The sequence below is a fragment of the Vulpes vulpes genome, chromosome 1, assembly GCF_048418805.1.
Source record: "Vulpes vulpes isolate BD-2025 chromosome 1, VulVul3, whole genome shotgun sequence".
NCBI lineage: Eukaryota > Metazoa > Chordata > Mammalia > Carnivora > Canidae > Vulpes > Vulpes vulpes.
Window position 1 is genome coordinate 13,884,037 of NC_132780.1, and position 281,776 is coordinate 14,165,812.

A 281,776-nucleotide genomic window follows, 5' to 3' on the forward strand; every position below is an offset into this window, starting at 1 on the left:
CTGCCCTTTTTCACCCCCACCCAAACCCAGTTTCCCAGGCCACGCTAGCGGTGCTAGGGGTTACTTTCTGGGTGACCCTGACATGTTCTCTGTTAACCACCTTCATTCAGGACTGTGCTTCCCGAGATGGCTGCCTCCCAGAGGAGGGCTGTGCCAGGCCCTGAGGACACAACCTCAGCCAGACTCAGTCTGCTCCCCACCTCCCTTCAAGGCTCCCTAGGTCGCCTTGCAACCATGACCTTCCTGTCCCCAGTGCTTCCCTTCTGGCACAGGCCCTAATTCCAGCTCGCCTGGACTTTTGACAAGCAACCCCACACCCTAAACGGCCTCCCTGCCCCCAGTCCAGCCCCGGCCCATCTGTCTTCACACCCCAAAGTTCCAGAAGGAAGACCTAGCTTCGCATTACCCTTGGCAGACGCCTCCCCCTTCCTGGCCTGTGGCAGAGGGGCTTGCGGGGCTCGGGACCACCAGCCCGCCCGGCAGTCGCTCCAGTCACCAGGCTCCTGGCTGGGTGGTCACTGAGGCGCTCACTGGATCCACTCCCCCCCCCCCCCCGCTCCCGCACTCCTCCCCGCAGATCCCCAGCGTCCTAGGGGTTGCTCCCCGCAGCCAGGGCCTCGCTTGTGCTGGTCCCTCTGCCTGGAATTCCTTCCGTCCACCTGCCCCCCACGTCAGCTCCATCCATCAGATCCTTCCTTGCCCCTCCAAGCTCTCCTTCCTCTAGAAATTCTAGAATCCCATAGCCATCTATTATCTGCTTGCCCTGGGGGATTCATGTGACTCCCCACAAATGTTTTAGGCATCATCCTTTTTTTTTTTTTTTAAATTCTTTACAGTGTACAGTTGATCATATGCATTCTGGCATTAGCCCGTCTTTTTCTCTACCCTCGACGTTCGGGTCATGTGTACATGGATACTTGCACCTCTCAGCCACCATCCACCCAAGTGGAGAGCTTCCGGGGACAGGGCCTGGGACTCCCCTCGCCTCCCCGGGGTGGGGGGGGGGGTCCTCCCAAGCTACCTTGAACATGGTGGATCCTCGACTTGTAGACCACAGTGGTCTCGGTCTCAACCTCGCCCTTGACTTGATTCTCCATCTGTAAGCCGAGCCCTCCCACCTGCCTCTCCGGCCCAGACCCCTGCCCCAAACCCCACGCTCATCCACCTGCCTGTGACACCCACAGCCAAACGCCCGACCCATTTCTCCGTAGCTGTCCCCTACGAGCCAGAAACCCTGGAGTCCTCCACGTGTCACTCTCCCTTTCCCATCAACCCGGACCAACTCCAAAGTCCCCCTTCCCTTCCACGGAGCTCTTGAGTCTGGCCACTCTCCACGTTTCCTGCCACCATCCTGTGCGTGAACCTCACCTAGATGTCTGTCCTTCCAGCCTTGCGTCCAACTCCTCAGGCAGCAAGAGGAAGCTTTTCAAAATAGATCTGGCCTGGCCACCCCTTCCCTTAACATCTTCCAGGGCTCCCCAGATCCCTTAGACGAAAGCTCCCCCCACTTCAGTCTGCCCACCCCCTTCCAGGGGGCCTTCCCTTCCCCCCGTGCCCCCCACCCCGCCTTCCTGCCTCCCAGAGGCCCACCCCCCTCAGTCCTTGTGCTGGGCTGTCCCTTCCCAGAACACCGTCCTCCCTGCTCTCCACCCCTTCCTGCCAACTCCCTCCTCAGCCTCCCGATGATCTCAGCCCACCTCCTTCCTCTGCAAAGCCATCGTGGACCCCGGACCAAGATGGACCCATTTGCTTTCGAGGAAAAAACATTATTATTCGCAGTTCTTCACTCAAATTGAATCTACCGCTTAACACATATTTCCTGAGTGTTTACTCTGTGCCAGGCCCCGAGGACACAACTGGGAACTGACATCTAGTGAAAGAAACACAGTAAACAGGCAAAGAAGTGAGTGTGTGCATCATGTCAATCAAGCGTGGATAAGGAGTTAAGGAAGTGGATCTGGGAGAGCAGGGATGCTACTTAGGGTGGTCAGAAGACCTCTGAGGGGGTGACAGCGCAGCAGAGCAGGGACCAAGGTGAAGTAAGACACTGGCCTCAGGGGCAAAACTTAAAGAATACCAGGGAAAAAAATTCTGTGATCAAGATTAAAATGTTGCAAGGCAGTATTTTTTTAAGTGCCAAAAAAACAAAAAGCCATCATGCTCACAATTTTAGATAAAAACAGAATTAGGAACAGTGCTGAGCCATATTGAAGCCTGAGGCAAAAGGAGGAATCAGTAAGACCCAGCCTGTAGGGGACGCCAGAGTGGCTCAGTGGTTGAGTGTCTGCCTTCCGCCCAGGGCGTGATCCCGGGGGTGGTGAGATCGAGTCCCGCACCCGGCTCTCCCGCAGGGAGCCTGCTTCACCCTCTGCCTGTGTCTCTGCCTCTCACTCTCTGTGTCTCTCATGAATAAATAAATTAAATCTTTAAAGTAAAAAAAAAAAAAAGGGATCCCTGGGTGGCGCAGCGGTTTGGCGCCTGCCTTTGGCCCAGGGCGCGATCCTGGAGACCTGGGATCGAATCCCACGTCAGGCTCCCGGTGCATGGAGCCTGCTTCTCCCTCTGCCTGTGTCTCTGCCTCTCTCTCTCTCTGACTATCATAAATAAATAAATAATTAACTTAAAAAATAATAATAATAAAGTAAAAAAAACAAAAAAACAAAAAAAACGGGCAGCCCGGGTGGCTCAGCGTTTTAGCGCCGCCTTCAGCCCAGGGTGTGATCCTGGAGACCGGGGATCAAGTCCCATGTCAAGCTCCCTGCTTCTTCCTCTGCCTGTGTGCGTTTCTCTCTCTCTCTCTCTCTCTCTCTCTCTCTCTCTCTCTCTCTCTCTCATGAATAAATAAATAAAATCTTTTAAAAAATGCAAAATCTTATAACAATTATATTAAAAAAAAAAAAGACCCAGCCTGTAGTCGGGAGCGAGGTGATGAAGGATAGACAGGCGCGGGGACAGTGGCAGCAGAGAGAGGAGGTCGGATGCCTCCAGGGCTGATACAATTGTGCGTCTGATTACCCTCTGTCCCACCCCACCCGGCCCCCACTCCCCTGCGAAACCCAGGGGTCCGAGCCAGCTCCCCAAGCTGCGGCCCGCACCTAGCACAGACTAGGCGCTCGCGAGCCCCGGAGCCCAGAATGCGGCGTTGCCCCGCGCGGCCACCAGGGGTCAGCAGAGCGCCGCCTGCCCAGCCCCGGCCGAGCCGCGCCCCGTGGGCCGCAGGGGTGGTGGCGGCTACGGGAGGGGCGGGGATCGGGAGAGCACGATTAGGGAACCCGCGGGGACCGGGGCGGAGGCGGGTTCTGAGAAACGGGGTTGGAAGTGGTCCAAGAGCGGACTGAGAAGTGGGGGGACGAGCCACTGTCCCTGTCCTTCCATCCACCGACCACCAGTGGCTTGAGTCATGCAGCCTCAGGGGTGGGCGGCCAGGCGACACAGGGCCTCGGAGGGCAGGATGGTGAGCTCCAAGTGTGTCCCCAGGGCGCCGGGGAGCCACGGACGCGATCTGACCAGGCAGAGACCGGGGGGTTTTGCAGAAAGCGCTCGGGGGATTGGAGAGATCCAGGCTCACAGGCGCTCCACCTCCGACTGCGGAGCACGCAGTTCCACGGCAGCGTTCGCAAGGCAGCTAATATTAATAAAAGGTCATGCTGGAGGGACACACAGGGCAGCAGGCCTTGTTTGCATCTTTTTTTTCTTTTTTTTTTTTTTTCTTTTTTTTTTATTTCAAACCAATTTTCCCCAAACCCTAGGATGCAGGCACTGTCATTAGCCCCATCTTCCAGATGAGGAAACTGAGGCACAGAAGGGCCAGGAGATTTGTCAGGTCACAAGCGAGGGGCGGGGGGCGTCAAGACTTGAAGCCCAGCTATCCGACGGGGGAGCCCGGGGCTCTTCCCGTGGCCCCAACAAATGACCCGCTGGCTGGCTTGCGGTTCTGCAGCCCGCAGCCCCAAGTCCAGGTGTGCGCGGGGTCGTGCGCGCCCCCGCCAATGGCTCTAGACGAGATTGGCTCGGGGCCTCTCCAGCCTTTCGGGGCTGCATCCCTCCGGCCTGGGCCTCGGCCTTCTCTCTCCTGGGGTGTGGCTCTCCTGCGTGTCTCCTCTTCTGTCCCTTGTGAGGACACTCGTCCCTGGGGCTAGGGCCCACCTGGGTGCTCCAAGATGATCTCACCTCAAGATCCTTAATTGAATTACATCTGCAGAGACCATTTTGTCAAGAAGGTCAAAGAAGATCACTTTCTTTTTTTTTTTTTTTTTAATTTTTTTTTTTAAATTTATTTATGATAGTCACAGAGAGAGAGAGAGAGAGAGAGAGAGAGGCAGAGACACAGGCAGAGGGAGAAGCAGGCTCCATGCACCGGGAGCCCGACGTGGGATTCGATCCCGGGTCTCCAGGATCGCGCCCTGGGCCAAAGGCAGGCGCCAAACCGCTGCGCCACCCAAGGATCCCCAGAAGATCACTTTCTTTCGCAAGTCCCAGGGTCAGGGGGTGGACATATCTGGGGGGGCTACTACACAACCCCCAACAGTCTCCTCCACGATGCCTTCTCCCTCACCCCGCCGCCTCCCCAGCTAGAGTCTTGTCCCCTCTGCAGGAGGAATCTGCAGGGTCCTGCAGAGGAAGTCCCTCTCTCTCTGGAAGGAGGAGCCTCACCATCAGCCACCCGGAGCCGTCCCTGTGGCTTGTCCCCTAGGCAGGTGGGCCACGGTGACCACCACAGGCCACTCGCTCCCCTGGGCAGTGCCCTGGCCTGTTTGCTGCTTGCTACAAAACGAGTGCTGGGCCCCGTGGCCTTGCCTGGTGTCACCTGGGGAGCAGAGGACAGGCCCAGAGATGCATCTTGCTCTGCTCCATCCAGGCTCATCGTCTTAGGTGACCAGTGACAGGTTAACCCTCGCCACCCTCTTTGAGACCAGAGTTCTTCCCTGACACTTTGGGTGGCCTGAAGGGGACAACATAGGACCAGGAGGTGGGAAGCGAGCTGGGCAGCAAGCGGGGTGAGGCAGAAGTAGGCATTCGGTGTGTGTTGGGGGGGACACATCCAAATATCAAACTGGGTGACTTAGATGTGGGGCCATTTATGGAGCTGGTGGGCGGTGTTTTTCTTTCATCCCCAACTTATTCTTCCTAGTAATTGTCAGTACTCGACCGGCCGACCTAAAATTGTGTGTGCGCGCCTGCTTTCTTTTTTTTCTCTAGCACTTAGCTGCATCTAACATTTTTTTCCTTGAGTTGTCTACTCTCTGACCCCTGCGCTAGGATGGGCATTCGAGTGACAGGAATCCCTACCTATCTCTTCCCTGCTGGATCCTTAGGGCATCTGGTACACACTAGGTGCTCAATAAATGTTGGTGGCTGGATGGATCAGAAAACAAAGCTGGATGACTCTGGAGCGAACTGGGCTGCCGGGGGTCTCACACGACCCCTCATCGTCCACGGAACATGCTTTAAACCAAAACCTTATGGCAGCCCCAGGGGGCTCAGCGGTTTAGCGCCGCCTTCAGCCCAGGGCCTGATCCTGGAGACCCGGAATCAAGTCCCACGTCGGGCTCCCTGCATGGAGCCTGCTTCTCCCTCTGCCTGTGTCTCTGCCTCTCTCTCCCTCTCTGTGTGTCTGTCATGAATAAATAAATAAAATCTTTAAAAATAAAATAAAATAAATAAACCGAAACCTTCTCATTCAGGACTGAATGCAACCTGGAGCGCCTTCTTAGGGCACCGCACCCCATGAACACCGGAGGCCTGGGGAGGCTTCTCCTTCAGGGCAGCCACACCTTCCAGCTGCTCCAGCCCAAATCACCACCCCCTTCCCCTTGGTTCCTCCTCCCTAACATCCGGTGGCCAGGCCATCTCTTCAGCTCTGCCTTTTGGATGTTTCCAGAACTTGACCACTTTTCCCCACTCAGCTGCCTCCTGATGGGGCCACTGTCACCTCCTCTCTGGACTCTTCCATCCCATCACCCCCTCAACTGCCACCCCCCACCCCGCTTCTGCTCTCACCCTTGGAATTCCATTTTCTGGACTCAGCAGCCAAGTTGCTTTTTATTTATTTATTTGTTTGTTTGTTTTTTGCCAAGTTGCTTTAGAAATGAGAATTAGATCAGGCCCTTCCCCTACCTAATGCCCCCTGATCGATTTTTTTTTAAGATTTTATTTATTTATTCATGAGAGACACACAGAGAGAGAGGCAGAGACACAGGCAGAGGGAGAAGCAGGCTCCATGCCGGGAGCCTAACGTGGGACCCGATCCCGGAACTCCAGGATCACGCCCTGGGCCAAAGGGAGACTCTCAACGGCTGAGCCACCCAGGCGTCCCTGAGCCACCCAGGCGTCCCTGAGCCACCCAGGCATCCCAAACACAGTGTTGAGCATATCACACGCCTGTAGGTTGGCCCCAGGATTTCTGTCTGGATCACAGAGCTCAGCATATAGTACTGATAGATGCTCAATAAATATTTGTCGGATTAATTCATTGAATGTTGACAGCACCCTAAAAGGAATACCCTGTCATTTTTCCCCGTCTATACTTTAATAAAAGCATAATTGAGATATTTCACATATCATACATTTTACCCTTTTACTTTTTTTTACAAGATTGTTTATTTATTTATTCATGAGAAACACACAGAGAGAGAGAGAGAGAGAGAGAGAGAGAGAACCACAGGCAGGGAACTTGACATGGGACTCGATCCCAGGTCTCCAGGATCATGTTCTGGGCTGAAGGCGGCACTAAACTGCTGAGTCACCAGGGCTGCCCATTTTTTTTTATTTTTTATTTATTTTTTTAGTAATCTCTACACCCGATGTGAGGCTCAAACTCACAACCCCAAGATCAAGAGTCACATGCTCTTCCAACTAAATCAGCCATGCTCCCCCCGTTTTACGCTTTTTAAAATGTTTTTTAGGGGCCCCTGGGTGGCTCAGTCGGTTAAGTGTCTGCCTACAGCTCAGGTCATGACCTCAGGGTCCTGGGATTGAGCCCCCCATTGGGCTCCCTGCTCAGTGGGGAGCCTGCTTCTTCCTCTCCCTCTGCCTGCTGCTCCCCTTGCATGTGCTCAATCTCTCTGTCAAATAAATAAATTAAAAATAAAAATAAATATGGTTTTTAGCATATTTGCAGAGTTGTTGGACCATCACTACAGTCAATTTTAAAATCACCCTCCAAAAAAAAAAAAAAAATCACCCTCCAAAAAAATCCTATACCCCTGGTAGTTATCCCCCCCTCCCCCAGATTTCTTCGCTAGGGCTGTTGTAACAAAGCACCACACATTGAGTGGCTCCGGGTTCTGGAGGCCAGAAATCCAAGATCAAAGGGTTAGTAGGGTTGGTTCCTTCAGAGGCTGTGAGCAAGACTCTTCCAGGCTCTCCCCTAGATTCTGGTGGTCTGCAGGCAATCTTCGCAGTTCCTTGGCTTTTGCACACATGTCACCGTCATTTCCGCCTCTGATCACATGGCCTTCTCCCTATGCACGTGTCTGTGTCCAAACTTCCCTGCTTTATAAGGACACCAGTCATACTGGTTTAAGGGACACCTGGGTGGCTCAATGGTTGAGTGCCTGCCTTTGGCTCAGGTCGTGATCTGGGGTCCCGGGATCGAGTCCCATGTGGGGCTCCCTGTATGGGGCCTGCTCTTCCCTCTGTCTGTGTCTCTGCCTCTTTCTCTCTCTCTCTCTCTCTCTCTCTCTCTCTGTGTCTCTCATGAATAAATAAATAAAATCTTAAAAAAAAAAAAAAAAAAGACCTGCCCCATGACCTTCTTTTCCCTTGATTACCTCTGTGAAGACTCCGCCTCCAAAGCAGGTCCCATCCCAGAGAGGTACTAGGAATTAGCCTTCAAACATGTCTTTTTTGGGGGGAATGCAATCCAACCCATTACACTGCCCTCCTCCACTGCCTAACTTACTCTAAACTAGCTCCTGCAAACGCAAGATCGCACAGACCACATCGGCCCGGTTGCAGTAATAATAACTAAGTGGCCATCCGGTCCCCACCATCGGCCTTAAGACTTGTGCTGCTGCCCCTCGTCCCCCCACCCGCCCGGCCAAGCGCATCCTCTTCCGTTGGAGCCTTTGGAGAGCCGCAGCCACCTCCCAAAACCTCCCGTTCGTCATTCTCTTGCTGTAGTATTTATTACTCTCTTAGGACCCAAGATCACACACCCGGGGAACAGGTGGCGTGTTGTGCCTGTGTCCGGACCTTCTAAAAATGGGCTGATTCTGTATTCATTCTTCCAGTACTTATTTCTTTCACTAATATTCCAGTTCTGAGATTCACATCAATGTGGCGAGCAGCTGTTCATTTATTTTGGAAGGACTGTTAGATTATCCCCATTTTACAGAGGAGGAGAGTGAGACACAGGGAGGAAGGAAGCCGCTTGGGGTCACACAAATGGAGCCAGAATTAGAACTTAAGACCACTGTGTCACCTCCTTAAAACTATGTTCTCCACTCTCCACCTCCCAGTTGGGAAGGCTAAGAATGTTCAAGTAGAAATCATTGGAAAGGGATCCCCGGGTGGCTCAGCGGTTTAGCGCCTGCCTTCAGCCCAGGGCATGATCCTGGGGTCTCAGGACTGAGTCCCGCATCGGGCTCCCTGCGTGGAGCCTGCTTCTCCCTCTGCCTCTGTCTCTCTCTCTCATGAATAAATAAAATCTTTAAAAAAAAAAATCATTGGAACACGCACACCACTCTCAGTGCCCACCAAAATCCTTGTTCCAATTCTTGATTTTCCCTGCTGACAGGGAGCTCACTATCTCCTAAGAAGACATACTATCCTTCCCATGTCTTCCATCCAGCTGCTTTAGGAGTAATAGGCCTTCAGTGCTTTGGGAAGTGTGTCCAAAGTGGAAATAGTGGAAGGCCATGGAGGGCCAGCCAGATGCAGCTGAGTGGTGGGGAGGCCAGGCTAGCAGAGGGGCTGGAGGGGTGACCGTGAAGGTCTCAGCTACCACAGCCTTAGGATCCCCTAACATCTCTCTCCCTTTCCTCTTTAGGCCCCAGGTGCTAACTGCTCACTGGGTGTTGCACCAGCCCTCCTGGATGTCCCCAAACCTTTGTTGAGAGCCCTACATGAAATGCTCAGTTCCCAGTTGGGAGCGCCACCCACCCACACCCCCCAACCCCACCCCACGCGCCTGATACACACTCTGGCACAGAAGTGATCCTGTTTCTTCCCACCTTTGTCATCAGAGCTGCCAAAGAGTACAGATACCATAGGACAGCACACCTATTTCACACATGGGAAACTGAGACCCCTAGTGGTGTGCATATGAGCCTATCAGTGACCTGTGAGTGGTGTACAGGTAAAAGGATTTTTGGTCTCAGGACTTCTAGACATTCTTAGGGAAGACCAAAGAGGTTTTATTTTTTATTTATAAGCCATTTCATACATTAAAACTGAGAATGTGGGGGGGCAGCCCAGATGGCTCAACGGTTTAGCGCCACCTTCAGCCCAGAGTGTGATCCTGGAGACCTGGGATCAAGTCCTGCATCGGGCTCCCTGCATGGAGCCTGCTTCTCCCTCTGCCTGTGTTTCTGCCTCTCTCTCTCTGTCTACTAAATTAAGATTTAATAAAATATTTTTTAAAGATTTATTTTATTATTTATTCATTTATGATAGACACAGAGAGAGAGAGAGAGAGAGGCAGAGACACAGGAGGAGGAAGAAACAGGCTCCATGCCGGAAGCCCGACACGGGACTCGATCCTGGGACTCCAGGATCGCACCCTGAGCCAAAGGCAGGCGCTAAACCGCTGAGCCACCCAGGGATCCCAAGATTTAATAAAATATTTAAAATATATTTTTCATAGAATATTATTCATGTTAACCTGTAATAGGTTAATTATTGCTGTTTAAAAATAAATGTCACCTTTTTTTTAAATTATGTTTTTTTTTAAGATTTTATTTATTTATTCATGAGAGACACAGAGAGAGAGGCAGAGACACAGGCAGAGGGAGAAGCAGGCTCTTTCTCTCTCTCTCTCTCTCTCTATATATATATATATATATATATATATATATTTCCAATACAAAACATTTTAGTGGGAAGAGTGTCATTCTTGTACACTTTCACTGGTATCTGTAAGGTCTGGCATTAGAGAAGACAGCCGGATCCTCAAGGATGCTCCTGCACTGAGTCTATTGCAACATCCCATGGCATGCAGCTTCTGGAAAACTCCGAGTGTGAGAATGAAGTGAAAAAGAAAACATCTCAGTATGAAAATCTGACCTAGGGGCGTCTGGGTGGCTCAGTCGGTTTGGCTCAGTCGGTTAAGCATCTGCTTTTGGCTCAGGTCATGATCTCAGGGTCCTGGATGGAGTCCCATGTCAGGCTCCCTGCTCAGCAGGGAGTCTGCTTCTACCTCTCCCTATCCCACTACCTCTCCTGCCTCCCTCAAATACATACATACATACATACATACATCTAAAAAGAAAAAGAAAAAAAGAAAATCTGACCTAGGAGAAGCCCCTGAGAAGGTCTCAGGAATCTGTCCCCCAGTCACACTCTGAGAACTTCTGGATGGACTTATTTAATGCTTACACGCAGGCTATGTGGTGTGTACTAGATGGAAATTTACCTCATTTTACAAAGAAAAATACTGAGACCCACCCAGAGAGGTGAAGTTCCTTGCCCAGAGTCACACAGCAGTAAGTGGCAGACCTGGGGTTTGAACCTCAGCAAATCTGGCTCTTAGCCTTGACACAATCTGTGCGTGTGGAATCATCAATCAATTGCAGAGTGTGAATGCACCTCTCAAGGCCTGCCATGGCACTTGCCCAGGCCACACAGCTAGGAAGTGTTGTCAGGAGAGGGAGCCATTGATCTGATCTTGAAGCCCTATCCTGACACCCGATCAAGTCTCTCCTGGGATAAATAGGAAAATAGTATTGGCTGAGAGACCAACATAACCAGGCTATACAGTTTCTCTCTGCACCTCAGTTTCCCTAGCTATAAAATGGATTTAGTAATAGAGTCCAGCTCAGAACCTCTATGGAGAAAAGAATTAGCAGAATTTTAAGTGATCCTTAAGCTGTTAATTGTGGTTATCATGAGCTGCTTGAAGAGTGTTCCCCTCAGGGCACCTGGCTGGCTCAGTGGGTAGAGTGTGCAACTCTTGACCTGTGGTCACCACGCTGGGTGTAGAGCTTATTTAAAAAAAAAAAAAAGAAAGAAAGAAGAAGAAAGAAGAAGAAAGAAAGAAAGAAAGAAAGAAAGAAAGAAAGAAAGAAAGAAAGAAAAGAAAGAAAGAAAGAAAGAAAAGAAAGAAAGAAAGAAAGAAAGAAAGAAAGAAAGAAAGAAAAAAGGAAGGAAGGAAGGAAGGAAGAAAAGAAGAAAGAAAGAAAGAAAGAAAGAAAGAAAGAAAGAAAGAAAGAAAGAAAAGAAAGAAAGGAAAGAAAGAAAGAAAGAAAAGAAAGAAAGAAAGAAAGAAAGAAAGAAAGAAAGAAAGAAAGAAAGAAAGAAAGAAAAAGAAAAGAGGGGCTCCCTGGGTGGCTCAGCAGTTTAGCACCTGCCTTTGGCCTGGGGCGTGATCCTGGAGTCCCGGGATCGAGTCCCACATCGGGCTCCCTGCATGGAGCCTGCTTCTCCCTCTGCCTGTGTCTCTGCCTCCTCTCTCTCTGTGTCTGTCATGAATAAATAAAATAAAACATTTTTAAAATTAAAAAATTTAAAAATGCACTTATTGGCCAGTGCACAGGACTGTTCAGAGGTATGTGCCTCAGTTTCTCCAATCCGTCCAACCAGAGGCAGACCCTTGCCTGCCTGCCCAGGCCTCTCTGCCTGCCTGGCTCTCCTAAGACTCCATCTTCATTCATTGCGTCCGGGCCTCCAGGAGCTTAAATGCTCCTGCTGAAGGGGCTTGGGAGGGAGAAATATAGCATCTCCTACCAGCGTGGGGAAGGCCTGGCTTGGACCCCTGGGTCCCCATTCTCCCTGAATTCTTATTTGTGATCTAATAGGGAGCTCAGATGCTGGGGTTCCTGTCCCTGCGGGGCGGGTAGGGAGGAGGAGATAATGTTAGGAGTGAGTTGACAGTTCGGTGTTCAGGGCCAGGGTCCGCAACGAGAAAATATGGAAGTCGTGACAGCCAAGATAAAACAGCTCTGACATCCTGTTTTAGAGCTTAGACAGGACCACACTAACATTCTGTTTTGCAGCCTTTGCAGAAATGACTTCTGCAAAAAGTCCTAAAATAAAACAATTAACCACAAAGCTTTTGTCACTATCACGAGTGAGCAAGGGGGAGTTAAGACATAAGGCCCCAGGGCTGCCTGGGTGGCTCAGTGGTTGAGCGTCTGCCTTCCGCTCAGGTCGTGACACAGGGGTCCTGGGATCGAGCGCAGCATCAGGCTCCCCACAGGGAGCCTGCTTCTCCCTCTGCCTGTGTCTCTGCCTCTCTCTCTCTCTCATGAATAAACAAATTTTTAAAAATCTTAAAAAAAAAAAAAAAAAGACATAGGCCCCCAGATGTCAGCCCCAGAAGACCATCCGCAGGTAAGCGTTAACCTAATAGATCGGTGATTGGCACCAGTCAGCACACCCCTGGTTGCTTAAGATGGTTGGGCTAAAGAGCTCATAAGAACCCCCAAACTTAGAAACTCCAACGGCCACCCTCTCCAGTCCCCTCCCCCTCTGGGAGCTTTGTACTATTGTTCAATAACCTTGGCTCTGCTGGCCATCACTCTTGGTCTGGGCCACCTCTTCATTCCTCGAGGCCCTGTGACCAAGAATCGCGGGCCCTGAAAGGAACAGAAAATGCTGTAATAAGACCGCAGGATCCTGATCTCTGAAGTTCTTCGGATACCTGGGTTCCTGGCCTTGAGGGAGGGCAGGTCCGGACGCCAAAGCCTGGCTTTATAAGGTGTGTTGGGGGGCTGAGGGTCTTGGGTTCGGGGTCCCCTTCTTGTCCAGGGCGCGGGAAGCATACTCACACCCTGAAATTCTCTCCTCGGAAAGGAGGGTCTCGAACGCCTGGATTCGCATTCCTGGCGCGTGACTGAAGGCTAAGTCTGCACCCCTACAGGGGGTTCGGGTACACGGTGTCCAGCACCCAGGGGCCCCTGCAGAACGGCTCTCCTGTGGGACTTCGGCTAGGTGGGACTAAGGTGCTAGGTCCCCCAGGAGGAGTATGGAGACTCCGACGTTCCCCCCTCGGAAGCTCCGGCTCCGAGGTTCTCTTGATGGTGGGAGGGGGCCGGACGCTCCAAGCGGCCTCAGGGGGAGAGGGCTCGGCCCCCCCGGGGCGGCCCGGGAGTCCCCGGCGGGGAAGCCCCTACCCCGGCAAAGACCCGGGAGGTGGCGCGGGGCCGGCCCGAGGGGGCGGAGACTGGGTGGGCGGGGCTCCGCAGACGCCGCCCCCGCCCGCCAGCGCGGTCCGCGCGTCTCCAAGTCTGCGAGGCCGCGGTGGGCGCGGGGAACCGAGCGCCACGGCCCGCGCGCCCCGCCGAGCCCGGCCTGCCCCGGGGTCTATGGGGCCACCCCTCCGCGCCGCCCGGCCGGCCCCACGCCGCGCCCGGAGCCTGCCCCGCGGCCAGGTAAGGGCGCTGTGGGTCCTGCGGGTCGGGGACGCCGGGAGGCAAAGCAGGAGGGGACAGAGAACTCCTGGGTCCTGCAGAGACAGGGGCCCGGAACTCCAGTGCCCTGGGGGCTAGGGCATCAGGACGCCCGTATCCTGAGGTTGGGGGCAGGCGCACACGGATGTCTGGGTCCTGGGGAAATAGGGGGCTGGGTACCTGGACACCAAGGTCTAGGGCATCTGGACACCTGGTCGGGGAGGCTGGGGGGCGGCCTGGCTACTGGGGGCGGGGTGGGGGAGGGAGTCCTTCATGCCTAGTCCTGGACGAACGAAGACCCAACTGAACACGTTGCTGGTTCTGGAGGATCCAGATACCAGGACACCTGGGCCCCGGGTGTCGGGTCCATCCTGCGGGCGTCCTCTGGCTGATGCTCTGGCCACTGCGTCGGGGGCTGTGGCTCGCACGCCGGGGTCTTCGGGAAGGAAGTTGTGGTTGCGGAGATTTGGCGGCCCGGACACATGGCCACACCCCAAGGGGCTGCGGAGGGTGGTCCCCGGGCAGGGCCTGGGGTGGGGTCCCTGCCTTCTGCCCCCCCAACCCTGACCTCCTTAGCCCAGCCAGGGAAATGGGCGCACCGCCGATGCGGGCAAACGGACTCCTGGGATGGGCCAGGAGAGCGGATCCCCGGGACGGAGGGCTCTGGGGACAGGAGTCGGGCGCGCCTGGGCCCCGGCGAGGCGCCTGCCCCCCGCCCGCCCGGCTTGGGCATGCTTGGCACGCAGCGCGCGGGCCGGTCGGATCCGTATGCGCGCCGCGTGCGCCTATTGGTATGCGGGAGCCGGCCCGGCGCGGGCGTGAGGCGGCCGCGCTGGCGGGCGGCGCGGGGGAGGCGGCGGCGGCGGCGGAGCACGTCCTCGCCCCGAGCTCCGCCTGGGGCCGGGCAGGGTGAGCACAGCCGGCTCCGTCCCGGGGCCTCCAGAGAGGGGAAACTGAGGCACCATCCAGCCCCGGCTCCTCGCTGGGACCCCCGAGCCCCGCACGGACCTCAGTTTCCCTCGCAGGTCTCCCGGGGGGCCCCCTCGGGCACCGAGCGCTGCCTCCGGCTCCTTTCGGCGGCGGGAGACGCGGGTCTCGAGGCCCGCCGGCTGCTCTGAGCCGGGCCCGCGGAGATGGCGGCCCCCTACCCCAGCGGCGGCGGCGGAGGCGAGCTCAAGTGCGGGGCAGGTCGCGGCCGCAGCGTCCCGTGGGACTTTCTGCCGGGGCTGGTGGTCAAGGCCCCGCCCGGACCCTGGTGAGCAAAGCCCCGCCCCCAGGGCCGTGGCCCCGCCCCCAAGGGCGGCCCGGGAGGATTCACACTCAGCCCGCCGCCCCGCCCTCTGGAGCTAGAATTTCTCACCCCGAGTGTGTCGACCTTTGTTCTACAAACAGCCCCCACCGTGTTCTGCTCCTACCCCCCATCCTCCGAGTTCACGCCCAACATTTCATTTCTCCCCTCCAACTCCTCCTCCTTCCCCCCGGAATTTATTTACACCCCGGGTTCTGCCCCCACCTCCGGTGTCGAATCCACTTCCCACGTCCCGCCGGGTTCCGAGGCCCCGAGGGCGGGGCCCCCCCAGGCCGCAGCTCCCCCCGCCCCGCCCCGCCGCGAGCCCCGGGGCCGGGCTGACGCCCCCTCCGCGCCGCCCGCCCAGCCTGCAGGCGCAGCGCAAGGAGAAGTCCCGGAACGCGGCGCGCTCGCGGCGCGGAAAGGAGAACCTGGAGTTCTTCGAGCTGGCCAAGCTGCTCCCGCTGCCCGGAGCCATCTCGAGCCAGCTGGACAAGGCGTCCATCGTGCGCCTCAGCGTCACCTACCTCCGCCTGCGCCGCTTCGCCGCCCTCGGGGCGCCGCCCTGGGGACTGCGGGCCACTGGGCCACCGGCCGGCCTGGGTGAGTGCGCAGACGCGGGGGGGCGAGGGTCCCTGTGCACCCCCCGGCGGCCGGAGGGCGGGAGAGCGAGGTGCCCGCCGGCCGTCGCCCAGGCCTCTGGCCGAGAGGGAGGGAGCACGCGGTTGGGAGTCAGCCGGACCATTTGTGCGCCCCTCCCGGGAGGCTTTGACTCTCCAAGCCTCAGTCTTTTCATCTGCAAAACGGGCGCTCGAGGCAGGGATGATTTCATGAGTTCTGGCCCACCGAGGGGCCGCCAACACCAGGGATCCGACCCCTGCTCGATGCTGTTATTCTTATTAGGGGAGACTAATCGTTATTATCACAAAGAAGGGCCGCAGGTCCCAGGGCTGGACGGAGGGGGGCCTAGCCTGGGCCTCCCCATCCACTCATGGGCAAGAACCCCCCTCACTGAGGCTTGAGGGGCCCCAGGGGGAGCACGAGGACTCTGGAATCTGAATTCTCAGTCTGGGAAAGCGGGAGGGAGACAGTATAACGTGGCAGGTAAGATGGACAGCTCCAGAAAGACTCTCCTGGGTCCCTGTCCCCACTGGGCCACTCCCCAGCAGTGTGACCCCGGGCAGGCCGCCTTACCTCTCTGCCTCGTCTGTGAAATGGGAATCCTGATGAGAGTCCCTTCGCACGCCCAGAGGGCTGAGATGAAAACCCACCCAGTAATGTATGTGGACACCCCGGACGTAGCTGGCACAGCGGGTGCCACCACCACGTAGTGACTCTGAGCGTCAGTGGTTAGTTTGCAGGGCTGTTGGGGTCTGTGGTTCAGTAAGCAGCTACTGTGTGCCTGCTACTGTCCTGAGCCCTTGGGATCCCGCAGAAAACAAGTTGGATACAGCCCCTGATGTCCCAGTAGCCAAGACCCAATAATGACATAAGTGGAGAAATGCAATCTGCACCCTGGACAAGTAGGATGAGGTATAACACGGGTACACACAGCTAGCCCCCCAATTTTGTTATAATTCAACTTTATTCTTGCTAGATCCGTAGAAGTGTTATGCTCCTGTTATTACCGCTGTTTGTCGGATTATTGCTTCTCTCCCGACGAGGAGACAGTCGTGTTAATCCGAGGTCGCAGGTGACAGGGACGGGGCACCCCAGGCTACACTCCCCACCAAGATGAACGAGTGTCCTTAGGGCGAGGTTGGAGGGGCTCCAATTCCCCTCCTGCCCCGGTCCCAGGGGAGGAGGGGGGAGAGAAAATAGCATTGATTAAGCTCGCAATAAATCACCATTTAAATTTAAATAATCCGGCTTCCCAGGCGGTAATTAGGCGAATTGACTGGCGCCGAGAGAATGCGGCATTAGCGCCGCTGATTACTGTCATTACCGCGAACAACATGTGCGCCGGCGGGGGATAAACATCTTGTCTATTGTCCCGAGCGCGGGGAGAGAGGAAGGGTGGGGGCGCCCAGAGAGCCCCTCCGGCGGCCAGCTCCCCCCCTCCACTGCCTGGATGGGCGCTGGAAGGGGACGGGAGCTTGCTGAGGACACGGCTGCGAGGTGGGCAGTGAGGTGGCCCACCGTGGACTTGATGAACGCCCCTGCCTCCACTCCCCAGAGCACCCTACCCCCTACCCCCCCAACCCTGCTGCCTGGGCCAGGACGGTCTGTGTTGGAGGTACTACTTGGACTCCTTCCTAAATCTCCCGAAAGTGGGGATTTGGAGGCATCTCCTGCTCCACAGGGCCCCCAGGAAGAGGCCAAGTGCCTGCTTCCATAGGGAAACTGAGGACAGTGTCAGCTAGTCAGTAAGGCAGGGTGCCTCCCCCTCTCTGAAGGGGAGGGTGCTCCCCTGTCCTGCTCAGTTATGAGAGTGAAGATAGCCAATGCACTCTTGAGCACTATTACAAATAACTCGCAAAAAAACCCAAACCGAAACCAAAACTAAACCACAAAAGTCGCTTAATCCTCTCAAAAACAGGAGGAAAGCAACACTGATTCCCATTTTCTAGAAGTGGAAGACTGAGCCCCAGAGAGGTGAAGCTGGTTTGCCCAGCGTCCCATCCTCCGAGCCCGGGCCCAGCTGAGATGCAGACTGGCTTCCGGGGTCACCTTCGGAGCCTCCAGGCTTGGAGGTCTCCCCGGACCTTGCAGCCCCCGCCTCTCTCTGGGCCCCGGGCTGATGTCTGTAGAACAGCACAAGTGATGTGCTGAGGTGCCCCGGTAGCCCCGGACCTCTGAGTCCGGGAGGAGACAGCCTGGATCCTGTATCAGGGGTCATCATTCATTCACCAGCCGCTGAACCTTCCCTGTGCCAGGCCTCGTCCTGGGGACACCCCAGGGAACAAGACAAAGTCCCTGACCTCCAGGGTGGGTCTACAAGCCTTTCTGGGTAGGCCCTCTGCCCCCCTCCCATCCCTCTGATCTCATTTTTCTACCCCTCTCACCTCCTCAGCTCCCCCCCGCCCCCCACCCCCCACTGGCCACCTTGCTGTTATTCAGAGAAACATGTTCCCACCTCAGGGCCTTTGCACTTGCTGTGCCCTCCTGCAGGAACTCCCTTCCCTCCATGTGTCAGCTTTTCAGGAAAGCCTCCCCTGACCACCCTGAAAACTGACAGCACCCCTGCCCTCAGCACTCCCTGTCTCCCTTTCCTGTCTTATTTCTTTCCAAAGCACCTATTGTCATCTGACTTTTTTTTTTAAGAGTTTATTTATTTATTTATTTATTTGACACAGAGCACAAGCAAGGGAGAAGCAGGAGCAGGCTCTCCACTGAGCAGGGAGCCTGATGCGGGGCCCAATCCCAGGACCCCAAGATCATGACCTGAGCACAAGGCAGACACTCAATCCACTGAGCCACCCAGGCGCCCCGACACTATTTCTTAATTCTCTCTCCCCCATGACACCTTGTACCCTGAGTCCAGAACAGTGCCTGGGGCAAAGGCCCACTAAGTGTTTATTGGGTGACTGTGGAACAGAGTGAGGGCATGAGGTTTGACAGAAGCCCCTTAAAAGAAGGGACCTTTGAGCTGAGACTGGGAGGAGGTGAGGAAGCAGGCCCCGAAAAAAGCTGGAAGAAAAGCACTCTAGGCCAAGGAAATAGGTGCAAAGGCCCTGAGGCAGACAGGAATCAGCTTGCTGAGTGCAGGCCACAGCGAGGCCTCGGAGTCCAGAGAGGCGTAGGTGAGGCAGGGCGCGCAGACAGCAGAGACCAGGTCCTGCAGGACCTCGTGGGCCTTGGTGAGGATGTTGGCTGTTAGCCGAGCAGGATGGGAGACAAGCCGATGGGGGACGGAGGTGGCCGAGGTGGCAGTCCTGAGGGTGGAAGCAGGAAGCCACATGCGGAGGTGAGTGCAGAGGCCTGAGGCCTGCCCCCAGGGAGTGAGGCTTCCCTGTCCCCAGACACGAACATCTCTGGGGCCAACTGAGATTAGGAGGTGACCAGACTCCCGGAGCCCTGGGAGCGGCCTTCTCCCCCTGTCCCCTCTGTCCCCGCTTGGTGATGACAAATGGGACAGTTCTCAGCAGACAGGCTCCAATAAGCAACCAGCAAATGTTTGTTGAATGAGTGAGTGATGGTTGGGGGTTTGGGCATGAGGAGGGGGCAGATCTGGGAGCAGTGAAGAGGGGAATTTGGGGGTGGGAGGAGTGGAGGCATTTGCCGGGAGAGGGGGGAACAGGGGGAGGGGGGAACAGGGGAACGGAGTTGGGTTTGCGGAGGCGGAGGGAGGGTAAGACGCCTCAGTCAGTGAGGGGACCGACCCCAAAGCTCCCGTCCCAACCGGGGAGCAGCGAGCCCTCCCCCTGCGCACCCCCACCCGACGTGCCCATTAAGGCTGTTAATTGCAGCCGTTCAGTCTGACCTGGGCTGATCCTGTGAGCGGGAAAATGAAGGAATTAGCAAAAATGACAGGGGAAAATTGCGACAATTAGCAGGCGGCATTGTTCCTGCTTGTCACCCGGCTGGTTCGCGCTGCATCTCGGGGGAGGGGTCCCCATCACCCTCCCCCCCATTTATTGTTCCTGGAGCTCCAGCCAGGGGTGGGGAAAGGGTGCGAACAGCGGGAGGTGCTCCTGGGAGAAGGAGGCGTGGCCAAGACGTTAGGGGGCGGGGGCGGGGCGGGGGCGGGGCTGGAGCCGAGGGCCGGGGTGGGGGCGGGGCGGGGCGGGGCTTGGCCGCCTGCTGTTTTGATGGTCTGGAAATAACAATAGTAATCACACGATTAATACTAATCCCGGCTCTGCATTTGGGAGCACCTGCGGTGTGCCAGGCGGGCGCTGGGCCCGAGCAGCCGGTGAGGTCGGCGCTCTTTGCAAAGCCACCTGACAGAGGAGGAAACTGAGGCACAGAGAGGTGAAGGGACTGGGCCCAGGGCACACAGCCTGGGAGGGCTTGGCACCAGACCTGGTGACCTTCAAGGTCACTGTGTCCCCTGGCTCCCCTCTCCGAACATAGGGCCCCTTGGGAGGGAGGTGGTAGTTCTCTGCAGGGTCAGGGAGAGGGTCCTGGGTGGGAACAGACTTAAGCCACCCCGACCCGTCACCTCTGCTCCTGTTTGAAGGGGTGCTGCTGGGTCAGGGGGCTGGGTCCCTCTTTGCCCTCTGTCTCATTTGCCGCGTCCTTCTATCATGGTCTTTCTCTGGATGTCTCTCTGGGCATTTCCTTTCTGTTCTCTCCATCTCTTCATCTCTGTCTACGTCTGTCTCTGTCTGAATTTCTCTGTGTCTACATGTCTGTCCCTATCTCTTTTAAAATACTTATACTTTTTGGGATCCCTGGGTGGTGCAGCAGTTTGGCGCCTGCCTTTGGCCCAGGGAGCCATCCTGGAGACCCGGGATCGAATCCCACGTCAGGCTCCCGGTGCATGGAGCCTGCTTCTCCCTCTGCCTGTATCTCTGCCTCTCTCTCTCTCTCTCTCTCTGTGACTATCATAAATAAATAAAAATTAAAAAATAAAATAAAATACTTATACTTTTTAAGATTGGGTAGCCCAGGTGGCTCAGCGATTTAGTGCCACCTTCAGCCCAGGGTGTGACCCTGGAGACCCAGGATCAAATCCCACGTCGGGCTCCCTGCAAGGAGCCTGCTTCTCCCTCTGCCTGTGTCTCTGCCTCTGTGTGTGTGTGTGTCTCTCATGAATAAGTAAAAAAATATTAACTTTTTAAGATTTATTCATTTTAGAGAGAGAGAAAGAGAGAGCAGGGTGGAGGGGAGGAGCAGAGGGAGAGGGAAAGAGAGAAATCTCAAGCTGACTCCCCTCTGAGCACAGAGCCCCATGCAGAGCTCGATCTTACCACCCTGAGATCATGACCTGAGCAGAAATTGGGAGTCAGATGCATAGCCAACTGAGCCACCCAGGTGCCCCTTAAAACTTTTTTTTAATGGAAGTAAAATTTATATAATATGGAATTCAGCATTTTTAAATGTATGGTGGGGGGAAACCTGGGTGGCTCAATGGTTGAGCATCTGCCTTTGGCTCAGGTCATGATCCCTCTCTTTCTGTGTCTCTCGAATAAATGAATAACATCTTTAAAAAACATAAAATGTACAAGGGGCACCTGGGTGGCTCAGTCCATTATGCATCCAACTCTTGATCTCAGCTCATGTCTTGATCTCAGGATTGTGAGTTCAAGCTCTACAGTAGGCTCCCCATGGATCCCACTCAAATTAAACAATAAAATAAAAAATAAAGTGTACAATTCAGTGGCAAACTGTAGAGTCACAGAGTTGTGCAACCACCACTCTATCTGGTTCCAGAACATTTTCATCGCACCCCCAAAAAACCTAGTCCACATTAGCAGACACTCCCCATGCCCCCTCTCTCCTGCCAGACACCCCCCTCCCCCAACCACCAACCTGCTTCCTGTCTCTATGGATTTGCCTGCTCTGGACAATTCAGAGAAACGGAGTCACACTGTGTGTGGTCTCTTGTGCCTTGCATGTCTTCACTTTTTTTTAAAAAAATATTTTATTTATTCATGAGAGACACACAGAGAGAGAGAGAGAGGCAGAGACACAGGCAGAGGGAGAAGCAGGCTCCTTGCAGGGAGCCCGACGTGGGATTTGATCCTGGGTCTCCAGGGTCATACCCTGGGCTGAAGGCAGATGCTCAACTGCTGAGCCATCCAGGCGTCCCTGTCTTCACTTTTTAAAAAAGTAGGCTCCACACTCAACATGGGGCTCAAACTCATGTTCCTGATACCATGAGTTGCCCACTCCACCGACTAAGCCGGCCAGGTGCCCCCATCATAATGTTTTCAGAGTCCAGCTGCATCAGAGCACGTGTCCTGGCTTCATTCATTTTCCTGGCTGAATAGTATTCCATTGCATGAATATGGCACATTTATTTATCTGTCCATCAGGTCATGGACTTTGACTTGTTTTCACTTTTGGCTGTTAGGAATCGAGCTCCTGTGAACATCTGTGTACAATTATTTGTTAGAACACCTGTTCCCAGTTCTTTGGGGATATATACCTAGGAGTGGAATTGCTGGGTTGCGTGGCAGGTGATTCTATGTGTGATTTATTGAAGAGCCTCCGTACTGTTTTCCAGAGTGGCCGCATCATTTTCCAGTCTCACCAGCAATGCAGAGGGGTTCTGATTTCTCCACTCAAATTAAACAATAAAACAACATTTCTCTGAATTCTAGCCATCCTAGTAGGTGTGAGGTGATATCTCGTTGGGGTTTGGTTTTTTTAAGATTTTTTTAAAGATTTTATTTATTTATTCATGAAAGACACACACAGAAAGACACAGGAAGAGGGAGAAGCAGGCTCCATGCAGGGAGCCCAATTCTGGATCCCAGGATCATGACCTGAGCCGAAGGCAGGCACCCAACCGCTGAGACATGCAGGCATCCTTTTTTTAAGATCTTAAGTCATCTCTACACCCTATCCAGGGGTTGAACTCATGACCCTGAGATAAAGAGTCACCCACTCCACCAACTAAGCCAGCTTGGTGCCCCTGTTTGTTTTTTGTTTTTTCTATTGAGTTGCAATGCCCGTCTCTCTGTATTCCTCTGTATTTCCTTCCTCTGTATGTCTCTCCATCTGCTTGTCTGTTTGGTGTCTTTGTGTCTCCATATCTGTTTCTTTTTTTCTGTCTCTCTGTCTCTGGCTCTCTGTACCTCTCTCTAGTCTCATTCCCATCCTTTGGATCTTACTTCACACCACTTTTTCAATCCTTCCTGATGCTGGTACATAAAATAATTCTGTATTTGTGAGTTTCTTGCCCCCGGCCTGGGTGCCTCCACAAGGAGAGGAGCAGGCTGTCCGGGGCACCTCCTTGTCCCCAGCACAGGGCCTGCTGCACACCTGGTGCTCAGGGAGACTTTCTGAATGAATGAGTGCATGGATGGCTCCCTGTGTCCTCTGGTGTCTCCCTATCTCTGTGGCATCTCAGCCTCTTTCTGCCCCTCCCACCCCACCCCACAAGCCCAAGCCGTCCTCCCACACACACAGGGCTCAGGCCCCCGGTACCCTAAGATGACTACAGGACTGGGGAGGAGAGAGGGAGATCTGTAGCCTGGCTCAAATGGGGGCCTACCCACAGGCCCTGGCCTCACCCCTCCCTCTGTCCCCAGCCCCAGGCCACCGGGGGCCCATGGCGCTGGTCTCCGAAGTCTTTGAGCAGCACCTGGGTGGACACATCTTACAGGTGAGGTCCTTCCCCTGCCTGCTGCTCCTTGCTGCCACCTGGTGGCCACCTGCGGAGAGCAGCACCCTGTTCTCCAGCATCCATCCCCCCAGGAGCATCCCCAGGGGCTCCCCCTCCTGCCTGTCCTTTCCCACGACCACGGAAGCCCCTCCCCACCCCAATTAATCCATCCGAGGTGGAGATCCAGATTTCAGAATCTCTTACCACTTGCCTGCTGGACAGACAGATGCCCAGCCCTCCTCTCCCTACTTCTCCCCACTCTAGTCCCTGGATGGCTTCGTGTTTGCCTTGAACCAGGAAGGGAAGTTCCTCTACATCTCGGAGACCGTCTCCATTTATCTGGGCCTCTCGCAGGTAAGGGGCCCGCTGCAGGCTGCCTGGACTGGCTCACTGGCTCAGCCACTGTGTCCCCTGCGGGCTCATGCATGCCCTTTCTCTCTCCTGGCCTCACCATCCCAGCCAGAAAAGCGAACTGGATCCATGGTCCTCCAAGTGCACCTAGGGGAACCCCAGAAAGCTCCACCTTACAGGTAGAGGGGAGTGGCTATTAAAATAACAGGTCAATTTGAAGAAGGCAGAGCAGCAGAAAGATCAGTTTGTCGATGAGTGTTTGCCAAATGCACCGTATTTACCCAGACTTCCTTTTTCTTAACAATTGTGAAGAATTGCTGCAATTTGTATTGGAAGGGCTTGGGTTTTGCCAACTTTGGAAGATTTTCTGTGGCGCTTTAGTGGACTGGCTTGCGTTTTTGTCTTTATTTCCGCCAGCTGCTTCTGCCCCAGCTCCTGCAGCTGGCATTGAAAGGTAAAAGGCAGGCAGGCAGAAACCGAGAACCCCCATCCCTGGGCGGCCTGGCTCCTGGTGGCATCTTAGGCCTTCCCAACCCATTCAGGACAAATCGCTATCCTCTCATCACTTTTGCAAAGGTTTGAGCAAATGGGAAATTTAGAAAAGCCAGCGCTTGGTTTTGGCCTTGGTGAGCACCTTTTCGGTGAATTGTTGGAGAGGCCTGGGGGAAGAAGACCCTGAAAGTAGGCGAATGTGGACAAGGGGAAGGGAGGGAGGTAGAGGGGAGGACAGACTTGCAGCTGGTGCAGGGAAGGGTTCGATGAGGAGGAGTTCAGAGGGAGGAGGGACAGAGGGAAGAGCTGGATCTCAAGCCCGGGGCAGTGGGAGCTCTGGGAGGTTTCTGAGAGGAGGGGGGCCATGGTCAGAGAAGTAACTTAGCAGGGGTATTTGAATGGAAACTAAAGGCCACAAGAATAGGGAGGACTCTGGGGGCAGGAACACAGCTGGGGTGGGGGTGGGAGTGATGGGGACCTGGACTGGGGGAGGTGTGGTACGAAGGAGGGCTGCTTTGAGAGATTTGCGGGTGAATTGAATGGCAGCCAGTCTGATTAAAAAGCTCTAACTCTCTAAAGAGTTCGAAAACCATTCCACTGCTTGTGTCCTGATTTCCATCCCTGCTGGGACATCCTGTGGTTCATTTGGGGCCAAATGGAGGCTATGACAATCGGCCACGCAGCTCCCTAACGGAGTAAGCAGGTGCAGAAAATCCTTAATGATCACCGGATTTGACGTGAGAAGGCATAAGAAGAGCCTAAGTGTGTATCTCCTTTGAAAAGGTTAAAAAGAAATTCTAATAACGTAGAACTGGCACGAAGGGCGCCTGCAACCTAGGCGAGCGGGCCGGAGGCTAAACCCGGGGTGAGTGGCTGCGCGCGCATCTCACCAGCCCTCTGCGGTCCCCTCTTCCGCCGGCAGGTGGAGCTGACGGGTAGCAGCGTCTTCGACTACATCCACCCCGGGGACCACTCCGAGGTGCTGGAACAATTGGGCCTCCGGACCCCCACCCCCGGGCCTCCCACCCCGCCCTCCGTGCCCTCCTCTTCCTCCTCCTCGTCTTCGTCCTCGCTTGCGGATACCCCTGAGATCGGTAATTCCAAGGGCCTGAGGGTAGATCAAGGGACACCTGGTACCCCAGCCATGCCGTCTTTCAACAAAAACCACTCTCCTTCAAGCTGCAAAGCACATTTTTGTAAAATGAATCAGAGTCTAAACCGAAGCAACAAGGCTCGGCTCCCTATAATTGCCTAGGCTGCCAAGGATTGCCTGACTCCCCAGGATTTGAGTTTCAGAAAGACCCTTCTGGCCACCAAGTGAGGATGGGTGCCTGGGGGTTCCAGATGGAACCCAGCTTTGGCAATAAGAAAACAATGCACGGCTCATTGGAGTTCACGCGTGCTGTGCCTTTAAGTGTGTAACTGCATTGAATCCTAATCACAACCCCACAAGCAGGAGCTATCACTGTCTTCATTTTGCAAAGGTGGAAACTGAGGCCCAGCACAGAGAGGTTAAGTTAATTGCCCCAGGTCACACAGCTGTAAGTGGTTGATCTGGACTCCAGCCCAGGTTTGTCTGGCTCCAGCATCTGTGCTTCCAGGCCTTCTCTCCAGTGGAATATTCCACTCCGTGTTGGCGAAGGAGGGTGCCGGGAGATTACCCTGGAAGTTTCTTTTAGTTCTGTGATGTTGGGGGACTCGAGGTTAACTTCCCTATGAGTAGGATTTTCTCATATTGGGTTTGCTTCACACCAAAAACATCTAAGCTCTCAGCAGTGCTTGCAAGCTTGGGAGATGTTTGTGACACCCACGGGGTCCACTGGGGAGTGTGATTACAGTTGCACCAAAGACTGAGGCCCAGGTTCGTCTGGGTGTGAGCTGTTAGAAGGCTGTCACCGGGTTTATAGACCAACCTGTAGTTGTGGGTCTTGTTTCTCTACCCTGAGCCCCTGCTCTGTGCTGGGGAGGGCTGGGGACACAATGATGACAGTCCAGGTGGTGAAGACTAGTCCCTAGCAAATGATGATCCCGAGTGGTCAGGGCCGGAGTGGGAGACCCCAGAGGGACGGCTCACCCAGCCTGGAGGTCAGGGAGGGCTTCCTGGAGGAGGCTCTGCCTCACCTGGGTCTTGGAGTTTGTAGCTAGAGATGGGGTCAGCGGGAGGCAGTTCTTGCCCAAGTTTTAGGTCGAGGTGAGGAGCTGGGCTTTATCCCAAGGGTCCTAGGGAGCCATGGCAGTTTCAGGGCAGGGAGGGACAGGGTCGTATCTGAGCTTTAGACCCAGCTGGCTGCCACTTAGAGGGAGGTTGGTATAGGACTTCAGTGTATGACCGTAGGCCGTGGCCATGACGCTGTCTGGCCAGCTGTCCAGGGGGTAGGGGGGCGTGTGGTTTCTCCCGCAGGACCCCATAACCCTCCTCGCTCTCCCCTCCCAGAGGCCAGCGCCGCGGAGGCGCCTCCCTTCTCCCGGGTCCAGGAGCGCTCCTTCTTCATCCGCATGAAATCCACCCTCACCAAGAGGGGGCTGCACGTCAAGGCCTCGGGGTACAAGGTGCGTGTGGGCTCCCTGGCCCCGGCCCCTGGCGCCGAGTCCCCTCGCCCACCTGGGGGGAGCTCCCGCATGCCAGCCAGCCATGTCCTCGTGCCCGGGCACCTGTGGGTGACGGGCCCCTCTCCTCCAACCCCGCCTGCCGCCTGCCGCCTGCAGGTCATCCACGTGACGGGGCGCCTTCGGGCCCGCTCCCTGGGCCTTGTGGCTCTGGGCCACACCTTGCCCCCCGCCCCACTGGCCGAGCTGCCACTACACGGACACATGATCGTCTTCCGTCTCAGCCTGGGTCTCACCATCCTTGCTTGTGAGAGCAGGTACCGGGGTTGGGGGCCGAGGCGGGCGGCTGGGGCCACGCGGGAGAGCTGGGGCGCTGGGGAGCCCCGGGGTTGGAAGAGCCGCGGAGGTACTGGAAGGCGGGGCCGGGGCGGGGCCTGTGGGAGGGGCGTGGTCTTGTTGGAGGCGGGGCTTGCACGGGGCCCCTGCTGCAGAACCCCGCCCCTCCCCGACCCCCTCGGCCTCCCGCCTCTCCTCTCCACCGTCTCCTGCACCGTGCGGTGGGGAAAATTAAATAGTGAGATCGTCCCCACGCTCTGAGCGCCTTCGGAGTGCCCGGGGCCACCCCGCACCCGGGAGTGGTGAATGCCCATAGTCACCCCAGGAGGGACACTGGTATTTAACCCATTTGATCCAGGGTTAAACTGAAGCCCAGACCACCCCAGAGGCAGGTTTTGTACCCTGGTGATTCCAGAACCAACCCTGCCTTTTTTCCTCCTCCCCATGGTTTCAGACCCCTTCTCACCTCTCTCTGTTGCCCGCTGTCCTTAGAGTCAGCGATCACATGGACCTGGGGCCCTCAGAGCTCGTGGGTCGCAGCTGCTACCAGTTTGTCCATGGACAGGATGCAGCCAGGATCCGCCAGAGCCACCTGGACCGTGAGAAACCCCGCCTCCCAGCACCCCCATGCCCTGCACCCTGAGCCACAGCTCAGATGTGGGGTGGGAGTAAAGGGACCGTGGTGTCTCTCTGACCCACCCTTAGAAATCTAGAAGGTCTCCATGCCAGGTTAGCACTTGGTCCTTCTGACTCGGTCTCTGTCCATCTCCTCCCTACCGCCATCCTCTCTGTGCCCCTGTCTCTCCATCTCTTTCTGTATCTGTCTCTCTCTCTCTCTGACTGTCTCGGCTCATCCCTGGGCTGGGCCCAGTGCTGGACAAGGGGCAGGTGATGACCGGTTACTACCGCTGGCTGCAGCGGGCTGGGGGCTTCGTGTGGCTGCAGTCCGTGGCCACCGTGGCCGTGAGTGGGAAGAGCCCTGGGGAGCGCCATGTGCTCTGGGTCAGCTATGTGCTCAGGTGAGGGCTGTACCCTGCCTGGCCCACAGGGGCCTCAGAACCCCTCCACAAGACTCTGCTGTCTCTCCCCAGCTTAGTGGTGGTGGTGGGTTTCTCGAAGAGGCCAAGCCCAGAGGGTTTGAAAATCAGGAAGGGGACAGGGGGACAGTGAGAGGAAAGACCTGCAGGTGGTGTGACCTTGCTTGCAAAGGGCAGAGAGGAGTGAAGACACAGCTTTGAGGTGGCCTCTGCCCCAGGCAGAGGGTCTGGGCCTGATTCCGGGGCACGGGGAAGCCATGGCAGGGCTTAAGGCTGGAGAGGGTCACAGTCACATCTGCTTTGTGGAAAGACGCACGAAGTGGGAGGTCTGAAGAACAGGACCAGGGCCGGGAGCCCAGGGAAGAGGCTGGGGTGGCTCCGGGAAATGCCAGGCAGTGCAGGTGGAGGAGGGGAGGTGGCCATCTGCTGCCACCCACATCTCTGGCTTTGCCAGGCCTGGGTTCCAGCCTCTGAGGGGAGCAGTGGTCTGAAAGGAAGATGCTCAGGGGAGATGAGCATGAGGTGCCCAGGAGACACCGAGATGGCGACATCTGGGGGCGGGGGCCGGGCTGCCCAGGTCTGGCCTATGGAGATAGGACTAAGCTGGGCTAGATCCCAGGTTGGAGTCCGGGGTTCCAGTGATGAGCCCTAAGTACAATGGGGTGGGGGTTCTATCCCACCTGTCCTGTCCCCAGCCAAGCCGAGGGTGGCCAGACCCCCCTGGATGCCTTCCAGCTTCCAGCCAGCGTGGCCTGTGAGGACATATCCAGCCCAGAGCCAGAGCCCACAGGTGAGCCCCACCTCCCACCTCACCCCAGGAAGCTCCAAGGGGCCTCTGGGGCATGAGCTCTCTAGTCTGGAAGCCACATTAGCCACGTGTGATCACTGACATTCAATTAAAAATGGAAGATTCAGTTTCTCGGTCACCCATGCCGCATTGCAAGGGCTCAGTAGCCTCATGTGGCCAGTGGCTAATGAGCTGGATCACGCAGATATGGAACGTCATCGAGAAAAGTTCTGTTGGACAGCAAGGGTCTAGACCAGGGTCTGTCAGTCTCCCCTCTACTGATATCTAGGGCCAAATCATCCTTAGCTTTGGGGGCTGTCCTGTGCATTGTAGGGTGTTTCACAGAATCCCCAGCTTCCACCCACTAGATGCCAGGAGCACCCTCCACCCTAGTTGTGGCAACCAAATATGTCTCCAGACTGTCACATGTGCCCCTAGGGGACAAAATGGCCCCAGCTGAGACCCACAGGTCTAGACCACTGAACTCAGCTTCATTCTTCAGCTGGGAAGAGTGGGGGCTGGGGACGCACACACACAGCGCCCTTCATGTCTCCCTTTTCCAGAGCCAGAGCCTCCAGCAGAAGGGAAGCAAGCTGCCCCTCTAGACAAGGATGAGGCCCCCCGGAGCCGGGGCAAACGCATCAAAGTGGAGCCTGGCCCAGGGGAGGCTAAAGACACAGAGGACAGTGGGGACGAGGAACCATCCAGCCACCCAGCCCTGCCAAGGCCTGAGTTCACTTCTGTTATCCGGGCAGGGGCCCTGAAGCAGGACCTGGTGCGGCCCTGGGGCCTGGGGCCTCCCGGAGACCCCCCACCTTCTCTCCTCCATGCCAGCTTCCTGCCCCCGGTCGTGCGGGGCCTGTGCACCCCCGGCGCCATCCGCTACGGCCCTGCGGAGCTGGGCCTCATGTACCCACACCTCCAGAGGCTGGGCCCGGGCCCCACCCTCCCCGAGGCCTTCTACCCGACCCTGGGTCTGTCATACCCAGGGCCCACTGGCGCCAGGGTGCAGCGGAAGGGGGACTGAGGACTCCAGAGCTGCCTACAAAGCCGGACCCTGAGGGATGGGTGGCGCCCCGAGGGCACTGCGATGGGGCTCAGTCCTGTACGCCATCCCAGGAAATTAAACACCATCTCCCCCTCTGTGGCTCGGTCTCCAGGGGCCTTGGGGCTCCTCTCTCCTTTTTTTTTTTTTGGGGGGGGGGGTCCTCTCTCCTTTTTGTTACCCTCCTTGGTCACCTCCGGCTGCCGCAGCTGGCTCCCATGCCCGCCCTCTCCGTCGCAGGAACCACCACTCAGAACATGCAGCGAGCAAAGGGTCAGGTTTTAATGTCCCGGTCCTCGGGCCACCCCCTGGCCATCCAGCGCCCGGCCATTCCCCATGGCCCAGCTGCTCACTCTGGCGGTGGCCGGCCTGCTTCATCGGGGCCTTCAGCAGCGGCTGTCCCATCGTCCTCGGGCACCAGTTCCACATCCAGCTCCAGTTGGCCCATGTAAAGGCCGACAGCACAAGCCCATAGCAGGCCTACAGCCAGCACGGCCCCCACGCTGGCTGCCGCGCCCCCCAATGACAGCTGCATGGGTCCTCGCAGCGCCGCCAGGCCCACCACGTAGGAGGAGCCGCCCCACACCACGCACAGGCCACCCAGCAGGAAGAAGCCTGTGCGGAGACAGGGTAGAGGGGCCACAGTCAACAGAAGGGAGGGCCTGAGCTCCCAGGCTGGGGCTGCAGTGGGGTGGCTGGAGGCTGGAGTCTGGGAGCCAGATGACCCAGGGACCGAGGTGGGTCAGGAGACCCGGGTGAAGTTAACCGATGGGGCAAACTCAAGGTCAGGGTAGGGGTCAGTACAGAGCCAAGCTCAGGGGCATGAGAAGGTGTCAGAGGGGATGTCTAGGAGGTGGAGGTGGTGTACAGGACCAAAGGAGGAGTGGGGAGCTGGTCCGAGAGGGTCAGAGGGGTGGCAGTAGCAGCCGAGCCAGTCTGGGGCTGGGCCAGCATGAGGAGCTCCGATGGGACCCTCATCTTTGTTGAGAAGTCAGATGGGAGGGGCAAAGACCCACGGCCAACCCAGGGCCACAGGGCGAGAGTGGGGGTCTGTACTCACCGTAGGCAGCTTCCCGACCCATGTCACTCTGCATGAAGGAGATGACCCCGATGCCTGACGCCAGGAGGCCATTGCGGAACCAGGAGAGGAAGGCTACAGGAAGAGGGGGTGGGGGGACCAAATCCAATCAGCCCAAACCCTGCCTCTAGCCCCATCTGCCCGGACAGTTATCCCACCCTAAATCCCCGCCTAGTCCTGGCGGCCCTTCACCTAACCTTATCCCCCCACCCCCAACTGTCGCTCCCATCCATTTCTGAGCCCTTTCCCTCAAACTCCGCAGCACCAAAGATTCAAGTCACTCTGAAGAATGTGGAGGGGAATCTAGAACCAGAATTGCAGGACCTATACCCCTGGACAGACTGGTAGATCCCCAGTGGTCATCCTGGTCAACACCCCCAGCCCCATACAGGTATATCCCCGCTCCGGGACGAACTCTTCCGGTCTCTCTCCAGCTTCCCCCTTCAGTTTTCCTCCAACGCCAACTATCTGCTACCGCGTCTGTCCTTCCTCGATGTCACTTACATCCATTCAAGGCCCTTGTGGGGCGCTAACGGACTAGTCGGGGTTACAAACCCCACACCCTCCACTCCATCCTCTATCTACCCTCTCCGCATGGGAGGCCCCGCCCCCGGCAGCCTGGATCACCTGGCCCTCCAATCAGCCCAGAGCTTTTCTTTTATTGGTTGTTCCTCCCTCCAATCCGGAGCTCGCCCCCTCTTCGGTGGGGATCCACGCTCCCGCCTAATGCAGAGTGGTCGCCTCTTCAAGCTGAAATGGCTCGTCCAGCGCGGACCCTCTAGCTGGCAACTCCCCTGCCCGCAGCCCTCTCCGGACGCCCCTCTCGCCCAGGCAGTGCAATTTTATAAGGCGGCCTGTCCTAGCCCGACCGACCGCTCCGATCCCTACTGCACCCCGCTAACTGCACACACCGTCCCATCCGCAAGCCCGCAAAGAATTGCGGACAGACTGCGCTCTTGCAGCAAGCGCTTCCCGGCGCTTACACGGAAGCCCTTCTCGCTCCGGAGCCCCGGCCCAGTTTCCAGCAGGAGCCCCGCCCCCACCCCCGCTCGCGCGCGTCGGCAGCTCGGCTATCCGGGACCCCCTCTCCCATCGGGGCCGACCCCAGCCTCAGACCTGTCTCGTGCGCCTTCCGGAGGAGCCAGGCGTCCGCACGGTCCAGCTCGGACACGGGGGGCGGCGAAGCCCCAGCGCGGGGGCCGTGGCCGGGGGCGAAGGACCCCCGGGCGCCCCCGCTCCGGGGCCGCGGAGGCGGCAGCAGCGCCCCCCGGAAGCGGAGCCGGGCCAGTCGGGCAGCCCGAGCCCACCACCAGCCGCCTCCCATGGTTCTCACTACGGCCGCCGCTCACCGCCCCGCCCCCACGGGCTGGCCGTAGGCTGAAGAACACGTCACTCAGCCTGGGCAGCTCACCCATTGGCTTTGCCAGCGCCACTCAGGGCTGGCCCCCACTGTCCATTGGTCGAAAGGGCGGTGGTTCCTCCTCTGTCATCTGTGCCGGTACTGCGAGTCCCGCCTTGCTCTTGCTGCTGGACTACGAATCCCAGAGATCATTGAGCCCATAGAAAGCCGATCTTCAGAAGCTGGTGGCACGATGTCTGCCGGGACTTGTAGTTTTTGTTAATAACTTTAATTCTAATAGCCAATAAACCAAACTAAACCAAAACAAAACTCTGGTTAATGTAGGACCTTACCAAAATCTCGAAGAGCCTAGAGGAGAAAATAAAACAACATAAATCCCACCGATGAACAGTTACTACTAATACTTTGTTGTACTCCTGACCCGTCTTTTTTCTAGGCAAATGTGAAACGAGATACCATCTGACAAATTAACTTTTTTCACAAAACAATAAGTCGTGAACCGTGGGAGCATTGAGTATTTCTCCAGGCATAATTTCTTATTTAATTTTTTTTTCTCATTTAAAAAATATTATTAGCTTTGGGGAGATCCCTGGGTGGCTCAGCGGTTTAGCCCCTGCCTTTGGCCCAGGGCGTGATCCTGGAGTCCTGGGATCAAGTCCCACATTGGGCTCCCTGCATGGAGCCTGCTTCTTTCTGCGTGTGTGTGTGTGTGTGTGTGTGTCTCATGAATAAATAAATAAAATCTTTAAAATATATATATTATTACCTTTGAACACGGTACAAGATGCAAAAGGGTCTAATGAAAAGTAATTCTCTCCCCGTGCCCCAGGCAACCATCCCCATCCTCCGTTCTGCAGCATTAAGTTTAATGGTTCATACCAATGCATTATAAGTAGGTACCACAGGGGATCCAGACTCTAGGTTGCTTCCAATTTTCCCTGCTATAAACAATTGCTGTTTCCTTTTAGTTTTAAACTTAAGTCTGAGTCAGGATGGCTCTGATCCCACTGGCAAATTTCTGCAGTCAGTTTCTGCCTCCACACATGGTTTATATATCCCCTTCTTACATTGTGTGGTAATGATTGCTACACTTACTTGTTTCTGCCAATAGGCTGTGAGCTTCAGTGGATTGGGTCCTTGACTGATACATCTCCATACCCCCCAACCCAATATAAGTAGGAGAATTTGTAAATAATAAACATTTACTAATGGCTTTTCCTGTGTGAAGAATTGTGCAAGGCACAGTCTGTACATATTGTTATTTAATTCTCAATGGAACTCTAGGAGTTAAGAATTGAATAGTCCCTCTTTTATAGGGAGGGAAAAGTGACGCAATAGAATTTGATGTGTATTGGGCACTAACTTTGTGTCAGATGCTGTGCTCTTGCATTACATAGATACTGTCACTAAATCCTCAAAATAAGGGTGCCAGGGTGGCTCAGCCTTGATCTCAGCTCAGGTCTTGATCTCAGAGTTGTGGACTCAAGCCCTGTGTTGGGCTTCACACTGAGCATGGAGACTACTTTTTTAAAAAATCAATTTTGTGTTTATATATTACAGGAAACAGTTGCAAAATGAGATTAAAAATAAGTTCCTTTACAATAGTATCAAAACCAAAAATACTTAGGAAATATTTTAATAAGAGATATGCAAGATTTCTATACTGAAAAGTAAAAAATACTGTTGAGTCACATCAAAGAAGATCTAAATTGGGCAGCCCAGAGGGCTCGGCAGTTTAGTGCCGCCTTCAGCCCAGGGCCTGATCCTGGAGGCCCAGGATTGAGTCCCACGTTGGGCTCCCAGCATGGAGCCTGCTTCTCCCTCTGTCTGTGTCTCTGCCTCTCTCTCTCTCTCTCTCTTTCTGTGTGTGTCTCATGAATAAATAAATAAAATATTAAAAAAAACAAAGAAGATCTAAATAAATGAGATATATACCATGTTCACTGATTGGAAAACTCCTTGTTCTCATGGAGCTTCCATTCTAGAGGGATAGGCAGAAAATAAGCAATAAACATGCTAAATAAGTAAATCCTAAGGAAAGTCCAGGACACTAGAGGAGCCCAGAGAGGCCACCTACCCCAGCCAGGATGTTGAGTCAGCAAAGGGGTGCCTAAGTCAAAACCAGAACTTTGAGTAGGCATGGAATGGATAAAGCATGATCAGAGTCTTGCAGAAAGAATCTGGGGCCCAAAAAAGTTTATAGTGAGTGTAGAAAATTGAACATAAACAACTATTTACTGTCATGAGATGTTTCCTTTTCTTCCTTGGGTAGCCATGACAACTACATTTTCCAACGTGCCGTACAGTGTGTAGAGATCTTTTGAATCCAGAAAAGAAGTTCTGACTACCCTAACTTCAACCAAAGCAAGGGGACCCTCCAAGGTCACCCCTTTTAGTTCTTGAGTCACTGTAATCCCTGATCCTGTGCAGCAGAAAGCCATAGAGGATTTATGCTGGGACAGACAATGTTCAATTTATCTGTTTTTTTAATTTAATTTTATTTATTTATGAGAGAGAGAGAGAGAGAGAGAGAGAGAGGCAGAGACACAGGCAGAGGGAGAACAGGCTCCATGCAGGGAGCCCGACGTGGTACTCGATTCCAGGTCTCCAGGATCACACCCCCGGCCAATGGCAGGCGCTAAACCACTGAGCCACCGGGACTGCCCTGTTCAACTTATATGTTAAGATCACTCCACCTTCCTATGAAGTCTGGGTTATAGCAGGAAGAGATCAGAAACTTGCAAGAGGGGACGCCCAGGTGGCTTGGTGTTTGAGCATCTGCCTTTGGCTCTGGTTGTCTGGGGATCAAGTCCTCCATCAGGCTCCCCATGAGAAGCCTGCTTCTCCCTTTATGTCTCTGCCTATTTCTGTGTGTCTCTCATGAATGAATACATAAATTTTTTAAATATTTTATTTATTTATTCATGAGAGACACACACACACAGAGGCAGAGACACAGGCAGAGGGAGAAGCAGGCTCCATGCAGGGAGCCCAATGTGGGACTCGATCCCGGGACTCCAGGATCATGCCCCAGGCTGCAGGCGGCGCTAAACCGCTGCGCCATTGGGGCTGCCCTAAATTATTATTATTATTATTATTATTTTAAGTAAAGAAGGGATGCCTGGGTGGCTCAGCAGTTGAGCACCTGACTTCGGCTAAGGGCCTGATACTGGAGTCCCACATCGGGCTCCCTGCATGGAGCCTGCTTCTCCCTCTGCCTGTGTCTCTGAGAGACACACAATGAGAGAGAGACACAGGCAGAGGGAGAAGCAGGGTCCTTGCGGGGACCATGATGTGGAACTCGATCCCAGGACCTCAGGATCATGCCCTGAGCCCAAGGTAGACGCCCAATCGCTGAGCCACCCAGGTACCCCTAAATAAAATCTTTAAAATAAATAGGGCAGCCCAGGTGGCTCAGCGGTTTAGCGCCGCCTTCAGCCCAGAAGGTGAGCCTGGAGACCCGGGATTGAGTCCCATGTCGGGCTCCCTGCATGGAGCCTGCTTCTCCCTCTGTCTGTCTGTCTGTCTCTCTCTGTCTCTCATGAATAAATAAATAAAATCATAAATAAATAAATAAATAAAATCATAAATAAATAAATAAACAAACAAATAAATAAACTTGCAAGAGGACACGTGACCCTGTCAGTAGCTATTTATTTCTCTCCATTCCTTCCCTAGTTCAAACCCTTGCTATCTTTCATCTGGACAGGTGAAACCAGCCCACTTATTGGTCTCCAGAACTCCCTAAGGGCAGATTCTCCGATTATTATTTCAGCAAATATTTATTGAATATCTACTATGTACCAAGCTCTGTTTAAGACACTGAGGATATAAAAAGAAAGAAAGAAAGAAAGAAAGAAAGAAAGAAAGAAAGAAAGAAAGAAAGAAAGAAAGGCAGGCACAGGCTATAGGAGTACCTGGGTGGCTCAGTCTGCTAAGCGTTTGACTCTTGATTTCAGCTCAGGTCATGATATCAGATTTGTGAGATCGCACCCCTGCTAAGATTCTCTCCTTCTCTCTCCCTCTGCCCCTCCCTGCCTCTCCCTCTCTAATCTAAAACTAAAACAAAAAGCACTAAAGAGGGGATCCCTGGGTGGCTCAGCGGTTTAGCGCCTGCCTTTGGCCCAGGGCGCGATCCTGGAGACCCGGGATCGAGTCCCACGTCGGGCTCCCGGCATGGAGCCTGCTTCTCTCCCTCTGCCTGTGTCTCTGCCTCTCTCTCTCTATGTCTATCATAAATAAATAAAATCTTAAAAAAAAAAGGCACTAAAGATATAGCAGTGAACTAAACAGAAAAATGATGTGTCCTAACTCCTATGGACATGACAGCACTGAGCAAGGGAGACAAAGGAATAATTACCATTTCAGGAAGGGTTAAATCCACGCAGAAAATACATCAAGTTGATGAGGGAGAGAATGACATGAGACTATGGCAGCCAGCCTCTAGGATGATGCCAACTATCTTCAAATTTTTTTTTTAAGATTTTATTTATTTATTCATGAGAGACACAGAGAGAGAGAGAGGGGCAGAGACACAGGCAGAGAGAGAGAAACAGGCTCCATGCAGGGAGCCCGATGTGGGATTTGATCTGGGAGTCCAGGATCACGCCCTGGGCTGAAGGCAGGCACTCAACCGCTGAGCCACCCAGGCATCCCTATCTTCAAATTTTGTGTCGTCTCCTCCCTCACCCAATCAGGACTGCTCTGTGTGGCCATTAGAAGTGACATGTGTGACTTCTAAGGCTGGGTCATAAAAGACATTGCCGCCTCCACTGTGCTCTTTTGGATCACCCTCTGTGGGAAGCCAGCTGTCACATTGTGAGGACACCTGAGCAGTCTTGGGGAGAAGCCAACAGCCAGCACCAGCTTGCCAGCCACATGAGTGAACCTGCTGGAAGGCTCCTCCAGCCCCTGTCAAGGCCTAGGATGAGCACAGCCCTGGCCTGAACCTCATGAGAAACCCTGAACCAGGACCACCCAGCTAAGCTACCCCTGTGGGTATTTCCTGATCCACAGACACTATGTGCAATAATATACATTTATTATTTTAAACTGCTGAGTTTTGGGGATGAGACATATGAGTAGCAATCTGAGTGACAAGGAGTCATCTGTCAAGTGATGATGTTGAGGAGTGCTCCAAGCAGAGACCTGAAGCTGGAGTCTTCAGGAGTGTGCTTGACATGCACGAGGAATAGCCAGGGGGCCCATGTGGTTGGAGCAAAGTGAGCAAAGAGAGAAGGAAGAAGTCAGAGACAGATGAGGGGATCGGGTGTTGGTGTCTCATGGGCCATGGTGAAGGCTTCCTATTTTATGTTAAGTGTGAGGAGAGCCAGTGGGAGATTTTGAGCTGGGAGGTAGCATGATCTGATGTTCATCTTTAGAATGTGGTGCTGAGGGGATCCCTGGGTGGCACAGCGGTTTGGCGCCTGCTTTTGGCCCAGGGCGTGATCCTAGAGACCCAGGATCGAGTCCCACTTCGGGCTCCCGGTGCATGGAGCCTGCTTCTCCCTCTGCCTGTGTCTCTGCCTCTCTCTCTCTCTCTCTGTGACTATCATAAATTAAAAAAAAAAAAATTAGAATGTGGTGCTGACTGCTCAGTGGAAAAAAGACTTAGAGCCAAAGGATACTATGCTTTTTTTTTTTTTTTTTAAGATTGATTTATTTGAGAAAGAGAGTGCACACAGGAGCAAGGGGAGGGGCAGAGGGAAAGAATCTCCAGTAGACTCCCCCCTGAGCATGGAGCCCAACACAGGGCTCAATCCCATGACCCTCAGATCATGACCTGAGCCAAAATCAAGAGCCAAACACCCAGACACCCCACCAAGGACTATTTTAAATGAGTATCTAGTGATGTCTCTTCCTAGCTGAACCCCTTCCATCACCCTCTAGAATCTTGGCTAAAAGACCTGCTGGGCCAGGCCCCTCCTTTCCTGCTCCTTCATCTCCCACTAAGGAGAGCTTGGATTTTATGGAGAGAGAGGCAGATTGGGAGCTCTGTAGGGTGGCTAAACTTGGGAGAGAGTTCAAATGGGCTGTAACAGCCTGCTGCTGGCAATGAACCCTAAGCATTAAATGGGATTAAGTGGAACTGAAAATATTTCAGACACATTTTTCACATTCTTGGCTGGTGGAATGGTTTAGGCTGATGAGAAGGGAGAGAAAAATGAATGCCAGAAAGGGTCAGGGTAGAGAAAACAAATCCTCCTTAAAGAGACAGATCATAGGTTTGGCCAGTTGCCTCTACGCTTGTGATTTGCTCAGTGGTTCTCCTACACAAACCTTCTGGGAGCTTTAAAAGTTAACACTCCAGAAAAAAAAAAAAGTTAACACTCCAGCCTCATCCCAGACCAACACAGTCAGTGTCTGCAGCTGGGAAGGATGACCAGGCATTGAGATTCTTTTATAGGACATATGTTTTCATTACATAAAATAAATGACAATTATGGGATCCCTGGGTGGCGCAGCGGTTTGGCACCTGCCTTTGGCCCGGGGCGCGATCCTGGAGACCCGGGATCGAATCCCACGTCGGGCTCCCGGTGCATGGAGCCTGCTTCTCCCTCTGCCTATGTCTCTGCTTCTCTCTCTCTCACTGTGTGCCTATCATAAATAAATAAAATTTAAAAAAAATTTTTTTAAAATGACAATTATGTGATATGATGGAGGTGTTGGCTAAGGCTCTAGTGGTAACCCTATTGCAGCACCCTATATAATTGTATGCGTGTGTGTCTATATATATGCATATATAATCGTGTATCAAATCACCATGTTGTACCTTAAATTTTTTTTTAAGATTTTATTTATTTATTCATGAGAGACACACAGAGAGAGGCAGAGACCCAGGCAGAGGGAGAAGCAGGCTCCTACAGGGAGCCTGATGTAGGACTGGATCCCCAGGACTCCGGGATCACGCCCCCAGGTCAAAGGCAGGCACCAAATCGCTGAGCCACCCAGGCATCCCTATTGTACCTTAAATTTACACAATATTAGATGTCAATTATATCTCATACATATTAGCTGTCAATTACATCCCATAAAATTTTTTTTAAGGAATATATTTTTATCAAGAGCTGATGGGGGTAGGTACCTGGGTAGCTCAGTGGTTGAGCATCTGCCTTCAGCTCAGGGCATGATCCCAGGGTCCTGGGATAGAGTCCCCCATTGGGCTCCCCACAGGGAGCTTGCTTCTCCCTCTGCCAAGTCTCTGCCTCTCTCTGTGTCTCTCATGAATTAAAAAAAAATAAAAAGAGCTGACTAGATGTCAAGCCCTGTTCCAACTGGGGCCACAATGGGGGATAAACGATTAACTTTTGTGGCAGGGCATTGTAGCAGATGGAAAGGAATCACAAGGCAGGTCACAGACCCGCCGATCCAGCATTTATTTAGGTTGCCCTTTAAGTCCTGGGACACAACTGTGAATGCCCAGGCATTCACAGTGATCTTCCCTCTTGCCCAGACCAAACATGAGCCAGGATGCTCTCCTCCCTACAGGCCCCAGGCATCTGCTCCCCCAACTCCTAAGGAGAACTGAGACCTGCTGACCACAGGACACATTTCCTGTCAAACCACATTGGGTGCTTACTTCCCCTCATCTACCCAACTTCCCCCACTGCAAATTCCACTCACGAGAGGAAAGCAACACCCTTTTCTGTTTGATTTGGAGACACTTTGCAGGCCTCAGAGGTCAGAGTGGGATCCCCATGGTGATGGTCTTTTTTTTTTAAACACAGATTTTTTTTTAATTTTTTTTTATTTATTTATGATAGTCACAGAGAGAGAGAGAGAGGCAGAGACACAGGCAGAGGGAGAAGCAGGCTCCATGCACCGGGAGCCCGACGTGGGATTCGATCCCGGGCCCCCAGGATCGCGCCCTGGGCCAAAGGCAGGCGCCAAACCGCTGCGCCACCCAGGGATCCCTTAAACACAGATTTTAAGTAATCTCTACTCTCTCTCTCTCTATTAAATTTTTTTAAATTTATTTGTTTGAATAAAAGAGAGAGAGAGAGAGAGAGCATGAATGGGGGGAGGGGCAGAGGGAAAAGCAGGCTCCCCGCTGAGCAGGGAATCCAATGCAGGCCTGAGCTGAAGGCAGATGCTTAACCAACTGAGCCACCCAGGCACCCCAGTAATCTCTACTCTCCACGTGGGGCTTAGACTTAAAACCCTGAGAACGGGATCCCTGGGTGGCGCAGCGGTTTAGCACCTCCCTTTGGCCCAGGGCTTGATCCTGGGGACCCGGGATCGAGTCCCACGTCCGGCTCCTGGTGCATGGAGACTGCTTCTCCCTCTGCCTGTGTCTCTGCCTCTTTCTCTCTCTCTCTCTCTGTGACTATCATAAATAAATAAAAATTTAAAAAAAAACCTGAGAACAAGAGTCGCATGCTCTAAAATGGTCTTTCTGAATAAAATTTGAATACAATTTCTCTTAATTTCAGATTTTGAAAAAATTTGACATCTCCAGAAAGTTCTTGTGCATTCTTCATTAGGTTAATTCCTAGATAACTTATAGTTTTGCACTTTTTTCCCTCCATAGATATCTTATAGTTTTTATCACTCTTGGGAAAGTTATCTGATTTTCCTTTAATTTCCTACTTGATTATTGTTGGTATAGAAGAAGGCTAGTGATTCTTTTTTTAATTGAGATGTAATTCACATAAAATCCATCCTTTTATTTTTTATTATTTTATTTTTTTATAATCAATGTTTTTTTTTTTTAAGATCTTATTTATTTATTCATTCATGAGAGACACAGAGAGAGCGAGAGGCAGAGACACAGGCAGAGGGAGAAGCAGACTCCATGCGGGGAGCCTGATGTGGGACTCGATCCCGGGACTCCAGAATCACGTCCTGGGCCAAAGGCAGGTGCTAAACCGCTGAGCCACCCAGGGATCCCCAAATCCATCCTTTTAAAGCATATAATTCAATGGCTTTTGGAATATTCACACATTGTACAACTGGCATCACTAACCGCAGAACATTTTCGTCACCCAAAAAAAGAAAATCCCTGCCCCCCCCCATCCTCACCATCCCCTCTAGCCCCTGGCCACCACCAGTCTCTTTTCTTTGATGATTTGTTCTGGACATTTCATAGGGAGATGGAATCCTACAATATCTGGCTTCTTCCAGTTAGCTTAATGTTTTCAAGTTTTAACATTGCAGTGTGGGTCAGCACTTCATTCCTTGTTACAACGGAGTAATATTCCATTGTATAAATATAGCACATTTTGTTTATCCATTCAACCGTTGATGGACACATGGATTGTTTCCCCTCTTTGCATATTATAAATAAGTCTGTGGTGAACATGCAAGTAGAAATATTTGTTAGTGCACCTGCTTTCAATTCCTCAGTGGGTTTCAGTGGAAAGCAGGGCCCCAAGGCCAGCTGCTTTCGTTGGCTTGCAGCCTCTTCCTCGAACCACTCCCAATTCTGCTTCCTCACCTCCCACTCTGATCTCCTGCCTCCTTTTTTTTTTTTTTTAATATTCTATTTATTTATACATGAGAGACACAGAAAGAGGCAGAGACATAAGCAGAGGGAGAAGCAGGCTCCCTGCGGGGAGCCCGATGTGGGACTCGATCCCAGGACCCCGGGATCATGCCCTTAGCTAAAGGCAGACACTCAAGCACTGAGTCACCCAGGTGACCCAGGAACCTTTCTCAGCCTACCGCGATGAGCTTGATCGTTAATGAGCACAGAGACAGGCTCCTTTTTCCTATGTTCTGCCAGCAGCTCCAGAATATAGCAGATACTCAACCACTGAGGTATCCATGTACCCCTCCGGCCTCCTTCTTATGAGCATCCTTGCGATGATATCTGGTGGACCCAGACGATGTGGGACCATCTCCCCAACTCACAACCCTTAATCACACAGGCAAAGTTCCTTTTGTCAGGTAGTATAGCATTCTTGGGTCCCAGGAGAGTTAGGGTATGGCTATAGAGGCTTTTTAGAGACAGAGACAGGAGGATCAGTTAATAGTAGGAGATGTGACAACAGGAGCCAAGAAGTCAGAGGGTCTTAAGCAAGGGGCCAAGAGCCAAGCCCTTCAGGAGGATTCTAGAAGCTGGAGATGGCAAAGAAATGAAGTCTCTCCTGAAACCTCTAGGAAGGACACAACCCTGCTCACACCTTGATTTTAGACTTCCGATCTTCAGAACTATGAGAATGCATTTGCATTCTTTTTAAGCCCCTAAGTGGTTTTTTTTTTTATTTTTATTTTTTAAGATTTTATTTATTTAGGCAGCCCCGGTGGCTCAGCGACTTAGTGCCACCTTCCACCCAGGGCGTGATCCTGGGGCCCTAGAATCGAGTCCCGCGTCGGGCTCCCTGCATGGAGCCTGCTTCTCCCTCTGCCTCCCCCTCTCTCTCATGAATTAATAAATTCATATTTTATTTATTAATTCATGAGAGACAGAGAGAGAGGAAGAGACACAGACAGAGGGAGAATCAGGCTCCTTGCAGGGAGCCGGACATGGGACTCGATCCTGGAATCCCGGGATCATGCCCTAGGCCAAAGGCAGGCGCTCCACCGCTGAGCCACCCAGGCATCCCGTCTAAATGCTTATTAATTAAAAATTAAAATCCAGGGCCTGGGTTTAAGTGCTCAGTGGCAACATGTGCTCTGAGTGGCTGCCATACTGGACAAGCAAAGAGAGAAGCCATTTCCATCCCGGCAGAACATTCTAACGGGCAGTGTTCATTAGGAGAATAAGACACAGAGAGTCTGTCATAGTACGTAAAGTTACAAAACCAGCCTGAAAGTAAGGTAGAGAGAAGAGAGAAGGAAATTGATAGAGAGCACCTAAAGCTGTCATATATTTTTTAAAAAGATTTATTTATTTATTTATTTATTTATGAGAGACAGAGAGAGATAGAGAGAGAGAGAGAGGCAGAGACACAGGAGGAGGGAGAAGCAGGCTCCATGCCAGGAGCCCGATGTGGGACTTGATTCCGAGACTCCAGGATCATGCCCTGGGCTGAAGGCGGCACTAAACCACTGAGTACCTGGGCTGCCCAGTAAAAAGTTTTAAAAAGATCAACATTACTTAAAAAGAGAGAGAGAGAAACAGAGTAACCACCAAAAGAAATAAGAAAGACTGTGCATGGGCAGCCCGGGTGGCTCAGCGGTTTAGCGCCGCCTTTGGCCGGGGGTATGATCCTGGAGTCCCGGAATTGAGTCCCACGTAGGGCTCCCTGCATGGAGCCTGTTTCTCTCTCTGCCTGTGTCTCTGCCTCTCTCTCTCTCTCTCTCTCTCTCTCTGTGTGTGTCTCTCATGAATAAATAAATAAAATCTTTAAAAAAAAAAAAAAAAGACTGTGCAAAAGATCTTGCCTTTCAAGTTATCTATGGGGGATATGGGCTGAATTGTGTCCTCTCCAAATTCACATGCTGAAGCCCTTGCCCTCAATGTGGCTGTATTTGGAGAGGAGGTCTTTTTTTTTTTAAGATTTTTATTTATTTATTCATGATAGACACAGAGATAGAGAGAGAGGCAGAGACACAGGCAGAGGGAGAAGCAAACTCCATGCAGGGAGCCGGATGTGGGACCCGATCCCAGGACTCCAGGATCACGCCCTGGGCCAAAGGCAGGCGCTAAACCGCTGAGCCACCCAGGGATCCCCCTGAAGAGGAGGTCTATAAGGGCGTGACTGAGGTAACGTGAGGATCTAGGGTAGGGCCCCCCAACTCAGTAGGATTAGCTCCTTAGAAGCGGAGACACGGAAACCCTATTGCTTGCCCTCTCTCTCCACGTGCAGGCCAGCAACCCACCAAGCCCCCGCGGCCTCGCCACGCCCACCGCACTCACTCATTGGCTGCGGCGGCCTAGGGGGCGTGGCCTCCATGTAACAATCGTGGTGAATTTCAGCAGCTCAGGCCTTGGGGGAGGGAGGCTCGCTGTGGTGGCAAACAGGACAGCACCTGTACCTTCGCAAGGCCACCACACCTCCTCAGGTGGCTACTGTAGACCGTGGCTTGGCACCTGCAAACAAGGAGGGACGCCTGGGAGAACTGGGGAGGGCTGGTGCGGGAGACATTAGTGCTGGTCCCCTAGTAGCTCCAGCTGTCCACCTCCTGGCCCACCGCAGAATAGCCAATGAATGCCTGGGGGAGGAAACATTTAAAAGCTGGGGGACTAAGACGCCTGGGTGCCTCAGAGGTTTAGGGTCTGCCTTTGGCTCAGGGCGTGATCCCGGAGTCCTGGCATTGAGTCCCACATCCGGCACCCTGCATGGAGCCTGCTTCTCTCTCTGCCTATGTGTCTGTTTTTCTCTGTGTGTCTCTCATGAATAAATAAATAAAATAATAAATAAATAAATAAATAAATAAATAAATAAATAAATAGCTGGGGGACTATCTTCCATCTTCCCTCACCACTGCCATGTTGTTCCAGGGATGGAGCCCCAGTCAGCTTGGGTCCCTTCCTTAGTGGCTATGATGAACTAGCTTCCTGCTGCCCCATGAATGAGCCACTGAAATTTGGAAGTTTGCGTTTCTGCAGCAGAACCTTGCCCATCCTTACTAATACAACTGATAGGCTCCAAATCTTAAAAAAAAAAAAAAAAAAAAAAAAGTTCCAGGCACCTAGATGGCTCAGTTGGTTGTTTGCCTTAGGCTCAAGTCATAATCCTGGGGTCCCAGGAGAGAGCCCCAGGACAGGCTCCCTGCTCAGTGGGGAATCTACTTCTCCCCTCCCCTCTGCCTCTGTGATCTCTCTCATGCTCTCTCAAATATTTTAAAAATCTTTCACACTATTAGGAGATCCTCACCAGACTCACAATATGAGAAATGCCGTTGAGAGAAAAAGCAGGGGTTCCCTGGGTGGCTCAGCTGTTTAGCGCCTGCCTTCAGCCTAGGGCATGATCCTGGAGTCCCAGGATCGAGTCCTGCATCGGGCTCCCTGCATGGAGCCTGCTTCTCCCTCTGCCTGTGTCTCTGCCTCTCTCTCTCTTTGTCTCTCACGAATAAATAAATGAAATCTTAAAGAGAGAGAGAGAGAGAGAGAGAAAGCAACTCATCTCCCCTCCAGGGTGGGTCTTTTGCAAATATCCAGTAAAGTGTTCCTATGGATATTATTTAATGTTTGTGTCATAACTCTGGTGGAAGCTTGTTTATGAGTATGGGATGGTCCAGTGATTGTCAGGAAAAGGACTTCTAAGAGACTTGCAAAAGATTACTGCTAGATAAAGAATAATGGTGGTGCACACATTCCAGGGCAGATTTCAGAGAAAGGTGGTGGATGAAGTCTTAGAGTCATCAGAGCCTTCTCTGCCCATCAGAATCAGCTGAAAGACCAATGTAAGAGGATGAATGATGGTCCCCCCAAAATATATGGCCATGTTCTAACCCCCTGAACCTGTGACTATGGTCAGTTTTGGGCAAAGGATCTTTTCAGATGTAATGCCTAATAATAGGTAAGGACTTCCTTTTGGGGGTGACAGACATAGTGATGGTCAAACAATATCGAGAAAGTACGAAATTCTACTGCACTATTCATTTTAAAAATGGTTAATTTGGGCAGCCCCAGTGGCTCAGCGGTTTAGCGCCACCTTCAGCTCAGGGCGTGATCCTGGAGATGGGGGATTGAGTCCCATGTCAGGCTCCCTGCCTGGAGCCTGCTTCTCCCTCTGCCTGTGTCTCTGCCTCTCTCTCTCCCTCTCTCTGTCTCTCATGAATAAATAAATAAATAAAATCTTTAAAAAAATAAAAAATAAAAATGGTTAATTTCAGGGCATTAACTGACTGGGTAGCTCAGTCAGTTAAGCATCTGACTCTTGATCTCAGCTCAGGTCTTGATCTCAGGGTCGTGAGTTTAAGCCCTGTGTTGGGCTCCATGCTGGGTGTGCAGCCTACTTTAAAAAATTTTTTTAAATGGTTAATTTTATGTTATCTAGTGAATTTCACCTCAATTAAATAGTTCAATATTAAATACATTAGAAACCTGTACAGGAAACTGTTGGCGAGGATGCAGAACAACCAGAACTCTCATTCACTGCTGGTGAGATGGAAAAAAATGGTACATTGGCTTTGGAAGGGAGTTTGGCAATTTCTTTTCTAAGATTTTTTTTTTATCTCCAGAGAGAGGTTTTTTTTTTTTTTTTTTTTTTAAGATTTTATTTACTTATTCATGAGAGACACAGAGAGAGACAGAGACACAGGCAGAGGGAGAAGCAGGCTCCATGCAGGGAGCTCGATGTGGGACTTGATCCTGGGTCCCCAGAATCAGGCCCTGGGCTGAAGGCAGTGCCAAACTGCTGAGCCACCCGAGCTGCGCCGGCAATTTCTTATAAAACTAAACATTCATCCACCATAGGACTAGCGATCTCACTCCCAGGTATTTATCCAAGAAAAATGAACAACCATGTTCACACCGAGGCCTCATACAAACATACTCAGCAGCTGTATCCAGAACAGTCCCAAAGGTCCCCGAGCAGGTGTGCGAGGAAATAACTGCAGAGCCCCCAGCCAGTGGCAAAGTGAAGGAACTGACAGGGAGGGAACACGAAGGAACTTTATGTTCATTGGGGTTTGGGGAACACGGATGCATTTCTCAAAACTCCGAGAGTATACATGGAAATTCTGTGCATTTCATGTTATGGAAATAACATTGAATATTAACAATGTTATGGAATAACATTGAATATTGAACTCAGGTTAGTGATACACATTAGCTGAAGGATTGGGAGGAGGGCTGTCTTCTCATGTCTGCAAGTTATTTTAAAATGCATCCAAATACTTGATGGATGGTTGGAGAGGGGTTGGCAGATGGCTAAGCATCTGACAAAGCAAGTACAGTAACACTTTCACACCTGTAGAATCAAGATGGATGGTGGGTCAGGTCAGGTACCTGAGGATACCTGGCACGGTTGCCAGTCCCAACACCCCAGTAATCTTTGAAAGTGGAAGGCCTTTCACATGGCTCTTGGTCTCACTCACCTGCTAATGTTCACTGGCCCCTTCTGTCCTCAGGCTCCATTTTCCCTCCAACAGTAACACTCAGGACTCCATGCACTTCTTCTTCTTCTTTTTTTTTTTTTTAAGAGTTTATTTATTTATTCATGAGACACAGAGAGAGAGAGGCAGAGACACAGGCAGAGGGAGAAGCAGGCTCCCTGCAGGGAGCCTGATGCAGGACTCGATCTCAGGACTCTGGGATCACGCCCCGAGCCCAAGGCAGATGCTCAACCGCTGAGCCACCCAAGCATCCCAACTCCATGCACTTAAGACATCATCTGTTCCAGCATCTCTACTGCCCAGCTCTAAGCAGGGACCCCCACAGCCTAGACCCAGAGCCCCAGTCCAGAGCTGCTTTGAGCCAGTTCCCAGACCACCTGCTTTCCCCAGTGCCATCTCAGCCAAGGAGCTGGCCTCCAGCAGGCTCTCAGACATCCTCTCTGACTCGTCCTGTCACCCACCATGTGTAACTGTTGCCAACTCCTATCTCTGCCCTGAGTCTCAGGTCCATTGGCTCCCCAGACCCCTGGTCCTCTTGCTTTGTCATTCCACCAGGATGCCTGCACCCACCCCCCCAACTTTGGCCTAGTGGATCCATTTCCCACACTCCTGTCAGAAGTAAGGTTTAGCCTCCAGGCAGATGACCCAGTCACTACCTTCTATGAGCACCTAAGTCTCCAGGGCTCTTCCCTGTCCATGTCTGTAGCAACGCCTTCGAGGCTCTCCAGGACCTGCCAACCCCCCCTGCTGGGTCCAGGTGCTAGCTCCTTCCCCCTTGCAGGGCCCTGTCCCAGCCAGTACAGGAGCCCAGTGCTGCCCACAGGATCTGGTGTGTCGTGGGTACATGTCCCACAAGCCTGACTGTTGGCTGAATAGTCCCTGTGGTTCTCAACCCCGTGCCTCCCCTGCCTTGGGAGCCCAAAGGGCATTTCCGTGCTCTGCCTCAGGACACTGGAACTTTTTTATTTTATTTTTTAAATTATTTTTTAAAATTTTATTTATGATAGTCATACAGAGAGAGAGAGAGGCAGAGACATAGGCAGAGGGAGAAGCAGGCTCCATGTACCGGGAGCCTGATGTGGGATTTGATCCCGGGTCTTGAGGATCGCGCCCTGGGCCAAAGGAAGGCGCCAAACCACTGCGCCACCCAGGGATCGCTTGGACACTGGAACTTTGATTAGTCTAAGAACAAAACACGAGACTTCAGCATCCCTCCTGCCAGCGACCAACGCAGAGGGCCAATGAGACCGGACAGGAGTCTGCCGAGGGGTTTCCAGGAAGCGTTCCCTTGCTCATGGGGAGAGACAGAAGATTTCCCTCTTTACTTTTACACGGACACTGCCAGGTGCTCTAGCCATCTTGCAATCCTGAGGGGATGACCAGCAGTATGAAAGCTGGCCCCAGAGGGTCTAGAGTCCACTCCAACTTGACCAACTCCAGAACTGCCCTGCTGACCTTCCTGAGATGCTGGACTCCTAGCTGTTTAAGCCAACTGAGTTAGGAGCTTTGAGTCACAGGTGAAGTCATCCTCACTCAATATGGGTGAATTGGAAGAAATTCATGCATCCTGCAATTTTTATGTAAACTTAGAGCTTACCAGTGTAGACCAGTAAGCAGTGGAAGAGCTCCATCCCCCTGACCTCACCACCTCCCAACACCATGGCACTGGGGAAACAGGTGTGTTACTATACGATTTTTTATTTTTATTTATTTATGATGGGGGGGGGGCAGAGACATAGGCAGAGGGAGAAGCAGGCTCCATGTACTGGGAGCCCGACGTGGGATTCGATCCCGGGTCTCCAGGATCGCACCCTGGGCCAAAGGCAGGTGCTAAACTGCTGCGCCACCCAGGGATCCCCACTCTACTAATTTTGAGGCAAAACACACATTCAGTCTGTAGTGGTCAGGGCTCCTGTTTCTTCTCATCCCTGGAAGCCAGTCCTGTTGGCCTTCCCTGGGTTGTGCAGAGGCAGTGCTATGCAGCTCACCCCTGTTATCTCTGCATGCTGAGGCTGGCCCAAAACAGGGAATCAGGAACCATGGGAGGCAGGTGCCAACTGCTAAGGAAAGCATGGCCTGTTTTAGGCACCGATCCCACTGTGTAATCACAAATGTCAGGCTGCTAAGAGAACAGACCTAGGTCTTGTCATTCCCAGGGCAAGGGATGGTGGGGGCAGCATAGAAAGGCGAGACTGCAGGGTTTTTAAAATAACTGCATCCTTTAATGGCAGTAATACAATTATTGGATTAAGAGACCACAGGAGAAAGGGCAGGTGACATTTCTGGAAGACAGATAAGGAGTACAAAAAGGGAGCTGGGACAGTCATGCGATGATCATTGTAAAAATACAGTACGTTATATACATATTTGCACCATCAACTCTCAACTCTGAAGTAGTATTTACACTTTTGTTACAATCCTGGTTAGAGAACATTTTGTTTTTAAAAGCTTAGCCTGATGGCAAATGAAAATTTCGGGGGAATTCATAGTCCCATGAGGTTCTTAGGCTGAATATTCCGACAGGAGGGTTCCAGCTTCTATTTCATCCACAGATTTCGGTTTTAAAAAAAGTATTTAATTTTGCTTTTACAAAAGAAAATTCTGAAAGGAGGGAGAAAAAAAATCCACAGCCACACTGTGTATTCTTACTTATTTTACAAACACCAAGGGCTACAGCCCTTTGCTTCAAGGCCAACACTGGTGGCTGAAGAAAAATCTCACTAATGATTGTTTAAAAACAACAAAAACAGAAAAGACAAAGACAAACCAAACCTGATCACGGCGCACTGACCCTGTGGGCTGCCTTCTCCCGCCCTAGCTTCCAGCCCCAAACTCAATGACTGTTTTTTCTTTTTCTGGGGACAGGGGTTTGGTACAGGAGCCTCACTCACCTCCCACCCCAAGGAGCTGGGAGGGGAAACCCTTTGGCTGGGTCATCAGGTTTCCTCATTATTAGCAAGGAAGAGGTGGGGGCCTTACACAAGCCAAGTGTGGTGATGGGATGAGGAGAAAAAGGCAAGAGGCGGCCAGCAGGTGCTAACACACAGACGGGAAGGACCTTCGAACCCCAGGCTGGCCTCCCCAAGGCCACCTCCACAGGGTGGGCCCTCCTCCGGAGCTCTGTGGACAGAGCTGGACCTCAGCCAGGGTCCTGGGGCAGGTAGGGAGAGCCCAGTGCAGACGTCTCTGCTCCCATCCCGGCTCAGCCGGAGGAGGGGAGCAGGATGTAGACTTCTGGTTCCTCGCCTTCCACCTGCAAGCAGGGGGTCCCACTGGGCCGTTCCTAGAGGGGCCCAGCAGCCCCCCACCCTGCCCTGACTAGCCTCTGCCCTTTCCTCAAGCCCCCCAAATCCACCACTGTGACATGCCTTTGAACCCATGCACCTGTCAGCTGGGAAGAAAACCAAACACACCAAAACCATGGGCCCTAAGTTAGACAAGGTGCAAAGGAGGTTCGAAGTGAGCGGAGAGCAGAAAACACTTTGCCAAGAATCACCCGGGGCTCCCAGCAGCGGGAGCCTGGTGGAGCGGCCACACCGCGGATCCTTGAGCTATCCCCATTAGGGCTGGGGCCAGCACACTGGGTGCTCTGGCTCTTGAGGACCAGGAAAGACCTCAGCCTGGAGGGGAAGAGGGTGTGGCTGCGACGGGACAGGACAGGGGCTAATACTGACAGACAACACACGGTCTGTGGAGGCTGCCTCCTGGAGGCAGCTTTAGGTATGCCACTCCACACCAGCCCTGCCACCTCCAGGTCCATCTCTCACCCTGGAGTCTTCTGATGTGGGCGGAGGGTGTGTGGGTCTGAGAACGAACTCTGGACGGAGGGCAGCAGGGAGGCTGGGGTGTGAATCCGTATGAGACAGGAGCAGAAGGGGCTTGCTTCTCCTGGACCAGGCAGCTTCCAAGGGCTCTCTGCCTTTCTTTCGAATGGTTTCCTTCCTTCGGTCCCTGAAACAGGTCAGGGCCTGCCCACTGTCTCGGCTTCCTCTCTCCTCACTCATATGGGGTGAGCAGCATTTGGTGCCTTTGGACACCTACTGTTCCCTTTGTCCTCCGGGGGTGGGCGGGGGGCCGAGGATGGGCCAGGCTTTGCCCAGAAAACCCACTGGACCCCCAGCCACCAGACTGGGGCTCCAGCCTTTAGAGAGTCCCTGACAACTGAGCCCGGCCAGAGGGAGTGCCAGCTGGGGCTGAGGCTCAGAGGACTGGCCACTGCTCACGTACACAAGTAGGTTTTCCTGGCGGGGGCCTGGGAGCCCCACAGCACTGACCAGAACTGAGTGAAAATGGTTATATACAATTTATATGCTGTAAATAAAGTACTATTAAAAAAGAGAGAAACATAAAAAGAGAAAGAGAGAGAGAGAAAAAGCGAGAGAGATGGAGAGGAAAAAAAAAAAAAACACCCGGAGCCCCCCTCCCCCCAAGTTCCCAACTCTGGTTGCTGCCCTTAAATATTGCCCTGGGAAGGGTGGGGTGCAGGGAGCACTTGACTCCATCTTAACACTACTGGCAAAAGGGGGAGGCAGTGGGGTCAAAGCCTTTAAAAACATCTTTCAGGGACCCCGCGTCCTGCTCACCCTCGCGGGCTGGGCTGTTGCCAGCAAATGGGCTCCCAGAGCCCGTCTTGGGCGTCTGTTTCACAGTCCCAAAGAGGGTAGGCACCGGCAGGTTGTGCACACCAGGCTGGGGAGAGGCACCCTCTGGTGGCGGGGCGCCAGGAGTAGTGGCGGGGGCTGCTGCAGCCTTGGGCCGGGGCCGGTTGTAACTGTTGTATCTGTCTGTGGCTGTGGCTGCACTGCCATCTGCACTGGACTTCCCAGATTCTGGCTGTTCCAGGGCGGACTTACGGATGAAGGGGGGTTCCTTGGCCTTCGTGGCTGAGCTCTTGCCATTGCCCTCGGGGCCCTTGGGCTGGGCGCCCACATCAGCAACCGGCTCTGTAGTAGTTTTGCCACCTGCGTTGGGAGTCCTGGGGTCATAGAGGCTGATGCCACTCAGCACACTGCTCTGGCTGCTCCCGCTGCCCTGGCCCAGCCCACCGGCAGCCAGCACTCGGGGGTCGTAGGGGGCGGTGGCTGGTGGGGAGGACTCCCCGCTGGGGCTGCCGGCTGGAGAGGATGCTTCAGTGGGGCCAGGCTTGGCAGCCCGGGAGGAGGCAGCAGAGTCTGCTGGTTTCTGAAGCCGAGGGTCGGTTGGTGCCTTCCGCACCCGGGGGTCACTGGGCTTGTCGCTGGAGCCAGGGGCTGCTGAGGGGCCCGTGGCATTGACGGTCTTAAGGATGCGAGAGAGGAGCTCAAAGTCAGGCAGGTTAGACCCGGATGTGCCAGGGTCTGTGGAGGTGCCCAGGCGCGGTCGAGGGTTGGGGGGTCCTGTGGCAGTGGCACGGTGCAGCCTGGGATCCAGGGTGGGCATGGACTGCAGGGCTGCAGGGACAGGGGGGACCGCGTCCTGCTTGGGGATGGGCAAGGGGATCAGGTCTTCAGGGTTCCAGAGCACAGTGCGGGCGAAGCTTGGCTTGCTCAGGGTCACATCTTTCTTGATGTGGCTAAACTGCTGCAGCTGGGATCTTGGGTCCCGCAGTGGGTGTCCAGGGAGAGGGTCCAGGGGAATGGTCATGGCCTTCTCCCGTAGGACCCGCTCCCCTTCCTCCTCTTCTGCAGGGGGTGGTCCAGCCCCCTTGGAGCCTCCAGGGCCTGCAGGGCTGGAATGAAGGCCGCCTTCAGGTTTTGGGGCGGGCAGGGAGCGAGCCAACCGAGGGTCGGAGGGCCCTGTGTCTCCTGGGCCAGACCCGCTGGAAGCCTCGGCATGGCGGGTGAGTCTGGGGTCCCGGCTGAGGCGAGGGTCAGCCAGCCGGCCTCCTGTGGGGTGTCCTTTCTGGAGGCGGGGATCTCCTAGCCCACTGTTGCTCAGGTCCCCGACGGAAGCCTGGGGTCTGCTAGAGGTCTGCTGTCTCAAGGTCTTCAGGATGGAAGTGACGCTGTTCCCACCCTCATCCTCATCACTAGAGTACCAGTTTCCCGTGTCACCTAAGGAAGAACAGAGGAAGAGGGAGGTGAGTGACCACATGTGGTACCAGCCCTTGTGGACCCCACAGCAGCCCACTGGGTGAACGGCTCCTCTGCCTTACCTCTGACAACCTCAGTTTCCCCTCCCTTGGCAGGCGGCCATGAACAGACACTGAGCTCAGGTGGGCTGAGCCTGGCAGTTCACTAGCTAATGTTTCTAGACCTTTCCCCCATGTGCCAGCACTGCTCTAAGTGCTTGGTCTTATTAATTCTCACAACCACCCAGGAAGCAGTATTATCAAGCCCTGTTGACAGATGAGAAAGCAGAGGTGTGGACAGTGCCATGAGATCAGGGGCAGAGCAGGGACTGAGCTCCGCATCCTAGCCCAGGGCCCTGCCACCTCGTTCTCACCCTCCACAGACTGAGTTCCCAACACGGCAGGCCCAGCCCTGGGCAGCTGGGCGCAGCTACCACTGATTCTGCTCTCACTTGGGGCTCACAGACACTGGTCCACCGGCCCCTTGCCATGTTACCATGGGAAGGGCAGTCACCGGCTGATGAGAGGCGGGGCCGGGTGGGCTGACTCAGAAACTGGCCTAAGTCCAACCTTCTGGGCAGGTAAAACCAGAGCCACCAATGGAGGGCGCTGTCCCCTCTTCCCCCTGTCCCCACCTGCTCCTGGACTCCCACAAGGGCCACCTGTGGCCTCAGGCTCCTGGTTCTAGACACCATTTGTCTACCCCATTTCCTCCTGGGCTGGATGCCATCAGGTCCACTGTGTGGCACCGAGCGATCTGGCAGCTGGGACTGTGTTACTGGTTGATGTCAGCAACTAGCTGTCATCTGCTGACTTTCTGGGAACATGGTCTAGGGAAAGGGGCTGTGAGCCTCTCCTTCCAGCCTTCTCTCTAAGGGCGCAGAAGGGAAATCCTGTTGGCTACGGTCTCCTCCAGGGACCAGCCCACCTCCCTCCTTGATGGGATCAGGGTCTTTCTTGACCCTCAAAACACAGAACAGCAGCCCTGACTTCCAATTTTCTTAGGGACATGCAATGCAGCATCCGCAGCCTGGCTTCACGGCCCTGGGCCAAGGATCCTTCCTGGCCACAGGCTCCTTTCCGACACAAACCCCCACCTAGGCCTTCCCCACCGCTCCACTGCACAGTGGCCCAGCGGGCCCGTGCCTGTCTGGGAAGCCCCTGCCCCTGGGGAGGACACATGCCTTCCTCATTCTCCCGGTCCTGCTTGCTGCTCTCAGCCAGCCTCCTCGCTCTCTCCTCCTCCTCCTGCTGCTTCTGCTGGATCCTCAGGTACAGGGCCCTCTGGGCTGAGGGCAGGAAGTCGGGGACAGCGGCGCCCGGCTTCGGCCGGCCTGGGGGCCCTCCCTCAGAGAAGCTGTCAGGCTCCAGAGGGGGCTCGGGGAAGAGGTGCTCCCCCGGCTCCCCCGGCAGCTCTTCGTAGCGCCCGTAGTCCTCTGTGGCAGGGAAGAACCAGGGTTCGTGTCGGGAAGGGCCTCGTAGCCAACTCCAGCCCACCTGTGCACCCTTGACCAGAGAACCACCCCCCAATGGTGATGGGTGACAACGTGCAGCCCAACCCTTCCTACCCTCCCGGGACAGTCCCCACAGAAAGCCCGACAGCAGCCAACAAGGGGATCCCCACCCAGAATGCAGCCACTGAAAATGGGGTTCACAGCACAATTTGGTGATGTGGGCAAATGCTGAACACAGGACGGAACGTCATACAGATGTTTATAAAACGCAAAGAAAAGGCTTTGAAGACAGAAAACAGTCCCCCTGGGAACGAGACTGGGCAGACAGGGCTGAAGGGTCTTTCATTTTGGACCCCACATGCTTTTGGATCTCCTCTAATTACTGGCAATGAACATTCACTTTACGGTTTCTTTGTAATAGCCAGAACAGAAAAACACTGCATGTCATAGAGAGCTCGTAATACGAGCTCAACCCTGGTGAACAAAAACTTATGAACAGGGATGCCTGGGTGGCTCAGCAGTTTAGAGTCTGCCTTTGCCTCAGGGCATCTGATCCCAGTGTTCCAAGAGCGAATCCCACATCAATCTCCCTGCATGGAGCCTGCTTCTCCCTCTGCCTGTGTCTCTGCCTCTCTCTCTCTCTCTCTGTCTCTCATGAATAAATAAACAAAATCTTAAAACAACAACAACTTATAAACAGAAGGAAATAACCAAAATGTTGCTATGGCCACATGTCAAACCAGAAGGCCCCTGGGTCATTCCTGCTCCTCCCACCTTTGTGGGTTCTGGAACCCCACAAATCCTCCTCAGTATGCTGCTGCAGTTAAGGCCAGGGCCAGTGGGTGCTTCTCCCACCCAGCATCTAGGAAGCACTAGGCTGAAGGCTCTGCCTTCACTCCAGCAAGGCAGGCAGATGCCTGACATCAGCCACCAATCTCCACAAACTCTACCCACATCAGAGCCCGGGTGGGGGAACAGGGTGGCTGTAGAGGGAGACTATGTGCGTGTGTGTATGCTTGTTGAAACATCATCTGGTCAGCGCTGCCCCATACACATAGGATGTCCTGCGGTGACAAGATGTTCCACAGCTGCACTGTGCAACTTGCCACCACCACCCTCCACAGCTACTGAGTGTCTGAATATGGCCAGTGCTACCAAGAAAGTGAAGCTGTAATTTAAGTTAAACTTAGAGACTTAAAATGATTTGTAAATATTTCATCCCTGAAGTGTATAAGGCAAAAAGTGAAATGTCATCTTCTTCTAAGCCCCTAAACTTCAGAACATGTGAGCTCAGTGTGGAAGCCTATGCTATGCAGCGCCCTAGTGCGGAGCTGGGCTCACTCAGTGAAAAAGCAGTTGCAGGCTCCCCTGCATGGAACGTATGGCCAGAGCGAATTTCCCAAGGCTGTAGAGCTGTGAATATAGTAAAAACAACTGAGCAGTATACTTTAAAAGGGTAGATTTCCTGATATAGGAATTAGAGTGAATTACTCTAGAAACACCTACTGTTAACAGCTTGATGGACTTGCTTTTCCTCCACACCCAGACCTTTTTCCATATATTTACGAAAAAAAGGGAACCACAGCACCGCCCTCACAAAGCCTGCTTTCCTGACCTGAGAACATGTCACTTATCTTTCTAAAGCTCCTGCTCCTTGCCCCCAAATACCTGCTCTCATGGATTTGAACACTACCTACACCAGATGCCAGAGACTCACACTAACCTCCAGTCTAGCAGTCTTTCTGACACCCCTCAACATTTCCATAGTTATCAAATGGGCGTCTCCAGCTTAAGGGAGCAGCCAAAGCAGAGATGCTCCCCACCCACCGCAATCTGGCTCTCTCCAGTAGGACTTCCTGGCATCAGGGATGGCGTGAGCACCCACCCAGTGACTCTGCCCCACGGCCGGCATCCCCCTCTGCTCCTTCCTGCCCTATAACATGTATACGGGGAGACACACTGACCCCATGGCACTATCTCCACACCATGAAGCCCAGCTTTGCTAATTTGTGCCCCATTGCAGGCGCCTCTGCCCAAGACGACTCCACAGCAGCCCAGAAGCTTTGATGAATCCACTGCAGCCTCAACTACCCATCACCCTCAAATGCCTCTGCCTGTACCCTTTCATTCTTGCAATGAGGCCACCTCACCAGGGCTGTCAGAGTCCCACACAGGGACTTCTCTCTCCTGTCTTCCCTTTCCAAGCTACATGGCTGCCTCTGCCTTTCTCACCTGAGCTGAGTGGCCTGGGGTCTCTGCACCTTGGCTTCCTCCCCTTCACGCTCCAACATTCACTTCTCAGAGAGGCCTCCGTTGATTGTCCCCACATGGTACTGACGCTCTTGACCTGCCTCTGCCATAAGCACTGTTCGACTTTCTCGAGAAATGATCCATGCTGAGATGAGCTTCCACGCTTACTTACGCTTTTCCTGTTTTCCTCAACCACAATGTGGCTAAGGCAAGGACCATGGCTGCCCTGTTGGCTCTGACCCTGGGCCCGGCACCAAGCCTGGGAGCTGGCAGTAGCAGACTCACCCTATCCTTCCCAAAGGCCATGGCACAGTCGGCCGACCACCCTAACTGGCAGACATTTAAATTGTTACCAATACACATTCTTGTTTGAATAAGGAAGGAAGGAAAGGAAGGAAGGAAGATGGTCAGTCATGGGGACAGAACAAGCAGAGGCGCAAGGCTGACACCCTCAACTCCAAGCTGAGAACCATCTGGAAAGAGGCCACTTTGGAGAGGAAGCCTCCACCTCAGAGCCCACAACCATTCTATATCTGCTCTTCTGACTTCTCATGGTCCCGATTCCAGGCACAGCCAGCAAAATTTGTAAAGCATTAAATAAATTACACTGATAGTATCACAAGACTCCTTTCAACCTCAATAGGGTAGCGAATGCCTCATCACTGAAAACGTGCAACCACTCACGGGACAGAGATGGAGTTGGATTCATGCTCTGAAAGACTCGGGCCGAGGAGAAAACCCAAGTCTTCCTGACTATGTTCCCCAGACACTGCAGTGGCACCCCAGCCCCCACCCAGCCCTGCATACCTGCGTCCCCAATGAGTCCCGGCTCCATCTCCATGCCCTCCTGCTGCTGGTAAAAGTTTTCATAGAAGTTCTGGGATGGTGGGATGGGGGGCATCATTCCAGAATGTGGGGAGTCTCCAGGACCATAGGGCATCATTGGGGGGCCACCAGGTCCCATGGGTGGGCCAGGGTTCATGCCAGGGCCCATCGGCATGTCGGGGTGCATGTCAGGGTGCATGTCGGGGTGCATGTCAGGATGCATGTCAGGATGCATGTCGGGATGCATTGGGCCCCCCATGGGCCCCGGGGGGCCCATGTTGGGCCCAGGGCCCATTGGCCCTGGAGGTCCTCCGGGTCCAGGGAACCTAGGAGGAAGAGAGGGTAACCGTGAGGAGGCTGCAGAGCAAGAGTGGTTAGCCACCCCCCTGAGAAGACATGGAGGTGTCCACGTGGTTGGTCACCGAGGGCTCAGACCAGGCTCACAGTGATAGGTCCCCAGCACAGAGGAGCCTGGCTGAGGCCAGAACTGGCCCACCAGCCTGACTCTGGGGGCCCAAGGCACTCACCTCACGCCTAGCTTCTCTGCCAGCTGGCCTGTGGGCCGTACTACGATCTCAAACAAGGAGGGGATCTTCTTGTTGTACATGTCCTGCTGCTGCTGCAGCTGCTGCGGGGACAGTGGCTCATGCACTGGCATAGGCATCTGGGGGGGCCCAGGGGGTGGGGGAGGAGGCGGGGGTGGGGGTGGGGGTCCGCCCTGCATGGGCCTGCCATTGGGAGAGGTCGGAGCCGGGGGGCCAGGGGGCCGAGGAGGGGTGGGCAGGAGGCCCACGCCCGGGGGTGGTTTGGGCAGGGGGTTGATGCCCTGCTTCTTCAGTTCCTCCACTTCCTTCTCATCCTCTGCGCCCGCTTCCGCATCGTCAGCCAACATCTGTAGGTGAGAACAAAGGGAGAGATAGGACCAGGAAGGGGCAAGGAATGTGCCTTCCAGGTGGGGAGCCAAATGTTCTGAGAAAAACCCCAAAACACAAGGACCTGCAGCCCTCCCCAACATAAAGCCAAGGAGCACAAAGCCTCTTCAGCACAAAAATCATCATCCCCCACCACTGTTGCATTGGCTCTGTGACCAGCTGGCAGGGGGAGCCAGTCCTGTTTGCAGCAAAACATATAAAACCTAAAAGGTACTGGTTTTCCTCCTTTGGAATTACATAATTCAACAGCATTAAGCAGTCATGAGGTTGTACAACTACCACCTCTACCTGGTTCCAGAACTTTCTTTTCCCATCACCCCAAAAGAAGGCCCCACACCTATTAGTAGTCATTCCCCTTCCCCCTCCTCCAATCACTACTCTGCTTGCCACTCTACAATCTGCTTATTCCAGACAGGTCGTATAAACAGATGTATAAATCATACACTGTGTGGTCTTCTGTGATTGGCTTCTTTCACGTGACATGCTTGCCAGGTTTATCCGTGCTGTAGCGAGTTACCTACTTGATGGCTAATAAGCCAGTGTCCTGTTTGGATTTTAAGGGGTTTCTCACTATACTCTTATAGTCAGACTCCAAATCCTTACCATGACCCACAGAGCCTGACCGCAGGGCTAGGTGTCTGGAGAGGACAGTGCCACACCTCTGTGGCTTCACTTCCTTCATGCAGCTCCAATGCTGGGGTCTCTAACTCTAGATCACCTTAGAGCGACTGTCCTGGTCTTCTATGTTCACTGCTGGGATTCTATCAGCACCCTTCAAAGTAGTGCACCAGCTCTGTAGGATTTTATGCGTAGCTGTGTTCCAGTTTACTCCTGGCTCACACAACAGCTGTCAACTGTACAAGGGCAGGACTATTTTGTGCCTGGGGCCTAGCACAGAGCACGAGACAGGGTAGATGGAACTCCTGGAGCAGAATGTCTCACCAATCACAATCCAATGCAGAGAAAACACAGCAGTTTTGACTGCTTTTCTTAGGACTCCTTGCAACCTTGGTCTGTGGCTGGTGTCTGGGAAGCTGGATTTCAGGGCAGGAAGTCCCCCCAAGTATTCCCTGACTAATAACAGGTGCTGTCTCTCAACTGTTTATACAATGTGCTTTCTGAAACACAGAAACACACCCTGGGCACTGACCAAACCTCCATCACGCATCTGCATTCGAGAACATTCCACAAGTGCTGCCATAACCTGAGGACTTAAGCACGGCCCTCATGACTGCATGAAGCAAGGACTCTATTAAGATGGTGCCTCGTTTCTCCAGCCTTTCCCCACTGTGGCTGTATACTTGGTCCTGGGAGCCCCCCTCATTAAGTCATCGAACCTGTGCTTGGGTCATCTTAGGGACCTCAGCACAGATGCCTTAGTGCACCCTAACATGGGGCTCAGAGATGTTCCGCCTCTAGCACCTCACCCTCAGCATAACCCAAGACAACCAGCCCTGCTCTTCCACCCAGGGCGGGTGGGAGTGTGGGTGGTGGGAGCAGGGCCTTCAGGTGGGTGTCAGGTCCTTCTCGGCTTTTCTCTCTCCTTGCTGTCAGAATAGTCTACACACAGGGACAGCAGGGCTCAGGAGGAATCTGGCTCCAAGGGAGCCAGAATACTTAAGACAATCGATCAATAGAAAACATGTGTCTCTTAGAGCCCTACTGCCCAAGGTGTGATCTGAGTGTGAACCAGCAATGCAGAGGGACCTACTGAACTGGAACCACACTTTTAACACCTGCCTAGGGTAACACAGGACACACTGCCCAGAACCAGCAGTGTCTTTCAGCACTGCTCTCAGTGGTGAGCCAGGCAGGGGTAGACTCCATGTCTACTGCCTCCACACTGCCTCTACACACTGCTCACTTCCTGCCCAGTGAGCGGGCCCCTTGGCCTCTTCTGGCTCCTCAACCATGTGCGTGCAGCTGCTGCACATGCTTAGCACATGCCTCTCTTACTCTTTACTTCCTGTCACTCACCCTAGGGGCTGGCAAGGTGTCACCTCCTCTCACCAAGCCTCTGAATGTCAACCTGTCAGGGAGCCTCTGGGCTCCCTACACGTTCCCTCCAGTGCCTCGATCCTAGTGCTCTATCAGGATCTGCCCGATGACTGACTTCATCTTGTTACTGCATCCCCACAACCCGGGACAGCGCCCAGCAGAAGTTAGGCACTGTAGCACATGCACTGGATCAATAAGCAAGGAAAACAAACACATGGATCTCCCCTCCTGCCTTCCCCAGACTCCTGAGAACAGTGGCTGCTTAACATCAGGACAGCAGAGGATGGGAGAGGTGAGAGGGTGGGGGGCACCTGGGGGGCACAAAGAATCAAGGCTTTGGTTAGCCTGGCTGGGCTATTTGGTGTTCCCCTGAGGGTCTTCCCTGCACAGCACCCCTGCCTCCGCCTCCCCGAAGCCCTGTCCACTGTCATACCTTCAGTTACTGCCCTGCCCGCTCTGAGCAGAGGCTCCCAGACCCATCTATGTGCAGAGCTGCAGGTATGAGTTTGACCCCATCACACTTCATTCCACCTGGCTTCTCCTCCTCCACCAGGAGAGGACCCACAAGCTAGGTTCTTGTGAATGATGGACCCTCTATTTCCTAAACCTCAAACCAGGATCAGGGTCCCACTCCCACACAGTTCCCAAGCTACTGCCTGGACCTCCCACCTGAGTGGCTTACCTGCCCTCCACACCCTCACCCTCTGTCTTGGACCCCTTGTAGCATCTGGCTCGGACTCTGCACCCCAGCCTCCCACCTAGTCTCTAGTCTCCCTCTCCCTCCCACCATTCTCTGCACACTGACAGAGCAAACATCAATCACAAAGATGGTCACACCTCTGCACCACTAGATCCTTCTGTCAATGGCAACTTGATGCCCTCAGGTAGAAGGCAAAACCTAACAAGGTTATACCTCATTAAACAGGAACAACATTGGCCACAACCTCCTCCCCTGCTGTGGAGGGGGCGGCAGGCTCTGGCCACTGAAAGGGCCATGCTCCCTTCGCCTCCCAAGCTCACAGCCAGAATACCCCACTCAATCCCTCCTTGCAGTGCTGCCTTCTCTACCCTAGGGCGGCTCTTTCTTCAGGTGGCCTCGTGACACCTGCTTCTGACAGCCTCCAGAGACCAGGTTTGCCTGCCGTAAACAGGATGCGTTTCTCAGTACCACCTAACAGATGGAAATACCTGGCCAACATCTCTTTCTCCATTAGACTCAAAAGCTCCGGACAATAAGGATACTATGACTTCTTTGCTACTGTTTGCTCCCCCAGCACAGCGCTCAGCACACACTGGGCACTTAATTCACGATTAACAGAAGGAACTGGAGGTCTCACCCAGTGGTTGAGCAGTGCTGCTGCTCCCCAGTGAGTGGGCCTCCCCTCAAGCTCTTAAGAGCCCACGCACAGGACTTCAGCTTCTCAGCAACTGGGGCTTTATCTCCCACCCCCTTGCGGCAAGATTCTCACATCACAGCCTACTGTCCAGCTGGAGGACACTCCCCAGTCCAGGATTTCACTTCCTTGCCCCTCAGACCCCAAGCTCAGGACCCACCCAGACCAGCATCCTATATTCCTCTCTTTCCCTTACTATCTCCTACCCTGGGCCACCTGTGTTGCTGCAAAAGCAGAGGCTGACTCGCATTTGAGGCCAAGGCAGTGACATATAAAACACATTAAAAGTATGCTCCCAGGGGCAGCCCCAGTGGCTCAGCAGTTTAACATGCCTTCAGCCCAGGGCCTGATCCTGGAGACAAGGGATCGAGTCCCACATTGGGCTCCCTGAATGGAGCCTGGTTCTCCCTTTGCCTGTGTCTCTGCCTCTCTCTTTCTCATGAATAAATAAATAAAATCTTAAAAAAAAAAAACCCACAAAAAACTATGCCCCCCTAACCTGCCAAATAAAGTAAAATAAAACATTTCCACCAGAAAAGCTAAACCCAAACTGTGCAGCCCTTGCTCAGAGACACTGAGGGGCATGCCTATTTGAGACTTCCTGTGCATTCCTTCCCAGGCCTCTGGACCCATAAAGACAAGCGCTCCCAAGATCCTCACATCAGAGGACATAGCCAGGGCCCTCCTTTAACAGGATGGATCTTGACTGATGCCAAAAAGTTCCCAAAAGTCAAACCTCTCAGTGGAAAAGGACAGTCATGCCTGCAGACATGCAAAAGCACGTGAGCCAAGGTTCAGCAGGCCAAAGAAATCCACTTGTATCAGTTGGCTTTTATCCTAAGTTTCTGCCCTAAACTGGAAACAATCCAAATGTTCAGTTGGTAACTAGACAAACTTAGACCATCCATACAACAGAGTACTTAATACTCAGCAACAAACAGCCATGAACTATTCTCAAAATGTGAATTCCAAAAGCATTACGGTAAGTGGAAAAAAATCAGATTCAGATTACGCACACACACACAGGTGTGTTTAAAAGCTATATACTGGGATCCCTGGGTGGCGCAGCGGTTTGGCGCCTGCCTTTGGCCCAGGGCGCGATCCTGGAGACCCGGGATCGAATCCCACGTCGGGCTCCCAGTGCATGGAGCCTGCTTCTCCCTCTGCCTATGTCTCTGCCTCTCTCTCTCTCTCTCTGTGTGTGTGTGACTATCATAAATAAATAAAAATTTAAAAAAAAAAAATGTAGGTCCAAACTGACATAGGCTCTAAGCAGAAAATAAGCACCAGATTCCAAAGACACGGTAGTGCTAACAACAATAAAAACGTCTTATTAAATTCTTGTTACTTGCTGAAATAATACTTTGAACACAGACATACTAGATTAAATAAGATATGTTGTTTAACCTTAGTTTCATCGGTTTCTTTCTTTCTTTCTTTCTTTCTTTCTTTCTTTCTTTCTTTCTTTCCTTTTCTTTCTTTCTTCTTTCTCTTCTTTCTTTCTCTCTCTCTCTCTTTCTGATTTTATTTATTTATTCAAGAGAGACAAAAAAAGGCAGAGACATAGGCAGAGGAAGAAGCAAGCTCCCTGCAGGGAGCCCAATGTGGGATTCGATCCTGGGATTCCAGGATCACACCCTGAGCTGAAGGCAGACGCTCAACCGTTGAGCCACTGGGTATCCCTCATAGGTTTCTTTCTACTTTTACATAGCTACTAAAAAAATTTTAATTACATACATGGCTTGGCTGTGTTCCTACTTGAAAAGCAATGGTTTAGAGCACCAACTCTGAACTTCCAGCAGGGGGCAGGCCTCAGCCAGCTACTGTTCAACTCTCCATGTGAGAAAGGAAACAAATACTTTCCCCACTCCTTACCTTGTCAGGTCATCCCAGACTCTAGAAATCTATCAGTTATAAAACCCTATTCCTAAGGTGCTAAGTTCCCCAGAGGGCCTGGTATGAGGAGAATTTTTCCCACTGCCCTACCCCTGAGCAGGAGGTGTTCTCTTGCTCTGCTTGTGCAGGGCTTCCCCTTGACTCCTTGGGCAGGCCCAGCACCAAACATGGCAGTCACTGATGGACTCGTGAAACTCCTTCACATACTACTTATACAATCAGTCCTTTGCATTCTCAAAAAACCAGCCAATCCCTTCAAACCTTCTGTGCACCAGAAAGTAGAAAGCCTTCATCTGAAAGGACCCGACTAGTGTTCTCTCTCACGGTTCCCTTGCACGTGTTAGGAAACCAAGGACAGGAACCTGAGGCCCCTGGAGTCCTCACAACTCCTCATGGAGAAGAGATACCAGGATGAGTTTTAAACATCACCTGATTGGGGGAAAAGGCCTCACAATGTACCAGAGACGTCGCTCCCTCCCGAAAACCTCCCAATTACTCTGTCTCCTGTGTAATATAATCCTTAAGTCTTGGGAGGAAATGTCTGACATTTCCATCAAACTACAACCCATCCAAATCTCTTTTCTCCTCCTTGCTATCATGGGCTCTCTCAAAGATAGCTAACAACACAAAATATCTCTAGAGGCGACATTCCTTTTACTTAAGCAGTCCCCCAGTGAACATGCCCTGGCCCAAGACAAGATACAGGCGTGAGGACCTCAATTCTCCCCCCAGAAAAAAATGCAGCCCCACTCCATCCCTAAAATGGCCCAGCTCCTGATCAAGGCAGGTGGGAATTCTGGTCCCCCAAAGAAGCCAGGGGACGGGAGGCTGTGCCAGGTCAATGGAAGGTGTGCCCCTGGCTCCCCTGGAGGCAGCTATGGTCCCAAATTCCCCACAAATATTACCTTATCCAAGAGCTCTCTTGTCTCCTCAGTCAGGGGGTCATGGGAGAACATGCAGTCATCACCATTAATGCAGTTCCCGGTGGTATGGTACAATTTACATGGAAAATCACGTTCAGGGCACGTTAAGGAAAAGCATCAGCCCTCCTGGAACCCACCAGAGGGCAGAATCCAACCCCTTTTGTTTTGGAGATGAAGAAACAGAGGCCCAGGGAGGTGTTAACTGACTCGCTCGCTCGGGGTTGCAAACTGAGTTGGCAGCAGAACCACAGATGAGACCCGGTTCCTGAGACTCCTGCTCTGGAGGGCTTCCCGCCCCACTACACCGGCTTTGGGGCCTTTGTCTCTGGATCCCCACTCAACAGGAATAATAAAGGTTAATGATTTGCCCAAGGTCACACAGCCCACTGGAAAAATCTCAGGAAGGTTAACAGACAAGGGTATGGCCAGTCTCGAGATTATGTATAAAGAAACCAGAGCACATGTGCATCCGCTTCCCCATCTGCAGGACGGGGACACCACTCCGCCACAAGACGGTTCAATGAGACCAAGACACACTGAACGCATGTCACAGCGCTGGCCCAGAGAGCAAAGAAGTGTGTGCAGTGCAGGTCGGCTGCTATGGGCAGTGAGGAAGGAAGAAGTGGTGAGCATTGCATCCCATCAGAGGTGAGCACCAAAGGATATCGTGCATGTAGGGGCAGTTCTCGGCTCTGGCACAGAACCCAGTGATGTAAAACTTGCACAGTTCTCGCTTCTTTGGTAGCTCGATGTCGTGGCTAAAATTGCAGTGGTCTCCCTGGAAGGGAAGCAAGGAAAGGGTAAGGTGGGTGGGGGGGTGGGAGGGAACGGGAAGCCCTGTCGAAGCCCATCTGAAAGGGGAGGTACTACTCTGTCACTGCTGGAGTGCAGAGGGACCACAGTGATGAATCCCCCACAGGAAAGGGTGGGGCTCACCGACATGGTTTCCCACGAACCTGCAAGTTCTGACAATACCTGTGCCCTCTTCTCTTGGGCCCTGCCTCCCTTTCCCTGTCCCCATTCCACCAGGCTCCACTCCACTGCCCCTCACCCTCAATGCTCCTTTATCACTTTCTCCCTCTCCCTCTTCTCACCTGCATGCTGTTTTTCAAGACTGGCTGCATGGAGGCCAGTATCCAGCCCCATGCTTCTTCCTTCCTAACCTAACTTCCGTTTTGTTTGGGAAGAATGTGCCCCCAGCTGAAAAAGTACATTCCCCAGCCTCTCTGGAAGTCCTGGTCAATGAAATGTAGGCCAAAGTCCCCAGGGAGGACAATGCTGACTCAAAAGAAAAACCCCTTCACCCATCTTTCCTCTTAGCCCGTAGATGGGAGGATACCCAGAGGCTCAGCGGCCACTATGGAACCACGAGGACAAAAGCCACATGCTCAAAGATGGTGGACATTCCTGAAGCGGAAGGAGTCTCCCCAGAGTACCAGTGACCAGGGCACCAACCTCCTTCAGAGGGACGACGTCTGAACATTTACACTATTGGAGCTCAATTTTAACATCATCCACAGTCAGACACACTCAGAACACATACCCGAGTGAACAAAATAGAGAAACCGTTCAGGATAGCTATCTCCCCTTACTCTCATGAATAGCTACTTATCTTTCTACAGATTTATTATAAGCTTTTGAAAAGAACATAAATTGAGATTGTATCAGGAATATTTTACACACACACACACACACACACACACACGTATTGGTCTGAAATTTGTATTTTTCTCTAAAGCCTATACTGGGGTGCAATATTCCCTGAGCACATGTGCACCAGTATCTGTCCACTGCCATCGTATTTGAATAATAAGGTGGCTGGCTGAACTCATACAGGGTTATGCCCTCAGAACTCTATGGTCATTAGCTTATCTTCTGGTACTGAATGCTGCTGTGCAATTCATGGCTGGCCTGATTCGCTCCACCTCCTTCTCTATCTGGAAATCTTAATAATTCCCTCTCTGACATCATTAAAGATCAATAACTCAACCAGGACGTATTACATCTTTATATCGGTATCGATCTTAATACGTTTGAGGCCATTTGGACTGGCTGAAAATTCTGGCCCCCAAACCAAGAAAAACAAAACACCAAAAAACAAGCCAAATGTGTTATCACACTCTGGCTCCTCAGTCTCTCTGAGAAGACAAGAGAACAGAGTCTTCCCAAGCATCTCTTGGTAGTCAGTCAATCCCACCCTTACCCGGCCATGGCTCCCAATTAGCATAGCCTGTAGAACGTTCCCAGAAGCCCGAGCATCCTCTGGGAGGTTGCTGCCCTGCTCCCACTTCCAGGTACTTTAACTGGCCCCTTACCCACGTACACCGCCCCTCCACGAAGTATTTGCAGATGACTTTGCCTTTCTTGTCAGACTGCTGGTGGGGCTTGTCATGGTCACTCCTCCGGTAGCTCCCACCACCATCCTATTAGGAACACAATGTGTGAGCATAAAGGGCAAGGAGAAGGAGGGGTTGGGGAGGGGGTGTGGAGACTGGCAGACAGGTTCTGTCCACCTTCCTGAACCTTCTCACCCCAATCCAACACCATCCCAGTCAAGGTGCTTCACTGGAGATCCTCAGAACCTTGAGCACATCTCCACTTACTAGTTTCTACAGTTTCAGTGCTGAAGACTCCCTACCAACTGAGATGTGGGACTCCACTTATGCAGGAACAAAAAAAAAAAAAAAGAAAAAAAAAAAAAAAGGGACTGTACAGAGGGACTGTACAAAGGGACTGTTACAGAGGGACTGTAACAGAAGGTGGCCACTGAGGATGAGCATTCCCTCGACAGAAGAATCTTCATGTAGCAAGAGTAGTGGCCAGCACGTTACCACCAGCACCAAGGCCACGTGGGGTCTTAGCCCCATGGTATGGAGTGCTGGCGCTCCACAGGAAAAGCTCTGGCATGTGGAGTTGCTGGCAACTGAAGAGTACCACATAACCATACAGAACATTCTCCTCCTAAAGGCAGTATGTGCGTCTTCCTGTCAAACTCTCCAGGCTACCTGGATGAGTCACCTGGAACCTTCCCCACCTCAGAGACTCAGATGCTATAGAGATGTGGTTTCAATATCAGAGGGTCTCACCAGCAGCCCAGCCCCCCATCCCCCAGAGATGTTTAGTGCTCAACGGCCCCACAGAGAACAGCTAATGAAAGCTGGCCAGCATTAGCTAGAGGCCAACTCATTTGAGAAAAAAAAATCCAGGAAGGGGGCCTTGGCCAAACCTATCAAATCCAAATGAAAAGTCAACTCACGCCCATGTCCTCGTCATAGAAGTCTTCATCATCGTTCATTCCGCCCTTGTTCATCCCTCCTCGGCTGCCACCTCGACCACGACCCCGGCCCATCCCTTTCCCTCGACCTCGGGAACCCCGACCACGGCCTCGACTTAACCCTGCAGAGAAATGGCATTCACCTGCTGTTTCTCCCCAGGATCCAAACCCAGCAGCTGCCCAAAGGAGCCCCACCGACCCGTCACCTCCAGGGCCCTCTGCCCACCTCGTCCTCGGCCATCCTTGGACCGGCGGTACTGGTTCAGCTCCTTGGAGTATTCGTCATAATCCTCATCTCCCATTGGTTCCTCACTTTCTCCATACTGGGATTCCAGAAAAGAGGAGAAAAGGCGAGTGTCACGTGGGGAACAATGAACACTGTCCCTAACTGTACTTTCTGCCCCTTTCTTTTTGTTTATGCAGGTCAACATGAGACTCAGAAGGGCCAGTGAGCAACTCAGGGTGACCTGCCTGTGCCCCCTCTTCACAGGCCACAGCCAAAGCTGGGAGGGGGAGGTGGGGGGTGGTTCTAATCCTCTCCCTCAAGCTCTTCACTCCTACAACTCCCAATTCCGGGGGGCAAATCCAACAGGGAGCCTCCTACACAATGGACAGCTGTGTGGCTGTAACAAAGAGCAGTCTCACTGCATACTGGCATAGAAAGATCTTGGGCGGGGACAGAGCGATCAATGTGGAAGCTGTGTGTGTGTGCAGGGGGCATGAATAAACAAGCACCTGACTGTAAAGACCTAAAACTTCTTTTTTAGGATTTTATTTATTTGAGAGAGAAAAGAGGGATAAACAGGCTCCCCCGCTGAGCAGGGAGACCAAAATGGGGCTTGGTCCCAGGATCTCAAGACCATGACTTGAGTTGAAGGCAGATGCTTAACCAACTGAGCCACCCAGGTGCCCCTAGGCCTAAAACTTTTTCTAGGAGACACTCAGAAAACCTGTCTTTGGAGATGGGAATGAAGTTGCTGGGGGGAACAAGGGGAGGGAGATGTTTTCACAGCTTTGGCACTTTTTCAATTTTGAACTGTATGAAGGTTTCCTCTATTTCAAAATAAGAAATGAATGTTGAGACACAGCCCTGCTGTCCAACACCCTCCTTCCACTGCAGTCTGTATAGGCAGCTCCCAAAAAGTGCCCATCAGCCCCCCATGTTCCCTTACTTCCATTTCTTCCTCATAGAAGTCTTCTTCATCCTCGGGGTGGTCTCCCACGGAGCCTCTGCCCCTTCCGCGGCTGCCTCTGCCCATGCCTCGGCCTCGGGACCCTCCACGACTGCCTCGACCCCGGTAGCCTCTGCCACGGCCTCGGCTGCCTGCAGGGTGATTCAGACGGTAAGTGCCCCGAGTGGGAGCAGATCTCATCAGCAAGAGCGAAGTGAGCCCATTTTCTGCCCCTGATGTCAGTCATGTCCTCTTCCTCCTCCTCAAGCCTTCTTAGCAGCTCCAGGTAGCTTGTCCCATCGCCCCCACATGCCCTCACTAGTGGGCCTCAGGCCTCCGCATTCTGGATGCTCACCGGCTATACTGCCACAGGGGCACCTGACCACTGTAGGTGCACTCAAATGTCCAATACAGGGACTACTACTACTAGCCACACATGGCTATGGAGTCCCCAGAACATGACCAGACTAAGAGATGCTGGAGGATGAACCACCACTGTATTTACAGGACTCAGGTTAAAAAAAAAAAAGTCAGAGAATATAAAACACTACATCTGTCTGTCTGGATAATGTGTTAAAATTAAGATTCTGAATGTGTTAGATACATAAAATATACTGTTAAAATTAATGTTTCCTTTTACTCATTAAAAAAAAAATTTATTTATTTATTCATGAGAGAGACAGAGAGAGAGGCAGAGACATAGGCAGAGGGAGAAGCAGGCTCCATGCAGGTAGCCCGATGCGGGACTTGATCCCAAGAACTCGGGATCACAACCTGAGTCAAAGACAGAAGATGTTCAACCACTGAGCCATCCAGGCATCCCCCCTTTTGCTTTTTTAACATGACTACTAGAAAATTCTAAATTATGCGGTGACTTGTATTAAATTTCTATTGGACAACAGTGGTCTAGAATTTCCCCCAAAGAGCACGGCTCATCCAAGGAGGTGTCCAAGAACAAATTCCGAAGAAAGACTAAATGAAAGGCCACTCAAACAATAAGCTGTGCCTTAGGCAGGGCCAAGAACCCCTGAGCTAGAAGATCCCCAAAGCCCTACCCCCTTGTAGCTTGCAAAACTTTGCGGGCAGGAGATGGTTCTAAGAGGCCAGGTCTCTGGTGCTCCACCCTCCCCCACCATCCTCCTAACTGCCACAGGTTTAGGGTTCAGAGGTATGGCAGTCTCACCTTGTCAGGTGATGGGAGCTGGGAGGATGAGGGGAGGGAGCTGGGGCAGCCAGCTGTCAGTGACCCTGGCCTAGATCAGATGGAAGCTGTTCCTTCTCTCTTGCCTGCAGCTGACCAGGAAGTGAATGAAGAAAACAGCCTTGGGCCATGTGGGCTTCTCCCCCGCACCTTCCAACCAGCCTGGCTCCATCCCCAGCTCAGCCTGAGCACTGAGGCTCTTCCAAGATGGCTCACTCCCCGGCCCCTGGAGTCCCTTGCCCTGTAGGTACAGCTCCAGCCCTTCTCCTCCTCCTGGAGCTCCGAAATGAACGACTCCCATAACTCCCAACTCTTCCACATGCGAGGCTCCGCAGCCCCAACCCACAGGTTGGTCCCACTCCACAGTATCGCACCAGCCCCTGGTCTGCCCCCATGACCCCACACCCTGCAGGGGCAGCAGGGCCTCACCTCGGCCCCGGCTGCTGCCCTCCTTGGCACGCCGGTACTGGTTCAGCTCTTTGGTGAAGTCATCATAGTCATCCTTGCCCATGTCCTCCTCCTCATCACCCTCATACTCGCCGTACTGCTCGTTCTCATAGTCTTCGTACATGCCATAGCCTTTGCTGTCCATCTTGGAGTAGGCCTTCTTGGGCAGAGATGTGGTGTGCGAAGGGGCATACTGCTGGTGGGACTGACAGGGAGAGGGGGGTGAGCCGGCCCCAGGGCCCTGAGTCCGGATCACCAAGGGCCCCACTGCTCCTGAAACTGACACAGCAGTCTGGGTGTCTCTGCCACCCAGGGGATGAGATGCCAGCCCTGGCTATTTGGGGGACTAGTTCCAACGTGAGGGAGAGCTGGGCGGTGGGCCCAGATGTTTCCATGCTTCAAAAAATGCCATGGCTTGAAAGAAAATTGGGACACACAGCCCCCGGGATTCCTGAAGAACTGGGGAGGGAAGAGAAGGGGCTAATTCCCAGGGATATGCAGCAATCTCCTTTGGGGAGGAGGCCTAGTAGGCAACAGAGGCTTTTTTTTTTTTTTTTTTTTTTTTAAGTAAACTCTAGGCCTGGACATGGGACTCTAACTTAACCCTGAGATCTGAGCCCCCTGCTCAGTGGGGAGCCTGCTTCCCCCTCTGCCCCTCCTCCACCTTACTTGCTTGTATGCTCCTGTGCTCTCTCCACTCTGATAAATAAAATCTTTTTTTTTTTTTTTTAAGATGTTGTTTATTTATTCATGAGAGACACAGAGAGAAAGAAAGAGGCAGAGACACAGGCAGAGGGAGAAGCAGGCTTCATGCAGGAAGCCTGACATGGGACTCGATCCCGGGTCTCCAGGATCACGACCTGGACTGAAGGTGATGCTAAACCGCTGAGCCACCTGGGCTGCCCTGATAAATAAAATCTTAAAACAAACAAACAAACCCTGAACCAGCCAGGCCCTCCAAGAGGGGTGCTCCTTGGTCAAAATTTTCTTGGGGCCTTGGAATTCAGTTAATGACCTACTTGGCAACCAAACTAGAAAATCATTTTGAATGATGCTTTCCAGAGCATGCTAGTGTCAAGAGATACTGGATGAAGTTAGATACGCACGCACACACGCACCAAATGGCCTTCAGTAGGTAAATGGATAAACAAACTGTGGTCCATCCAGACAATGGAGTATTATTCAGCAGTTAAAAGAATTGAGCCAATGAGCCATAGGGCTAAGAAAAGACCAGGGGAAACCACAAACATATACTGTTATGTAAAAAAAAAAAAAACTGGTCTGAAAAAAATTATACACTGTAATGAATCCAACTATCTGACATCCTGGAAAAGGCAAAAATGCAGAGACAGAAAAAGGCTTCTGGCTTCCAAAGCCTCAGGAAGGAGAGCAGAGGTAAAGCATAGGGGATTTTTAGGAAATTGAAACTCTTTTTTTTTATATGATAGTATATGGTGAATGCATAACATTAAGCCTTAGTCTTTGACTAAGACAAAGAATCATAAACACAAAGTGGAGAGCTTAATGTAAACCACAGGCTCCAATTCACAAAAACACATCAAGATTGGTTCATAGGGCCTGCCTTTGGCTCAGGGCATGATCCTGGAGTCATGGGATCGAGTTCCATATCAGGATCCCTACACAGAGCCTGCTTCTCTCTGCCTATGTCTCTGCCTCTCTGTGTCTTTCATGAACAAATAAATAAAATCTTTAAAAATGATTGGCTCATGGAGGTGCCTGGGTGGCTCATTCTTAAGCATCTGTCTTTGGCTCCGGTCATGATCCCTGGGTCCTGGGATCAAACCCACGTTTGGCTCCCTCCTCGGGAGGAAGTCTGCTCTTCCCTCTGCCAGTCTCTCCCCTCAACTCATGGTTTCTCTTCCTCTCAAATAAATAAATAGAATCTTAAAAAAAAAAAAATGGTTCATCAATTACAACAGAAGTACCACACTTACATATACTGTTATAGCAAAAACTACTCAATTTTCTTTTTTTTTTTTAAGATTTTATTTATTTATTCATGGAGACACACAGAGAGACACAGAGAGAGGCAGAGACAGAGGCAGAGGGAGAAGCAGGCTCCATGCAGGGAGCCCGATGTGGGACTCGATCCCGGGTTTCCAGGATCACGCCCTGGGCCAAAGGCAGCACTAAACTGCCAAGCCACCCGGGCTGCCCTCAATTTTCTATAAACTTAAAACTGCTCTTGGGGCACATGGGTGGTTCAATCGGTTAAGCATCTGACCCTTAGTCTCAGCTCAGGTCATGGTCTCAGGGTTGAGGTATCAATCCCCACATCAGGCTCCACGCTCAGCAGGGAGTCTGCATGGGACTCTCTCTCCCTCTTTCCCCCACGCATTCTTTCTCAATTATATATAGAAAAACCTAGAAAAACAAAAACAAAACCTAAAATGCTTTAAAAAATAGTCTATTACTTTTAAAAAATACAAACTGGTTAAAAAAAAGATCATAGATATATAGTCACAGGTGACTACATTAGCCGATCTTAAAACACCTCAACCCTGCAGGGCGCCTGGTTGGCTCAGTCAGTGGCATGGCACATGCGACTCTTAATCTCGGGATTATGAGTTCAAGCCCTATGCTGGGTGTAGAGATGATTTAAAAATAAAATCTTAGAAAAGAAAAATAAAACAAAAAAAACAAAAAAATAAAAAAAATAAAATCTTAAAAAAAAAAAGTCTCAGGGGATCCCTGGGTGGCGCAGCGGGTTTAGCGCCTGCCTTTGGCCCAGGGCGCGATCCTGGAGACCCGGGATCGAATCCCACGTCGGGCTCCCGGTGCATGGAGCCTGCTTCTCCCTCTGCCTGTGTCTCTGCCTCTCTCTCTCTCTCTCACTGTGTGCCTATCATAAATAAATAAAAATTTAAAAAAAAAAAAAAAGTCTCAAACCCTAGTTATCAATAGAAGCCGCAGTGTGCCCTGCATTACTTATTGAGATCAGGTTTATTTTCTTTTGTAAAGATTTTATTTATTTATTCATGAGACACAGAGAGAGAAAGAGAGAGAGAGAGGTGCAGAGACACAGGCAGAGGAAGAAGCAGGCTCCATACAGGGAGCCTGATGTAGGACTAGATCCTGGGACTCCAGGATCATGCCCTGGGCTGAAGACAGGTACTAAACCACTGAGCCACCCAGGGATCCCCCTAGGTCAGGTTTTTTTTTTTTTTTTTTTAAGATTTATTTATTTATTTATGATAGACACAGAGACAGAGGCAGAGACACAGGCAGAGGGAAAAGCAGGCTCCATGCTGGGAGCCCGACGTGGGACTCGATCCTGGGACTCCAGGATCGTGCCCTGTGCCAAAGGCAGGCACCAAACTGCTGAGCCACCCAGGGATCCCCTAGGTCAGGTTTTTTCTGTTGTTGTTTTGTTTTCTTTTTAAAAGATTTTTATTTATTTATTCATGAGAGACATGCAGAGAAAGACAGAGGCAGAGACACAGGCAGAAGGAGAAGCAGGCTCCATGCAAGGAGCCCGAAGTGGGACCAGATCCCAGGTCTCCAGAATCACACCCTGGGCTACAGGTGGCGCTAAACCGCTGCACCACTAGGGCTGCCCCCTAGGTCAGGTTTAAAGTCTGAATCCCCACTAGCAGATCAACATCAACTGTAATACTGTACAATAAATTATCCATTGGGCTGGATGATGTGGAGTCACAGGATACTTGGGGTAATTTTTAGAGCTATTATAGCTTTATTATTGTATTTTTTAAATTTTTATTTATTCATTAATGAGAGACACACACAGAGAAAGAGAGAGGCAGAGACACAGGCAGAGGTTGAAGCAGGCTCCATGCAGGGATGGGACTCGATCCCAGGTCTCCAGGATCAGGCTCTGGGCTGAAGGCGGCACTACACTGCTGAGCCACCCGGGCTGCCCAGCTACTATAACTTTAAAAGCACTTTTTATCTAACCTTGAAAATCCATGTTGATTTTTCTTACAGGTTTTGCTGGGAGGTGAGGGGGACAGCATACAAACCAAATAATTTAAATGCACATCTAAGTTCAGTGTTATGATAGGATGAACATTTGACTTCTGACTCCGTAGCACTTGAGATCATTCATTCCCGTAAAACTATTTCATTCTCTAGTCAATTCTCCACAAATGGTTGTTTCTGAACAGTGGGGCAAACAGTCAGCTGTGACAGGGATAAATTAGGAGCTTTCTTGGAGATGGGGACATACTGAGTCTTGCCCAGGGCATGGGAAGAAGAGTGAAGTCTTAAGAGCATGGCCAATGGCTCAAACCCCAACTCCTGCACTACAGGGCTACAACCTAGCTGGTTTCCCAGGTCTGTTTCCTCCCCTATAACATGGGGATAAAAACAAAACAGGATCTCATCTTGCAGGCTGAAAAATCCACGTGGAGTGCCATGCAAGAGTTCCCAGCACACAAGTAGTGCTCAGCAAACACGGACTATTTATCCATGCCTGTCCTCCGTCCCCACTCCCAGCATCATGGGGGCCCCTGAAGAGCAAGTACTCACAGGCGCGTATGGAGGGCTATACTCCCGGTACTTGCGGTGCCCCTTCTCGCTGGGACTGAAATCCGAGTCATCAGAGAAGTCCGAGAAGTCATCGCTGGAAGAAGCATGGCGCTGCAGGGACAGGGGAAGTGGACTTAGTCACTGTGCTGCAGGCGGGCCTCTCTCTGGCAGAGTCAGCCCAGGGACAGACACTACTAGAATGTGTCAGAAGGGCTCTGCGCTCTCCTTGAAGCACCTCGCCTAGGGGCGTTTAGCAGCAATGGAGCATGAACAATGGAGCATGAACTACCGACTCTTTAAGAGAAAAAAATAACGCTCTTTATCCAATTTGGGGAAGGAATAAACAGCACTTTAAGAGTGCCCTCCGGTCTATGAGACAAGCTTGGGCCCTGAGGCTCTAAGCTAGGCCTGGTGCCAGGCAGCCCAGCCCCAGCACACCTTCTCCGACCTACTTTGTGCTTGGATTTCCTCCTCTTCTTCGATCTCCTCTTCTCCTTCTCCCGCTCTTTCTTCCGCTTTCGCTTCAGTCTCCTGTGAGACTTCTCCTCGTCCGAGTCGCTATGGTGCTTTTCCCCCTTCTCCTTCCGGCTCCTCTCGGGCCCTCCAGAGGTGTCCTGGGTCTCCTCGGCCCCATCATCTTCCAGTTCACCTTCTTCCAACTCACCATCCTCCCTATAAACCAACCCCAAAGCCAAAGTGAACCTGCGGTGTGAGAGGAACCATCTGAGGGCTCTCCGCTGGCCAGGGCTGATAGGAACAGAGAGCCCAAGTGCTGTAAGTAAGGCCTTCCCTGGGAGGATGTGGGAGCCACTGCCTCATGTCTCACCCCTATCCTCCCCTCAAAGGGACTGTGTGTCCTGCTTTCATGTAAGCAGGATGGGGGCAGTGGGTTGGGGTCCCGCAACGCTGGATTTTAAAGGTCCTGCCACTGATATTGGGATGACTCTACCCCAGGACTTTTCAAAGTGCTCCAGAGGACTAGAGTTCTAAGAAGAAAAGTGGTAAGGCTCTGTGGCCAAATGATGTGAGGAAATTTCCATCCTGGGGCTTCACAGTGCTCAATGCTCTAACGGAAGTTCCTGTAAGTCTTACCATCAAAAAACCTGTACAACCCCATGTTAGAGCATTTCCAAAGCTTACTTGGCCACAGAGGCTGCTTGTCTCGAGGAAACATGGACTAGCGTTCACCCCAGAATGCACCAGTGCACAGTGGCCAGAGGTCACAGGCGTGGCCGCAGCCCTACGGATGAGACCTGTGAGCTGAGGGTGAGGGTTGTGGGCAGTGGAGACAGGGCCATGGCTCTGAACCAGGGAGTGGTCCCCCAGACTCCTGGGCCCTATCCATAGTCAGGACTGGACTGGGCTAGAGGATAGCACATATTTACCAAAGCCCCAAAAAGAAGAGCTAGTGATAAGCTCTGGTCTCCAGGTTTCAAGGCCTGACCTACACCCTCAACTGCATAGCTCTGGGCTGGGGAGTCGGGGAGCAACCGAGCAGCTAGGGAAGGGGTAAGGGAAGGGTCTCAGGTTCCAGAGCCCTCCTAAAGCCCTCTCCTAACAGCTGCGAGAGTGCCCACAGAATGGATCCTCCCCACCCCACTGCTCTGAGCCCGGGTATCCCTTCTGGTTATCACTTCCCTCACATCACCCCCATCCCCAGTACTTTAAAAAATAAAAGCACTCTCCAGACATGACCGATACTGCCAACAGGACATTCTAAATACCTATAAATCTCCAGGGTGGGGTAGAAGTGAGGGGATAAACAGAGTTAAGAAGGAAAGCAACTGGAAAAAGAATCCAGTTTTTACCACCCACAGACACAGTTCTCACAAGTACAGGAATTGGTTTAAAAAAAATAAAGTGGGGGATCCCTGGGTGGCACAGCGGTTTGGCGCCTGCCTTTGGCCCAGGGCGCGATCCTGGAGACCCGGGATCGAATCCCACGTCGGGCTCCCGGTGCATGGAGCCTGCTTCTCCCTCTGCCTGTGTCTCTGCCTCTCTCTCTCTCTCTATCATAAATAAAAAAAAATAAAGTGTTCAAATCTTGAAAAAGCTCCGAGAGTTCCTCATGCATGACCATGGAAGAGTATGTGAGACAATGTAAAAAGTTCCTTCCTTCTCTATTAACTAGGACCCTAAATGAGACCGAAGAGAACAGAAACAGTGGTGTGATGAACCCAGGACCAAAAAGGCTAACCACAAAGGGAATTAATTCAGGCAGAAAAGATCTCGCTGCTCAGGCGGGACCGGGGTCAGTGTGAGAACAAGCTCACTAGGAGAGCGGGCCCCAGAGCCTCCACAGGTTCTACCAGACAAACACACTGGTGATTCTCCTTCACGCCCTGTTGCTCATGCCACCCCCTTTTGTCCACCCCCGGGGTGGTGCTGCTCCCCAGATGTCAAGGATGCTGACAAGAGGAGCCTCTTTTAACCCTAATTCCAATTCAATGGGGTCAGGTTAGCTTAAAACCCTAGTGGCCCCAAGCCCACAGATACCCCAGCAGAGGTCAAGAGCAGCTCTCACATACACAAGGCAGGACACAATATTTGTTCTGATGTTTCAAAGGCATCATCAGGGAGATGACCGATGGGCGCCTCAATGGGTGCCTTGTGTGGCTTCCTTGCAAACTGCCAGGTTGGGGTGGGGGAGGTGGTCAGCCCCACAGGAAGATACAGAGTAAAGCTGGGAGGAGCCTGCATTCCTGACAAGTGAGGCACCTTCCACACCAGCTTGGGTGTGGCACCAGCTTGGGTGTGGCCCACAGGACAGGGTGTGGGACGGAGCTGCCTGGGCTGGAGTGGCTTTGCCCACAGTAAAAGTACCACCCAACTGGGGAAACTGGTTTTGGCAAGCTCACCAACCAGAGGGAGTGGCTGTTACAGGTCAGCATGGCTGAAGTTGAGGAGGACCGTGATGGCGGGCGGTCGGGGGTGGGGGTGGCGTTGGGGGTGTGTGGGGGCACTTGGGGGGGTTTACTGGAGAGCAAACGTGATGTGCATCCCTGCTGGGAACACCTGTAGGCAGGCCAGGTCACCACACCTCAAGAGAAACACAGGGAGAGGCAGCCAGACCATACAGACAGACATTATGGAGCTGAGGAAGGCCCTGAGACAGAGGCTAGCCTTCCATGAAGAAAAGCTAAAAAGAGCGGCACTCTTGACAATAGTCTGGAAAGGAAAAAGCTCAGAGGGACATGGTGAAAATTACTCAGAAGCCCAGGGCAGGCAGACAATAACTGCCTGGGCTCCCAGAAGCCCTGATTAAAGAAAATAAGGCTCCCATAGGGAGAGACCCTCCTGGAATCAGGAAAAGCCTGTCAGAGGAGAAGGGACATCCAAGACCTCTTCAACCCTCTTGTTTCAGACAGGAGGTCTTCTAAGGGAGAGGAGGTAAAAGGACTCATCAAAAGCCAACAGTCCAGACATTCTCTCACCTCTGCTCACTCCAGGGCAAGGACACTAGGATAGGGCAGAAAAAGGTCTTGGCCAAGGTCAGCAGAGGCCACCACCCCCGTCCTGCTGCCCCATGCCATCCTGTCTGAAAGAGCCAGCCATTCTACATCTAATACCTGGGGGCAACTCCAAAGCCTTAACTGTCAGCAAGAGTGATTCCAGAAGAAAGCATTTTCATTCCAAAGGATTTCCCAAAGCAGGGGTGGACAGCATTCAAATCCACCCTACAGAGATGTTCAGCCAAAGAGGAATTCTCTGCATTATCTTATTAACACCTTCAGGATATCTGGGCTCAGCAAGAATCTACCATGCAAAAAAAAAAAAAAAAAAAGAAAGAATCTACCATGCAGGGATGCCTGGGTGACTCATTGGTTGAATGTCTGCCTTATGGCTCAGGTCGTGATCCTGGGATCAAGTCCTGCCATCAGGCTCCCCCCGCAGGGAGCCTCTTTCGCTTGCCCCTATCCTATGCCTATGACTCTCTCTACGAATAAATCTTTTAAAAAAAGAAAAGAAAAAAGAATCTACCAAGCAACTTTTTTACAAAACAGGTCATGAATACTTAAGAGCTTTGTTTCCTGAGGGTTCTGGAAGAAACTGACAAACAGAAACAAATGGCTGGTGACTGATGAAGGGAAACAGGAGACCAGAGAGGACACAGATGGTGACACCCTAGTGACCACTGTGCATTCTCAGTGTTACCTGGCTGTGCAGTACTCTCAAACTTCTCAGAGCCCGAGGCTAACCTCTGGTCACCTGGCGGGGGAGGAGTGCCCCTCTGCCCACGCAGGAAGTTCCCAGCTAAGTGTCCTGCACGAATACAGGGTCTATTTTCCTTGGGGGGCGGGGGAAACAACAAGAAAACCAAGCCACCTGGGACAGGGGCAGAAATCCTGGGGACCACTGACATGCCAGCACAAAAGCAGTCTCGCAATCGGCAGCTGGGCTTCAGTGGTGTCACTTCACAGACTGCCAGCAAAACCCATGTCAGAGTGGGATTAAACACCGAGGAAGCGCGCCTAATAGACTGTGACATAATCCCTCAAGAAAAGTGGGGGAAGCCCCATTGCGCTAATCATTTCAATCCAGACCTGCCAAGCCCTCTTGAGACCAGCACGCAGAAGAAACCCTGCAGCGTCAGCCAGAGCAGGCAAGATCTTATTCCCAGAGCCTGGACTGGCAACATCCCAGGATGGCTGCACTGGGGTCGGCCTGCCAGAGCCATTAGGGACGGGAAACCAACCAAGCTGGGGGACGGCCTTGGAACTGGCCCCCGGGAGGGAATGGGCAGAGGCCAATGACTTGCAGAGGGTCAAATCTGTCTTGTGCCTCCTAGACTCAGCTTCCAGGGCACTGAAATTTCCATTCACAGAACTGGCGACACCCAGCTCCTCCTCTCAGGTCATAGATCTGGATGCCCCTTCTATGGGCTGCCTATTTGGCCACTGCAGGGCACAGGAGAATGCTGAATTCATCACACACCAGGGGCTTGGCAGACACAGCACTAGGCAAAGAAATCTCATGATTCCAAAGTAGGCTAACCCCACCCACCAGCCTACAGATTTGGGTGTGTGGCTTCTTCCTGCAGGCCACGTTAACAGAGCTGGCTAGCTCTGCTGCTTCCTAGCTGTGCTCTTGGGTTACCTTAGCCTTGGTTTTCTCATCTGTGAAATGGGATCACTGTAGCACCCATGAGGGTTGTTATGGTTAAATTAGATAATAAGGACAAAGCCTTTGACAGGAGGAAAGCACCAAGAACCAGATAAAAAGCAGCTACTGGTTTTAAGAACCAATTACCACCAGCATGCCCCTGCATGGATAAGCCTAAACTGGACCAGATGCTTAATGGAAAGCATTTTCTCTATGGAGAAACTAGGCCAACTGCCCTTGGGGGCCACAGCTAACTGCTGGTCAACTTAGTTTCTAGCTTCACTTAGCCCTAACTGAGCATGCACCGACCTCTCCCCACAAATCCTGCTGCTGAAACTGACAAACCAACATCTCCCCTTCCTCAGCTCTAACTTAGGTGGTAAAATAAAGTAATCGAGTCACTGACCAGGAAGGAAAAGCACAGGGAGTGCTGTACCCCAGGAAGAATGGACAAAGGCCACTTAAAAAAATGAAGCTTCCCAACATGGAAATTCTCCAGACAAGAGATCTGGATGGAAGCTGAAAGGGGCCCTGGGTTTGTGGATCAATCTGATTTACAAAAAAAAGGGGGGGGGGGGGGGCGCAAAAAAAAAAAGGGAGAGAAGAGAGAAAAAAAAGATGGAAACTCATGGGAGCAGTGGCTGTTACCTGAAGATCATGAGAGCCCTTGACAAGAGGCGGCTAGGTTAATGTGAAGGTCAGGGTTATGATCATTAACTGCCCAAGCGCTCAACAAATTACCTGGGTAGGCTCTGAATGACCCATTAACTAGGGACAAAATTACAAATATTACAAAGAGGCTCTGCCTCTTCAAATGTTTAAAGACAGGCCTAAACACAGAAGTCCCCAAATCCGACCCAGTGGGGCAGTTGTCTACTAAGACGAAAGGCACAGAGCCTTTCCCTCCACTGAGGTGGAGCAGCCCCAGGGGGTGGGGAGGAACCTCACTGAGGGATTTTCAGAGGCAGGAAATTCTTGAAATAAGCCTCTGGGTCTTGCACATGTTTTTCAATGTCCTTACTACCTAGGTTCATCAACCAGAAATCAAGAGCAAATGAGCTCTGTGTCTCCTTTCCCTCAACATTCTCAGGTAGGGGCACAAGACACTGTGACATCACACCATTTCCATGGTAACATGACCATGTCACAGACACCACCCCATCTGAGCAGCCAAGCATAAACCAACTAGGGAAGAAGGGAAGCCCAGAGACCACCAGTACCCTGAACCCCTCACTTAAACGTGAGCATAAGAGCCTGCCCGGTGCTGGGACCCGGACATGGACACACCTACTGCCAGAAGACAGTATGAGCCGTAACGGAGAAATCTGAACCTGGACTGGGTATTTCAGATATGAAGTAACTACTATTAGTTTTGTTAAGACAGAATCATAACTTTGTGGTTCTATTTTTTAAAAATACTTTTAAGCTAGAAACTTGTACTGAAGAGTTTGCAGGGGAGATAAAGTGAATTCTAGGATCTGCTTTTAAAATACGCAAGGCAAAAAAAATAATAAAATAAAATATGCAAGGCAGATGGTGGATGTAGGGAGATGACCCAAAATTGGCAAAATGGACATAACCGTTCCAACTGGGTAGATGATGGCTTCTCTCCTCTGCTGAAAATGCTAGAAAATTTCCATTAAGTTTGACAGTAAGTAAGAAAGAAAAAAAACGGAAGAAAGAAAGGCAGGCAGGCAGGCAGGCCGGCCTGAGTGGGGACAACCTCAGCAAAGTAGACAGAGTCTGGGGTCGCGAGTGGGATAGGGCAAGGTTCAATCACCTCATCAAGTCCTTACCTCTCTGCCCTGATTTCTTCAATGACAAAACCTGCCTGGAAACCTCAGGGTCATATATACCAAAAGCAGAAGACAGTATTCATGATAAACATTCTGGGGACACCTGGGTGGCTCAGTGGTTGGGTGTCTGCCTTCGGCCTAGGGCGTGATCCTGGAGTCCCGGGATAGAGTGCCACATCGGGCTCCCTGCATGGAACCTGCTTCTCTCTCTGCCTATGTCTCTGCCTATTTCTGTGTCTCTCATGAATAAATAAAATCTTTAAAAATATATATATATATATATTTATATATATATAAGTATTCTGTATTAGCAACCTCCATGCCAGGTACCATACTACTAATGAGTTCACTTCTGCTTGTCTCACGCTGAAGCACAGTAACAAATCTACATTGGTTCTGGATCCTTGGCCGCCTGTCTTATGGACAGGCTGAGAGAAGAGAAGAAATCTGCCTATAGGGGTACCTGGGTGGCTCAGTAGTTGAGCATCTACTTTTGGCTCAGGTTATGATCCCAGGGTCCTGCGATCAAGTCCAACCAGGCTCCTTGAGCCTGCTTCTCCCTCTGCCTATGTCTCTGCTTCTCTCATAGGAAAGGAAAAGAAAAAGGAAAAGAAAAGGAAAGGAAAAGAAGGGGAAGGAAACAAAAGGGGGAAGGAAAGGAGAAAGCAAAGAGGAAAGGAGAAAGGAAAGAGGAAAAGAAAGGAAAGGAAAGGAAAACTGCCTTATAGGGTCACAGCAGAAAGAAGCAAAAGTGAAACAAGTCCTGGACTCTCTGACTCCAGGTCCAACTCTTAACCTCTACCCTTGAGATATTTAGAAATTATCTGGAAAAGAATAATTAACTCAACAGGCCAAAAGACAAAACGCCTGCCGTGAAATTTGTAACTGGGCTAGCAAAAATAAAATAGAAAGCAAACTAAATCCAATATCTCAAGAAAGGCTAAAGTGAGGTATTAACACATTGGGTGAGGTCCTTAACACTCTTGTGCCCTGGGTTTCAACTGTGAAGTGAAGACAGCAACAGAACCTCTGGGAGGGATGGAATTCACAGGGGAAGGATTTCCTGAGACCACGTAAATCAAGAGCTTAGCACTACGCTGGCCCAGAATAAGCCCTTAGCAGGAGAAATGAACGTCATGCAAAGACACAAGGCCAATACAGTTCTTCCAACATCGAATAAAGGGAACTGAGGCGTTCAAAAATCTGACCAGACATCTTTGGATAGTTCAAGGAATAAGAGAGGCACACAAAGGTCCAAGGAATCCTAGCTAAAACCCAAGTAAAAAGTCTTCTCCCCAGACAGAAAACAATGGGAATCCCAAGGAAGGAAATTCCAAAGCTGTCCAATACCAGAAAGAACACTCTATTCCAAAGTATGTGGCATCCACACTGGGGTTTGTCCAAGCACACAAACCTCTTAGGCAGGGCAATTCTACAGAGCTTCAAACAGATTGAGAAGAAACCTGGCCTGCTAGAGGAGTCTCATGGAGTCAAGGGTCATTTCATTTGCATGAGTGGCTCTTCTTCCACTCCCGCTCACTTTGAACACAGCCCCTGTTCTGGATAAAGGCATCTATCTCTCTGATCCAAGTTCCTCCTGTCAGATGAACCTCTGAAACTGGTTTCTCAGCAACAGAGAGTTTCTTTTAACCACCTTCTCATGCCAACCATGCTTCAGACTGCTTACAGCTAGAGAGATACTGGTTCTCATCCAGGGAGGGCTGATTTCTATTATTCCAGAAAGAAAAATCAAATCCCTGAACTTGTGAACCGAGACCTTTCCTTGTAACTTTTCCTGAACACATCAATTTGGTTCCGCTCAATGTACATCCGACTAAAAGTATTGATATTTTCAACTTGAAAGAAACTGGGCCTTGGATTACTAAGATTGCTTGTTCATATATGACTAAAGAATTTTAGGAGAGGGATGCCTGGGTGGCTCAGTGGTTGAGCGTCTGCCTTCAGATGAGGGCATGATCCTGGAGTCACAGGATTGAGTCCCACATTGGGCTCCCTGCATGGAGCCTGCTTCTCTCTCTGCCTAGGTCTCCGCCTCTCTGTGTGTCTCCCATGAATAAATAAAATCTTTATTTTTTAAAAGATTTTTATTTATTTATTCATGAAAAACAGAGAGAAAGGCAGAGACGTAGGCAGAGGGAGAAGCAGGCTCCAGGCAGGGAGCCTGATATGGGACTTGATCCTGAGACCGCAGATCACGCTGAGCCAGACGCAGGTGCTCAACCGCTGAGCCACACAGGCGTCCCAATAAATAAAATATTAAAAAAAAAAAAAGAAAAAAAAAAGAATTTTAGGAGAACTGTAATGTTCTGTATGCAACTCTTCGTTAACTTCTAGTCAACTGTGGGCTCCTGGAGGGCACATTAGAAGATGGGAGTGACTGGACTTTCTGAGGGCCCAGCAAAGGGCCAGGCTCAGACTGTCTGGGTGCTCGGGATATATTCCACACAAACCCAGCATCAACATCAGCTCTGCACACCTTGTTTGTCAGTGGCATCAATATAGACACCGGACCATTTCCCAGGCAGTACCCTGGATTACTTAAAACTCCAAGGTGATTGAGGGGTTTGTCTTTAACCGAAAACTCATTCACCGAATGCTTATCGAGGGCCTCATGAGAGGCCAGAGAGGGACAAAAGCCCGAATGTGATTGATGCATCAACCAAAGTCAAAGTAAAGTGGCCACCAATTGGCACTCCCAGGGAGGCGGCCCATTTCCATTGCCAATAAGCTATGGTCCTGAGACTGCTCTGCTGTGCCACGAAATGACAAGGCCTAGAATCCCAAGGAAACCTAAGCCTTGAAGTCTGTTAGGAAAACGAGGAGGGCTATAACCAGAGTCACCTGCAATGCACATTTAGCCAAGTGACACATCTGGCCCCAGCTCTCTGGGGTCGGGCCTCAACAGGGATGTGTTAGCTGGGATCTGCTTCCACACTAGGTTTAAAAAGTCTCCAGTTACTTCTAATAAATGAAAATCCCTTCAGTTAAAGGTTCAAATGCCCAGGCTTGGGCCTCTACATGGACTGGAAGGAGAAGAACACGGGGCTGACAGAGCCGCACCAGGTCATGGAGAGGCAGCACACCTCCACTCTTTCTGAGGCCTACTTTTTCTTCCTTAAAGTAATCTACACCCAACATGGAACTCAAACTCACCACTCCGAGATCAAGAGATGCATGCTCTACTAACAGGGCCAGCCAGGCATCTTCAGGACCAACTTTAAAGGGAATACCTATCTTCCCTCCCATGCTCTCCCACTACCTCTGCCACAATAAAAATCATGGCAGCTGCTGTGCAGGGAGTAGGCATATCATACCAATGTGGAGGCCAGCAACTTCTTTAAAAGGCCAAAGAGTAAATACTGTGGGCTTTGCAGGCCATACAGTTTCTGTCTCAACTACTCAACCCTATTGTTCAGCATAAAAGCAGCCACAGATCATATAAATTAATGGGCATGGCTTTGTTCCAATAAAACTTTACTTAGGGGGAAAAAAAACAGATGGGTAGGCTTTCATCAGAGATCTAAAGATTGCCCACCTACCCTATCAGCAGTGGTCTTTTTTTCTTTTTTTTAAAGATTTTTATTTATTTATGAGAGACAAAGAGAAAAGAGAGAGAGAGAGAGGCAGAGACCCAGGCATAGGGAGAAGCAGGCTCTATGCACGGAGCCCAGCGTGGGACTTGATCCCTGGTCTCCAGGATTATGCCCTGGGCCGAAGGCGCCCATCCAGCAGTGGCTTTTAAACTTTGACCTTGACATCTCCTCCTCTACATTCCTCTCAAACAAGTTTTATTAAGCGGCTTTAAAACTCCACTATACTCTGCTTTTTCTATCCTCTCTCCTTTCCTTGTTTTTCAAATGCAGGAGACAAATCAATAAACAGGACTTCATATCCTACTAATGGCTGAACAATGCAGTTTGAAAACGGCGTCTCCAGGACAGCATACAGGTATAGAGCTTAGGTCTGGGTACAGACTGCCCGGGTTTTAACTCTGCCTCTATACCCACTAGGCTCTGTGACCTTGGACAAGTGACCTCATTTCTGTTTCAAATTCTCAGTGTAGGGGCGCCTAGACTCAGTAAAGTGTCTGCCTTCCCCTCGGGACAGGATCCCAGTACCCAGGGATAGAGCACAAAGTCAGGCTCCCTGCTCAGTGGGGAGCCTGAATCTCCCTCTGCCCTCCCCCCACCATGTTCTCAGCATGCTCTGTGTTCTCTAATAAACATCTTAAATAAAAAACCCAAAATTTTCAGCATTGGGCTGGGGTGCTATCACATGAGAAGCACTCAGAAGGTTCCTGGCAGATAATCTCTCACCTTCAGACTATCACACTTTTGGAAGATTAGCAGTCACTGATTGCTAGTCACACATGATTGCCCTGACTCCCACGTCTACACTGTCCACTGTTAGCCATGATCTCTCTACCAGAAGAGGACCAACTCTGGCTTAGAGGGAACAAACGGAATCCATGCTGTACTAACCTTTATGCTTCTGGAATTTATGGTTTCTGGGGTCACTCGACAGGGACAACAGGGATGAGGGAACCAGGTGCTCAGCTAATGATGGATCTGCCTGTGATCCAGCTACTCAGTCTAACCTTGCAGTTCATTTTTAAGACACCAGTGCTGCAGTAGCAGCAGCAACCCGTGACCATGGCCAGAAGCTGCAGATGTCAGACATGGGAAGGAAATCTGAGGCCTGCTACAGACAGAAACAATCTTTGCCCAAATCTAAATAAAGTCCTCAAGAGAAAAGAGCTCCTTGCACACTCTGAAAACTTTTCTGCTCCAAGAAAAGCACGGGACAAGCCTGGCTGCTGCATGGAAAAAAAAAAAAACAACCCTTAACTGACTCAGCCAAATTCTCAAGGGTAGGAAAATCTTGGGAGTTGGAACAGGCCTTGCTTATTTCCCGAGACTCTGGAGAGGGGATGTGAAGGGCTTGCTTACAGTGATGTGACCAGTCAGCAATGGGTTAGGTGCCACAGCCCTGCTTTCTCAGTTCTCAGGAGACCTACCATGGTTGTAGTAAGACTCAGATCCTAATTGCCAAAGATGTACACAGGAAAGTCATCAGCAAAAGCTCAAGACGCCATGACTGTTTCAGCATCTGTAATAAGGATGTTGAGCAAGCAAGCCATGCCTCAAGATGGCTTCCACTGAGTTTCCACCTAGGTCTCCCTGCAATTAAATAAGCTAACCAGAAACCTCTAAGAGGTGAAAAGATAAATTGACTTCCCTCAAAAACACAGATGTTATGCTTGCTTCTGCTTACATACCAGACTATAAATTCTATTTAGAATTGTTCTCTAGTAGGGACAGCAAGGAGATAAAGAAACCAAGCTTTGCTGAATGCCAGGCACTGTGTGGGTGCCCTGCATATGCCCACTTGACCGCAATGACCCTGAGAAACGGGCATTATCTTCAGTGCCCACTGCAGGGAGGGCCAGGCCTAAACACAATCTTATCTGTCTCCAAAGGCCACACTGTTCGTTCCTATCCTGTTGCCACCTCCGACGTTCAGATGTCACCACTCGCCTTACAAATAGGGATCTGAGTCACCAATTCACAGATACAAATTCACAAAGGGGGGAGAAAAATAAGATTCTCTACCCTGAGCAATTTGGCCAAGAGAACCAAACTATGCTCCCAGCAAATATCTGGTATTGGATTATTCCAATAGCAGGATGCAACTAAGTTTACACCAACCAAGGGGCCATCATTTTGTCATCAACTGATCAAGTCAGAAATGTAAAAACTGTCCACATAATCTCCTGTTATTACTAAGAAACCCTGTGCAATGTTTTCAGGACTGCCATCTCCAGTAACTATCAAAAGTAAAATATTTGCGCAGCAAAGACAAGGTTGATAAATATGGAAAGCCAAATCCCTGAAAATCTAAAATCTGGCTCACTGCACACAGCCAGTTTTACCTCGGACTTAACCAAATGAACTTTATATGCCCACCCAAACAGGCAGCTTTTCCACTCTTTCAATTAGATTTTAATTATGAAACCAGCCTCAAATCATTAATTCTGACAAGACTGATGAGCAGACCACTCCTACCGATGCCTGAATCAACTTCTTAAAAGCCAACTATCAGAAACCCTAGAAAACAGCCTTTCTTCTATTGTATCAGGAGCTGTGTGGTAAAAGTACAGGCAAGCACTCTGCTCACTTTGAAACGCGGCATTCACTTACTGTTTGCTCTGAATTACTCTGTCACTCAACTTCCTACCCTGGGTCAAAACCCATCGCTTCGGTACTAGACAATTTTGTCCACAGGGACCAAAAGCAGGTTCTCTGGAATATGGTTCGACCTAGAGCTATCCACAGAAGACTGAAAAGAATTAGTGATTTTCACCATACAGGCATTTGCCATAACTGAACCTGGCTTATACGAGATGGTTCTAGGGACTTAACCACAAAAACGTAGCAGAGAAGAGCAAATAAGGCCATCCTAAGACTTCCATTCCTCCAGGGCTGGGAAAAGATCTAAGAGAAAGGAGCGGAGGTGGAGACATTGTTAGAGGATAAATTACTAAACCAGCTCAATATGAAATTGTCTACATTCAACTGGATGGAAACAAACTCTGAGTAAACCATTCATCTCTACTTTGCCAGGTAGGTAACACCTGGGAAAGCCTTCATCTCCACAGATGCCTAACAGTTCCCCCTTGGGATCAGCCTTCCTGGCTAAGGAAAAGCCACAGGAGTGTCTTTCTAGAAGACACTGTACTTAAAAGAAGACTAGCTGTACTGAAAATCCTGGGTTGTCAAGAACCAAAAACTTAACCTTCCAAGCAAACTGAAACCCAGTCTGGGAGATAGGACAGTCTGTGAATTAGAAAGCCTTGCTGGGGGAATCCGAACTTTCTTTGGAAGAAAAAATTTGAGGAGAGCAAAAAGTAAAGGGGTTTGAGGACCAGAATATATTTTCATGGTCACAATTCGTTAGTATTTCTACTGGGATATCTTTATTTGCTTTCCAATTAAACCTCTCCCCAGAGAATGTAACAATTTTTAAAGATTTCCAGTGTCTAAGAGGTGCTATTAAATCAGGGATTCTGAGTGACACCCTTTTTCTTTCTTTCCTTTTTTTTTGCAACATCCATTAATTTGAATTTTAACTAGTACTGGTACATCAGTTTGGGGGGAAAAAAAAGGCAGTACTGTGACATTCCAAAAACAAAGACTATCGAAATACAGTTTGACCTCATTACTGGGGCTTCTTGGTTTTCATAGAGGAGAGTCCTTTGAGAACAAAAACAATATACCCTTGTGTTGCTATGCCTGAGTATTTTTTAAACATTTGGGGAAATACTTCTAAGTTCAATGAATGACTGATAAAATTTTCACTTACAAAAGAAATCCCATTTCCTTCACATTTCATTTTCAAGTCAAGTTAAACAAGCATCCTTCAACAACTTGGTTGCCCTCAAAACTTGGAAGGTTCACCTGTTAACATCCAGTTTCTCACTTGGCTCCTGGAAGAGGAATTTTACCAAGGAGGGACAACTTCAAATGCAATTTGTTGTCGGCTGACCCTGGCACTGGATGGTGTGTTCAGTTTGTGCTTCAAACATTTTTCTTTTCTTTTTTGCAGGATACTGTACTGTGTGGACACGTCTTCCTCTCACAACTGATTTTACAGACCTAAGATCACCACTTCACATTAGTGGAGCTGTGAGCATATGGAGAGAAAATAGTAAGACCAGTGGCCCACTAAATTGCAGCTTAAGGTTCCTCAACCCAACGTGAGTGAACTTTTGTTTTTCTCCTAAGAACGAGAAAAAAAAAAATGGAAACAGGATCTTTCAGAGGGGAAAATGGGGCTGTGTGTTATAAAGTTTTTGCTACCAAAGTACATTAGGGACCAAAAGTGGGGAAGATGGAAAATGGAACTTCAACGTGTTTTGTCTTTTAACGAAGAACTTATGCTTGTAAAACACATCAGAAGTACTTGTTTGGTTCTGCAAGTCATTTCTGTTGCTGTTTTTATCTTGTATGTGTGGGGGGGGGTGCAGGGGGCTGGAGGAAGTGTTCTCTCCACCATGACTGGGCGTGTTTGCATCAACTTTTCACGGTCAGGCATGTGCTTTCGAACAAAGGAACAGTGGAGACAGGGAGAGGAGATTGGGGCTTGACACGCTTTACAGATTCGGTGCTTAAACAGTACTTTACAAATGACTTGCTCAATTTAAACGTCCATCACCATAAGAGACATTGGGAGTAAAAGGAACAAATTGGATCTACTTGAACCACAATCTTTTTTTGGGGGGGCGGGGTAGTAGTAGGGGTGGAGGGAGGGGAGAACCTTAACTCGAATGCAAGTATCATAAACCGAATTCAGTTAACCTTGTCTCCTACCAAATGGACCTGAAGTATCCACTTTCTTCAAAGATGAAGGCTGGAGACAAAGCAATGGACTGAAACGGAGACAGGGAAACCAAGGGCTTGAAAACCTACGGGCCTTTTTTACATAAGTTTTTGTCATGTTACAGTAACGCTTTTTTTTTCCTTTGAGAAAACTGTGTACGACAAATTAAAAAAACTAAAGATCGAAAGGATGTGCAAGTCTAAAAGGGCTCAACTGGGTTAGAATCCTGATTCGAACATATAAATTCACTCAAGCATCACTTTGGTCTTTAAAGGCAGGAGGAAGGCAGGCAGGAAAAGGGACAAAAAGAGGGAGATAATTGAATTACTCAATAAAAGAGGCTACTTACCATCCCAACCCATTGTAAGACATACACTTCTGACATAAGAGAACTCCTTAGAGGTCGAATAAAGCGTGTAAGCACCTTTGAGTAATGCACCTGCCCCCAAGAGGGGGCCCGGAAACCCAACGTGGGCTTAGCGCACAGACCTTTGCTAATCTGTTTATTTCCTTGAACTGGAGGCAGGCTGCGATGGGCTGCGATTCCCAGGACGATACATTTAATTAGAACAAAACAGAAAACCAAAAAAAAAAAAAAAAAAAAAAAAAAAAATTTTTTTTGTAAAAGCTCACCAAACTGCTGCACTTGTGTCTCTGAATGTGGGTGGCATTTCTTTTAAAAGGCAAAGTATGGTCTGTGAAGGAGAAAGGGAAAAGGGGAGGTGGAAGTGGGGAGAAGGGGCCATGGTGCCTGGCAAGGAGGCCCTAGCTAAGACCCCTGATCTAGGAGAGGGTCCTCAAGCGGCTCCCCAGCCCGGGCTGCTTGCTGTGGGGCAGCCATCTATCTGTCCAGCGAGATCGCTTCCCCTCCCCACCCCCACTCCTCCTCAGGCTGCCTTTCCTGCCGGCTGAAAACCTTCCATTTCCAAACCCAGTCTCTAGATACCTCTTCCTCTGCCCCACCGGGAAAGGGAGGATAAACCCTGCACCCAACCCTCTGCTGGAGCAGGGCAAACGAGGGCCCTGAAACGCGCCGGGCTGGCCCTTTTATCACCCTCCAGAGAAGGGCGTGGGGCGAACCCATTTCGCACTTTATAAAGAGGAAGGGATGGGGGGCGCTCCCTTTCACCCCTGCCAAAACACTAAAAAAAAAACCCTCATTTTCTCTCCCGGAAGGGATGGCGCCCCATTTTAGCCCCAGAGAGGAGGGAACCCATGAGAAAGAAGAGACCAACTTCCTCTCCCCTCCAAGTCAGGGAAACCAAACCTCACCCCCCGACCCCTCCAAAAACGCATCATCTACCTACGAAAATCTAGAGAACCCTTGCCTTTAAGGAAAAATACGGGGAAGGGGCTTCTCCCCAAAAGGAGGCAGGGATTTCCATCAAAGGAGCTAGAGATCCGCACCCCCCACCACCACCAATTTTGCCCTCTAGGGAATAACTAGGAACCACCTCCCGCCAAAAAAAAAAAAAAAGTGCGAGTGCCCCCACCCTAAAGACCCCCCCACTAAAAGGATGAAAAAAGGACTAAACGAAACCCCACTTTCTGCCTAAGAAAACTAGGGTACCTCTCCAAGTAGGGCAGGGCACACCTCCCCCAAGAGAAAGGATACTGCCAGGGGCTGGGAGACCCCCAACTCCAAACCCCTAAGAGCGGGGATACTCCTCGAGATCCCCACCACCACCAAAAGGGTCCGGGAGCCCCTCCCCCATCCCCTTCCCCGAAGCCAGGCGACGGGCAGGCGGGCCCATGGCTGCCAGCTCCGGGCGCTGGGGCAGCCAGGACCCCCGTGGGCCTCCGCAGCGCCCCCCCCAGCGCCCCCTCCCCAGGGCGGGCGGGCGGGCGCGGGGGTCCGGGGGCGCCTCCTCACCTTCCCCTCAGCATGGCGCCCAAAAAAGACAGAGCGAGAGCGAGGGAGAGCGGGCGAGCGCCGCGAGGGGGGGGAAACGCATGAGGCCAGGAGAGAAAGCAAGCGAGAAAGAGCGAGCGAGCGAGAGACACCCACCGACCCCGCCCTTCCTCCTCCTCCTCCTCCTCCTCCGCGGCCCGGCCCAACATGGCGGCCGCCCCCCTTCCTCCTCCTCCTCCTCCTCTTCCTCCCCCCGGGGACGCTGCCCCGGCCGGGCCGGGGGCCTGACCTGTCGTCAGGGAGCGGGAGGCGGTGGTGGAGGAGGTGCGGGGCGGCCGGGCAGGCGTCGGGGGAACACGGAGGAGGCGAAGGCGTTGATGGCGGCGGCGGCGATGGCGGCTGCGGCGACTCTGATGGTGGCGGCGGGGGGGTCCCGGGCGCGGCCTCCATAGTTCCTTTGGGGGGGAGGGGATGTTAATGCACGAAAAAGGACTGCTTGGGCGTGGCGGGAGGGGCACACTTCAGCTCTGAGGGCTCCTGATAGGAATGGGTATATATTTTTTCGGTTTCGGAATCACCTCTGCGCCGACCTCCGCGTAGGCCGCGCGGCCTAGGCCTCGGCGGGCCGCTCGCCGCCTTTCTCCGCAGCCCGCCCCTGGGGTCACTCGCTCACGGGCGCGGGGCCCTCATCGGGGCGAGAGCCCCCACACACACCTCCCCCGCGGGCCCACAGGCGGGGGACCCGGGGGACACGGACACTGGTGGGTGGTTGGGTGTAATTAGCGCGGGCCGCGCGCGATGGAGCAAGCGAGGGGAGAGGGGAGAAGAGGAGAGCGAGCGAGGGGGTTAAAAAAAAGGATTTTAAGGAGAGAGGAAACGGGCTGCGGAGACGGGCCGACTGTCTGTCTGTCTGCCCGCCCTCGGTGCCCCGGCTGCTCGGCCCCCGCCGCAGTCAGAAATTCACACAAAATGGCGGCTCGGCCCAGAGGAGCCGGGAGGCTGAGGCGGGAGGAAGGGCGAGGTGGGAGGGGGATCTGGGAGGAGGAGGCGGAGGCGGCGTCACGTGGAGAGGGGCATCGGCGCGCTCCCGAAGGGCGGCGAAAAGACCCGAAGGGAGAGAGTGAGGCCGAAGCAAGGCGGAAAGAGCCGAAAGCGCCTGAGCGTGAGACGGGGGGGAGCGGAAAGAGCCGAAGGTAGCGGCGTGGGTGTGGCTAAAGGATAGATGGAAAGCCGCGGGAGCCGGAGATAGCCGAAGCGGACCAGGACGGAGTTGGGGGGAGAAAAACAAGGAACTGAGGCGATCCGGAAGGAGCCGAAGGCGGCATCCGAGGTGGACGGCAGGAGGCGGAATTAGCCGAAAGAGGGATTTAGACGAAAAGGCCGAAGGGCGGGGCTCGGAAGGCGATTTACAGAGTAAAAGAGTGGGAAATTCGGCCGAGAGCAAGCGGGAAGAACCGAAAATTGCCAGCTTGAGGGAAGGCGGGAAGAGCTGAAAGTTTTAGGTGGGAGAATGGGAGGGAAGGAATTCGGGCTACGAAGAGAAAAAAAAATAACCGAAAGCTGGAGGCCGGGTGCCGAGAGTTGTAGGTTTCCGGAGAAGGGGAGGATGGAGCCGAGCCGGCCCGGAGCTGACGTCATTAGAGACCTCGGTCGGTGACGTCACCTAGGGCGGTGCGAGAGAGGCGGGCCTTGGTACTGCCTCCGGGAAGTTTCAGAACTTGGAGCGTGGTACCGGGAAGTTTCGCAATAAGTGCTTGACGAGGGAGCGATCGACCTGGTTCAAACGGTGTGCAAGCGTTAAGCTGGACTAAGACCCTCACAGCTGTACTAAGAGGAACTACTACTCCCATTTAGCTGAATCCTGGGGTTTAAATAATTGTCTTAAGATCATAGTGTTAGGGCAGCCCTGGTGGTTCAGCGGTTCAGCGGTTTAGCGCCGCCTTCAGCCCAGGGTGTGGTCCTGGAGGCCGGGGATCGAGTCCCACGTCGGGCTCCTGGCATGGAGCCTGCTTCTCCCTCTGCCTGTGTCTGTGCCTCTCTCTATCTCTCATGAATAAATAAATAAGATTTTTTTAAAAATCATAGTATTAGCCATAAAGAGAGCCTCAAGAATTTTAATCCGTGGCGAAGCCTTCCGTTGTCTCCTGCAAAAATTCGTTCAGTCCTGTTTATATCCAAGGATCTTTGTTCAGTGCTTTTATGAGCTCCTTGTACAGTGCCAAGCTGTGTGATGGGCGAGGGGAACAGTTTCTAGCTTCCTGGAGCTTAAAAACTGATAATGCCCCGGAGTGGGGGGGGTGGGGAGACTGGCAGTTTAAAGGGAGCTTTTATTACCTGGAGAGGAGGGCGCGCCCAGGGCAGGGTTATTTAAGTTGAGATAGGAAGAAGAAGAGAAAGTTCCAGACGGAGAAAGTAGCTTATTTCAGACCTGACCAAGAAAAGGACCATTTAGGTTCCAGAAACAGAAAACAAAACAAAACCCTCATGTGGTGTGAAATAAATTTGCAGGTGAAAGCACCAAATCACTTCCTAGTATATTAAACCTACCTAAATAAAAAAATATGTCCCAAACCTGGTCTGGGACATAAGCTTTTTGTTAAGAGTAACTTACAACTGGGGATCACTGGGTGGCTTAGAGGTTTAGCGCCTGCCTTCCGCCCAGGGCGTGATCCCGGAGTCCCAGGATCGAGTCCCAGGATCTAGTCCACATTGGGCTCCCAGCATGGAGCCTGCTTCTCCTGCTTGTGTCTCTGCCTCTCTCTCTCGGTCTCTCATGAGCAAATAAATAAAATCTTAAAAAAAAAAAAAAAGTTATTTACAACCTCCTTCAGTGAAATAATTAGATTTCCTGATAAAAAATATTTATGTTGATTTCTAATGAATTTTGATGGTATGAAATTAGTTATGGGAAACTAGAGGTCCACCCACTTGACAGCTGACTGCCTGCCTGTCAAGAGTCATACTTTTTTTTTTTTTTTTTAAGATTTTATTCATTTATTCATGAGAGGCAGAGGGAGAAGCAGGTTCATCCAAGAAGCCTGATGTGGGACTCGATCCCGGGACTCTAGCATCACGCCCCGGGCCAAAGGCAGGCGCCAAACTCCTGAGCCACCCAGGGATCCCCAAGAGTCATACTTTTCAATCTTTTCTTTCTTCTGTATCTTGTCTCTCATCTCATGATAGTTAATCATTCTCTTCTCCCATGAAATGTCCTTACCAAGAATATTTTCTTTTTAAGATTTTACTTATTTATTCATGAGAGACACAAAGAGAGAAGCAGAGACACAGGCAGAGGGAGAAGCAGGCTCCTCGCAGGGAGCCTGATACGGGACTATATCCCCCAACCCAGGATCACGCCCTGAGCAGAAGGCAGATGCTCAATCACTGAGCCACCCAGGCGTTCCCCCCAAAAATGTTTCTAATTCACCCACAAGAGATCTTTTTTTTCCCTTGCATGCATGATTTAATAAGATGTTGGCACATGCTTTTAACTAAACTGTCCAAAAGTTTTAACACAAGACGAGTAGAGCTATAAGAATGAAAAAGAAAGTACAGCAAATCATCTTTCCCCTTCCCTGCCTTGATTTCTGAACCCCATGTATTCTAGTTAATGGATGAAACAACACTGGTGGGATCCCTGGGTGGCGCAGCGGTTTGGCGCCTGCCTTTGGCCCAGGGCGCGATCCTGGAAACCCGGGATCGAATCCCACATCTGGCTCCCGGTGCATGGAGCCTGCTTCTCCCTCTGCCTGTGTCTGCCTCTCTCTCTCTCTCTCTCTCTCTCTCTCTCTCTCTGTGACTATCATAAATAAATAAAATAAAAAAATAAACCTCTAAAAACTCTTTAAAAAAAAAAAGAAAGAAAAGAAACAACACTGGTTGAGACCTTAGATCACATTGAAGAAAGGACCCTGTACTTTCAAGCTGTGGTCTCCAGCTGGCACCATCTCTGAAGCTTCCACAGGCCATTCCAGAATTCTGGAAGAGGGCCAACTGCTTTTAATTAATGAAGAAAATGAGAACATAAGCAAATCCCATGAGGCAAGATTTCTCCATGCCTTTTCAGTGTTCTACCAGAACGCTAAAATTGTCTATCAAGCCCTTCTGACATTCTAGATGTTACTTTGACTTCCTACCTAATTGATTAAAGTCTAGACACTGAAAAGTTATGGGGGATTCTCAAGTTTCAAATGGTTTTCGTCTGGCAGGAAAGACAACCCTGAATGCTATTAATCAGTTTTGTATCAAACTTTCCAACCCAATTTCTACATTCTTTTTTTCTTAAAGATTTTATTTATTTATTCATGATAGAGAGAGAGAAAGAGAGGCAGAGACACAAGCAGAGGGAGAAGCAGGCTCCATGCCAGGACCCCGACGTGGGACTCGATCCCAGGACTACAGGACGGCGCCCTGGGCCAAAGGCAGGCGCTAAACCGCTGAGCCACCCAGGGATCCCCCCCGCCTTTTTTAGATTTTATTTATTTCTTCATGAGAGACGCATAAAAAGGCAGAGACATAGGCAGAGAAGCCCACAGGGAGCCCAATGCGGGACTCGATCCCCTGACCCAAGCCAAAGGCAGATGCTCAACCACTGAGCCACCTAGGTGTCCCTCTGCATTTCTTTCTTTTTTAAGGTTGTTTTTTTTTTTTTTTTAAGATTTTTTATTACTTATTCATGAGAGACACAGAGAGAAAGAGATGCATAGACACAGGCAGAGGGAGAAGCAGGCTCTATGAAGGGAGCCCGACGCAGGACTCCATCCCGAGTCTCCAGGATCACACTCCAGGCTGCAGGCGGCGCTAAACCACTGTGCCACTGGGGCTGCCCATAAGGTTTATTTATTTGAGACAAAGAGCACATGCATGCACACTGGCACAGGAGTAAGGGGAGGGGCAGAGGGAGAGGGAGTGAGAGAATCTCAAGCTGACTCCCTGGTGAGTGCAGAGCCCAACTCAAGGCAGAGCCCAAGGCTCAATCTCAGGATCTCACATCTCAGGATCCTGAGATAATGACCTGAGCCCAAAGCAAGAGTTGAACGCTCAACCAACTGAGCCACCCAGGTGCCCCTCCTGCATTGGTTTTTACATTGTCTATACTTACTCATTTCTCATCTCCAACTCAAACCAGCTTTATTTTACTGTTGGTTCCCTCCTTAATGATTTAAGTCCGTTCATATATTTTAATACCTTTTGTAACAAACTGGTAATCTAGTAGGTAAACTGTTTTCCTGAGTTCTGTGAGCCACTCTGGCAAATGAATGGAACCAGAGGGAGAGGTTGTGGGAACCTCTGATTTATAGCCAATCAGAAGTGCTTCCAATTTGAGGCTGAAGCTAGGGGTGGGCAGTCTTATGTGAACAAGCTCTTAACCTGTGGGATCTCCTGCTAACTCCAGGTACATAGTATCAGAACAGAATTGAAGTGTGGAACTTTGGTATCCCGCAGCTGCAGAACTGCTTGGTGTGGGAAAACCTCCAAGCATCTGGTGACCACAGTACAAAAGTATAGAGTATTAGAGTAGAGGAGAAACGCATTATGTCCCTTAAAACCATTTTGGAAGGGGCACCTGGCTGGCTCAGTCAGAAAAGCATGACTCTTGATCTCAGTGTCATGAGTTCAGGGCCCTATATAGGGTGTAGAGATTACTTAAAAATACAATCTTGGGCAGCCCGGATGGCTCAGTGGTTTGGTGCCGCCTTCAGCCCAGGGCCTGATCCTGGAGACCCTGGAGTCCCATGTTGGGCTCCCTGCATGGAGCCTGCTTCTCACCATGTTGGGCTCCCTGCATGGGGCCTGCTTCTCCCTCTGCCTGTGTCTCTGCCTCTCTCTCTCTGTGTGTGTCTCTCATGAATAAATAAATAAAAATCTTAAAGAAAAATACAATCTTTTTTTTTAAATTTATTTATTTATTTATTTATGAGAGTCACAGAGAGAGACAGAGACACAGGCAGAGGGAGAAGCAGGCTCCATGCACTGGAAGCCCGACGTGGGATTCGATCCTGGGTCTCCAGGATCACGCCCTGGGCCAAAGGCAGGCGCCAAACCGCTATGCCACCCAGGGATCCCGAAAAATACAATCTTAAAAGAAAAAAAAAAAAAAAAACACTTGCCAAAATGGCTTGGCAGTATCAACTACAGCTGAAAATAAGCCTGCTCTATGATTTAACAATTCTACACAAAAGTATATATTCAACAAATGTGTACTAAAAGGTATGAACGAGAATGTTCACAGCAGCACTAGTCAAAAAAATAGTCCCTAATTGGGAACTCTTTATTTATTTATTTGTTTATTTTGGAAACTCTTTAAATGCCCATCAATAGTAGAACAGACAAGTAAACTGTAGTATAGTTCCCACTTTTTCTTTTTTTTTTTTTTTTAGTTCCCACTTTTGAGAACTCCTGGATTGCTGAATTAGAAGACCCGAACAGGGATCCCTGGGTGGCGCAGCGGTTTGGCGCCTGCCTTTGGCCCGGGGCGCGATCCTGGAGACCCGGGATCGAATCCCACGTCGGGCTCCCGGTGCATGGAGCCTGCTTCTCCCTCTGCCTATGTCTCTGCTTCTCTCTCTCTCACTGTGTGCCTATCATAAATAAAATTTAAAAAAAAAAAAAAAAAAAGAAGACCCGAACAGCAGTCTTTTACAATACATTTTGGGTAATACATCTAAAGAAACTTCTCTTGCATGGGGTCTAGGAGCCTTAGAGCTTTCTTGGCTGATGAGTGAGAGCAAGTCTCCCATTGTGATACAAGTTGCTTCCAAATTTCCTTTTTTTTTTTTTTTTTTTGCCTCCAAATTTCCAAGAGATTAACTAAACAATGTAGCTGTGTGTGTGTGTGTGTGTGTGTGTGTGTGTGTGTGTGTGTTGATGGGGATGGGGCAGAGAAGGTTTGCAAGTTTTAGCAACCTGCCCTTTATTTTAGGAAAGAAAATACCTCCCCCCAACTCCAAAATTCTTCCTATGGACCTGCAAAATGTCTCTAGGCTTGGCATATCTTTGTTTTTTTCTGAGATGGAACCTTCTGTGATGCCCCTAAGTCTTATTAATGCTTCCCTGGTACCTATTTCTACTCTGGGAACATCATTCTGGCAAAGGATTTTATTTGTCTAGTTATAGTGTTTTGTTTGCACTGTGAATGAGGGGAGCTTTATAAAGAAGTTATTACTACATCATGTGGAAGAAACACCATAAGCTAGGAATCCTGGGTGGCTCAGAGGTTGGGTGTGTGTTTTTGGCTCAGCATGATCCCAGTGTCTGGGATTGGGTCCTGCATCGGGCTTTTTGCAGGGAGCCTGCTTCTCCTTCCTATGTCTCTGTCTCTGTCTCTGTCTCTCTCTCTCTCATGAATAAATAAATACAAAATTTTTAAAAAGAGACGCCAGGGGATCCCTGGGTGGCGCAGCGGTTTAGCGCCTGCCTTTGGCCCAGGGCGCGATCCTGGAGACCCGGGATCGAATCTCACGTCGGGCTCCCGGTGCCTGTGTCTCTGCCTCTCTCTCTCTCTCTCTGTGTGTGTGTGACTATCATAAATAAATTTAAAAAAAAAAAATAAAAAAAAAAGAGAGAGAGAGAGAGACGCCAGAAGCTGCCTCCAGCCTCTGGAAATAACTAGGTGAGAAAGGTGGAGACCACTGATCAGAGACATGATGGTATATGGGATCTTGCTGACTGCAAACCCAATAGCTATTTCCTCTTTCTTCCTTGCTAATCCAACCCTGGATTTATTGGAAAATGGGAGGAGGGGGTAACCAAGTCCGGGCTAAATCCTTGGTCCACTTGGTTCTCTAGGAAATGATGTCCCCCCCAGAGGACATTTGAGAAATTAGTGCGGGGATTTTGTGTTTTGGGGTCATCATCTGGTTCACCAGTGAACAGTATTGCTCCCTTGAGGGCATTTTGGAAGTTTGCAGGGATTTTTTTTTTTTTTTTTTGGACAAGATAATACTGGGGGGTTGTTGTTGGCACTAGAGGGCAGCCCAGGTGAGCAATTTAGCGCCGCCTTCAGCCCAGGGCGTAATCCTGGACACCCAGGATCAAGTCCCGAGTTGGGCTCCCTGCATGGAGCCTGCTTCTCCCTCTGCCTGTGTCTCAGCCTCTCTCTGTATCTCTCATGAATAAATAAATAAAATCTTAAAATAAAAAAATAATTTTTAAATAATGGAAAGAACTGTTTATATTATGTTAAATTGTAATGCTGAACTTTTCCAGTTTGGAAATTGTGTGCATAGCAAAGTCATGGCAGACCGGGAATTCATAAGATGTATACCCCCACTTTTGGGGTAATGAAAAAAAAATTTTTTTAAGATTTTATTTATTTATGAGAGACACATGCAGAGGGAGGAGAAGCAGGCTCCATGCAAGGAGCCCAATGTGAGACTTGATCCCAAGACCCTGAGATCATGACATGAGCTGAAGGCAGGTGCTTAACCATCTGAGCCACCCAGGTACTGCCTTTTTTGAAGACTTTATTTCTTGATAGGCTTTAGGAAAGTATAAGGGGAGAATGAGAAAAGGGACCCTTTTAGATGTTTAATGAGTCTAGAAGTGCAGGAGAAAATAATGTATAGAGCAGTTTGCTTGATTTTCAGGGCTTTTTTTTTTTTTTTTTCTCCTCACAAAGTGATCATTTTACAAAAGTTACTGCATACTCACAGATAATGGATCAGGTCACTCCCTAACCAATTAGAAATGACTACTTGCCATGGATCTTCAGGGTCATTTCAAGGTCAATATATTAACTAATAAATCATTTAATGCTAAGGATCAGTTTTAGCCCTTCAAAATAGTTTGACTTTGACTCGCCTTATTTTTATTTCCATGATGCATGTACTTTTCACTTTAGTAATATAAGACAACTCAGCCAAAGTGTTTATTTCCAAAGGCTTATCCCACAGACACTTGATATAACCGTCTGGTGCATGGTTGGTTATTCCAGACTTCCAAATGTCTTTCCTTCACAAAGAGGTTATTTGAGCCTGTCATTGGCATTTTTCCCTGGGATCAGGAAGTAGAACAGCATAGTTCAAGAGTTGGGGATTCAGAACACTGAAATGAGGGTTTAAAAAAAAATTTATTGTGGAAAATTCAAACATATACAAAAATAGAGGAAAAAAGTAAAATGAATCCTCATGTACCTATCACTCAACCTCAAAAATTATAAACTCAGCCAGGGGTGCCTGGATGGTTCAGTGGGTTAACCATACGACTCTTTTGATTTTGGCTCAGGTGATGACCTCAGGGTTGTGGGATTGAGCTCTGCATCAGGGATCAAGCCCCCCTCCAGCTCCCAAGCTCAGTGGAGAGTCTGCTCCAGATTCTCTTTTCCTCTTCCTCTGCTCCTACCACCATTCCCCTGTGCGTGCACACCTTCTCTATTTTTTTTCACACCTTCTCTATTAAAGAAAATCTTTAAAAATTAAAAATAAGCTCAGTAAGTTCCTTACTCCTACTCACTGACCATCCCCCTACCCTGCTAGTTTAGCTTTTTTTTTAAGTTTATTTATGTATTTTTAAAGATTTTATTTATTTATTCATGAGGAAAGAAGAGAGAGGCAGAGACACAGACAGAGGGAGAAGCAGGCTCCCTCCATGCAGGGACCCTGATGTGGGACTCAATCCCAGGTCCCCATGATCACACCCTGGGCTGAAGGTGGTGCTAAATTTATTTATTTTTAAGTAATCTCTACACCCAACAGGGGGCTGGAGCTCACAACCCAGAGATCAAGAGTGAAGCCCCTTACTGACTGAGCCAGCCAGGTGCCTACTCCTGTCTTTTTTTTTTTTTTTTAAGATTTTATTTATTTACTCATGAGAAACAGAGAGGCAGAGACACAGGCAGAGGGAGAAACAGGCTTCACGCAGGGAGCCTGATGTGGGACTCGATCCCAGGACTCCAGGATCAGGCCCTGGGCTGAAGGCAGCACTAAACCGCTGAGCCACCCGAGCTGCCCTCCTGTTTTTAAGTGTTTTTTAAGTAAGCCCTATGCCCAACGTGGGGCTTGAACTCAAGGTTCCCAGATCAAGAATCACATATCCCACTGACTGAGCCAGCCAGGCACTCCTAATTGATGTCTTTTAAACAACCCTAAGAATTCTTTGGTTCTAACAGGAAGGGGAGGAAAAGAATTGAAACTGGAATAAAAACACCACACAGATCTGTGTTCCAGGGTTCTCCACCCTGACTGCATTTTAGAATTATCTGGGGAGCATTTTGTAAAAATCCCAGTGTTTCAGCTCCAGCCCAGACCAATTAATCAGTCTCTGAAGGTGGGGCCTGGGCACTATATTTGCTGAAAAGTTCCCCAGATAATCCTAATGTGCAGGTGGGACTGAGAATCACTGCTTTGGTTAACAGTGAGCAGTCACCTGGGTGGAGGTAATTATATAATTCTGAAACCCAGGGGCCTGATCTATTGAATAAATGCTCTCCACCCCTTCTAAGCAACAAAGTCTTGGTTTTGGCAGCTGTTCTGATTAGCTGTTACTTAAAAACAAACTGCCCCATGGGTGTGTGTATATATATATACACACAATCCCATTGTCTCAACAGGGTCTCAACGAGATATTTGTACACCCATATTTATAGCAACATTATTCACACAGTCTTGAAAGGTTAAAAGCAACCCAAATGTCTACTCAATGGATGGATGGATAAATAAAACGTACTATATACTTACAATGGAATATATTCATATTCAGCCTTAAAAAAGAACATGGGGTGCTCCTGGATGGTTCAGTTGGTTAAGCATCTGCCTTCAGCTCAATTCATGATCCCAAGGTCCTAGGATGGAGTCCTGTGTTGGGCTCCCTGCGTGGTGGGGAGTCTGCTTCTCCCTCTCTCCTCACTCCCTCTCCCTCTCCCCTCAATCATGCTCTTGCTCACTCTGTCTCTCTCTCAAATAAATAAATAAAATCTTTAAGAAAAAATCTCTAAGAATGGGAGATACTGCTGTAGTCAACTGTGCAAAATGCAATTGCCATAGCAATAATCAAGAGAACTTATTGAGTCCCTTGGTTGCCATAATTATTTCCTTAGTTGGCATTATTTAACCTTAGGAATATTTGGAGTTAAATATAGAAAATTTCCAGTGGCTCACACCTCCAGAATTAATGTTTTGGTTTAAGGAATGTGTGCATATTTGGCTTTTTATACTTTAGGAATACTTAAATACTTATACTTAAATACTTTAGGAAGTATTTAAGAGAACCTGGCCTATTGGTTTTCAAATTTTTTCCCTGCATTGATTTAAAGATGTGGAATGACTGAAGTTTGGCAGTCATTGTGTATGGGCAGTCCAGGTGGCTCAGTGGTTTAGCGCCGCCTTCACCACAGGGCCTGATCCTGGAGACCGGGGATCGAGTCCCATGTCGGGCTCCCTGCATGGAGCCTGCTTCTCCCTCTGCCTGTGTCTCTGCCTCTCTCTCTCTCTCTCTCTCTCTCTCTCTCTCTCTGTCCCTGATGGATAAATAAATAAAATCTTTAAAAAATAAAGATTTATAAAAAAAAAAATGTGTGTGCATGTGAGAGAGATAGAGAAAATGTTCCCAAACTTCAAATTAATGAATCTAGGGGAACCTGGATGGCTCAGTTGATTAAATGTCTGCCTTTGGTTCAGGTCATGATCCCAGGGTCCTGGGGATAGAGCCCCGAGTTGGGCTCCCTGCTCAGTGCCAAGCCTGCTTCTCCCTCTCCCTCTGCTCTCCTCCTGCTTGTGCTCTCTCTTGCTATCTCTCTCATAAATAAGTAAAATCTTTACCAAATAAAAATGAAACAATTTAGAAATTCATGAATCTAGACAGAGAATGTATGAATATTCATTGGATTAGTTTTTTTCTGTAAGCTTGAAAAGCTTCAAAATAAAAATTTGTGGGGCGCCTGGCTGGGTCAGTTGGTAGAGGGTATGACTCTTGATCTCAGTGTTGTGAGTTCAAGGCTCAAGGTAGAATTTTAAGTAGAATTCACTTAAAAAAAGATTTTGCAGGCAGTCCAGGTGGCTCAGCGGTTTAACATCGTCTTCCGCCCAGGCCGTGATCCTGTAGACCTGGATCGAGTCCCACGTAGAGCTCCCTGCATGGAGCCTACTTCTCCCTCTGTCTGTGTCTCTGCCTTTCTCTCTCTCTGTGTCTCTCATGAATGAATAAATAAAATCTTAAAAAAAAAAAAAAAGATTTTGCAGTTAAAAAAAGTTACTAAATAGTGTCAGCCATTCTCATTCTGCTCCCAAAATTCAAGTCATCTGGACCCTCATCTCATCCTCTGGATTAAAGATATGGGTAAAGTCATGGTTGGAGGATGGATTAGAGGTCAGGAAAGAAGTTAGGAAAGAGCCTTTGTTGGGGGCCAAGCAATATTTGGAAAAAACAATACATATTTGAAGAGGCATGTACTTCCTAAACTTGCTCATTTCAAAGAGAGCCTCAAATCATTCTAGCAAAGTGATGTTTACTCTAGACTTGTGTCTTTAGTTGTCAGGATCCTGATTTATTATGTTCTCTATTGGCCTCAAAGTACAGTGGTCCCATATTGTAATTAACAAATAGATTTTCAGCATTAAAAAAAAAAAAAAAGATTAGGGATGCCTGGGTGGCTCAGCAGTTGAGTGCCTGCCTTTGGCTCAGGGTGTAATCCTGGGATCTGGCATGGAGTCCCATATCAGGCTCCCTGCATGGAGCCTGCTTCTCCCCTCTCCCTATGTCTCTGCTTCCTCTTTCTGCTTCTCTCTGTGTGTCTCTTATGAATAAATAAATAAAAATTTTAAAAAAGATTTATTTATTCATGACAGAAAAAGAGAGAGGCAGAGGGAGAAGCAGGTCCTATGCAGGAAGCCCGACGTGGGAGTCCCGGGTCTCCAGGATCACACCCTGGGCTGAAGGCGGCGCTAAACTGTTAGGCCACCGGGGCTGCCCAAGACTTCATATTTTTAAGGGATGCTTACTGGCCCAGTCAGTGGAGCATGTGACTCTTGATCATGTGACTCTTGATCTCAGGGTCATGGGTTTCAGCCCCACATTGGGTGTGGAGCCTATTTGAAAAAAAAAATTAAAAAGATGATTTTTAAGTAATCTTTGCATCTAGCATGGGGCTTGAACTCCCAACCTTATAGCCACTGAGCCAGCCAGCATCCCCATGATCTGGTTTCTTTCTTTCTTTTTTATACATTTGTTTTTTAAGATTTTATTTATTTATTCATGAGAGACGCAGGGAGAGAGAGGAAGAGACAGGCAGAGGGAGAAGCAGGCTTCATGCAGGGAGCCTGACGTGGGACTCGATCCTGTCTCTTCTGGATCACACCTTTGGCTGAAGGCGGCGCCAAACTGCTGAGCCACTTGGGCTGCCCAAGAGTTATTCATTTTTAAAGATTTTATTTATTTATTTGAGAGAGAGAGAGCACATGAGTGGGTAGAGGGGCAGAGAGAAATAGAGTCCCCACTGGACCAGGAGCCCGATGCAGGTCTTGATCCCAGGACTCTAGGACCATGACTTGAGCCGAAGGAAGAGGCTTTTTTTTTTTTTTTTTTTTTTTTTTAAGATCTAGTTTCTTAATTGATGCCTTTATCCAGATCTGTCCTATATCAGTCACCTGACTTGTCTTCAGTCCTCACATCTCTACTAGGTCATTTGCTTTCTCGGAGAGGTCATCTGTGACTCCACAGGACAAAATAGTCCTCCAGGGTTTATGTATCACCCAGCACAGGGCTGGGCACAGAGAAGGTGGTCAGGGAATACTGAATGAATGAGAATGTCAGAGAAACTAAATTCAGAAAGATAGAGAGTATTGGAAGAGAAGGGGAAAGAGAGTCTGGGAGAGAAAGATAAAGATTGAGACGTTCATTTGCATGAGAATGGCCACACTTCAGGGGCAGGGACAGAGAAGGAAACAATTGAGAGAAAGGAGAAAGAAGAAAGCAGGAGGAGACAGTTGGTAGGAGGCAGTATCCAGGTAATCTAATGCCCTGTAACGAGTGATCCCAAAACACTGTCGTGTAAATCAATAGCAATAATTTATTTTGCTTACTGATCGGAACTTCTTCAGGCAGGACTCAGAAGGAATGGCTTGTCTCTGCCTCTGCTCCATCTGGTGTGACTTGACCAGCTGCCAGAGGTTGACCAACTGCCAGAGGATCCACATCCGAGATGGCTCAGTCAAGTGGCAAGTTGGTGTTGCCTCTTGCCTGGGGTTGTCGGATTCCCTGAGGGTAAGGAGCTTTGGGTCTTCTCCACATGGACTTCTTTACGGGCTGTTTTGGCTTCTCCTAGCAAGGAGCCAGGGATTAAAATCAAGTGTCCCAAGGGAGGCAAGTGGAAGCTTCTATTTCTTTTCTTCTTTTTTTATTTTATAGCTTTACTGAGGTATTCACAGAGCATGCATTTCACATATTTAAAGTACAATTCTGTGGGGTTTGGTATAATGCATTAATTTTTTTTTTACAATTATGATTAAAATATACGTTAACATTTATGCTAATTATTTTATCCAGTACTTTGGTTACAATAATGATTTTAATCCACCACTTTAACCCTTTTTTTTTTTTTTAATTAAGTAATCTCTAGGGGCAGTGGGTGGATCGGTGGTTAGCCATCTGCCTATGGCTCAGGTCATGATCCCAGAGTCCTGGGATAGAGCCCTGCATTGCATCAGGCTTCTTCCTCAGTGAGGAGCCTGCTTCTCCCTCTCCCTCTGCTCTTCCCCCCACCTCGTGCTCACTCTCTCTAGGTTGTCTCTCTCTCTCAAATCAGTAAATAAAATCTTAAAAGAAAGAGAAAAAAGAAAGAGAGAAAGAAAGAAAGAAAGAAAGAAAGAAAGAAAGAAAGAAAGAAAGAAAAGAAAGAAAAGAAAAGAAAAGAAAAGAAAGAAAGAAGAGAGGGACACCTGGGTGGCTCGGTCATGATCCCAGAGTCCTAGGATCCAGTTCTCATCAGGCTCCCTGATCAGCCCAGAGCCTGCTTCTCCCTCTCCTGCCTCCTCCCCTTGCTTGTGCACTGGCTCTCTTTCTCTCTCTCTGTGTCAAATGAATAAATAAAATCTTAAAAAAAAAAAAAAAAAGAAAAAAGAATGAATGAACTTAAACTCTGGGTCACACCGGGATGCTGCCATCCTTTCTGCCTGGGGTTCTTCCCCTGTCTTGTTATTTAAGCTTTACTTATTCTGTAAAGCTCGGCAGAAAGTTTACATTCTCAGAATATCCTTTTTCTGACTCCAACAGTAAGTCAAACACTATCATAGCTCTTTCTTCCTTCACAGCACTTCATGAAGTTTCTATTTATATTAATGTGACTGTTTTCTCTCTCCCACTGGCCTATGACTGTGCCTAAAGCAGGAGTATGTCCACTTTTACACTATTATATCCCAGTGCCTGGCACAAAGTCAAACACATAGTAGGGATATGGTAAATATTTGTCGAGAACATTTAATGAATAATTCTTTGACTGATAAGATACTGCCTGACTTCCTTATAAGCTGATCAGCACAACACAGGGCAGATCCATGTTTCTTTTGTTTTTTGTTCACCATATTTTCTTTCTTTCTTTCTTTCTTTCTTTCTTTCTTTCTTTCTTTCTTTCTTTCTTTTTCTTTCTTTCTTTCTTTCTTTCTTTCTTTCTTTCTTTTATTTGAGAGGGAGAATGTGCAAGAGAGTACAAGTGGTGGAGGGGGAGAAACAGACTCCCCACTGAGTGGGGAGCCTGATGTGGAGCTCATCCCAGGACCCTGAGCAGAAGGCAGATGCCTAACTGACTAAGCCACCCAGGCACCCCTGTTCGCCGTATTTTCACAGGGCCTGGTGCACAGTCATTGTGATAACTTGTCAGTCTCCAAGATGATCTCTGAAGGATCCTTCCCCTTAGTATTCATACCCTGTATTGTCCTCTCTCACAATGAATACAACTGGGTGCGATCAATGGGATATTGCATAAGTGACAGTGTGTGACTTTCAAGGCTGAGTTATAAAAGGCATTGCTGCTTTCAGTGGATCTCTCACTCTGGGGGAAGCCAGACAATGTCATGAGGGCACTCCAGCAGCCCAGTGGTTATGCCCACGTGGAAAGAAACTGAGGACGCCGGCCATCAGCCAACATCAACTTGCCAGCCATAGGAGTGAGTCCCCTCGGAAAGGGATCTTCCATCACAAGCCATCAGATGACTGGAGCCCCAGGTGACATCTGACTGCATCATCATGAAAGACCTTGTGCCAGAAGAGACTAGATGAGTTGCTCTGAATTCCAGACCCACAGAAACTTTAAGAGATAATAACTATTTATTGTTGCTTTAAATCTCTATTTTTTTACATAATTTGTTCCATATCCATAACCAAGAGTAAGCATCAGCTTTTTTTGAGTGATATTGTGATCTTTAATGAATTTCTACTCTTTTCTGAGTCCCAGAATTGTAATCTGTAAAAGGGGATGAAATGTCCATCTTTGAGGTTCACAGAGTATGTTCCTCAGGGGCGTGATCAGAGTACATAGTAGACACTTAATATACCACCAAGAATATAACCTCCTGATGAAGTACGTGTGCCACATAGCTTGGATTTGAATCCTAGTTTTACCTCTAAGATAGTAAGACTTCCTTCAGGCTACTAATACTAAACATTTTATTTATTCATGAGAGACAGAGGCAGAGACACAGGCAGAAAGAGAACCAAGCGCCATCCATGGAGCCTGATGTGGGACTTGATCCCGGGTCTCCAAGATCAGGCCCTGAGTCCAAGGCAGGCGCCAAACGGCTGAGCCATCCACGCAGGCGTCCCTGAAATAGGAATATTAAAGAACCTAGAATCTTACAAGGATTAGAGAAAGAATTCATGTAAAATCCATTTTATTTATTTTTTTTAAGATTTTATTTATTTATTCATGAGAGACACAGAGAGAGAAGCAGAGACACAGGCAGAGGGAGAAGCAGACTCCATAGAGGGAGCCCGATGCAGGACTCCAGGACCATACCCAGGCCGAATGCAGGCGTTAAACCTCTGAGCCATCCAGGGATCCCCTAAAATCCATTTTAACTCCATGAGAAGGTAGCTATTTTTTAAAAAAACATTTTACTTATTTGACACAGCACAAGAAGGGGGAGCAGCTGGCAGAGAGACAGGGAGAAGCAGGCTCCCCTCAGTGTAGGGAGCCCATGGCAGGGCTTGATCCCAGGTCCCTGAGATCATGACCTGAGCAGAAGGCAGACACCTAACCATCTGAGTCACCCAGGCGCCCCATGAAGACAGCTATTTTTTTTTTCAGTGCTCTACCTAGCCTAGCACTGAGACCAATAGCTGATCCATACAAGTGCTACATAAATATTTGTTGAATGGATAATAAAAAGGCACCTTGCCTAAGAAAAAAACGGAACAGCTAGCACTAGCCTACAAGGCCCTACATGATGCCCTACTTGCTTCATCTATGATTTCACCTCTTACCAGCTGCCCATGCTCTCACTCTGCTCCAGCTACCTTGCCTTCTCCACAGTTCTATACTAGCCTATTCCAGCTTCAGGGCCTTGCACCTGCTATTTGCCCTGACCAGAAATGCTCCATTTCCCAGTTATCCACATGGCTTGTTTCTTCCCTTCAGATCTCTGTTCAATATCACCTTCTCGGAGAGACCTTCTGGCTGGCCCCTCCCGCAACCCTGCAGTCCCATATCTGGCTTTTTCTCAGCAGCGTTTATCACAGCCTGATTTCTATTCTTCGGGCTCTCAACAGAACATAAACTCCATGAGGGCAGTGATTTGTCTATTTTATTCGCTGCTCTATTTCACGACACGCCCAACAACGGGATTTCAGCAGCTGCTCGATAAATAGTTGCTGAATTAATAGCGCCATAAACGAGCATTTGGGTAGCAGCCAGCGGTCTCCATAACAAGAAACCGCGCCATCTTGAAGGTAGTTTTGGTTGGAGCCCGGTCACGTGACTGGCAGTCCCCGCTGGCCCGCCTTTGAGGCTGGGGAGGTCCACGTGGTCCCGGGTTCTAGGGGCGGGCCGGGCGACGGAGGAGGTCCTGCGCAGGCGCGGCCCCGCGCGCAGGCGCAGACGCGGCCCGGGCGCGCGGCCGGCGGCGGTTGGCGGCGCGTGGGGCCGGCGGGCGGTTGCCGTGGGCAGGACCCGAGTGCAGGCAGCTAGAGCCGGCGCCATGGTGGAGAAGGAGGAGGCTGGCGGCGGCATCAGCGAGGAGGAGGCGGCGCAGTACGACCGGCAGATCCGACTCTGGGGATTGGAGGCCCAGAAACGGTCAGGGCCAGAGCGCTTGTGGGGCTGAGGGTCTGGAGGGGGGCGTCTGCCCCGAGGCTTTCGCGGCCCTCACGGAGCCGGAGGGTCTGATTTGAAGCGAGGAGGCGGGAATTATATGCCGGGGGATGGTGGCGTTCTTGAGAGTCCCCGAGGGGTTGGTTAGGGGTGTTTCTGGAAGATGTGGGAAGCGGCGACCTCCGGGGTGGCACGGAGGGTCGTTCCGAGGGAGGCCTCTGGAAAGGGACGGTGGGCGAGCCTTGAGGGATGAGGAGGACTCAAACTCCGGGCCGCGGCCGCCCGGAGGGAGTGGTGGTGGGCGCTTAGGGGTAGGAGGGCGCAGGGGAAGGGTGAAGTGGGAGCGTAGTTCATTCATTCTTAGGTAGTGGGAACCCGTTCTCTGCTGGACGCTGAGGGGACTGGCGAACCGAACAGGGGCGAGCTTGCCTACCTGTGGCTCCTAAAGGGTGGACCAGTATGAAAGGAGGAGGGTTTGGGGGAGTTTGGGAGCAAGTTATTTCAAGTGAGACTCTAGAGAGTCCTGGAGAGTCTAGGGGCTGGAGCTACTCAAGAGGTTCCTTATGCCTAGATACGGGGGTGTGTCTAGAGAGAGGACTGCACACTGGGGTTGGGCATACCTGGATAATGAATAGATATCGGAGGGGATGAGGACTTTGAAAGAGGTGATTGATTTGATCAAATATATATCTTAAGTATGTTATTTATTTATTCATGAGAGACCGAGGCAGTGACATAGGCAGAGGGAGAAGCAGGCTCCCTGCGGGGAGCCCGATGTGGGACTCGATCCCAGGACCCCGGGATCACGACCTGAGCCAAAGGCAGACGCTCAGCCACTGAGCCACCAGGCACCTGGATTTGATCAAACATTTATTGAGCACCTGCCACAAGCACTGTTTGAGGCACAGAGCATATATTAATGAACTAGAAGGACTCCTTGCCCGCATGTAGTGTACATTCTGGTGAGGGAAACAAAAAACATAATGTATTAAGTAATGCAAGTTCCAGAGAGAGAAATATAGCAAGGTAAGAGGATCAATAAAGGATACTGAGGTGGGAGTGCTATTTTGATAGGGAGGCCAGGGAAGGCCTCTGAAGAGGTAACATTGAGCCTCAGATCTGTATAAAGGAAGAGAGTCATGTGGAAGAATCTTGCTAGCAGAGACAAAACAGTGTAAATAAAATCCTGGAGTCCAGGGCATGCTTGCCAAATGAGAGAAAGAAGGTGATTGGACCAAATGAGGAGTAGCTTTTTTATTCCAAGTATTCTGGGAAACTCACTGGAGTGTTTTGAGCTTAGGGAATAACACAACCAGATTTGCATTTCAGAAGGTTCACTCTTGGCTGTGGGGAGAATAGGTTGAAGTGGACAGAAGTGAAGATGAGGATTCTGGTTAGGAGATCTGTAATAATCCCCTTGGGACCTAAGTAGGGGTAGCTTGAAACTCTAGAGAAGGGGACAAATGTACTGAATATATTTTCAAGGTGAGGAGGAGGCAGGATTTGTTGAAGGATACAGTGCGGGGTATGAGAGGCAGAACTCAAGGATGATTTTATTTTATTTATTTTAAATATTTTATTTATTTGTTCATAGAGACACACAGAGAGAGAGAGAGAGAGAGAGAGAGAGAGAGAGGCAGAGACACAGGCAGAGGGAGAAGCAGGCTCCATGCAGGGAGCCCGGCGTGGGACTCGATCCCAGGTCTCCAGGATCACGCCCTGGGCTGCAGGCGGCACTAAACCGCTGCGCCACCGGCGCTGCCCTCAAGGATGATTTTAAAGTTTTGGTTTGAGCAGCTGGAGAGATAGAATTTCTATTTATTGACTGAGATGGTGGGGTGAGTGAGGAATCAAGAGTTCCCTTTTGGACTTAGGTTTTAGGTGTTTATTTACATCTAAAAAACATACGAGTGGTTGAGTTGAGGGATGAGGTTTGGTTGGGGGAGTTATGTGATGTGAATCTAGAGTACAGAAGGAATTGATTTTTTTTTTTTTTTTTTTAGAGATTTTATTTATCTCTTCATGAGAGAGAGAGAGAGAGAGAGAGAGACAGAGACACAGGTAGAGGGAGAAGCAGGCTCCATGCAGGGAGCCCGAAGTGGGACTCGATCCCAGGACGAGATCATGACCTGAGACAAAGGCAGACGCTCAACCACTGAGCCATCCAGGCATCCCAGAATTAATTTAAGGGTTAAAGTGGCAGGCAGGCCAAGAGAATTTAGTTTGAAAGGTGGAAGTTTCTAGAATTTTTTGGTGAGAAAGTGTATGTGGTAAGGTGGGGTGAATCTGAGTTTTCAGTCTCCTTTCAGGTATGTAGGGTTTTAGGAGTTTGAGGGAGGGGGCATTGTGTGAGGCAAGCATTGAGGCAAGCATTGGTCTGAGGATTGAAGAAGGCATCTGAAGTGGAAAATTGGGAACTAAATGGTGAAAATAGGTCTGAGGACATAGGTGGAGCTGATTGATTTTAGGGACTGCTATTTGAAGGATTGAGTGTTAAAAGGTCCTAAAGGGTTGGGAAAGGGACCCTAAGTGGGGGAGCTCGAAGTTTTGTTTGTGGTAGGGCAAAGCTGGTGAAGGTTAAGCTGGAATGTAGTGTGAGAACTGTCAAAGGGGTAGTAATGATTCCTACTGGAATGTAGTGTGAGAACTGTCAAAGGGGTAGTAAAGAATGGATGGGGACTGCTGAGGAGGAAATGATGTAAGAGACCAAAGTCAGGGTATGGAATTCTTGGAAGAGATGAGTTATTCTCAGGCAGTGGAGAGCCACTGAACTTGGTAGAGAACCTGAAAAGGATTGAGGGTCCTGGGAGGTAAGGAAGGGGTTATATATATACACCTTTATAATTTGAATCTCTGTTTGTAGACAGTCTTGCAGAATTTGTTATAGTACCTTCATGTCCATTTTTCAACTGAGTCTCATAGCAGCTCTCTGAAGTAGGAAGGACAGTGATTTCCCCTGTACAGGCAGGAAGGAGGCTCCGCAAAGCAAATTGACTTGGCTCTAAGGAAACTCCAAGTGGAATAGGGTAATTCTGGAGCCTCGGGTTCTTTTGTGGAATGGAAAATGGCCTAGGAATTGGCAGGCTGCATTCTGGCAGAATTTTACTGCTACTTCTATGTGATGTTGGACCAAGGTTATCTGAGAACTGGAAAGGAGAGTAATAATAAAAAGTGCCTTAAAAAAAAAAGTGCCTTCAAGGGAACTCACATCATCTAGAAGTTAAAAACTGGGCTATATCTTTCATGTGGTGTTTTAAATTGTTTGAAATTAGTTGCCAGCATTAAAGAATTTAGAGAACTTGGGACACCTGGGTGCCTCAGTGGTTGAGCATCTGCCTTTGGCCCAGGGCATGATCCTGGAGACCCAGGATCCGGTCCCGCATTGGGCTCCCTGCATGGAGCCTGCTTCTCCCTCCTCCTGTGTCTCTGCCCCCCCCCCCTTTCTCTCTCATGAATAAATAAATAAAATCTTTCATAATAAAGAATAGAAAGGTCAGACATTCCACATTGGTTGACGCTGCCTCCGACATGGCACATGGGTTCCTAGTGGTCGTCTCCTCTATCAGTTCAGCTTCATTTGTTGATATAATTGTCTGGACCCTGTCAGCATGTGACTTTGCATTCCTTGCTATGGTACGTAGCCCATTTTATGGATGAGGTTCAAGGCATAGAGCAGATTCCCAAGGTCACACACCAAATAAATAGAAATAGAGGAGTTGATTCTAAGTCATTCCCTTCAGGTTCACCACCCCCCACCAAAGCTCATTTTGTGTGAGGCTTATTCTTACAGTCAAATTAACATAAAAGAGGGTGTTAGAAGCTAGCTTCTTGGGCAGCCCTGGTGGTGTAGCGGTTTAGCGCTGCCTGCAGCCCAGGGTGTGATCCTGGAGACTCGGGAATCGATTCCCGCGTCAGGCTCCCTGCATGGAGTCAGCTTCTCCCTCTGCCTGTATCTCTGACTCTTTCTCTTTGTGTCTCTCTTGAATAAATAAATAAAATCTTAAAAAGAAAAAAAAGCTAGCTGCTTTGTTAGTTTTCAGAATGTATGCTTCAGTTTTTGCATTTCCTTGTACAACATAGGCCTGTCTGATTTTTCTTGCACTCAACAGTAGTTTATTCCATATCTAAATGTGAGGAAGGGAGAGAGGTGACTGGAAAGATGAAGTAGATGATGAGTTCCATGAGGACAAGTATTTTTTATTTTATTTTATTTATTTATTTATGAGAGACACAGAGAGAGGCAGAGACACAGGCAGAGGGAGAAGCAGGCTCCATGCAGGGAGCCTGATGGACTCGATCCTGGGTCTCCAAGATCACGCCCTGGGCCGAAGGCGGCACTAAACCGCTGAGCCACCAGGGCTGCCCTAAGACAAGTATTTTATAAATGTCTGATAATTAAAGGAGTTTGATTGGTCTTATTAAAATTTCTAGTGCTTGCAAGTATGTAGACGTTCAGATGTATTTGTTGAATGAAATGACTGTACGTTGCAAAGACCTGGGAGATCAAGAAACCTAGGTTCAATTACCAATTCTACTAACCAGCTCTCTCTTTTTTTTTTTTTTTTTTTTAAGATTTTCTTTATTTATTCATGAGAGAGACACAGAGAAAGAGAGAGGCAGAGACACAGGCAGAGGGAGAAGCAGGCTCCACGCAGGGAACCCAATGTGGGACTCGATCCCCGGTCTCCAGGATCAGGCCCTCGGCTGAAGGCGGCGCTAAACCGCTGAGCCACCAGGGCTGCCCCTAACCAGCTCTTTTGACTTTAGGTCAGTCACATGATTTGTTGACCTTCAGTTCCACATCTGCAAAAAGGAGGGGCAAGTGTTACTACCTTTCTAAGGACTCAACTCTGAGATTTTGAGTTTACAAAAAAGGAACTTCAGAAACTTCCCTGTTTTTATTTTTTATTATTTTATTATTTTTTATTTTTTAAGATTTTTACTTATTTATTCTTGAGAGACACAGAGAGAAGAGAGGCAGACACACAAGCAGAGGGAGAAGCAGGCTTCATGCAGGGAGCCTGATGAGGGACTCAATCCCAGGTCTCCAGGATCAGGCCCTGGGCTGAAGGCGGTGCTAAACTGCTGAGCCACCTGGGCTGCCTTTCCCTGTTTTTAGAGACTCATTATCTAACATTGCTATTATTCATAAGAAATTCATTTGGTTCCATAGATACACATTTGCCATAATAGTGGCTGAGTATGTACTGTGTCATAGGTGCCAATCCTGATGGTCTCATATAAGGACCAATTTATTGTATTTTTTTTTTAAGATTTTTAAATTTATTCATGAGAAACACACACACACACACACACACACACAGAGGCAGAGACAGAGACACAGGCAGAGGGAGAAGCAGGCTCCATGCAGGGAACCCGACATGGGACTCAATCCCAGGTCTCCAGGATCATGCCCTGGGCTGAAGGCAGTTCTAAACTGCTGAGCCACCTGGGCTGCCCAGGACCAATTTATTGTAGTGTTGATAGTGGTTGATAGTTGGATTTGAATCTCAGCTGCAGAAATTCTTATTTAACCTTGGATACATTTCTTCTCTGTGCTTTAGTTTTCTCATTTGTCAAATGGAGATAATAGAATCTATATTACAAGATTGTTCAAAATTACTATTATTTTTAAAGATTTTATTTGTTTATTCATGAGAGGTGCAGAGAGAGAAGCAGGCTCCATGCAGGGAGTCCCATATGGGACTCGATAGTAGGTCTCCAGGATCAAGCACCCGGCTGAAGGCAGGTGCCAGACCGCTCAGCCACCCAGGCGTCCCAGATTGTTGAGAATTAAATGAGATAATGCACGGAGCCTGGCTCGCTCAGTCAGATGAGGATGTCACACTTGGTCTTGGGGTCGTGAGTTCAAGCCCCATTTTGGGTGGGGCTTAAATGAATAAAAACTTTAAAAAATAAATGAGATAATGCATGAATACTGCCTATGCTCAGAATACGTAGGTAAACTATAGCTACAGTTATTTGACAAGTATAAATCATGAGTAACGAGAAGCTACATAGGAGATTGAGATAAATAAAGCAAATGTAAAGTAAAAGTAGGGACACCTGTGTGGCTTAGCCATTTGAGCGACTGCCTTCAGCTCAGGGCTCCATCCTGGGAGTTATGGGATCAGGATCCCAGGATCGAGTCCCACATCAGGCTTCCTGCAGAGAGTCTCCCTCTGCTTTTGTCTCTGTCTCTCTCTCTGTGTCTCTCATGAATAAATAAATAAAATCTTAAAAAAAAAAAAAAAGTAAAAGTTAGTAGGATGAGTAGAGACTCTTTTTAAAACCTTTTCTTCTGGGGCACCCCGGGTGGCTCAGCAGTCCCAGGGCCTGATCCTGGAGACCCTGGATCGAGTCCGACTTCAGGCTTGCTAGGGCATGGAGCCTGCTTCTCCCTCTGCCTGTGTCTGCCTCTCTCCTCTCTCTCTGTCTCTCATGAATAAAATAAATAAAATCTTATTTTTTTTAAAAAAAAAGACCTTTTCTTCTGCTGTCATACTAGTCCAAGCCTTCATTTTCTCTTACCTTAACTGTGACACACTTCCTCCTCCAAGAATCTCCTCCCCACCTCCTACCAGCTTTCTGTTGCGCTTAGAATAAAATTCAGCCCTTACAGTGCCTCTAAGAGCCTTTATGATGTGACCCTTCTGTCTGTGACCCACCTCCTACTATTCTTCCCTTTGTTCACTGTTCTTCAGCCACTCTGTCCTTCCAGTCCCTGAAATGCCAAGCACTCCTCTGCTTCAGGGCTTTTGTATTTGCTGTTTCTGGACTTGTTCTTCTCCCAAATATCTGTATTTTCTTTCTCTTTTCTTTTCTTTTCTTTTCTTTTCTTTTCTTTTCTTTTCTTTCTTTTCTTTTTTTTCTTTCTTTTCTTTTCTTTTCTTTTCTTTTTTTTCTTTCTTTTCTTTTCTTTTTTTCTCTTTCTTTTCTTTCTTTCTTAAGGTTTTATTTATTTGTTCATGAGAGACACAGGAGGAGAGGCAGAGACACAGGTACAGGGAGGAGAGAACCAGGCTCCATGCAAGGAGCTCAATGCGGGACTCGATCCCGGGAATCATGCCTTGAGCAAAAGGCAGACAGACGCCCAACTGCTGAGCCACCCAGGCGTCCCTCTTTTCTTTCTTTCTTTCTTTCTTTCTTTCTTTCTTTCTTTCTTTCTTTCTTTCTTTCTTTCTCTTTCTTTTCTTTTTCTTGTGTTCCTCTTTCATTTCGTATTTTTATTTTTTTTATTTTTTATTTTTTTTTTTAAATTTTTTTATTTATTTATGATAGTTACAGAGAGAGAGAGAGGCACAGACACAGGCAGAGGGAGAAGCAGGCTCCATGCACCAGGAGCCTGACGTGGGATTCGATCCCGGGTCTCCAGGATCGTGCCCTGGGCGAAAGGCAGGCGCCAAACCGCTGCGCCACCCAGGGATCCCTCATTTCGTATTTTTAAAAAATTTTTTTCCTCTTTCATTTCATTTTGGTTTTTGTTCAGCACCTTATCAGAAAGGTCTAGATGTCCAGTCTGAGTAAAATAGCATCCTCCATCATTCTTGATCTATATCCTGCTTGACTTTTATCACTTGTTTTTTTTAAAGTAGGTTTTACACCCAATGTGGATCTTAAACTCAGTGCTCTGACATTGAGTCGCTCTACTGAGTAAGTCAGCCAGGTGTCCCTGATTTTCATCACTTTTTGACATATCCTATCTCTTCCATAAAATAAAAGCTCCAGGAGGGCAAGGATTATGTCTGTCTTGTTCACTCCTATATGTATATTTTAGAGGGGTGCTTGGCATAGTAGATGCTCAATAAATATTTGTTGAATGAATCGTTCTTTGCAGGATGGATTACAGCCTGTTTCTTAGATTTGAGGCCATCATGTTTCCGTGCATTTAATGAAAACCAAAATTACTTCACTGTTATTTTGACTTGTTTTGGTTTTCAGTGATTTGGTGAAGCTTCCACTACTCTCTTATCTGCTTAACAGTGTCTGCTTTCTAGGCTGCGGGCCTCCCGGGTGCTGCTTGTTGGCATGAAAGGACTTGGGGCTGAAATTGCCAAGAATCTCATTCTGGCAGGAGTGAAAGGACTGACCATGTTGGATCCTGAACAGGTAAGATATTTGGCCACCTTATCACTCTTCCTTCATGGTCTCCCCTCTTTAGTATAAACACTTAGAGATTTTGTGAATTCCTATGTGCCCCCTGCAGGCCTCTGAAAGGAGGGCTGGTATTAGTGGAGCTGTGGCCTTTGGCCTTCATGGCATTGGCATGTCCTACATGGCGACTTTGGTGAGACTCCTTGCTCTTCCTGGAGCTTGCCTGTCTGTAGTTGATCTCTCCCTTGGAGGATCTCTCCCTTGGAGGATGACAGTGAGGAGCAGAAGGGTGGTTTTTCACTTTGTACCTCTAAACCACCTGCATGACTAAAATTGCAGAATTGCCTTGGGACTTTGTTAAGGTATAGCTAGCCTTCACCCTTATCACCCGTGATTCTGCTTTAGAATGTCTGATGTGAGGCTCAAGAATATACACATTTGAAAAGTATTTCAGAGCTTCATGTAGACAGTTCACAGTTTGGAAAACAGTGGATCAGAAAGAATGGATGCAGACTGCTTAGCATGGTGCTTGCACACAATGAACATCTGATAATAATTACATGACTTACCATTTAGTTGATAATAATCATTGCCAGCTCCTATGTAGCATTCTCTAACCAGTTTCTCCAAGGTGAAAATAACTTCTTTCTCTACATTCTCATGCTTCAACATTTTTTTTTCATAGAAAATTTCAAATACATACAAAAGTAGAATGACATTTGACACCCCATCTATGTGGCTTCTACAGAGACCAGTCTTTTTTTGGTCTGTATTTTTTGGGACAGTATTATTTTTTTAAGGTTTTATTTATTTATTCATGAGAGACAAAGACTGAAGGCAGAAACATAGGGAGAGGGAGAAAAGCAGGCTCCTCGCAGGGAGCCCAATGTGGGACTTGATCCCAGAACTCGGGGATCACCGCCCTGAGCTGAAGGCAGACGCTCAACTGCTGAGCCACCCAGGCATCCCTAGGACAGTATTTTAAAGCAAATTCTAGAAATCTTATTTTTTTTTTTATTTTTTATTTATTTATGATAGTCACGGGGGGGGGGGGGGGCGCAGAGACATAGGCAGAGGGAGAAGCAGGCTCCATCACCGGGAGCCTGACATGGGACTCGATCCCAGGTCTCCAGGATTGCGCCCCGGGCCAAAGGCAGGCGCTAAACCGCTGCGCCACCCAGGGATCCCTAGAAATCGTATTTTTTTAAGGTAAAATAATTTAAAGATTGTGTTATCACATGATACTATTTGTGTCTTTATTTTTTGTTTTTAAAGATTTTACTTATCCATTTGAGAGAGCAAGCGCATGTGCTCACACATGAATGAACATGAGCAGGGGGACGGGCAGAGGAAGAAGCAGACTCTACAATGAACAGGGAGCCCTATGTGGGTTTTTTTTTTTTTTTTTTTTTTAAAGATTTAATTTATTTATTCATGAGAGACAGAGAGGCAGAGACACAGACAGAGGGAGAAGCAGGCTCCATGCAGGGAGCCTGATGCAGGACTCGATCCCAGGTCCCCAGGATCATGCCCTGGGCCGAAGGCGGCACTAAACCGCTAAGCCACCGGGGCTGCCCGTTTTTTTTTTTTTTTTTTTTTTCCTATGTGGGTCTTGATCCCAGGACCTAGGATCATGACCCAAGCTGAAGCAAACACCTAACCAACTGAGCCACCCAGGCACCCCTGTGTCTTTCCTTGTAGGCTTTGAACATGCTAAGTAACTAGTACACAGGTACACACAGGTATAAGCTTTGTGGAAGACAGTAAATGTTAATGAAAATTTTTAAAGCTCATCTTCTTTGGGTTTCAGGAAAAAAGTAATATAAGGATTTTTAAAACATTCTTCTGCAATGGAAAGAAATATGGGTTAGTTTACTTAATATCACAGTCACAAATTGATTTTTTTTTTTTTTTTTAAGATTTTATTTATTTATGCATGAGAGACATAGAGAGAGAGGCAGAGACACAGGCAGAGGGAGAAGCAGGCTCCACTCCATGCAGGGAGCCTGACATGGGACTCGATCCTGGGTCTCCAGGATCGCACCCTGGGCTGAAGGCGGCGCTAAACCGCTGAGCCACCAGGGCTGCCCACAAATTGATTTTTGACTTGAATTCAAAACCTAAGGAAAGAAAATTCCTGCAAGCAAGCTGCCAGATAATTAACTGGCTGAGCACTTTCAGTTTTTGACATCTCCCCAACCACAGTGCCCCCTAGAGGCATTTGGAGGGAGAATTTGTTTGTACTGTAGAGGTTAGAGCAGAGAGTTAGGGAAGGGTGGTTCCTCAATGTCAAGGCTCTCAGTGTGGGAAAATGAAACCAGGTGGGGATGATGACTTCTTCATCTGGTTGGGAGAGTCTGAGAATGGGAAACAATGATAGAATACTGAGGCGTGTGTGATGGGGGTTCTGTCCTTGCATCAGGACAGTGATGGGTGCCACCCAGTTGTGGAGTGCACAGGCAGACTGTTATTCCTTCCCTCTTCACTTTGAGGACTTACAGTATCTTACCTACTTTCCACTGCAAAGCCTAACTCCTCTAAGTGGTTCTCAATCTCCTCTGTCCTTTGAATATTTGAGAGAGTTGTTAAAAAGTTCTCCAGGTGAGTCTAAAAGTCAGAGAGAGGGGCACCTGGGTGGCTCAGTGGTTTGAGCATCTGCCTTCGGCTCAGGTCGTGATCCTGGAGTCCTGGAAATGAGTCCCACATTGGGTTCCCTGCAGGGAGCCTGCTTCTCCCTCTGCCTATGTCTCTGCCTCTCTATGTCTCTCATGAATAAGTAAAAAAAATCTTTAAAAAATAGAGTAAAAGTCAAGGAGGGTTGAGAACCACTGGCTTCATGTAACCTGGGCCCAGTCACCTTACTCAGCCTGACTCCCACCTCATAAATTCATGGACACTCTTTGGTTGGTCTACCTTTCACAGTTTGCTTGTCCTTTCTTTCCCTGACTAGGAACATCGTAGGGAGACTGTGCCACTTAGTGCAAAAGCTCTGGAATTTTGCATACTTGGACTCAAATCCTACCTCTTCAAGCTGGGCAAGAGACTTAACCTCTCAGGGATTCAGTTTTCTCATCTTTTTTAATTTTTTCCCTTATTATTTTTTAGTAACCTCTACACCCAGTGTGGGACTCAAACTCAAAATGCTGGGATTGAGTTGCATGCTCTACCAATTGAATACAGCCAGCCAGGCAACCAACCCTCTTTGTTCATCTATAAATCAAGGATGTTAATTCTTGCTCTTCAGAGTGTTCTGTTTTGTTTACATCAAATATCCTAGAGTACTTGCTGGCTGCCCCATCTAGATAACTCGTGATACAAAGATGCACAAGATTTGGTTCCCATTCTCAAGGTTTTTTCAGAAACCAGAGCAGGCTACCTAACTCACGTTGTGGTAGGGGGACACGAAAGGCTTCCTGGAGCTGTGATCTTGGCTGAGACTTAAAGAAAAAGTAGAGATTTCTCAAGTTGAGGGGTTGTATTTTAGACAGGAAACTTAGCAGTGTCATAGAACAACATGGTAGAAATAGAATATAGCAAGCAGTGCTATTTGGTGTTTTTAGAATGGGAAGCCCAGAGTGGTGGGGGGTGGAAGCAGGTTGTAGGTAAGGTCAAAATCATGAAGCCCTGCTAGTTAGCCTTACTGTAAGCTTGTACTCAATCTTCTAGGTGGTCAGAATTCATTAGAGTTTCAAATCTGGGGTGGGTTACCTGGTCCATTTCAGGCTTTCTGTAGCTCACTAGTTACTGTATATGATTGCCCAAGATACAGAGTAGAAGACCACTTAGATGGCTGCTTTAATAGTTTAGATGAGAGATGAAAAGGGTCTAAGTAATAGCACTGGTGGTAGAAGAGGCAAGAAGCACACAGAGATGAAAAATACTAAATGGTAGAATCAGTAGTATTATATACAGGAGCATAGGGAAAGCAAGGAATCACTGTAGCAGCAGATAGTTCCTGGACACTGTTCTAAGAGTTGTAGTTGCGTTTCATTTAGTCTTCACAACAACTCTGAGATGTAAGGATTGTCATCCCTATCTTACAGATAAGAAAACTGAGGAAAGGGATCCCTGGGTGGCGCAGCGGTTTGGCGCCTGCCTTTGGCCCAGGGCGCGATCCTGGAGACTCGGGATCGAATCCCACATCAGGCTCCCGGTACATGGAGCCTGCTTCTCCCTCTGCCTATGTCTCTGCCTCTCTCTCTCTCACTGTGTGCCTATCATAAATAAATAAAAAAAATTAAAAAAAAAAAAAAAAGAAAAAAAAAAGAAAACTGAGGAAAGGGAATTGACTTGCTGGCCCATCCAAGGTCGCAGTAGTTAGTATGACCAGGACCCAGGGAATCTGCCTCTTGGTAAAAGCCCATGAGCTTAGCCACCTCAACAGGTGGCTGCTATCAAGGAAATAACAAGGATATAGACTGAGGTTTCTCACTCCGGTGATTGGATGGGTGGTTGGTAGGCTCATCAATAGATTAAAAAAAAAAAAAAAGTCGAATATGAAGACCCAGGAGAAAATAATCTGGTGGGCAGTTTAATATAAGACTCTGATAGATCAGGGCAGCCCTGGTGGCACAGCGGTTTAGCACCACCTGCAGCGTGGGGTGTGATCCTGGGGACCCTGGATTGAGTCCCACATCAGGCTCCCTGCATGGAGCCTGCTTCTCCCTCTGCCTGTGCCTCTGCCCTCTCTGTTTCTATGAACAAATAAATAAAATCTTTGAAAACAAAAACAAAACAAAACAAAAAGTAAAAAAATCTTAAAAAAAAAAGACTCCGATAGATCAGGAAGCAATCTGTACAAATAGGAACAATTTGAGAAGTACCAGCAGAAACTAAAAGTAGTGAGTTTATGGGGCTATGCAGAGCAAAAAGAGAAGTGATTCTGAGAATCCTGGGGATACCACACCCAAGAGTCCACGTAGAGACTGGGTGTTCAGTGAGGGAAGAGCAGAGCAGCACTAATAGAGTGATTAGTAAGTATACTGTTTTTATTAACTTCCTCACTTTGCTTGTGATTCCTATATACTTGGTCAAGGTCGCACAGTTAAGTAAGTGGTTGAGCCAGGATTTGAATCAAAGATTTGAATCCAACCTAAATTATTCCAGAGTCTTACTCTTAAGCAGTATGAAGTATAGTCTCAGTATGTAATGAGATCCCTGAAGAAGCAGGACAGGATGGGTCAAGGATACTATTAGAGGGCTGGCCTTGAATAGGAGGAAGACAGGCTAATTTTCTTGGAGGAAAGGTAGTAAGGGAAAGAATGTGCTGTGGGTAGTTGCCTGGAGGAGAGGAGGGAGATTACTTGTGTTGAACTCAGTCTTGGTGAAGGTACAAGGTCATACTGAAGATTAATGGTTAAATTAGATGTTTGATGTGTGAAGAAGTGCTCTATGAACAGAATGGAATCTGTAAGCCTACTGGCAGCTGTCAGATGATTTTATTCTGTCTTAGAGGCTTTCCTCTGCTGACATCCAGCCTTGTATTTAGGTGAAATCCTCTCTTTGCTCCAATCCCACTCATCTCTCCTTTGTGAATTTTAATTGAATTTAAGAGTTCATTTCGGGCATTTTTTTTTTTTTTATTTTTTTTTATTTTTTTTATTTTTTTTTTTTAATTTTTTTTTTTTTTTTTTTTTTTTTTATTTATTTATGATAGTCACACAGAGAGAGAGAGAGAGAGAGGCAGAGACACAGGCAGAAGGAGAAGCAGGCTCCATGCACCAGGAGCCTGACGTGGGATTCGATCCCGGGTCTCCAAGATCGCGCCCTGGGCCAAAGGCAGGCGCCAAACCGCTGCGCCACCCAGGGATCCCCATTTTTTTTTTTTTAAATGATAGAGCCATTTTGGAAGATAGTTAGGCTGGGTTTTTTTTTAAATTTTTATTTATTTATTATAGTCACAGAGAGAGAGAGAGGCAGAGACAAAGGCAGAGGGAGAGAAGCAGGCTCCATGCACCGGGAGCCCGACGTGGGATTCGATCCCGGGTCTCCAGGATCGCACCCTGGGCCAAAGGCAGGCGCCAAACCGCTACGCCACCCAGGGATCCCGATTTCGGGCATTTTTTTAAGATTTTATTTATTTATTCATGAGAAACACAGGAGAGAGAGAGAGAGAGAGAGGCAGAGACCTAGGCAGAGGATGAAGCAGGTGCCATGCAAGGAGCCTGATTTGGGACTCGATCCGGGATCCCAGGATCACACCCTGAGCCAAAGGCAGGTGTCCCAATTTCAGGTGTCCCCCCCCCCCCCTTTTTTTTTTAAGATTTTATTTATTTATTTGAGACACAGAGAGAGAGGCACAGACATAGGCAGAGGGAGAAACAGGCTCCATGCAGGGAGCCCGATGTGGGACTCAATCCCAGGTCTCTGGGATCATACCCTGGGCTGAAGGTGGTGCTAAACCACTAAGCCACCGGGGCTGCCCTTCGCTTATCTTTAATTTTTTTTTTTTTAAGTAATCTCTATACACCCAACATGGGACTTAAACTCACAACCCCAAGATCCCAAGATCAAGGGGATCCCTGGGTGGCGCAGCGGTTTAGCACCTGCCTTTGGCCCAGGTCGCGATCCTGGAGACCTGGGATCGAATCCCACATCGGGTTCCCGGTGCATGAAGCCTGCTTCTCCCTCTGCCTATGTCTTTGCCTCTCTCTCTCTCTCTCTCTCTCTCTCTCTCTGACATAAAAAACAAACAAAACAACCCCAAGATCAAGAGCCATACACTCTAGACTGAGCCAGCCAGGTGTCCTTCACTGGTCTGATTTTAAACCAGTTGTAGGTAGGGACTATACCTTTAAACTACTATTGTTTGTCTTCAGATGCTTAAAATTGGGAACATAGTAGATACTTGGTAAATTTTTACTACTGATAATTATGTTATTGGCAGTTAGAAATTTATTAGAAGAAGAAAGCGTGGACTTTTCTGTTTGTTTATTTATTTATTTAAGATTTTATTTATTCATGAGAGATGCAGAGAGAGAACCAGGCTCCATGCAGGGAGCCTGATGTGGGACTGGATCCTGGGACTCGAGAATCACGCCCTGGGCCAAAGGCAGGCTCTAAATGGCTGAGCCACCCAGGCTGCCTGACTTTTCTGTTTAGAGTGAAGTTTCTTTGTAAACACAAGGGGGTGCTCTTTAACTATCAATGCAAAGTTAAAAAAGTTAAATATCTGTAAAGCCTCTGAAGGAATGAGTCTAGGGAGTCTGCATTAGGCAAATTCCCGCAGGAATGGTAATACAATTAGATGGTAGATATTTTAGTTGTTCTTTAAAATCAGAAGGTTTGTTGTGTTCAAGAATTTGTTTTCTCCCCAAAATTCAAGTATTAAAAAAAAATGTTACTCCTAGGTATCTCCAGAAGACCCCGGAGCTCAGTTCTTGGTCCGTACTGGATCTGTTGGCCGTAACAGGGCTGAAGCCTCTCTGGAGCGAGCCCAGAATCTCAACCCCATGGTGGATGTGAAGGTGGACATTGAGAATATAGAAAAGAAGCCAGAATCATTTTTCACTCAGTTTGATGCTGTAAGTTTCATTGAATGTAAAATCTTTAGGCTCAGTACACTGCCTTCATAGTTTCAAGTCTGACATTGCCTTAGCATATATGCCTTACTAGCACATTGCCTTGCCATGTTGAATGTGTTGGTAGTAGATCCAGTCTGTTGGATCTGCTGTAGCTGTTTATGGCTTGCTGTCTGCTGGTTTCTTCTTTGGGCATATGTTCCCTTAGACCAGGTTTCATCATTGGTGTTTTGTATTCCTTCCAGAATCTTTCCACATAGCTTCGATAAATTTTACTGCAAATGTTTTCTCCAGAAAACAAGTTGGTGGTTAATTTCTGTAGCAGAGCCTTTTTTTTTTTTTTTTTTTTTTTGTTAGAAATATCAAACTACAGCTTGTGTTTTGTCTTAAAAAAGAGCACACCTGATCTTGGTCTATGTCTGTCTCTTTCACACAGCCACTTTGACCATGTTGCCATGGATAACTAGACAAATTCATGTAGTCATAAGCCAAATGAGGCATATCCAACCTCATTTGATTTCACTGCCAGATCTATGCAGAGGTGAAAGGATAAGTTAAATTCTGTTTCAGCATCTGTGACCTTTTCAGACATGGTTCCCTGTACCCAGGAAAAGCTAAACAAATGTTGGATAACCATGAAATAGTCGCAGATGATCTACTTGTTTTTTAAATGAAAGGCCCATTACACGAGAGGTTAGAATTTGGGTTGGGTAGTTTGTTTTTCCACACTGTTATATTTCATATGTGCATCTGTTCAAATGTGTGCTTGGAATGATGGATCATCTGTGCATTTTGTCTTTTTTTTAATTTAATTCATTCTATTTTGTAACTCCCAAGTATTGGAACATTTTCTGTTTGGACATAAGTCTTCTTTTCATTTCTTTATCCATAGTAACCACATTTGGTTAATTCTAGGTGTCCCTTGCATTTCTAGCACTTACAGAGAGGGTTTGTTAGAATTGAAGCACTAGGCCAGTTGGTTGTATAAAGTATCCACATGGGGCGAGGATATATGCCTCATGGGCCATGTGTGTGACTGGGCCTTGTAGGTTTCACCCTCGCTCTTGACTCTGCAGGGTTCCATTTGGTCAGTTGATTGCATGTTCAGCTGTGGCTGTCTTGCCTTTTAGATTAGATTTTTTTTTTTTTTCCTTGGGTAGCTGCATCCTTTGAGTGATACCAGAGACACTTATTTTTCTGGGTTGTTTCGGTATTCAGGCTGCCAGACAGCAGCAAAGAGGTTCTGTCAAATGAAAATAGCTTTTTGCGATGACTTCTCCAACTTTCTATGTTCAAAAGAAAACATGTGCAATTTATTTTTATTTATTTTTTAAAAAGATTTTATTTATTTATTCATGAGAGACAGAGAGAGAGGGAGAGAGACACAGAGACACAGGCAGAGGGAGAAGCAGGCCCCATGCAGCAAGCCCGAAGTGGGACTGGATCCTGGGACTCCAGGATCATGCCCCAGGCCAAAGGCAGGTGCTAAACCGCTGAGCCACACAGGGATCCCCCAACATGTGCAATTTAGAAGTTGTCTTCGTGACCCTTATCACAAATGTTCTCCTAAAAAGATGGTGTTTTTGGACACCTATAAAAATAAAAAAAAGATGGTGTTTTATGCAGTAAATCTTAACTATTTCCAGTATCTCAACTTTTTGGAACACAATTTAGAGGCCTCAGAGCAACATTGATAATTCCATTGAGTGAATCACCGGTTCGTTGTCTACGTCTGACTGGAAGGTCATTTGACGTGTAACCTTTTCTTTTGTCCTTAAATTCAGATAAAGTTTCACGTTGAAAACTGTGGAAAACTGGAAAAATAATCTCAACAAGACTTATCGTCTTTATCTTAACATATTAATCAAAAGAAGGGGGAAAAATGCCCTTATAATTAAAAGTGACCCTTGGGTCACTTAAAACTGGTTTTGCTTCTCATGATAGCTTTTTCAGATTGTAATAGCTTAAATAATTTAGAAATAATTTACAGTAAATTATTACTTCTTCTTTTTCATGAAAGCTATGATATATGGCTTGTATATATTCATAGAATAGGGGAAAGAAATTCATGAAATGGCTTTTACTTTCTAGCTAAACCTGTTTTGGTTTGATTGCAGAAAGTGGAGGTCTTGCAATTTACATTTCTAGTGAAACCTGCAACTTTTCTTTTGTCTTCTAACCATAGGATCCAAAGAACCTGTTATACCAGTTCAAAACTGGCTTTAGACATGCCCAGAGAGAGACTGTTCATTAAGATTTATTTAGACATCAGGGCAGTGATTCACAGTTTGCAAAACCTAAACCCAGCTAATTCTTTCTTTCTGCAGGTTTGTCTCACTTGCTGCTCCAGGGATGTCATAGTCAAAGTTGACCAGATCTGTCACAAAAATAGCATCAAGTTTTTTACAGGAGATGTTTTTGGCTACCATGGATACACATTTGCCAATCTTGGAGAGCATGAATTCGTAGAGTAAGTTTTGGGAGAGAAGGGGAGAATGTAACATTTCCAGAAAAAAAGTAGTTTTATTCACCAGTCGGAAACAGCCTAAGGAAAGTATACTTAGAACATTTGGAAACTGGTTCATTAACAGTTTACTGTTTGGGGAGCCTGGGTAGCTCAATTGGTTAAGCATCTGCCTTTGGCTTATTTGGTCATGATCCTGGGATCCTGGAATCGAGCCCCCTGTTGTCGGGCTCCCTGCTCAAGTGGGGAACCCATTTCTTCCTCTCCCTCTGCCCTTCTCCCCCACTCATAGGTTCTCTCTCTCCCTCTGCTCTCTTTCTTAAATAAATAAATCTTAAAAAAAAAAACAAAACCCTCACAAAAACCAGCTTCCTGATTATAAAAGTTGTGTGTTCAGAATTATAGATGTGCCCCTGTCTTCCAAAATAATGGTCTGATCTAAAGAATAAAGAAAGTGAAGAGTTCTTAAGGCAATCAAATATACCAGGTGGGTGTTTCATCAATCAGCCTGGACTTTAGGGCATGAAACCACATATAGGAGGAGGATTCTATATAGGAGAGGCTTGCTTGGATTGTAAACATGTGTTCCTCAGTTTTGGCCTCTGTTTTCAGGTTGATAATAAAATGAGTATGAAACAGTTAGATGGGTAACTCTGGAGGCACAGTCATCCAAAGTCTGTCTTGGAAAAGCTCCAAAGTCCAGAGATTGCTCTGGTGTAACAAATAGACCGTATCCTCTCACTTTGAATATCAAGGCTACAGACTGTGGTGATTCTCACATGATGGGACCTGCAGTGTTTTGAACTTGTAGCTTCTAGATGAAACATGGCAGATGATACCAGTATTGTAAAGCTATGTGCATTGGGTTTTGGCGGTTATTTCTGACTACCTCAGTTGCTAATAAGATGAAAGACCCGTGTGGTAGGTGAAGCTTCCTACCAACAGTAATTACTTTCTTTTGTTTGGCTTCTTAGATCACTGAAATTTTTCTAGTTTTCACATTTCTTCTTTGTAAAATTGAGATGGGAGAAAGACAGACACGTTCAAGATCTCTTAAAATTTTGGCCTTTTATGGCTTTCAGAAACACTAGTTTTGTGGGCACACTATAAGTGGATAGAGAAGTCAATACTACAGAGAAGCAGGCCAGACTATTTTAATGTGATTTTCCTATGGCAGAGGGGAGAAATTAAATTTGGCTCTTTATTTCATGATTCAGGTGAAATTTATAAAACTTGTTGAGCACCTTTTTTTTTTTTTTTTTTTTTTGCTTGTTGAGCACTTACTTTACACTAGGCAGTGTGTGCTAAACGATTCATTATTTCTTAAGATAATTCTGTCGGGGGCGCTTCAGTGGCTTAGTGCTTAAGCGTCTGCCTTTGGCCCGGGGTGTGATCCCGTGATCTGGGATCCAGTCCCACGTCGGGCTCCCTGCTTGGAGTCTGCTTCTCCCTCTGCCTGTCTGCCTGTCTCTCTGCCTCTCTCTCTGTCTCATGAATACAGTCTTTGGAAAAAAAAAAAAAAGGTAACCATTTGCTACCCAGATCTGCCTGACTATAAAGCTTTTGCCTTTTTTTTTAAAAGATTTATTTATTTTTGAAAAAGAGAGAGTGAAAAGAAAAAAAGAAAAAGAAAGAGTGCACACTGAGTGGGGAGGAGCAAAGGGAGAGGGAGAGAATCTCAGACTCCCTGCTGAGCATGGCCCTCAACTCAGGATTTGATCCCACAACCCTGAAATTAGAACCTGAGATTAGGACCTGAGCCAAAACCAAGAGTCAAACACTTAACCCACTGAACCATCCAAGCATCCCACGATTTTGCTTTTCTCTCTTTTTTTTTAAATTTTTATTTATTTATGATAGTCACACAGAGAGAGAGAGAGAGAGAGAGAGAGAGAGAGAGAGAGAGGCAGAGACATAGGCAGAGGGAGAAGCAGGCAAGCAGGTTCCATGCACTGGGAACCTGATATGGGATTTGATCCCGGGTCTCCAGGATCGCGCCCTGGGCCAAAGGCAGGAGCTAAACCGCTGTGCCACCCAGGGATCCCCCCAAGATTTTGCTTTTAACCACCATCCTATTCTGTGAGCTGGTGATGCTCTTTTTTTTTTTTTTTTTTTAAGATTTTATTTATTTATTTATGAGAGAGACACAGAGGCAGAGACATAGGCAGAGGGAGAAGCAGGCTCCATGCAGGGAGCCCATGTGGGTCTTGATCCTGGGATCAGGGTCACGCCCTTAGCCAAAGGCAGAGGCCTGACCCCTGAGCCATCCCAGCAGGTGATGCTCTTTTTGTTTTAATGGCATGATTCTGAGAGTAATGTTCCAATTCCCTTCCCTTTTCACCCTTTAGGGAGAAAACCAAAGTTGCCAAAGTTAGCCAAGGAGTAGAAGATGGACCTGATACCAAGAGAGCAAAACTTGATTCATCTGAAACAACTATGGTCAAAAAGGTATGTGTACTATGGGGAGGTCAGAGATCAGAAACCTTGGAGCCTTTTCAGGGACAGGCAGTCACAATTGCAGGCAGAGAAAGCAAGCATGTATTTTTGAAGGGAAGGGTCTAGACAAGTTTGGCCAGTGCTTGTCCCACATAAGGAGGGTGGCCTCTGCTTAGTGCCAGCCAGCTGTTGCCGTGAAGGAATACGGACCCAGTGATGCCACGTGTGAATTTTAACAATCAGAAATAAAGATTTTTTTCCCCTAAAGGTTTTATTCCTCTATTCATGAGAGAGAGAGAGAGAGAGAGAGAGGCAGAGACACAAGCTGAGGGAGAAGCAGGCTCTGCAAGGAGCCCAACGTGGGATTCGATCCCGGGTCTCCAGGATCACACCCTGGGCTGAAGGCGGCGCTAAACCTCTGAGCCGGAGTGTATGAAAAAAAAAAGAAAAAAAAAAAAAAAAGAAAAAAAAAATAAACCTCTGAGCCACCCAGGGATCCCCAGAAATACAGATTTTTTTTATAGGCTCTGTCCTAAACTTTTTTTTTTTTTTTTTTTTTTTAATGATAGGCACACAGTGAGAGAGAGAGAGAGGCAGAGACACAGGCAGAGGGAGAAGCAGGCTCCTTGCACCGGGAGCCTGACGTGGGATTCGATCCCGGGTCTCCAGGATCACGCCCTGGGCCAAAGGCAGGCGCTAAACCGCTGCGCCACCCAGGGAATCCCTGTCCTAAACTTTTTAATACCTACTCCCTTTGGTTTGAATGCTGTTCTTTTCACTCCATGGAGGCTAAAGAGAACATGCCTGCAGGACTTACTTACTTGTGTGTGCCTATCGGGGCCTTTAGTATCTGGACTAGCATCAGAACCACTTCTTTAGAGCAAAGACCATCCCTCTTACAATAAAGACAGTTTTTTGGATTGGCAATTTAGAGAGGTCCTGCCTAAGTGGGCAGGAAGACAGTTTAAGCCTGAATTGCTTATGCTTTGCTTCTTTAAAATGAAGTGTTCGGGCAGCCCCGGTGGCCCAGTGGTTTAGCACCACCTTCAGCCCAGGGTGTGATCTTGGAGACCCAGGATCGAGTCCCACAGCGGGCTCCCTGCATGGAGCCTGCTTCTCCCTCTGCCTGTGTCTCTACCACACACTCTCTCTCTCTCTCTCTCTCTCTCTCTCTTTCTCTCTCTCTATCTCTCTGTGTCTCTCATGAATAAATAAATAAAAATCTTAAAAAGAAAATAAAATGAAGTGTTCGGGGATGTCTTTCCATCAGTTAACCTTTAAGAAGAAAGGGCTCAATGATGAGAAATGTTATTATCCAGCATGTATTTTTTTTAACATAGTTTATGTTATGGGCTTTGGCTCTACTGGAATGGCGCAGTGATTTAAAATCATTTTACAGAGAAGAAGAGGGGCAAGGACTTGGAAGGAGATGATCTCTGCAGCTAGTGTTGGAATCTGAGAAGGGAGTCATGCGATGGGGGAGACAAGATGAAGGGCCAGAATTGGTTTTATCCCACTGAGGAAAGACATGACTGAACCCATATTTACTCTTTGCTTTGTAGATTTAAATGTTAAGAAAGAAAAACAGCTGGTCAGAGCTTCGAGCTAAAATTGCTCTAAAGGGGGGATTCTAAGAGTGCAGAAACCACAAGAGAGACTGCAGAAACCACAAAAGTGGAACTCGTTGAGTTTCCAGCAAGGCTGTGCCGGAGATTGTCGTTTTCTTGCTCTTGATGTTTGTATTGGAAGAGTTTGATTGCTGTGAGTGTGATATAGAGGAATTATTAAGCCCTAATTTTAGTGTCTATTCACAGGACCATAATTACCCCGAGTGAACATTGGTGTTTTGGCCAAAACTTGGGTCCTTTTCTTTCTCCCTTCTTTTCTTTCTTTTAGAGGCCCAGTCAAGCTTTATCTGAATAGCTCCCTGAGTTTGGTGGGGGGAGATAAATTGTTAACTAACACAGGAGTACAAAAGCAGCTTTGTGGGTGCTGTCAATGTATAAATCACCCCCTCTTACAAGTGTGACACTTGGCCTTGGTGTGAATGGTTTTATGGCTTAAGGGCCTTCTCTGATAGAGGCAGGTCTTTCACATTCAAATGGGGAGAGCGCCTAGCTTTGTCAGCCCTTCACAGCTGGACATGTCCGGGAGTCCATACTGATGGTGCCCACAGGGGCGGATCTGGAAACCGCTCTGGGGAGCCACTTTCTCTAGTTATGAGGAGAATGTGGGCAGCCCTGGCAGGCACCCGGTGGCCTTCGCGTACCATTCCTTGGCTCTTTGAGCAGCCTCTTCCTCCAGGGGCCCAATTTGAAGGTATCAAAATATTCCCCAGCTGCCATTGTTAGTCAGCTGTTTCACTTGGACAATTCAGGCTTGGATTCCAACCCCAGAGCCCTTAAGGTTGTGAGGCATTCGGTGCATTCCTGAATGACAATCCCTGGGATTCCAGACCTTGTCTTTGTGTGGCCTCCGCCAGAGCGCTGTGGAAGGCCAGGCTTTGAGCTGAGTTGGGGCTCTGGCTTTGCCACCTTAGACTATAACAAGCATCATCCATTTTGGCAGAGACTGCTCCATGATTTCGAAGTTTTTCTTCCAACCCAAAAGTTCCTTGATTGAGATTATGCCCTTTCGCCTGAATTGTACAGAATAAATAGTTGGGTTATGCTCAAAGTGCAGGATGGGGGTGGTGAGGCAACCACTTCCTGTTTCCTGCGAAAGGTTTTTGGTTAGGGTTCCCTCCCCCCCTCCTTTTCCTTAGGTTCAACCAAATGTTGTATAGCCACTTTTGCTTCAAGGTACACATTGTGCTCCTAAATTAGAAACATTAAAAAACAAAGAGGAAAAATAGAGCTTGTGGTTTTCACACCACTTAGGAGGATACTGGGCCTTTCTAGCACGTGTCATCATGATAAATAGAAGAGTGGGAAAATGTGTAGCCTAGAGGTAGGTGCTCGGTAGTTGGCTTCCTGCGGGCCCAGGAAAAGTTGAGACCGATTTCATCAGAATTGGGTCTTGGGCATAATCCTGATAGAGATATCAGCACAAAGTAGATAGAGGAGAGGGCAGTCATTTCGTGATGAAGAAGTGTCTAGAAAGGTTTTCTAGATGAAGAGTTGTTAGAGTTGGTGCACGAAGGAGAGTTTGCCAAGCACTGAAGCCAGGACTAGCATTTAGTCACAGGAAATGGGATCACCTGAAAGCACAGACATAGGAACAGAACGATTTTGGCTTCCCTCACCCCAAAATGGCCAGCTCTTTCTGTATCTGTGAATTTCAAAATGCCTATTGTGTGCAAGGCATTCTGTTGGGTGCAAGGAAGTGCATCTAGTCCTGTTGTCTCCATTTACAGCTGCCACCAAAGCTAAGGGAAGTTCTTTGACTTGCCTGAGATCACGCAGCTCTGTGAGAGGGAGGGAGTGGAGGAGAGAGGACATATATGGTGGCAAGGGCACAGCTTGCCTTGCCACCTAAAAGGTGAATCCCCTTGGAGTTTCTAGGATAATTTGAAATTTTATGGGGATGATGGAATCAAATATGTGAAAATTTGGAGCTTTCTGGAAAAGCCTTTAGGGTAAAAGGCCAACTTCATACTCTCATACCTGCTGCTCATGTTTCTTTATTGTGAGGGGCGGCCAGACAGGAGTAGATGCCTGGTGGTGGTTACTCTCCATCATAGCTCTTTAAAAATTAAACATAATATAAGATTCGTTTGTGACATGCTAAGAAATACAGATTTAATTTTACTTCTGTTTCTGAAATAGTAAGGGACTAATTTGGGCACTGTTAATACCCTTGTCATGAATCAGTTGTGAAATTCCACAGTTGAGTAGTGATTCATTATTTCGATCCCTGTTTCTGAGCAGTTTATGGACAACTCATCTCTCACCCCCATCCTGAAGGGAACATTCCAGGGACTGCCTGGTTTCATTCTTCCTCTTTGGGGTGGCACCTTGGTTTGTGGTGCTGAGCGAAGCTTGTCAGGGTTTCTCCCATTAGAGTCCAGGCTCTGTAAGGACTGGGTGCTCTTGTCCGCTGCTGTGTTCCTGGTGTGTTCCCTGGCAGTTTGAGCCAGGAAGCGTCTGTTCAATGTGTTGTGGCTTCTCCTGCAATATAATAGGACACATTTGGAGGTCATTGTCATTTTAAAAAAGAAGTACTGAAAGTGTTTTCTTTGTGATCAACCAAATGGATTAACTTCATACCACAGGGCAGCCCAGGTGGCTCAGTGGTTTAGCGCTGCTTTCAGCCCAGGGCGTGACCCTGGAGACCTGGGATCGAGTCCCACGTCGGGCTCCCTGCATGGAGCCTGTTTCTCTCTCTGCTTGTGTGTCTGCCTCTCTCTCTCTCTGTCTCTCATGAATTAAAAAAAAAAAACAAAAAACTTCATACCACATTAGCTGTCATGGTTTAGTTATTTGAGCTGGGCTGAGAGAACAAAATTCCAAAGAGGACAAGGGACTCGGCCAGGAATATTTAGAAGTAAGTTATTGGGTTGCCTAGACCAGGACCTTTAGGCCAGAGGTGTTCAAAACCCTGCTAATTGTCAGAATCCCTTGATTTGGGGGGCAGGCGGCAGGAGATGCAGGGTGAATGTTGCAGAGTTGAGTGTTGGCAGCAAGAATTCCAGGTAGGACAGGTGTGAGTGGGGAGCGGGTTGCAGGGGGGTTTGGCGCTCTATGAGCGAGGGAAGGGGGTGTCTTCCAGCATCACACACAATACAATGTGTTTTTTATTGTGATATTTGTTACCCCCCAAAATAATGTGACATTAATACAAATTACAGAACATAACAACAAAACACTGTCCAACTTAAAGACCTAAATATTTCCAGTTCTGTTGTACCAATCTGTGTGTTTCTTCTCTATCTTCTCCCCAGGTCAGGTACATTTGCATGGATTTTATTTTATTTTATTTTATTTTATTTTATTTTATTTTATTTTATTTTATTTTATTTTATTTTATTTTATTTTATTTTATTTTATTTTATTATTTTATTTTATTTTATTTTATATTTTATTTTAGGGATCCCTGGGTGGCGCAGCGGTTTGGCGCCTGCCTTTGGCCCAGGGTGCGATCCTGGAGACCCGGGATCGAATCCCACATCGGGCTCCCGGTGCATGGAGCCTGCTTCTCCCTCCGCCTGTGTCTCTGCCTCTCTCTCTCTCTGTGAATATCATAAATAAAAATTAAAAAATTAAAAAATATATATATTTTATTTTATATTTTATTTTATATTTTATATTTTATTTTATTTTATTTTAATTTTAAGATTTTATGTATTTATTCATGAGAAACAGAGAAAGGCAGAGGCACAGGCAGAGGGAGAAGCAGGCTCCATGCAGGGAGCGATGTAAGTCCCGGCATTCCAGGATCACGCCCTGGGCCTAAGGCGGTGCTAAACTGCTGAGGCACCCTGGCTGCCCTGCATGGATTTTAAAAAGAACCCGGGAGCTGGGGCCCCTAGGTAGCTCAGTGGGTTGAGCCTCCGACTCTTGATTTCCGTTCAGGTCACGATTTCAGTGTTGTGGGATTGAGCCTTGCATTGGAGTTTGCTTGTCCCTCTCCCTCTGCTCCTCCATGTAGTTGTACACTGTCCTTTTCTCAGTATTTATCTCTCTCTAAAAATAAATAACAGGTACCCAGAAGGGGCGGTTTAGATCTGCTTGACATGGTGTTTTACCACATGTCTGTGAGTCTAAACAATAGAATGTGATGAAGGCGTAAATTAAGAATGATAGAGGTAACTACCATGGACCCACCACCTAATTTAAAGCGTAAAATTTTACCAGCATGGTCAAGGTCCTCTATCCCTCCCCAACATGAGTAATCGCTGTCCTCAATTGTGATTCTCATTCCCACCCACTTCTTCTTACTACATATACATTTCCAAGCGATTTAGAATTGTTTATGCTTTTTAACTGCTTAAAAATCAGGTTTAATATTATATGCATGCTGCCACCTGCTTTTTAAAAGCAGCATTATATTTATGAGGCCATCTGTGTTTGTATGCAGTTCTAGGGCTTTGCTGTCCATTGTGGTTAGCCACTAGCCACATATGGCTATTTAAATTAAAATTAACTGAAATTAAATAAAATGAAAAATTTATTTCTTCAGTCTCCCCAGACCCGTTTCAAATGCTCACCAAACGTGTAGCTTTTGGCATTTGTATTGCGAAGTACAGATACAGAACATTTCCTTCATCATAGTAAGTTCTCTAGGATAGCACTACAGGACATTTTTTTCTTGTGGGTCCCCCCCCCCCCGCTCCCCGCCCCAGTATTTGTTGTGTGAATGTCTTACTCTTTATTTATCCAGTCTCCTATTGATGGGCTTGTGGGTGTGTAAGTTTTTTCTGTTACGAATGGCATTAGATAGGGATCCCTGGGTGGCGCAGCGGTTTAGCCCCTGCCTTTGGCTCAGGGCGTGATCCTGGAGACCCAGGATCAAATCCCACGTCGGGCTCCCGGTGCATGGAGCCTGCTTCTCCCTCTGCTTATGCCTCTCTCTCTCTCTCTGTGTGTGTGTGTGACTATCATAAATAAATAAATAAGTAATTAAAAAAAAAAAAAACGAATGGCATTAGATAGAGAGAAAGTGAGTGTGTGTGTATGTGTGTGTGTGTAGGTAATATCCCTGGGTAAATGTGTGATTCTCTGGGGTGTATACTTAGGAGGGAAATTTGGGTATATACAGTTTAAACTTCATGAGACCTGCTAAATTACTCTTGAGTAGTTTTATCAATTCACATTCCAGAATCAGCGGCATGTAGCAGTAACATTTGGTGACTTTAGGCTCTTTTGCCACTTTGCTGAATGGATGTCTGCTGCATGTGACAGCTTTGTCTCAGATTGTGGTTGTCATTTGTTAGAATGCTTTTGAAAACTATAGACTCCTGTGAGTAGGTGTGGAAATCCAACCTAGAAATCCGGAGTTATCAAAGTTGTTTCAATTCCGATTTACATTCAGATTTATTTATTTATTTATTTATTTATTTATGATTTCATGTATTTATTCATGAGAGACACACAGAGAGAGAGAGGCAGACACACAGGCAGAGGGAGAAGCAGGCTCCATGCAGGGACCCTGACATGGGACTAGATCCCGGGTCTCCAAGGTCATGCCCTGGGCTGAAGGTGGCGCTAAACCGCTGAGCCATCGGGCTGCCCTACATTCAGCTTTATAGCCAGAGCTGTATTCCTTGTTATAGATGTTTAGTCTGCTCTTTAAAAGTAAAATGTGTGTATAGTCCCAAATGTGGAAAATACAGAACTAGTTGAAAACATGTGGACCCTGCTCCCCAGTAATGACTGTCATGTTACTTTTAGTGTTCTTTCTTTCTTTTTTTTTTTGTTTTAAGATTTTCTGTGTTTATTCATGATACACAGAGAGGCAGAGACACAGGCAGAGGGAGAAGCAGGCTCCATGCAGGGAGCCTGATGTGGGACTCGATCCTGGGACTCCAGAATCACGACCTGCTCCAAAGGCAGGCACTTAACCACTGAGCTACCCAGGGATCCCTTTTTTTCTTTTTTTCTTTTTTTTTTTAAAGACTTATTTATTTATTCATAGAGGCAGAGACACAGGCAGAGAGAGAAGCAGGCTTCTTGCAGGGAGCCCTATATGGGACTCGATCCATCGACCTGGTATCACGCCTTGAGCCAAAGGCAAGATGCTCAACTGCTAAGCCACCCAGGCGTCCCATGTTCTTTCTACTCATCTACCTATGGTAAAATTGGAGTGTTAATGAACATACATGAGCACATATGAGATATATATATATAATTTACTTCATATGATATATACACATAGTGTCTTTTGCTTTCTTTGCTCAACATATTTTCCATAAGAATGGGAGCAGATAGTCTACTTTGGAGAGAGTGGTTTTAAGAGGCTGTGTTGGTTCTCTTTGCCTTGCCTCAATGCGTTGAACTAGGCTCCTGTTGCATTGATGATTTTGCACTTGCCCACTGTTCTGAGTGGCTCAGCATAGTCCTACTATTTGATGACTGTCAGACTGTGTGGGAGCATTCATCTTTTATATTTACTGTTGGGCTTTTTGGAAAATGAAAAGTAGGTTGGATTCTGTCAGCTCACAGATATTTATTGACAATCTCTTCTCTGTAGTGCTATGCCTTTCACTGTGGTCCCTGCCTCAGGAAGCTGATACCCATCTGGCGAGAGGTGTGAGAGGGCTTGTTATTAGTCTTAATGAAACTATCAGATTGAAGTCTTTAAAGCTCAGAATTGCTAGGAAAGGAAATGGATAGTGGAGGGAAGTCAGGCATTCTACCTGGAGGGATCCATGGGCTGAGGGCAGAGAGACATGGGAGGGCCGAGTGAGGTGCGAAAGTTACCTGTTTTAGTGTTTGTTCTGGTGGTTGTGGCTCCCTGGCCGATAATCCTGGGGGCTTCATCTGAAAGACACTTAATTTTCTGCAGGTGCTGTTAAGCGTATTTTTCTCATTGTAAATCTGGTATCAGTGAGGTGGGTAAGACAGGTACCACCGTTTCTATTTGTTGCACTATAGATTTAGGTGACTTTTTTAATTCTTTTTTTTTTTTTTTTTTTTTAATGATAGTCACAGAGAGAGAGAGAGAGGCAGAGACACAGGCGGAGGGAGAAGCAAGCTCCATGCACCGGAAGCCCGATGTGGGATTCGATCCTGGGTCTCCAGGATCGCGCCCTGGGCCAAAGGCAGGCGCCAAACCGCTGCGCCACCCAGGGATCCCTCTTTTTTTTTTTTTTTTAAAGTAATCTCTACCTATCTATAATGGAGCTTGAATTCACAGCCCCAAGATCAAGAGTCGCGTGCCCTACCAACTGAGCAAGCAACCCTGACAATAATAGACCTTAGTTTGGACCCCAAAAATGGGGCATTAATTAGAGGCAGGCTTTTGTAGCACAAGAAGCATCGAGTAACTATTCTGACCTGGAAAGGGCAAAGACCAGGCCAGCTGGGAAGACTTGGAGGTAGTAGGAATTTAGCTATTTTCTAAAGAGCCCTTCTAGCAATTAATGTGTTTCTCTTTCTAACTTTTAAATTCTCAATTCCCAGGGGAAAGAATCTGATTAGTATGGCTTAGGCCATGTGTCCACCTCTGGTTCTGTCGCCTGTGGCTGGAGGGGAGGTAACATGTTTCAGACGAGGCTACTGGAGTCTTCCTCCTCAAATATCAAAAATTTCCCTAAAAGTTGTCTGCCACAGACAGGCCTAAGAGAGGTAAATTCATTTGTCTGAGTTCACAAGTTACTGGCAAAATTACCAGTAGTTCTGCCCTTAGACTTGGTGAGGTAAGAGGGCCTCTAGAGCCCTAGTGCTCTACAAGGTCCCACTCTGGTTTCCTTTCAGCCATTCCCCTATAGGGTGAGGATTCCATGGGATTAAGGAGATATATTCACCTGGGCCCATTTCCCTCACCACTCCCCCTTCAGGTTCTGGACCACATTGTGGATACATGGGACCCCTGGAATCTCTTACCCATACAACCCCACGCTGATTTCCTAGGCTTCTGTGGGCATCTTCCCTGATTTGCCTCTGGAGTGCAAACCATGCAACAACAGGTGCATGCCTAGGCCGGAAGGGTAGTTGTTTTAGTGGGGAAGGATGGCCTGAGTGGCCACACTCAAGTGCAAAAGCCTCTTGCACTGTGGGACAGAGTCAGAGGTGTGAAGAGAGGGGGAAAGTGAGGACCACCTTTCCCAGTGTATTTCATTCTGACACAGAACTCCTGAGGAATGTGAGAATTCCAAATTTGAACCCAGTCTTCCAGGTGGTAATGAAGCAAGTATATTTGTTAAGGCAGGAGAAGACAATATACTTTATTTTTTTAATAGCTTGTTCATATGATTAATACCTTAAAATGTAGATGTGATATAAGAATTTCCATTTGTACTTCTGCCCAGGCCCTGAAAGTTTAGAGATAGGCCTGTGTGAGACTGAGACTCTGAAACATGACTTTTTTCCTCATTTGTTATAGAGTGCCTACACATCAGTGGATTCTTAGCAAGGCAAACTACAAAAATTCTGAATTAAAATTTTGGTAGTTTGTGAAACCTTGTGAGAGTTAGTTTCATCATTGTGAGGCATTCCCATACCATCCTGCTGATGGCTTGATCAGTGTTGTAAGACTTCTTAAAAAGGGCCTGGCAGTCTGTATTAGGCAATAAATGTCATTCAGCTAGCTGTTTGACTTGACTTTTTAATTTTTAATTTTTTTTATTTTTTGACTTGACTTTTGAGGCCAAACAGACTCGGGGTGGGGGTGAATGGGTGACGGGCACTGAAGGGGGCACTTGACGGGATGAGCACTGGGTGTTATTCTGTAAGTTGGCAAATTGAACACCAATAAAAAATAAGTTTATTATAAAAAAAAAACAGACTCATTGACCAAAAGGTTTGAACGTAGTACAAACATATTGTCTACTAACTTTTACAGTGGATTTGAAACCCAAAGGAGTGATTATGGGGAAGCAGAAAGCCACCTTAAAACCTATATGATTGTTTCATCTTCACTAGTTATTTGAACTTTCATCTGTCCGTTCCATTTTGATCCTTACCAAGCAGTGTCAACTGCCTGAGAGCTGATAGATCTTGGTTCACTTAGTTTCCTAAATTATACTGTTATCGCTTCTTTTTTAAATATCTGGGGCATGTGTGGGGAGAGTAAGGTGGGTATGTGGTGTGTATATGTAGTGAGAGAAGGGAGGAGAAAAAGAGACCCCGTATCTCTGGAAGTTTGAAATTATTTATGCATACGCATATATCATCTCAAACTTCATAAAAGTAGCTAGTACTGAGAACCATTTTTTTTCTGAGCCATTTGAGAGTAAGGTGTCAAAATGATGCTCCTATGTATCACACCCAAACATTTCAGTCTCTATTTTCTCAAACAAGGCATTCTCCATAATCACAAATCAAACTTCAAAATCAAAATTCAGTGGATGTGTCACTATGATCCAGTCTGCAGGCTCCATTCAGATTTTATCAGTTGTTCCAATCGTGTCCTTAATGATAAAAGGATTCAGTTCGGGATTATGCATGCATCTAGATTTTCATGATGCTTTTGAAGATTATAAGCCAGTTATTTTTTTTTAAGATTTTATTTATATATTCATGAGAGATACACACAGAGGCAGAGATACAGGCAGAGGGAGAAGCAGGCTCCATGCAGGGAGCCCAACGTGGGACTCGATCCCGGGTCTCCAGGATCACGCCCTGGGCTGAAGGCAGCGCTAAACTGCTGAGCCACCAGGGCTGCCCCAAGCCAGTCATTTTGTAAAATGTTCCTTAGTCTGAGTTTGTCTGATGTTCCCTCATGATTAGATTCCAGCTTCACACCTTTGGCAGAAATGCCACAGCAAGAGTGCTGCTCATCCCATTCTGGTTTCCACATGCTCCTTTACTGGCAAAGCTAATTTTGATTGTTTGATTAGAATTATGTCTGCCAAATTTCTCCTTTGAAAACAATTCCTCTTTTCTTTATAATTCTCCTCCAATTATTTTTGGAGAGATATTTTGAAAATATGTAAATACCTCATTATTCATCAGACTTTATTAATTAGTTGATTTTAGATCTGTGACTAATGGATTCTAGTTTATTTAAAGTGTTATAATCTGTTGCTATTTATTTTTTCCCACAAATTGTTCCAACTTGACCAGTGGGAACTCCTTCATGTTGGCTCCTGTTTCCTCTGGACACAGCCCTATGATTCTTTGCGCATTTCCTTGTTTCAGGCAAAGTAAGATTTTTTGGGCTCCTGTCATACTCTCTCTGTTCTATCGTCAAAATCAGCCATTTCTCCAAATAGAAATTTTTCTCTCTGTGGAGTTTAGAAACCAAGATCTGAGTGTTAGGTGTGCTTGCTGCTACCAGGGCATTGTTGCTTTGATGCTTTGTCTGTGGACGTAGCTCTTCAATATTTGTATGATCATACACGTGTGGTGGAATCTACATTTATTTCCTTGTCTATGTATATTGAAAATGAGTTCACACTTATAACCCACCATCGGCTTTTTTTTTTTTTTTTTTTTTTTTAAGATTTTATTTATTCATGAGAGACGGAGGGAGGCAGAGACATAGGCAGGAGAAGCAGGCTCCCTGCAAGGAGCCTGGTGTGGAACTCGATTCTGGACCCCGGGATCATGCCCTAAGCAAAAGGTAGACGTCTGCAGCCCCACAGCCCAGAATTTTTGTCCCATAGCCCTTGCTTATGTTTCTTGCTGTTATTTATTGCTATTGTTATCAGCAGACTATTTTTCTAATCAGACACATTTATTTTTTTTGTTGACTGTTACAAAGAATGTTTTATTGAATATCATTAGATGTACACTGTTGCTCACTTGTGCAAGAATTTCTGTGCCATTAAAGCCAGAGTGGAACTGGCTTTGCTATGACTCCTTCCAGTGTAGGGAGTATGTGTCCTTCATCGTTGTGTCCTCAGCGCCCAGAGGGGCACACAGTAAGTGCTCAATAAACATTTATTGGATTTGTGTGGTCCTCAGCTTCTTTTAATGAACAGTAAGCCTAAAATAATGACATTTCTGCTAGATGGTGAGGAGCTACTGCTTTGCGATTTAAAGCCAACATTCTTTTCTTCCTAAGCAGTTCTGCCTTTTTTTTCAACAGAAGGTGGTCTTTTGCTCCATTAAGGAAGCTCTGGAAGTGGACTGGAGCAGTGATAAGGCAAAGGCAGCTCTGAAGCGAACAACTTCGGATTACTTTCTCCTTCAAGGTGAGGACTCAGAGCATAGCTTACCAGAGAGTGCTTTGTGCTGTGATTGTTGCAACTGTGGCTGCAGAGTGCAGGGGGTTTCTTGATGTTTGTCCTTAGTCGAGTTCCTACTGAACTGGTTCTCAGTGGCCATGAGCTGGTTCTCAGTGGCCACTTGAGAACATCCATACAGATGGTGATGAGGTCCCTCATTGACTTCTGCATAACCCTCACCCTTCCACAGGGAGATTGAGTTAGAGATACTGTTTTTATTTGTCAAATTTGCAAAGCACTTTTGGTTGCGTTTGGATAGTCCTCAGCCTTCCTTTCTCCAGGGCTGGGTCTGTGAAGACTCCTAGAACACCCCCTACCCCAAGTCAGGACAGATGGTGGCTATGTATAATAGCTACACAAAATTCTTCCCTCCCCAAGCACTATGTATATTGATTCAAAGGGAAATATGTAAAACTATATAAAATTTTTTAATAAATTGAAAACGAGACAAGGCTAATTAGCTAGGAGTGAGGCTTTCTCCCTATTAGTGGTGTTAACTAGGCTGGGGTTGGGGAGAGTTGGGAAAAACTAGAGTACTTAATACCCCATTGATAAATCATCCAGCGGGTGGGAAATCATCCAGTCGGTTAGGTAGGAAGGAATCTTAGGCACGTGACTCTGCTAGGACTCAGAAAATACCTCCTTCTCTGGACTGGGAAGGGCAGCAAGGCAGTGCCATCTCTAGTCCAGCCTGAGCATGGGGCCTAGGCCATTGGGAGAAGCTAATCCCTCAGTGTCTGGCATATTGAGAGCCCTCAGTAAACCATAAGCCATTAATTTGCAAAGGCTTGGGGTATAACCTGAGTGGTTCTTATTGCTGCTATAAAAGGAGAGTCAGCTGGTATTTGAGTTTACCAAAATCTGGTGATTTCTCAATGAGGGCAGTTTTGCTAACTGGGCGCATTAGTGATGTCAAAACATTTTTAGTTGTTCAGGCTGGGAGCAAGTAGGGTGCAGAGGGGTGGGCATGTTGCTAAATATCCATGGCACAGGCCAGCCCACCATGATTTTCTTTTTTTTTATCTTTTTCTTTCTTTCTTTCTTTTTTTTTTTTAAAGATTTTATTTATTCACGAGAGAGACACAGAGAGAGAGAGAGAATGGCAGAGGGAGAAGCAGGCTTCATGATGTGGGACTGGATTCCGGGTCTCCAGGATCAGGCCCTGGGCAGTGCTAAGTCACTGAGCCACCCAGGCTGGCCCGGCCCCCCCTTGCAATTTCTAAAATATTTTCTTCTTCCAGCTCATCAACATAGTAACCTTGTGAGGTAGTCAGGATAGGAATTCTCTCCAGTTTGGTTTCTTGAGGTGAGGAAACAGAGACCCAGAGAGGTTCAGTGCTTTACCTAAGAGAACACAGACAAGCAACTGCAAATGAGCTAGGGCCCTGATCCACTCAGGTCTTTGAAGCCTAATGCCATTTGAGACACCTGGAAACAGCAGCCTTGCTCCGTTTTAAGTGCTCTGTAGGTGTTAGCTTATGAGATCTTCACCACACTCATGTGAGGTAGCTGCTATTCCTCTATCATAGGTATTTTAAAAGATACATACAGATCAATGAAGACTGAGGTCTGCGGCCATCCCTGCCCTCAAGAGCCCATCACTAAGATGGGGCGGGGGGGCAACAGTGTTGGAGGAGGTATATATTTAATTCAGACACTGTGGGCCAGCACCAGCAGAAGTTACAAAGGGTTGGGGAAGTAGGTCCTGGGGAAGAAGTGGTAGCCTTAATTGTGACACATTTAGCCGGCAGTGGTGCACGGTTGTTCAGAACAGGAGCTTTGGAATCAAAACGTCTGGTTTTTCAGTCCTGGTTCTGTTATTTTTTAAGGTGGGTGATGTTGAGCTACATAGTTAAATTCCCAGAGGCTCACTCAAATTCCCCTCTGACTGGGGGTGTTAATAGCACTTGGCTCTTGGGGTTTTTGTAAGGCTAGATCCTATACATACAAAGGGCTCAGCACAGAGCACGGAAGTCCTAGAAACCTGTGTTATCTGTGAAGGTGGACTTTGGTATTTTGGGTTTTTGTTTTTGGCATGAGTACTTGGCAACTGTGTGGAAATTTTGAGATTGACTTGATTTCCCTTAATTCCATGCTTGAGTAGGTATTATCATGGCAGCAATCCTAGAAGATTTTAATTTTCTGCCTGTGACACTTTGTTGGATAATACATCCCATATTTTTACTTCTCTTTTCTAAATGGTACTTGTTACCTTTTCAGTTTCAATTTCAGGGCTTTAGAGTTGGTGATTAAAACGATGTTTATTAGTTAATAGTGATAGAAATTTTTTTATAGTAAGAAATACATACCATAAAGTTGACTATCTTAACCATTTTTACATGTACAGTTCTATAACTGTCGTTAGAGTTATTAAAAGGAGGCAGGCCCACATATCTTCTAGGCCAGATACGGCAGGAATGGGCTTTCCACTCCTTCCTCCACCCCCATCACCTGTGGCATGTGTGATGAAGGACCCTAGTCACTGGCTGGCAAGTACAGATCCTCAGGCCACTTTGCCTAAGCCTTAGAACCCATTCAGTGGCACAGGAGAAGTGACTCGCCATTGTCTTAGAACAAATTAGTGGTCTCCTGACTCTTCAGGGGCTTGTTCCTTCACCCCACACTCAGTGCTCTTCCTGTTTGTAGATAACCATCACAACCTTTCCTGGCCTCTCTCTCTGCAGCAGATAACTAACCTTTCTTGTGTGGTGTCATACACACATTCTTCGTGATTTTTTTATTCTTTTAATCTATCCAAGCTCTGCTGTATCTTTCCAGAGGGGCTGCAACTAGAGCTGTGGGGAGTGCTCCAAATGCAGTGAGCACAAGGACCTGCATTGGCTCTTGGGAGATTCTTTACGAAAGCATGCTTAATTAACGACCTCTGTTGCCTGCTGGACTAAAGTTCTGGAAGTAGAGGGAAATGCTTCTTGTGATCTCTTTCCTTGGTTACACCAGCAGCTTAGAACCCTCTGCTTATAGATATGAAGGTGGCTCTCTGTGGGTGTATCATCTTGATCTTATATCCAGAGAAATACTCCTTTCGATTTTCTGCTCAGCCACTCGTGGAGCTATCAGATTCTCCTGTAATTTGACCTCACTGGATTTATGCAGCAGAGCATAGCAGCTTCCACATATGGAGTTGCCTTCTGCCATATATGCTTGCCATCAACTGTCTTTGTGACCTTGGGCAAATAACTTGCCTTTCTAGGATTTTGTTTCCTCACTTATTAAATGATAAGATTAAGCCAGCCTGTTCTGAAAATCTTTCACAGCCTGAACAATCAGTGAATATCCTTCTTGTATTTTTCTACTTTTAATTAGCAACTTTATTGAACTATAACTTATACTAGGGAATTTACTTATTTTAAGTGTATTTCTTTCAAAAAACTCTAGGATTTTAAAAATTTTTTTTATTTTGGGGGTTTTGTTTTGTGTTTCTATTAAGAAATAAACTAATTCAGGGATCCCTGGGTGCCTCACCGGTTTGGCGCCTGCCTTTGGCCCTGGGCGTGATCTTGGAGTCCCGGGATCAAGTCCCGCATCAGGCTTCCTGCATGGAGCCTGCTACTCCCTCTGCCTATGTCTCTGCCTCTGTCTCTTCTCTCTCTCTGTCTCTCTCTCTCTCTCTCTCTCTGCCTTTCATGAATAAATAAATAAATCTTAAAAAAAATTAATTCAAACAGAATATCCTCAATGTAGTCCTGAAGTTTGATTTTTTTTTTCCTTTTAAAGACTTTATTTATTCATGAGAGACACAGAAAGAGACAGACCGACAGACACACATAGGCAGAGGGAGAAGCAGACTCCCCCACAGGACCTTGTGATCAAGCCCTGAGTCAAAGGCAGATGCTCAACCACTGAACCACCCAGGTGTCCCTCCTTAAGTTTGATTTTTTTATTAATTATTTTTTTTGCAGTTTGATTTTTTTTTAAAGATTTTATTTATTCATGAGAGACACACACAGACAGAGAGAGAGAGAGAGAGACAGAGAGAGACAGAGAGAGAGAGGCAGAGACATAGGCAGAGGGAGAAGCAGGCTCCATGCAAGGAGCCTGATGTGGGACTCAATCCCGGGTCTCCAGGATCACACCCTGAGCTGCAGGCGGCACTAAACTGCTGCACCACCTGGGCTGCCCTGAAGTTTGATTTTAACTAGAACCATTCTTGGGGCACCTGGGTGGCTCAGTTGGTTAAGCATCTGACTTCAGTTTCATTTTCATTTTTTTCTTCTTCTTTTTTTTTTTTTTTGTTAAACTGGATGGCCTTACATGATATAGAACATCTTGGAGCACATACAGAGTGACCTAATATGTCTTGTTGGCTGCATGATGTATTTCTATGGGTATCTGTTGTTTGTGAACACTTTCATTTTTTTTTGTTTAATTTATTTATTCATAGAGACACAGCGAGAGAGAGAGGCAGAGACACAGGCAGAGGGAGAAGCAGGCACCATGCAGGGAGTCCGACGTGGGACTCGATCCCAGGTCTCCAAGATCACGCCCTGGGCTGCAGGCGGCGCTAAACCGCTGCGCCACCCGGGCTGCCCCCAGTTTCATTTTGAAAGGCATATAAGGGACGCCTGGGTGGCTCAGCAGTTGAGCATCTGTGTTGGGCTCAGGGTATGATCCTGGGGCCTGGGATCGAGTCCCACATTGGGCTCCTTACAGGGAGCCTGCTTCTCCCTCTGCCTATCTCTCTGTGTCTCTCATGAATAAATAAATAAAATGTTTATTAAAAAAAATTTTTTTTATTGGCATTCAACCTGCCAACATGTAGCATAACACTCAGTGCTTGGGTCCCTGACCATGGCTCAGCGGTTTAGTGCCTGCTTTTGGCCCCGGGCGTGATCCTGGAGTCCTGGGATCGAGTCCCACATCGGACTCCCTGCATGGAGCCTGCTTCTCTCTCTGCCTGTATCTCTGCCTCTCTCTGTGTGTCTCTCATGAATACATAAAATCTTTAAACAAAACAAAACAAAAAAACACCCAGTGCTCATCCTGTCAAGTGAAAAATATGGAACATTTCACAAATTTGTGTGTCATCCTTGCGTAGGGGCCATGCTAATCTTCCCTGTATTGTTCCAATTTTAGTATATGTGCTGCCGAAGCGAGCACTAAATAAATAAAATCTTTAAAAAAAAAAAAAAAGGCATGTAAGCGAATTTCGGTTTTTCCTGGTCCTTGGAATTTGTTCCCAAGAACCTTTCTAGGAAGGTGACTTAATATACCTCTAACAATACCTTACGAGTTCCTAGTGAGGACAGAGTGCTTGTTTTTTTTTTTTTTTTTTTTTAAGATTTTATTTATTCATGAGAGAGAGAGGCAGAGACACAGGCAGAGGGAGGAGCAGGCTCCATGCAGGGAGCCTAATGTGGGACTGGATCCCGGGTATCCAGGATCACGCCCTGGCCTGAAGGCGGCTCTAAACCGCTGAGCCACCAGGGCTGCCCCAGAGTGCTTATTTGGTGGTGATGTACACCTGAGATGACCTCATAGGGTCTGTTTAATTATTGCCCAGTGGAGCACATAGTAGGTATTCCATAAGTAAATCTTTTTTGCCTGAGTGACTGGCTTTTGCTTGTCTGGTCATTTGCTCCACTGTAGAGGGAGAGCAGCCTGCCCACTAGTGTCCCTGCAGGATTTTCTTGCTTGCCTGCTTCTCTAGGTACCTGTCAGGCTCTTGATTTCAACATCGCTCTCCCCTGCCCCTCACATGTGTTTCTTACTGCCCCATTCACAATTCAGTCTCTGGTGGAGCAGCTGCCCTGTGGTGTGTGTGTGTATGTGTTTGCCTTGTTTGGGTGTTGAGTGTTTTTCCAGTTTACTTAATAAGATAGTGGCCAGACTGCATGCTTCCTGCTGCATTTTTCCACTATCTTGAGAGTTGGCCTCACCATCTGTGAGCAAAAGGTCTCATCTTTTTATTATTCTCCCATGGCATGTTGCAAAACATTAAGCGTGAGCTGGTTTCCTGTGGCAAAAAGTTGACTTTGATTTGTTCTTTTTGAGGTTACTGTGAGTTTATCATAACAGGAGTGCTAAAAATACCAAGTCTAGTATGGAAACAGCATTCACTTAACAAGCATGAACAATAACACGCAGGTTTAGCCCAGAGCAGGAAGAAATGGGCTTCACCACAAGATGAGAATTTCTTAGAGAATCCTTGGCAATCTGAACTTTCTCAGTCTCTGTTCTAATGAGTTGTGGAAAAGTACTTAGGCTGCTTTTGAGCTACAGAATTAAAGCTAAAAATAATCTTAACCAAACTTACTTGAACACCTGTATGTGCCAGATCCTGTGCCTGGGAATCCTCATCAGATTCTTGCCAGTGGAAAAGAGAAATACAAATCATTCTCCTCCTTGAGAGAATAGCTGTAATAGGGCTCTGGAGAAGGCTGTTGTGTTGCACTGCTCTGTTCTTTAGCGTGTGTGAATTACTTCATAATAAACTACTGTATTGCTCAGGGAACCAGGGGTCTGGCCGTCTTTGGGGGAGCCGAGAAGTCTTCACAGAGGACAAGACAACCGAGCTGTTTTTTTTTTTTTTTTTAATTTATTTTTTATTGGTGTTCAATTTACCAACATACAGAATAACCCCCAGTGTCCGTCACCCATTCACTCCCATCCCCCGCCCTCCTCCCCTTCTACCACCCCTAGTTTGTTTCACAGAGTTAGGAGTCTTTATGTTCTGTCTCCCTTTCTGATATTTCCCACACATTTCTTCTCCCTTCCTCTCTATTCCCTTTCACTATTATTTATATTCCCCAAATGAATGAGAACATACAATGTTTGTCCTTCTCCGATTGACTTACTTCACTCAGCATAATACCCTCTAGTTCCATGCACGTTGAAGCAAATGGTGGGTATTTGTCATTTCTAATGGCTGAGTAATATTCCATGGCATACATAAACCACATCTTATATATCCATTCATCTTTCAATGGACACCGAGGCTCCTTCCACAGTTTGGCTATTGTGGACACTGCTGCTAGAAACATCGGGGTGCAGGTGTCCCGGCGTTTCATTGCATCTGTATCTTTGGGTGCAGTTGCTGGGTCGTAGGGCAGGTCTATTTTTAACTCTTTGAGGAACCTCCACACAGTTTTCCAGAGTGGCTGCACCAGTTCATATTCCCACCAACATTGTAAGAGGTTTCCCTTTTATCTGCATCCTCTCCAACACTTGTGATTTCCTGCCTTGTTAATTTTCCCCATTCTCACTGGCTTTTTTTTTTTTTTTTTTTAAGATTTTATTTATTCATGAGAGACCGAGAGAGAGAGAGAGAGAGAGAGAGAGAGAGAGAGAGGCAGAGTCACAGGCAGAGGGAGAAGCAGGCTCCATGCAGGGACCCGACGTGGGACTCGATCCCAGGTCTCCAGGATCAGGCCCTGGGCTGAGGGCGGCGCTAAACCGCTGAGCCACCCGGGCTGCCCCTGAGCTGGCTTTTAAAGAAGAGGGGTTTGCTAGGGGCTGAAGAGAAGTGAGAATATTGCAGATAGAGGGCTAGAGGCGCCAAGACCATGGCACAGCGAGGCTAGAGGTGCCAAGACCATGGCACAGCGAGGCTGGAGCTCTCTGGTCACTGGCTGGAGAGAAGATCATTGGGGCCCTGCTTTTTTAGCCATTGATTGATTGATCAATTGATCGATCTTATTTTTTAAGTGATCTCTACACCCAACGTGGGACAACTCTGAGATCAAGTGTTATGTGCTCAACAACAACAACAACAACAACAACAACAACAACAACAAAAAAGAGTTACATGCTCTTTTGAGCCAATCAGGCGCCCTGGACTTTTACTCTTTTTTAAAAGATTTTATTTATTTATTCATGAGAGACAGAGAGAGGGAGGCAGAGACATAGGCAGAGAGAGAAGCAAGCTGCATGTCAGGAGCCTGATGTGGGGCTCAGTCTGGGGACTCCAGGATCACGCCCTGGGCTGAAGGCAGGTGCTCAACCTCTGAGCCACCCAGGCATTCCTAGGCTTTTATTTTTATATAGCTAGTCATTCCCCAGCTGATAGGATATTAGAATCACTCAGGGAACATTTGAAAAATACAGATTCCCTGGTTCTAACTCAGATTTATTGGATCAAAATAACTAGGGGAGTCTGGTGTATCTGTATATTCATAAAGCTCCACAGTTTCTTAAGGCTGAGCCAATTAGAGGGAAACTGCTATGGGAGAGGGGGTACCTGTGTTCTGTGTCACAGCTTTAAGTTACTTGTGGTCTTTGCAGCATATTATTTATTTCGAATGAGACCATTATTACACTGAGGCAGGAAAAAGGAACTAACCCATGTAGCTTTTGAATTTATACCCTCAGACTAAAGAAGAAAGAACTATAAACAAATACTGAACTCTAGTTAGTAGGTTTGTTTTTCACAGTGGTATATGGGTTAGCAATTCTGAAACTAGTTATTGTTTGCTCTAGAACTGAGCAAACAGATAAATATATTGTGGATAATGAGAATCAGATTTTTTTTTTATTGCTAGAAAACAGAGTTCCTATAAGTATGGAAAATGGGAAAGGCTACAAGGAACTCTGTGGGATCAGATGGGAATTGGAGTCACCAGATGAAATCACAGTTTTTCTATGTAGGTACAGAAATACATGTATGTATGTTTGTTTTTAAAGATTTTACTTATTTATTTATTCATGAGAGACCCAGAGAGAGAGAGGCAGACATAGGCAGAGGGAGAAGCAGGCTCCCCACAAGGAGCCTGATCCGGGACTCAATCCTGGATCCTGGGATCACACCCTGAGGTGAAGGCAGACGTTCAGCCTCTGAGTCACCCAGGCATCCCCCTAAATAAATAAAATTTATTTATTTATTTATTTATTTTTTAAAATTTTTATTTATTTATGATAGTCACAGAGAGAGAGAGAGAGAGAGAGGCAGAGACACAGGCAGAGGGAGAAGCAGGCTCCATGCACCGGGAGCCCGACGTGGGACTTGATCCCAGGTCTCCAGGATCGTGCCCTGGGCCAAAGGCAGGCGCTAAACCGCTGCACCACCCAGGGATCCCCAATAAAATCTTAAAAAAAAAAAAAAAGAACTGAGGACCTCTTATTCCAGATTAAAGAGAATAAGACATTGATAACTAAGGGGAATGGAGAATTCTAGATTGGGTTCGAGAGTAGGGGAAGATTTTTTTTTCTTTTGCTCTCAAGGACATTATTGGGACCGTTGATAAAATTTGAAAAAGGTCTGTAAATTAGATAATACTCTATCAATTTTAATTTCATGGTTTGCATAATTGTTTTGTGGTTATGTAAGAGAATGTTCTTGTTTTTAGGAAATACACTGAAGTATTTACGGGCAAATGTCAGATCATTCAGGAAAAAATGAATACATGTAGATATAAAATAACGATAAATGTGGCAGAATTTTTTTTTTCAGAATTTTTTTTTTAAGATTTTATTTATTTATTCATGAGAGACACAGAGAGAGGAGCAAAGACATAGGCAGGAGGAGGAGCAGGCTCCCCACAAGGATCCTGGTGTGGGACTCGATCCCGGACCCCGGGATCATGCCCTGAGCCGAAGGCAGACGCTCAACTGCTGAGCCACCCAGGCGTCCTAAATGTGGTAGAATGTTAACATTTGGGAAATCTTTTTTTTTTTTTTTTTTTTAAGATTTTATTTATTTATTCATGAGAGTCACACAGAGAGAGGCAGAGACGTAGGCAGGCAGAGGGAGAAGCAGGCCTCCTGTGGTGAGCCCAGTGTAGCACTTGATCCCGGACACCGGGATCACGACCTGAGCAAAAGGCAGGTGCTCACTGAGCCACTCAGGCGCCCAACATTTGGGAAATCTAGATGAAGTTATACAGGAATTCTGTATACGGTTTTCCTGTATGTCTAAAATTATACATAGCATCTGGTTGGCTCAGCCGGTTAAGCATCTGTTTTTGGCTCAGGTCAGAATCTCAGGGTCCTGGGTTTGAGCCCTACATTGAGCTCCCTGCTCAGTGGGGAGTCTGCTTCTCCTCCCTTTCTTTCTCTTGCAATCCCCCTTGCTGCTTCTTCCTCCACATGTGCTCTCTCTCTCTCAAAAATAAAATCTAAAAATTAAAATAAATAGAAACAATCTCCCAAAGAACCAATTGTTAGCACCTGGAAAATTCTGATATTTGATAGCTGATGAGTAATACTTGCAAAGGGCTTTTCGGTCTGTGCAGGGTCCATAGAATGGTGTATTTTAAGAGCACCTGCTCATCATCTCTTCAGATAGTGGGGAGATCTGAATCTCTTATTCTCTCTGTGCAGTTCCTCCAGAAGAGAGCTATATATGTTTCCCAGCTTTTCAAGGCTAACTAGAGACCCTTGCTGTTAAAGAAATACTATATATCATCAGTGAGAACCAGCAAAGCCTTGATGAATCAGGAGATGAAGAGCATGTCTCTGTTAGTGTTGTTCTGACCTATTTGCCATTTTTTCTTCTGTAGAGCATTCGTCAAGTTCAGACACTTGATTGGCATCTCCTTTCACCTTGAGCCCTAGCCTACCTAGCACTCTACATGGTGCTCTGTGGGACCAGAGTTCAGTCTGAGACCTCCTGATCTCCCCCTCTCTGTCACCCTCTCTCCTGTTCAGATGACCACACGTTCTCTCCTAGGACTGCCTCTCACCCGCAGTCTTCATTAGTGCCATAGTCCCTTTACCAGCCTCTGAATTCAGAGTTCCTTCTAATGCATATTCAGTCACCAGACTGATCTATCTAGACACTGAAACCATTCCATGAATCTTTCTTGCCATTAGGATACAATTTAAACTTAGTGGGTTGTATTTCTAGTCCTGGGACCTGTTGACCTCTTTTCAAATCCTTTGCATTCCCTAGTGCCCTCCCTGGACCCCACTCTTACTACTTGCTGTCACCCCCTTCATTTTTATACAAATTTCCATTCCTTAAAAAAAAAAAAAAATTCCATTCCTTTGGAAGGGGCTTCAGCCCTTCCCACTTACCCTCATTGCTCAGCTCCTGTGCTACCTCTAGGAACCTAACGCCCCTTATCTGAGTTGGGTTTCTTTCCTCTGTAGTCCACATACCACCCCCCAGATAATAGAGCTGACTGGAGGGTTGTCTTGTGGGCTCCCTCATCTCTTGACTGTCCAGCAGAGGTCTGACTCAGAATAGGGGCTTGGTAAATGTGGGTTGATTGATTGCTTAGGCCATCAGTCCCATGTTTGGAGAACTTTGTTAAAAATTTTTTTTTAAGATTTTATTTATTTAAGAGAGAGAACACACAAGTGGGGGAGGGGGAGGGGAGGGGCAGAGGGAAAGGGAGAAGCCGACTGCTTGCTGAGCAGGGAGCCTGATGTAAGGCTCAATCCCAGTACTCTGGGCAGATGCTTAACCAACTGAACCACTCAGGTTCCCCAGAATTTTGCTAATTCTCAGTTTGTGGATTCATTGATTTATTTTAGGCTTATGTAAAAGCGCCTAGATGTGCTAATTTGCCTGCATTCTTTTCCCCACTGCTACAAGACTGGAAGTATGTAAGCCCCAGACTTGGGTATATGATATAAGCCATAAGCATCTAAAGGATTGAAGTGTTTCCACTCTGCTTTAACTCCCCATGTCCAGGGAGCAAGGACCTCTTAGTAACCAGCAACTCCTGTCTCTGCTAGGAGTTGGTGAGGTCAGGGCCCTCCACTCAGGGATTACACTCTTTTCTAGGGTGACTAATTGTTCTGGGTTCGTAAATCTAGCCAGACAAGTTTGGGGTTCACATCTCCTTTCTCCTGCCAGTAGAATCTTCTCAGTCACCTGAGAAGGCTGCCTTGAAGCCTGCAGAGTTAGATCTGGAAAGGAGTGTAGATCCCAGCTCTGCTATGTATTTCTTGGCCTTAAGCAAGTCCCTTTATTTAGTGGCCTTTTTGGCAATGGAGATTTTGAAGATTTTCTACTTGAGATGATTATGTACAGGAGAGCCTTTGAAGTAGTTCTGTTTTCTCCTTTATTAAATTATAAAAGTGAGGCATATTAGTAAAATATAAAGCTATCTCAGAGGAAACTGCTGCTTCTTGTGTATTCTTCTAGAACTAACTTTCTTGCTTGCTTTCTTGGTTTCTTTCTTTCTTTCTTTCTTGGTTTATTTATTTATTTGTAACAGATGCCCAACCTGGGGCTTGAACTTGCAACCTTGAGATCAGGAGTCACATGCTCTCCTGAATAAGCCAGCCAGGCACCTGTAGAGCTTTCTGGTATTTTATACTTCATTTTTCATCATTTCTGCATGGATTTTTTTTTTTTAAGATTTATTATTTATTCATGAGAGATACAGAGAGAGGCAGAGTCACAGGCAGAGGGAGAAGCAGGCTCTTCACAGGGAACCGGATGCGGGACTCGGGACTTGATCTCATCACGCTCTAAGCTGAAGGCAGACGCTCAACCATTGAGCCAACCAGGTGTCCCAGCCACCCAGGTGTCCCATCTGCATGGATTCTTTTGCAAGATGTCTTGATGATGAACGCTTTATAATAATTATTATTATTTTATTATTATTTTTTACTGTTGGAGACTTGAGAAAACTTTCTTTGATGCCTCCTCCTTCTACTTGCCCTGCCCCCACACATTCCTTACTTACCTCCCAGTTTTTATGATTTATAATTGTCTTTGTTTCTAGGCCTCAGCTTGATTTGGTGATGAGTTCTGTTCAGAAGGAACTTCTTATTTTAGAACTTATAACCTTTGTGGACCAGGTCAGGGGCAACCGTCACTGTTCGCCTGGCATTCCCCATTGCGTGTTTTGGTGTCCAGCAATGACAAGGACCACTGAGGAGACGGCCACAGGGAAGTGGGTTCTGATAAGAGGGGTGGCAGTCGAGTACTTGTTGATTCATTGCCGTCATGACCACAGAGGTTTAAAAATAATTTGTAGGAAGGGCGAAAGAAAAAAAGCAGTGGTTTTTTGGTTGTTGTTCTGTTTGGGTTTTTTGGTGCCACTGCCTTATCAGTGGTAGAGAACCCAGACCGCAGTCATTCAGAAAGGAAGGCAGTGCCATGTGAGAAAATAGAGGTGAAGGGAAGGACAGAGGTGACCCATAAGTGCAGTGTAGTGCCTTATAGCCGTCAAGAAAACCCACCCTGGTTAGGCATCTGCTCCGCTCTTCAGTCTGACAAATGGGCATAACCCTAAGTGCCTTGTCAGCCCACAAGGATCAAATTAAGGCCCGGCACATGTTGTGCATTCATAATTGTTGATTAAGCTCTTTACATGCATCACAATCACATTAAATCTTCATAACACCCTCGTGAGAGCAGATCTTATTATGATCGTTCATTTCCATATCAGGATATTGAGTGTTGGACAGGCCAAGTCATTTGTCCAAACCTAGTTAAGTGTTTAAGCATTGCCCAACACAGTCAAAAAATTTCAAATTATTTATTTATTTAATTTATTTGAGACAGAACAAGTGGGAAGTAGGGGCAGAAGGAGAAGGAGAGGGAAAAGCAAACTGCCTGCTGAGCAGGGAACCCAAAGTTGGGCTCCATCCCAGGATCCCAGGATCATGACCGGAGCTGAAGACAGACTCTTAAATGATTGAGCCACCCAAATGCCCCCCCCCCTCCAAAGCTGTCACGTTTTAATTGCAGCTAACCCTTGAACAACACAGATTTGAAATGTGCAGGTCCACTTTGTCCACTTATACATAAATTTTTTAAATAAAAATATAGTGCAGTACTGTAAAGTGTATTTCCTTTTCTCTTTGATTTTTCTTAATAACATTTCCTTTAGTGTAATACAGTATATAATAGATAATATATGAATATTTGTTAATCAACTGCTTTTGTTATCACTAAGGCTTCCTTCCAGTTAGCAGTAGGTTATTAGTAGGGAAGTTTTTGGAGAATCAAAGTTATATGTGGATTTTTGAGTTAATGGGGGATCAGTGCCCCTAAACTCCTGGGTTGTTGTTCAAGGGTTGGCTAATGGCATTATGTCCTTTTTAAAAATCTGAACTTCACAAAAGCCCAGTGACATTTCCTTCGTCTACTTTGGCAGATGGGAACCTGAGGCCCCTGAGAGCAGATTGTAATAATGGGCAGCATTGTCAACGAGACCTGCCTGGTTGTTTGCTTTACAGCTCTACATCCCCCACCCCCGACATGAGCCTATGTTTGAGCTGCTCCTGGGCCCCCAGCCCAGCTGCAGTTCTTGTTCAGCGCCTCCCATCTTTTCTCTGACTGTCAGACAACAGTCACGGGAATGTCCTGTGCCATCTTCCCTCGGTGAGAGTGGTTGGCAGAGAGCAGCAGATGCCCAGAGTCAAGGTCATGTGCCACTCAAGTGCTGGGCTAGAGAAAAGCCCCTGTCTCCCTGCTGCTTGTGACCAGGCAGGGTGAGTGTGAATGCAGAGGGCTCTGTCAGAACTGCTCTGTGAGTAGAGGGTGCGCTTGGCAAAACTGATAGAGACTGGGCCGTGCAGCAGTGGGCCGTGGATATCTCTGCCCTCTGCAAAATTGTCTCTGAATTTTAGAATTTTTTTGTCTTTTTAAGTTACAGTCTTTGCATACTAGTCAAAATGTTCTACTTCAAAGGTGGGAGTCAAGCTCAGGAATCACTTGACATTTTTTAGAGGAGAAATAGTCTTTGGCTGGACTGGCGTGTGACCCAGTGGCTTGCATCATTCTAAACTGGTGGGCTCTGGAGTGGGGAGCCAAATCCTTTCAAAGTGATTTTTTAGGGCAGCCCCAGTGGCTCAGCAGTTTAGTGCCGCCTTCAACCCAGGACTTGACCCTGGAGACCTGGGATCGAGTCCCATGTTGGGCTCTTTGCGTGGAGCCTGCTTCTTCCTCTGCCTGTGTCTCTGCCCCACCTCACCCCCATCTCTCTGTGTTTCTCATGAATAAATAAATTTTTTTTTTAATTTTTTTAAAATTTTTATTTATTTATGATAGTCACACAGAGAGAGAGAGAGGCAGAGGCACAGGCAGAGGGAGAAGCAGGCTCCATGCTCCAGGAGCCCGATGTGGGATTCGATCCCGGTTCTCCAGGATCGCGCCCTGGGCCAAAGGCAGGCGCCAAACCGCTGCGCCACCCAGGGATCCCCCCCTTTTTTTTTTTTTTTTAATTTTTATTTATTTATGATAGTCACACAGAGAGAGAGAGAGGCAGAGGCACAGGCAGAGGGAGAAGCAGGCTCCATGCTTCAGGAGCCCGATGTGGGATTCGATCCTTAAATAAATAAAGTCTTAAAAAAAACAAACAGTGATTTTTATTTTGTGAACTAGCATGTCTCCTATCTTGTCTCCGCTCCTAGGGAAGCAGTATAGGATTGAGGTTACAGGTGTGATGATCTCTGAGTCCACTGTGACCCAGAACCTCTCCTGAGTCTCAGTTTCCCACCTCTAGAGTGGGGTGGTAACAATTGTACCTTCTCTCATTCTGTTTTATTTTTACATAGTGGAGTGCATTCTAAATATAGGATACTATAGGACTTCTTTTTTAAGGTTTTCTTTTTTTAAGTATTTATTTATTTGAGAGAGAGTGAGTGAGCAAGCAAGAGAGAACATAAGCAGCAAGGAGAGGTAGAGGGAGCCCAACACAGGGCTTGACCCCGGGACTCCAGGATCATGATTCAAGCCAACTGACTGAGCCACCTAGGCACCCCTAAAGTTTTATTTTTAAGTAGTCTCCACACCCAACAACGTGAGGCTCAAACTCAACCCCAAGATCAAGAGTTGCATGCTCCACTGACTGAGCCAGCCAGGTGCCCCCGTAGGAGGTTTTTTGCTTTTTTTTTTTTTTTTTAACCTAAATTAGGATTTTTTTTAACCTAAATGTTGCAAAAAATATGACTAAAACCTGCCTTAAAAAAAAGAAAAGATTTATTTATCTTTAGAGAGAGAGCAGGGGGAAGGGCAGAGGGAAAGAATCTTTCAGGCAGACACCCCCTACCAAGCAAGGAGTGTGAGGCAGGGCTCTATCCTCCAGCCCATCAGATCATGACTTGAGCTGAAACTGAGTCAGATGCCTAACCAACTGAGCCACCCAGGTGCCCCTGACTAAAACCTGCTTAAACATAATTTTAATACTTGAATAAAAAAAAAATACTTGAATAATATTCCAACCTGTTCGTATATTTCATGTAACTATCCTAACATCTAATGTGAGATTATTTCCTGATTTTCTGTAGTATAAACTGTATGACAGTGACTGTTTATACATAATTCAGTCACTGGCCAAGGGGCGTGACCCTTTGTAAAGATCTTCTGTACCCCATTTTCTCATGGTTTACAGAGTATTTACACTCCCGCCAGAGCTCTGAGTGACAGAGCAGGTCCCTCTGCCTTCTTGCCTAGGTTGAGTCATCTTGGCCTTTAATTTGGTAGGCAAAAAATGGCATCTTGTTTTCAGGTCATTTCTGAGAAATAGTACTCCCTTGTCCCCCCCCAACAACAATTTCCATGCGGCTGCTTCAAATTCTTTTCAGAAGAGAGTGAGATGTAAATAACAAGACATAGCTTTCTTTCCATTTTGAGTTGGTATGTGATGAGGTCCTGCGGCAGGTTTCACTACAGAGGTGAAAGGGTGGCAGGGACTTGGAGCTCAGAAAGGGCATTTGAAAGCAAGTCTTTAGGGAAGGCCGCTCCAGTGGTGAGACTCTCTGGAGAGTGAGATCAAAGTGCTGTGTGGCCATGGGGACATTTGTGACTGAGTGTGTCCTCTGTGCATTGCTGGACCTGGGGCTATCTAGATTGCTTCTGGGTACCCAGCACAGCACAGGTTGTGGGGGTGGTGTGCAGGTGCTCAGGAAATGTTTGTGGATGAAAAAAATGAATGAATGAATACATGCACACTCCTTGTAAGTTGCTGGGTTAAAGAGTGAGGTGAAAGCAAGAGGAAGTCCTCTGGTGGAACTGAGCTGAGCAAATTACTGGGCACCTCGAAGGGTAGGAGGCTGAGAGAACCAGACCTATGATGACTTCCCTGAAACGTCCCTGCCTTCTCCAATCCAAGTCTGCCCCTCTTCTGAGCTTCATGCCCATGGGCTGGCTTTTCTACATTGTTAGCCCTCGGATAAGGCCTTGAAAGCCAGACTTCTTGTTTTCCTCTTGAGGGTACATGTGATGCACCGTGTATCTTTTTTTGTTTCTTGCTGGACTTTCCAGAGCTACCATGTTTGTAAATATACATGATAAGGAACAGATCCATACTGGGTATCCTGAAAACTGTATTTGAATCCCTTAGTAGAGGAGCAGGCTTGGTAAAGATGTGTGAGGACTTTGTGTCAGTTGTCATGAGACCTCCTCTTCCCTCACATGTGATTATTTTCCTTCCTTCACGAAACATCGAGGCTTCCCACAGAGCAGAGATTTTTCTCAGAAAAATGTCTACTATGGGGCATGCCCTGTGCTAGGCGTCAAGTAGAGAATGGTGAACAAAGCAGATATGGTTTGTGTGTCCCATGGGCACAAAAGTTCAGCAGAGGAGACAGATTGATTCTTATACGAGTGAATTTACACAAATGACTAAAAATCACACGCTAAAGATCTGAGCGTTGGAGGAAAAGAGTGGGGTGTGGAAAGGATCAGGATTATTCAGAGCCGAGTCACTAGTCTCCAGAGCTCACAGCTGAATTATTGATGGTAATAGAGTTAAGTGAGGAATTTCAGCATGAAGTAGTATGTCAGTTTTTTTTTTTTAAATGTATTTATTTGAGAGAGAATGCGCATGTACGTGCATGCATGAGTCGGGAGAAGGCAGAGGGAGATGCAGACTCCTTGCTGAGCAGGGAGCTGGATGCAGGGCTCCATCCCAGGACCCTGGGATCATGACTTGAGCTGAAGGCAGACGCTAAACCCACTGAGCCACCCAGGGGCCCCTGTAAGTTTCTCTAAGGGTGTGTAAACTGGGTTTATGGACGTCGTAGAAGAGCAGCAGTTCTGGATACTGTCATTTACCTGGTACTTACTCTGTACGCGGCACTGTCCTGGCTACTTTTTGGGTATTTGCTTAGTCCTTAAACCCTGTAAGGGAAGTGCTCTTAGGATTCCCATTTTACAGAGTAGGCTCAGGGATGTTGTCACATGTCCAAGGTCACAGTAAGTGGAGAAATTGGTTTCCAGCCCAGGCAATCTGGCTCCAGCACTGTGGTCCTTATTGCCGTTGCCTGCCAATTCCAAAGCTCCCCGGCTCTGAAGAGCAACACGTGGTTGTGCCAAAGGGGAGAGTGTGCCCAGGGTCAGTGTTCAGGCCTGGTGGCCAGTGGAGATGAGATGGTTCTTGCCTGGTGATACCACCCCATTCCATTCAATAATGTTCTCTCAGTACCTTTTCTAGTTCCCACCGTTTGTTATTTCATATGTAGTTTTCTTTCTTTTTTTTTAAGATTTTATTTATTCATGAGAGACAGAGAGAGAGAGGTGCAGAGACACAGGCAGAGAGAGAAGCAGTCTCCATGCAGGGAGCCCGATGTGGGGCTCAATCCCAGGTCTCCAGGATCACACCCTGGGCCAAAGGCAGTGCTAAACCGCTGAGCCACCTGGGTTGCCCCATATTTAGTATTTTTTGTCACCTTCCCAAAGTGCTCTGAGGGGGCAGAGTATGTGTTTTGCTTTCCTCTGTCCAACTGAGTGCCTGGCACAAAATGGTGCTCAGTATTTATATATTTGTTGTTGTTTAAGATTTTATTTATTAATGAGAGACAGAGAGGCAGAGACATAGGTAGAGGGAGAAGCAGGCTCTCTGTGAGAAGCATGATGCAGGAATTGATCCCAGGATCCAGGGATCACAACCTTGAGCCAAAGTCAGACACTCAACCACTGAGCCACCCAGGTGTTTCTAAATATTTGCTTATTTATTTTCATTTGTTTTTATTAAGATGTACTTGACTTATAACACTATTTTAAGGTTATGACATAGTGATTTGACATTTGTATACACTGTGAAATCATCACAATTATTCTAGTTATTACCATCTTTGGTATGTATTTATTAAAAGAGCAATTGACCAAACATGAGACCTAGTGTTTTGCCTTAAAGGATAGTCTATGAGGGGTCGCCTGAGTGGTGCGGTCTCTTACGCAGCTGGCTGTTAATTTCGAATCACATCATGATCTCAGGATTGTGAGATTGAGCCCTGCACCAGGCCCCATTCTCAGCGTAGTCTGCTTCATGCTTTCCTCCTCTGACCCTCTAACTTGAGCACACACACACTCCTCTCTCTCTCAAATAAATAAATAAATACAATCTTTTTTTTTTTAAGATTTTATTTATTTATTCATGAGAGACAGAGAGAAGCAGAGACCCAGGCAGAGGGAGAAGCAGGCTCCATACAGGGAGCCCGATGTGGGACTCCAGGATCATGCCCTAAGCCGAAGGCAGCCTCTCAACCACTGAGCCACCCAGGCATCCTAATACAATCTTTTTAAAAAGGCTGTAAGGAAAAAATAATAAAAAAAAAATAAAAATAAAAAGGCTGTAAGGTAGGAGGAGAACTTCATTTTTTTGGAACTGTATGTGAGCCACAAGTTGAGCCAATTTCTAGGCCATATTCCAGGGATAATGAGTCTCCAATGAGTGAGCCAGCTTGGGGAGAATGGGTCTTTGGGAGGTTGAGGAGCACCAGAGAATTTGGAGCAAGGATGTCTGCTACAGAGAAGCTTTAGGTGTCAGGCATAGGAGATTTTTGTGTAGATTTGCCTCCCCCCTCCCACCCGCCCTCAGTTTGGCTGTTTTTGAGGACAGCAATTTTGTTGGGGCTAATTTGCAACATTGACTTCATTTTTCTCCTCCTATAAATGTGCTTTTGGGGGGGGTGGCCTTACTTTTGCTAAATATAATCCCACAATTTATTTTTTTTTAAGATTTTTTTTTTTAAATTATTCATGATAGAGAGAGAAAGACGCAGAGACACAGGAGGAGGGAGAAGCAGGCCCCATGCCAGGAGCCCGATGTGGGACTTGATCCTGGGACTCCAGGATTGCGCCCTGGGCCAAAGGCAGGCGCTAAACCACTGAGCCACCCAGGGATCACCCTAATCCCACAATTTATTTTTATTTATTTATTTTTTTTTTAATTTTTATTTATTTATGACAGTCAGAGAGAGAGAAAGAGGCAGAGATATAGGCAGAGGGAGAAGCAGGCTCCATGCACCGGGAGCCCGACGTGGGATTCGATCCCGGGTCTCCAGGATCGCGCCCTGGGCCAAAGGCAGGCGCTAAACCACCGTGCCACCCAGGGATCCCTAATCCCACAATTTAAATGCAATAAGAAATGTGTAGGAAGAAATACAGTGATTAATAGTTACTGCTTTCCAAATTTCTGTTAGAACATGAATTTAATACCCTGATTCAGTTTAAATTTGAATTTTAGTGTTAATTTCTTTTTGCAGAATAGTAGTGAACTCACATGTACATAGTTTTTCTTCTAATACATGAAAAGGTGCTTGGTTTCTCTTTTTCGAAGTTTACCTTTTTCTATTACATGGGCAAGTCCTGAACTTGGGCAGAGACACTAGCCTATCATCTGTAGTGATGAATGTCATTCCCTCAGACTTTAACAACCTGAGTTAATTAAAAGGTTCAGTTGAAGTTAATCAAGTTTGGAACTCTAATTTTGTGCAGTGTTTTGATACGATGCGATGAGTCATCTTTTGGCAGAGCAGCTCTCCATCCCTGACAATATTTGATCTTAATGGAACAGTTTTATAATCTGGAAACTGGTGAGGAGGTGCTCTTCAGAAGTGCAGAGTCAACAGTGGGGTGTGTGTGTGTGTGTGTGTGTGTGTGTGTGTGTGTGTGTCTGGCTGGCTGGCTGGCTATTTGGGAGGGGTGAAAAGCAGAACAAAGAGGAGAATTTAATAAGCAAGAGCTTGTTAGGGGATAGGGTCAGTTCTGGGGCTGCTGCCTCTCCAGGACATGGGCTTCTCCCTGGCCCCCTCCACCCCTGCTGACTGGAGTGCTGACATTTGAAAAAGAGTGAAAAATACAGCTTCTGTTTGCTTTGCTGCAAGTAAGTGGCCGGACTGACTGGCCCCCTTCCCAGAGGCCCTGAGAGGACTTCAGATGTGGTCAGAGAGGTATCTGGACGGTGCCAGCCTGCCGGCCCGTGGCCAGGCAGCCTGCACCAGGACCAGGCAAGGGGCCCAGAGAAACAGCAGGGCTAGCTGCTGACTGTCTTTGCTCTCCTCTTCTTCATCCCATCTTCTTTCTGAGGTGAAGCTGGTCTTCCACTCTGAAGATTGATGGGCAAGGTTTCATATGGCCTCTGCTTCCACATCTCACTTATTGAACTAGCAACTTAAAATTAATGGATCCATTGGGAGAGGGCAGGGCCCATCTGGAAAATGCATCTCACAAAAATGTGGTTGAATGGGAGTCCTCCTGAGGTCAAGGGCAAAGAGCCAAACCACTTGGAATCCTTGGGGCTGCATTCTCGATTGTCTTGCCATTTCTCCTGGACTCCATTAGGGTTAAGAAACACAGATTCTGAAGCCAGATTTGGGTTGGCATTTCTGCTTCACTGCTTATTATTGACAGTTACATTGAACAAGCCACTTAATCTCTTTGAACTTCAGTTTCTTCATCAATAAAGTGGGGAGAGTAATAGGACCTACCTATTACCAGGTCATTGAGGATGAGTGGTAATGCACATAAAATGTTTAGAATAGTGCCTGGCACATCGTAGGCGCTGTTTGTTTTGCAGTTATAATGGTTTGAGCTTTGTTCCAAGAGCTGTATTTTCTAACCAAAAGATGAAAAGCTTTGTGGTAGAGCTGAAAAAATTATCCTCTCCTCTCCATCCCTCATGACAGTTGGTGCTTCTGTTGCAGTGACACAGAAATGAGAAGATCGCATATGAAGCAGCCAGCCTAGGGCTCCTGCTGCCTACCACCACCCTGATGGCTGGAAATCAAGCAGCCTTACTCAGTTTCCATACAGTTGCCACTGGGCCTTGAATTGTGCAGTTTGAGTGGCCTGCACTTGCCATTGCCTCTGTCATCGCTCAGGTGACACTGATAACTCATTCTGGGTCTGCCTTTGTGTCCTCTCCAAAGTGATTGACAAGAATAGTGATGACATTTGATACAGTCCGCTCAGAACATCCTCTCTTTTGGCCGGGTTAGCAGATTTCCACATTTCCTTTGTCTTCACAGGACATTGTTGAAAAAGAGTCTTGGTCAAAACAGGGATTAGTAGTCCCTTCTTTAGTCTTTTCTCCACTCTGCCTCCAAACGCTTATGATTTGATTACATTCATTTACTTCCAACTGGAATCCCAACAGCACATCTGCCGAGTCAGAAGTGAAGTTTAGGTGATCGTAGACTGGTGTTAGCCAGCATCCAAACTGTCGTGGGCTCTGAGTTGGCTGCCCAGTGGTCAGGTAGCACTGAAGATTCTAGGAGCTGTGTTTTCTTTTTCTTTTTTTAAGATTTTATTTATTCAAGAGAGAGAAAGAGAGAAGGGGCACGGCAGTGTAGAGGGACAGGGACAAGCAGACTCCACACTGAGTGTGGAGCCTGATGTGGAGCTCAATCCCACGACCCCGAGACCATGACTCTAGTTGAAATCAGGAGTTGGATTGGATGCCCAACCAGTTGTGCCACCCAGGTGTCCCAAAGCTATGTTCTTGAAAAGGAGGAATGTAATGTCCCCAGACAACATATGAAACAATTATTCTAGAGTCCTTTTTTTCAAAGCCTCTGATATGCAGAGTCTTGTCCTGGGCCTGTGAGGGTTGTCAGAGAAATACAGACCAAGGGCCTATCTTTGAGAAAAGCCCAATCCGGGGCAGGTTGTGTCTTCCTAAATGGGCCTCCATGGTTTGAGATCTTCCTGGAGCACTTAGCAGCCCTTTTATGAGCTCCTCTTGGGCTTGAGGAGGCCACCTGTTCCGGTTCCTGAATCCTTCGTCTCTTGCCACTACCTGCATGCAGCCTCTGAGCCTGCCAGGCCTGCAGTGAGTGGCCACTGTGCTGGTGAATGAATTAATTTGTGCTATTTGGCTGGTAGTTGTCAACCCTGGTGGCTTATTTCCGAAATATTTTGTGAGTCTTAAGAAAACAAGTAGAAAGACTGATTCCTTAGTCTGAGGTGGCATCCAAATACTTGGATTTTTTAAAGAGCCTCACAGCAGTTGTGTCACTTCTTAGTCCACCTTAATTTTTAGGAAAGAGCCTCTTGTACTAATAGTATAATTTGCAGAATAAGTTCACTTTTCTAGTAGGAGATCTCGGTGAAAATTAAAGGGAAGTACTTTAAAAAAAAAAAAAGATTTTATTTATTTATTCATGACAGAGGCAGAGGGAGAAGCAGGCTCCATGCAGGGCAGGGAGCCCAATGTGGGACTCGATCCCAGGTCTCCAGGATCACACCCTGGGCTGAACACAGCACTAAACCGCTGAGCCACCCAGGCTGCCCAGGAAGTACTTTTTTAACTGGGAAGCATCCTCCAGGCCTGAGCTGCTGTCCCAGCACACCAGGCCCGTCATGCATCTATCCGCAGGTGTGTTGTGGGAAGGGCATGCCCTAGAGATTGGGCTTCAGGCCAGCTGTGCGCCTGCCTTGAGGAGCCTGTAGGGAATAAGGATACCATCTACCCAGCATGCAGTGGACAAAGTGTAGTGGCAGTAGAAGGTGCTGGTATTTTGATGAGTCTTATGCTCCTACATGTGCCTTTTTGTTAGGGTTGAAAATTCAGGGAAGCCTGAGTGGCTCAGCGGTAAGTGCCTACCTTTGGCTCAGGTTGTGATCCTGGGGTCCCAGGATTGAGTCCCACATCGTGGCTCCCTGCATGGAACCTGCTTCTCCCTCTGCCTATGTCTCTGCCTGTCTCTCTGTGTCTCTCATGAATAAATACATAAAATAAAAGGAAAAAAGAAAATTCAAACCTTGTTAGGGTCTCAATACGCAGTAGCTCTGATTTGCTGCCATCATCTGAACCTTTCCTCTGGTTCACAGGCAAAATTAAACATTTGTTTCTGGAGGTTGACATAATTGTTGTACTGAGGGAGGTTTTGTTTGTAATGACCTGTCTGTCTGATGAGTCTGAGCATTTGGCTGGCCTTTCTGGCTAAAGCAGCCCTTTGAACTGATGTCTAGAATGCTTGCCTCCCACTCCTGATCTGTCTTCTGGACCATAATTGGGCCTTTTCCCTCTGCTTGAAGCTTCTCCCTGCCCTCCCTTCCCCCAGATTCACAGATACTTGACTCAGTTACTACTTCCTTGGGGAATCCTTAACTGACACCATCCCACTGAGGATGTCAGATCCTCTGTTAGACTATTGTGGCACTCATCACAGTAATTTTAGTAATTTTTGTAATTGTCAATTGCCTGTCTCTGTTTGTGAATAAATGAAAAGTAGATTATCTTTTACTTGGTCCGCATTTTAATTAATATACCACTTTCTGTGTTTATGTTCTCAATATCTAGAAGCATTTGTTATGAAAAGACTTGGTTTTGTGGGTGCCTGGGTGGTTCAATCAGTTGAGGGTCCCACTCTTTTTTTTTTTTTTCTTGTAAGATTTTTTTTATTCGTGAGAAACACACAGAGGGAGGCAGAGACATAGGCAAGGGGAGAATCAGGCTCCCTACAGAGATCCTGATGTGGGATTCGATCCCAGGATCTCAGGATCACGACCTGAGCCAAAGGCAGACCCTCAATCACAGAGCTACCCAGGCGCCCCTAGCATCCCAGTCTTGATTTTGAGTTGGGTCATGATGTTAGGGTTGGGGAATTGAGCTCCACATTGGGCTCCACACTCAGTGTGGAGTCTGCTTGTCCCTCTCTCTTTGCTCCTCCCCCTGCTTGCTCTTCTCTCTCTCTCTCTCTCTTTCTCCCCCTCACTCCCTCCCAAATAAGATAGGTAGATGATAGATAGATAGATAGATAGATAGATAGATAGATAGATAGATAGATAATAGCATCTTAAAAAGGGGGGGGATACCCTTTTTTTGGTGGCTCAGTTGTTGAACGTCTGCCTTTCACTCAGGGTGTGATCCTGGAGTCCTGGGATCAAGTCCCACATCAGGGTCCCTGCCTGGAGCCTGCTTCTCTCTCTGCCTGTGTCTCTGTCTCTCTCTCTCTGTGTCTCCCATGAATAAAAAAAAAAAAAAAAAAGACTTGGTTTTTAACCTACCTTCTTTGCCTTTCCTAGTGCTCCTGAAGTTCCGCACAGATAAAGGAAGAGATCCTAGTTCTGATACCTTCGGGGAAGATTCTGAGTTGTTGCTCCAGATTCGAAATGACGTGCTTGACTCCCTGGGTGTTAATCCTGACCTGCTTCCTGAAGATTTTGTCAGGTTAGTCTCAGTGCTTATCCCAGGTTAGCCTGGATTGATAAATGTCTTTCAGTATTTGCCTTAATTTGGACAGATCCCTTATTAAGAACGAAAGCCCTGAGGAGTACCTCCTTCGCCACACTCTGCCTATTCTTGTCGACCTCTGGTGTAGTAGCACGGAATGAAAAAGAATGAGAAGTGCAATTTATCATTTGTCATAGATCATTTGTGTTCACATGGCTGAAAATCCAAAGCAACGTAAAATCTATGTATACTACTCTGTACCTTTCTCTTTCCACTTTACGTTATCTTTTGGAGATATTTCTAGATCAGAACATTGATTCCTCCCTTGTTTTTTTTTTGTTGTTGTTGTTTTGTTTTGTTTTGTTTTTTAATGATTTTATTTATTTAAATAATAAATAGAGGGAGAAGCAGGCTCCATGCAGGGAGCCCAACGTGGGACTTGATCCTGGGTCTTCAGGATCAGGCCCTGGCTGAAGGTGGTGCTAAACCACTGAGCCAGCAGGGCTGCCCAATTCCTCCCTTGTTTATACAGCTCTATAGTATTTCAGCATGGAGCACTATAGTTTATTGAGCCTGTCCTACTGATTCAGGTTGTGGCCAGGCTTTTGTTATCGTGTAGCATATGGCCTTCTTTTTTTTTTTTTTTTTTTTTTTTGCATATGGCCTTCTAAGTATCATTTTGTATGTGTGCAGGTTCCATTACTAGAAAGGGAATGGCTGGATCAGAAGATTACGATTTATCATTTGGTAGATATTATCCCAGTGCCTTCCACTGATAGCTTATCAGTTTGTACCCTTGGCAGCAAAGGCATCCATGTTCCCAGCATCCTCACCCTTGGGTCCTGGGATGTCTTTTGCTCTCACACTCAGCAGGTTTAAGATTTGTTTGGAGAGGTCCAAATAGTGACTGGATGAGGAACCCCTTTCTAGGCAGTTCTGGGATCTTCTTTTTTTAATTCTGGGATCTTCTTAGTCTCCTTCTTTCAGTGTTTTTGGCAGGTACCCACAATGCCTGCAGCTTGTAGCACTAACGATGATGGCTATATTGAGTTTATTGAGCAGCTGTTATATCCCAGGCATCGTGATGGTTGTCTTATATACATGGTCTCTCTTCACAACAGGAAAAGTTCAGTCAACGCTCAGAGAAGTTAAGGGACTCATCCAAGGTTATACAGCTAATAACAATGGTACCATGTATGAGGATTTTCTGTGCTTTATCTATACAGCCACTGTTCTTTTTTTGGGGGGGCGGGGGGGGGGGAGAGAGAGCGCGCGCACCAGCAGGGGGAGGGGCAAAGGTAGAGGGAGAACTAGAGTTCCCTCTGAGCAGGAAGTCTGATGCAGGGCTCAATCCCAGGACCCCAAGATCATGACCTGAACTGAAGTCAGACACTTAGCTGACTGAGCCACCCATGCGCCCCCTGTGCCAACACATTTAACTGTCAAAATAATTCCTTGAAGTGTCTATTATCATTTTTATTATTATTTTAATTGTTATTATTTTCCCATTAGTTAAATGAAGACACTAATTCTCAGATATAATCACTTGCCCAAAGTTTTAGTATATAGCCAACCAAGATCTCACTCAGGTCTTACCACACTGCTACCTTGTTTTCTTTTCACCAGTAAATCAGAGTCCCTTCCTTTCCTGCTCCCTACTTCCTTTACTTGTGTCTGGCAACTTTATTTAGACTCTACCAAAGCCCAGCTAGGTTCAGCCCAGCGGGGGGCCTTGAACCACCTGCCAAGCTGCCAGCCAAAGAGAGGCAGCAGTTAGCAAGTTTGCGTTGTGTGGGCAGGGGTCCCTATCTCCTGCTAACAGCCAGTCACGTGTCTCTTGGTGGAGGAAGAAGATTGTGTGAGAAGCAAGTATTGTCTGCTCTGTGCTTCATGGCAGGAGGAGGAGGTGGGCCATGCGGGGCCACCAAGCATGCTTGGTGCTGGGTGCCAGGCTGTGAGTGTGCAGCTTGGTCAACTCATTTGGGCATCTTGAGTGGAGAATGGCTTGCCTGTGCATTGCAGGCCTCACTTCCCGAGAAGGAAAAAGCTGTAGCCTAACTAGCTGCTGGCTGGTTTTCTCTCCACAGTGTTTTCTTTCCCTGCCCACCCTATACAGAAACTGCTCTCCCTTGTCCAGGACCTCCTATGCTCAGGCACTTCCGCTCTATTGCCCTTTAAGTAAGAGGTGTTTGGTGGTCTCGTGGAGTGTCTGTGGATAGATAGGGGGAGATAAGGCTTGAGATAGAATTGAGATGCTGGCAGGGAAATAAGCTGCCGTCTGGCAGCCGAGCTACCCTCACAAATTGCCCACTGCCAGCTCTGAGCAGGGTGTGCCCACTTCAGTTGAGAAAGCTGTGCACAAGTCTTCATTCCCCTTATCTGTCAGTGATATCGGACACTGTCCATTATGTTAGGTTATTTATTCTCTTTCAGAGAGCTTTATTGCTTTTCTGATTATGAAAGAACAGATGCCTGTTTCCAGAAAGTGTTAAAAGGAAGAAAAAAGGATAACCCATAGTCACACCATGGAAAAGTGGCCACTGCTAATGTTTTCAGGATTTCACTTCACAAACTTCTCTACTTATTATTTATTCATATTTTTTCTCTTTTTAAATATCAACAAAATCATACTTAATATATGATAGCCTTATTTTTTCATCAGATCATGGGCCTGTTTGCAACAAAAATACAAATCCATAGTCTCACTTGTGCTTCATGTTTCATTGTTTGATAGGTGGTAATTTATTTAACCATTACCTTGGTGGGTATATAAGTTGTTGATACTTTGTCACTGTTATAAACATTTATGATGAACATTCATAATTTGTGTATGTAATATAACCTACTGTTTTTTTTTTTTTAAGATTTTATTTATTTATTTATTTATGAGAGACACAGAGAGGCAGAGACATAGGCAGAGGGAGAAGCAGGGTCCCTGTGGGGAGCCTGATGCTGGACTCCATCCCAGGACCCCAGGATCATGACCTGAGCCAAAGGCAGATGCTCAACCACCGAGCCACCCAGGCATCCCATAATTTACTGTTTAAAAGGTTTTATTTATTTTTTTATTTTTTAAAGATAGATAGATAGATAGATAGATAGATAGATTTATTTATTTATTTATTTATTTATTTATTTATTTATTTATGAGAGAGAGGGAGAGAGAGAGAGAGGGTCGGAGGGACAGAGGGGCAGAGACACAGGCAGAGGGAGAAGCAGGCTCCATGCCGGAAGCCCGACGTGGGACTCGATCCCAGGACTCCAAGATCACGCCCTGGGCCAAAGGCAGGCGCCAAGCCACTAAGCCACCCAGGGATCCCCAGGTTTTATTTTTTTAATTTGATAAAATATACACAATATAAACCTTTTTTTAAAAAATTTTTTGAGTAATCTCTACACCCAGTGTGGGGCTCGAATTTACAGCCTTGAAATTAAAAGTCTCATCTTTTTTTTAAGATTTTATTTATATATTCATGAGAGAGAGAGAGAGAGAGAGAGAAGCAGAGGGAGAAGCAGGCTCCTTGAAGGGAGCCCCATGTGGGACTCGATCCTGGGACCCCAGGACCATGCCCTGAGCTGAAGGCAGACTCTCAACCACTGAGCCACCCAGGCATCCAAAGATTATTTTAAAATAAAATCTTTAGGGGCACCTGGGTGGCTTAGTGATTGAGTGTCTGCCTTTGGCTCAGGTTGTGATCCCAGGGTCCTAGAATCTAGTCCTGCCTGCATCAGGCTCTCCCTGCAGGGAGCCTGCTTCTCCCTCTGCCTATGTCTCTTCCTATGTGTCTCTCATGAATAAATAAATGAAATCTTTTTTTTTTTTTTTAATGTACAAGGATACCTGGGTGGCCGAGTGGTTGAGCATCTGCCTTTGACTCAGGGCGTGATCCTGGGGTCCGGGCTCCTTGCAAGAAGCCTGCTTCTCCCTCTGTGTGTGTCTCTGCCTCTCTCTCTGTATCTCATGAATGGGTAAAATCTTAAAAAAAAAAAAAAAAAAAAAGTACAATTCATCGACATTAAGTTTATTCACAGTGTTGTACAGCCATTACTACTGTATATTTCCAGAAGTTTTTCAGCATCCTAAACTGAGAAAATCTTTGCCCATTGAACACTAACTATTCTGCCTTCCCCCAGACTCTGGTAACCTCTATTCTGCTTTCTGTGTCTATGAATTTAGTTATTCTAGCTATTTCATGTAAGCAGAGTCCTACCATATTTGTCCTTTTGTGAAGTTGCTGGTTTTTAAATTACAGAAGTTGTATGCATGCTATCGAAAAATCTGATAGTACAGAATAAATTCAAAGATGAAAATGAAAATCAGGGATTCCCCGGGTGGCTCAGCGGTTTGGCGCCTGCCTTCGGCCCAGGGCATGATCCTGGAGTCCTGGGATCGAGCCCCACGTCGGGCTCCCTGCATGGAGCCTGCTTCTCCCTGTGCCTATCTCTCTCTCTCTCATAAATAAATAAAATATTACAAAAAAAAGAAAGAAAATGAAAATCACTCATAATTCCATTACCCAGAGAAAACCACTGACCCTTTGGTATTTTGTCTTACACATGTTCTGTCTTAGCAAATGTGAAATCAACAAAGTCCTTTGTAGATTTTTTTAAAAGACCCGTATAATCATTCACAAGGGTGGTGGGAAAAGGTGCAGTCTTTTTAGGAAGCAATTTGGAAATATGTATCAGGAGTCATTACAATCAGTGTTCTTTCTTTGGCCCAGTCATTCTCCTTAATAATGAGAATATGCCCTGAAGAAATAATGTGAGAAGTATTTATTACAAAAGATATTCATGGGGCACCCGGGTGGCTCAGTCAGTTAAGCATCCAATTCTTAGTCTCAACTCAGGCCTTGATCCCAGGGTCATGACTTTGAGCCCTGCAATGGGCTCCATACTAGCATGGAGCTAAATAAATAAGATATTCATTATCATACTTAAAGAGAAATTGGAAACACATTAAAGAGTTAATGACAAAGGACAATGCAGTGTTATAGCACAGGTTGAAAATAACGTTTATTATGAAAAGTGTCAAGCATACATAAAAATAAAAACATAAAGTAGTAAATATAAATATATACCACTCAGATTCAATTGTTAATATTTTGCTTTTTGTTTTCGGGGGAGGGGCATACTGAAGACATGATGCTTAAAGATGCATCCAGGTTTATCAGTTGGGTTTGATTCTGTGTCTCTTTTAATGTAGGGGTTGGCAAACTATGGCTTGCCACCTGTTTTTGTAAATAAAGTTTTATTCCACATCTACTCATTTACGTATTATCTGTGTCAGCTTTTGTAGTTTTTACTGTAGAGTAAAAGCTGTACTACAAAAGCTCTAGAGTCTACTCTATAACAGCAGACTTAAAGAGTTTAATCAGGGACCATATGGTGCATAAAGGCCAAAAAAATTTACTGTCAATTACTGTATAGAGAATGCTTTCCAACTCCTGATCTAGAATAGTTTATCACTTTCCTCCCCCCCCCCCCCCCCCCCCCGCCTCTCCCCTCTTCCCTCCCTCCCTCCCTCCCTCCCTCCCTCCCTTCCTTCCTTCCTTCCTTCCTTCCTTCCTTCCTTCCTTCCTTCCTTCCTTCCTTCCTTCCTTGGAAGAATCCAGGCCAGTTAAATTGTAGCATGTCCCATATTCTAGATTCATCTGATTGTTTCTTCAGTTGGTGCTTGTTTTGTCTTGTATAATTTTTATAATTTAGACTTGTTTCTTCAGTGGTATTTATTTAAATTTTTTTGGTCAGTGGTATTTAAAAAAAGTTTCATGTGTATATAGGGGTACCTGACTGGCTCAGTTGGAGGAGCATGTGACTGTGACTCTTCATCTTGGGGTTGTGAGTTTGAGCCCCACGTTGGATGTAGAGATGATATACATACATACATACATAGATACATACATACATACATATGAGATGAAATAAACTTATTAAAAATAATAATAAAATATTTTTAAAAATTTATATACAGTAAAATTTATTCTTTTTTGTTCTGGGGATCCCTGGGTGGCGCAGCGGCTCGGCGCCTGCCTTTGGCCCAGGGCGCGATCCTGGAGACCCAGGATCGAGTCCCACGTCGGGCTCCCGGTGCATGGAGCCTGCTTCTCCCTCTGCCTGTGTCTCTGCCTCTCTCTCTCTCTCTGTGACTATCATAAATAAATAATAATTTAAAAAAAATTTCTTTTTTGTTCTGTGAGTTGTATGTATTTTTTTTTTAATTGGGTTATTTCTCTTATTGAATTTTAAGAATTCTTTTAAAAACGTTATTTAAATTTTGTTAACATATAGTTCAATATTAGTTTCTGGAGTAGAATTCAGTGATTCATCATTTAGATACAACACGCAGCGCTCATCACAAGTGCCCTCTTTAATCCCCATAACCCATCTAGCCCATCCCCCCCCACCTCCTTCCATCAACTCTGTTTATTCTGTCTTTAGGAGTCACTTATGGCTTATCTCCCTTTCTGCTTTTTTTCTTTTCTTCCTTTCCATATGTTCATCTGTTTTCTTTCTTAAATTCCACATGTGAGTGAGATCATATTTGTCTTTCTCTGGCTGACTTCACTTAGAATACACTCTGGCTCTATCCATGTCATTGCAAATGGCAAAATTTCATTCTTTTTGATGGGTGAATAATATTCGTGTGTGTGTGTGTGTGTGTACATAAACACTCCACATCTTCTTTATCATCAGTTGATGGACGTTTGGGCTCTCTCTTTAGTTTGGCTATTGTTGATAATACTGCTATAACACCGGGGTGCATGTGCCCCTTCAAATCTGCATTTTTGTATCCTTTGGGTAAATACTTAGTAGTGCAATTGTTGTATCTTAGGGTAGTTCTATGTTTATCTTTTTTGAGGAACCTCCAAAATGTTCTCCAGAGCAGTTTTACCAGTTTACATTCCCACCAACAGGACAAGAGGGTTCCCTTTTCTTTTTCTTTTTCTTTTTCTTTCTTTTTTTTTTTTTTTTTTTTATGATAGTCACAGAGAGAGAGAGAGAGGCAGAGACATAGGCAGAGGGAGAAGTAGGCTCCATGCACTGGGAGCCCGACGTGGGATTCGATCCCGGGTCTCCAGGATCGCGCCCTGGGCCAAAGGCAGGCACCAAACCACTCTGCCACCCAGGGATCCCAGGGTTCCCTTTTCTTCACAACCTCACCAAGACCTATTGTTTCTTCTGTTATTAATTTTAGCCATTCTTAGAATGTCTGGTGGCTCAGTGGTTGAGTATCCGCCTTCAGCTCAGGGTGTGATCCCGAAGTCCTGGGATTGAGTTCCACATCGGGCTCCCTGCATGGAGCCTGCTTTTCCCTCTGCCTATGTCTCTGCCTCTCTCTCTCTCTCTCTCTCTCTCTCTCTCTCTCTCTGTGTCTTTCATGAATAAAAAATAAATAAAATCTTTTTTTTTTTTAATGATAAATAAAATCTTAAAAAAAAACTTTTTTAGCCATTCTGAGAGGTGTGAGGTGGTAACTCATCATGGTTTTTTTTTTTTTTCTTTTTTTTTCATCATGGTTTTGATTTGTATTTCCCTGATGATAAATGATGTTGACCATCTTTTCATGTGTCTGTTAGCCATCTGGATGTCTTCTCTGGAAAAGTGTCTATTCATGTCTGCTGCCCATTTTGTAACTGGATTCTTTGTTTTTGGGGTGTTGAGTTTGGTAAGTTCTTTATAGGTTTTGGGTACTAACCCTTTATCACATGATGTCGTTTGCAAATATCTTATCCTATTCCATAAGCTGCCTTTTGGTTTTGTTGATTCCTTCACTCTACAGAAGCTTTTTATCTTTTTTTTTTTTTTTTAAGATTTTATTTATTTATTCATGAGAGAGGTTTCTGCCTGTGTTCTCCTCTAGGATCTTGATGATTTCCTGTCTCACATTTAGGTCTTTCATCCATTTTGAATTTAGTTTTGAATATGGTATAAGAAAGTGGTCCAGGGATCCCTGGGTGGCGCAGCGGTTTAGTGCCTGCCTTTGGCCCAGGGCGTGATCCTGGAGACCCATCGAATCCCACGTTGGGCTCCCGGTGCATGGAGCCTGCTTCTCCCTCTCCCTGTGTCTCTGCCTCTCTCTCTCTCTCCCTCTCTCTGTGACTATCATAAGTAAATTAAAAAAAAAAAAGAAAGTGGTCCAGGGGCATCTGGGTAGCTCTGTGTCCATTAAGTGTCTAACTTTGGGTCGGGTCATGATCCTGGGGTCCTGGGATCAAGCCCCGCATCTAGCTCCAACTCAGTAGGAAACTCGCTTCTCCCTCCCCTGTTCCCGTTCCCCTTGCTTGTGCTTGCTCTGTCTCACACTCTCAAATAAATCTTAAAAAAAAAAAAAAAAAAAAAAAAAAAAAAAAAGATTAGTTGACTATGTAGTTGTGGGTTGTTTTTGTTTTTAAAGTTCCATGAACTTGGAGTGCCTGTCTGGCTCCATCAGTAGAGCATGCAATTCTTGATCTCAGTTGTTAGTTCAACCCTGCATTAGGCATAGAGATTACAGAAAAGAAAGAAAGAGAGAGAGAGATAGGAAGGAAAGGTAGGTAGGTAGGTAGGTAGGTAGATAGATAGATAGATAGATAGATAGATAGATAGATAGATAGATATTCATTTATTCATTCTTGGGGTACCCCAGTAGCTCAGTTAAAGCATTCGACTCTTGATTTTTGACTCCTGTCATGATCTCAGGGTTGTGAGATCAAGCTGCCTTGGGTTCCACACTGGATTTGGAGCCTTAAGATTCTTTTTCCCTCTCCCTTTCCAAAAACAAAAGAAAGAAAAGTTTCATTGCCCTAAAAATTCCCTTGTAGTGCTTAATAACAAGGCAGCTCTTTTTTCTCTGTAGCCACTGATCTGTTCTCTATTCCTATAGTTCTGTCTTTCCAATGATGTTATACATTCAGCATGTGTAGCCTTTTGAGTCTGGCTTCTTTCACTTAGTTTAATTCACTTGAAATTCATCCATGTTATATGAATGGATAGCTCATTTCTCCTTACTGCTGAGCAGTAGTGTACTGTATGGATACACCAGTTTGTTCACCAGATGAAGGACATTTGGGTTGTTCCCGGTTTTGGGCAATTAAAGACTAAAGCCACTATAAACATTCACGTGTTTTTGTGTGAGCATAAGTTTTTATTTCTCTTGGGTGTGTATACCTAAGAGTGGAATTGATGAATCATATGGTAATTTTATGTTTAACATTTTGAGGAACTGCCAGACTGTCTTCCATAGCAGCCACACCACCTTGCCACTCCACCAACACTTTTGTGTGGATTCCAGTTTCTCCACATCCTTACCAACAAGTGTTATTGTCTGTTAATTTAGCCTTAGTGGGTAATAAGTTGTATTTCACTATAGCTTTGATTTGCATTCTTAATAACTAATGATGTAGAACATCTCTTCATGTGCTTGATGGCCATTTGTATATGTTTTAAGCAAAATGCTATTCAAATCATTTGTGCATTTTTAATTTTTTTTTTCATTTTTTTCTTTTTTCTTTTTTAGAGGTTTTATTTATTTATTCATAACACAGAGAGGGAGAGAGAGAGGCAGAGACACAGGCAGAGGGAGAAGCAGGCTCCATGCAGGGAGCCCAATGTGGGACTTGATCCCAGATCCCCGGGATCAGGCCCTGGGCTGAAGGTGGTACTAAACTGTTGAGCCACCCGGACTGCCCTGTTTTTCTTTTTTATTGTTAGTCATAAAGAGTTCTCTATAGAGAGGCATCTAGATAGCTCAGTCGGTTAGGCATCTGCCTTCACCTTGGGTCATGATCTTGGGGTCCTAAGATCGAGTCCCACATCAGGTTTCCTGCTCATGTGCGCGCTCACGCTCTCTCACTCTCTCTCTCTCTCAAATAAATAATCTTTAAAAAAAAAGTTTTTTTTTTTAAAGATTTTATTTATTTATTCATGAGAGAGACACAGAGAGAGAGGCAGAGATACAGGCAAGGGAGAAGCAGGCTCCATGCAGGGATCCTAACGCGGGACTTGATCCTGGGACTCCAGGACCACGTCCCAGGCCGAAGGCAGGTGCCAAACCGCTGAGCCATCCAGGGATCCCCCCAGAAAAGAGTTCTTTATAGAATCTGGATATACAGATTATTCATCAGATACATGATTCACAAAATTTTAAATCTATTCTGTGGATTGTCTTTTCACTCTCTGAAATGAAAAGTATTCTTTGAAGTTACAAGTTTTTAATTTTTATGAAATAGCAATTTATCTTTTTTTTTCTTTTTTCATGTTGCTTTTCCTAGGATAACATTTAAGAAACCATTGCCTAATCCAAGGTCATGAAGATTTATTGCTGTTTTGTAGTTTTAGCTATTATATTTAGATCTGTGAGCCTTTTTTTTTTTCTTTTAAGATTTTATTTATTCATGAGAGACACAGAGAAAGAGGCAGAGACACAGGCAGAGGGAGAAGCAGGCTACATGCAGGGAGCCCGATGTAGGACTCGATCCTGGGTCTCCAGGATCAGGGCCTGGGCTGAAGGTGGCGCTAAACCGCTGAGGGCCCCTCCCTCCCCCAGCTGCCCTGTGAACCATCTTTTTTTATTATTATTATTATTTTATTTTATTTCATTTTATTTCTTATTTATTTATTTGTTTGTTTATTTATTTATGAATGATAGAGAGAGAGAGAGAGAGAGAGAGGCAGAGACACAGGCAGAGGGAGAAGCAGGCTCCATGCACCGGGAGGCCGATGTGGGACTCGATCCCAGGTCTCCAGGATCGCGCCCTGGGCCAAAGGCAGGCACCAAACCGTTGTGCCACCCAGGGATCCCTATTAACCATTTTTGAATCAGCTTTTGTGCATGGTGTGAGGTAGGGGTTCAACTTCATTCTTTTGCACGTGGAGACCCACTTGTCCAGTATTGTTTGTTATAGAGATTTTTTTCAGGGGCATCTGGGTGGTTCAGTTGATTAAGCATCTACCTTCAGCTCAGGTAGTGATCCCAGGGTTCTGGGGTTGGGTTCCTTTCTAGAGGAGTCTGCTTCTCCCTCACCCTTTATCCCTCCCCCTGCTGGTGCTCTCTCTCAAATAAATAAATGAAATCATTAAGAAAAATAAAAAGGGGATCCCTCCCTGGGTGGCGCAGCGGTTTGGCGCCTGCCTTTGGCCCAGGGCGCGATCCTGGAGACCTGGGATCGAATCCCACGTCGGGCTCCCGGTGCATGGAGCCTGCTTCTCCCTCTGCCTGTGTCTCTGCCTCTCTCTCTCTGACTATCATAAATACATAAAAATTAAAAAAAGGGGGGGGGGGTCCCTGGGTGGCGCAGTGGTTTGGCGCCTGCCTTTGGCCCAGGGCGCGATCCTGGATACCCGGGATCGAATCCCACGTCGGGCCCCCGGTGCATGGAGCCTGCTTCTCCCTCTGCCTGTGTCTCTGCCTCTCTCTGTCTCTCTCTGTGACTATCATAAATAAGTAAAAATTTTTAAAAAAAGATTTTTTTTCTTGGGATTCCTGGATGGCTCAGCAGTTGAGCATCTGCCTTCGGCTAAGGGCATGATCCTGGAGTCCCAGGATTGAGTCCTACATTGGGCTCCCTGCAGGGAGCCTGCTTCTCTCTCTGCCTATGTCTCTGCCTCTCTGCCCCTCTCTCTCTCTTTCTGTCTCTCATGAATAAATAAATAAAATCTTTAGAAAAAAAAAAAACTTTCTTCATCGAATGGTCTTGTCACCCTTGTCAAAGATCAGTTGACCAGGGCAGCCCAGTGCAGTGGCTCAGCGGTTTAGCGCCGCCTTCAGCCCAGGACGTGATCCTGGAGACCCAGGATTGAGTCCCACATCGGGCTCCCTGCATGAAGCCTGCTTCTCCCTCTGCCTGTGTCTCTGCCTCTCTCTCTCTGTGTCTCTCATGAATAAATAAACAAAATCTTTAAACACACACACATACAGACACAAATCAGTTGACCATATAGGTATTTATTTCTGGATTCTTACTTCTATTTCACTGATCTATATGTCTGTCAATATAGATACCAGTACCACAGTATTTTGAGTACTGTTGTTTTGTAGTAGTAGTAATAAGTTGTGAAATTGAGACATGTGAGTTCTTCAACTTTGTTCTTTCTCACAATTCTTTTGACTAGTCTGGGTCTCTTGCATTCCCATACAAATTTTTAGGATGGATTTTCCCATTTCTACAAAAAAGGCAGCTAGTAATTTGATGGGGATTATGCCAAAAATATAGAATAAATTTGGGGAGTATTGCCACCTTAACAGTGTTCAGTGTTCTGATCATGAGTGTGGGATGTTTTTCCATTTATTTACTTCTTTTATTTTATACAAAAATGTTTTGTAGTCTACAGAATGTAAGTTTTACACTATTGTTAAGCTATTCCTAAATATTTTATACTTTTGGGTGGTAATATAAATGGAGGTCTTAATTTCATTTTCAAAATGTTCATTGCTTATTTATAGAAATACAATTCATTTTTGTCTATTAATCTTATATCCTACAGCCTTGCTGATTAAATTTAATAGTTTGAGTAATTTTTCTGTAGATTCCATAGTATTTTCTATATACTCGATCATGTTATCTACTTCTTCCTTTCTAATCTGTCAGTCTCATTCATTTTTCTTTCCTTAATTGTGGTGGCTAGAACCCCTAGTATAATGTCATATAGAAGTGGTGAGAGTAGACGTCCTTGTCTTATCCCCGATCTTAGGAGGAAAGCTTTCAGTCTTTCACCGTTAAGTATGATATCAGCTGTAGACTTTTCATAGATGCCCTTCATCAGGTTGATGAAATTTCCCTCTGTTCTCAGTTTGTTAAGTGTTATTATCATCAAGAGGTGCTGGATTTTGTCACATTTTTTCCCCCTCTGTCTGTTGAGATGATCATGTGTTTATGGTTCCTGTATTCATTTAATACAGCAATACTACATTGACTGATTTTTCAGATACTAAACCAACCTTGCATTTCTGGTTGTAAATCAATCCCACTTAGTCATGGTGTATAATCTTTTATGTATGTTGCTGGTTAGGTTTGTTAGCATTTTGTTGAGATAATATACTTTTTAAAAGAGAAAATAAGAATATTAAATTGTGGGATCCCTGGGTGGCGCAGCGGTTTGGCGCCTGCCTTTGGCCCAGGGCGCGATCCTGGAGACCCGGGATCGTATCCCACGTCAGGCTCCCGGGGCATGGAGCCTGCTTCTCCCTCTGCCTGTGTCTCTGCCTCTCTCTCTCTCTGTGTGTGTGACTATCATAAATAAATAAAAATTAAAAAAAAAAGAATATTAAATTGTATAGTATAATTGCACAGAATACAGGTGTATTTTTTTTTTAAAGGAAAAATATTTCCACGTTTGATTATCTTTGAGTAGTGGGATAATGAGTGACTAGTTTTTCTTTGTTTTCGTTCTCTGTTTGATAGTCTATAAAGGACCTTGATAATCCAGAGGAAAAGTTAACCTCTGTGATTGTACAGATGGAAATGCTGGTCCCACCAGGGTGTGGGGGGATGGGCACCTTCACACAAGGTTGATGGGAGTTGAAATGGTAAAGCTTTTCTTGAGGGCATTTTGAAACAATGTGTCATGATCCAAAAATTCTATATTTAGAAATTTGCCATAAAGAATTGTTGGACACCTATGCCAAGATACTTTTTTGCAATGTTGATCAGCTTAAATATCCATCAGTAGATTACAGAGCAGAGTTAATGACTTTTATATATATATATATATATATATATACGTAATATATATATAATATACGTAAATATTTATATAATATATAATTTATTCATAGTATTTTATTTATTTATAATTTATTATAATTTATATAATATATCTAAATATATTTATATAAAACATGATTTAATTATATGTATTTAGATTTGTGCACTTTTAAAAATCACGAAGGAGGTTTTTTGTTTGTTTGTTTGTTTGTTTAAGATTTTACTTATTTATTCATGAGATACACACAGAGAGAGGGAGGCAGAAACACAGGCAGAGGGAGAAGCAGGCTCCATGCAGGGAGCCCAATGTGAGACTCGATCCCGGGTCTCCAGGATCATGCCCTGGGCTGAAAGTGGCGCTAAACCGCTTAGCCACCCAGGCTGCCCCAAATCAGGAAGGATGTGTATCACACTGGAAAGATTGCTGGTAGTCTCCTGATGGTAGGGTTCCTTAGGGAAGCTTTCCCTTTAACTTCTCTGTGTTCCACTTTGCTCATTTAGAAAATACCTTTGTTTCAGGGCTGGGAACTGACAGAACACACTTCCTCTGGGGAGATGGTGGGAGAGTATTATACTGCCCAGGAGTGGTGATTTGGAGGGACAGGTGACAGTATTAGCTAATATTTGTCCTCTGGTTGCCTCATCCTGGCCCTCAAGGGTTGGTATCTTTGTGAGTAGCAAAGACTTCCTGCCCCCATACTTCAATTTCAGGCCCCAGATTTCCCATGCCTCCTACATGTTAACACAGGCCTTCTCCCTGACATCTGTCTTGGAACAGCAGATAGAACCCACTGCCCATTGTGGGTAAGAAGAGAATTGCGAGAATGTGACCGGGGCACTGAAACATCTGATATTTGTTGGACCTTATTTTTAGGAAGCACAGATATAGTCTTTCCTTTAACTTAAACAAAAAATGTTGTGAAACAATTTCTGCCTGCCTTGCGAGGTTCAGAGGTCTTTCCCAACTAACCTCCTGGAGCAGATTTCATTTTCACACCTAGGTGCCAACATTAGCATTGCTGTCTGAGTTGACTCCTCCTGGTAGATGTTTTCATTCAGGCGAGCCCACTACTGACCCTTGCCAGATATCTACCAGCCTTCCTGTTCCACAGGGCTCCATTTCATTTGTCTTCTCTTCTAGGTACTGCTTCTCTGAGATGGCCCCAGTGTGTGCAGTGGTTGGAGGGATCCTGGCCCAGGAAATTGTGAAGGTAAAGAATCCCTTTGAAGCAGATCGTTGATCCACCGTGGCCTTGTCGGTGTGCCAACCAGAGAGAACCCCTGGCTAACCTTAGAGAGCTGCCTGGTTTCTCGGACTCTATTCATCTTCGTTTTGTGACTTGCCCTTTTCCTTTCTTCACTCTCCTACCTCATCCTATTCTCTCCAGCCTGTTCAGATGAACATACAGCAAATGATCTTTGAGTGTCTACTCTGCGCTAAGCCTAGAACTGGGCATAGTGTCCTTCAGGTACTGTCTGCAGACTGTCCCCTAACTATACTGCTGAGTTATGTGGTGCTTATGGTATTTGCCATGTATCTTCCTTCTCACAGCTCTATGAAATGATATTCTGATGATCTCCATTTAAAGGGAGGACACTGAAGCCCAGATATGGGGCTCCAAAACCTGTGCTCTTCTGCTTCATGTGGTTTTTCTCTGTCCATGACATGGCATTAGAGCTTCCTCTTGTTAATGCACACACCATGGGTATTTATTCAGAAGGGGGCATTCATTCCGTACCAGTGGAGCACGTGTACTATCCCAGGAGCCTCACAAGGCTCTATAGAGGGTGACCTGTGATCCCATTAGGTTTGGTGTCATTGTCCCTCTCAAAAGCGAAATATTTCACCTGGAGTTACGTAACCAATAACTAGCACAGCCCGCCTTTTGATTCTCTTCTGGAACATTCTGGTTGTCAAAACTACAGCATATCCCAGAATACTTTCTTTGGGGCTTTGACATTTGCCCCACAACAATCTTCCTTTTATAGGTTCTTGACTGCTTCAGTAACTTTGTAGTGATGCTTTGTCCTTTTCTTTCATGGAGCAGAGTCATGCCTAGTTAAATTATTTTCTGTGCTCATTTACATGTTGTGTTTGAGCTTAGGAGGACCATTTGGAGATTTAGTTCTTACTACTTTGTCTTGAAGTCCGTAAATTTGCTCTGGAGACATTTGACTCAATTTGACAGTCCTACCATCTTTAAGGCTTTTTTTTTTGCCCTCTCTTCTTTCCTGGCGAGCCCCAGGGAGATAAGGAGAAGAAGAGAGGGATGTGATGGCCACACCTGTTTTGGTGTTCATGCCTTCTGCTTAATTCAGGCTGCTATGAAAATTGTAGCTTATTTTCTTTTTAAGATTTTATTTATTTATTCATAGAGACAGAGAGAGAGAGAGAGAGAGAGGCAGAGACACAGGCAGAGGGAGCAGCAGGCTCCATGCAGGGAGCCGGACTCGGGACTCGATCCCAGGCCTCTAGGATCACACCCCAGGCTGCAGGTGGCGCTAAACCTCTGGGCCAGAGGGGCTGCCCGAAAATTGTAGTTTATATGCCCAATCTGAGTAGTAGTCAATTGTGGCTGCCCAGAAGACTGTTGAGAAGTATTCTGAAGCCACCTATGGACAAACTCAGGAGGAAGGAGCACAATAATTGGAGAACCCTAAGGGAACACACTCCTTTTTGTAGCCTACAGTGACAACAACAGTAACAATATTTATTGAAATGCCCGCCCTATACCATGCAGAGACCATACTCTTCACATGGATGCACTCATCCTATCCTCAAAACAGCCCTATGAAGTAGGACTATTGTGACCACCCCTGATACATAGAGGAGGAGCTGAGGTGCAAAGAAGTGGTAGAGCCAGGATTAGAACCCAGGACTGGTTTCTGAGCCTGTGCCCTTCACCACACAGCCCTCATGCTTCACGTGCTATCTGCATGGAACCGGGAGCACTGTCTTTGTGGTTTTAGCCTCACTTTGTACATCTCACCAAGAAGCTGCTCGCTAGGTTTTTCATATGGGGTGGAGATTAGGGGTCAGGGTGGCTGTCCTTGACCCCATTGTTTGCAGTGGCTTCCCCACATCCCAGTCCTAACCTCTAATGCAGCCCCCTCCTTCCTGCCTGCTGGGGACAGCTGTTGCTCGCATCTTGTTTCTGTTTATCCCAGACAGCCAGAGTACTCTGCATTCTTGGTTGCTGGGTGTGTTTGGAATCTCCCCCTACCCCTATCTTGCTTGGAAAGCACTTTACCTTTAGCCCTGTGTTCACCCCATGGCCTGCCTGGTGTCTTGTCCCCGCCACCCGCCACCCGCCCCCCTTACTTAATACCATTCAGCCTTCAGCCAGCTGGCATCAGGGTCCCACAAATCTGAAGGCTGTAGGACCCCCCCTTCTCTCCTGAGGACCATCTAACCATCCATAACAAGTAAACATTAGGAGTTGGAGGGCAAATGTAAGTCTGTTCCCTGGAATCCTCATTGTTCCTTCCTTCCTTCCATCATTTCAAATACCACATATTCTGTCTATGTCCCCTCTTCTGTCATGCTTCCTTAGGTGTCAATCCTCTGTCTTTTGCCTCCCACTGTCCCCTCTAGGCCTGTCTGCAGTACTAGTGGTGATGGTGTCAGTGGCAGCCATACTGGATTCTATTGTGTCATCTCCTGTAATTGAGTTCTGGGGTGTAGGAGTTCTAATGTAGGGTTGTGGGCCCTTCCTCCTGGCTGAGTGCTTGGGGTCCTCAGAGGGATCTTAGGGATCTCTAGCTCCGTTACTCATGGCAGCTCCCACTTTTTGATAATTTGGTATGTGCCAGATGTATTACAAGCTTGATTGCATCTCATGTTCACTGAAAACTGTAGCAGGCACGTGCTATTGATTTGCCATTTTGTATGTAAGCCCAGAGGAGCATGCCTCTGTCTTAACCATTCCTCAAAATCCTTAGTACCTAGCATGACCTGGCACAGAGTAGATGCTCTATAAGTTTTCCATGGACAGATGGCTGAATAACCACTTGAAGTAGGTATAATCATCCCCATTTTACAGATGAAGAAACAGGTTGAGATTGGCGCTTAATTCAAAAAGTAGTTCAGGCCTCATAAAATGCCCTATGAATGACAGGAGTGGTGCTCCTGGGAACCTTTAAACCTTGCCCAATGGCTTGCTTGGACGGTGTCCTCATATTTAAATGGTAACCCTTTTTGAGGGAAGAACCTCTTAGAAAACTCACTGACACCTATGAATCCTTTCTCCAGTGCACATGTGTACACATGATTCAGCATGTAATTTCAGGAGGTCTAGTCTTACCTTTAAAAGTGCTTCTGTTAACCCCACAAGATAATCACCATTTCCATGGCTAAATAGCACTCCCAGGCTCTCTGGATCCCAGCCCTAACCTGTCATGCAGAAGAAGGCAGGCAGCATGTCTCCTCATAGAAGAGCCACTTCTGTGTCAGCGTATGTCCCGCAGGTGATGAGGGCCACCACCTTTCTCCGTCCAGTAGTACTAAATAATTATTACTGCTGTTTGCCAGCAGTGCTTCTCCGTGTGGAGCGTTTCACATGGTTGAAGAACATCCCTGCCTCTTTTTTTTTTTTTTTTTTTTAATTTTATTTATTTATTCATGAGAGACACAGAGAGAGAGAGAGAGAGAGAGAGAGGCAGAGACACAGACAGAGGGAGAAGCAGGCTCCATACAGGGAGCTCGACATGGGACTTGATCCCGGGTCTCCAGGATCATGCCCTGGGCCGAAGGTGGTGCTAAACCGCTGAGCCACCCCGGGCTACCCACATCAACTCTTTTAAAGCCTAGGATAGCACATATGCTACTTTCATTTATGTGGGGAAGTGGAGTTCAGAGAGGCTAAGTGACCTGTCCAGAGACACAAAGGTGATCAGGGACAGCTCAGAGAGACATGGCAGTCACAGTTGTGTCTCAAACTAGCCACTAACTCCTGAGGAGCAAATTTAACCTCTTTTGAGAAGCACTGCTAAGTTTTAGAAGATCTGGGTTTTTTCTTTTTTTTTATTCTCCATATTAGCCCTTTGAAAGCATCTGAGCTGAACCCTCATCTTGTTTTTCTTCCCAGGCCCTGTCTCAAAGGGACCCTCCTCACAACAACTTCTTCTTTTTTGATGGCATGAAGGGGAATGGGATTGTGGAATGCCTCGGCCCCAAGTGAACCTAAGACTTGGCAGCCCTGGAGATGCTGACCTGCAGCCTGCCCACATGTGTGCCCTGTCCCCTTCCCCAAGAAGGCAACTCCAGACAGGGGAAAAGTGAAGCCATTGGACCAAGTACAAACCATTTTCTGTGAGCACTGAGCTTGTACAGATGTTTGACTTCCATGCACCAACAGCTGCTCAGCAAAGGGTGTAGGGACTGGCTGTTGCAGCACTGTGGAGGGCTGTTTGCCAGCCATCACCTGAATGCCCCCACTGATGCATCCCTCTGTCCTGGTGCTGCCACGGCATCGCCAGCCCTCTGGGGCCCTGCAGAAGACACCTGCCAGGAACCAGCACGCCTCGTTATGTAGGATCCTCTTGCCACCTTCTTGGAGTTACTCCCTGCCCGCTGTCATACAGAGAAAAGCAGGACTCCAGGTGGAGAATAAGGCTGGGCCTGATGAAACACTAGTGGAGCAACAGTTCCAAATGCAGACAGGTGCCCTAGAGAGGAAAAGACGTGGCAGGCGGGATGTATTTCCTCCAGAGTTTGAGACCCTGAAAAACAACAGGTGGCATCTGGTGTGCTGTTCTTGAGTTTTAGTTCAGGATTAGTTGGGTTTCAGCCTGGATTTTGGAAGAGAGGAAATGTTACCAAAGTTCCCTTGGGCTTTAGGGCGAGACCTTGCTAAGTGAACGTGAGTGGGAAAACTTGTTTTAAAAAGGCAGATTCCAGGGTCCCACCCTCTGAGGATTCTGATGTATTGGGGCCCAAGCTGGGACATAGGAGCCTGTCTTCTCAGGGCCCCCCCACACCTGATGTGGCTCAGGCCGTCCTGGAAGTTGCTTTAAAGGGCTGTGCCATTCCTTCTTTACCCGCCTTCCCCGGCCCCAAAATTAAATTGCAGCTGTTTGTGTTTTATATTTTCTATATTTCCTTGGTTCTTGAAAAAGGAATGATAGAAATAAAGTTATTTGCTTTAGGATTTACCTGTTGTTTTTCCACATTACAAACCCCGTCCTCTGACAGGGAGTGATCCTCCCAATGGCCTTTTTTAACCTAAAGAAATATCACTGGATGCTTCAGTATGACTCAGAGATTCCTCCCCTCTTTCACCATTTCTGCCATTGTTTTTCTGGGTAATGCAACAAGAGTTAGAGTGCTCAAATTCTAGAGCACATAAAAGCTTCTGGTTCCAAATGTTCGTTGACCAATTCAATAGTGGCTATTCTCAGTGACAAGAAGTGTATATATATATATATATATATTTTTTTTTTTTTTAATTTATTCATCAGAGACACAGAGAGAGGCAGAGACACAGGCAGAGAGAGAAGCAGGCTCCATGCAAGGAGCCTGATGTGGGACTCGATCCTGGGACCCCACGATCATGTCCTGGGTGAAAGGCAGATACTCCACTGCTGAGCCACCCAGGCGTCCCAACAAAAACTATATTAATGAGAAGTAAAAGACGGGATGCTGATGCTACCTTAAAGTTAAGTGACACTTAAGTAATATGCCTCAAGTCCCACAGCCGGTAGGATCAAAGCTTTTGTTAGTTTGGCATACCAGGTTTATCTTGACTCAATAGTCTGAGCTTGCTCCAGTTTTCATCACCCTCCTTGGATTTTGCCTTGTTGTAAAAGTGTGTGAGGTGTGAGTCTGGCCAGTTTGAACAAATTCACCCCTTTCCTATTTCAGCCCTGCTGTGTTGAGAAAAGAAAACAATTGGTCTCCCCTGGGAGGAGGTACTCCATTCCCTGACCCTCCTGATCAGCTCTCCTCCCTAGCTAGGACTGCATTTCTGGAGGGGCCCCTTTCTGGACCCCATCAGTGTCAAATCAGGGGCACCAAGGTCAGTGTTTTTGTTTTTTTTGTTTTTTTTAAGGTCAGTGTTTTTTATCAATGGATGAATCTCACCCTTTCTTTGAAATTTTAGGCCAATGACACCCTTTTACTTTGCAGTGTGGGGCCTTCGTCACAAGGGGGAGCAGGTGGGTCTGGATGGATAAAAACAAGATTGTCATCCTAGAATCTTCCCTGAAGCTCTTCAAACTTTTCCACCCCTGTACCACTAAATGACAGAAATTGAGTCATCCAGAAAGGACCCTTCGGGAATCTGGGGGTGGAGCTGGAAGCTGCCAGCCCCAGGCAAGCAATGTCTCTATTCTCATTTCTTCAAATTTCATGTTCTCCCACGTTACATGTTAGCATTATCATAAAACTGGTTTTCCTCAAGTCTCCAGAGGAGCACAGTGATCATCCTGTGGTTTCTAATACCTCCAGGAGATAATGTAGCTACTTGGGAAAGAGATCTAATCTGTGAAGGTAACAAATACTTTTGGGATGCTAGAGTTACTAAATGAAAAGAAGTGGGCTGTCTTTGGGGCTGCCAGGTTTCTTCCGCTCCATACCCCACTTCTGTTGTCTGTGGTATGTGTAGTAGCCAAACTGTTAAGTTGAAGCCTCAGAACATTCTAGTGGAACAGGTGCTACAAAAAAAAAAAAAAAAAGCAAAGGTAAAAAATGACAATAAAAAGCTCTCAGTCCCATCGGAAACCTTTATTCTGTGGTTTCCCTTTGCAGCAGAGACCCTTTTTTATCAGTTTCTTGCATATTTTTTGGTAAATATAAATGTTTATCTATTGAGGTATGTCCTATTTGCCCTTTGCAGATGAGAAAATGGAGGCTTAGATTGGAGTTGGCAAGCAAAAGCGTTTAATAGCCAACATGCTCACACTACCTGCGTAGTACCTTGAAAAATACTTGCACATTAACTAAATTGTTTGAATCCTCACAGCTCCCCCATGGGGATTGATGCTGTTGTCATGTTCATACTATAAATGAAGGTACAGTCTGACCTAACAAGTATGGGCAAAATGGGGGCTGATGGGAAAGCTTTTACACAAGGTGCTTAGTGGACATTTATTTAGTGGTACCACTACTTGTTAGTGACTGGGGCTTTGCCTCCACAAGGTCCTGAGACCCAGTTGCCACTGAAAACAATCTGGCAGCCCCAGGTGTTCAGGGAGGGCCTTCAGCTGGATCCAGAAAGGCAGGTAGATTTTGATTTTAAGCTTGTAGTAACATAATTGAAGCAATATACATATACATGGGTGAAAAGATTCCTCCCTACTGCCTCATAGGCCTGGCAGCTCAAGGTTGGCCATATAGCAGGAGCAGCTGACTTCACAGATAAATTCAGGATTTTGGAGAGAAATGTGAGATGCTTTTTGGATATATTAGCAGTATCCACTTTCATATATACCTCCCAGAGGTCACTCTTGGCAGCCTTTGACAGTGAATCTTTCCAGACTGTCAGGTTTAAGCCCAGACTCTACTACTTAGCTCTGTGACCTTGGGCAAGTGACCTTTTGTGCCTCCGTTGCCCCACGTGTAAAATGGGGTAATAGTACATTCCTCTGATCATGTGGGAATTGAATGAATGAATACATTCTTTTGAGTAGAAGTTGCTCCCTGTTAGCTGCTATTATGTGTAACTTTTTCTGCAACATGCTTTTTTTTCCCACAATGTCTTAGAGATCCTTGTCAGTGCATTGTGCATTGAATTCCAAAACCACAGATGAACCATAAGCTATTTAATCAGTCTGCTGTTGAGTGACATGGAGCTGGTTTCCTTTGCACATGCTTGAGAAAGACTCCCCAAAGCCCGATGCCACGGTTATAGAGTATATAAATGCATTTGAGATGTTGATTCCTTCCAAAAGACTAGCGTGGTAGCATTTTTACAATGTCATTTGTTGTTTGGATAGATAATAGGTATGTGTAGTGCAGAACTGAAAGGTTTACAAAGACACACAGTCATAGTTTTTAAGGAAGGAAAAAACAACATAAACAATGAAAAATAAATCTCTTGCTTCAGGAAGCAACCATTGCAGGGTGGGTGAGGAGTGCTGGTTCAAGTTGGGGATTAGCTTGCTAGAGGGGGGCACAGTGTGCCAGTGGCAGAGATTCAGCTCTGGACCTCGTTTGCCAAGTGCTCTGAGCCTCTGCTTTGCCAAGTCGTGGGACCACCCAGCATCTTGGTTCTAAGAGAGAAGGCCACAGGGATAACTTTAGATGTTTCCTTTCCTCCTGGAACTACTGATCCTTCTCATGTTTTATTAGGAGCCCTTTGGACTTTACTAATAAGATATGACCATTCTGACTTTGTACCTGGGTCTCTGACACTTATGACCTCCATAAGAGGACATGACTTATCCATATGACCTGGATAGTGGGGTGTAGGATTCCCCAGTTTGAATCCTAAAAAACAATAGGTTTAGGTCTATTAAAAAGAAAATACAGAAGTTCTGTTTCTGGTGTGGTGGAGTAAATTTCTACCAGACAACCGCCCCACCCCCACAAGTAAACTATATATTCTAGACAAAATACTGAAAATAAAAGCTACTGGGAGGCTTTGGAGAGTTGATCAAAAGCAGGTGGATTTGGGATAGGGGGTGAGTTGAAAGTTGCAGGAAAAGCCCACCTCAGTATGAGTTTTCTGGTATGTGTTCGTTTTTCTGCAGTATTAGCTGGAGAGCAGGCTGCAGCCCGTGACACTGCACCAGACCGGTAAACCCAGCTGTCTTACTGGCCTGAAGAATAGTTTAGTATAAAATAAATATTAAATATAATATTAAATTAATAACACATTAATAATAATAATAATAAATAATATTGAATATTTATAGGGAGAGTAACCACAACAATCTGAAAGGAGAGTGCTAGGGAAGTTCCTTCCCCCAAGTTACATGTATAAATTCAGCCCAAGTCTCTTGCTGACCAGGGCGCTATGGATGTGTGGGGCCAACTCAAAGCAGGACTGAAGAGATCTGGATTTACAGTTACCCACTGCAGCTGGTCGGGTCTAGCAAATACAAATATCCCCACAATAAGACCTTTTCACATCCTTTGGAGGACTATAACAGAATCCAGAATGTTCTACAATGTTAACAGAATATCCAGACACAGTTCAAAATTACCTAACTAATATACATAGAATTAGGGAAATGTGACTCATTCTCAAGGGAAAAGATAAGATGACCAAGAGAACCCAAATGTTAGGGGGTGCCTCGTTGGCTCAGTGGGTAGAGCATGCAACTCTTGCGAGGTCGTGAGTTCAAACCCCATGTTGGGTGTGGAGCCTACATTAAAAAAAAAAGTGTTGGAATTAGACAAGGATTTTAAGCAACTATTTATTACAACTATGCTCACTGAGGTAAAAGGAAATTACCTGTGTAATGCTGAAAAATGAGAAATCTTGGCAGAGAAATAGAAAATATTAAAGAACAAAATGGATATTCTAACCCGGAAAATACAGTACCCGCAATTTTAGTGGTAAACCTAATAGCAGAATGGTGATGAGAGACTTCATGCACTGGAAATACATTGGTAGGAATTATCCAGTCTAAAAAGAGGCACAGATTTTTTTTAAGTCTTGAAAGCAGCCTGATAAAAACAACACATTACAAGCAGGGGGACTGTGATTCAGGTGTTCCTGGAGTTCTCCAGAAAAGATGGCGATCAGAGACGGAGAAACATCAAGAGGCTGAAGAGAAACTGTCAACCCCAGAATTCTATAACCAGTGAAAACAAGTATTTTCGGATATAAGAAGCCTAAGGGATCTTGTCACTGGCAGAAATACACTATACAAAATGCTAATGGAAGTTCTTCAACCTTGGGGGATGTTATCCCAGGAGAAACTTGGAACTTCAGGCTGCATCGAAGAGCACTTTCTAGAAATGGTAACCCGGTGGTGAAAGATTGCTAAGGACTCTCTAGCCTCTTAAATTTCTTTGCAATCTATATGATTTTGAAAGCAAAAGTTATGCCACTACCTTGTGGGGTTTGTGATGTGTGGAGATGTAAGCCGGGTCACCATGATGGCGCCAAATGGTGGGAGGGGTCTGAAGGACCTGTGGCCTATGCGGTGGCTGATTCTACAATGTAAGTGAAGTGGTACAATACGGACCCCAAATAGACCGAGGAGAGGTAGGTACTACTAAAAGCTGAACTGCTGAGAGCGAAATCTCGGAGGAAGTATTCAAATAATCCACGAGAAGACAGGAAAGAGGGAACCAGAACACAAAGAGAAAACAATAAAATTGATAGGCCTCATTCAGCCATGTCAATAGTTCCACTAACTGTTACTGACAAGGGAAAGCAGTTGGTTGTGGCAGTACGAAGCATCCTCTGCAGGGGAGCCAGGCTGCCAGAGAGCTGGGTGTGAACCCCCACCCCCCAACCCATCCCGCCAGGGGCCTTGGGCTCTGCACAAGCATTTAAGCATGACGGAAAATATGGAGAATAATAGAACAAACACCCAGGTACCCACCATCATTTTGCCACCTGCTTTTTTTTTATTTTTGCTCACCATTATTTGTTGCTTGTTCATAGAGTTCTAGTTCATTCCAGCTACGTGCTGTTATTCTGTTGCATGCCTAAAGCAGACTTGGACATTTGTGCACATGCACTTCTAAGGGAGGACACCCAGGAAGGCAATTGTGGGTATAGACAATTGCATCCTTTGCTTGACAAGCTTTTGCCAAATTCCTTTCCAAAGTGATTGTTCCCATTTACCTTACCCTGATCTTTTAGAAGGGCCATTTCCCCACTACCAGTGAGGACTACCAGAAGGGACAGACCTGGGATCTGAACCTGTGTCTGTGCCAGTCATGTAGGAGAGGGCATAAGGAAAGCATTTGGCCGGTTGCCTTGTTTTCAGGAGGATAACGGTAGGAGCTCCCCCCCCCCCTTTTTTTAAAGATTTTATTTATTTATTCATGAGAGACACACAGAGAGAGACACAGGCAGAGGGAGAAGCAGGCTCCATGCAAGGAGCCTGATGTGGGACTCGATCCTGGGTCTCCAGGATCACACCCTGGGCTGCAGGTGGTGCTAAACCGCTGTGCCACGGGGGCTGCCCCAGGAGCTCCCCTTATATTAATTAATCACAGGCTTCTTATGCCAGGCAGCGTGTTAGGCCTTAGGGCAGCTGCATAGGTGAAGCTTCACCTTGATCTTAGCTTGAGGTCTTCTCCCAGATAATCACCTGCCTCCATGAGGGCAGGCACAAGATCAGTCTCATTGCTGACCTGTTCCCCAGGACTCCTCATGGCGGTGCTTCTGAATAAGTTATAGGCCGTTCATTCGTCCAGTAAATATTGAGCTTCCAGGACACACTTTATCCAGTGAAGATAAAGCACCGAGAAAAAGCCTTCTGCCCTTGGGGCTCTTGGATGACTCAGCTTAAGAATCTTGGGCTTGTGAGTTGGAGCCCCACACGGTGTGGAGATTACTTAAAACCCGGCCCTCATGGGGCTTTGCTTTTGGTTGAGAGTTGAGTAGGGATGCACGAAGGCAGAGTGCATATAGTGGCACCCACTCTCCTTAGCCACCCTTTGGGTACAACTAAACAGCCAGATGTGCTCCGTGGACTGCCTCTCTCACCTCCTCCCAGGTAGGAGTCACAGAGGCTTGGACCAGACCATGTGAGGAAAGAAAGCAGAAAAGAGTATCCACTGTTCCAATCTGATTTTATTGAAAAGGAAACATACAAAAATCATGTACAAAAAAAATTAACCAAACATGTACAGAAAATTCATTCCGGTATCTACAGCAGCGCATATACAGTATTTTACAGGCTGGGCCATCCCTCCCCGCTCCCAGACTCCTCCCTCTTCTGCGATTCCCCCCCTCCCTGACTCCCCGTCTTTCCCCCCAGCGCTTCGCCCTGGGGACTAAGGCTGGGGCGGTTTCCGCCAAGTATCCCACCCCCCAAATGAATGCCAGTGGTCACACGTGCTCTCTCTAAACCTATGCAATGGGATTGATGGGGGCGGGGGGTGGTCACGGGCAGAGCACAGGATTCACAGTCTGGGCCCCTCCTGGCCACCCCCAGATGAAGGTGAGACAGGCATGCCCACCACCCGCCGGCTGGCTCAGGGAAGATGGCTGGGCGCTGGGCTGGGGCAGCCATCAGACCCACCCCATTCTCTGGCTCCAGGAGGCTAGTGGTCACGTTTGGCTCATTTGCTCTTCACGGGCCCCCTCCCCAGGAGGAGGGGGGGAAGCACCAGGGGCCTGAGGCCAGGCCCAAAGTGAAGGAGCACTGGGATGGAGACTCCCCACCCCAGTGTCACCCCTGCAGCTGGAACGGGCAGCCAGCACCAGCAGCCTTTCCTGAGATGGTGGTGGGCGGCAGAAGCGGGCGGCTCCGTCCCCACCCTCTCCGTCACCGCCGCCTTCAGACGCTGAGTCCGTCAGCCCTCTCTCCCCTGGCTTCTCAGCCAGGGACCCAGGAGTCCACATCTCCATCAGTGCACCCAGGTTAGGCTGGGGCTGGAGTGGCTGCCCTGGTCTGCCCCTGGGACAGGCAGGGCTGGTAGTCCAGTATGCTACATGGTGCAGAAAAAGTCCCCCGCGCTGGCCAGGGCATCAGGAGGTGGGAGGGTCCTGCCCCCCAAGTCCCTGATGTCCACCGGGCGGGTGCAGGCACCTAATTGGGCTCCATCTCCGGGGCTCCACGGCCCCTGGGTAAGGGCAGGAGTCCCATGATGAGATTGTACAGGACCCTCCAGGGTGAGGGGCGGTGTCGCTGCTGCTCCTCTTGTCTCTAGGGGGGAGAGAGAGAAGAGGAAGTTAGAGCGGGCTGTGACAGGGACACATTGGTGGTTAGGCCCAAGGGCAGCAAGGAGGAAGACACAGTCCTCCTAAGGACCTAAGAGTGAGCTAGCTACACTCAACCAACCCTCAGTGGTAGGTACTATTATTAATTGGGTCTAAATCCCAGCTACTCCCACCACCAGGGGCCCCTGTCGTCATCTCAGGGGAAAACAGCATCCTCATCTAGAACAGAATAGGATGGAGAGGATGCAGACGGAACGCCCTCAGTACAGTGCGTGCATCAAGCAACTGCTCCCCTAGGCTCCAGTTTCCAGATGAGAAAGTCACCCAGCCAAAGTCAGCCAGACCTGAGGGTGGAGGAGGCTGGATGGCAGCATGGCCTGGCCTGCCCTCAATAGTGGGAAGGGGGAGAAAAGGGACCATGTGATTCCCTGTCTCAGTCTAGTCAGATTCCCTAGTCTCAGTGATTCTAGAACAATCTGTGGAAGGACAATAACTGGGAACAATAGTTTACCTTCTGTGCTGAGGCAGGCACAGAAGTATATCCAGGCAAAGCTAACCCCTGCCCTCTTTCCAGCGACAGGATGAAGGCTTGGGGTGGCCTCTAGGACCCTCTCAATTCCAAATTGCTAGGAAAGTGAAAATGAAGGAAGCTACATAGAAGAAAAGACTCCCCGTGAGTAAAAATTAAAGGTAAGCTAGCACTGTCCCACCCCCTATCCTGAGTGCATGGCCAGATGCTAATAAGCAGGACCCACCTAGTATCAGCCCCACAAAAGGAGGAGAAATTCATCTTACAGATGAGAAAATTCATCTTACAGGTGAGAACAAGGTCAGATAAACCTTCCTGATGATCCTAGTAGGTGCCAGGGTGTGGGATGCCTTGTACCACTCCCTGCTCCCTCATCACTCCCCACCAGCTCTTGCAGCCAGGAGGTAGCAAAGGGGGCACTTCATAATGGCATCAGTTGAAAAGCCTGCCAGTGTCACACTGCGGTGGGATGCCACCTAGCACAGCCATCTATCTGTGTGAGCAAGCTAGCAATCATCTAGTAAAGCTGAGGAGGGCAGAGCACCCAGGTCTCTACTCTGGAGGTACACACAAGTGCACCAGAGATATCCATCATTTGGAAGAGGCCAAAAAGCAAAAAACAAAAAACCCAAGCCAATAAAAATTTGAAAAATTTTAAAAAATCCTAAATATCGGGATCCCTGGGTGGCGCAGCGGTTTGGCGCCTGCCTTTGGCCCAGGGCGCGATCCTGGAGACCCGGGATCGAATCCCACGTCGGGCTCCCGGTGCATGGAGCCTGCTTCTCCCTCTGCCTGTGTCTCTGCCTCTCTCTCTCTCTGTGTGACTATCATAAACAAATAAAAAAATAAAAAAATAATTGAAAAAGAAAAGCTTTAAAAAAAAAAATCCTAAATATCCGTCAATGAGAAAATGAACAAGGATACTGTATGTTGATCCCACAGAATGCTACAAAGCAGTGAAAGTGTATGAACTAAAAGCTTCCTTGCCCACATGATCAATCTCCAAGCCTAATTCAGGGGGGGAAAGTTTGGAGAGGAGCACACCATATCATGTATATTAAGCCGAAAACATCCCGCAAACGTAAGCATTGTTTGTGGCCTGATAAATACGTAGTAAAAGAATCAACACCTGCGGAGTCATGGGACAAGCCAACTTGAGAGGTTTCCTTTGGAAAGGAGGAGAAGAGGGTCAGGGAGGGGAACGAGGGGCTTCACCGCATCCGGGTTTTGTTTTTCTTTCAATAAGCAAGCAGTGCGGGTGCAGCGTTCGGATTGGACAGAGCTGGGCGGTCGGCACCCTGATATTTGTTGTTCTCTGCTGTACGCCACAGGCTTCCAAGATCTCGCTTTAACGAGAGGCCGCGGCGCGGGCTCGGGGGCGGGGCCTCCCGCGGGGCGGGGCTCCAGGGCCCGCCCCCGGCCGCCCGGGAAGCTGTGTGGCGCGCTCCGGCCGCGCGCGCCGGCGGGTGGGAGGGGCGGGCGCGGCCGCGCCGCCGCTGCTGACTCACCGGCTATAAATAGCCCGGGATATATGAGCTGCGCCGCCGAGCGCCGCCCTCAGTCCCCGCGGCCGCGGGCCACGGACGCGCCGCGGCGCTCGAGGCCGTCCCGGCCCTTGCCCGGGTCGTGCCAGCCGCGGCGCGGGCCCTTCGGCAGGTCCGCGGGCCCGTCGCCCCTCCCACCTGCCTGTCCCCAGCGCGACCCCGCCGCGCCGGGCAGCAGCTGCCGCACATCTGGCGGGGCCGCCCGCAGCCCCCTCCCGGGCGGGAAGTCCCACCTGCCGTCTACCCCTCCCCCAACACTCACCCGCCGCTCGTACAGCGCGTTGAGGTCGTCCGCCATCCGCCGCAGCTGGGCCCCGATCTCCCGGGCCCACTGCTCCTCCTCCCCCCGGACTCCCGGGGCTGCTTGGGTGGGACCGCCCGCCAGGGCCCCCGGGGCGCTGGGCACCGGCGATTCCAGGTGCTGTTCCGCCGGCGACAGTGAGGGCTGAGGACCTGGGAAAAGCCGGGGGAGCGCGGTCAGCACCCGCCACCCCTGCTGGCCCTGCGGCGTCCCGGTGGGACCGATTAGCCAGGGCCCGCTTCTCCCTTGTCCAGCCTCCCGATTTCCTTTCTGCTCCCCGCCTCATTTCTAGCGGTTCCGTTTTCCCCTCCTGAGGCCAGGTTTCTCAGCTTCTCTCCAGGCACCAGAAAGGAAGGAGAGGTCCTGGGGAGGCCGCTCTGGGGGTTACCTGTCTGGCCAACTACCACCCCACCACCCGTGTGAGTCTGGAGGTCCTTCCTAACTATTCCAACCTAACTATTCCAAAACGGGGCCAAATTTTGCCGACTCCATTTAACGGATGGGGAAACTGAGGCCCACCCTAAGAAGCGGCCCAAGGTCACATAGGGATACGGCGACTGACTACACCCAGTCACAAGCCTCAGGTCTCCTGCCCTCTGGTGTCCAACCACAGTGAAGCCACACCCCCGGATGTGGCAGGGGCACGGAGACCAGGAGGCCAGACTGGCTGCCTCCGAGCGCGGGCCTGGGGGGCTGGGATTCGGGAGATGCCTTCCTGCCCCACCCCCTTCCGAGCTGCCCCGCAGTCTCTTCCTCCCTCCAGTCACTGCGAGGGGCCTCAGTTTCCACACCTGTGACTGCAGTCCTGAAATCGCGGCCCCTCTTGTCCCCGCCGCCTGGGAACCCAGCCGGGGAAGTTTGTTCTCCCCTGACCTCCCTGGGCTCCGGGGACAGGGGTGAGGTCTTGGGGTGGAGAGGCAAAGCAGGACAATCTTCCCTGCCCCGAGCGTGCTCGCTGGGATGGGGCTAGCAGGGCACCACAGGGTTAACAGCCCATCCGGCAGGGGACCTTTAACCCTTCCGTCCCCAAGACTCACTTTCCCACTCTCGCCTCCCCCACCCCCACTTTGCCCACACAATGGCCCCTCCCCCTCCCCTTCCTCCGCCCGGACTGCGGAGAGGGCGGCCCGACCAGAGATGCGGAGAAAGGCAAAAGGCCACCCCCATCCCCCCAAGTCCTGAAGTGACAGTCCTCTCGCTCTGCCCACACTCTCCAACCACAGTCCTCGGGGAGGTTAAGGAGACCCAGACTAGGGGAGGGGGGCTGCGAAACAGCTGTTGCCCCAGGCCCGGAAAAGGCCGTGGGCCGCAACTCGCGGACTGCAGTCAGATTCCAGGAGGGACTTCCCACTCGGCCTCCCCCCGCCCCCAGCCTCCCACTCCGTCTTCCTGCTTCTTGCAACACAAAGACCACACTGGCCACACCCTCCCTGTGGCCCGGCCGGCTCGCCACCTCCCCCCACTCGCTCCCACTTCTTCAGTGGCTCAGGGTCTCTTTCCCGGCTCCCAGCATCCCGGGGCGCGCGGGTGGGGCGGCACTCACCGTCGGGGCGCGGGCCTCGGGGCCGGCTGCGGGGACCCCCAGGCCAGCGGGGGGCCCCCAGGGCGGCGGTGACGGCGGGCGGGGCGGTGGGGGCGCAGAGGTAGGCAGCGGGCAGCAGGGCAGGGGCAGCGGGGGCGGCGGGCAGGCCGGGCTCGCAGAGGCCGCAGGACACGGCCGAGGGCACCAGGCGGCTGAGGGGAAACGGGCGCGGACCGTCGCGGGCCAGGCCCTCTACGGGCTCCGGGGAGCTGCCCTCCTGGCGTGCTCGGGCCATGGCGCTCCCTGGGGCCTGCAGGACAGGGGGAGAGGGCTGCAGTCAGCAGGGAGGTGCAGGGGGGACACCAGGGCCCCGCAACAACCCCCCCAACCTGGGGTACACAGGACAACCCCCCCAGCTCCTGCACACAGCAATCAGCACATTCCAGGCGCAGGGAAACCCATGGAAGGCTCCCACCACACACAGGGCCCAGATGGGGGACTGTGGGCCCGTGTGACGGGGCCCACAAGACACACGCCCACCGAGGGTGAGACGCAGGGCACTGGCTGCTGAGGACAGCCTCTCAGGCACATGGTGATGGGCGCACGACAGGGGCAAGGAGGGTGGCTCTCACAGCAAGTCCAAGGGCTCACACAGGACCCAGATGGAGGAGTGTGTCAGGTGTGTGGGTGCATGAGGGGTGACAGCCTCCAAACACAAACTCACCCAGCCTGGGAGTCACACAGGGCATGGGCCGGTGGGGCTAACTTCTGACTACACACAGGGACTCATGCAGGACCCGAATGGCAGGGACAACTGGAGGGTAGGGGTGTGAAGGGTACGCGCCACATATGTAAGGTCTCGCTTGGGACTTGCCAGCCTGACCTCCCACCTCATCTCCCATTTGCACAGAAATGGTCCCAGTCTCTGATACTGGGACCCAACACAGGGCACACACACACAGACCATCAGAAGAGTGTACACACAATGCAGACGGGCTGGTACAACCCCCTCCATCCCCACACATATACCAACTGTCAGAATCTTACAAACTGACCACTGTTGATATGCCCACGGACACACACACACACACACACACACAGTGCAGCCATCACAGACACAGAAGCACACTAAATAGGCACTGTCACACTTCTCCAACACACATGCCCCTCCCCCCATACATACCCAAGAGGTAAGACCTGCACACCTCAGGACCCACACAAATATCAACACCACCCAGACATCCCTGGACACACAAGACCGACACGACCAAAACACGCCCCTCTGGTCCCCATCTGTCAGACCCCAGGACACATGCAAATTAGGCACACACAGACACATGTCATCAGACCCAGATGCCTCTCCACACACGCCGGCAACGACACACAGACGCAGAAGAGCAGACATCAACTCACCCTCCTCCACCAACCTCGAAACACCATCACCAACTGTCAGCCCCGGACACACACACGCACACGCACACACCACAGCTAACTCTAATCCCACACAGCCCTGGCGGCGCGCACACCTAAAGCACCCACAGAAAACACTGGTCTCACGTGACTGACATAAACACTACACACACGCAGCCCACATGACACACATGAGCCAGCCGATCACAGAGACAAGCCCCTCAGACCCAACACACACACACACAAGACACACACAGAGGCTCAGACACAGCCCCATACTCCAGGAGGCTGCCAGCAACACCCACTGACTACACTGCACAGACCCCACAGAGCTGAGATCCTCAATTCCCAGACACGGATGCCAGACACACAAGCCAAACACAGACCGAGACAACCCCCACACCACACACACACACACACACACCACACAGAATTCACACACACACCTGGAAGGAAAACAGACGTTGCTTTCAGCAGCCACACCATCACAAGTGCTTAGCGGAGACACATGCCCTGGAGATGTACACAGTCACAGACAGTACACACAGTCAAGACACACAAGCACACACAAACACAGCACAACGGGCAAGACACACACATATAAACCCTCAAACACAGCCCACTCAAGCAACACACAAACACTCCAACCACCCACTGGAGCGCACACGCAGGCAACACAGACCCATAGAATCACCCCCAAACAGCACACACAGGTAACTCTCACCCAGAACACAGCACACACACACACACACAGGTACACTACACATAAACAGCACCCACCCCTTGGGCACGGCATTCATAGGAAGAACCTCAGGAATACACACGGGGACTCAAACGCACACCCCCACGGGCCACAGCCCCAACATTCCCCTGGACTGACACCACCACTCCCTGCAGACCCCAGCACAAACTCGGAGCCAGACACACGCACACACCCAAGCGAGACACCTGCAGATCCACAACCCCGCACACGCGCGCTCCCACGGCGGGCCCAGGCTCCCCCCTCTGCTGTCACTGCACCCCCCCACCCCGCCGCCGCCACGTGCGCCCGCCCCGCCCGCCAGGCGAGCGAGAGGCCAATAACCGGCTGTTGCTGGGGCGCAGCCCCCGCCCGCAGGAGCTGCAGACTCCACGGCCCGCGAGCCGCCCCCTGTCGCCGCCCCCAGCGGGCGCGCGCCTGGGGTGTGGCCGCCCCTACCAGCCGCCCCCCACCCGCGCCCCTCCCGGACTGCGGGGGCCGGGGCAGTCGGGGTCGACTCATTTCCCCGGGCCCGCACTGGCCGCCAGGGGGCGCTGCCGAGCCCGCACCCCATTGTTTGTAAACAAACCCGCCAGACCGCTGAGGCACCTGCGCTCCCGGACCCTCAGTGCCTCCCGCCCAGCTACCCCAGCCCAGGGTCGTTCGTGGGACGCAGGGTGGGGAGGAGCGAGGCGCGGTGTGGGGAAGCAGCGCGCCCCCGCGGCTCTCCCAGCGCACTCCTGCCACCTCCTCCAGGGAGCCCACCCGGCCTGGCCCATCGCGGCCGACGGGGATTCGGGGTGCGCACACTCACCCCGGGGGCATGAACACGCCGGAGGGGGCGGTGATGGGGGGCGGGCGGCTTCCTTCAAGAGGGCGCGCCCGCCGAGCGCCGCTCCTTGCGGCGGCTGTTGCTGCTGCGGCGGCGGCGGCTACTGCCGCTCTAACTGCAGTGGCGGCTGCTGCTGCTGTGGCCGCTGCTGCTCCCGCTCGGGCTGGAGGCGCGTCCGCGTCGTGGCCGCCGCCGCCGATCCTGCCGCTGCTGCTGCCGCCGCCGCCGCCGCCGCCAGGCGCCCGCTCGCATGTGGCTCGCGCCGCGTCTCAGGCCGCCCGGCGGATCCCCGGCCCGCTCGGCGGCCGCCCCGCCCCGCCCCGCCCCCGCCCGGCGGGTCCCACGCCCCGCCCCCGCGTGACGCCACGGCCCCGCCCGCCCGCCGCGGACAAGTTGGGACTTGCAGGCGCGCGCCGCGCCCCCCTACCTCCGTGCGGGGGTTTCCCTGCGGCCGGGGGCGGGGCGGGCCCGGCCGGCGGCGAGGAGCCCCGAGCTGTGCGGACCGGGGCCGCCCCGACGGCCTGACACACTGACACACTGACTGGGACCCACAGACACGCGCTCCGGGGGACACAGAGTCACGTGCTGGCAGGCATACGGCCACACGCGCACAAACGCACACCTGAGGCCCGGACGTGGATGTGCAAACCCTCACGCTGACTGGGGCACACACTCACACGCCCAGGCACAAACACGGAGACCCGATCGCCGAGAAGGCCATGGGGGGACACCCCGACCGACATGGTGAACGGGGCTGTGTTGCAAAACACCGGCACCCACAAACTGTGTTCACAAACATTGCCACGGAGCAGGCGTCAGAGGCAGAGAGCTTCTCAGGAAAGGCGCGCTTCCTGATCCGCGCAGGTGGACACACACACACACACACACACACACACACACACACCTGTACAGGGACACCTGGACGCACAGCCTGATCGAGGTGACACTTCTACAGGGACACACACAAACCCACCCACGCCAGTTCACAGCTGACACATCAGAACTATCAGAAACTGCCCCTCACAGACATAGATCAAATCAGACATAAATAAAAACTGACCCCCAGAACAGTCGCAAGGCACACCTGTAACAGGTTCCTGGTAACTGGCCCACTGATGGGGACACACTCTGGAGCAGGCACATCTAGCCGCGCTTGGCACAGATCTGACGGGGGACCCACAGGGCCAGAAGGAAACCCCGAGCACCTGACAGGGACATGCCCGGGCAGCCCCTGCATTGATTTGCACCCTGCCTCCTGGCTTTCAGTTCCCTTTCTCAGTTTCTCCTTGTTACTCTTCCCCTGGCTTGGACTTGGGGATTCCGTATCCTTCCCTCCCTGGAGCTTTGTGTTCCTCTGCACCTTCCATTTCCTCTGTGTGACACCCCTAAGCAAACCACGGGGCAAGTCATCTCTGAGCACCCAGCACTGCAGAAGGGATGCCAAACCTGGGCAAAAGTGGGCTTCTCCGGGGTTCTCGGATTTGCTTCCCTCTGAGGCCAGATTCCTCTATTTCCCAAGGGAAGCAGGAAGCATATATCCTGTGAAATCTCCCTACTATAAATATTAGGGAGCTGGGGGGCGCCTGGCTGGCTCAGTCCATAGAGTGGGCAACTCTTGATCTCCAAGTCGTGAGTTCAAGCCCCACATTGGGTATAGAACTTACTTACTTACATAATAAATAAATGACTCATTCAGCCTCCCTCCCTCATTCCCTTCCTTCATTCATCTCCCTTCCTCCCAATGGTTTTCAAACTGTGGGTCACGAGCAAACCGTGCATTGTGAAATCACTTTTGTGGATCTTAGTTTTTTTTTTTTTAACTTTATTGAGATATATTTACACGTAATTCAGTTCACTCTTTTTAGGTGTGCAGTCTGATGAGTTGAGATGAATGTACACTATATGTGTAAATGCGTGTACACCACCACAATCAAAGATTTGGAACATTTCAGTCACCCCAAATACTTCCCCGGTGTCCTTCTACCTGCGGCTCAAGTGGCTCTTGACTAGGCTATAAAAAAACATCAAAAAAACAAACAAACAAACAAAAAAAAACAAAATAAAACATCATTAGAAAAAATCTGAAGTCAAAGGAAAATACTTTACTGTGGAAACATTGCTTGTACATAGGGAATACACAGCAGGTCATGGAGAAAGTGTGTTTCTGACTGAAGACCAAGTTTACAGGTGTGTGAGAAATGCTGCTTTGGACGTTTATGAAATGAGATCATGCATGGAAGTCACTGAGTGCATTGTCTGACAGAGTGAGCACCTAATAAGCGGTAGCTATTATCGCCGATGTAACTAATGACTGTGGGTGTTTGCTCTGTGGCTGGCACTGATGAAGCTGGGGGACAGGCCTCAGCCCTCGGCTAGCTCACAGTCTATCCTGTGCCCGTTACTCATGGGCCTGTGCCCTCCAGCTGCTCCAGTCGAAGAGTGGACACCAGGAGACGAGATGCTGGAGTGTCCTGACCGGGGTGGGAGACTGGAGGGGAATGAATGTGAAGAATGGTAAGAATCTGGCTTGGTGGGTAGAGGTGTGGGCCAAGAGTTTTCCCAGGCCATAGTATTGTCACCAGTCAAGTTCCTTTCCACTGTCTAGTCCAGATCCTGTTCCAAATTCTGGCCTCCTATTACCCCGAGCCAGAGGGCTCAACCTCAAGGGCCATGATTAAATAAATGAGAGAAACGAGTCCCGTGTAAGACCATAGGGAGTGGTGGGGACTGTAGCTAATTGGAACAAGTGTTTTCCTTCTAGAGATGTACAAACTCCAGACTAAACATTGTGTGTGGGATGCCTGGGTGGTTAAGCGGTTGAGCGTCTGCCTTCGGCCCAGGGCATGATCCTGGAGTCCCGGGATGGAGTCCTGCATTGGGCTCCCTGCATGGAGCCTGCTTCTCTCTCTGCCTGTGTCTCTGCCTCTCTCTCTCTCTCTCTCTCTCTCTCTCTCTCTGTGTGTGTGTGTCTCTCATGAATGAATAAATAAAATCTTAAAAAAATAAACGCTGTGTGGGCAAAGAAAAAGAAAGTTTATGACTAGCTTAAGGATTGCCCTTTTGAGACCTCTACCCTAGGGGTACAGAAAAGGAGATGGCCCAACCTACGTCTTCCAGCCTGCATTTCCCCACCTCCACCTTTACTTGGTCTCCTGAGTGACCAAGGGACTCCCTCTGAATTCCTGGAAGAGCATTCTGGGCCTCCTTTCCACCTTGCCTCTTTGGTTCCTGCTCCACTGGATAGGGGACAAGAGTCTCTTTTTTTAGAGGGGGGTGAGGACACAAGGTATCTCTTAAGATTGGAGGGTCACCCACACCTCTGACAGAGGGTGAGAAACCGAGGTACAAAGAGATACAGAGAGAGACAGGAAGACTCAGTTCAGGGAAGTGGAGAAAGTCAGAGAGTGAGGAAGACACCAGCTGGAGAGAAAATGAGAAGGGCCTGTGGTGGGGTGGTTGTCAGGGACGAGGGTGGTAGTGGCTGGTGGTGGTGGTGGTGTCAGACTTGGTGTAGACCAGGGTTTCTCAACTGCCTCTCTATTAGGGGCCAGATGTTTCCTTGTTTTGGATACTGTCTTGTGCCTTGTAGGATGCTCAGCAGCATCCCTGACCTCTATCCACTAGATGCCAGTAGCACCCCCGCTCCCACTTTGTGACAATCAGAAACGTCTCCAAACATTGCCATATATCCCCTGGGTGGCACAATCCTGGATGAGGAACCTCAGGCAAAAGAAATCAGTCAGGATCCCCATAGCTGTGGCCCATCCCTCCAAAGCCGGCTGGGAGAGCTCACCAGAGAATGAACTCTGTGTCTCAATGACCAGAGTTAGGATTGTCCCCGAGCTCTGCCACCAACTTGCTGTGTGGCTTTGGGCCAGTGGTCATGTCTTTGAGCCTCAATTTCCTCTGCTTGGAGTTGGGACAGCACAGGTCCCTACCTCAAAGGATTTTGCAGAAGGTCGATAAAAAGAAAGCAGTGGGGCCTAGTGGATAATTAGTGCATGTTACCCATCATGAATGCTACCAGTGTGGGGGTCTACTGACTCTCTGAGACTCCAAACAAGGATTTCAAGCTAAGACCCAAGATGGGCGAGGGTCGCAAGCCAGGAGCCCACAGGCCAGCCACTAGTGTGCTTTGCTGGACCTGCACAGTTTCTCTCTCTCTCTTTTTTTTTAAGATTTTATTTATTTATTCATGAAACACACACACACAGAGGCAGAGACATAGGCAGAGGGAGAAGCAGGCTCCATGCAGGGAGCCCGATGCGGGACTCGATTCCAGGTCTCCAGGGTCATGTCCTGTCCAAAGGCAGGCGCCCAACCACTGAGCCACCCAGGCGGCCCAAGTTTCTCATTTTGAATATGAATGCCTCAGGGGCCCCTGGCTGGCTCAGTCAGTAGAGCCCTGGTCTCTTGATCTCGGGGCTGTGAGTTTGAGCCCCACGTGGGGCACAGAAATACTTAAAAAATAAAAACGATAAAAAAAATAATTTTCAAGAAAGCTGTGAGTATGAATGCCTCTCAAAGGGACATTCGGCCCAGTGCAGCGATAAAAGCCCCAGACTCCGGAGCCAGGCTGCCTGGGTTCAGATGATGACCTTGACCAAGCAGCTTTCCCTCCCTGTCTCTGTTTCCTTGTCTGTAGAAAGAGGGTCAGCACGGGACCCCAAATGAACTGTGAGGATTACGTGGGTCGATGTTCGCAACGCACTTACAACAGTGCCCTGCAGTAGTGGCCTCCGTGTGAAGCGCTGGTTCTAGAACATAAATGTCCCAGCTGTCTTACTGCAGACCCACACCACCTTCCCCAGTATCTCGTAAGCCATTCCGGGTGAGTAGATTTCGCAGATCGGGGAGAGGGAGTTGGGAAGGACTTAACTTTTCACTGCAGGGCCTGAGTCCTGGCTCCGCGCGGTGGGGAGGGGGGCTCCTGGGTTCCCGGGTGCAGCCGGCCTCCCAGGCCCCGGGGCTGGACCGGAGCCGGGTGGGGGCTGGGCGGGGGCGCGGGTGTCCGCAGGGTCCGAGCGGCCGGCGCGTGTGAAGGTTACCGCTCCCCGGCGGGGCGGGGGCCGCGCGCTGTTGCTGGGGTCTGCGGGGCCTGCCTGCGCCCGCGCCCCCCCTCCTTCCCGGCCAGCCAGTGAGCGGTACCCGCCGCCGTTGCCAGGGGAAACTCGCCGCCCCGTTACCCAGCAACAAGCCTGGCCCAACCAGGCGCGAGGACCCCCAGGCCCCGCCCGCCGCTGCCCACCGCGTGCCCAATGCCAGGCGGGCAGAGCCGGCCCGGCTCCCGGAGACGGCGAGCGCGCTCATTGGCCGCCGCCGCGCCCGCCCGCCCGGATCTGGGGGAGCCCTCGGCGCGGGGGGCGGGGAGCCGGGCCCCGGGGAGCTGCCGCGCGCACGGCCTGCAAGCCTGCGGCCGGCTGGGGTGAGGCTCGGGCTGGGCACCGTCCCATCCCCCCCCCACACCCCGCCCCGCGCTCCCGGGCGAGGATGGGCACTTGGGATGGGCTGGAAACAGGGGCTGCGCAGCCCGTGTCTCCACCCGCCCGGAAGGTACGCTGGAGTTGGCCTTGTGAAAACGGGGACCGAGCGCCCCCCTCCCAGAGGAGCCCTGGGCGTCCTGACCCCCACCCCAAAACAAGATTCGGGCATCTTGAAGAAGAAGCTGAGGATTCCCCATTCCTCCGTTCCTCAGAAAAGGACCCAGAGTCCTGACCCCATAAGGAGTGCCCCCGCCCTCCCCAAAGGACCCAGGCATGCCCTCCTCCTGTGACATCAGGGTATGAGTTCCAGCACCCCAGGGGATTAGTTTCCCAGTCCCCGGAAACAAGCGATGAGGGTGCCCCCAAAAGGGGACTCCAGGCCTGTCTGATGCCGTAAAAGTTAGGACGCAGCATCCCCACTCCCCCCACCTCCCCAAACAGGAACTTGGGCTTTTGGGCCTCAGGCTCTGAGATGCCCAGATGGGCACCCTGGCCCTCACCATTATTGGTACTGGAAGCCCCCTCGCCCCCAACAGTCCCCAGGCTCTCAGGTGTCCAACTCATCCAGATGACCACCTGCCCAGACCCAGGGTGCAGATCTGCTAGCTTCCACCCCCTGTCCCCAACCCTTTCCCCCAGGGTCAAGCTTGTTGATCTCCCAGGACTCGGGCATCTGACCCCACAGTCACCCTTTGACTCCATGGCACCCCCCCAGGGTACCACGGACCTGGGAGTCTAAACCTCCAGTCTCTCAGACACCCCTCCCTCCAGACACCTGCCGAGGTGACCCAGCCCCTCACAGTGGTGCAGGGGGACTCTTCCCAGTCTTGGGACCCTAGAATGCTCTGGACCCCAGGTCTGGAAGTTCCAGCCTTCCAGTGCCTTTAGTTGGCCACCAGGGATCCAGGACTGGGAGCCTCCAGCCTCCAGGGACCCTGACGTGAGTCCCCAGGCCACTCCAGAGAGCCTCAGAGTCCTTAGTCCCCACCCCAGAGAGACCCAGGGAGCAGAGGCCCTAGCTCCAGACCCTGGTGAGCCCAGGTGCGGCCCGCCCCTACCCCGGTACCTGGGGGGGGCGGAGTCGAGGATTACTCAGCCTCCAGAATGAGGCGATGACATCATCCTGGGGGGGGTTGACTAATGGCCGCGCTGGGGGGGCGGGGAAGTTTACCCGGTAACAGCGGCTGCCGCATGGCCCCGCCCCCCCCAGGAAGGGCCGGGAGGGGGAGGCATAAGCACACGCACACACACACAAGCCCACTCAGCACACCCACCCCCTCCAGCATCCCACATTGCACACATCTTACTGGGGCAAGGGCAAGGATGGGGGTGGTGTTTGTGTGACTGTGTGTTTGTGTACTGGAGAGTTCTCTGGAGGTCTGTTGGGTCAGTGTGCTGTGTGTCAAAGGGTTGACATGTGAGGGTGGTGGTTGTGCCAAGGTGCAGTGTGTGGGTGTGTGTGACTGTCAGTGTGCCACTGTGTAGCAGTTAATTGTGTGTGTCAGGAAGATGGTGCTGTGTGTCAGCCGGCTACGTTTGTCCCATTGGGTGTCTGTGACTGTGACTGCGTGTCAGTGTGCTATCCTGTGGAGTTCTGGTGTGCTGTGTGTGAGTGTGATGGTGTGTCTGCGTGTTGTTTGTGTCAATGTGTTGTTTTGTGCAGTGCACTGGTGTGCATGGGTGAGGTGGTGTGTGTCCATGTGATTGTGGTTGTGTGATTTGGGGATTGTACATGAGATGGTGTGTGTCCATGGTTGTGTGTTTGTGTGATGTTGGGATTACATTATGTGTTGGAATGATGTGTGTTAGTAGAAATGTTGGCGAAAGTGCTGTGTCATTGTACCCTTGTGTTAGTGTGATCGGGTGGGTGCACTGGTGTATCCTCTGTGGTGTAGTGTGCCGGGTTTGTTGTATCACTGTGATAGTGTGTGTCATTGTGCCTTGCTGTGTGTCAAGGGGAAGATGTGAATGCACGTCACTATTATTATGTGTGCCTGGACAGTGCTGTGTATAGTGGGATTGTGTGTGTAACACTATCATTGTATCTAAAATGTTGTGTGTCTGTGGGACTATGTTACTGAGAGCATGTGCATCTGTGTGACACTGTGGCTGTGTGTCATTGTGATTATGTGTGTCATTGTGTGTGACAACTGTGTTGTCAGTGATGTTTTGTGTCCATGGGACTCTATATGGGTTAATGAGATGGTGAGTCTCTGCAATATTGTGTGCCACCGTGACTGTGTCATTGTGATTGTGTCATTGGGATACATGGGCTATGGGATTATGAGGGTGTCACTGTGATCGCGTGTGTCACTGATACTACGGTGTGTTGTAGGGACTAAGTCACGGAGACTGCGTGTGTCGGGGCGATGAGGCCGCGTGTTGGGGTAAAGTGTGTGGTTGCGATCGTTGCGATCGCGGGTCTGGGCAGCGCTGGACGTCCCGGGCCCGGGCCTGCCGACGCGGATCTGGTGTGTGTCGGCGTGTTCCTGGCGAGTGTGCGTCCGCGCGCGGGTCCCGGCGGCGGTGAGGGTGTGCGGGGGCGATGCTGCGCGTCCCTGGGACGGTGCGTGTGCGCGATTGTGTGTCGGCGAGCTCCGCTGGGTGTCGGGGGAAGGTGCGCGCGTCTCCGGGCCTCCTGCCCGAGAACAGCGGCGCTGCTCGCTGATTGGCTGCGGCCTCGCCAGTGAGCAGCTCGCGAATCCTGCGGTAACTTGGTAACTCGGTAACTCGGCCGCCGCCGCCGCCGCCGCCGCCGCCGCCGCCCCGGGGATCGGGGGAGGGCCGCCCCGCCCCCTCGCGCCGGGGCCGCCCCCGCCGCGACCCCCACCCCGTGACCCCGCAGCGGCCCTCTCCCCGCTGGCTCCCCGCGGCCTGGCCTCATCCCTCTCCCTCACCTCCGTCTCTGTCCCGCTCCGTCGTCCCCACCTTTCTCTCTCGCTCTCTCCGCGTCCCTGCCGCCCCTTTCTCTGCCTCTGTCTCTCCACTGTCTCCCCATCTCTGCCTCTCCTTGTCCCTCTCTGTCTCCCCCATCTCTTCTCTCTCTCTCTGTCCCTCCGTCGGACTTCGCCGAGCTGTCTCGCCTCTCCGTCCCTGTCTCCCCTCCCTCTGCCTCAGTCTCCCCATCCCTGTCTCCCCTTCCCTTGTCTCTCCCACCTCTTGTCTCTGTCTCTCCCTCCCCCCACCCGCTTTCTCTCTCACTCCCGCAGCCATGCTCAGAATGCACTTTTCGTTCTGCCGAGGCAGTCAAGGGGGACTATGCACGACTGCATCCTCGCCCCTCCCCGCAGGCCTCGGCTTCTGGCAGCAGGCCCCACGCAGGGCAGACTTCAGGAAGGACTTCCCGCCCTGGCTCAGCACCGGAGCTTTATCGCTCGGGCCAGGCGGAGGCCAGGCGGCCCCGTGGCTTCCGGAGGCGCCCGGGCGGGATGAGCTCACTGCTAGTTGGCTTGGATTTCATCAGCTTCCTCTGCTGGAGTTGCCCCCGCTCCTTTTCCCGCGCGGGCCGCGCTGACGAATCCTTCGGGCGCCTGCTGCCCCCCAGCGGCTGAATGCGGAAGCGCAGGCGCCGCGCAAACCGTCCCCTTTAGCCGCTGACCACCTGGTGGGTCATGAATGCTGCAGATATGAACCCCTTTAATCCTCACAACGACCCCACGGGGTAGAGACTATCTTAAGTTCCATTTACAACTGAAGCCAGAGAACTGAGGTCGGCCGCCTAAGGTCACACGGCCGGTGAATGGAGCCCTCTGGGGACTGACACGGGGAAAGAAGGGAATGCGTTGAACCACCAAGGTGTCTGTGCTCATTTCCTCTTACATTCATTCTTGCAGCAGGGCTTTGCTGAGGACCTCCTCTGTGCCAGGCCCTGCGGTAGGCACCGGGCATCCAACATGGAACAGACCAGACAAAACTCCCTGTCCTCATGAGGCTGACACTGGTCTGGGAGAGACAGACAGTAGAGAAAGAACATAAGTAACAACGCAAAGTGAGTCTCAAAGTTGAAAAAGGAACCAGGGAAGAGGGCTCAAGGGTGTTGAGAATGTTCTTATTCACGAGGGAGATCAAGGGAGCGATAGTTCAGTAAAGGTCCAAAGGAGGTGAAAAAGCAAGGAGTGCCCAGACAGAAGGAAGGGCAGGTGCAAAGGTCCTGAGGCCAGAGTGGGCATGTCCAGGATGGTGAGGAGCTCCTATGAAGCTGGAAGCGCTGGGAGCGAGTGAAGAAGGGGAGAGGGGTGGGAGGTGAGGTCTGTGAGGGAGTTAAATGAAGACTTCTGCTTTTACCCTGACAAGGTGGGAGCCACTGGGGGGCTCTTGGCCGAGGGAGACGAGCTGATTTAGTTCTAACAGGTGCCCTCTGGCGGTCAAGTGGGAAACACACTGTGAGCAGAGAGCCGGGAGCTCTGCGAGGAGGCCACTGTCCTAATTCAGGCTGGGGTGGTGATTGTGGGGTCAGATGGAAGGGGGAGCCAATGGCATTGGCGGAGGCATTGGGTGCAGATGTGAGGGAAAGAGAGAAGTTGGGGCAACTCCAGGTTTTGTCCTGAGCAGGTGGAAGGAGAAAGGGGCTGAGAGAAATAATAATCGTAAATAATGGCAGTAATGCTATGCACCTGCTGTGTGCCCGACCTTGTTAAATCCTATAACTATCCTGAAAGGCAGGAGGTGGGGTGGGAGATTTGGGAGGATTCTGGATTTATTCAGATTTATATATTTGGAAAGTGGAATCTCCATAATTTGCTCAGTAGCTATTGGTGAATTAAATGGATAATAGCAAAAAATACATTATGTGTGGCACTGTTCTTGGCACTTATTTAATCCTTACAACATGTTATCATGAGTTCCATTTTCCACCTAGAGAAACTAAGTCACAGAAAGAGTAGGTATTTTGCCTAGCACGATACTACTAATAATTATAATCGATTTATTATAGAAGTGGTATAGTGAGCTCTGGGAGTTAGAAAGATCCCTACGGGTTCAAATCCCAGCTGGACGTGTGACCTTGGGCAGCTCACAGTGTCTCTGGGCTTTGGTGTCCTGCTTCGTAAAATGGAAGTTAGAGGAGTACTGTTGGCACAGGGATTTAGGATGAGCTCCGGAGGTAATTCATGTAACAAAAGGGAGGCTGCCACACAGAAAATGCTCTTTAAACACTATATTAACTAACTGGAATTAAAATAAAAGCTAAATGTATAGGGCAGCCCCGGTGGCTCAGCGGTTTAGCGCCGCCTTCAGCCCAGGATGTGATCCTGGAGACCCGAGATCAAGGCCCACGTCAGGTTCCCTGCATGGAGCCTGCTTCTCTCTCTGCCTGTGTCTCTGCCTCTCTCTCTCTCTCTCTCTCTCTCTCTGTGTGTGTGTCTTCCATGAATAAATAAATAAAATCTTAAAAAAAAAGACTTAAAAAATAGTAAATGTATATATATATTTATATAGTTTATAATATATATGTATACATACATATATATATACTTATATATGTGTGTATACATACTATACTCCATGCAGGGAGCCTGACGTGGGACTCGATCCCGGGACTCCAGGATCATGCCCTGGGCCGAAGGCAGGTGCTAAACGGCTGAGCCAGCCAGGGATCTCCATAGATATAGTTTAAATGTTAGTACAGACCCTCAGGGTTGGGGATACAACAGTAGGTAAGCCAGTTGGGACTTTAAAGCAGTCGTGTTAGGGATACCTGGGTGACTCAGTAGTTGAGCGTCTGCCTTCTGCTCAGGTCAGGAGCCCAGGGTCCTGGGATCAAGTCCTGTATTAGGCTCCCTGCATGGAGCCTGCTTCTCCCTCTGCCTGTGTCTCTGCCTCTCTGTGTGTGTGTCTCTCCTGAATAAATAAATAAAATTAAAAAAAATTAAATGAAGCAGGGCAGCCCGGGTGGCTCAGCGGTTTAGCGCCATCTTCAGCCCAGGGCGCGATCCTGGAGACCTGGGATCAAGTCCCACATCGGACTCCGTGGAACCTGCTTCTCCCTCTGCCTGTATCTCAGCCTCTCTCTGTCTCTCTCTCTGTCTCTCTCTCTGTGTGTCTCTCATGAATAAATAAATAAAATCTTTAAAAAAAAAGCAATCTTGATAAAACAGATAGTCAATCATCCCAAGGGCCTCCAAGCTTTGTGCCACCTCCTCCAGGCAGGACCTGTTGATTGCCTCCTTGCCTCTCCTCAGCCTCATAGGAGATTGTCTTGTCTACACCTCAGCCTTTGGTGTTTGTATCAGAGAATGTATGGCTCTTTGCCTCCTATTGCCTCTTGCTGGGTCCAGCCGAGTCTCCCTTTCTGTCTTGTGGCTGGTGATCAGAGCCACTGTATTTCTTCCTTCACCTGGGGCACCCCCCTATTTATCTGGCTTGCTCCCACGTTTCACTCTGGTCTCTGCTCAAACAGCACCTCCTCGGAGAAGCCTTCCGGAACCATCTCTGTCCCTTCACCCAGCTTTATTTTGCTCCACAGCGCTCCTATTAACATATTCATTTGTTTAGCTATGTATGGTCTGTCTCCCCTTGGAGAAAGTGAGGTCCACGGCGACAGAGACATGCCTCCAGCCCAGCTGTACGTCCTAATCTCCATTTCACAGATCGAAAAACTAGAACAAGGCCCGGCACAGAGAGGCTCTTCATGGGGCAGGGGCTGCTTGTAGAACGAATACTTGTCCCGCGTGTAAAGCGGCAGGGAGTGCGCCACACCGCCTCCTGGTGGCGAGTGGGAAACTCGCACCGCGAAAGTCCGCCCACTTGGCCGTCGAATTTCCCACAGATCTTCACGTTGTCTGAGATTGACGTGCCTGATGCTAGACCTTAACTCCATTCCACGTACAAACACTAAATAAGCATTTTTATAATGTCTTTTTGGACTTATGGATCTTATTTTTTTCCTAAATATTTTATTTATTTATTCATGAGAGACACAGAGAGGCAGAGACACAACAGGCAGAGGGAGAAGCAGGCTCCATGCAGGGAGCCCATGTGGGGCTTGATCCCTGGTCTCCAGGATCACGCCCTGGGCTAAAGGCAGACACTCAACCGCTGAGCCACCCAGGTGCCCCTCGAATCTTATTTTCAAAGTCCATTAAAACGTGGAGGGGGTGCCTGGGTGGCCCAGTGGGTAGAGCATCTGGCTTCAACTCAGGTCCTGATCCCAGGGTCCTGGGGTCGAGCCCCAGGTTAGGCTCCCCGCTCAGGGGGAAGTCTGCTTCTCCTTCTGCCTCCTCCCCCAGCTGGTGCACGCCCACTTGCACTCTCTCTCTGTCTCCAATAAATAAAATCTTTAAAACTAAATAAATAGGGGCAGCCCCGGTGGCTCAGCAGTTTAGCACCGCCTTCAGCCCAGGGCCTGATCCTGGAGACCTGGGATTGAGTCCCACGTCCGGCTCCCTGCAGGGAGCCTGCTTCTCCCTCTGCCTGTGTCTCTGTCTCTCTCTCTCTCTGTATCTCTCATAAATAAATAAAATCTTAAAAAAAAAAACCAACTAAATAAATAGTATTTTGAAAAAAATTAAAACGTTGTTGAGACACAGGCATAACTTACCTACTTCTGTCAAACCCACAAATCCCAAGTGTAAAACTCCATGTAATCAGAGCCCCAGGGGAAGAAACAAAACATAACAACCCCCCCCCACCAACTCCCCCGACAATCACTATCCTCAATTCTAACAGCAGAGGTTAGGTTTACCTGTTCTAGAACTTCCTATCAATAGAATCACACAGCATGTGTTTTCTGCCTCTCTGGCGTTTGGCACTCTGCATTATGTTTGTGAGATTCATCCACACTGTCGGGCGTAGGTAGAGACTGTCATTGTCACCACTGTCTGGTGTTCCCCTGTGTAAAGGCACCTCCACGAGCCTATCCGCTGCACCACCGAAGGGCATCCTGGTTGCTTTGGATTTGGGGCTGGATCCGTTTGCTTAGGGCCGCCACCACAAAATAGCCCAGGCTGGATGGCACTAAGCAACAAAAACTTTATTTTTTCATACGCCTCAGGGCAAGAGGTCCTACCTCAGGGTGTCAGCACAGTTTCTTCTGTGGCCTCGCCTGTTGGCTTGCAGATGGCTGTTCTCTCCCCATGTCCTCACATGGGCTTTCCTCCATGTGTGTCTGTTAATCTCCTCTTCTGACAAGGACACCAGTCACACGGGATTAGGGCCCACTCTAATGACCTCATTTTCACTGAATTACCTCTGTACAAGGTCTGCGTCCAAATTAGGTCACATTTCTGAGGCTCTGGTAGGGGGTTGGGACTTGGGCACATGAGTTGCGGAGGGGACAGGAATCAGCTCATAAGAGGGGCAATTATGGGACGTCTGGGTGGCTCAGTGGTTGAGCGTCTGACTTCTATCGGCTCCCATGTCGGGCTCCATGCAGGGAGTCTGCTTCTCCCTCTGCCTATGTCTCTGCCTCTCTCTGTGTGTCTCTCATGAATAAATAAAATCTTAAGCAAAAAGAGGGGCAATTATATTAAAGCTGCTATGAACATTCTTTTTTTTTAATTAAAAAATTTTAATTATTATTTTAAAATATTTTATTTATTTATTCATGAGAGACACAGAGAGAGAGAGAGAGAGGCAGAGACACAGGCAGAGGGAGAAGCAGGCCCCATGCAGGGAGCCCGACGTGGGACTCGATCCTGGGACTCCAGGATCATACCCTGGGCCAAAGGCAGGCGCCACACCGCTGAGCCACCCAGGGATCCCCCTGCTATGAACATTCTTGTATGTGACATGTCATTTGGTGAAGTGTGCATGCATTCCCGTTGGGTAGATCCCTCGGAGTGCATCTGCTGGCTCTTGGGGCACGGGTACGCATCCAGCGGTAGTAGAAGTCGCCAACTGGTTACTCCACAGTGCTCGGGGCATGTTGTGTCCCTTCCAGCGGTGGGCGAGAGTCCCGCTGCTGCGCCTCCTCACCAGCACTTGACTTTGTCAGGCCTTTGCATTTGAGAGATTCTTTTGTTGGTAAACACAAAGTGTTCTTTGCATGGTTTCAATATATTCTGAATTTTCCAGGGATTCCACTACTTCCGTCAAGGAAAATCCTACGACGTTGCGTTCGGAAATCAGCCAAGGGTGATGCAGAATTTTGGACATTTTGGATGATCGCATCACCCCTGCAACCCCAGTCCTGCTACCAAAGTCACATCTGAGGGTCTCGCCACAGCATCCAGCTGCTGACACGTGTAGACAAGCATGGAACGTGGGTAGACACACGCGCATGCGCACGCTTTCAGCCCTCTCAAAATAACTACAACAAAAGGGTGTTGTTCCATTAACAAGTGCTCCAACTCTTTTACACTCAAATACAATTATTATTTTTATTTTTTTATGTTTTTTAAATATTTATTTATTCATGAGAGACACAGAGACATAGGCAGAGGGAGAAGCAGGCTCCACACAGGGAGCCGGATGCATAACTGGATCCCGGGACTCCAGGATCAGGCCCTGAGCGGAAGGCAGACGCTCAACTGCTCAGCCACCCAGGTGTTCGTCAAACATGATCATTGTAAAATTTGAAAGCATTGGACTACTTCTTGACGATTTCCAACATAGTTGTGCAGATGCATTTTCACATATGTTGCTTTTTTAAAGAAAGATTATTTATTTGAGAGAGAAAGAGAGAGAGCGAGAGAGAACACATGAGTAGAGGCAGGGGAAGGGGCCGAGGGATAAGCAGGCTTCCTGCTGAGCCGGGATCCTGGTTCAGGGCTTGATTCCAGGACCCCAGGACCATGACTTGAATTGAAGGCAGACGCTTAACCCCTGAGCCACGCAGGTGCACCAGCACATGTTGCTTTATTATAAATGTCTTCCCTTCAACTTCTATCATTTTTCCCTTATGGGAAATTTTTAAAAAGATTTTATTTATATATTTATTTATTTATGAGAGACACACAGAGAGAGAGAGAGAGAGAGGCAGAGACACAGCCAGAGAGAGGAAGAAGCAGGCTTCATGCAGGAAGCCCGACATGGGACTTGATCCCAGGTCTCCAGGATCACGACCTGGACTGAAGGCGGCGCTAAACCACTGAACCACCTGGGCTGCCCCCTTATGGGAAATTTAGATTATTGTATTAAAAATGGTGTTGGGGGACGTCTGGGTGGCTTAGCGGTTGAGTGTCTGCTTTCGGTTTGGGTGGTGATCCCTGGGGTCCTGGGATTGAGTCCCGTAATGGGCTCCCTGCATGGAGCCTGCTTCTCCCTCTGCCTGTGTCTCTGCCTCTCTCTGTGTGTCTTTCATGAATAAATAAATAAATTTTTTTTAAAAAGTAAAAAAAAAAAAATAAAAGTGATGTATGCAGGAGTGGTTGGTTGGCTCAGTTGGAAAAGCATGTGACTCTTGGTCTTGGGGCCATGGGTTCAAGCCCCACGTTGAGGGTAGAATTTACTTAAATTAAAAAAATATATATGTAGGTAGAATCATTTGAAGATGGTAAAAGGGGTATTTTGTGAAGAGTTTGTGCCATAAAGGACTTTTGGGATACGATGGGGTTGGGTCCTGCTGGTCTAATGGGTTGGGGACACTGAAGCTTTGGGAGAATCAGGTTGTTTTAGTCATTCTGCATGTATTGAGAACTATGTGGCCTCATGCAAGACAATGCTGGGGACTCAGTGGTGACAGAGACAACCCCAGCCCTGCCCCTACAGGTCCCAGAGTCAAATGAGGGACACAGACCTGACCCTGGACAGTGAGAACTGGAATGTGAATATCCAGGGGGTTGGGGACAGCCCAGGGTGGCACCTGACCTAGCCTGGGGTCAAGGAGGGTTTCCTAGAGGAAGTGACATCTGCACTGAGCCTGGAAAAAGGTGTTCCAAATGGGACGAATAGCCTATGCCAGGGCCCAGACACGAAGGAGAGCATGTTGGCTTCAAGGAATAAAAAATATTGTTTGGTGGGGCTAGAGCAACATTTCTTCACATTGGCTCCATTGCGTCCTGAGCAGCCTCTTTTTGTAAGAAGGACCCAAGGGGCGGCTGGGACATGTGAAGGTTCGAAAGACCCTAGGACTGGGTTCAGATCCTGACCCTGCTACCACTATGGTGGGTTGAATTGTGACTCCCAAGATAGCTTTGCCCAGAACCTGAGAATGTGGCCTTCCCTGGAACAAGGATATTTGTAGATATGGGCGCCTGGGTGGCTCAGTCGGTTAAGTGTCTGGCTTCGACTCAGGTCATGATCTCAGGGTCCTGGGGTCGAGTCCCACATTGGTTGAGCTCCCAGCTCAGCAGGGAGCCTGCTTCTCCCACTTCCCTCTGCTCAATCTCTCTCTCATAAGTAAAAATAATAAGTCTTTAAGGGTCTTTACAGATGTACTTATATTAAGGATCTTGAGATGTGATCATCCTGGGTCAGGCAGGGTAGGCCCTAAACCCAATGACAGGTGTCTCTTTAGGAGACAGAAAATGAGGGATCCCTGGATAACTCGGCGGTTTAGCACCTGCCTTTGGCCCAGGGCGTGATCCTGAAGTTCCGGAATCGAATCCCACATCGAGTTCCCTGCATGGAGCCTGCTTCTCTGTCTCTCTCTGTCTCTCATGAATAAATAAACAAAATCTTAAAAGAGAGAGAGACAGAAAAGGAGAAGATGCAGAGACCTAGAGGCTGGCCACATGGAGACCCAAGCAGAGATCAGAGTGATGTGTGTACAAGCCAAGGAATGCGAAGAACTGCCAAGAGCGACTAGAGCTAGAAGCCAAGCCTGGAACAGATCCTCTCTCCGAGCCTCCAGAAGGGGCAACGCTGCCCACAGGTTCATTTCAGACTTGTGGCTTCCAGAACTGTGACAGAATACTCTGCTGATGTTTTTGCTTTGTTTGGTTTTTAAAGATTTTATTTATTTATTTATTTATTTATTTACTTACTTACTTACTTACTTACTTGACAGAGAGAGAGAGAGCAGGCACAAGCAGGGAGAGCCATAGGTAGAGGCAGAGGGAGAAGCAGGCTCTCCGCTGAGCAGGGAGCCTGAAGTGGGGCTCAATCCCAGGACCTGGGGATCACGACCCGAGCCGAAAGCAGACACTTAACCTACTGAGCCACCCAGGGGCCCCAGCGTGTGGTCACTGGAAACCCTGCAGAAGCTGTGACATATTGTGCAGGGGAGCCTCACCAAGCCTGTTTTCCTTTCTGTAAAATGGGCAGAAACAAGACCTTGCAGGCCTGTGATGCAAATGAAAAGAGAGCACCCCTTTGACCAATAAGTTAGCAAATGTCTGTGACTGTGGCCTCTCTCCAGAGCCCATGGGCTGTTGTTATTTGGCCAGGGGTGTCTCAGGTAATAATTTTTTTTTAAAGATTTTATTTATTTATTCATGAGAGGCACACAGAGAGTGAGAGGCAGAGACACAGGCTGAGGGAGAAGCAGGCTCCCTGTGGGGAGCCCAGCCGGATGCCGGACTCCATCCTGGGACTGCAGGATGACGCCCTGAGCTGAAGGCAGATGCTCAGCCACTGGGCCACCCAGGCATCCCTGTCTCAGGTAATAATAAGAGTAACAGTGAAGGGGCTCCTGGGTGGCTCAGTTGGTTAAGCATCTGACTCTTGGCTCAGCTCAGGTCATGATCTCAGGGTTGTGAGATGGAGCCCCAAGTTGGGCCCTGGGCTCGGCAGGAAATATGCTTGGAGTTTCTCTCTCCCTCTGCTCTTTCCCCGTGTGCTCTCTCTCTCAAATAAATAAATAAACCTATTAAAAAACCCAGAGTAACAGTTAAGTGCACCTGTGGCGAGGCAGACACTGCTCTAGGAGCCTATTGCTGCCATCAGACAACACACATTTATTCTCCTACAACTCTGAGTGGGGGTGGGGTGGGGTGGAGGGAGTGGGGGGGTGGGGATGGGGGGAGTGGGGGGGTGCGGAGATTCAGAATCAATTTCCCTGTGCCCAAATTGAGGTGTCAGGAGGCCCACACTCCCTGGGGAGGCTCTAGGGGAGAATCCGTTTTCTGATCTTCTGAGGCTTTTCCTAGGTGTGTTCTTTGCACTCCTTAGCTTGTGGGTCCTTCCTTTATCTTTGCTGCCAGCCACAAGCATGGCGCTTCAGTGTCACCCTGTTTTCTGTGTCAAATCTCCCTCTGCTTCCCTCCTATAAGGACTCTTGGGATTACAGTGGGCCCCTCCAAATGGTCCAGGATCATGGCCCCATCTCAAGATTCTTCTTCTTTTTTTAAAGTAGGCTCCATGCCCACCATAGAGCTCAATGTGGAACTCAAACTCAGGATCCTGAGATCAAGACCTGAGCTGAGGGGCGCCTGTGTGGCTCATTTGGTTAGGTGTCTGACTTGATTTCGGCTCAGGTCATGATCTCAGGGTAATGAGATCAAGCCCCAAGATGGGCTCTGCACTGAGTGTGGAGCCTGCTTGGGATTCTTTTTCTGCTTCTCTCTCTGCTCCCACCCCCTGCTTGTGCTCTCAATCTCTCTAAGAAATAGAAAAATAAAGTAAAATAAAACTTCTTAAAAAAAATAAAGACCTGAGCTGAGATCAAGAGTCAGAGACTCTTAAAAAAAAAAAAAAAAAGAGTCAGATACCCAATTGACTGTGTCATGCAGGCGCCTCCCATCTCAAGATTAATTAATTACTTAATTTATTTACTTATAAATTTTATTTATTTATTAGAGAAACAGAAAGAGAGAGGCAGAGACACAGGCAGAGGGAGAAGCAAGCTCCATGCAGGAAGCCTGATGTGGGACTTGATCCCGGGTCTCCAGGTTCATGCCCTGGGCTGAAGGCGGTGCTAAACCGCTGAGCCACCTGGGCTGCCCCTCAAGATTCTTTTTTTTAAGATTTTATTTATTTATTCATGAGAGACACAGAGAGGGAGGCAGAGACACAGGCAGAGGGAGAAGCAGGCTCCCTATGGGGAGCCCGATGTGGGACTCGACCTCACCCCAGATCACGACTTGAGCCGAAGGCATATGCTCAACCACTAAGCCACCCGGGCTGCCCGGGATTTTATTTATTTATTCATGAGAGACACACAGAGAGAGGCAGAGACATAGGCAGAGGGAGAAGCAGGCTCCATGCAGGGAGCCTGATGCGGGACTCCATCCTGGGATCCAGGATCATGCCCTGGGCTGAAAGTAGGCACTAAACCTCTGAGCCACCCAGGGATCCCCTCATTTTTTTTTTGACATTACAACACAGATGCAAGCAGAGACAGAATCTTATTGTACTTTTCAGCATCCCTCTTTCTCTCCACCCCCACAAGCAATGGATATATGCATAGATGAATGTGTATGAAAATGTCACTTTTCGCCAGGGGAGAAGTGACTCAGTTCAGTCTACGCCACCCTTGGGCCATCAGATTGGCAAAGATCAAAAGTGACAAAACACCGTGTCAGTGAGGCTGTGGGGAAACATGCATTCAGGCCTTGCTTGGGGGAGTGAAAGTGGGCACAACTTTCTTGCTGATATGACACCGTCAGAGATGGCTTTGCCACCAGGCAGATGAAGTGGGAGCCTCCAGATGCTGTGTCCAACAGAGCCAGGGCTCTGTCCAACCCCCTGGGAGGTGCTCCTGTCTTATAACTTTTTTTTTTTTAACCTTTTTTATTCTATTTTTCAAGAGGGCTTCCAGCTTTGTATGAACTACAGGCCCTAAACTACCTGTGTCCACCATGCTTTATTTTTACTGAAAAGTTGTAATGTGAATTAACTTTTTTTTAAAGAGGAAGAAAAAAAAAAAAAAGAAAAAAAAAAAAGAAAAAAAAAAAACTTTTTTTTAAATACCCTTTCCCCCCCCACCAAAGGTCTTATTTATTTCAGACAGAGAGAGAAAGAGTGAGCGAGCGAGCATGAGCGAGGTAAAGGACAGAGGCAGAGGGAGCAGAGTCCCTGCTGAGCAGGGAGCCCAATGTGGGTCTCCAACCCAGGACTCTGAGATCATGACCTGAGCTGAAGGCAGATGTTTAACCAACTGAGCCACCCAGGTGCCCCTCACACAGCAGTTTTAAAGGTTGTCAGCCATCCATTGTTAAAATAAAGATCTATAATCTCACTGTAGTATATAAGCTTTTTGTTTTATAGGAAAGGAGAATATAGTTGTAATAAAGATTCACCCATTCATAAACACATTTTCTTGGAGAGTTTACTATGCATGAGGTATTGTTAGAGGCACTGGGGACACAGCAGGTTATAGGAAGAAGATACGGTGGAGGAGACAGAAAACAAGATAAGTAAGTAAAACATTTGGTGAGTTCAGAGGGTGAACAGGAAAATGGAAAAACAGTGGGAAGAAGAATTGTAATGGGAGGTTTTGCAATTTTCAAACAGGTGGCTTCAAGAGAGGTCCCTAAGTGGAGCTGACATATGAATAAACTAAAGAAGCATGTAGTGAACTTGGCAGGTATTTGGGGAGTCATAAGAAATTCAGTTATATATGCAGAGAGATTCTTTGAAAGGCTGTTAACAGTAACCTTATATATATATATAAACAGTAACTTTATAAGGAATGAGGGATTAGTAGGTACTTCCACTTGCCAGTTTTAAATGACAAGATAAAATGACCAGCAACCTCAGGGAATCTTGTCTGCCCACACTTATAATTGTCAAAACTTTTTATCAAATTTTTAAAAAGATTTTATTTATTTATTCATAAGAGGCAGAGAGAGAGGCAGAGACACAGGCAGAGGGAGAAGCAGTTTTCATGCAGGGAGCCTGACGCGGGACCTGATCTCGGGACTCCAGGATCATGCCCCGGGGCCAAGGCAGGCGCCAGACCACTGAGCCACCCAGGGATCCCCAACTTTTTATCAATTGTGACGACAGGTTCATCACAACGAATTTTTGGTTAATGCAAGTAATCCTCCTGCTTTCTGTAGCCAAATCCAGTGGCTCCCTCTCTGAGCTTTTTCCAGTTCCTGGAATGCACTAAGCTCACTCACCACAGGGCCTTTGCACAGGCTGTGTGTGCTCTGGGCAGCCCCTGCCTCTCACCCTGAGGCCTCTCCTCCTGCCTCTCTGCAAGGTAGCTCCCACATTTCTATTTCTGTTATTTCACATGTACTTGTGCCTCCCCTCCTGAGGGAAGGGATGGGGTCTGCCTTGTGCATCGCCTTGACTCCCCTCCTCCCCCCAGGCACTTCACCTCCCAAGCTTGGCACTCAATGCAGATTTAGGGAATGAAGGAAAGATTCTAAGGGTTGGAAATTTTAAGCTTCTACAACTAAGGTTTCATTGCAGGAGGGTGAGGGGCTCCCCCCTAGCCCACCCCCAGCACAAGTCTGGCAGGTGAGGCTTCCAGGAGTCATTGCCCAGGGCCCAGAACCTATTTATGGGAAGGAAAAGGAAGCCTGTAGAGGCCAGGAGAGGACGGTGTCTCCTTTCCCCGCAAGGAGGTAATCTAGGCCAAACCGAGTGAAGCAAGCTTCCAGAACACTCTCGAGGACCACCTAGACACACGCCCGCCCGCACCCGCGGGGGCGCGGCGCCTTTAAGGCTCCCGGAAACGGCCGGCAGGAGCGGAAGTGACTCTCTTTAGTTCCCCCCCTTCACGTGGTGCGGACGGGAAGTGACGCGCGCGGCCCGGGAGCTGCGGACGCGGAGGCCGACGGAGCCGGAGTCGCGGACGCCGCGGGGTCTCCGGGACAGGTGACCGGGGGAGGGGGCCGGGAGCGCGCCCGGAGAGGGCGGGGCCTGGCGCCCCACGTGAGGGGAACGGGCGCGGGCGCGGGCGGGGCCGCGAGCAGGCCGCGGGGGCGGGGCCAGAGTACTCTGCGGGGGGCGGGGACGGGACGCCCACTTGGGAGGCTGGAGGGGCGCTGGCGGGGCGGGCCGGCGGCGGGTGGGCCGGGCACTGGCGGGCCGGGCTGTGGGCGGGGCGGGGGCGTGGGTGGGCACAGGGAGGCGGGGCGGGGACCAATACCGCCCGGAGAGCTGGGGGGCGGGGCCGGGGCGCTGGCTGAACGCGCTGGAGGCGGGGCCAGAAAGTTTTGCCCGAGCTGGAAGTGGGCCCTGATGGTCGGCCCTGACTGCCGAGGCGGACGCGAAGGCGGAGGCTAGACTCAGAAGTTGTGGGTGGCAGGGGGCGGGGCCAGGGCTGTCGGCGGGGAATGCTGGGGGGTGGTGGTGCCAGAAAGTTTTGCAGGAGCCAGGGGCTCGGTCAGAGCGTCGGCGCAGAAGCTGGCGCGGGCGCCAGGACCTCGGCCAGGGGCGCCGGGGGCGGGGCCATAGCCGGCCGCGAGGGGGCGGGGCTGGGAGCTGGGCTGGGCAAAGCGGAGGCGGGGCCGACGGGCTAGCGCGAGGAGCGGGGGGCGGGTTCAGGCCTCTGCCTGGGGGCCAGGGGGCGGGGCCGAGGGGTTGGCTGGGAAAGTCTGAAGCGGGGCCAGACTCTGGATGCGCCTGTGGGCGGGGTTAGAGGCCTAGAGGGAAAGGCGGGGCCGCAAAGTTGGTCCCGGCGGGGGCTGGGGCCGTGGCCTTTCCGACGGGTTGGAGGCTGGAGCTTCCCCCTGCAAAGGCGCGCGCCGGCCGGGAAGTTCTGTGGGGTGGTTGAGCCAGGCCCAGGAAGCCTCTCTAGTGAGTACTGGGCCAGTTTCCTTTGCGGAGTTGTTGCGGAGGCAGCGGCACCTTCCTCGGGATGTTGGGGGCGGGACTAGGACATCCCAGAAGGAGGTGTGGGCTTAAAGGGTTCTCCCAGGGTCAGGGCAACCTGTAGGCGTAGGGTTCGAACGTATTTTGAGTGTGGAGTTATGGACGATTCTGAAACATTCCTGGGAAAAAGGTGGATTTAGAATGTTTTCGGGGATGGAGCGGGACCAGAGTGGGCCCAGGAACGTGGGCCTAGAATCTTCTTGTACAGACTGGGGATGAGAGGATGTATCTGAAGCTCTCTGGAGATGGAGGCCCTGGGTTGAAACTCCCAGCTCTGGGGTGTGGAGGCTGAACTAGATAGAATCTTTGGAAGGGAGCAGTGTTGGATGTTTCCTTAAGCGGTAGGGTGGGACCAGAACTTTCCCAAGGTGGGCGTGACTAGTGTTGAAGTGGGGAATGGGTGGGTACAAATGGCGGAGTGTGCATTTCTCCAGGTCAGGGCTGAGGTAGCACAAGAAAAGGCGGTGGGAGTGAGGGCTAGAATTCTCTGGGATGCAGGTGGTGGTGTTTATGTGCAAATGTGTTTGAGAGGAGTCCCCAGTAAGGGTGAGATGGAAGCAGACTGAGGAGGCATTGGCCTTAGTTCTTTCTGTTCCCTCTGCCCTCAGGAACCCCCTGTGCTGTGTCCAGATTGTGCAGGGGAAGTTTGCTGGGACCCTGGCCCCACCTAGCCAGCGGAATGGTGAGATGGAAAGTGGGGTTTCTGGAATCTGAGCTTTGGGTTCTGGGGCTCGTGATGAGGGAACCCAAGATTCAGACCCTGGATCGAATGGGGCCGGAGTGGGTGTAGGTTTTTCTTATTGTCTCTCAACTGTCTCCTCCTCTCAGTCAGCCACACTGGATCTGAAATCGAAGGAGGAGAAAGATGCTGAGTTGGACAAGAGGATCGAGGCTCTTCGGCGAAAGAATGAGGCCCTTATCCGGCGCTACCAGGTGCCCTAGCCCCGCCCTGGGAGACCCCATCCCCTCTCCTCCCCGCAGTGAGTTTCGCTCACCTCTCCCTTCCTTCAAACCTTTTCATGGCTCCCCATCACTTTCAGGATAAAAACCAAAGACCTAAGCCTGCCATTCCTTCCTTCATTCCATCATCCCATCATTCATACATGAATACTTGCCAGGGTTTTCACTGCTAGGCTTAGTGTTACTGGGGACATAGCTATGACTGAGACAGCCCTGAGCCTGTTTTTCCAGAGTTCACAGTCCTTTGGGGGCGCAGACCTTGCTTCAGGCAGTGATGACCCAGAGTGGGCTGGGTTGGGCTGCAGGAGTTCAGGGGTTTGGAGGTCCCAGAGGGGGCTCCTCACCCAGTCTGGGGGATATTAGGGAGGGCTTCTTGGAGGAAGAGATTCTGAGACATGAAGGCTGAGTTAGCTAGCTGAAAAGAGGAGCTGAATGTGTTTCAAGTAGAGGGAACAGTTTGTGCAGAAATTTGGGGCTTAGTGTTGGAAGGTCAGTGGAGGGCTATTGATCCTGGCAGCCAGGCTGAGAATTTGGACTTTTTCTTGAGAGCACTGGGGAACTATGGAGGGTTTTGAGCAGGAGTGGGATCTGGTCAGAATAGCCTTTTAGGAAGAGCCCCCTGGGTGCTGTGTGGTGATGGGTGGGAGGAGTCGATATCAGAGCCCAGAGACCAAGGAGGAAGCTGAGGCAGGGACTTCGGCGAGGAGAAGAGGTCCCAGGCCTGGGATAGGGCTGTTGGGAGGACTCAATGACAGGTGGTGGCAGAGATGGGGAGGAGAAGGGAAGGGCCAAGATGTGGCCCAGGTCCTTGTCAAAAGTGACAGAGCAGTTGATGAGGCTGTTCCTAAGAAGGAACCTGGAAGAAAGAGTGGGTTTCACTTACTCATTTTTCATGCATTCATTCATTTACTTGAAAAAAAAAAAAAGGCAGCATGTCGAGTTTGTGTTGTATATCACGAATTGTTCTAGGCTTGGGTTATAAATCAGTGAACAAAACAGCCAGATATCCCTGTCCTCAGGCAGTTTCTGTTGCAAAGGGGAAAGCAGACAATAGGCAAAGTACATACAAGGTCAAGCAGTGAACAGAAGGGCCATGAGAATGGTGGGGTAGGTGGTTTCTGTAAGTTGGTCAGGGAAGGCCTCTGAGAAGGAGACATTTTAGGAGCAGAAACCTGAAGGAAGGGACACCTGGGTGGCTCCGTGGTTGAATGCCTGCCTGCCTTCGGCCCAGGGTGTGATCCTGGAGTCCTGGGATTGAGTCCCACGTCGGGCTCCCTGCATAGAGCCTGCTTCTCTCTCTGCCTATGTCTCTGCTTCTCTTTCTCTCTGTGTGTGTCTCTCATAAATAAATAAATAAAATATTTTTAAAAAGTCTGAAGGAGGTGAGGGACTGAAGGCTCTTAGGGGGAAGAGTGTTTTCAGCAGAGGTACAGAGGCCCTGAGGTGGATCAGAGCCTAGTACGTTCTAGGAACAGTGAGAAGGCAGAATGAGCAAGGGGGATGAGAAGGGGGGAGGGTGGGGGATAAGGTCAGAATGGTAACGAGGCCAGACCTCCGTAGGGCCATGTAATCTGCGGGGAAGCTTTTGGCTCTTACTCAGAGGTGGGTACCACAGGAGGTTTCTGAGCAGGGAACCAGTGTGGTGGCGTGAAGGGGAAGGTGCTGAAGTGACCAGCTGTCTTGTCAGAAGTTCAGGAGAGAGGCTCAGGTGGGGGCTGATCTTGAGAGGAGCTCAGGGGGCTGTGGGAATCCAGCGGGCACCAGGTGCCCTGACACTTTCTTCCTGCTGATGTTTGCTCCCAGGAGATTGAGGAGGACCGGAAAAAAGCCGAACTCGAGGGAGTAGCCGTGACAGCGCCCCGGAAGAACCGCTCAGTGGAGAAGGAGAACGTGGCAGTTGAGGCGGTGAGCTCCACACTGGGTTGGGGGCCTCATCAGGACAGGGACGGGGTGAGAGTTGAGACCCGAGGCCTGAGAGCCCCCCCCCAGCTTCCCCAGCCTTCCGGGCAGCCTCAAATCTTGCAGCTGCCCTCTGAGCTGGGCTGTCCCTGCTTCTGCATTCCAGTCTCTGTGCTCTTCCTCCCTCCCCTCTTCCAGGAGAAGACCTCTCGAAGGTCTCCCGGGATCCCACGGCCCCCAGGGGCCAGCAAGGGAGGCCGGATGCCCCCCCAACATGGAGGCCGGGCAGGCATGGGCCGGGCAGCCCGCAGCTGGGAGGACAGTTGTGGGGAGCAGCCTCGAGGAGGAGCTGGGGGCCGCGGCCGTAGAGGCCGGGGCCGAGGGTCCCCTCATCTTTCTGGAGCTGGAGATACCTCAGTGGCTGACCGCAAATCTAAGGTAGGAGCCTGGAACAGGCTGGAGTCCTCTGGCTGAGGTTCTTACTGTCTCCTTCCTCCTGGTTTCTGCTCTCAAACACCCATTTCTGAGTGTCCGATTGTCCATCTTTCTGTATGTGAGCCCTACCATCAGCTCTTTCTCTCCTATTCCTCCCTCCCTCCCCTGACTCGTGCTTAGTAGACTCTCCCTGTCTCTCAAACATTTTTTTTTGTTTTAAGATTTTATTTATTTATTTATTTTATTTAAGATTTTATTTATTTATTCACGAGAGACAGAGAGAGACAGAGAGAGAGATTGAGGCAGAGGGAGAAGCAGGCTCCTTGCAGGAAGCCTGATGCGGGACTCAATCCCGGGACCCCATCCTGGGACCCCAGGATCACCCCCTGGGCTGAAGACAGCTAAACTGTTGAGCCATCCGGGCTGCCCCTACCTGTCTCTTTATTGCCCTTTTTTTGCTGTCTGGTGCATACTTGCCACCCCTCCCCACCTTCTGTTGACCTATGTCTTTGTTCTCTCTTTTTAGTGAAATGCTACACCCCCTCCCTAACCTCCCTAACCCCCCCCCCCCCCCCCCCCCCCGCCCCGTCTCTCTTGTTCTGTCTCATAGCCTGGATTTATTTGCCGGGAGCAGTGATGTCTTACTGTGACTGCTCTACCGCCCTGGCGTGCAGATCTGCAGATCTGACTTGGGGTCAACTCTGTTCGATTAGTTCCCTGTCCCTGGGCAACTCACTTCCCTCTGGAATCTCCTAGGCTCTCAGGGGAATAATAATCAGGTTTCAAGGTTATCACCAGTATTCTGGGACATGGGGCATGGAAATCCTGATAATGCTCAAGTGCTTAAGGAATGTTACTTATGGGTGTTTGCACACGTTAAGGCTGCTGTCTCCAAAAGACCTCAGAACACCATGGCTTAACCAAGATGGAAGTTTCTCTCCCGTATGTTGAGCCCTGGGAATGAAAACGTCTTCTCCAGCAACTTGGCCGTGTGCTCATTTAAAATTCTGTTACCACGGAAGAGGGGAGAATGGATTGTGTGTGTGGGTCGTCACCCTGCCACATCTCCTAAGTTATTGTTGCTTTTGGGATAATTTCTGTGCAGCTATGGAGTGTTGGGGTCCCCAGCTCCTTTGTAGGGTTCATTGTTCTCCTAGAAAGATTGATTGATGGCTAAGATTTATTATGATGCAAAACCAAACAAAGAAGGTGCACAGGACAATGTCTGGAGGAGCTCAGGTGTAGGCTCCCGAACGTTCTTGTGGAATGCAGTCACACCTCACAGTGTCCTTAATTCCTCCAGTGTTGAATCATGACAACACATGTGAAGGGCTGTCCACGAGGGCTTCCTAGAGACCAAGTCCCTGGGGTTTTTGTTGGGTGGTGGTCACATAGGTCCTCTCTGCCTCGTACACATGCAAATCCTAGACACCAGAAGGAAAGCAGTCGTTCGGTATGTTCAGCATGTACCCTGCCACTTGCACGGGCAGCTAAGGCACTTTAGGCCCCCTTTATAGTTAACCATTGCCCAGGAATGTTCTGGGCATCAAGTTCCCAGATGCCAGTCAGGAGCCGGCCTTGCCAGCAGGCCTGTCTACGGAGAGAGACTCAGGCCTGCCATGGTCATTCTGCGCAGATGCTAACAAACACTGGCGTTGTTAGCATCTTCCTGACACCCCAGCGTCTCTCTTCTACGTGCCACCAGGAGTGGGAGGAACGGCGGCGGCAGAACATCGAGAAGATGAACGAGGAGATGGAGAAGATTGCGGAGTATGAGCGCAACCAGCGGGTCAGTGCCAGGGAGGCGTCCTGGTGGTGGGGTGGAGCCGCTTGGGCCTGGGGGCACTCTCCAACCCCCACCCCTACTCCCTGTGCCCGTAGGAAGGTGTGCTGGAGCCCAACCCTGTGCGGAACTTCCTGGACGACCCCCGGCGGCGCACTGGGCCCCTGGAGGAGCCTGAGCGGGACCGCCGGGAAGGCAGCCGCCGGCACGGGCGCAACTGGGGGGGGCCTGACTTTGAGCGGGTGCGCTGCGGCCTGGAGCAGGAGCGGCAGGTGCGTGCTGGCAGCTGGGGCACCCCAGGTCCGCTACCGCTCTGCAGCCATTCTGTCCTTTCTGCAGCATACATTTGATTGAGGGTGTGCCTGAGTGCCAGGCCCAGCAGGGAGGGGTGGCCTCCCCACCCCATCTTTTTTTTTTTTTTAATTCATTTATTCATGAGAAACATGGAGAGAGAGGCAGAGACATAGACATAGGAGGAGGGAGAAGCAGGCTCCCTGCGGAGACCCCGATGCAGGACTCGATCCCAGGACTCTGGGATCACATCCTGGGCCGAAGGCAGACACGCAACCACTGAGCCACCCAGGGGCCCCCACACCTCATGTTCAGCCCCAGGCTAATGGTCCCTTCTTGAGCGGGGACCATAGCTCTTTTCCCTGAACAGCTTTATGATGCTTTTAGGTGCTGTGCGCTCTGGCTAGCGTCAGTAATGCTTACTGGGACCTGCTGGGTGTGGGATGCCAACTTAGGTGCTGGGGCTGAGTCTTAAGGCAAATCCCCTGCCCTGAAGTAGATTCTGCAGGGAGCCATATAAACGAACATATAGTAAGGTGTTGGGTAATGTGAAACATTGTGAAGAAAAACCTTGCAGCGAGAGGGAATAGAGAGGAATGCCCTGGGATGGTCTCTCTGAGGAGATGCCACGTGAGCTGACCTGGTTCTGATCCCTACCCCGTCACCTTCTTCTTGTGTGACCTTGAACATGGCCCTATGTCTGAGCCCAGAGGGCATGGGGGTGAGACTGAGTGGGCTGGCTTGTGGAACGGGGCTCTGACTGCCTTTCTGGGTGTGGGCAGGGCCGCCGGGCTGGCCTGGGCAGTGCTGGTGACATGACGCTCTCCATGACGGGCCGGGAGCGGTCGGAGTATCTGCGCTGGAAGCAGGAGAGGGAAAAGATCGACCAGGAACGGCTGCAGAGACACCGCAAGCCCACCGGCCAGTGGCGGCGGGAGTGGGATGCTGAGAAGACCGATGGGATGTGAGTGTCCCCTTTGTCTGCTCTTGTCTGGCTCCTTGACCTTCACCCTGACTTACTCCTTTCTCCCTCCCTCTCTCTCTCTCTCTCTCTCTCTCTCTCTCTCTCGTCCTACCTTGTGTATCAATTAGCAATCATTGTGTTGCATAACCACTACCAAATCCCTGGCATATAAAATCTCTTCTCTTCTCTTCCTTTTTCTTATATATTTGAGAGAGAGAGCAAGCCAGAGACCACAAGCAGGGGGAACAGCAGAGGGAGAGGGAGAAGCAGGCTCCCCTTTGAGCAGGGAGCTCGATGTGGACTCGATCCCAGGACCTCAGAATTATGATCTGAGCTGAAGGCAGACTCTTTTTTTTTTTTTTTAATTTTTATTTATTTATGATAGTCACACAGAGAGAGAGAGAGAGAGAGAGGCAGAGACACAGGCAGAGGGAGAAGCAGGCTCCATGCACCGGGAGCCTGACGTGGGATTCGATCCTGGGTCTCCAGGATCGCGCCCTGGGCCAAAGGCAGGCGCCAAACCGCTGCGCCACCCAGGGATCCCTGAAGGCAGACTCTTAACTGACTGAGCCACCCAGGCAGATGCCAGTCAGGAGCTGGCCTTTTTTCTCTTTTGAAAGCCATTTTTTTCCTCATCTATTTACAGGTCAGCTGGGTTTGGCTGATCCAGGCTGGGCTCTAAGCTTTGGGTCCAGCTAGGCCTGGCTTCTAGGCTGAACTCAGTTCAGCTCCATGTGGGCTCATACTCGGGTTCAGGCAGAAGCAGCCCTCTGGAGAAGTGCTGGTCATGGCATTGGCAGATGTGCAGGAGGGAGGTGGACATATTTCCCATTCTGTTAGCAACAGACCCAGCATTACTGGGGCGGGACATTACACGGCTCCAGTTGATGGTACTGCAGTGGCGCCCTGGGTAAGGGTACAGATGGAAATTCTAAATGGAGAAGGCGTGAGGAATTGCTAACAGTGATTACACCTTCAAACCGCAGCCCCCCAAACCCAAACTCCCTATCCAGGTGCCACTGTTATCCTTGTCCTACTTGTGTCCCCTTTCAGGTCCTGGGAAGCATCCAGTTAGTCCAACTTAAAGCAAAGCTATACCCTTGTGTCATTGACAAAAAGGCCAACTTCTGTACCAGAGCCAGCCAACAGCAATCATAAGATCTGCAGTTGTGGTTTAATTCATTAATTATTTGAGAGAGAAAGCACATGCAAGCAGGGGGAGTGGCAGAGGGAGAGAGAGAATCCTCAAGCAGACTCCCTGCTGAGCACAGACCCCCCACACGGGGCTCAGTCCCATGACCCTGAGATCATGACCTGAGCCGAAATCAAGAGTCAGATGCCCAACTTAGCCACCCAGCCGTCCCGCACCCTTTGGAAGTTTTCATGACAGTCACTTTTATTGTTGGCACTCGCTGGAGATAGAGGGTGGTGTGTGTGTGCCCAGTGGTCAGAGCATTTATTTGTGGATTGTGAGCCAGGCTTGCACAAGTGTGAGAAATACTTTGCATGGATATCCTAGCTGATCTTTCTAAGGCTTTTAGGAGACATTCTCAGGGTTAAGAATGATAAAATGTCCCCAAAGTAGTCTGCAGCAAGTCTCATTGATGAATGCATGCTTTGATTTTAGCAGCTTTTTTTTTTTTTTTTAAGATTTTATTTATTAGAGAGCGAGCACAACCAGGGGGAAGGGCAGAGGGAGAGGGAGAAGCAGGCTCCCCGCTGAGCAGGACGCCTGATGTGGGGCTCGATCCTCCAGGATTATGACCTAAGCCCAAGGCAGGTGCTTAACTGACTGAGCCACCCAGGTGCCTCCATCAGCAAATGTATTGAGTCCCTTCTCTGTATCATGACAGGTGATGGGGATGTAGTAGTGAACAAAATGCTTCTGCCTTCAGGGAAGCTAGAGTCTAGTTGGAAAGGATCTATTCAGTAATAGATCCAGTGCAGGTTATGAAGAACAGTGAAAGGGAGTACAAAGGGTCTTGTTTTAGACCTTGGTGATATATATAATAATGTGATTATTTTAGACCAGTGTCTAGGAGAATCTGAGCTGGGGCCTGGAGGAGGTGGGGTGCAGGCCACTGAAAGGTCTGTGGAAGTGTTCCAGGAGCAGCAGGTGCAAAGGCCCTGAGGCAGGAGCTCTGTGTAGTAGGAGACTGCTTATCTGGGGAGATGGGAGACAGTGATAAGAATTGAGGCCACACCAGAAGCTGGGGATCATGTACTAGCTGTTTTTGTTTTGGTCAGTTACTGAGTTTTTTCTCTCTGTTATCTGTCACTACAGTGTCAAGTTTGCCTCTTGTCCATCACCTGTCTGCCTTCTAATCAGTGTTTCCCTCTATGACCTTGATTTCTGATCTCAGCCCACATCTCTCCCCACCCCTCTTGCTCCCACTATTCTCCCAGCTGCGTGCTCACCCCCTTTCTCTTTTCCCCAGGTTCAAGGATGGTCCAGTTGCTGCCCTTGAACCATCTCACCGCTACGGTGAGTGGGTGTCCTCGGGTGGGGTGGGGCAGCTGGCAGGGCCAGGCCTGGGGATTGGTTTGTGCCATGCCCCCCATCCCTGATTCCTCCTGGGTTCTATTGCAGATGATCAGGCCTGGACTCGGCCCCCCAAGCCCCCGACTTTCAGGGAGTTCCTGTCCCAGCACAAAGCTGAGGTCAGCCGCAGGAAGAAGAAGAGTAGCCGACCCCAGACCAAGGCAGCCCCTCGTGCCTATAGGTGGGGGCACCCCTTCCCCTGGCGTGTGTAGACCCCCATGCTTCCAGCAGGGCTGTTGGGCTCTGTCTCTGGTGGTTCTGGCTTGTGTGTGTGTGTGTGTGTGTGTGTGTGTGTGTGTGTGTGTGTGTGTGTGTCTGTGCTGTCTCTTCCCTGTCTGTTCTCAGGTACTTGTCTCTCTCTGGGTCAGGTTCTTGCTCTGGGAGAGTTGGGGCCTACTCTTTGCTTTACCTCCGTCTCTCCCTTTGTTCCCTCTCACACGTCTTCTGCCACCTGGCCCCCCTCCCAGCTGTCTGTCCCTGACCCCTGGGGACACACACCCACCATTTTCTCCTCAGCACTCGAACATGCTGGATCCTCACCTGGAAATCTGCAGGCCCCTTGCGCCCCAAGTTGAATTTTGTAGCTCTTTTCTGGGGAGGACCCAGAGGCGGGAAGCTCCTTCTTCCTGTCCACCTGGGCCTGACCCCTTTCCTCCGTTCCCTCCAGTGACCATGATGACCGCTGGGAGACGAAGGAGGTGGTGTCCCCAGCCTCTGAGGCCTCACAGCCCACTCCACCTGAGGAGGCGCCCACACAGGTAGGGTGGCTGTCATCTCTGGGCAGGGGCCTGGGGATACTCAGGGCCCACACCCTCTTCCCAACCTACCTTGTGTTCCCTACAGCCACTTGAGACCCCAGCTCCTCCTGCCCACCGGCCCCCTGAGGATGAGGGGGAGGAGGATGAGGGGGAAGAGGACGAGGGGGAGGAGGACGAGGGGGAGGATGAGGAGTGGGAAGACGTGAGTGAGGAGGAGGAGATCGAGGAGGAAGAAGAGGCTGAGGAGGAGGAAGAACAACCAGCCCAAGACCATCAACCCCAAGAGGCTGACCCCACCGGAAGCCCTACCAGAAGCCCCACTGGAAGCCCCACTGGAAGCCCCACTGGAAGCCCCACCGGAAGCCCCACCGGTGAGCAGGCTGACAAAGAGCCCTTCAGGCCAGAGGAGCCCCTGCCACTTCCCCAAGCCCCTGCCACACCTTCTAGCCCCTTTTTGCCCCCTGGGGACCACCAGCCTGTGTCTGACTGGGGTGAAGAGATGGAGCTGAATTCTCCCCGGAACACTCACCCGGCTGATGCCCTGTCTCCGGGTGAGGCCTGGCCTTTTGGAAATGCATGAAGCTTGCTGCTTGTGTGTGTGTGCGCGTGCAGAGGGGACCATGAGGGGCTGGGCCCCAGGACCCCGTGTGCCCCACCACTTTGGAGGCTAGGGAGGACAGTCCAGGCCTGTCTCTGGAATGCCCTTCCCTCAGATCCTGCCCCTGCTCTGGGCCACAGATCCCCCTCCCCAATAAAGAATTCACGTCCTCAAATGATATTCCCCAAGTGTGTCCTTGAACACCCTCACTCCCCCAGGGCCTTCTCTCTCAGGGTGGGGTGGATATTTGGTGGGGTAAGGGCTTGACTGGGCCTCCCCTTCCCCAGGAGGTGACCAGCCAGCCCCTGCCTCCCTGGAGAGTGGGCCCAGCCTCCCAGGAACCCAGAAAGCTGAAGAGGAAGGGTCTGAGGCAGCTCCAGGTGGGGGAGTGGATGGGGCCTGAGATGGCCTCCTTCCTTCCTTTTTCTCCCTCTGGGGCTGAGGGGAGGGTTTGGGGAGAGTAGGATAGAGGGGACCTGGGTGTGTGGGGTAGGGGTAGCAGTGGACCTGGGGGTGAGGCTATGGTGCTAAGATCAGGGTGGGTGCAGTGAAGTGGAGGACCTCTGGGGTGCTGGGGAATTGAGTGGAGGGGGGGCCTGCGGGTAAGGAGGTGGAGCCAGGATAGGATTAGGATTTAGAGGGGCCCCAGGGGCTTGGGGATGTAATCTAAAAGTAATGGGGTGGGGCTAGCTTCAAGGGGCGGGGCTGAAGGCAGGATGAGAAATTGAAATAGGTCAAAAGTAAGAATGGAGAGCATGGCAGGTTTGCGGATTTTGCTCTGGGCAGGATTGGAGTTCTGAGGTCTAATGAAGCAAGGTAAATTAGAATAGAAATGCAGACCCCATTAGAATGTTGGGCCCAACCCCATCTCTCCACCTCCCTCAGTGCAAACCAGGTTTCGAAGCAGGGACCTCACCTCCCCAGGAGCGAGGTTAGGGTTTGGGGCAGAGCCAAGGAAGATCTGGTCAAAGTTCAGGTGGCCAAGGGGCAGGGGGGGGCAGGTCCAATGGGGCAGGTGCGATGGAGTTAGTTTATGCCCATGGAGTGTGAGGGTGGGTGTGGCTGGGTGCGACAGTACCGTGCTTAAGGTGGCAGGTGAGGGCAGCGTGCCCAGGGGCTGTCTTTGGGCTACATGCTGGCCGAGTGACCACAATCTGGCCATCCCAGATTATTTCTTCCATTGCAGACAGGGTTCTGGTGGGGTGCATGCAGCTTGTGGGGAATATTAAAGGAGCCCGAGGCCCATAAACCACTTAACTCAGGACGCCTGAAGCCAGGCTCAGTTGGGATAAGAGAGGGAACTAGACGGGGTGGGGGTGTCCGGAAGGAGTGGGGGAAGACTGTCCCCTCCGCTGACTGCCCCTTCTCTCCCCAGAGGCGGGCCCCGAGGGCCAGGAGGCCGCGGAGATCACAGACTTCCAGAGGGTGCGTTTCTGCAAGGTGATGGTGGCCGCCCCGCCACCGGGGGCCGCCCGCTGACCGCGCCCGCCGCCTGGGGCCTCCGCGCTCTGCACTAACCTCCCGCCGCCTCGCTCCTCTGTCCTCTGCTTCCGTCACACTCCCGCCAGGAGAGGGTTAAATGTAAGGGGGGCGGAGCCAGGGACAGCGAACCGGGTGGGACCGGGGCGGTGGTCGTCTCGCCTCGGGGGCGCCGTGGCACCGGGAGGGCTAAGACAACCCCCAGTTACCCACCTCGTGGCAGCCATGGGGGGGGGGGGGCGGGGACTGGGTGCCAGGCCCCAGGTCTAGATTCCCGCCTCCTGGAGTTTACATCTGGGGCATGGCAAATAGCCGGTGACTCTTCCACGGGACTTGGAATTACTCGGCCACCGGCCCGGTCTCTGATTAAACGCAGTGCTTCCGCTAACCTTTGAACTGTGTTTCTGGCAGGGCAGGCTGGGTTGCTGTGCTTGGCGGGCTTTTCCGTGGCGGAAGAGGCGGGAGGGAGGGGTCTTCCTTCCTCCACTCCCCTGATACGTCTTCCCTCCCCCCCCCCTCCTGCAGGCCTCCCCGAATTCCTGAAGACGCTGCTGGGAGGGGACTGAAGCTTCCCCGCCTTGATGGGGTGGGGGCGGCAGGAGGGGGTTAGTCTGGATTTCCAGGCTGCGCTCTCTCCTCCCCGGAGACCGCTCTGGATCCCATGGCTTTAGGGAGTGGGAGAAATTGAGGGTGGCGGGGAGGAGTTGGGGAAGGGTTGTGGGGCCGAGCTGGGGCTTCGGGGTGTGTTTAGACCTCAGGACACTAAATCCAGAGGAGGTCTCGTGAAGGGCGTGGTGAGAACGCCTGGACGAGGCTAGAGTTCTGCTGGATGGAGTTAGAACACTGCACGGCCTGAGACGTAGCATGGGGCCGCGAGAGCCGGTTTAGACGGGAGTTCCTAATGCGGGCGTGGGGTGCAGCCCTCGGTCGAGGGCGTGTTCAGTAAGGTGCTAGAACCAGTGGAGCGAGGCGGAGGAAAGGGGTGGAGCCTGGGCTAGAGAGCGTGAATCCAGTAAGAGAGGGTGCCTTCGAATGCTCCAGTCGAGTTTGATTTGGGGAAAGGTGAGCTAGAAGAGGAGCGAGCCTGCGGCTAAGGATAGGAGGGCTTTGTAAGGCCTGAACCTGGCCAGGCCGTGGGGCTTGGAGGCGGGCTTAGATGCCTGGGAGAAGTCTGAGTCCCAAAAGGGGACGGGGTTACGGCTAGGGGCAGGGGGGCAGAGAGAGGAGGGCGCGGCTAGGCGCTGGGCGGGCTTGCATTTAAGCCTGGCGGACGCTGAGAGCTGCCTTTGCCCACCTGGGGCGGGGTCAGAGCTAAGTGGAGGGTGGGGTTAGGACGCTAGTTGAGCCTTAGCTTGTTAATGATTGGCTGAGGATGGGAGGGGGCGGGCCCAGAGCGCGCGGCGGGGGAGACCCGCCCTCGGGGGCGTGACCATGCTGGCGGGGGCGGGGTTGGGCGAGGGAGGCTCAACGCGGAGGCGGTCCTCCGAGGAGGTGGGCCCGGGAAGGGGGCGTGCCCAGGGGGCGGGGCCTGCGCGGGCCGCTGCGCGGGGCCGAGTGGGCTGCGGGGATGCGGGGCACGAGCTGCGTGGGCGGCGGCGGCGAGAGCCCGGGTGGCGCCGGGCTGAGCGAAGGCCCGCGCGGCCGCTGGCTGCGCCTTGCCCCGGTCTGCGCCTACTTTCTCTGCGTCTCGTTGGCCGCCGTGCTGCTCGCCGTCTACTACGGTCTCATCTGGGTTCCCACGCGGCCCCCCGCGGGGCCCGCCGGCCCGCCGCCCAGCGCGCTGTCCCCTCCGTGCGCCGCCCGCCCGGGCGCGCCGCCCGCCCCGGCGCCCGCCGCTGCCTCGGTCTCCTGCCTCCTGGGAGCCCCCGGCGGGCCGCGACCCCAGCTCGAGCTGCCGCGCAGTCGCCGCCGCCGCCGCCGCCACAGCGACCCCAGCCGCCGCCCGAGCCGCCAGACACCCAGAGAGACGCCGGAGGCCGTGGGGGGGCGAGGACCCGGGTAACCTGCCTCCCCCCCCAAGCTGGATCGCCAGCCCTCGAGAGCCCGGTGTCCCTCCTCATGATACCGCCTAGAGTCTCCGGAGCCGTCATCCAGAAGAATGGGGGGCCAAGGGGAGCTGGCCCGGGGCCTTGCTCCTCTGCCGTCAGGCCAGGGTCCTCCTCCGCCATCTGGCAGACCCCATCCTGACGCTTCCTGATACCCTCCGTAGGATTCTGAACACAGAGCCCACAGCCCACCCTCTCCTCTCTGAATCTCTGTGTCCATGCGTCCCCTGCAATAAACTCCAGCCCCAACTGCTTGGTGCTGTGTTTGTTGTATTTGATTGCGAGATGCCTCCCTTTTCAAGTTTGTGAGGGGAAGGCCTTCCTGGCGTCTGATCTTTGTCTCTCGTACGCTGGGTGGTTTGGGTGGATTCTCCCTTGACCCGGGCAGGCGGGGAGCGGGGGCTTTTCTCTCCCACCACCATCGTGTAGTTTTTCGGGTGAGGAGAGGAAGCTTATCTGCAACAGGGCAATTGAAGGTCAGACAGACAGTGTGAAGGACTTGCCAGCTTTCTGTGTACTTGGGGCAGAAGACAAGGGCCTCTGAGGAGAAGCAGGTCTGCCCTCCTGTTACAGCACAGGAGATGAGTGGAAAAGTGGGATGATTTGGCAAGAATTCAGGTGTTGGGGATTGTGATTAGTATAATTATAATGTCAGGGACAGGAACTAAGTCACCCTGAGATGTCGGGATGCTGCCAGGAGGGGATGAGTCCTTCTTGGGCTCTGAGAGATGAGGGTGGACAGCAGTGGTGGTGGGCTTCTCTACCTCCATGGAAATCACAGAAGTTACCAGCACTGTGCTGCCTTTGAAGACGACTACAGCCTCTCTGGTCTGGAATGCTTCTGGTAAACCGAAGCAGAGGAACTTGAGTCCTGCTGAAAGAGTCAAAGATAGTTGAATCTGTCTTCCCACCCAGAAGACTGAGACCTGGGTCTGGGCAGGGCATGGGACCCTGTACACAGGAAGTGGTTTTTCTGTCTTTGAGACTTTCCCAGGAGAGTGAAGCTGAGCCTCCTCCCTCAGGCCAGGACATCTGTGGATACGGACAGGGCTGAGAATGTCATTCTGGTTACCTTCCTTCCTTCTTTCTACCCTTCCAGCACCACTTCCCAGAGGGTGTCTCCAGACTGAAGGGGAACTCAGGAAGTCAGCACCGCTTTACAGTTAGCACAGGTGATGGTGAACGGCACTGCCTTTGGGGCCAGGATGCCCAGATTCAAATCCCCACTCTTCCTCTCGCTAGCTGTGTGACCTTGGGCAGGTTACTTAACCTTCCTGGTCCTGTAAGATGAAGATGACAGTTACTACTCTTACAGAGTTTGTGAGGATTAAATAAACTAGTGATCTGCAGCCTCTTGAACAGAACAGCATCACATGTTCTTTCTCTCCACCCACCTCTGTCCCTCAGGGATTAAAAAACCATAGCTTGGATCCCAAGGGATATGGAGTCGGCCCAGAGCTCTGGACACCAGCAAGTGGTGAGTTGGGGGTGGAGACTGCTGCATCTCTGTCCCCACTGGTCTCTCTAGATTCTGGCCCTCTTCTCCCCAGGTTTGTTTCTCCCCATCCCTTGGTTTCTCTGTGTCTCTCTTTTGGCTACGGGTCTGTTAATTTTGCACTTAGTAAAAGCATTTTTTGAGCCTTTACTATGTGCCAGGCCTTATTTTAGGCACCAGGGTCACAGCTCTGAAACAGGCAAGACTCTCTGCTCTCAAGGGAGCAGACCTATCCCTGGAGAGACAGTCAAAAAAATATGACTAGTAACTTAGATATATGTTATGTCTGGTCATAAGAAGCACCAAGGAGGAAAATAATCAGGGTAAAGGTGACAAGGAACGATGGAGTTGTTGGTCACTGGGTAGAAGCGAGGGCAAGGCATGCAGATCTCTGAGGGAAGTGTGTTCCAGGAAGTGGGAACAGCAAGGGTGGTGGCCTCGAGGCTCAGGTGCTCCGCTTGTTCAAGGAAGCACCGAGAGGCCAGGGAGTGAGCAGAGTGAGTGATGGAGAGAGCAGGAGAAGCTGAGCCCAGAGATAGAAGGGGGGGCAGATTGTGCAGGGCCTCAGGGGCCACCGTGAGGACTTTGGCTTTTACTTTGAGTGAGATGAAGCCATGAGAGGTTTGTGAGCTGGGGAGGGGGAGAGCCAACTTAGGTGTTAACAGGACTCTCTCATTGCCCGTGGGAATGAGCTCTGGGGGGCAAGGGTAGAAGCCAAGAGCAGGGAGGGGGCGGGGGAGGCCGCTGCCGTGTTCAGGTGAGGGACAATGGTGGACAGTGGTGGCTAGATCAAGTTGGTGACCTGGGGGGAAAGTGGGTGGTCAAAGTGTGTGTGTGTGTGTGTGTGTGTGTGTGTGTGTGTGTGTGATTGGGAGGAGCCCCGGGGAAGCATGGCCCTGGCACCACTCCGGTGGCGCTGTTGGACAGCTGGGCCCCCCAGCAGCAGGATCCCTTAAAAGGAGAGCTGAACAGCACCATAAGCTGTTTCTAGTTCTTTCTGTGCATAGAGTCAACCTCATCCTCAAGCGGCTTCGCGGAGTGCCCACAGACCCAGGGCCCGGTGAACTCACTCCCATCCCTGGAGAGATGGAGGCCTGGCCCCTCTTGGCGCGCCGAAGGGCTTTCCTTTGATTTGATTGGATCAGCGCCGGTCACTTGACAAACCTGGACCCAATGCCTGTGCCAAGGGCCGTCAGGTGCGGTTGGTCAAGGCGTGGGTTCATCCACTCCCTGGCAAATGAAGGCGGGATTACTCCGAAGGTTTAGACCAATCAGGACCCATCGCTGGATGAGGCCCAAGCTGGTGGACCTCCCGTCTGCCGCCGAGCTGCAAGGGGTGGGACTACCAGGAGGGGGCGCCGAAGAGTCGCCGTCCTCCCCGCGCCTATCCCAGGCCTGGAATCCAAGGTTTACAATCGGAGCAGGAATGTGCGAACATGCACGTGCAAGGGGCCTGCTAATAATATCTCTTGTCCCTTACCCACAATTCCGAATTCGAAAAAGTGGTAACAACCAAAAAATATCTCTTTGGGGCGGGTAGTGTCCAGTGTCCACTTTTGGCTCAGTGTCACATGGTGGCAGATCAACTAATGTGAGTTATTCACACTCTTTATCTCCTTCCGGTGTGAATTTTCACACGTGATTTGCTGCAAAAATATTAACACGTCTGATGGGGAGGGGGCGGCCTCAGACCCCTGGGAGTGTTACGCAAAATACAGCATTCCTTCAGAATTACCTTTCTAAAATTGGAACAATTCTGCGTTCTGAAATGCATCTGTCCCCAAGGAACTCTGCTAAGGGATTGTGGGCCTGTAATTGGGCATGCTGCCAAACCTAGATTCATCTTAATTACTTGTTCAACATTTATTTAATGGCTTTGGGAAGAAACTCATTTTCCATTACAAAAAAGAAAAAAAAAGAAAGAAAGAAAGAGAGAACTGTGGTCATTTACTAAGTCCCCTTTGTTAATCATGTGCTATTTTTCGCATCGTGTGCATATGTGGGTGTGACTACGTGTCCAAATGTAAGTCTGTAAGTCTCTTGTGTGTGTTACATATTGCTGTGTGTGTGAGTGCGTGTGCATATGTGGGTCTGTGTGAGAGTTTATGTGAGTGTTTGATTGTGTCGTGTGTGACCATCTATCCTCTGCAAAATTACTGAGAATTTTTGCCGCCAAGCAATACTCTGTATTTCCACGAGAGGTCGCCTGTCTGCTTTGGCCAGAAGAAATGTAAAACTACATATTTTGCCCTTTAATCAGTTTTTCAATTCTTGCAGAGATGAGTCAGGAACAGTGAGCTCAGGCTCAGCTCAGCTGATCATGGAGCAGAGGTTATCAAACTTGTTACTCTCAGGATTTTTTTTACATCCTTAAAAATTATTGAGGACCGGGGCACCTGGGTGGCTCAGTGTTTGAGCATCTGCCTTTGGCTTAGGTCGTGATCCAGGGGTTCTGGGATGGAGTCCTATGTCAGACTCCCCACAGGGAGCCTGGTTCTCCCTCTGCCTGTGTCTCTGCCTCTCTCTGTGTCTCTCATGAATAAATAAATAAAATCTTTAAAAACAACAAAAAAAAAGAATCATTACCATTCCTTTCCAGAATGTTTTCATCTTTCCAAACTGAAACTTGGCACCCATCAAACAAAACAATATTCCCCATTCTCCTGCCTCTCCAACCCCAAGTGACCTCTAGTCTACTTTTTTTTTTAAAGATTTCATTTTATTTTATTTTATTTTATTTTTTTTAAAGATTTTATTTATTTATTCATGAGAGACACAGAGAGAGAGAGAGGGGCAGAGGCACAGGCAGAGAGAGAAGCAGGCTCCACGCAGGGAGCCCGACGTGGGACTCGATCCCAGGTCTCCAGGATCACGCCCAGGCTCCAGGCGGCACTAAACCGCTGAGCCACTGGGGCTGCCCAAGATTTTATTTATTTATTCATGATAGATACACAGATAGAGAGAGAGAGAGAGAGAGGCAGAGACACAGGCAGAGGGAGAAGTAGGCCCCATGCAGGGAGCCTGATGTGGGACTCAATCCCGGGTCTCCAGGATCATGCTCTGGGCTGAAGGGAGGTGCTAAACCGTTGAGCCACCCAGGGATCCCCTCTAGTCTACTTTCTGCCTCTTGCTGGTTCTCTGTGCCTTATAAGTGGAATCATCCAATATTTGTCCTTTTGTGTCTGTCTCGTTCCACTTAGCATGATGTTTCAAGTTTCATCCATGCAGTATCAGGTATCAGAACTTCCTTCCTTTTTAAGGCCAAGTAATATTCCGTTGAATGTATATATCACATTTGGTTTATCCATTCATATTTTTTGTTTATTTTGAGACCAAGCTCGAGCAAGGTAGGGGGAAGAGGCGGAGGTAGAGGGAGAGAAAGAATCTAAGCAGACTCCATGCCCAGCACGGAGAGATGCAGGGCTCCATCCAGCAACCCTGAGATCATGACCCTGGCCAAAATCAAGAATCGGATGCTTAACTGACTGAGCCACCCAGCACCCCAATCCTTTCATCTGTTGATGGACATTTGGAAACTCCTTGCTTTTTAACATAAGCAACATTTTAAATGAAAAATGATGTGTTTTCCAAAATAAAAATCTAATCAGAAGAGTGGCAAGATTTCACTTTTGAGAATATATTTTTTTAAGATTTTATTTATTCATTAGAGACACAGGGAGAGAGAGAGAGGCAGAGACACAGGCAGAGGGAGAAGCAGGCCCCCTGCAGGGAGCCCGACCTGGGACTCAATTCCGGGTCTCCAGGATCAGGCCCTGGGCTGCAGGTGGCGCTAAACTGCTGAGCCATCGGGGCTGCCCACATTTTTGAGAATATTTGATGTCTCGCTCAATAGAAGCAACTGGATGCTCATAGCTGCTTCTGCATTTGATCTGTTGCAATGTCACCAGTCATCTAGCTTCTGGAAGAATCTGGGTGAAGTCTAGCCGATTCATGGGAAGTCCCAAGCATGGGCTTTTCAAGCCTGTTAATCCCCCAACCGCATCATCCTGAAACTTACATGGTTGTAAAACTGCCTTTAGCCTTCCAGGTCATGTACATTTAACATCTGGTTCTGGGTACAATTTCCTGCAACATTCCTGGCACCATCTTGCCAAGTGGCCCATGGATCATAAATGAAATGATCTAGTGGTCACATAGTCACACTGCAACTATGTAATGATGATGAGTCCATGGATATACTGCTGGTAATAGTTCACTCGTTGGACAATAAAGAACCAAAACCTGTGTGTGATATACGATGTCTTTTTAGCACATGCATGGGGGGATTGGCTGAGGGTCAGCTGAATGTGTTTGGAAGTCTCTGCTGATCTTAACTGGCCTCTCCCTTATGTCTGAGGTTATCTGGGGCTTGGTTGTTTGGGGCTGTGCATGGTTGGGGGGCTTGCTGATCTTGACTGGACTTCCTCAGGTGTTTGTGGGCAGGCTGATCTTGGCTGGCCTTGGCAGGTGCATCCAAAACGTGGGTGTCCCAGGAATGTTCTTCTCATAATAATGGCAGAGGTGTGAGCCCCACTACAATAGTACGTTTCCTGCCTTTGTGCTCTGTGTGCCTTCATCCTACTGGCCAAGCAAGTTGCATGGTATGATATGCATGATATAAAGGGATGAGCAGTACCTTCCTTCCAAGGAGATGAGGTGGATGCAATGGAGACTTCTGAACGGTATGCTGAACTGCCCAGTTGGTTGTGTCCCAGCCTAGGCCAGGGAGTGAGGTGGGAGGTGGAATGGTAGGACTTGGATGCTGTGCTCAAATCTGAAACTGAGAACTCAAGTACAGGCGTCCGAGCAGGGATGGTATAATAAGAGGCATTAATGTTAATATGGCAGCCCAGAGAGGTTAAGGAATAATTTACAGAGCAGCAAGTGTGTGTGTGTGTGTGGGTGGGTGGGTGGAGACGTGGGTGGGAAGATGAAAACCAGGCGATCTGATTCTAAACTGTGCCCATTTCACTGCTCGTTTTGCTTCTCAGCTCAAACCACAGGGACAGCCCGAGTGTGGGCACTCTGGTTGAGAATCCCAGCTGTGCTTCCACTTGGTAGCCAGAAGCAACTGCCAACCATGTGAGCAAGTCACCTGGGACATCCATCCCCCTCCAACTTTCAGATGAGTACAGTGCCAGCCGCCATCGGTCTGCAACTGAGTGAGAGGCCCTGTGTGAGAACTGTCCAGAAGCCCATCCACAGAACCATGAGAGCTAATACAAGCACTTCTAAAAAGCTTTGTTTGAGACTCGTAATGTAGTAATACATAAATAAAACTATGTTTCCATGGCAACCCTTAACCTATGGATCATGACAGTGGCTGGACAAGTGCCTCAGCTTCTCAATCTCCTCTATGGAGACAATTTTGAGGCACATTTTGCTTAGATTTTCAGGTGATCCCTGTGAGATTAAGCCCCACTTGCCCTTGACCGTGATCTACTCATGAGCATACCCTTTAATTGCATTTTTCCCTTTTCTGGGGCACCTGGCTGGCTCAGTCTGCAGAGTACGTGACTCTTGATCTCAGGGTTGTGAGTTTGAGCCACACATTGGGGAAGATTATTCAAAAATGAAAAAATTTAAAAGATACGTATTTATTCATGAGAAACACACAGAGACATAGGCAGAGAGAGAAGCAGGTTCCATGCAGGGGGCCTAATGCGAGGTTTGATCCCTGATCCTGGGATCATGACCTGAGCTGAAGGCAGACACTCAACCGCTGAGCCATCCAGGCATCCCTAAAAAATGAAATCTAAAAAAAAAAAAGAGAGAATTCTCCCCTTTTCTGTGTCACATTTCTCACTTAGGATTTCTGGAATCACCTCCTTAAAAAGCTATCTCTACTCAAGGTCTCTGTCTAAGAGTTTGCTTTTGAGGAAACTCAAGCCAAGACAGCCAGGATGACGACGATGAGGAGGAGGAGGAGGAAGAGGAGGAGGATGATAGTAATGCTGATAATGTTGGTGACGAAGGTGGTGGTGGTGATAGTTACGGTGATGATGATCGTGGTGATTGCTATGGACTGAATGTTCTTTCAAAAATCATACATTGAAATTTACCCTTCATAGTTGGTATGTTGAGATGTGCTTAGGTCATGAGGGCAGAGCCCTCATAAATGGGATTCATATAGAAACTCTGTTCCCCTTAAGCAATAAGTATTCATTTCTTCCTCCCCCCAGCACCTTAAGCTTTAATCTACCTTCTGATCTTGGGGCACATGGCTGGCTCAGTCTGCGGCTCTTGATCTCAGGGTTGTACGTTGGGTGGAGAGATTACTTTAAATCTTATTTTTTTAAAGATTTTATTTGGGATCCCTGGGTGGCGCAGCGGTTTGGTGCCTGCCTTTGGCCCAGGGCGCGATCCTGGAGACCCAGGATCGAATCCCACATCGGGCTCCCGGTGCATGGAGCCTGCTTCTCCGTCTGCCTGTGTCTCTGCCTCTCTCTCTCTCTCTGTGACTATCATAAATAAAAAAAAAAATAAAAAAAAAGATTTTATTTATTTATTCATGAAAGACACAAAGAGAGGCAGAGACATAGGCAGAGAGAGAAGCAGGCTCCCTGCGGGTAGCCTGATGTGGGACTTAATCCCCGGACTCCAGGATCATGCCCTGGGCCAAAGGCAGATGCTCAACAGCTGAGCCACCCAGGTGTCCCAATTACTTAAAATCTTAAAAAAAAGTACCTTCTGTTGTATTATTATATTATCTTATTATTATTTTTAAATATTTTATTGATTTATTTGACAGAGAAAGTGAGAGAGCACAGGCAGGGGGAATAGCAGGCAGAGGGAGAGGGAGAAGCAAGCTCCCTGCTAAGCAGGGAGCCCGATGCAGGACTCAATCCCAGGATCATGAGATCATGACCTGAGCTGAAGGTAGATGCTTAACCGACTAAGCCACCCAGGTGCCCTGCCCATTCTTTTAAAAAATTATTATTTTTTAATTTTTTTATTTATTTATGATAGTCACAGAGAGGGAGAGAGAGGCAGAGACACAGGCAGAGGGAGAAGCAGGCTCCATGCACCGGGAGCCCGACGTGGGTCTCGATCCCGGGTCTCCAGGATCGCGCCCTGGGCCAAAGGCAGGCGCCAAACCGCTGCGCCACCCAGGGATCCCCTAAAAATTATTTATTTTACATTAATTAATTAATTAATTAATTAATTAAAAAACGGGCTCCACACCCAGATTGGAGCCCAATGCAGGGCCTGAACTCACTACCCTGAGATCAAGACCTGAGCTGAGATCAAGAGTCTGATGCTTACTGACTGGGACACCCAGGCACCCTGAATTTGCCTATTCTAGATATTTCATATAAGTAGAATCATACAATATTTGTCCTTTAGTCTGTGGCTCATTTCACTTAGTATGACATCTTTGAGGTTCGTTCATGTTGGAGTATGTATCAGAATTTCATTATTTTTTTATGCCTGAATAATATTCTATTGTATGTATATATCTCATTTTGTTTATCCGTTCATCTGTTGATGGACACTTGGGTTGTTCCCACCTTTTGGCTGTTGTGAATAATGCTACAGTGAATATTGGCAAGTGAGTATCTGTTTGATCCCTGTTTTCAATTCTTTTTTGTATATATTTAGGACCAGCATTGCTGGGTCATATTGTAATTCTATGCTTAACTTTTTGAGGAACTGTCCAATTGTTTTGCATAGTAGCTGCACCCTATGACTTTTGAATCACAGAATTCCCTGTTAGATACCTTTTTTTTTTTTTTAGATTTTATTTATTAATGAGAGACACACAGAGAGAGAGGCAGAGTCGAGAAGCAGGCTCCCTGCAAGGAGCCCAATGTGGGACTCAATCCCAGCACCCCCAGGATCACGCCCTGAGCCAAAGGCAGACACTCAACTGCTGAGCCACCCAGGTGCCTCTGTGTTCAATTCCTTTATGCTTAAAATACCTAGAGTAGATTAGTCAGTATAAACTAGGTTATGCTGCAATAATCTCCTTCGCATTCTCAAAGCTTGAAACAACAAAGGTTTATTTCTCACCCATTTACCATGTCCAGCATGGGTCAGCTGGGAGTGCTACTCCACATAGTTTACATTGTCTTCATTCTGGGATCCAGGCTGGTGAAGCAGCCACCATCTAGTTGCCTTGGCCAAGGGAAAATTTACAATATGGTGGAGTGTGTCCTGGTTCTTAAAATTTCCATGCTGAAGTGCCATGTAGTCCTTCTCATGTTTCATTGGGTAAGGCAAGTCACATGGTCCTGCCAAACTTCAGGTAGGTGGGGGTGTGTAACCCTACCATGTGCCCAGAAGGAGAGCTGGAATGTTTGAGAACATCCCTAATGACTATCACAAATGGGGTTTTTCTTGCTTTGAAACACAAGTCACATGTTCTGCAGATCTGTGGAAGACACCCTATTTAAAAAAAATAAGATATAGTACATTAAAAAATATTTTATTATATATTTGAGAGAGAGAGAATGAGTGGGGGGAGTGGCAGGGGGAGAGAGAGAAGCAGACTCCCTGCTGATCAGGGAGCCCAACGTGGGGCTCAATCCCAGGACCCTGAGATCATGACCCGCGCCAAAGGCAGACACTTAACCAGCTGAACCACCCAGGCGCCCCAAAAGGCACTCTTTTTGATCCAGAGAAATTGCATTCTCTTTAGATTTATATAAAAGAATAGGCTCACAGTTGTCCATCTGTGTCACAAGTAAAAAAAAAGATTGGCCTTCAACCCCCCCCTCCACACCTATGCCCTTTGCATTGTGACTCTCTGGTTCCTCCTCTCAATGTGGGGAATCAGTTTCCCCACCCCTTAAATTGGGGCTGGCCTTGACCAATAGAATGTGACAGACGTGATGTGCTGCCTGTCTTGAGTCTAGGTCTCAAGAGCCGTTGTGCCTTCTGCTTGTTCTCTTAGAGTGTCCACTGTCCTGGGAATCAGCCTAGGTTGCCCTGCTGGAGGACCAGAGACTGCACCAAGTAGATCAAAGTCACCCAGCTGGTATCCTGCCAACTCCCCGAGACAGAGCCACCTCCCCAACCACAGCTGGCTGTGTATGCATGGATGAGCTCATCCAAGACCAAAGACCCATCCAGCCCCCCCATAGACTTGTGAGAGACAGCAAAGGTATTGTTTTAAGCTGTTAATATCTGGGGATATTTATTACATAGCCGCCTTGGTCCATTAGGGCTGCTATGGCAAATTACCATAGACTGAGCAACTAAAACAACAGATATTTCTTATGGCTCTGGAGGCTAGAAGTTCATGGTCAGGGTGCCAGCAGATTCCCACATCCCAGTTTGCAGATGGCCATCTTCTTGCGGTGCCTTCACATGGCAGAAAGAGTGAGCGCCCCTTGGGGTCCTGTGTGTAAGGGCACCGATCCTGGGGCACCAGGCTGGCTCAGTCAGTGGAGCATGCGGCTCTTGATCTTGGGGTTCTGAGTTTGAGCCCCACATTGGGTGTGAAGATGACTTAAAAAATAAAATCTCGGGCAGCCCGGGTGGCTCAGTGGTTTAGCGCGGCCTTTGCCCTAGGGCGTGATCCTGGGGACCTTGGATCGAGTCCCATGTCAGGCTCCCTGCATGGAGCCTGCTTCTCCCTCTGCCTATGTCTCTGCCTCTCTCTCTCTCTCTCTCTCTCTGTGTCTCTCATGAATAAAAATAAATAAATAAATAAATAAATAAATAAATAAATAAATAAATAAATAAAATAAAATAAAATAAAATCTCTGGGACGCCTGGGTGGCTCAGTTGGTTGAGGTCCAACTCATGGTTTTGGCTTAGGTCATGATCTCAGGATTGTGGGATGGAGCCCTGCATCAGGCTTTGTGCTCAGCGGAGAGTCTGCTTGAGGATTCTCTCCCTCTCCCTCTGCTCCTCCCCCTGCTCATGCACACACACACACTCTCTCAAATCTTAAAAAAACAAATAAATAAAGGACTGATCCCATTTATGAGGGCTCAACTCTCCCATTCTCATCACTCCCAAGTCCCTGCTTCCTAATCACATCACACTGGGGGATGACGTTTGGCCATACACATCTTGGGGGAGGACAAGTATTCAGTCTATATCAACAGTGCTAGTTAACTGAGACACCTGGGCCCTTCCTAGCTCCTCTTGGTGTGGCAGTAAACGTTCTGGAGATCATTTAGCCGCTGTCCACCAGTTCTCTTTCAGAGCAATGGTCAGAGCCCGAGAAATCTCTTTCTTGTCTGTCCTTGCTGCTCAGGAGGCCTGGGGCTCAGGACTTTGGGTGACTGAAATATTTCCCTGCTGGTAGAAGATAGAAGCAATGTTGGTGAACACCTAGGCAACGCCTGCACTGGATTGGATCCGGAACAAGAGGAGCGTTTCTTGTTATCTGCTCTCTGGTTGGTGATGTTCTGAAGTCCCTACTCCATTGTGAGAGGAAGAATAATATGTGGTTTTTGTCAAGAGAGAAGAGGCAGCTGTAATTCCAGCAGCTCTTGAGGCAACTTGTCAGGCAGGGGGCAGGGGCAGGGATGTGACAGAGGCCACAGTGCAGGTGGGAGGGCGGTGGGAGCTGAGACGCGGGGTGGGGTGGGTGCTGTGGCACCTCGGGTAGTGGGGAGTCTCTGTGGCCCAACGTGAAGGAGAAATGGCGGTACAAAGAGGCATCAAGAGATGGAGAGATGGAAACCAGGAGACAAGTGCGGGGACAGAAATCTCGAGAAAGAATGCTTGTGAGATTGGGAAGGAGGGAGACTGATGGGTGGAGTGGCCGAAGGACTGGGGTATGGAGAAGAGAAGTGGGGTGCCAAGGAGGAGAGAAACAGAACAGAAAGTCAGGGGGAAGATGGGGAGATGGAGAGGTGGAGAGACTGGGAAAGGAGAGACAGAGAGCTGGGGGGAACCCAAGGGAGAGAGAAGGACCCTGAGACACAATATCACCGAGCAGGGCAGGTGTTGGGGGCCAGAGGAAGACACTGGTGGAGGAGGAAGTGAGGCCAGGAGAAGAAGGAGGGAGGGGGGAAATGCTGGAATCCAGGCTGACTTAGGGGAGGGGACCTCTCTGACAAGAGAGGGGACGAGAATTCTGGGAAGGAGACCAGGTCGTGGTGCGCCATGGGCTACGGAGAGGGACAAAGTAAGGAATGGGACGTGGTGGGCGTCATCTTCAAATGGGTGTTTCTGGGGAGAGAAGAGGTGCTGCAGGGAAGTGGAGAAGAGAGAGAGAGAGAGAGACAAGGGCAGTGAGGCAGGGGAGAACCTGGGAGGCCGGTGATACCTGGTTTGGGGGGTGGAAAGAAAGCTAAAGACGGAAGCCAAGGGCAGATGAAATTGCCAGGTTTCTGAGAGGTGCAGAAGCTGAGAAACACCTGGACAGGAGGGTCGGTCGCATGTCCCCGCAATGACCCTGGTGTTTGGTGAGTCACAGAACCCAGAAGAGCTGTTATAATCATGTTCATGACACCACAGTGCAAGGAGAGAGGTGAAGTTCAGCCAAGGGGAAGGGTGCGCAGGGCAGCATCCCCGAGAGACCAGGCGCGAGCTCCAGGCTGGCTGTCCCCACCGAGTTCTGGGGCCGCCCTCATTTTTCCTGCCAATGTTATGTGACCGCACTCATGGAGTATTGCTAACCAGGGGCCTCCCCTGAGCCGTGCCATTCAGGGCTCTTGTTGGGGGGGTCAGTTCCACAGGCGTGGGGCACCTGGAGGGCCACGATTCTGCACCCCCCCCCCCCCAGTGGGATACAGCTTCTCTAGAAAAAGGAACAAACTGTATGTGCCACATGATGCACGTCCAGGGCCTCGTATTGAGTGAAAGGAGCCAGGCAAGGAAAACCCCCTCCTCCTGGGCCATTCTACACCTACGAAATTCTAACCAACCTCTCCTGATGGAAGGCAGATCTGTGGCTTCCCGAGGGCGGAGGGTGGAGGCGGGATCGATGACAGAGAAGCCCAAAGAACCTTTGGGCATCATGGAAATGTTCGTTCACTTCATGGTGGCGATTGTTTCACATCGATATGTGCTGTTTAAGGCACATCACTTACACTTTAGTGAAGTTGTGAAAAATAGCACACGGTGACTCTTATATACTCCAGCGGATTTAACAGACTATTTAGGTATCTTCTGTAAGTTTTCCATCTTCAGCTCTTTGCTCAATTGCCACAAGCGCCACTGTCATTTAAAAAGCTGTATTATGGCGATGCCCCGGTGGCACAGTTAGTTGAGCAACCGACTGGTCATTGGTTTTGTTCAGGTTGTGATCTCCGGGGTTGTGAGATCGAGCCCTACCTCGGGGCTCTGAGCCTAGCAGGGAGTGTGCTTGAAGGTTCTCGCCCTCTGCCCCTCCCCCAGCTCTCCCTTCTCTCTCCTTATAAATAAGTCTTTAAAAAAATAAGAAGCTTTACTGTGGTAAGGTGCTTCACATTTGATCATGACATTCTACTACTACTTCTTATTCTTTTTTTTTTTTAATTTTTTATTTATTTATGATAGTCACAGAGAGAGAGAGAGAGAGGCAGAGACACAGGCGGAGGGAGAAGCAGGCTCCATGCACCGGGAACCTGATGTGGGATTCGATCCCGGGTCTCCAGGATCGCGCCCTGGGCCAAAGGCAGGCGCCAAACCGCTGCGCCACCCAGGGATCCCTACTTCTTATTCTTTTTAAAAATTTTATTTGAGAGAGAGCATGAGCAGGAGGGTAGAGACGGAGGGAGAGAGAGAAGCAGACTCCCTGCAGAGCAGGGAGCCTGATGTGGGGCTTTTATCCCAGGATCCCGAGATCATGACCTGGGCCGAAGGCAGACACCCAACCTATGGAGCTTTCCAGGCACCCCGTGTTTTTAATTTTTGAGGACTCTTTATACTGGTTGCACCCAATTTACATTCCATAGCGGTTTTCCATAGTGGCTGCACCAATTTACATCTCTCCTGATAGTATAGGATTCCCTTTTCTCCACATCCTGGCTAATGGCTTGTTACCTCTTGTCTTTTTGACAAGCCATTCTAACAGGTGAGAGATCTCGTTGTGGTTTTGACTTGCATTTTTCTGATAATGATAGAGAGCACCTTTCCAGCACCTGTTGGCTGTCTGTGGGAGAAATGTCTATTTAGATCCTCTGTTCATTTTTTTTTTAGGATTTATTTATTTATTTGAGGGAGAGTGTGAGAGAGTGAGCAAGAGAGAGAGCACAAGCAAGGTGGGGGGGCAGAGGGAGAAGCAGACTCCCCGCTGAGCAGGGAGCCCCACATGGGACTTGATCTCCCAACCCGGAGATCATGACCTGAGCTGAAAGTAAGAGTCTGATGCTTAACTGACTGAGTCACCAGGCCCCCCTCTTATCAGTGTTTGAAGCACATCAATATGTATATCCTCCCCACAAACAGGATAAGAACCTAAGCAGGACTTCACCTTCCTTTCCCCACCTTCCCTCTACACCCCGCAACTCGCATTTTGACACATTGTTGTTTTGGCCACATTTGCACTAACAGGCATTTATTTCTGTGGTCAGTACTTATGTCTCACCTTGTTTTGAAAACTTGTCACTTCCTCCTAAATTAATTCCTCTTGTTGTTTGTCCTAAGTTCTTTCCAATAATGTCAATGGGAGGGGAATTTTCTGAGTTTTTTTTTTAAAAGAATTTATTTATTTATTTGAGAAAGAGTGAGAGAGCACAAGCAGAAAAGAAGGGCAGAGGGAGAAGGAGAAGCAGGCTCCCCAATGAGCAGGGAGCCATCTGAGTTTTTGAATATCACCTTCATTCATCTGGTTATACAATCCTACATTCAGGGGGATTCCTGGGTGGCTCAGCGGTTTAGCGCTTGCCTTTGGCCCAGGGCGCGATCCTGGAGACCCGGGATCGAGTCCCATGTCGGGCTACTGGCATGGAGCCTGCTTCTCCCTCTGCCTGTGTCTCTGCCTCTCTCTCTCTCTCTCTCTGTCTATCATGAATAAATAAATAAAAATATTAAAAAAAAACCAATCCTACATTCAGATCTGTAGTCTATCACCACAAGGGGGATGCTCCTACACTATCTCCTAGCATCTAGATTTGGCATGGAAAAGTTGGATGCCAAATTGATTTGTATTCTTTTTTATTTTTATTTTATTTTATTTATTTATTTTTTGTATTCTTTTTTAAAAGATTTTGTTTATTTATTCATGAGAGACAGAGAGAGAGAGAGAGAGAGAGAGAGGCAGAAACATAGGCAGAAGGAGAAGCAGGCTCTTTGCAGGAGCCTGATGCAGGACTGGATCCCAGTACCCTGGGATCATGACCAAAGCTGAAGACACTCAACCACAGAGCCATCCAGGTGTCCCCATTTTGTATTCTTTTTTAAGGAACCTCTTTTTCCCCCTTTTCTGGAGGCTTTTGTGTTTTTTTTTCCTAATACAATGATATTTTAAAATCTGGCTAATATTTTTTTAATCTCCCCCCCCCCCAGTCTGTCTTGCTTATCATACAATAAACATTTTAGTATGAGGCATTGGGTCTTTAGTTCTTGGTTGATATTCTGAGTTTTTATTTATAATAATATGAGTTATAACGTTCTTAGTTAATAGACTTTAAAAATATTTTATTTATTTATTTTTGAGAGAGAGTGGGAGCAGGGGTAGGGACAGAGGGAAAGAGAGGGAGAGAAGCAGACTCCCCCTTGAGCATAGAGCCTGATGTGAGGCTTGATCTCAAGACCCTGAGATGACCTGAGCAGAAATCAAGGGTCAGGTGCTTAACTGACTGAGCCACCCAGATGCCCCCTTAGGTAATATTTTTTTTCACATAATGTGTCTCTACCCACTCTCTCCTTTATCTTTTTCAGAGAGATTCTATATGATAGAAGTTAGAACTTGATTATATTTTTATTTTATTCACTTAAAAACATTTAAAAAAATTTCCGTAAGTAATCTCGACACCCAAAGTGGGGCTCAAACCCTGAGATCAAGAGTTGCATGCTCCACCAACTGAGCTAGCCAGGTGCCCCTGGAACTTTCATTTATATCATCCACATACCTTAATTTTTTCCTTAGAGTTTCTCTCTCTTTGTCCCATATAGATGCCTTTTGGGATCATATTTTCAGCTCATTCATTTATTCTTAAACTGTATCTATCCTGCCATTTAACACACCTATTGAGTTCTTTATTTCAGTAATTATAGTGTTCATATCCCTTGTCTCCAGATAGGTTCTACTTCATAACTCCTCTTCTTGCTTCAAATTTTCAATATCCTCCTTAGTTCTCCAAGGATATTTATTATGCTTGTTTTACATGCCTTATTAGCTTCACTTCATTGGGTATAGTTTCTTCCAAGCCTGACTGAAATATGTGAGCCTCCTGGGCACGCTGACAATTTTGCGCTTCAGAAAAGGTAACAATTCAGTAGTCTTTAAACTTGATAGTTTTATATTATTTTTCTTTGAGCATTGATTTAGAGGCAAAGCAGAGACACTGATTTCATCAAAAAAAAAAGATGTGGACAGAAAATGAATTACTGCTTCTGGCCAGAGCAGACACAGTTTTCTGGTAAAAAAAAAAAAAATCTCAAGGGGCGCCTGGGTGGCTCAGTGGTTGAGTATCTGCCTATTTTTATTATAACCAAAGGGCTCAGGTTGTAATCCTGGGGTCCCCAGACAGAGTCCCACATCGGGCTCCCTGCGTGTGGAGCCTGCTTCTCCCTCTGCCTGTGTCTCTGCCTCTCTCTGTGTGTCTCCCGTGAATAAATAAGTACAATCTTAAAAAAAATCTCAAGGGTCATCCATGTGTAGTAGATGCTGTGGATGCCTCTTCCCACGGAGGTTCCCCTGCAGCTGGGGCCGACAGTTTCCAGCACATGGTCAGCCTCTCAGTTCAGCATCAATGTGTCTCCTCATGGATTTTTCTGGCATCACTTACCTTATTTGGATCTCAGGTGCGGCCACCAAAGTGGGAGGAGTTTACTGTTTCCCAAGTTGGGGCAACCCATACCCAAAGGCAGATGGGTGTGATGGCATCAATGCCCCGCTTCCGCATCCTTCCGTGGGAAGATCCTGAGGTACATTCTGCGTGTTTCCTCCCAGGGTCCCCACCAGGGCCAAGCCCCTGCCCACAATTGTATCCCAGCGATTAAAATGCCCTTTACTGGCCTTTCCCTCTTCTCTTGGCTCCTTGTTCTCTACCTCTTCTCTCTTGCTTCCCGAGATCAACCCCCACATAAACTACTGTCATGCAAATCATTGCCTCAGTCATTTTCTCCGTCTTGGAAATGTATGCAAAACTGAGTCTTCTCCACATCTTGTCCTATTTTCATTCTTCTCATGTGGTTTATTATTTTTTTCCTTCTTCAGACTTGGTCTTCTAGGGGGAGGGTGTAGGTTAAACAGTTTAAAATTAGAGAATAATATAAATTGTTTATTTCCAAGAAAACATCCTGTCTTCATTTCAGATCTTCAGCTGGTTGCAAACATATGGGGCACCTAGCTGGCTCATTTGGAAGAGCAAGCAACTCCTGATCTCAGGGTCATGAGTTCGAGTTATGAGTGTAGCAATTACATAAAAGTAAATAAACTTAAAAGTGTATGCACCCGTGACCAAATGCAACAGAGACAGATCCTACAAAGGACAAGGCTTAAAACATCTGTGTAGGGCAGCCCTGGTGGCTCAGTGGTTTAGCACCACCTTCGGCCCAGGGCCTGATCCTGGAGACCCAGGATTGAGTCCCATGTCAGGCTCCCTGCATGGAGCCTGCTTCTCCCTCTGCCTGTGTCTCTGCCCCTCTCTCTATGTCTCTCGTGAATAAATAAATAAAATCTTTAAAAAAATACAGGTTAATTCAGCAGAGCAGGGGCAGGGCCTGAGATTCTGTATTTCTTACATACCCAGAAGATGCTGGTACTGCGGACTGGAGACTACGCATTGGTGAGTGGGGGACTTAACGCTGGCCGTAAAGATGGCAGTAAACGTGCCACCCCACCTCACCTGACCCATTTCCCCTCATTCCCCTCAAACTTGATTTAGGATTCTCTCTTTCTTTCTCTCTTTCTTTTTCTTTGTTTCCCTCTCTCTTTCTTCTTTTCTTTCTTTTTTGTTTCTTCTTTATTTATTTTAACGATTTTATTTATTTATTAGAGAAACACACAGAGAGAGAGAGCATGAGCTGAGAGGAGAGAGAGAAGCAGACTCCATGCTAAGCAAGGAGCCCAACTCAGGGCTTGATCTCAGGGCTCCAGGATCATGACCTGAGCCAAAGGCAGATGCTTACCCGACTTAGCCACCCAGGTGCCCCTAAATATCTTATTTTTAAGTAATCTCTCCACCCAACGTGGAGCTCAAATGCACAACCTTGAGACAGAGAGTCACCTGCTCTTCTGACTGAGGTGCCCCCAGCAGCAGCTTTTTTAGTAATCACCCCAAACTGGAAACAACTCAAATGTCCTTCTGACTGGTGGGTGAAGAAACAATCTGCCACACCTCTCTCTAGTGGAATACCACTTACAATTGAGAGGGACTTCCACTTCCCACAGTGACAGGGATGAATTTTAAATGTATTATGCTAAGTGAGAGCAGTCAGATTCAGAAAGCTGCATACTGTATGATTCCATTTATAGGACATTCTGGAAAAGGCAAAAACTATGGTGACGGAGAAGAGATGGGTGGTTGCCAGGGGTTACGGGGGGGAGGGGCAGACTACAGAGAGGCAGCTGGAGGACATTTGCTGGGGTGATGAGACTTCTGAGTCTCCTTTGTGGTGGTGGTTACACAGCTCAGGGGTTTTTGTTAAGACTAATAGGACTGTACACCCCAAAGAGTGGGTTGTGTTGTATTAACTTCAAAAGAAATGAACACAAATTAAAAACAAAACAAAACAAAACTACTTAGGACTGACATTTTAGGATCAGAGATGCTCATACTCTTCATATACGTGCTATTTTCGAATTAGAAACTTCTAGAAACTTCAGCATACTAATTATCATGTAAGCTCCCGTTCTGTCCTCTGCCAGGGCTAGCACGTCTCATTGTAACCTGCTTTGGTGATTGTGAAGCGTGTGGTAATGTTTTCCTTCGTCCTTCCAGAGGTCCCCTGCCTGATACTGCCCTTGGCTTCCTCCTCCCAGCTTCCGTCCGGGGCCCCTGTCACTGCCTGGTTCTCAGGCTCACCAGGGCCTGGAAATTCTGGGAGTCAGTGTGGCCAGGGTCAGAAGATCGTGTGGGCCCAACCACTGCCGCAGATGGGCACACCACATCCTGTCTTACAAGACACAGTGGTCACCTCAGGGGAGCCTCAGATGGCCAACATCTGTCTGGCCTTGGGCTTCCTGTGGCAGCTGCCGGGGGGCTGGCAGCCTGCAGCTACTTCTCCTTGGGGCCTGGTGGCCTCAGCCACTCAGCCACATGCTTGGCCCAGCCACCTTCAGACACTAGGAAATGCAGATACAAAGTAACATGCAGGGTGCCTGGGTGGCTCAGTCCTGGGCTCAGGTCATGATCCCAGGGTCCTGGGTTCGAGCTCCACGACATCTGGCTCCCTGCTCAAAGGGAAACCTGCTTCTCTGTCCCCCTCTGCCCCTCCCCCTGCTTGGGCTCACTCTCTCTCTCTCAAATCAATACAATCTTAAAAAAAAAAAACCCTCAAAACCTTTGACTGACATATAATATACAGACAGAAATGTTCAACAGTCGTGAAGGTGCAGTTTAATGGATTATCAACGTCCTTGTGGAACTGACATTCAGATCAAGAAAAAGTGAGGTTCCAGCCCCCAGGACCCCTCAGCCCCGGGGCCCCTTGCAGCTTTCTACCTGTCAAGACAAACCTCTATCCTGGATTATGACACCAAAGTCTAGTTTTGTCCTAAAAATTTTTTTAAGATTTATTTATTTATTTAAGAGAGAGAGAGAGACACTGTTGGTGGCAGGGAGAGCAGAGAGAGAGGGAGACTCTCAAGCAGACTCCACGCTGAATGGGGAGCCACACTGCGGCTCGATCCCACGACCCTGAGATCATGACTTGAGCCAAAATCAAGAGTCGGATGCTCAATCATCTAAGCTACTCAAGTGCCTCTGTATGAAGAATTCTTTTAGAGTCTAGGTACAAATCCTGTGCTGGAGATACATAATATATCTTCTTGCACTCTCTGAGTTGTCAGGGCTACTACCACATTTTTTTTTTCTCTCAGCAAACTGTAAGAGTCCTAGTGCTTATTTTTGTTTTTATTAAAAGATTTTATTTATTTAATAGAGAAAGTGTGTGCAGCACTAGTGGGGGAGGAGGCAGTGGGCAGAGGGATAAGGAGGCTCCCCACGGAGCAGGGAGCCTGATGCAGGGGCTCGATCCCAGGACTCCGGGATCATGACCTGAGCTGAAGGCAGATGCTCAACCGACTGAGCCACCCAGATGCCCCCCACCCCCACCCCCCAGTACTTTATTTTGAAACCGCAGGTCTAACTACTGGTAAGAACAAATCTCAGCAAGATCAGGAAAAAAAAAATCCTTTCTCCTTCCTCCATAATTTCAGGAAAAGAGATATGATTCTTTGTCATAAAAATGCCCCTATAGATATTGTTTATAATGAAGGAATCTTATAAGACACCTAAACTTCAGATTTTGTTATGTCCTCTGTAAGTAACTTTCAACCCCTAAAAAGTCTGTCATTATGATCGATCATTTTTTTTTTTAAAGATTTTATTTATTCATGGGATCCCTGGGTGGCGCAGCGGTTTGGCGCCTGCCTTTGGCCCAGGGCGCGATCCTGGAGACCCGGGATCGAATCCCACGTCGGGCTCCCGGTGCATGGAGCCTGCTTCTCCCTCTGCCTGTGTCTCTGCCTCTCTCTCTATCTCTCTGTGACTATCATAAATAAATAAAAATTAAAAAAAAAATTTAAAGATTTTATTTATTCATGAGAGACATACAGAGAGAGTCAGAGACACAGGCAGAGGGAGAAGCAGGCTCCCTGCAGGGAGCCCAACATGGGACTCGATCCCAGGGCCCCGAGATCATGGCCTGAGCCAAAGGCAGACACTCAACCACTGAGCCACCCAGGCGCCCCTGATCGATTATTATGTAGTAAAAAATTTAACCTTATCCAAAGAGAGTTCTAGCCTTTTCCTCTGCCCCTGGGAGGTAACTGCAACCCTTGGAATGTCCTGCCTGATGAAAGTGTCCTGGTTTATCTGGAGCCTTGGGCTACTCCCAATAGTCTACCAATGTGATTTAAGGTGTGTGTGGGGGGGTTGGGTCGTGTGGTATCAATCAGCTAGACTCCAGAGGGGCTGGAGACGCAGATCAGCCATGTTGGTGACCAACCAGGTCTATGTGACCAAGGCCCAGCAAAGGCTGAACATTAGAGCCTGGGTAAGTCCTGGTAGATGATGCTCCATCTGTATTGTCAACGCTATTGCAGAGAAAGAGCTGTCCATGTCTCTGTGCGAGGAGGATAAGGGGAAACTGAGTACAGAGCTCTCCTGGTCTCTGCCCCAAGAGTCCATCTCTTCCTTTGGTGGACTATAGTCTCTCTCCTTTCCATGTCACAAACGGTAGCTATGAAGACAACAGTTTCCAGAATCAGAAGTGAAGCCAGCCTTGTGGGCTGTTCCTGTATCTGGCAGTTGTGTGGCTTTACTAGTCATGGCCCTGATCTGAATTGACATCCTTGTTTTCTGGAATACATAGTTACATGTGAATTTTTTTTGGCCAACCAGAAGAAAATCACTGAGCTCATCCTTCTCTCACACATTTTCCTCTGCTAGATTTCTTTTCTTTTAAAGTTTATTTAATTTTTAATTTTTTTTTTTTTAGTAATCTCTGCACTCTACATGGGGCTTGAACTCATGACTGGGAAATCAAGGGTCACATGATCTTCCCATGGACCTTATGGAGACCCAGAGGACTCCCATCCTCGGCTAGGTTTTTTATTTTAGCAATAGTAAATAAGCCCATCATATTTAAAATTAAAGCTGCCCTTCTGAATGCTGATTGTAACTGACTTCTTTATTTTTTTTTAAAGATTTTATTTATTTATTCATGAGAGACACAGAGACACAGGCAGAGGGAGAAGCAGGCTCCATGCAGGGAGCCTGATGTGGGACTGGATCCCGAGTCTCCAGGATCATGCCCTGGGCCAAAGGCAGACGCTCAACCACTGAGCCACCCAGGCGTCCCAGTAACTGACTTCTAATTGTCTTCTAGAATGTATTTTCCCATTCATCCACTGGAAGGGAGTTTTAGGAAGATGTAGGGGACACCTGGGTCACAGCTGATTTTCTCAGCATCCCTTGTAACAGGTGTGGCCATGTGACTGCATTCCAGCCAATCTGGAATTGAGTAGGAAGAAAGTGTGCTGCATCAGAGTCTCACCTTGAAAGGACTGGACGACCGTGTCCCTAATTCTTTACCCTTTCCCTGTTAAGATGTGTTAAGAGAGGTGCTGAGGGGTGCCTGGGTGGCTCAGTCGGTTGAGTGTCCAATTCTTGATTTCAGCTCCAGTCATGATCTTGGAGTTGTGGGATCCAGCCCCACCTTGGCTCCATGCTGCACATGGAGCCTGCTTGGGATTCTCTCTCTCCCCTTCCCCACCCCAAAAAAGAGATAGGTGCCTGGCTGACTCAGTTAGTAAAGCATGTGACTTGACCTCAGAGTTGTGAATTCAAGCCCCACATCAGGTATAGAGTTTATTTTATTTTATTTTTAAAAAGATTTTATTTATTTATTTGAGAGAGAGATGGGGGGCATGAACAGGGGGAGGGAGAGGGGAAAGGGAGGGGAAGGGGAGAAGCAGACCTCCTGCTGAGCAGAGAGCCTGATGCAGGGCTCAATCTCAGGACCTTGGGTTCATGACCTGAGCTGAAAGCAGATGCTCAACTGACTGAGCCACCCAGGTGCCCCCGAAATATTATTTTAGCATGTAATATAATGTTAAAAATATTGAGACTGGGCAGCCCCGGTGGCGCAGCGGTTTGGCACCGCCTGCAGCCTGGGGTGTGATCCTGGAGACCCCGGATGGAGTCCCACATCGGGCTCCCCGCGTGGAGCCTGCTTCTCCCTCTGCCTGTGTCTCTGCCTCTCTCTCTGTGTGTCTATGAATAAATAAATAAAATCTTTAAAAAAAAATGGAAACCTTTTACAATCTTTAATTTTTATTTCTTTACAGTAAGTCTGAAATCTGGGGTGTGTGTTACATTCACGGCACATCTCAGTTCATACTCCCCACATTTCAGTTACTCAGCAGGCAGGTGCATGTGACTGGAGGCCGCTGCAGAGGACAGCACGGGTCTGGGTCTGGAGGAGGAGGTTGGAGAAACACGGACATTGAGGTTGCTGGACGCCCCCTCTGTCCTGTGTTTCCACTTGTGGAGGGTTATGTGCAAGAAATATTTGTATGGGGGCATCTGGGGGGCTCAGGCGCTGAAGCGGCTGCTTCGGCTCAGGTCATGACCTCAGTCAGGGTCCTGGGATTGAGGGGCTCCCTGCTTAGCAGGGAATGTGCTTCTCCCTCTCCCTCAGCCCCTCCCTCCTGCTTGTTTTCTCTCTCTCAAATAAATAATAAATAAGATCTTTTAAAAAATGCCTGTACGCAGGCACCAGGATGTGTGTGTGAGGGTGCACATTGTGGTATGAATAAAAGTGTTGGAAACTACCTAATTCCACCAATAGAGAAATGAATAAATAAACAAGTTGCAAGCTAAGAATGGACTTGTTACGCTGTTAAAATGGGGGGGAAAAGGTATTTTAAAATGTATTTATAAAAACATTATTCGAAAAGCAAAACTGATAATCACCTTATTGGAACAACTGGAAAAATTTTCAAGACGACTGAGGATGATATCAGTATTACATTTCCTGCTTGCACTGTGGTCAAGAGGCATGGGATTTCCAGCTACGCCCACTGGACTCTGGGGAAAAATGCAAAGATAGGACACGGAGATGTAAATATAGACCTTTGGTGTCAGTTTCCCAAGGCTTGCCAGCCCCCACAATTGCATGAGCCAGTTTATTAAGACAAATCCCTCCCTTCCTCCCCCCTTGTTTTTTATCCTATTTTTAAAAACATATTTGTTTATTTTTTTCAGACAATCTCCAGCAGACTGTCCGCTGAGCACAGAGCTGGATGCAGGGCTACATCTCAGGACCCTGAGATCATGACCTGAGCTGAAATCAAGAGCTGCTTAACCAACTGAGCCACCCAGGAGCCTTTCTTTTCCTTCCTTCCTTCCTTCCTTCCTTCCTTCCTTCCTTCCTTCCTTCCTCCCTCCCTCCCTCCCTCCCTCCCTCTCTCTCTCTTTTCTTTCTTTCTTTCTTTCTTTCTTTCTTTCTTTCTTTCTTTCTTTCTTTCTTTCTTTCTTTCTTCTTCTTCTTCTTCTTCTTCTTCTTCTTCTTCTTCTTCTTCTTTTTAAAAGATTTTATTTATTTACTCATAAGAGACACACAGAGAGAGAGATAGAGAGAGGCAGAGACACAGGCAGAAGGAGAAGCAGGCTCCATGCAGGGTGCCCGATGAGGGACTTGATCTGGGGTCTCCAGGATCCCGCCCCTGGTCAAAGGTGGCGCTAAACCGCTGAGCCACCTGGGCTGCCCCCTTTCTTATCTTTAAAATTTTATTTATTGATTGATTGATTTATTCATTCATTCATTCATTCATTTACACACGCGAGCAGACTCTACATTGAGCCCAGAGCCCAAGGTGGGGCTGAATCCCATGACCCTGAGATCAAGACCTGAATGAAAATCAAGAGTTAGTGCTTAACCAACTGACCCATCCAGGCACCACCCCCATCCTACATTTATTTATTTATTTATTTATTTATTTATTTATTTATTTATATTTTTAAAAGATTTTATTTATTTATTCATGAGAGAGAGAGAGAGAGAGACAGACAGAAAGAGAGAGAGAGAGAGAGGGAGAGAGGCAGAGACACAGGCAGAGGGAGAAGCAGACTCCATGCAGGGAGCCTGATGCAGGACCTGACCTGGGACTCTGGGATCATGCCCTGGTCCGAAGGGGGCCACTAAACTACTGAGCCACCCAGGGATCCCCATCCTACTCTTTTTTAAAGATTTTATTTTTTTAAATACACCCAACCAGAGGCTCGAACTCACAACCTCAAGATGAAGAGTCACATGCTCCACCCACCAAGCCAGCCAAGGGCCCCTCTTTATCCTATTGTTTCTGTTATTCTTCTTTTTTCTTTTCTCTTCTCTTCTCTTCTTTCAAGATTTCATTTATTTATTTGAGAGAGAGAGAGGAAGCATGAGTAAGGGTAGAGGGAGAGGGAGGAGCAGATTCCCCACTGAGCAGGGAGCCTGAGGAGGGGCTGGATTCAGGACCTGAGATCATGACTTGAGCCCAAGGCAGATGCTTAAACAAGTAAGCCAACCAGGCGCCCCGTTCTGTTTTTCTAGAGAACTCCAAGTGATTACCCACCTACCCCCCAACCCCCAAGCATATAGTGGGAGCATACTAAATAAAGCACATGGGACAAATGCAACAAGGAGTGAATCTGTGTCAGGGGCGTACAGGAGTTGGTTTTACTCTTCTTGCCAGCTTCCAATGTAAGTTGGGAATTACGTCAAAATAAAAAGTTGTAAAAAAAATAAATTCTGAGAAGTTCATAACTTCACCAGGAGTCTAAGGCATAGCAAACATTAAGAAGCTATGATCTGGGGCCCCTGGGTGGCTCAAGCGGTTAAGCATCTGCCTTTAGCTCAGGTCATGATCCTAGAGTCCTGGGATTGAGCCCCTGGTCTAGCTCCCTGCTTAGCGGGGAGCCTGCTTCTCCATCTCCCTCTGCCCCTCCCCCTGGCTTGCACTCTCTCTTTCTCAAATAAATAAATAAAATCTTAAAAATAAAAGAACCCATAATTTAAGACAATACACAACTTTCGTTCAAAATCCAAAAAATAAAAATTTAAAAAACATCAAGGGGGTGTGGCCTGGCTTTCAGAGTTTCTCCTAGCTGAGCGCCGCCTTGAGGTCAGAGTCAGTATAACAACACCGCCTCTCAACCAGCACCAAACCCTCACAAATTTACCCTCTAAATCCATTTAGCAGCGACTACAACTTGTGAAACATTGTGCACCCGCGTGTCTGTCCCCAAACGCAAATATCACCCTTGTAAAAGTCTAGCTGAACACACTCCAAACTCCATAGGAGTTTCAGAAGGCTGGAATGGAGATTGGTCACTTTTTAATTTTTTAAAAATTTTTTGGTAGACGTAGTGCATTTCTGCATTATTCAGATATTTGCAGTGCTCATGGATTACCTTTGTTGCGAAAAGAAAGCTAGATATTTACAAGGTTGAAGGGTGCTGTAGAAAATGATGTTTGTGGAAGGCAAGACCTGGGTGCTATATCCCGGAGCTGCTGGCGGAGCACAGGAAAAACGAGCCTGTCTCTGTGCTCATTAACAACCATGCTCCTCGCGGTAGGCTGAGAAAGGATCCCGATGGGTGCGCCTGGGTGACTCGGTGCTTGAACATCTGCCTTGGGCTCAGGTCATGATCCCGGGGTCCTGGGATCTAGTCCCGCATCCAGCTCCCCCTAGGGAGCCTGCTTCTCCCTCTGCCTGTGTCTCTGCCTCTCTGTCTCTCATGAGTAAATAAATAAAATCTTAAAGAAAAGAAAAAAGGTTTCTGATGGTGTCCACACCCTAATTCCTAGAACCCATTGCATGACCTTATTTGTAAAAGGGACTTTGCATTTCCGTTAGGGATCTTGAAATGGGAAGTTATGCTTTATTATCCAGGGGGACCTAAAATAGAATCACAAGATCCTTATATGGAGGAAGCAGAGGGAGTTGGGGACACACAGTAGGCGAGAGGGAGATGTGACCAGAGGCAGAAATTGGAGTGACCACACAAGCCAAGGAATGCTGGGGGTCACAGGAAGCTGGAAGGGGCAGGAACCGATTCCCCTCTAGTGCCTGTGGGGAGCACGGTCCTACTGTCACCTTCATTTTGGACCCCTGGCTTCAAATCTGGGAAAGGATACATTTCTGGGTTTGTTTACTTGTTTGTGTTTGTTTGTAGGTCAACTCCTTGCCAGATGTGAGGCTCCAACCCATGACCCGGAGATCAAGAGTCGCATAGCTCTACCAGCTGAGCCAGCCAGGCACCCCCTGCTTCTGGTGTTTTAAACCACTCCATTTGTGGCATTTTGTTACAGCAGCCACAGCAAACAAATAAATATAGGATCTTCCTAGCCCCAGGCTCCAACATGTCTCGAGAGAACCCAGGATGAAGCCGGAAGGGATGCTCAGGGGGTGCCAACTTCAAAACCCAAGGAAGGAGGATTTAACGGTCCGTGGTTGGGCCACCTGTTTTGCTTCTCTGGGCCTCAGGGCAACCTGGCCGGGAGGCTGGGGCTCAAATCCCTGCTCCCCAGAACCCCAGAGGGAGTCTGAGCCAGCTGGATCTCTGAGCTTTCCTGCAGCTGCTGGGGGCCCTAGAAAGTCCCAAGTGGGGAAACTGAGCCCAAGAGAGGTGCTGAGCCTAGAACAGGATGAGGTGGGGGCTCTTCTATCTGGATTCCACCCTCCTCGGGCCAGGGACTTCCACAGTTTTGCAAGCCCAGCCTCCCTCCTCTGACTGGAAGGAGGTGTTGAGAGCGCTGAGCGAGTGCCCCACGGAAGCAGCCCCAGATGGGGTGCCCAGTGCAGACCAATGAGAGCCCCACAGGGGGAAGGCTGGTCATTTCCTCCTGCGATTTGCACCCTCCCCTGGGGCTTAAAAACCACAGTGTGTGGGCAGGAGGGACCTTTGATCAGCGGGGATCCCGGGAGACCTGAACATGGTGAGTTCCCCAGAGGGATGGGGGACCCAGGCATCATCTCCCTCCCCTCACTCCTTGCTGGTCCCTCTCCTGCCCACCTCTCCCCTTCCCACTCTTTCCCCCTTTCCTCCCTAATCTCTCCACCTCCTCTTCTCCCCCTCCTCCCCTCCGACCCTCCCCTCTGGCCCTGGTAGGGGGCGGATGCAGCTAAGAAGGAAGGTGGTCAAGGGATTATAGAGTCGCAGCAATGCCATCCGGCTGGGATCCCAAAGGTCCCCAGGACAGGAAACCCGTGTGTTGGGTCTGATTAGATGACACCCTTCCTCAAATGGTCAGATCCAGGGGAGGTCTTTCCGGCAGCAGAACGGCAGGAGCCAAGGTCCGGGGGCTGCAAGGAGCCGGCTTGGGAGAAAGATAGGGACTCCCCCGGACATTCAGATGTTCTAAACCATACAGACAGGGAAACTGAGACCCAGGCAGGAGCACAGATGGCCCGGGTCCCTCAGTGGTTGGTGGCAGACCCAGGCTGCCCCCACAGATTCTCTGGGTGTCAGAGGGAGACTGTGTCCGGGCTCAGGGAGGGACCCCTGTGCACACCTGTGCCCCCAGGTCTGGGTTCTAGAGAGGCACGGCTGTGATTTGGTACCTGCCTCGCTAGATGTTTTTGTCTTGCTTCATCTTTTTTGAAAGAGGAAACGGAGGACACATTAGCTGCCCAGGGAGGGGCTTGGCATTGCCTCACCCGTTTTGGAGACCTGGCCGGGACCCACAGGACTTTGAGACACCAACTATTTGGCTTCGACTTCTTTTCCTTTCCATCAGATGGTCCCAAATGCTGAAGGGTATTATTCAGTGAAAAGTCGCTCTCCCTGCCCAGCCCTGGGGCCTCGGGCTCCTTGCCACAGCCCCTGGAGGCAACTTTGGGCACAAGTGTGTGTTGGATACTTCCAGAAACGGTCTGCTGGTGTTCAAGGTCAGATGTGCAGGGAGTAGTTTGACATGGGGGCAAATTGAAATAAGCTTCAAATCCTGCCTCTCCTGTGTCATAGACGAGGAGGCTCGGCTTTTCTGGGCTTCCTTCTCTTTATGTTGAAGATGGGGGGTTGGGTAACAATCTGACAGAATTAGATCCCGCATTGTAAGATCATTGAGAGACTTAAATAACACACGGAAGGCTCTACAGCATGGCATACAGTTGGCGCTCAATGCATGTGACATATCTATGTCCTTTTTCCCCTTTGCAAATAGAAGTACATTCTACACATTAGCCTACATCTTGCTTTCTTCAAGAATAACGTAGAGTATTACTAATCAGTATTTATTGAGCGCTTACTGCATGCCCAGCGCTGTGTTCTGCTCTTTACATTTACATCTGTGTGGGATGTATTATTTGTTTTTGTTTTTAAAAGATTTTATTTATTCATGAGAGACACAGAGAGAGAGAGAGAGAGAGAGAGAGGCAGAGACACAGGCAGAGGGAGAAGCAGGCTCCCTGCCTCCTTGCTGAGCCACCCAAGTGTTCTAATCCCTGTGTATTTCAAGGGAATTCCTTCCTTCCTTCCTTTTTTAAAGGTTTTATTTATTTATTCACGAGGGACACAGAGAGAGAGGCAGAGACACAGGCAGAGGGAGAAGCAGGCTCCACGCAGAGAGACCGATGTGGGACTCGATCCCGGGTCCCCAGGATCACACCCTGGGCTGAAGGCAGGCGCTAAACCGCTGAGCCACCCAGGGATCCCCCTCCTTCTTTCTTTTTATCAGCTTCGTAATAGTCTACCGTGAGGGTCCAGTCCCTCTCAATGGAGATTTTAGTTGTTTTCCATATCTTGTCTTTATTTTTTTTTATAATGATTAAACTTTTATTTTGTAAAATTTTGAAAATATGGAAAAATAGACAAAGTGTAATTACCCATTATCCCCCCACTGTAATAGTTGGATGCTTTAAGTTTTTTTTTTTTTAATTTTTATTTATTTATGATAGTCACAGAGAGAGAGAGAGAGAGAGGGAGAGAGAGGCAGAGACACAGGCAGAGGGAGAAGCAGGCTCCATGCACCGGGAGCCCGACGTGGGATTCGATCCTGGGTCTCCAGGATGGCGCCCTGGGCCAAAGGCAGGCGCTAAACCGCTGCGCCACCCAGGGATCCCTAGTTGGATGCTTTAACAAAAATTTTTATTTAAATTCAATTTGCCGGGGATCTCTGGGTGGCTCAGTGGTTTAGTGCCTGCCTTTGGCCCAGGGCGTCATCCTGGAGTCCTAAGATCAAGTCCCACATTGGGCTCCCTGCGTGGAGCCTGCTTCTCCCTCTGCCTGTGTCTCTGCCTCTCTCTGTCTCTGTGTCTCTCATGAATAAATAAATAAAATCTTTAATAAATAAATAATAAATAAATTCAATTTGCCAACATTTGGTAGAATACACAGTGCTCATCCCTTATTTTGTCTTTATTTTTTATTTTTTAAAAAGATTTTATTTATTTATCCATGAGAGACACAGAGGGATGCAGAGAAAGAGGCAGAGACACAAGCAGAGGGAGAAGCAGGCTCCACCCAGGGAGCCCGACATGGGACTTGATCCTGGGACCCCAGGATCATACCCTGGGCCGAAGGCGGCGCTAAACTGCTGAGCCACCCGGGCTGTCCTCATATTTTGTCTTTAAAACCAAAATTAGGGGGATCCCTGGGTGGTGCAGCGGTTTGGCGCCTGCCTTTGGCCCAGGGCATGATCCTGGAGACCCGGGATCGAATCCCACGTTGGGCTCCTGGTGCATGGAGCCTGCTTCTCCCTCTGCCTGTGTCTCTGCCTCTCTCTCTCTCTGTGTGACTATCATGAATAAATAAAAATTAAAAAAAAATAAAAAATAAAACCAAAATTAAGGGATGCCTGGTTGCTCAGTGGTTGAGCGTTTACTTTCGGCTCAGGTCGTGATCCCAGGTTCCCAGGTTCGAGTCCCGCATCAGGCTCTCTGCATGGAGCCTACTTCTCCCTCTGCCTGTGTCTGCCTCTTTCTGTGTGTCTCATGAATAAATGGATAAAATATTAAGAAAAACAACAACAAACCAAAGTTAACATCTTTGGCTCCAAGTCTGGGTTTCCAGAACCGCAAAGACCGTGCCCATTGAATTTTAATGGATCTTGCCAGAAATATACCAATGGATGTTTCCCATCTGCGGCTCATGAGAGCATCTGCCTGAACCCTCATCTGCACGGTCACATCATGCTTTTTTATTTTTGCCAGCCCACGAGGTTGCAGTTCAGTGCAACCTCAGAGGATCTGGAAGCTTGTATTTTTCATGGGTTTTAAAAAAAATGTAAGTGTTTTGGGGTCACAGAGGTCATGCGATTCAAGAAAATCAATATGAGTCAAGATGCCTACCCTAATTCTCATATCCTATTTCTAAGAGGCTCCAACCTCCAATGGCTCCGGGTGGTTCTGTGGGTGCCCTATTTAGAGATGTCGTGTGGATGGAGGAGCAGGAAGGGGTGGTGGGGCGTCAGAGGAGCAGACCTTGCCTTCTGGGTACTTACGGGCTCTGACAGCATTCCTAAGCGGGTCTGTTCTTTCCACTTTATTTTTTAAAAGATTTTATTTATTTATTCATGAGAGATACAGAGAGAGAGGCAGAGACACAGGCAGAGGGAGAAGCAGGCTCCACGCAGGGAGCCCGACGTGGGACTCGATCCCCGGTCTCCAGAATCAGGCCCTGGGCTGAAGGCAGCGCTAAACCACTGAGCCCCTCGGGTGGCCTTGTTCTTTCCACTTTAATGCAGGCACAGTTGGCAGGACTTCCCCTACCAGGGGCCAGGAGAGAGCGGCGAGGGCGTGGGGCCTGGCTTACCACGCACCAGCTGCACCACCATGTCCGAGTCACGCCTCTCATCTTACCTTACCACCGGAGGATCTTTCTAACCTAACCCTCACCTTCACCCTAACCCTAACCCTCACCCTAACCCTCACCCTTACCCTCACCCTCACCCTAACCCTGACCCACACCCTCACCCTAACCGTAACTGAAACAAATCTAGTCCCTCTGCAGCTCAAAGACCACCCATGGCTCCCCAGATCCATGGATCAAACACAACATCTTTAACATGACTATGGGTGGATCTTCCAGCCTGGTCTTGGCCACCTGCCAGCCAGCCGTGCTGGCCTTCCTTTATTTTCTGGTGGGTAGCCTCTTCCCTGGCTCTCTCCTTATGGCTTTGGCTTTGAATGCACGCCCCCACTCCCGACCCACTCAGAGAGGGCTCGAGCTCTCAGAAGTTCTCTCCTCCCTCTGCCACTGGCTACCTGCGGGGAGGACTTGGGAAGCAATCTTAAGCTCTAAGGGTAGCCTTAGTTTTTCCCATCTGTGAAATGGGTGTTGCAACTCTCATAGGGTTGCTCTCTCTGTGGATTCAATGAGCTAATACAGGCAAAGGGCTTAGAACAGAGCTTGATTTTATTTATTTATTCATGAGAGACAGAGAGAGGCAGAGACACAGGCAGAGGGAGAAGCAGGCTCCCTGCAGGGAGCCCGACGCAGGACTCTGTCCAAGGACCCTGGGATCACTCTCTGAGCCGAAGGCAGATGCTCAATCCCTGAGCCACCCGGGCGCCCTATGATTGCTTTTCTTAGAAGTACTGTGTCTTCTCCTTCACCCTGTGCTGTGATCCGTTTGTGTCTCCTCACGGCCACCACGCTGGTGCAAGCCACCACTGTTGCTCACCTCACCTGGACACTTCCACTCTCCTCTTCTTCCCAGATTCTGCCCTGGAGCCCTTCCTGCCCACAGTAGACAAGGGCTCTTAAAATGGGCCCGTGACAGTCACTTGGGTGGCTCCATCGGTACAGTGTGTGGCTCTTGATCACAGGATCGTGGGTTTGAGCCCCACGTTGGGAGTTAGAGGTTACTTAAAAAGAAAATCTTGGGGAAAAAAAAAAAAAAGAAAGCCAGGCTTCTGAACTTAGGAACGATAGTATCCCACCCTTCTGGTTGCTGGGACTTAAGGACTTTTATTAGTTATTAGTGAACTAACACGTGGGAAGGGCTTAAAACAGTGCCTGGTGCTGAGTGGCCCCTTCGGACCCCCAGACCCGTGATTGGGCAGCCCCTAGCCACATGTGGTAATGGGAGTGTACTTAAACTGACATAATTGAGGGGCACCCGGTCGCTCAGCGGTTGAGTGTTTGCCTTCAGCCCAAGATGTGATCCTGGGGTCCTGGATAGAGTCCCACATCGGGCTCCCTGCAGGGAGCCTGCTTCTCCCTCTGCCTATGTCTCTGCGTCTCTCTCTGTGTCTCTAATGAATGGATAAGTAAAAACTTAAAAAGAAAAATAAACTGACACAATTGAAAATTCAGTTCCTCAGGCACAGAGCCACATATGGCTGGTGGCCACCGTCAAAGACATGCTCCGGCAGTGCAGAAAGTTCTATTGGATGGGGCTGCAGCCCGTCCTCCCCCCACACTGGGCTGGGCTCTCTATCAAACACTTGAGTCCTCCCCACTTGGCGGTCTGTTTGTCTCTCCTTGTAGACCAGCAGGTGCCAGGTGGGTCAGGAACTGTCCCCCAGGCGGTTGACATTAGTGAGATAAAGAAATCTGCTTAGACTTGTCCTAGAGGTGGGGAACTGCAAATTCTTTTGTATTTGCTTTATAGTATCTGTTTCTTGGAATGGGCAGTGCACTCACTGGTATGGTTCCTCATACAAGAGGAAGAAAAATATAGACATATACCGTGAAATGCTTCCTTTCAATGTCTGCCCCCCCACCCCCACTCCCACCCCCACCCCCTACGACCCAGCCCCCACCCCCAAGCCCTCCGCCCTCCGCAACCGCTGGTACAAGCTTCCTCTGTCTACTTCTAGAGCTGCTCTGGAGAGAGAGACAGGTACAGGCTAGAAGTAGAGACAGAGATACAGAGGAGGAAAGGAGGGAGGGAGAGAGAGAGAGAGGGAGGGAGGGAGGGAGGGAGAGTCTTCTTTTGTAGGTAGGCTGCTTTATACACCATCTGGTCCTTGCTTGTTATTATTTTTTTAAGATTTTATTTTATTTACAGTATATCTTTAAAGATTTTATTTATTTATTTATTTTGAGAGAGAAAGAGAGAGAGGGAGTACATGGGTCAGGGGAAAGCAGACTCCCTGCTGAGTGGGAAGGCCTACGCTGGGCTCCATCCCAGGACCCCTGGGATCATGACTTGAGCCGAAAGTAGAAAGCAGACACTTAACCGCTGAGCCACCAGGCGTCCCTTCTTGTGGTTTTAAGTCATCTCCACACAATGTGGGGCTCAAAGCCACAATCCGGAGATCAGGAGTTGCACTCCCCACTGAGTCAGCTGGGCTACCCCTTCCAGGCTCCCATCCTTGCTTTTTATATGTTCCCCTAGATCTCAGAGCTCCTTTCACATTGGTTCATAAACATCCCATTCTTTCAGATAGTTGCATAGCATTTTGTTGTTGCAAATGTGCCATCAAGTAATTTAGCCAATCCCCTCTTGCTAAACACTCCAGTTATTTCCCATCCTTTTAGGGATGCTGCAAGGGCAGAACTTTTCAAGCCTCTTGCACTGGAGGATCCTGAAAGCCACAGGGTGTTAGAATCAGCATTTTTTTTTTTCTGCCCTCATGAAGTCAGTGAAAGGCAAGGGGCCCCCATGAGCTCAGGCCAGGAAGGAGCTTTGTCAGTGGGGATGGACACTCCCTTTTTGGAGTTTGAGTCACTCTGCAGCCAAGGAGGGTTGGGAGTTCATGGAATCAGCAGCAAAAGCTTCCTTTACTGCATCCAGGGCAGACACTCACAATATTGAGCAACCACTAAGGTACAGGGCATCCTGCTGGGCCTGGCATTAACTCTTTAGTAACTGGAGCATGGGGATGGAGTGGGGGAGTGGAGGGATGGGGCAGGTGGGTCCCAGAAGAAATGGGAAGAAGCCAGGGTACAGAGGTGGGGGTGGGGGGGATGGCAGGGGTCAGGCTCCCGGCAGGGGCTCTTCACCAATAGAAGTATTTCAACAATTTGAATTTTCTATTTTGAAAAATTTTCACACTTACAGAAACATTGGAAGACTAACAAAGAACTCCCATATACTCTTTACCCAGAGTCTCCAAATTTGCTTTATCAATCATCTGACTATCTATGGATCTCTATCTATCATCTGTTTTCCTGAGCAATCTGAGAGTAAGCTGTAGGCATCACGCCCTCTGGCCCTTAAATACTTTAGCGTTTATTCCTTAAGAACAAGGAGCATCACCAGCATGAGCAGAGCAGTTATCGCTGTTGGGGCAGCCCGGGTGGCTCATGGTTTAGCGCCGCCTTCGGCCCAGGACCTGATCCTGGAGACTTGGGATCGAGTCCCAAATCGGGCTCCCTGCATGGAGCCTGCTTCTCCCTCTGCCTCTTCCTGTGTCTCCGCCTCTCTCTCTCTCTCTCTCTCTTTCTCTGTGTGTGTCTCATGAATAAATAAATAAAATCTTAAAAAAAAAAAGAAAAGAAGAGTAACATTTGGTGGGACTTTATTGTCTAGGCTACAGACCATATGCAAACTTGCTCAGATGTTCGGGTACGCCCTTTGTGGTGAATAGGTGTCTCCAGCTCTGGGCTCCAGCCCAGGATGTCACATCCCATTTGGTTGTCCTGCCTGTGTGGTCCCCATTCAACGGGAACAATCCCTTACCCCTCCCTTGGCTTCGTGACACTGGCGTTTTTTATTAAAGATTTTATTTATTATTATTTATTAGTAATACCATTAATACTAATAAATAATAATTGTTATTATTTATTCATGAGAGACGCAGACATAAGCAGAGGGAGAAGCAGGCTACCCGTGGGGAGCCCCATGCGGGACTCAATCCCACGACCCCGGGATCACGCCCTGAGCCAAAGGCAGACGCTCAACTGCTGAGCTACCCAGGCATCCTGCATTTTTTTTTTTATTGGATAAAATTCACATAACATCGAATTCATCATTTTCAAGTGTATGATGCAGTGGCATTTGTAGTACGTTCACTCTGTGACTCAGCCATGTCCTCTGTTTCTAGAACATCATCAAAAGAAATACACACTGTAGCTCACCTCATTCCTTTTTATGGCTGAATCATCTCTTAGGGCTTGGCTGGACCCCACCCCAATCATCCTGTCATCGGCTGACAGGGACATTCCCCCTTTGAGTGATGTGATCACGGATATGGCTCTACCGGCAGGAAGCCCAGGGCCACCAGCCTGGCCCACCTTGTGACAACATAAAGGGACTAAGAGATAAAACAGAGTGGCTTAGGGGAAAGCTCTGAGCTCGTCCATAATCACAATATCAAGAAACTAATCCTATTCGTTGTCTTTTCTTGTCCTGCGCTGCGAGCCAGGCACTCGGCCGGGTGTCCGAGCAGTTGTCACAGTTGTCGTCTTATATAATCCGCAGGGTGGTGCGATAACTATCCGGCTCCGAAGATTTCTGTAATGATCATTTCTCTTCCTCTCTGTCTCCTTTGCCTGGGTTGGTGACAAAGTGGCCTTCGTGGATGTGCTAACTCTAGGGGCCACAGAGCTCAGCGCTGAAGGGTTCCCCCTCCGTCCACAGCCCCACTCGGAAATAGCCAGGCGCAGCCTGCCTGGGTTTGTGTGCCAGCCTACGCAGGAGTGAATTCCTGACCCGGAGCAGGCTATCTACCTTCCTGTGCCTCTGTCTCCTCATCAAGAAAGTGGCTGTATGGGGCTCCTGGGTGGCTCAGCGGTTGAGCGTCTGCCTTTGGCCCAGGTCATGATCCTGGGGTCCCGGGATCGAATCCCACGTCGGGCTCCTGGTGCATGGAGCCTGCTTCTCCCCCTGCCTGTGTCTCTGCCTCTCTCTCTCTCTCTCTCTCTCTGTCTCTCATGAATAAATAAATAAAATCTTAAAAAAAAAAAGAAGTGGGCATATTAATAGAACCAACTTTTAGTGTCGTGGGCAGGACTGGAAGAGCTAATGCCGTGTCTGGCACGTGTCCTAAGTGCTGTATACAATCTGGATGCTTTGGTGTGATCGTGCCACGGGGATTCGTCTGCTGTGGCTGGTGCCTCTGGGGCATGGACTTGCCTACAAGGCTCTCTCCAGCTCAGCTGTGACTCCCAGACGCCTTCTGTCTTGGGTGCCATAGTCCTCCCAGCCGGTCTGCTTGGGAGGAAGCTCAGGACCCCTCTGCTCTTCATGTTATTTTATTATGGAAAACTTCAAACACATAGAAGTAGAGAGAATGGTACTGGGAACCCTGGTGTCCCCATCACCCTGCTTCAACAATGTTTTGCTGTTCTTCGTCACCCATGGCCTTCCTCTCCCCTCCTGTCTCCTGTGTCCTGTCTCCTCTCTCCCAGCTATTTCTTTTGCTGGAGTGTAGTATTTTATTTTGTTTTTGAAAAAATTTTTTAAGGTCTTTAAATTTGGAGGGGCGCCTGGGCGGCTCAGTCAGTTAAACATGGGACTCTGGATTTTGGCTCAGGTCGTGATCTCAGGGTCGAGAGATTGGGCCCTGTGTAGGGTTCCAAGCTGGGTGAATAACCTGCTTGGGATTCTCTCTCTCTTCCTCTCCCTCTGCCCCTCTCCCCCAACCCCTGTTCACATGCATGCGTGTGGGCACACCCCCTCTTTAAAAAAGAAAAGAAAAAGTTTTTTAAATGGTTATAAATTAACCTCTACACCCATCAAGGGGCTCAAACTTACAACCCTGAGATCAAGAGTTGCATGCTCTACCCACTGAGCCAGCCAAGCACTCCACTGTTGGAGTATTTTAAAGTAAATCCAAAACATCCTATTTCACTTGCTATTTACCTTTATCAGAAACAGCCTTCCCACTCCTTTAAATTTTTAAAAAGATTTTATTTTATTTTTTTTAAAGATTTTACTTATTTATTCATGAGAGACACACACAGAGAGGCAGAGACACAGGCAGAGGGAGAAGCAGGCTCCCTGCGGGGAGCTCGATGTGGGACTCGATCCCAGGACCCCAGGATCATGACCTGAGCCAAAGGCAGACGCTCAACCACTGAGCCACCCAGGTGCCCCTTGCTCCTTTTTTTAAAAACATGAACACAGGGATCCCTGGGTGGCGCAGCGGTTTGGCGCCTGCCTTTGGCCCAGGGCGCGATCCTGGAGACCCGGGATCGAATCCCACATCGGGCTCCCGGTGCATGGAGCCTGCTTCTCCCTCTGCCTATGTCTCTGCCTCTCTTTCTCTCTCTCTCTCTCTCTCTCTCTCTCGCTGTGTGACTATCATAAATAAATAAAAATTAAAAAAAAATAAAAAATAAAAACATGAACACAAAACTACATCACACTCAATAAAATTAGCACTGATTCCTTACTATTGTCAAATACCGCACTTCATTTTTGAGTGTCCTGGATTGTCTCAAAAATGTCTGATTTTGCAATTGATTCTTCCAATCAGGATCCAAATGAGGTCTCTGTGTTACCTTTGCTTGATATGCCTTTAAATCTTTTTTTTTTTTTTAATTTATGATAGTCACAGAGAGAGAAAGAGAGAGAGAGGCAGAGACACAGGCAGAGGGAGAAGCAGGCTCCATGCACCAGGAGCCCGACGTGGGATTCGATCCCGGGTCTCCAGGATTGCGCCCTGGGCCAAAGGCAGGTGCTAACCGCTGCGCCACCCAGGGATCCCTCTTTCTTTCTTTCTTTCTTTCTTCTTTCTTTCTTCCTTCCTTCCTTCCTTCCTTCCTTCCTTCCTTCCTTCCTTCTTTCTTTCTTTCTTTCTTTCTTTCTTTCTTTCTTTCTTTCTTTCTTTCTTCTTTCTTTCTTTCTTTCTTCTTTCTTTCTTTCTTTCTTTCTTTCTTTCTTTCTTTCTTTCTTTCTTTCTTCTTTCTTTCTTTCTTTCTCTTTCCTTCCCAATGCCATTTATCTGTGGGAGAAAACAGACTATTTGTCCTGTAGGGTTTCCTGTGGTCTGACTGGGCTGATCTTGTGCCTGTGGTGTTATTTGTCATGTTCCTCTCTCCCCTGCTTTTCCTGTGGACTGGTAGTTTTTGTTTTTGTTTTTGTTTTTTTGAGAGAGAGAGAGAGCATGAGAGAGTGAAGGAGGAGCAGAGGGAGAGAGAGAGAATCCCAAGCAGGCTCCACACCCTGTGCAGAGTCCGACATGGGGGTCCATCCCACGACCCTGAGACTACCACCTGAGCCTAAACCAAGAATCAGATGCTCAACTGGCTGAGCCACCCAGGCGCCCCAAGACTGGTAACTTTTGATCTAGAACCTTGATTAGACTCACAATTATTTATTTGGCAAGAATTACTTCATAGGTGGTGCTGTGTTCTTTCCAATGCCTCACGTCCGAAAGAACAGAATATCCGATTGTCCCTCTTTGGATGCTGAGGTGGATTGGCCAGTTTGGGCTATGAGCCCAGCCTATTTATTGTAAAGTTCCCATCTGCCTTTCACCTGATGGTTTTATCAGATGTTGTTCACCATCCAGACCCATTATTTCCTGAATTCTGAAATTCCTTCTGCAGATATTATTCTTAGGTTTTTCTCTGAAGGGAGGTTTCCCACATTGACTTTGGATTCCCCTTAATTATATTAAAGTTTCTTTACTCTTTAGTATGAGATGTTCTAGGCTCGTCTTGTATTTTTCCTCTCCCAGAACAGAAGTCAGCCCTGGTTTCTTTGAATGGCAGATGGTCATTGGAGACCATAATCTGGGTGCTAAGGTCCTCATTGTCCTTGAACTCAGCCTTCTCTGTTCCTTTCATCCCTTCTATCTTCCCTCCAGCAAGGCAGAAATCTATTTCTTCTTCCCATTTCTCATTCTTCCTCCTGGTCTGTCACCAAATATTTTCCCTCTGCTCTGAGACTGCAGTTTTATTTATTTTTTAAAGGTTTATTTATCTATTCATGGGAGACACACACACACACACACACACAGAGAGAGAGAGAGAGAGAGAGAGAGAGGGAGAGGCAGAGACATAGGCAGGCCCCCCACAGAGAGCCTGATTCGGGACTTGATCCCAGATCCCGGGCTCACACCCTGAGCTGAAGGCAGATGCCCAACCACTGAACCACCCAGGCATCCTGGGACTGAGGTTTTAGAGCTAGAGCTGATGAATGGCTAGGGGTCAACCAGGAAAGCAACAGAGGCATACAGCAGTAACGGCACTTGCAGGCTTTGAGTAGAACAGTTGAGACCCGGGGCCCCTGCCTGAGGCTTTTTGGTTCTCCACCTCCTCACTTAAATGTTGTGCCGAAGTATGTGAGATATTATTTCTTGATGACTGAAGGGTTTTTAAAAATATATTTTATTTATTTATTCATAAGAGACAGAGAGAGAGAGAGAGAGAGGCAGAGACACAGGCAGAGGGAGAAGCAGGCTGCATGCAGGGAGCTCGATACGGGACTCCATCCTGGGGCCCCGGGATCACGCCCTGAGCCAAAGGCAGATGCCCAACCACTGAGCCACCCAGGCGTCCCTAAAGGTTTTTTTTTTTTTTTTTTTTTTTTAAGATTTTATTTATTTGAGAGAGAGTGAAGAGAGAGAGCAGGGGAAGGGGCAGAGGGAGAGGGAGAAGCAGACTCTCTCCTGAGTAGGGACCCTGATGTGGGACTTGATCCCAGGACCCCAGGATCATGAGCTAAGAGCTGAAGGCAGATGCTCAACCAACTGAGCCACCCGGGGCCCCTGCCTGAGGCTTTTTGGTTCTCCACCTCCTCACTTAAATGTTGTGCCCAAGTATGTGAGACGCTGCCAAGCCACTGCCTTTTCTGGGGAGCCACTCCCAGCTCAGAGCCTCAGTAGGTGGAAGGCAGCAAAGGGGATGATGGTGGGGGGGGGTGCAGTGGGGTAACTACCTGGTAATATCATCTCAGTTTGTTGGTGACATTAAAAATAGCTAAGAAGCAGTGTGTCATGGGTACCGTCCAGTCAGAATGCACAGCGACCACAACACTGCAGCAGGACTAGGTTTTAACCGTTTGGCTTCTAGGTCATAGAGATGTCCAGGGACATCAGGTGGCAGTGGTAGGGTGGCAGGGAGACTAATCAGCATCGAAGGGTTTTCCAATTTTATATGTGGTATGACACCCCAGCCGGCTCTCAGCCCTTGATCTCCCCATTTTCCTGGGAAGAGACCTGGGATCAGAGAAGCAAAGTGATGGGCTTCAAGA

At 49.0% G+C, this 281,776-nt stretch overlaps 8 protein-coding genes and 1 non-coding gene across 24 annotated transcripts in view; 5 read left to right on the top strand and 4 right to left on the bottom strand.

Annotated features, from left to right (window-relative positions):
• Positions 1-13,375: 13,375 nt before the first annotated feature.
• On the top strand, positions 13,376-29,753 carry NPAS1 (neuronal PAS domain protein 1). The gene is made up of 12 exons (XM_026014005.1): positions 13,376-13,532; positions 14,576-14,805; positions 15,206-15,441; positions 22,983-23,056; positions 23,321-23,410; positions 24,822-24,993; positions 26,334-26,449; positions 26,606-26,763; positions 27,275-27,381; positions 27,654-27,801; positions 28,515-28,609; positions 29,170-29,753. Exons 2-12 carry the CDS (start codon positions 14,684-14,686, stop codon positions 29,631-29,633), a joined length of 1,782 nt encoding a protein of 593 aa, XP_025869790.1. The 5' UTR covers positions 13,376-13,532; positions 14,576-14,683; the 3' UTR covers positions 29,634-29,753.
• A 156-nt stretch (positions 29,754-29,909) lies between these two features.
• On the bottom strand, positions 29,910-32,090 carry TMEM160 (transmembrane protein 160). Its single transcript, XM_026013822.2, has 3 exons — positions 31,846-32,090; positions 30,712-30,804; positions 29,910-30,266 (listed from the first exon to the last, which is right to left on the bottom strand). Exons 1-3 carry the CDS (start codon positions 32,051-32,053, stop codon positions 30,001-30,003), a joined length of 567 nt encoding a protein of 188 aa, XP_025869607.1. The 5' UTR covers positions 32,054-32,090; the 3' UTR covers positions 29,910-30,000.
• Positions 32,091-49,238: 17,148 nt separating this feature from the next.
• ZC3H4 (zinc finger CCCH-type containing 4) lies at positions 49,239-94,146 on the bottom strand. 7 transcript variants are annotated; one of them, XM_072755531.1, is made up of 16 exons: positions 94,068-94,127; positions 92,803-92,968; positions 91,295-91,356; positions 75,815-76,034; positions 75,363-75,473; positions 70,836-71,058; positions 69,206-69,357; positions 68,260-68,356; positions 68,016-68,155; positions 67,075-67,182; positions 65,426-65,537; positions 64,742-64,851; positions 58,144-58,508; positions 57,599-57,942; positions 54,272-54,523; positions 49,239-53,070 (listed from the first exon to the last, which is right to left on the bottom strand). In XM_072755531.1, exons 3-16 carry the CDS (start codon positions 91,330-91,332, stop codon positions 51,548-51,550), a joined length of 3,795 nt encoding a protein of 1,264 aa, XP_072611632.1. In that variant the 5' UTR covers positions 91,333-91,356; positions 92,803-92,968; positions 94,068-94,127; the 3' UTR covers positions 49,239-51,547. The 7 variants fall into 7 exon arrangements, with proteins under 7 accessions (XP_072611632.1, XP_025869976.2, XP_025869975.2 ...); XM_026014191.2 differs by lacking the exon at positions 91,295-91,356 and having other exon boundaries at positions 94,068-94,146; XM_026014190.2 differs by lacking the exons at positions 91,295-91,356; positions 94,068-94,127 and adding an exon at positions 93,092-93,475.
• Positions 94,147-110,526: 16,380 nt separating this feature from the next.
• Positions 110,527-189,130, top strand: SAE1 (SUMO1 activating enzyme subunit 1). Of its 3 annotated transcripts, none has more exons than XM_026014241.2 (9): positions 110,527-110,733; positions 118,746-118,857; positions 126,192-126,365; positions 128,690-128,832; positions 131,175-131,274; positions 143,896-144,001; positions 169,149-169,293; positions 184,123-184,192; positions 188,069-189,130. In XM_026014241.2, the coding sequence occupies exons 1-9, from the start codon at positions 110,636-110,638 to the stop codon at positions 188,159-188,161; spliced, it is 1,041 nt and encodes a 346-aa protein (XP_025870026.2). In that variant the 5' UTR covers positions 110,527-110,635; the 3' UTR covers positions 188,162-189,130. The 3 variants fall into 3 exon arrangements, with proteins under 3 accessions (XP_025870026.2, XP_072611659.1, XP_072611656.1); XM_072755558.1 differs by having other exon boundaries at positions 110,528-110,733; positions 118,732-118,857; XM_072755555.1 differs by lacking the exon at positions 184,123-184,192 and having other exon boundaries at positions 110,536-110,733.
• On the bottom strand, positions 149,046-149,152 carry LOC112931586 (U6 spliceosomal RNA). The gene has a single exon (XR_003237335.1). It is a non-coding gene; the product is annotated as a U6 spliceosomal RNA (small nuclear RNA).
• Positions 189,131-196,168: 7,038 nt separating the features above from the next.
• BBC3 (BCL2 binding component 3) lies at positions 196,169-203,897 on the bottom strand. 2 transcript variants are annotated; one of them, XM_026014021.2, is made up of 4 exons: positions 203,634-203,897; positions 200,692-200,980; positions 199,110-199,300; positions 196,169-196,760 (listed from the first exon to the last, which is right to left on the bottom strand). In XM_026014021.2, exons 2-4 carry the CDS (start codon positions 200,963-200,965, stop codon positions 196,644-196,646), a joined length of 582 nt encoding a protein of 193 aa, XP_025869806.2. In that variant the 5' UTR covers positions 200,966-200,980; positions 203,634-203,897; the 3' UTR covers positions 196,169-196,643. The 2 variants fall into 2 exon arrangements, with proteins under 2 accessions (XP_025869806.2, XP_072611678.1); XM_072755577.1 differs by lacking the exon at positions 203,634-203,897 and adding an exon at positions 201,395-201,510.
• A 21,741-nt stretch (positions 203,898-225,638) lies between these two features.
• On the top strand, positions 225,639-239,865 carry CCDC9 (coiled-coil domain containing 9). 5 transcript variants are annotated; one of them, XM_072755598.1, is made up of 15 exons: positions 225,639-225,724; positions 227,332-227,405; positions 227,552-227,703; positions 229,487-229,588; positions 229,781-230,020; positions 231,723-231,806; positions 231,899-232,072; positions 232,874-233,055; positions 235,494-235,540; positions 235,646-235,778; positions 236,265-236,355; positions 236,441-236,906; positions 237,241-237,333; positions 238,329-238,378; positions 238,958-239,865. In XM_072755598.1, exons 5-15 carry the CDS (start codon positions 229,844-229,846, stop codon positions 238,973-238,975), a joined length of 1,515 nt encoding a protein of 504 aa, XP_072611699.1. In that variant the 5' UTR covers positions 225,639-225,724; positions 227,332-227,405; positions 227,552-227,703; positions 229,487-229,588; positions 229,781-229,843; the 3' UTR covers positions 238,976-239,865. The 5 variants fall into 5 exon arrangements, with proteins under 5 accessions (XP_072611699.1, XP_072611683.1, XP_072611694.1 ...); XM_072755582.1 differs by having other exon boundaries at positions 227,552-227,656; XM_072755593.1 differs by having other exon boundaries at positions 227,552-227,656; positions 236,441-236,726.
• Positions 239,863-240,730, top strand: INAFM1 (InaF motif containing 1). The gene has a single exon (XM_072755606.1). It carries the CDS (start codon positions 240,000-240,002, stop codon positions 240,432-240,434), a length of 435 nt encoding a protein of 144 aa, XP_072611707.1. The 5' UTR covers positions 239,863-239,999; the 3' UTR covers positions 240,435-240,730.
• Positions 240,731-268,493: 27,763 nt separating this feature from the next.
• Positions 268,494-281,776, top strand: part of C5AR1 (complement C5a receptor 1) — a 14,917-nt gene continuing 1,634 nt past the window's right edge. Inside the window, exon 1 of one of the 3 annotated variants that reach the window (XM_026013978.2) lies at positions 268,494-268,678. In XM_026013978.2, the coding sequence (XP_025869763.1) occupies positions 268,676-268,678 (3 nt within the window). In that variant the 5' untranslated portion in view covers positions 268,494-268,675. Of the gene's footprint in view, positions 268,679-272,585; positions 272,822-279,588; positions 279,854-281,776 lie in introns of those variants that run through there. The other 2 variants (XM_072755620.1, XM_072755629.1) reach the window with 2 other exon arrangements.

What these genes read in the sequence shown, in the direction of transcription:
- INAFM1 (XM_072755606.1), top strand. Translation starts at nt 240,000, where the DNA reads ATGCGGGGCACGAGCTGCGTGGGCGGCGGCGGCGAGAGCCCGGGTGGC.
- NPAS1 (XM_026014005.1), top strand. Translation starts at nt 14,684, where the DNA reads ATGGCGGCCCCCTACCCCAGCGGCGGCGGCGGAGGCGAGCTCAAGTGC. An exon ending in TGGGTGGACACATCTTACAG is followed by an intron (nt 23,057 to 23,320) that starts GTGAGGTCCTTC and finishes TCCCCACTCTAG; the next exon opens with TCCCTGGATGGCTTCGTGTT. An exon ending in TGGGTCAGCTATGTGCTCAG is followed by an intron (nt 27,802 to 28,514) that starts GTGAGGGCTGTA and finishes TCCTGTCCCCAG; the next exon opens with CCAAGCCGAGGGTGGCCAGA.
- CCDC9 (XM_072755582.1), top strand. An exon ending in AGAACGTGGCAGTTGAGGCG is followed by an intron (nt 229,589 to 229,780) that starts GTGAGCTCCACA and finishes CCCCTCTTCCAG; the next exon opens with GAGAAGACCTCTCGAAGGTC. An exon ending in CTGAGGAGGCGCCCACACAG is followed by an intron (nt 236,356 to 236,440) that starts GTAGGGTGGCTG and finishes TGTTCCCTACAG; the next exon opens with CCACTTGAGACCCCAGCTCC.
- BBC3 (XM_026014021.2), bottom strand. Translation starts at nt 200,965, where the DNA reads ATGGCCCGAGCACGCCAGGAGGGCAGCTCCCCGGAGCCCGTAGAGGGC. An exon ending in CCGAGGCCCGCGCCCCGACG is followed by an intron (nt 199,301 to 200,691) that starts GTGAGTGCCGCC and finishes GGCTTTTCCCAG; the next exon opens with GTCCTCAGCCCTCACTGTCG. An exon ending in ACGCGCTGTACGAGCGGCGG is followed by an intron (nt 196,761 to 199,109) that starts GTGAGTGTTGGG and finishes TCTCCCCCCTAG; the next exon opens with AGACAAGAGGAGCAGCAGCG.
- ZC3H4 (XM_026014191.2), bottom strand. Translation starts at nt 92,963, where the DNA reads ATGGAGGCCGCGCCCGGGACCCCCCCGCCGCCACCATCAGAGTCGCCG. An exon ending in GGGCAGCAGCCGGGGCCGAG is followed by an intron (nt 69,358 to 70,835) that starts GTGAGGCCCTGC and finishes ATCACCCTGCAG; the next exon opens with GCAGCCGAGGCCGTGGCAGA. An exon ending in TCTATGAGGAAGAAATGGAA is followed by an intron (nt 68,357 to 69,205) that starts GTAAGGGAACAT and finishes CTGGAATCCCAG; the next exon opens with TATGGAGAAAGTGAGGAACC.
- SAE1 (XM_026014241.2), top strand. Translation starts at nt 110,636, where the DNA reads ATGGTGGAGAAGGAGGAGGCTGGCGGCGGCATCAGCGAGGAGGAGGCG. An exon ending in CCATGTTGGATCCTGAACAG is followed by an intron (nt 118,858 to 126,191) that starts GTAAGATATTTG and finishes TGTTACTCCTAG; the next exon opens with GTATCTCCAGAAGACCCCGG. An exon ending in CTTCCTGAAGATTTTGTCAG is followed by an intron (nt 169,294 to 184,122) that starts GTTAGTCTCAGT and finishes CTTCTCTTCTAG; the next exon opens with GTACTGCTTCTCTGAGATGG.
- TMEM160 (XM_026013822.2), bottom strand. Translation starts at nt 32,053, where the DNA reads ATGGGAGGCGGCTGGTGGTGGGCTCGGGCTGCCCGACTGGCCCGGCTC. An exon ending in CCGGAAGGCGCACGAGACAG is followed by an intron (nt 30,805 to 31,845) that starts GTCTGAGGCTGG and finishes CTCTTCCTGTAG; the next exon opens with CCTTCCTCTCCTGGTTCCGC. An exon ending in GGGTCGGGAAGCTGCCTACG is followed by an intron (nt 30,267 to 30,711) that starts GTGAGTACAGAC and finishes GTCTCCGCACAG; the next exon opens with GCTTCTTCCTGCTGGGTGGC.